Genomic DNA, 288,358 nt, shown 5'->3' with positions numbered 1-288,358 from the left:
AGAGAGTTTGGCAGAGCTGATCTCTGTGGATGCACCGTGCACCATTTACATTCTACACTCACTTTACATGTCCTGCCTTCTTCCTCAGCAGCAGGTCATTAACCAGGGCACCCACCTCAAATGCCTCGCCTTTCCACACTACAAGCCCCTCCCCAGTTCCCGGGTTACAATCTGCTGCAGGCCGGGGATCCAATATTCCAGATGGGATCCGGCTTGGAGTGTAGAGGCACCAGGCACCTGCCCTTTGCTCAGCAGCTCTGTGCTGGATACGCCCAGTGCTCAGGGACTGCTTCCCTGCACCGCCAGGCTGGCGCTGTCAGGTGCAGAGGCCAACATTCCTGTGTCCACAGGGTCTTGGGCAGGTCTGGGCAGAGCCTGGTCAATGTTAAATGATGCAGAGAAAGGAACTGTTGACACCCTACTAGCCAGCAGGAAAACTGTGCGCACAGCTGTGCTTCATGCAACTTCACTCCCAGCCTTGGTTTTCCATGATTCTGGAACTGGGAAATGATAAGGCAACTCACTCCTTCAGAATTCAGAAAGACCTATTGATCAATATCAGCTTTGCCTACACAGGACAACTTTCTCCAGCACTCCCCTCTGTTAACTTTGCTTTAAGCAATGGCTGGAAAACCACATCTCTTACAGGCGACCTCTTCCAGGCAGCCATCCCGGATTCAGAAATCCACTGACACTTGTGTCCTAATCAAGGTGTACAGTAGTGTTCATGTTCACATTGTGATGAAAAAAAAAAAACAATACAAAATGCATTTTAAAATGTTTACTATCTCTTTCTTTTCTACAAATGGATTGTATTGGTTGTACCGGCAGCCTGCTGTTGCACACGAAGAAAGAGCCTGTTTAACTGAGCAACTGATCTTGTTTATCATTCAAGATTTGGGAAATTTGAGCTAGATCATTAATGGGCATTGGGCTACTCGGTTTTAATGGAGTGAGTCAACACAACACTTCAAAAGGCATTCCCTCCTGCACTGACAAAACCCTCCCAGAAAAGCTTGCTCGGGTGGAAGAGAACTGAGAGCAGCTCTGGTTCTACTTCCATGGAAAATCCTGGGGAAGTTCCATCTTTGTGGATATTTTAGGTGTTGCAGATGCCCAATCAGAAACAACCTGAGAAGTCCGTGCTGCCAGCGTGCTGGTGGTGAGTGTCGGTGGAAAGTTTCTGCAACTGAGTGAATCACCCAAAAATGCTCCATGTCAACAATGGCCCTGCCCAGGAGAGCTGAGGAAAACATAGGCAACACTAGCAATCCCTGGGGAAAACTCAGCAGCTTTGGGTAGTCTAAAGGGCATATACATGCACACGGATACTTTGCCAATTCAGTGGTCGGCCAAGATCCACTTGGAGATCCTGTAACTACAAGACTAGCCAATGCGCAATATGGCGCCTCAGTTACACCTTGTGTGGACAAAGATGAGGCCAAGGTCTTCTCAACGAGGCTTTACCCACACCCATGTATTTGCCCAACCACCCTGCATAGGTTCCAGGGTACCTATTTTTTATCCTTATTTTATAAACGGGTCTCGGAAGATTACAACATTCTGCCTAAGCATTAAGAACCAGCTAGTACGAGTTGGAGCCAGCATAAACCTAGGACTTTTCCACAGAAACTATAGACACATTCAGAAGAAGACCCTATTTGCAAACAAGTTTCTGGTGCCACAAATTCTTTTCCAGGAGTGATAATCAGAATATGTAGGCACCCTAACGCCAGGACATCGACCACTCTGAAGGGAGCCAGCAGTGGATCATGTGGTGGACAATCACAAGGCTGGTCTAGCTGCCGAATACCTGGCCTCCTCGTCAGTCCATGCGGGAGACTCGGACCTTTCTGAGTGGGTAGAAGAGTGCATAGGTGGTCATTGTCATCAAACGATTTGTTTTACTTCAAATAATATTTTTGATGATAAAGCAATTTAGGTTGATTGTATAAAATTGCAAAATATTTAAAAGTATAAAAGAGAGAATTAAAAATGCATATAATTCACACACACACACACTCCTGGCTTTGGGTAAGCTCTTGCCTTTTCCACTTATAAACAGGTTGCTATATCATAAAAAAAATCTCTGGCAATTTTATATCATTGGCTGCTTAATATTTTATTTTAGGGATATAATGTAATTGATGTAATCTCCCTCTTAGTGCTAATTTAGAATATTTCCAAGTTTTCATTTACATAAATAATGCTTTGGTAAATATCTCTGTGCCTGAAGCTCTGTTTACATAGAAGTCTATGTCCTTAGAAAAATTCCTAGAACGGTTCCCAGTAAAGATGATCACAGAACCACTGAACCTCCTTAATGGGGAAAATTCCCCTTCCACTCAATAAGATTTCCACCAATAGTAAGAATTATCATCGTCATTGTTGTGATTCTTACCTTTGTGTGAGCTCTCACCTGGGACCTGATCACGCGGCATCACATCCCTGCCGGCACCCTCACTGGTTCCCCCTGCCGCTAGGATCCAGTTCAATCCCCTTCATACGCTGTAGGGGGCCATGCATGAGCTCGCCTTGTCTTACCCTCTCTGCTTCATCTCCTGCTATTCCACCCTTGAACTTCATGCTCTAGCAGTATTATATGACTTGTCAGTTCCTGAATATACAGGAAGGTCTACTGGACTTTGTATATGCAATTTCCCCTGCCTGAACCACTTTCTTCACTACCAAGCCCCAACTTCACCTCCGTAATTTCTATTAATCTCTCCAGTTAATGCTTTGATGTTATCTTTTTCTAGGAAATATCTGGGAAGCCCAGCCACCTCACTGTGCCCCATCCCAAGACTGGGCCACCTGCCCCTCCTAATGCCCACACTGCATTGTGTATCCGCCCTACCATTCACCGCACCGTAGTGTAATTGACTGTCTTCCCTACTAGGTACCGAGCTCCTTGAGGGCAGGGACTGTGGCACGCTGACTACTGTATCCTCAGTGCCTTTTGTGGTTTGGCATATGGTAGAGAGTTGTTGAATGAACAGAACACAATCTGTGCTTAAAGAATTGGTTTGCTGCTCTGATCAAATGAATCTGAAAAGGTACCCAAGAGCTGAGAGATTTTAGATCTTGAGGAGCTGCCATTTTCTTGGAGGATTTTTTCGGACTAGAAAATGACATACCTCAGCAGACATGGCAAAAAGTCAAAGCCAAAGCAAGGCTCCGGCTAGTGGGAAACGTGGAGGGAGGCGGTGGAGCACCCATCCCTCGTCACACAGTAAGTTGGACCATGGATCCTCATGCTGCCTTCAAGTCGGAAATCCCCATTCTCACAGATTAGCAGGAGTGCATGAGGGATTCCACCTTGAAGAGCCCAGCCACCATATGGAAATCATACTCTCATCATGGATGGGAGCAACAAGAACAGTATCCAAGGGAGATGGCATCTCAGACCTGTCATACCTGCTTCCCAGATACAAAAGGAAAATGTCTCCTCATGTTTAACCAACACTTGTGAATCAGCCCCCTAACTTGTCCCATCACCTTTCCAGAGGTTTCCAGCATTTTCTAGAATCTTTGGAGGAGACGGGCTTGGGGTGACTCCTCCCCCCACTACCTGCCCATGTTCTTCTAACCTTGAGCTGACGTGTCATACAAATGCCTCATGGCTGGCCAGCTTCCAAGCTATCAGACAGCTGTATAGGGCAGTGGAAGAATACAAACTTGGACATCAAATGACCTGAATTCTGGTCCAAGCTTTGTAATTGATTTGATTGTGTCTATTTCTTTATGTGTCTGTTTGCTCAGCTGGAGATGGAGTGTTTTGAGATCAGGTTACTTCTGAGATCCCTTTCTACTCTCAGATTTTCCTAATTTGACTCCTCCATAACCCTGTGCTTGGCACTGTTGGGACTGGTTAAATGTGAAACATGATTTCAGTCCCTGAAATGGTCCGTGCGTTCTCCCGTTGGTGTGCCTGCCAAATACAGGGTCTCTTCCACTGCTGGGGATGAAGAAAAGGCTCAAGGCTGGCTGAGACTTGAGCCTGTCACTGAAGTAAACTACTTACTAGTAGCAAAGGGCCCTGGCCAGGAAGAGCCTCTGCTGTGAGCCGCAGACAGATGTCATCTTTGTTGTGAGATGTGCCCGTCCACCAGAGTCCTGAAGGACTTTTAGGAGGGATGGGGTGGGACAGGGCATATTCATTTCAAGCTACACTTTACCACCAGACTGGCTGTAATTCCTTGTTCGGAGACTACGCCTCTTAGTGCTTTTCTCTGTGGTATCACTGTTAACAGTACTTTTTAGAAACCACATTAGCTCAGAGTAGGTATGGCATGCCTACATTTCCCAAAGGTGTTGCTGTTAGTCCATGAAAATGGAGTCAATCTTTGATCCTTCAACCAGGAGGAGGGAGGGACAGGGACTAAAACAAGTCAGGCACAGAGCCAGGATTAGATGGCACAGCCCCTGTGTGACTTGTCCCTCCCCACTCTCTCCCCATCTTGGCCTCCGGTTATCCAAATGAGTCATCAGCTGCTCCCCTGTCTGCCAGGTTAGCTGTCTGATGAACCATGGGCCTTAACGGCTAAGGAATTTTCCAGCAGTTCACCATGTCCACCTTTCACATGAGATCATGCCTCCCCTCCTGTGTCCACCTTTGGACGTCCAAAGGGAAAAGAGAAAGGAGAGCACATAGAAATGGAGGGAAAGAAAAGCCAGGGGGAACGGGGGGCAGGAAGGGTGTCCTGGAATTGTCTATCTGTCTTGGAAGGAGGGAACAAAACCAATGGAAGAAGATCTGCGTGCCCCTCACTCCCGCTGACCCTGTGCTGGTTCTCAGGCTTCAAGTCTCCATGCGCACGGGGTTGCCGGGAGCAGTGGCAGGGTTATCTGCAGATCATGCCATGTGGGTTCATTTCTTAGCTGCATTTCTCATACGCTATTAAAATGAATGTGGACTTGACCTTAAATAACAGGGAACTATCACAGGTTCTTCGTCAAAGGGAGTTCTGGAACACAGCAGCTTACATTTTGTATCTGCCAGAATCGTGGCAGGAAACAAATGGCATATTCCAAAGGGGTGTTTGAAGAAAGTTAATTAAAAAGACTGTGCACGATGGTGTGGGTGGAATACGGGGAAGCCAGCAAATGGTTCCTGCAACCCGGACCGAGCTCCAGCCCCAGGAGACAGACGGCTGCCTGCGGTGAGCGGTGGCCTTTGGTAGCGGAACACAGTGTGGCTGGAATGGGGGAAACTGGGAAGTAACCCCGACCTCTCTTTCCTCTCCCCCTCCAGTCTCCCGTGAGAGCCTCCCATTAGCTGAACCCAAAGTGACACCACTGAGTGTGCAAAAGAGCCCGTGGATGCTGTCCATTCAAGCCAGCTTCCCAGGGTCAGAGCAGGGGGCGGGGGGGGGGGGGGGGTGCTGGGTCAAAGAGAAAAGGCCTTGGCCAGTGTTGCTAGGTGGGTTAGAGCATTGCCCCATGCACCGAAGGGTCTCAGGTTCAATTCCTAGTCAGGGCACAAACCCAGGTTGCAGGTTCGACCTCTGGTTGGGAGGCATGTTTGAGGCAACTGACTGATGTTTCTCTCTCTCTCTCTCTCTCTCTCTCTCTCTCTCTCTCTCTCTTTCCTCTCCCTTCTTTAGAATCAATGAAAAGTATATCCTCAAGTGAGGAGTAAAGAGAGAAGAAGATCTAGTCTACATGGCACAGCCTTATGATATCCATATAAATAAATATCTAGATGTACTAGATATAGATAGAGATAAATATAGAGATCTATTTTTTAATCTCATTTGAACCTCACAATAATCCTGCAGGGTTTGCAAGTTTTTCAAATGAGAAACTTCGGCTCCCAGAGATCAAATCATCAACCCAACAAAAGAGGTGGCACAGTGAGGACATCAATGCAGGATAGTGACCTTTACAGAAGCCACTCTCTGTCTCTGTCTCTTTTCATAGTCTACCTCCCCTCTGCCTCACTTACCCAGGGCTAACCTGTCCTTCAAGTCTAGTTCGAACCTGTTTGAATGAAGTAACTCCATTGATCCCATCCCTCCTGACTGCCCAGAGAGCCTGGTGTTCAATAGACACAGCGTAGCAACTATTCATTTATTGACTTTGTATTGTTCTGAGAGGTTGGTCCTTGAGCTCCAGAGTCTGTTTTTTTAAGACAAGATCAATAGAACATTCCTTTGGATATCAACATCTGACAGCACTTGGCAAATTCTACCACTCAGCAGATGGTCAGGAAACACATCCCAATTTAAATCAGCAACGTGGGAAGGCAGTGAGAGTATGTGTGTGCATGTGAGTGAACAGACATGTGTCAGGTAGGGCTCGATGCAGGAAACAGAGCAAGTCTAGCGGAAAGGGATCCCATATAGGGAACCAGGCATTCCCGAAATCCTTGGGCAGGCAGAAGCCAGGGGCCACCTGTACATACTGGTGTCAAGCTCACATTACTATAGCGACGATTCAGGAAGCTGCTATTCCTAATGACACCTCACCCCTCTCACAGATGGACGTGGAGGTGGAGTTCAGCCACCACGGACATTCACCTTAACTGACCTCCTTCCAAAGCCGCAGTGCGGGCAGATGACCTCTGCCCCTCTCCACTATTCCTCCCAGTCCAGCTCATGGCACCAGTGCACCACAGTGCACACAGGCCCCAGCTCTGGGGAAGAATGGGAAGGCAGTTGCTGGCCTCTCCTTTCTCGCTATATTGAAGAGAGCTCAGAAAGGGCTGGCAGTGAATTCTGAGCGCCAACAACGCATGTGCGGCGGCTGACTGTCAGTGTGCAGACCTGCAGCGTCTGTGTGCTGCCCTCCTCCAGAAATCAAGACGGTGTGGTCATGGCGAGACATCTGGGAGGCTCGGTGAGGTGAGCACCTTTGAGGAATTTTAGATGGAGCGTCTTGCCCCAACTTGTTTGACTCAGTGGATGGAGCGTCGGCCTGCAGACGGGAAGGTCCCAGGTTTGATTCCAGTCAAGGGCATGTACCTTGGTTGTGGGCACATCCCCAGTGGGGAGTGTGCAGGAGGCAGCTGATCGATGTTTCTCTCTCATCGATGTTTCTAACTCTCTATCCCTCTCCCTTCCTCTCTGTAAAAAAATCAATAAAATATATTTTTAAAAAATAGATGAAGCAATGTCAAAGAAAGACAACCTGTGACAGGAAGGCAACCGGCCTTACCTGGGAGCCGGCAGGGGTGCAGTGGGGTGGGGCCAGCTTACCAGAGACTTTAGGTGTATTTGCCTGTGTCTTTGAGAACCAGCTGCTCACTAAAAGTCCAATCTCCCATCCTCTGCCACCACCCACCAGCCCACTTCTCCCCTCCCCCGGCCCCACCTCTCTCCGTGTCAACCCCCCCCCACACACACACACATCCTGGCTACCATCCTGTGCCTTTCTGGGTCAACAGGGCCCCCTAGTGGTACAGCAAAAACCCTCGTTTGTCTGTAGCATAGCCCTAAATTTGCTCCTTTTGAACTCAACTTTTACACGTGGGGGAAACCCAATTCTAAACTGAGATGGTGAGCAAGTCGGAGCTGGAACTAGTGACGCTTAGCTCCTAGCAACTGGGGAGCCCCCTCCCCTCCTCCCGAGGTACCAGGCTGAAGCTAGGTGGTCCTGACCTAGACAGGGTCCCCAAAGGGGGCTGTCCTGCTGCCTCGGGCACATCTGGGGACATTTTTTACTGTCAACTCGGGAGGGGGGGCTGCTGGCACATAGTGGGAGGAGGCCTAGGCTGCGGCTCAGGCATTCCACAGTGCACTGGGCGAAAGGAAGTATCCGGGCAAAAATGTCACCAGTGCCTCCGTTGAAAAGTTCTGCCTCAGAAGTGGACAGTCCCCTCCCCACCCGTGATGCTCCTCAGCATGTCCCAGGCTCCAACCTCCTGAATGTCTCCCAGTCCTCCTCAAACCCGAGGCCCCGAGAGACGCGAAAAGAAAAGAATAAAGGCCCACAAGCCCCACGCCTGTTAGGACGGCTATTGTCACAAAAGGGAGAGAGTAAGCGTTGGTGAGGAGGCGGAGAAATGGAAACTCTCAGATATTGCTGGCGGGGACACAAAATGGCGTAGATGTTGTGAGAAACAGTATGGAGGCTCCTCAAAAGTTAAACATAGACGTTCCTCCATGTCAGCAGTTCTCAACCTGTGGGTCGTGACCCCTTTGGGGGTTGAACAACCCTTTCACAGGGGTCGCCTAAGACCATGGGAAAACACATATATAATTACATCTTGTTTTTGTGATTAATCACTATGCTTTAATTATGTTCAATTTGTAACAATGAAAATACATCCTGCATATCAGATATTTACATCACGATTCATAACAGTAGCAAAATTACAGTTTTGAAGTAGCAACGAAAATAATTTTATGGTTGGGGGTCACCACAACATGAGGAACTGTATTAAAGGGTGGCGGCATTAGGAAGGTTGAGAACCACTGCTCCATCCATGTGATCTAGAAATCAGCAGACACCCCAAAGGGCTGAAAGCAGGGATTCCAATCGACCCGTGTGCACCACTGCAGATGGAAATGATCCTCACGACGACGGTCAAAGGCGGGAGCACCCAGATGCCCATCAGGAGGGGATGGGGAACCTGTGTGTGGGGAGCGCACACCATGGACTGCTACTCAGGGGTGGGGAGGGAGGAGGTTCTCATATACACGACAACACGGGGGGCTGGGGGGGGTGCCTGGAAACAATAAACCCCCAAACCTGGGTTCTCGGCTCTTTCACGCCAAACGGCAGCCAAGGTCAGCAGGGCCCCTCGCTTGCCAAGACCCACGAAGGCCCAAGGCTGTGTGTGCCAGGACGTGTGCCAGGGCTGAGGGCTGCCGCCCGTGCCTTCATCCCCGGGCTCACACTGGACACCGGGGGACCGCGGGCCACGGCAGCAGCGTGGCTGCCTCTTCAGCTCCCCCACAGGCCGCGCCTAACGTCTGAAACGAACCAAACCGGAGGGGAGCCATCGGCAGCCGGTCTGGCTGCAGGTGCAGAGTCAGCAGGACTGTCTTGCTGCGGGAAAGCAGATAAGAGAAAGGGGCTGGGTTTGTGGGAAGATGAGGACGGTGCCAGGTCCTCTGGCTGGCTGGCCCCCATTCGCTGCTGCGCCGATGGGGTGCCAGCTCTGCTCAAGTTCAGACAAAGCTGCTTCCTTGTCTCGGTGCGCTTCGCTGTGCACCGCGCTGTCGTCTGTGCGTGGGTGTGCCGGTGAGTGCAGGCGCGCATGGTGGTTTGTTTCCCACTTCCCTCCAGGCTTGAGAACACAGAGGTGACGAGTCCACGGTTGTTGGTTTAATTCCAATGACAAACAAGTTTCAGGCTGCAGGGAGCACTGTTTTAGGTCGCAGAGGGCACCCTGGCCTCGGCTGGCCAGCTGGCACGGGGACCTGGGTGGAGGAATAGGGTTGGCTCCGGGAAGCCGCCCACACCAGCGTGCCCATGGCCTCCAGGAGACACCGGCTTTGTAAAGTGGTGAGTGGTGCTAAGGACATCAGTGATCAGCCTATGGCACCTGCTAGCTTCCACCCAGAGGAGGCTGCAGACCCAGAAATCCCCCGTTGGTGATATTGGCCACGTTCCATGGACTGAATCTTCAAGCACTGGGATTTCACAAATCTGTTTGGTGCCCACTGTGTATACTCCAAGCTTTTCCCAGTAACCCCTTAGGCCCTAACCCTTTAATACAGTTCCTCATGTTGTGGTGACCCCCAACCATAAATTATTTTCGTTGCTACTTCATAACTGTAATTTTGCTACTGTTATGAATCGTAATGTAAATATCTGATATGCTATATGTGTCTTCCGACGGTCATGACCCACAGGTTGAGAACCGCTGCCTTAGGGTCCCCACTGAGAGGAGTCGGTAGCCAGCAAAAGTGGCTCCTCAGCTGTCAGCACTGGAGATGGCTGTGCGAGCAGACAAGCCCCTGCAGAACCCACAGGCCGTCGGGCCACCCTCCTGGTGGAGGCCTCACCCCCGGGGTGAGAATTACTGCAGCAGTCTCCTTGGACAACCAAGAAAAAAGCACTTGCACCGAGGAGCTGAGTATATGGGTCAGAAAAGCCAGTGGATTTCCCAAAGCCTGACTGGTGAGTAAAGTCATACCAGGCCACACTCTGGGGTCTAGAAGTGCCCCGTCCATGCCTGCTTGTGCAGGGTTTATGACACAAAGAGAAAGACCAAGTCGCTTGAGTCTCTTTACTACTTATACCTCCCCCTCTGGAATTCAGTGTAGTAATTCCCATCTCTGTTTCTGTGCATGTTATTCTCCCTGAATAGGATGCCTCCCATCGCCACCTCTTTATTAAATTCCCCCAGCTTCTACCCATCTTTATGCATCCTGTTATTTTAAAAAGTCAAGTTAAAGCAAGCCATCTTAGACACTTTTCTTCTGGAGCCTTTTATTCGCAACTCCAAACTCTGACACTAGGTGGCGCTGACACACTGCGCGTTGCTATTCTGGGTCCCACAGAGAAGTTACGTACCATGTGTCAGGCATGGCCGCACTTAATCCTACAATGATTTTAAGTATTGCCACCCCCATTTTGCAGACAAGGAAAATGAAATTCAGAGGGGCCTAAGTAACCAGCCCAAGATCACACCACTCATTAGAAGCAGCATCTGGGAGCTTTGGGAAAGTTCTAATTGCATTCGACCTACAGGCTCCAGAGTCTGGGCATGGTTGGCCTCTGCCTGTCATCCGACAATGCACAAAGCCCTCCCACATATGGACTCTCTCCTGGGCCTCACAGCAGTCCTGAAACGAGGTGTTTTTTTTTTCCCATTTTATCACTGAGAAAACTGAGCCCGAGAGACCAAAAGTGGCTCACACCCCCCCCCCCCCCCCCCCCCCCCCCCCCGCCATGGAGCCAATGGGAAGTGAACAGCTTAGCCAGGATTTGAACCCAGGCCTTTTATTTCTTAATTCCAAAAACCCACCTCCTCAATCTTTTTTTCTTTTTAACAAATCAGGGCCACTGATAAAAAATAAGATCAACCCAGGGAGTTTTTAAAAAGCTAATATTTCTGAAGATTGTTCTGTGCTTATTTCCTTCCTGGGTTGTGTATGGGGATTTGGTGGTACTGTGTTTTTGTGTTGTTGTGCTGTTGTTTTGTTTGTTTTGCATTAAGATGTCATTTTTTATTAAATGATTCTGATTATGGATGGTAGAGTAACATTTTTTTTTAAATTTAAGGCCTAGTTGGCAAGATTTTAAAAAATGACAGATCCATGCTAGCTCCCCAAAATTATACTATTAGGGACTTCTCTGGTGTTTGACATCTGAAACTACTGGCCCACAGTCCACAGTTTTCACAGACCACACAGGTGAATGAAACAGGTGGGAGCCCGAGGGTGCTGGCCTCCCTGCCAAGTCCCCGTTCTCCAACTGTCCCTGCCTCCGTGCAGGTCAGGGATGCTGGCTCTTTGCTGCGGGATCTGTAGCAGCTCCTCCCACATGGCCTCCTGCTGCTGATCTTGCTCTCAGTGGTGCCTCCCTGGGCCAGTGGCGAGGAGAGAGACTCCGCTCAGGGCAAGCGGGTGAGAGTTTCCTCCCGGGGCCGCTGCAGAGACGATCTTGCTCTATTTCTCGAGCAGCTTCGCTATCTAAATGCAAAGTGGATTCGATACTGCACCACTTAGAGGAGGGATCTCAAATGTGTGCTCGCACAGCTCTGCCATAAACCTTTCCCTGTCTCTTCTTTGCCGACAGATTGAAATGCAAAACCCTAAACGTGGCCCTGACCGGCATGCTAAGTGGTTAGAGCATCATACTGAGCACTGAAGGGTTGTGGGTTTGATTCCCGATCAAGGGTGGGTATCTGGGTTGCAGGTTGGATCCCCAGGCCTGGTCGGAGCGCATGCAGAAGGCAACCGATCGATGTTTCTCTCTGTCTCTGTCTCTTTCTGTCTCTCTCTCCCCCCTTGCTCCCTCCCTTTCACTCTCTCTAAAATCAATGGGAAAATATCCTTGGGTGAGGATTAACCAAAAAAATAAATGAAAAAACCCTAAACTTGGATGGGTCTCAGGCACAGTCTGGGCCACTTCCCTTTCCCCTGTGTTCTGACCACCCACCACGATTCCCCGCCCTCACAGAAGCTGGTCCGTCCTCCAGGACCCTGCACTCTGCCTGCCCCTCCCCTTCACTGTCCGCTCACACTCTTACTCTGACTGGGAGGATGGATGGAGCCACAGCTCAGTTCCCAGTTTTCCAAGGAACTCTGCCCTACTTGCCAGCACTTAGCATCTCCCCGTCATGGTACTCGCTATCCAAACTGTTCCCTCTTTTTTTATGACTAAAGATACAAGTTACCCCCAAGCAGATGTCAGCATTGCCAGGGCCCTTGCTAACAGCTGCAAGAGAGAATGTTTGTCGCTGGGAGAGACTTGATTTGCTTTATGTCTGACATAGAAGGTGGATGTTGTGTGGGCTTCAGAACTCCCAGCAATCCTCTGTGGCCCTTTAAAGGGGTGACACGTGCGGGGCTAAGCGTGCACCCAGGCTCCAGCACCTCAGTGGAGCTTGGGCCCCTACAGCCAGGTCACGCATGCTGTGCCTGATGAAAGATCACGGCTATAGAGCTCTGCTCTTCGGTATAAACCTCTGTGACCGTCCCTCCGTTTCCCCGTGGCCCAGGCTGCGGCAGCTGACCGGCTTCAGCAGCCCTGCGGTGGGAACGCACCCGGCCTGCAGCCGCCTCTGCTCACAGAGCTGCCGCCCCTGCTGACGCTGGCCCACCTGCCTGCTGGAGGGCCACCCGGTGGGTCCTGTCCTCGCTCAGCAGAAGGGAGAATGGACCGAAAAGTGCTCCGTCCCCCAGGACTAGCCCTGATTTGGGAATCTAACAGGATGCAGTACAATATGCCTTTCTGGGAACCTCAGAAGCTGGTCCCATGTTGTCACTGTTTCCTATGGGAAAGCATGAGCCAGGGCCGGGGTAGCGAGCAGCCAGAGACACCAGCTCAGTCCCCCTGAAAGGGCCTCCTAACTCCACACACCACCTGAGCCCACGGTGTCTCCTCTTAGACAAGCTCTGTGCTCAGATGCGCCTTCCTTCCTCCCTTCCTTCCTTCCTCCCTTCCTTCCTTCCTTCCTTCCTTCCTTCCTCCTTCTTTCCTTCCTTCCTTCCTTTTTCCTTCCTCCCTCCTTCCTTTCTTCCTTCCTTCTTCTTTTCCTTTCTTCCTTCCTTCCTCCCTCCCTCCCTTCTCCCCTCCCTCCCCTCCCTCTCTCCCTTTCTTTCTTTCTTTCTTTCTTTCTTTCTTTCTTTCTTTCTTTCTTTCTTTCTTTCTTTCTTCCTTTCTTTCTTTCTTTCTTTTTGTTAATTTTCACCTGAGGATATGTTTCCATTGATTTTTAGAGAGAATGGAAGGGAGAGGGAGAGACAGAGAGAAGCATCGAAGTGATAGAAACACATGATTGGTTGTCTCCTGCATGCACCCCAGGGCGGGTCAGGGAACTGCAAAATGTATGGGTCTGTATCGAACCAGCAACATTCCTACTGCCAAGAGAACTTTCTAATTTTAAGTTGTCACACTTTGACAACTAGTTATTCAAAACTCTTTAAGCCCTACAAAGCCTTAAAACTGTGAATGAAGTAATTATTTTATGTTTCAGCAATCAAAACAGTATATTTTAATGAATCTCTGAAAGCATCACTATGAAGGTGAAAATGGAAAAATGTAGTTAGCATTGGATCCACTTTTTTAAAAAATGTTTTTAATGGTTTTCGGGAGAGAGAGGAAGGGAAAGGGAGAGAAACATTAATGAGAGAGTGAAATATGGATTGGCTGCCTCCTGCACACCTCCTATCGGGGATCGAGCCCACAACAAGGGCATGTGCCCTGACCAGGGACTGAACCAGCGACCTGTTGGTGCACAGGACGATGCTCAACCAACTGAGCCATACCGGCCAGGGCTGGGTCCACTTGTGAAGAGCGGTGTCTGCTCCTGGCTGTGTGTCCTTACTTAACAGGCACATCGGCTGTGTGCAGTGTGAAAGGCCCATGGGAACTGTGTGCAGGCATTTGTCAAGCCTGGATCTGAAGACTCGGCCTGCGTCACAGAATCTCCACCACTATTACCTACTAGGACTAGTAGAGAAGCCTACAGCGACTTCCCTGATCACAGCAACGCCCTCCGTTTTAATGTCAGAAACAAGCGGGCCCGTGTCGTTAGATCACTTCCACGAGTAAATATTATGCAGCCAATAACCAGAAAAGCCGGCAAAATTAACATCCTGTTATGAAGCATAACTTATCAAGATAACCAGGGCCCAGGCACCACCCAAAAGCCACAAGATCCTGGTTGCGTGTTGGCCACGCCCCCTCCTGACTCGTCCTCTCTAAGAATGCAATTGGACCCAAAGGTTCTGCATCCGCTGAGTCACTTTGCTGAAAGCTTCCCTCCGTGGAAAAGAAACACTCCTGCCAACTGCTTTGTGGCAAATCAGAGTGTTGTCCGTGGCCTTGTGTTGTCTACCCAGACCGTGGTGCCACATTGTGCCCAGACAACACTGGGCACGTTACCCGCAAAACTGTAGGCTTCTTCTTATGAACAACCCTGAGCTCACCTTGTGTGAGTGTTTACCGGTCCCCGGGGCTGTGTCTTACCTGGGAAGGGGGTAATCACACGTCCTCCACCTTCCTCAGGGCCCGCACTGCGCCCTATGCCAAGCGGGCGCCGAATCGACGCTGCATGAAGTGGTGGGTGGGTTTTGTCAGCAGCCAGAGAGCTCCATGGGGACACCCTAGGAGTGTTCCCTGTGGGGTGAGAGGTTGGATGGACAGCAAGCATTGCTGGTGCCATGGCCCCGACTCAGCCTTCCAGCTAACCACGCTGGAGGGAGTTCAAAGGGGATCAGGGCAGATTCATCTCTGTGAAACAATGAAATGATTTGAATTCCCTGTGGCGGTTCCAGAAATGTCAGTGACTCCCAGAGCACGTGACCCGGGAAGGGCCTGGTGCCAGCGCAGCCGAGACAGATCCCTGGGTTCTGGCTCAGTCAGGGTGAGTGCAGAGCCGCTTCGGCATGCGGCTCATAGGTAGTATCTGCCGTGTACCTGGAGGTGCTGTGCAGGCACCAAAAATGTGTTTCTCTGCTTTGATCGGCCACTGAAAACCACTGCTCATCGCCCAGAAGAGAAATAATGCCTTCATGGCTCACAGCTTACAAAACAGTTTCCCAATACACTGTCTCCTCAGATCCCTCTAACAACCAGGTGAGGTGGATGCTATTAGAAAAGAAAGACTTAGAAAGGTCACAACTTGCCCCAGCTGGGTGGGAACATTGTGTCTCAAAACCAGGATTTCTAAACCCAAAGCCAGTTCTCGCAGCTGGGCCAGGGCTTTAGCTCGCCTGACCCTCAGAAGCTTACTTAGAGGGGCCCACAGGACAATGTGGGTGAGGACCCAACTGGATGAAATATTATCTCACTTATTAGTCATTTCAGTGCAGCGTGGGGTTGCTTCATAACCTTTGTTGCATTTCGGGGCAGAATAGCACATTTTCATAGTTTCTTGGGGGAGGTTTCCATGCTTTTGTTCTCACCGTTTATTCCTCATCCGTGATTCCCAGTCCGCCTTATTTGTAGTTGGAATAAACAAAATTGTCCAAGCACAACGATGTGTAAGACCTACCTGGGCTCTGCTAGGTACAGAGAATCTCTTGCTCCTCTCCGTCCACTCACCTGGGGCATTCTGGGATGTGAGTCCCCAAGCCATGCTGGTCTCGGCCTCCCCTCCCTCTCCCAGGCTCAGGGAGGGGGGTCCCGGGCCAAGGCACCACGGGACACAGAGCCTCTGCTCAGAATCCCTCCTCAGGGATGGCTGGGGGATCTGCCCTCGACAACGTGTGTGACTAACAGCAAATGTTAAATGCCCCAGGGGATGTGCTGCTAAAAAAGGAAAGCATCCATCCCCTTTAGGAACTTGGGCTGCAGACCAAGGCAATCTCTTTTATCCCAGGCTAGACTTTCTGCGCTTTTCCCTCTCTCTGCTTCTACCTCCATCCTATTGCATTGTGTGTTGCACACACACAAACACACACTTATTTCTGAGGTCCAGTCCTCTCGTGGCAAAAGGATTTGAAGTGAAAAAAGATAGAGGAGGGAGGGTAGAGAAAGAGAAACAGCTAGCTCCATCACCCAGCCTCCAAATCTCCAGGGGCGGGGGGATTGGCTGATGTTAGGGCAGCCTGGAGACCGCCTAGTCATTGAATGAAACACAGAGAAAAGAGAGAGACGAATTTGCTATTCTAAAGAGCCACAGTCAGTGAATGCAAATGCGCCCTATTGGAGAAAACCAAATTAAAGGAGCTGTTGGGAATTCTCTGCATAGTTAAGTGAAACAGTCCCCCTTCCGCCGCCCCCCCCCTCCTTTAAGGCCATGTTTACCCTTCGGAAATCACATACCCTTAAGCACAGAAACCTAGAAATGCATCATTCGCAGGAAGGATGTGTTCCATTAGCCCAGCCCTGTCCTTCAAAGGGAGAATCACAAAATCCATCACTGCCCTGCCCGCATCTGCCCGAGCTGCAGCTGCAGAGAGAGGCTGGGCTCCAGGGCTCCCGGGTGACTCGGCTTCAAGGTGACAGGTGTCTGGGTGGATCAGAGCCCTGGCCTTCCTCTAGGCCACAGCCACACACCCACGTGAAGAGACTGTAGACTAGGGCAGCGCCTTTTAATGCCAGAGTTAGGGACCAGGCAAGTGAGCGGGATGTGGAGAGCCCAGCCCCCATTCCTGAATGTTGCCACCGGGTCGATACCAATGGTTGATTCAAGATGTATTTTCATTTTTCAAAAGGATATTTTTATTGATTTCAGAGAGGGAGAGAGAGAGAAATATCAATGATGAGAGAGAATCATCAATTGGCTGCCTCCTGCATGACCCACACTGGGAATGGAGCCCGAAACCCCGGCATGCGGACCAGGAATCGGATCACGTCCTCCTGGTTCATGGGTTGACGCTCAACCATTGAGCCACACTGGCTGGGCAAGATGTATCTTCTTTCCTTGAATTGCTAAGGGAACTTTCTTCTGATTCTTCTGTCTTCATCTGCAGCCCACGTTGGTTTCGGGGTATAGAAGTGCCCTGGCCCAGCCCAGGCTGAAAGGCGGAGGGGGGAGCTGTGAGGATTCTGAGATCTCATGAGGGAAAACAAACGTGCAGACCCCGAACGGGCTGGGTGTAGCTGTATCTCTCGGTCTCTGTCCCTGGGTCTGTCGCTCCTCTTGTGGGGGCTTCCCGTCTCGCTTTATCCACATTCTGTTTCCCTCAGTCCCCGGAGGACTTCCTCCCAGCCGACAACCAGCAGAGTCTGACCCCACCTCCTGATCTCACGGCCTGATTTCTAGAAAATGAAAACTTGTGAACATAAAGAAGACACCCCTGCCTGTATGAACTTATAGAGAAAAAGACCCTATCCAAACAGGCACGTAGCTTTATAAATGACTGACGATGCAGTGGGCAAAGACGTAGACTGCTGTGGTGGAGGAGATGGGTGGGGAGTGCTACAGACTGATGTCTGTGTCCCCAGCATTCACATGTCGATACCTACCCCCCAATGTGATGGTGGTATGAGGAGGGAGGGGAGGGGGGCTCTGGGAGGAGACTGGGTCATGAGGGGGGAGCCTTCATGAATGGGATGAGTGCCCTGATAAAGGAGACCCCAGGGGGCGCCCTCACCCCTTCCACCAGGTGAGGACGCAGGGAGAAGACAGCCATCCAGGAGCCAAGAAGCCAGCCCTCAACAGACACCGCATCTGCCAGCGTCTTTTTTTTTTTTAATGTATTTTATTGATTTTCTACAGAGAGGAAGGGAGAGGGATAGAGAGTTAGAAACATCGATCAGCTGCTTCCTGCACGCCCCCTACCGGGGATGTGCCCGCAACCAAGGCACATGCCCTTGACCGGAATAGAACCCAGGACCTTTCAGTCCACAGGCCGACGCTCTATCCACTGAGCCAAACCGGTTAGGGCTGCCAGCGTCTTGAACTTGGGTTTCCCAGCCTCCAGACCTATGAGAAGTGCATTTCTGTTGTTTAAAAACCACCCAGTCTGCATTCTGTATCAGCAGCCGGAATGGACTGAAGGGGGCAGGGGGTGCCGGGAAGTGCTGTTCTGGAGGAGTGAGTTTTAAGCCGAATCCTGAATAAGCAGCAGGAATGAGCCATTCAAACGGAAGAAGAAGGAGACTCCAGACCAGGGAACCACCGTGAACGAGGCCCCAGGGCCCAGGAGAGCTGAGCTGCTTGGAGAACGCAAATGCCCCTGTGGCCGGTGGTGAATGGGGGAGAACTGGGCCGAGCTAGAGTGGTCTTAGGGGTCACACCACAGCAGTCTCAGTGCCCGGTGACGGGATTTTAGTGCAAGTGCTGTGGGGAACAAGGAAAGAGTTGTCAGCAGATGAATCCTCTGTGATTGTTTTAAAAGATCAACCTGGCGCCCTAACCGGTTTGGCTCAGTGGATAGAGCGTCGGCCTGCGGACTCAAGGGTCCCAGGTTCAATCCCAGTCAAGGGCATGTACCTTGGTTGCGGGCACATCCCCACTAGGGGGTGTGCAGGAGGCAGCTGATCAATGTTTCTAACTCTCTATCCCTCACTCTTCCTCTCTGTAAAAAATCAATAAAATATATTTTAAAAATCAATAAATAAATAAATAAAATAAAAGATCAACCTGGGGACACATGAACTGATAGCAGTGGAAGGGGGTGGGCAGTCAGGAGCCCATGGGAGGGTCCGGAGGGGGCGCTATGTCGCTTCTTAGCTCGGGGTTACGGCAGCTGAGAGGAAGAGAAGGACTGAAGGTGAATTTGGGAGGCAGAAATGACAGGTGGGGATGTGTTTTTTATGTGTGTGGGGGAGGGTGGGAGTGGGGGGGGGAGGTAAGGGTAGAAGCAAGAATGCACCCAGATTCCTGGTCTGAGCAACAGGGTGCGTGCAGGTGCGGGTACAGAGACCAGAGGCCTGGAGGGAGCAGGAGCTGATGGGCTGAAGGAGAAACGGCTGCCTCAGACACGTGCAGTGTCAGCTGCCTCTGAGATGTGACATGGAGTTGAAGAGTAAGGACTGTGTATGTGAATCTAGTGCTCAGCAGAGAGGTCTGAGGCGGGAGGCAGCCGGTCGATGTTTTTCTCTCACAGCGATGTTCCTCTCTCTCAACCTCCCCTTCCTCCCTGCCTTCCACTCCCTCTAAACATGAATGGGAAAAATATCCTCATGTGAGGATGGGCCAAAAAAAGATGAATTTGGGCACCATCAGGATAAAGAGGTTTTTTGTTGTTGTTAATCCTCGCCCGAGGATATTTTTCCATTGATTTTTAGAGAGAGTTGAAAGGAGGGCGAGAGACAGGGAGAGAGAAGCATTGATATGAGAGAGACACATTGATCGGTTGCTTCCTACACGCATCCCAATCAGGGCCAGGGATCAAGCCTGCAACCGAGTTTATGTGTCCTTTACCGGAATCGAACCCGGGACCCTTCAGTCCCCAGGCCGAGGCTCTGTCCACTGAGACAAACAGGCCAGGACAGGCCAGAGAGGGTTTTTAAGTCAGGAGAATGGGTGAGGTCACTCACCAGGGAGAAAGCGCAGAATGAAATGCAAGCTGCCAGGAGCTGAGGAAGAGGAAGTCAAAAATCAACAAGGAAGTCCGTGAGGGAGGCTGGAAGGAGGGAAACCTGGTGAGCAGGCTGGCCCAGAGCAAGGGAAGACGGGGAGATGACTGCTGAGTGACCTAGTCACCTACACCGACAGCACCGCAGGCCCGAGTGGGGACAGCGCTGTCGGGGCCAACGGTGACATTATATAGGTGGCACCATCCAGCCCTTTCCTGTTTTACAACCATTCGAGGTAAGCTTTTTACTCTAAACTACAACTCTAAGTCATCCACCACCCACCCACCTATCCATCCCTCCATCCCTCCATCCCTCTGTCCGTCTGTCTGTCCCTCTGTCCACCTTCCATCCAAGTTCCACATTTTCCACTAAGTTGCAGGGCATACAAGTGTCCACAAGGGGGAGCCCTCAGTCCTCTTTCCTTTCACTTTTCCTTTTCTTTAATGGTTTTTGTTTTCTGGCTCTGAAGGGATTGTGCAAGGCTGGCTTCATGTACATGTAATGATATCCCTTCTGGTATGTGGTCTTGCTAAAGAACCAGGGATCCCAGCGTAATTATGTTGAGTCAGTGTTAGAAATAATAGCAATAATAGTAATAACAGCATGATCGGAACAATCTTCCTGTCAGTGATGAGAAGGAATACGTCGAGCTTCCTAATGACTCTCCATGGTTTTCACACCGCTGATTGCTCTAACCCTGTAAGCCTACTTTTTCTCGATTCACTCCGTGTCTTCCAACATTTGCATTTTCTCTCGGCCTGTCAGCATGACAGACTCTGATGTAGCGCTGCCTTCAAGGCCAGCGTGGTACCTTCACAAAAACGGGTAAGACTTGTCTGTTGTGTTACCCTCAATGGCGAGCCTCTCTCTCCCCTTGCGACAAGGCCCATTGTCCTGGCTGGGCCGACAGCCTGCCCGTGGCCGACGTCCTCCCTCACTTCTGCTACCTCCAGAGCCACACGTTTTCCCATTCTCGGTCGGTGTCCCCTTCCTGCTACCCCCTGGACCTGTCTTTTCATAGATCACATGTCCGGGAGGCCTTGCAGTGGTTCTCAGCCTTCTGGCCCTTTAAATACAGTTCCTCATGTTGTGACCCAACCATAAAATTATTTTCGTTGCTACTTCATAACTGTAATGTTGCTACTGTTATGAATCATAATGTAAATAGCTGATATGCAGGATGGTCTTAGGCGACCCCTGTGAAAGGGTCGTTCGACCTCCAAAGGGGTCGCGACCCACAGGTTGAGAATCGCTGCCTTAGAGTGATGGTAAGTTTCACTGGAGCCTCCCCATGGATCCACATCTTCCTTAATGGCCCTCTGTGACATGGCTTACAAACTCAGACACTACCAGACCGTCTTGTACTCTTCTGTCAGAATCACTCTCGCCAGTTTCTTCTCTCTTTTCATAGATTGTTTCAAAGCAACTGGCCAACAGTGCGCTCGCTCCAGGCCAGCTGCAGCCCCTCTGCTCTCTATCCTCTGCTGCTCAGCGCGTCCCTGTTACGCTGCACGTGGCCCAGCGTCCAGGCACGGGGACCAACCCCACCTGCAGGTCCCGCGCACCCATTTGGGAAGTGGGTAGAGGCACAAACCTTTAGAAAATAGACTCCGTCAACACACGTTTGCCGTGGCAGGTGATGAATTAGGGGGATTAAACTTCCAGCGAGTGAGAGTTGTTAACACCGCAAAGCCTCCACCAAAAAGAGGTTTCTGCGTGCTTTTCCCTGGGGGTTTTCAGAAATAAAAGGAACCTGCCTCCAATGACTTATGGGGACAGACGAGAGGACTTCGAAGTTCCTCCCCATCCTGAGTTCCTGCTGTTGGCCTCTCCGTGACTCTGCTCTCTGATGTCATGTTATGTTGTGACGGACGCACCCACCTGCATTCTCTGTTGCCCCAGTCTTTTTTAAAAAAATATATATTTTATTGATTTTTTACAGAGAGGAAGGGAGACGTATAGAGAGTTAGAAACATCGATGAGAGAGAAACATCGATCAGCTGCCTCCTGCACACTCCCTCCTGGGAATGTGCCTGCAACCAAGGTACATGCCCTTGACCGTAATCGAACCTGGGACCCTTGAGTCCGCAGGCCAACGCTCTACCCACTGAGCCAAACCGGTCAGGGCCTGTTGCCCCAGTCTTATCGAGGGGTGAGGTGGGCTTCTTGTACACCCACCAGAGACATATCTGAAGCCTGCTCTGGTGTGCGTAGTAAATCTAGGAACCCGAGGGCCTTTTACTTCTTGTCCTGGAATAGCAACTAGGCACCTGTGTCCTGGATTTGCTGATTTTCTGACTTTCTTTGCCCACGTCCACCTTTCCAAGTTTTGTGGGAGTGGACACACCTCCGAGGCATCGAAAGTCTCCCGAGAAAGCATTAAGCCATGAAGCTGTTTGCCGCAGAGGGTGACTGAACCCGGACGCGTATTCCTATGAAGCCTCCTGAGTTTAAAAGCCGAAGAAGGTCGACTCTCACCATCCTGCTCAGCACAGGTGTGTGTGTGTGGGTTGACTGGGTTCGTGCTACTCCAGTAATTCGCTTGCTCCGTGCTAGGCTCAGTGCCAGGGAGGCTCCCAAAGACACAGGACAGTGTTGGGGGTGCAGTGGTGAGCACAGCACTGTCTTCTAAAGCTGCAGCACATTCTGCAACAGAGGAGGAGAGAGCGGGACAGAGGGAGAGGGGTGACTCACGGAGCCAGACACCCCAATCCTTCTAGCCACCCCCACCCCCACCGCTTCACAGCTGAGTGACTCACCAAATCTGCTGGCGACTGCATCGTGGACCTCCCACCTCCAGAGCCGTAAGAAATAAATGTTTGTTGTTTGATTTAAAACTTTTCAATCCTGCTAAGCCTTGGTTTCCTGCTCTGTGAAATGGGGATAAATCTAAGATTGCTGCAAGGGGCAGGTGAGCAAACCAATGTGAAGTGTCCGACCACTGCATCCAGTGGCCAGGGTGCATGAAACGTGCACTGACTCCTCCGGGCCCCTGGATTGGGCGGGGCTGTGCCGTTTAAGGTCTGTCTCAGAGCAGGGCTGCGTTCAAAGCTCTGTTTCCACTAGAGAGGGAGAGGGGATGCAGCAGCCCGGGCTGTTGGTGACCACCTTGCTCTCACCTGAGAATGACACCAGCACAGAGGGAAGGAAGCAAAGCCAGGGGGCAGGAGGGATGCTTCCTGCTGACACCCCTGCACGCCCACACCCACGGGAAGAAGGCCGAGTGCTGTGTGAGCCACCAACATCATCCTGCCGTCAATCCCAAATGGGCCAGGTGGTTGAGGGTTCGAGCCAGGAGAGCAGAAGAGCAAGAGGAGCAGGACATGCAGTGGTTCTGATGAAGTCCAAGTACCACATCACTCCACGCTGCTCGAGCTGGAGGAGGCACAGCCCCGGTTCTGTGCAGGGAGGATGCAGAACAAGAGGACCCCAGACAGCCCGGCCAGTGTGGCTCAGTGGTTGTGTTGCCCTATGAACCAGAAAGTCAGGGCACATGTCTGGGTTGCAGACTTGATCCCCAGTGAGGGGTGTGCAGGAGGCAGCAGATCAATGATTTCATCCCATCATAGATGTTTCTATATCTCTCCCTCTCTCTTTCTCTCTGAGATAAAAATATTTTTTAAAAATATCTTTTTAAAGAAAGAGTACCCAATAGATCTTTCTGAAGCAACAAGCTTATCACAACATTTGGAAGAATCGATCTATATTATAAAAAGCCAGTGACCATAACGCCATAATGACCAAATGACTGGTCACCAGGAGGTGCATTGATGGGTCCCACCGGTGTGGCGGGTCTGGGGTCCTGTACGATTTCCCACTGGGCATCTAGTACTTTAATAAAAAAAGAAGAGCAGGGAAGGGAGAAGGGCTCCAGGGAAAACAGTCCGGTCTCTGAGGCTTCACCCAGGTGGGGCCAAGTAGTGGGCCTGCAGCTCGGGTGGCCTCTCCTCTTGCCCATCAGGTGGCTCCAGGGCATCCTCCAAGCTCACCAGGGATTTAGGTTCCATGCTCCTGAAGGCCACGGAGATGCCAGGCACCCTTCTGATGTGAATCCCATGCAGAGAATGCTCCTGCATTGGCGCCTCTCCATAACCCACTGGATCAAGTCCTCTGGCCCCGGGATCCCTGTGCACACAGGCTGTACTCCTTGCACTGCTGCCACCATAGCGGTTGTGTCCAGCCTCTGACCGATCTCCCCACACCCTGTGGCTAATAAGGTCATGAGCAGATTTCTCATCTGAAGCCTCGAGACTAAGGGGCAATGTGTTGATATATTCAAAGCACTAAAGGAGAAAAGCTGCCACCAAGAATCCTCTATCTGCCAAAACTCTCCTTCAGAAATGAGGGAGAAATGAAGACATTCCCAGATAAACCAGAGCTGAGAGAGTTGTTTGTCACCAGACCTGCCCTGCATGAAGGAAGTCCTCAGGCTGGAAAGAAAGGACACTGGACAGTGACTCAGCCTCATGAAGAAGCAAATATCTCTGTTAAAGTTAATACATGGACATTATTAATGCTGGTACTCCTGTAATTTTGGTGTATAGCTACACTTCTTGTTTTCTACTTGATTTCAGAGACTTATGTATTTAAAAACCCAGTTGTTAACTATGTTTTTGGACACTGCATACATGTGTGGTTTTTGTGACATTAAAAGAAAAAGAAATGCAAATTCTCCCACAGAAAGCTTTCAAAGGTAATATATGTCTTTAGTAAATGTGTTAAGGAGGCAGAGGGAGCCAGGCTCCCTGGCCAGTCTCTACACCTCTCTCCCCAGAATCCAGCTTCTCATCCATGATCCCGTCTCCCTACTGTTTGTTGTTGTTAATCCTCACCCGAGGATATTTTTCCATTGATTTTTTAAAACATATTTTTATTGATTTTTTACAGAGAGGAAGAGAGAGGGATAGAGAGTCAGAAACATCGATGAGAGAGAAACATCGATCAGCCGCCTCCTGCACACCCGCAACTGGGAATGTGCTTGCAACCAAGGTATATGCCCCTGACCAGAATCGAACCTGGGACCCTTCAGTCCGCAGGCCGACGCTCTATCCACTGAGCCAAACTGGTCAGGGCTCCATTGATTTTTTTAGAGAGAGTGGAAGGGAGAGGGAAGGACAGAGAGAGAAACATCGATGTGAGAGAGACACATCAATTGGTTGCCTCCCACACATACCCTGACTGGGACCAGAGATGGAGCCTGCAACCAAGGTACATGCCCTTGACCGGAATCAAACCTGCAACCCTTCAGTCTGCGAGCCAAAGCTCTAACGACTGAGCAACCAACTAGGGCCCACCTCTCTACTTTTTATAAATCCTCCTTGCCCACCCTGGCTCTCACACTGGCCCGCCCACCTCCAGCACCCCCCGCCCCTCACTTTCCGGAAACCAGCAAACCTCCCATGGGAGCGTCCTAAGCTGCTGTTAAGCCATACCAGGCACTAATGAGCATTTCTAAGAACTGTGGAGGCCGTTAGCTTGAGGGAAGTGCCTTTTCCCACTTGTGTTCATCAAAACTTGATTTAAAGGAGAAAACCTACAGGACCATCTGAAAGGAGGGAAGAGGAAGAGGAGAAAGAGGAAGGTGAGGTTTGGGAATGGGCTCTTCTTGCAGAGCAGGGAGTGACTAGCCGCTCAGTATATTCACCCGGGAGGAAGGAGGTGTCAGGCATGACCGCGGGATGTGAGGGGCAGGCGTTGACCTCAGCTTTCTGCGGAAGCTCTGAGAACGCAGCAGACACCGCGTGCCTCGCTCTCTGGACACGTAGGAGGATGCATCCTTGCCTTCCCATGTCTCGGTCTTCCAGGCTCCACCCTCCCAGGCCAGGCTGACCTTCCCAGGGTCATACCTCTCCAAAGAGGAACAACTCATTAAAGGACCTGGATTCTAAACGAAGTCGGTGTGCAGGGAGCCGCTGCCCAAAGTCCCCCTGGAGCCCAACGCTTCTCGTGGCTCCATTAACCTTGACTGTGCACTTCATCAGATGCATTTTAAAGGGGCCAGAGGGTGGACGGAAGTTCACTGAGTGCATCCCACGTGCCAGGAGCTACAGGTGTGTAATTTTACTGAATTTTCAGGGTAGAATAGGCAGGTGCTGTTATTCCCTTTCTAGATGAAGAAACTGAAGCTGAAGGTTTTTAAACGACTTCCTTAAGGTCACAACACCTAGTAAGAAGCAGAGTCGGGGGATGAAGCCAGGCCCATCTGATTCCAAAATACCTCGGTTTCCCTTCTTCCGGGTTTTTCATCCACATGAAGGTCTGTTAACTCCTATAGACCAAGTTCACATTTTCCTAAGTGAAGGCTTGATGGAGAGAACCTCAAGAAAATCATTTTCACAGGAGAAAAATCTCACATACTGAACTCAGTTAAAAGCATCGACCCCCCTCCCCATCACTCAAAACACTGCCCGCGCCCTGCCACTCTCACCTCCGAATTGATTTGCTCCTGGGTGTGTTCAGAAAGGACAAACGATCATGACCTCTCAGTAGGCAGCAGAATGTCTGTGCACATGGAGGGAAGGGCTCCTTTGTGAGAACATGTGGTCCAGGCCTCACCCCGGCACAGGCTGAGAGCAGTTTAAGACCATTCACTGAGGCAGTCTCCACGCCCAAACGAGACAGGGCCATGGTGCATGCAATGCCATCATTCACCATTTCGGAAGCCAAAATAAATTAATCTGGGTAACACCCCCCCTTGGCTTCCACAAAATGTAGACTCAAACAGCAAAAGAACCTAACTCCTTCCGTTCTAAAGCCAACGCCCAAATGGGCTCCCCGTGCTCACCCTGTTAATGAGCCCTCCTCACCGACAAGTGAAGGACTGAACAAACATCTTTGACTAAAAAGAAAAAAGAGGGGTGACCGTCATCACCTGCCTCATCTGGAAAGCCGGCACAGGGTCTGAGGGGGCTGGCTCCATGAACACTTTCTTTCCAAAAAGGTACTTTTTTTTTTTTTTTAAATATATTTTATTGATTTTTTACAGAGAGGAAGGGAGAGAGATAGAGAGCTAGAAACATCGATGAGAGAGAAACATCGATCAGCTGCCTCCTGCACATCTCCCACTGGGGATGTGCCCGCAACCCAAGTACATGCCCCCAACCGGAATCGAACCCGGGACCCCTCAGTCCCCAGGCCGACGCTCCATCCACTGAGCCAAACCGGTTTCGGCCAAAAAGGTACTTTTTAATTGGCAGCCAGCTTTTTTGTTCTTATATTTCTAATTTGACCTTCCCAAATTGCATCGTGGGTCTCTATTAGATGGTGTGGGAGGGTCAACTCTAAAAGAGAAGAAATAACTGCAGATTGAAGGAAGTCAGTGGGCTCTAGGATTTTTGTTCTTTTACCAGTTCTTCTGCCCCTCGTAAGTAGGGCCCAGAGGTCTGCCCAGCTGGCCAGGGTGGCTCAGTTGGTTGAGCATCATCCCCACTGGAAGGTTGCCAGTTAGATTCTGGGTCAGGGCACATGCCCGGGTTGTGGGCTCGATCCCTGGTAGGGGCTGTGCAGGAGGCAGCTGATCAACGTTGCTCTCTCACATCAATGTTTCTCTCTCTCTCCCCCTCTCCCTTCTTCTCTCTCTAAACATCAATTTAAAAAAATCTTTATAAATAAACTCACTTTGGTAATATTTACTGAGCGGATACTATGGTGTCCGGTAAGTCATGTAGCTGACGCTGGGGATGTAGCCGTGGACAGAACAGCTAAGTCCCTGTCCTTAAGGAGTGTACATTCGAGTCAGTGGGCAGAAAAAAACTAGTATCATCTATACTAATAAAAGGATAACATGCTAATTAGGGTGGACATCTTCCAGACATCTGGGCGTCCATCCGGACAAAGCCACAGAGGCTGCGAGGCCTGGGGCTCAGGCAGCCATGAGCCCTGGTGGCTGTGAGGCCCAGGGCTCAGGCCTCGCAGGCGCCATGGCCGGCAGTGGCAGCAGCAGCGGGGTGATGGGGGCGGCGCCTTCCCCTGATCAGTCCGGTCGCCTCCCGCAGAGGGAGGCCAGACTGCAGCTAAGCTGTCAGTAGGACATCCCCTGAGGGCTCCTGGACTGTGAGAGGGGGCAGGCTGGGCTGAGGGACAACCCCTCCCCACCCACCCCCACCCCCCCAGCATGAATTTTCATGCACCGGGCCTCTAGTATCATATAATTTCAGGTGTTGATAAGCCTGCCTACAACATACAGCAGAGTAAGGGCTGGAGGGTGATGAAGTGGGAGGCTGCTCCTCTTTTACGCAGGACGACGAGGCACCGCCTCTCTAACCATTTGGCATTTGAGCAGAATCCTGAATGAGAGGCGGAAGCAGCCAAGTGGATATTTGAGGAAGGAGCCTTCCTGCAGAGGGAACAGGAGAATGCGAGGCTAACCATCGCTCAGCTACCAGTCAGAGAGACAAAGATTTGGCTCCTCAGGCCGAGGCTGAGAAAGCTGAGGGCCAGGGCGGTGGAGACCCCGCCAGACGCCCAGGGTTTCAGGGTGTGGACAGGAGCAGGAGGCCTGGCTATAGTCCCAGCAACTCCATCAGGGAGCTGACAACCCGAGACAAAGCTGTCCCCGCCTTCACGGTTTTCTGAAACCCACATTTCTCTGGCTGTGAAGATCCTTTGACCTTTTCCTGTCAAATGAGGCTTGAATTGTGTGTTCACCTCTGAAATGTCTTCTCTGCTTTCACTGTGCCTGGGAGGGGGCAGCAGGCAAAGCCGAGCCAGGGCCCCGCCTTTGTGCACAAAGTGCCCACTTCCCTTGCACTAAATATTGTTTTTGCTCAGGCGGTAGCTAAATTACAGGCCGCTTTGCAGCGTGAGTGCGCCCCGCTGTAGTGTGTGTATTATACTGAGCCATAAAATGTTTTGAAGTTTCTTGGGATGGGAATAGGTATGAAATTACAGCCCATTATTATTATATATTTCTTTTCATTACTCTTTGTTATATTTCTCAGGTCTAACCAACATAATTCTTACTCCGCTGACTGTTTACAACCTGCAGCTGTGAGAAGCGGGTCCCCGAGTTCCCTGCGGTCATCATTTACGGGGCTCTACTTACTCAGCTCTTTCATCTTTCCTCATGAATCCAGCTCCTCCTCCATCACTGTGGCTGCTTTTCCCCAAATGCGCCCTCCATTTGTCTGTACCTGGAGGTGATTAGGTGCTCAGAGCCCAGCACAGCCCTGCAGGTGGGGCTCAGCAGGGCTGTCGCTACTCCGGGTGTTGCTTAGCTGATCCACTTCCACTTCCTCTGGGGACCCCATTTCACTCCAGATGGGAAAGAGAGCACGAAGCGGGGAGGACAGCACAGATGTTACCCAGACCCAGAAAACGGCTCTAGAAGCAGCCACAGGAAGATGGGGTGGCGAAGGCGGGGTCATTTTCTCCTCCACGTGGGTGCCATGGACAAAGCGGGTCTTATTTGCAGCGGAAACATGTTCTCTTTAAATGGTATAAAACCTGCCTCAGGCTGGCTGGTGTGCCTCGGCGGTGGAGCATCTACCCAGGAACCAAGAGGTCGCTGGTTCGATTCCCGTCAGGGCACCTGCTGGGGTTGTGAGCTTGACCCCCGCTAGGGGGCGGGCAGGAGGCAGCCAGTCGGTGATGTTCCTCTGTCGTGGATGTTTCTCTCTCTGTCTCCCTCTCCCTTCCGCTCTCTCTAAAAATCAATAGAAACATGTATTTTTTTAAAAACCTGCCTCAGACTGAGCTTTCTGGGGTCCTCTCCTTCGGAAGTACCTATGAAGTATAGTAACCTCCATCTTGGATAAAAACTGCTGTTTAAAATTTTAACCCTGCTATTCTGACTTCTGTAAACATTTGCTTCCTTAAATAATAGGGAAAATAAGATACTCCCCATTCCAGAGAGGCCATCAACTGTGCCCCAGACAGAGTTGTCAGTGCTGGCGCCAGGCCAGGCCTGAAGATTTGGTCTCACGGCCCTGTCCCAGCACACAGGACTTTTTCTCAGAAGGTCCGGAAGTCTCATTCCAAATTTGGAAAACAAAGAGCTGAAAAACATATAAATTGAAAAGACTTCCACCATATTGGGCCCCAGAATTTGAGAAGCAAGAGTTCCTCTGGGCCGGCTAGCGCTAGCGAAAATGAACAGGGCTCCAAATAAATTTGGCTTATTGATTAAGGCGTCTTCTGATTACAGTATAACACCTAGAGCCTCCTGCACAGTCAGGCGAGACACAGGGCGGGGCATGTCCTCCCCCTGCACGCTGAGTTCACAGCCTGCAATCTGCGGTTTCTCCAGCCCTTGCTCACTTCTGCACAGCCCCCCCCCCCCCCCCCCCCGGAGTCGTATACAGGGCACTTTCCTAGCGACTCCCCCACCACGATGTGGGATTAATTCTCCTTTTCACGAGCCGGCTGGTGTACGGGAGGGCGGAAACCACCTCGCCAGATCGCTCGTATGAGTCCACATCCCCCAGGCACACCCGCCTGCGGCAATTCTGTTCGCTTCTCCGCATCTTGCACGCCCTCCCCACCCGGGCCCGCATTTATCACGGAGTAGGCATCTGACAGACTCTTGGGAAATGGCCCGCGCAGTGCATTCGGCCATGTTTTTATACAGCCCCGGGCTGGTTGCCTCCTTCTCCTCCCAGCCATGTGATTCGGATACGTTACTTAGCCACCCGGACCTCAGCTTCCTCAAACCCAAGGCAGAAGCATCTCACTGGGGGTTTGTGAAACACGGTGAGAGAGTGAGAGGGCGTAAGTAAAGCCCGATACACAGCATGCGTTCATACAAGGTTAGTTTTTCTCCCCAGGGGGGGAAACCCATAATGGTGCTGGCCTTGATAAACTCACAATCTCTCATGCTACAAAACTCCCGTAATCATCGCTATTTAGGGAAAGTTAGTGTTTGGAGGGAGGAGAAAAACTCACATACACTTTAATCCATTAGCAAGACAGCGCAGAAGTTTACAATCTACCTTTGATGTGCAATTTGGAGAAGGCGGTCCCAAATACTTGAGGGATCATCTCTCCCCTTGATGTGATGTTGGAATTTAATTCCCATTAACTGTTACAGGCATAACGAGCCGGCATCCGGGGGGGGGGGGGGGGGGGGAATATACCCTCTAGTGCTTAATGAACACAAAATAAAACATTTCCTTTTATCTTCGACATCTACCAGAGTAATTTGAATAATGATATTCATATTCATGACTCATCAGACCCTTCCGCCAGCTCAGTGTTGTCACTAAGGCCCCCATGAAATGCCAATAACTTCGCCGAGATCTTTTTGATGATATTATGGTGTGGAAGCTGCTGCTGCAGATGACTCATGGGGTCACAGGTCAATAGAAGGTAAAGAACATTCTACAGCAGAGTGGCTGTATCTTTCTACTCAAACCAATGGGATTTGGTGGCCACATAGAGCACAAATCACCTTTAATTGAGCAGAGACCCTCTGCCACCGGATAGGATGAAAACAGGGCAGCGGCAATAATGAAGGCCGTGAGGGTCTGCGGGGGCCCAGCTGGGGCTAGAAGGACACCTTGGGAGTATAAAAAAGGACTGGGGCTGGGGGGGGGGAAGAGTTTAGGTCAGTGGTTCTCAACCTGTGGGTCGCGACCCCTTTGGTGGTCGAATGACCTTTTCACAGGGGTCGCCTAAGACCATCCTGCATATCAGATATTTACATTACGATTCATAACAGTAGCAACATTACAGTTATGAAATAGCAACGAAAATGATTTTATGGTTAGGAAGGTTGAGAAGGTTGACCCTAACACAGAGATTACATAGCCGGTGTGCGGAAGAGACCTAATGTTTGTTTGTTACCTCCCATGTGCCAAGTACTTTACTTGTCATCTCATTTAATCCTCCCCCTAATCCTGTATTTTATTTCTCTCGAGGGAAACTGGCAAGCCGGAGGAAAATGAGATGCAGAGAGAGCCCTCCAACTCCCCCATTCTTTCTGCACACACATCATCTCCGTTCACTCGCTGATCAAACATTGATAACAAAGCAGATTTGCAAGTGATTCTATTTAGGACAAACGGATGGGTGCTCAGGCCTCTGCCTGCAGTAGTTCACTTAGAAAATAAGGGAGAGGAAAGGAAATGAGTACTTTCCAATGAATGGGCAAACATGGTCCCGTCAGCAGCTAAAACCAATGAAAGCAGCAGTGCAGGGGGACCGAGGCACAAGGCACTTCTGAGATGCTGGTAATGTTCTGTTTCCTGCCAGTGCCTTTTTTGATGTTCGCATTTTTAAAAATTCATCAGACTGAAAAATATTACATATTTATTGACTTTGTGAGGTGTGAATTATTTTACACAAATAAGAAGTCAAGCTCATTTATTTACTCAACAAAAGTGTACGTACATATTAGAAACCAGTCACTATATATGATGCTAAGGATCTAGAGATGAATTAGTTATTCTTGATTCCGGTCCGCCATGGGCATGAGCTAGAGTAGGAGGAAGACTGCCATGAAAACAGATAACTACAATGCCCCCTGATTCCGGGAATGGTTTAGGGATGGATGGAGCGCTGGAGCTATAGAGGAAGAAGCTGTGAATGATGCATTGAAAAGCTACACTAGAAAGCTTTTGTGATCAGAAAGTTCCTCTCTTCAGACATCACGTTGTCGAAGATGTCAAATAAGCAGTTGGAAACTTTGATTTAAGACATGAGGAAGCTTGGGGCTGTACATATATGTATATGTAGGTTCACAGTTCCATATGGTGATGGTTGACGTTGCAGAGATGAGATCACCAATAGAATGTGTTTGGACAAAAAAGTAAGGGACAGATGATGGAACTCTGAAAGGATAATTCAAGTGGACGGAGAAGGAAAAGCCTGCAAAGAAAACCAAAAAAAAAAAAAAAAAAAGGTAAGTCAGAGAAGTAGAAAGAGAAAGAGGAGACTCATCTCTTATGAGCAGAGGGACAAGAGAATGTCAGAGCATTGAGTTTCATTGTCAAAAGCCATTTACAAGATCAAGTAAGACTGGTACAGTAAGTTCTCACTTAACATCATTGATAAGTTCTTGGAAACTGTGACTTCAAGTGAAACCATGTATGTAATGGCACACACAAGCTAATTAGTAAAATTCTGTGGCACACCAAAAAATATATATATATATTTTTTGCCAATCTGACAAAAAGAAAATAGGTATAATTTTGGTTCATTCACACCAGACAGCTATTGTTGTGTTGGCTGTTGTCATTTTTAAAAATTTGATAATCTAAAGGAAAAGAGGTTAGTGTCCCGACTAAATAGTCAGGTGCTGCACATTTTAAAAATTCTTGCAGCACACCAGCGTGCTTTTGCCAGCACATGGGCTGAAAATTGCTGCCATAGGCTAACTGACACACGCAAGAATTAAGTTGTAATGGCATCTTATGAACGTTATAACTAAACAACATTAAATGAAACGGTATTCAGAGACCTGCTGTATATGGGTTTGACAATTAAGAGGTCAGTAGAAGTCAAAATGAAACTATTTTTAAAAATCTGGCTTTGATTAGAATAAAAAAGTCTATGACTATAGATTAGTCTTTTGAGATATTTGGTGGTAAAGATGAGGAGAAAGGTAAATTACTTTGAACATGATTGTAGTCTAAGGGGAAGGAGAAAACTAAGCAACCGTTGAGTGGCAGGAGGTCCCAACCTCAATGGGGTGGGGTAGAGAAGTCTCCAGAGACGATTGTTTTAAAGGTGTCTGCTCTTCTAAGCGAGGTCCACAGACGGGTAGCATCAGCAGCACCTGGGAACTTGCTAGAGATGCAGAATCTCAGGGCAAATTGCAGGTGTAATGAATCAGAATCCACATTTTAACAAGATCCCCAGGTGATCATAGCTTGTAACCTTCAAAAGAAGCGGTGAGATGGGCATTACTGCTCCCGTTTTTACCAATAATGAGACTAAAGCTTGAAGAAGTTGCCTGCGATAGCAGAGCTGATTAGCAGCTGAGCCAACATTCAATCCCAGCACTTTCTGACTCCAATGCCCCTTTCAAAAAGTAGAAAAGTAAGTTCAGAGGAGTTTTTGCTTTCACTCCATTCAGAATTGTTTCAGATGCTAGACCGCCGCCAGCGATCAATCATAGGTCTGCAGCTCTAGTGCCGCCGCTGCGTTTGTTGAGACTGGGACGCTGGCATCCCTCTCTGAGCCCTTGGCTTACTCGCCAGAAACCACCGCGGCAGGGTTGAACTTCACTTCCCAACAAACCCTGCGGCTTCCTATCGCGAGAGGCATGACGAGAACCTCGCTGCTCTCTCTTCTCGAGTGGAGGGTCCCAGCAGAGGCGGGACACGTCCCAGCACGGCGTAAGGGCGTGCGGCATCCTGGGATATGTAGTCTGGCTGGGACCAGAGCGCCCCCTCGAATGAATGGGGTCGGGGCTGACAGTGAACTACAGCTCCTCTGGCCGGGAGCGTTGGTGGCGGCGCCGGGGAAGAGCGGCGCTCCGGGAAGGGACGAAGTTCTGAGCCACCGCCGAGGTAGTGGTCTAAGCGGGCGCTTCCTCCGCGCGCGCGCTCCCCTTCCCCGCGCCCGCCATGCGCCCGCTCTTCGCGGTGGGCCTGGTGTTCGCCGGCTGCTGCAGTAACGTGATCTTCCTGGAGCTCCTGGTCAGGTGAGTGCCCCCCGCGGTCCCGGGGCTGCACCGAGAAAGCCGGAGGGGCGTCCGCACGCGTCACCCCCACGCGCCGCGGGGTCGGCTCTGCGCGCCTGGAACCCTGAGAGTCCACTCCTTCATCCTGCGCTCCGCCCGCTGTCCCACCAAATAGTTTCACAGCATCGCTCGCAGAAACGCTCGGGGTGTTGCTGGCATCACCCCCTTTTCACACACGGGGGGATTGAATCCGGGGGAATTTCTCACGTGACTGGCCTCAGGTTGGCAGGAGCTTGTGCCAGACCCAAGGTTCCTCTAGCTCTTTTCTCGGGTAATAATGCCACTTTTGGCTGAAGCAAAGCTTTTCGACTTATCATGCAGTCTGGTTTTGCACACGCTGCAAAGAAAGTGTCATGTGTTTTCAAGTGCCTGCAAAGCATTTGTTTTGCTACCCTTACAGATCGGATGGCCATGAGGACTTTGCCCAAACATTACCTCTCAGTGATGTAGGTGAATCAGTTCTTATTTATGTCTATGGTCCGTCTGATTGACCCAAGAGAGCATTTCCAGCTTTAAGATATTAGTCTTTAAATTGGGAGGCATGTATTTTGAGACCTAACTTTCTAAATTAAGATTGGGGGAGTGGATAAAAACAGCTGTGGTACATTTATACAGTGGAATACTACTTGGCTGTAAAAAAGAAGAAAATCTGACCTTTTGCAGCAGCATGGATGGACCTGGGGAGTATTATGCTAAGTCAAATGAGCCAGTCAGAGAAAGGCAGATACCATATGATCTCAGGTATATGTGGAATGTAATCAACACAATCCCTTGACAAACAAAATAGAAACAATCATAGGTACATAACAGATTGACAGCTGTCAGAGGGGAGGAGAGTTGAGGGCTGGGTGAAAAAAGGTGAAGGGATTAAGGAAAAAAAAAAAAAAATATATATATATATATATATATATATATATATATATATATATATATAACATATAGGCAGGAACAACAGTATGGTGATAGCCAGGTGGAAAGGAGGGGTTGGGAGATGGAAGTGGGCAAAGAAGAGGTAAGTGGGAACAGAAATATACTTGACTTTGGGTGGTGAGCGCAGGATGCAGATGATGTTTTTATTGAGTTGTACACTTGAAACCTGTATGGTTTTATTAACCAGTGTCACCCCAATAAATTCAATTAAAAAAGAAAAAAAGAATGGGGGTGCCAAATGGAAGCTTCCAGTGGTGAGCAGGAGGTACTACACACAGATGTCAAATTTTAATGTTGCACACCTGAAACTTATGCAATGTTAGCTAAAAAAAAAAAAAAAAAAAGAAAGAAAGAAAGAAAGAAAAGAATGGCTTCAACAAAGGGAAACTAGGATGGCATGCAAATAACGTTGAGTAATAATGTGCAACGTTCAATGGGTGCAAACTGTTGCAGAAAAAGCACCAGGTGTCCTGAAAAATCTCGAAATTACGAACTTCGTTCTTGGCTTTGTCATACCCGGGTTGGGTGACCTTTTCAAATCATTTCGCTTCTCTGGACCTCCTCCTCCTGCTGTAAAATGCTATTTATGGCGCTATCTACCATCATGTTTCTGAGTCTACACTATCTCCATTGACCCTCAGGACAATCTGTGTCCAGTATAGGTCAAGAATTATAATGTCTGTTTTACTGAAAATGGAACAGTTCCCAAGAAGTTAGATGGTCTTTTACTTCTTGTAAGTGGCAGAGACAAAACTGGAATCCAGGATATCTAAACTCCTAGTCCAGTGGTTCTCAACCTGTGGGTTGCAAACAATGAAACTATCCTGCATATCAGATATTTACATTACGATTCATAACAGTAGCAAAATTACTGAAGTAGCAACGAAAATAATTTTATGGTTGGGGGTCACCACAACATGAGGAACTGTATTAAAGGGTCGCAGCATTAGGAAGGTTGAGAACCTGTTAATTTTGAACTTGAGCAGCCTATAGGTTTTGGTCACCCAGTTTCTCATGTGGTGCCCACTAGAAATGTATTTTATTTTCCTGATACCATTGATTAAGTCATTCTGAAGCAACCAGTTTATTTAAGGTAAACTCTGTGTAGGGTTAATTTTTGCAGTTACTGAGCTTGAAATTTTGTTATGCAGACAGTGTTGATAAAGATCTGTCATTTGTCATTCTTTTCTTTTTAAAGAATAAAGTACTTTTTTTTTTTAAAAAAAAAAGAATAGTTTATTGATTTTTAGAGAGAGAGGAAGAGAGAGAGAGGAACATCGATATGAAAGTGCAACATCGGTCATCTGCCTCCTGCACGTTCCCCACCGGGGATCCAGCCTGAAACCTGGGCATGTGCCTTGACCTCGAATCTGACCGGCAGCTTTGTGGTGCACAGGAGGAGGCCCAACGAACTGAGCCACACTGGCCAGAGCCATTTGTCCTTGTTGAGAGTAGGTGGCGAGGGACATAGCAATGTATCCTGCTGTAAGCTTGTACATTTCAAAGGAAGGTTACTATGGAAATCATTTTTTAAATGAATTCTGTTCTTTTATTTTTTTAAAATTTATCTTTATAGTTGAAAGTATTACATATGTCCCCCTTTTTCCACATTGACCCCCCGCCCCAGGCCTTCACTGCACTATTGTCTGTGTCCATGGGTTATACGATATGCATAGAAGTTCTTTGGTTAATCTCTTCCCACCTTCCACCCCCTCTAACACCCTGCCTTCCCTCTGATATTTGTCGATCCGTTCCATGCTTCTATGCCTCTGGATCTGTTTTGTTCATCAGTTTATTTTGTTCATTACATTCCACATATGAGTGAGATCATGTGATGCTTGTCTTTCTCTGACTGGCTTATTTGGCTTAGTGTAATACTCTCCAGGTCCCTCCATGCTATCCCAAAGGGTAAGAAATCTTTCTTTTTTACTGCTGCATAGTATTCCATAGTGTAAATGTACCACAGCTTTTTTTATCCACTCATCTAACTTGGGCTGTTTCCAGATCTTCGCTATTGTAAATTGTACTGCTATGAACATAGGGGTACATACATTCTTTCTGATTGGTGTTTCAGGTTTCTTGGGATATATTCCTAGAAGTGGGATCACTGGGACAAATGGCAGTTCCATTTTTAACTTTTTGAGGAAACTCCATACTGTCTTCCACAGTGGCTACACCAGTCTGCATTCCCACCAGCAGTGTACTAGGGTTCCCTTTTCTCCACATCCTCTCCAGCACTTGTCCTTTGTTGATTTGTTAATGATAGCTATTCTGACAGGTGTGAGGTGCTACCTCATTGTCGTTTTAATTTGCATCTCTCTGTTGATTAGTGACTGAGCATTTTTTTCATATGTCTCTTAGCCAGCTGTATGTCCTCTTTGGAAAAGTGTCTATTTAGGTCTTTGCCCATTTTTTAATTGGATTATTTGTAAGCAATCTATGAATTTAATGCAATTCCTTTAAAATACCAATGGCATATTTCACTGATCTAGAACAAATATTCCAAAATTTATATGGAACCAAAAACGACCATGAATAGCTGCAGCAATCTTGAGAAAGAACAAAGTGGTAGGGATCACAATACCAGATATCAAGTTATACTACAAAGCCACTGTGCTCAAAACAGCCTGGTCCTGGCACAAGAACGGGCATATAGATCAATGGAACAGAACAGAGAATCCAGAAATCGACCCAAGCCATTATGCTCAATTAATATTTGACAAAGGAGGCAAGAGCATATAATGGAGTAAAGACAGTTTCTTCAATAAGTGGTGTTGGGAAAATTGGACAAATACATGCAAAAAAATGAAACTAGGCCACCACCTTACACCATACACAAGAATGAAGTCAAAATAGATAAGACTTACATGTAAGTCATGAAACCATAAAAATTCTGCAAGAAACCATAGGCAGCAAAATCTTAGACACCTGTCGTAACAGTATGTTTGCTGATAGATCTCCTAAGGCAAGGTAAAAAAGGAGAAAATAAACAAATGGGACTACATCAAAATAAAAAGCTTCTGCACAGCAAAAGAAACCATCAACAAAACAAAAGAAAGCCCACTGTGTGGGAGAACATACTTGCCACAGATATATCTGATAAGGGATTAATTTTCACAATATATAAAGGACTCATACAACTTAACAAATGGAAATTGATTTTAAAATATAAAAATGTGATAAAATCAGGCCAGCCAAATAAAGGTCAGAGAATAATAGTGTCACATTTGTGTTGAATATGCCATTAAATTAAATCTTCTGAAAGGTTGTGTGAAGTCAGTTACGCTAGCAGCTGAAGGCCCTCTACTAGTTATGAGCACTCGGCTAAATTACTTGATCTCCCCAGTCTGTTTGCTCAACAGTAAAAGTGGGGTGGGGAGGTGATGGCTCCACTTGCCTCACGTGGATTTGAAGGAGATTATGTGCAAAGCCTGAAGCACATTCAGGCTTCCCCTCCCCTCTAACAACTTTTATTTCAGTGCAGGCCTGCCTTGTTTTATGGGTTTGTTCCTGAGAAGTTGTGGATAAATCTAACTTTACAGAATGTTTTCATGCATTATGGAAGCTTCTATTTAGAACGCTTTGAATAATGTGTAAATAAATTGTTGCTCATTTATCCCTTTTGTAAATCGAGATTTTTGCATACAGCAATGGGCTTTCGTAAGGAGAGGGGTACATTTATGACTTTAATGAATGGTACATCAGATGAATAGCAGCTTTTTTTCCTGATTTGCTTGGGCAACTCACGACTTCTCATGTTACAATAAAATAAGAGCTGGTTGGACTGGATGGTCTTTAAAGTTCTTTCTAGTTTTGGCCTTCTCAGAATTTGTGACTCTGTCTTGGGACATCACAGCTCATAAATCTTTATAGAGTAGAAACTGTGCTTTTTATATGGCTTCCTTGGAACCCTTGGGTGCCGTAATAAATGGCAAGTAGAAACATGGAAATGCTAAAGTGAATTGCAGGGAGAAGTGAACATTTTAAATCATTTTTCCCAAATTGGAAAAACAAATGTAGGTTTTTCTTTCTGATGTTCATACCTATATTTAGGATCCAAAATAAAATACAGGATAAATCTGACTTTGCACTGCATTGTAAATACAGTGTAAAGAGCCGATGTGAATGACTGAGGGGATATGCATCAGCTAACTGAGGAGGCAATGTATTGTGTGTTTTACATGAGGAAAACAATCTGAACCATTTTCTTTCCCCCATTTTATTCCAATCAAGTGCCTGGTACTGAATCAAATAGAAAAGTTTCCTAAATCTAGACTATGAGATAACAAAAGGCATAAAATATATGCCCAATTCTTTCTCTTCAAAGTTGCCTTTTTTAAAAAATAAAAATTTGCCCTGGCCCACATGGCTCAGTTGTTTGGAGCATCGTTCCATCATGCACTGAAGGGACATGGGTTCGATTCCTGGTCAGACACATACCCAGGTTGTGGTTTCGATCCCCAGTCAGGGTGCATACGAGAGGCAACCAATCGATGTTTCTCTCTCATGTGTATATCTCTCTCTAAAATCAATAAAAACATATCCTCGAGTGAGGATTTAAAAAAAATTTTATATAAAAAGTTAGAATGAAATAAAGTAAATTTGGATTCTTGCAAAAGAGAATTCAAAGTCAAAGAAACTGTTTGCAATTATGACTATAATTCCCAAGAAATGAATTTCAACAAAACAAGTGATTTAGGGAAAAGGCTCTTAAGTTTTTACTCTGAAGTTTTAAAATGAATTAAGTTAAAATAAATAATTCCATTGGTATCTACACAACAGTGTGTTCCTAAAAAGCTCTGTAAGTTCATTTTTTAAAAATGGAATCATGTGAGTGCAGTAGGGAAATTCAACAATGCTATGGAAATAGAGCACGGAGATTAGAGTTGTCAAGGGGCTGATTGGATTTGTTGTTGGAGGTGTCCTAAATCCAGATCATGGTTGCTTAAAGTGAGGCATCCCCACATTCACTCAGGTGCTTGAGTGAAGGCCAGACACTGCCCAGAGAGTAGGGGCACCTTCCTCTAGCCATCCCTCTGTGGCCCTCGGTCCTTGCTATCTCATACTCCCTCATCCTGTCATCTCGGGGGCAGGGATCAGGTCTCATTCACATCTGTAGCTTCCTGGCAGCTAGCCCCTAACTTTTCCCACAGTAAGTACTCCCTAATTGTTCTTTAGTTGAATCCTAGGCTTTTGGTAAAGAGAAATGGGAGGGAAAGCCAGGAAGCTTCTTGAGCCCTTGGGCTAAGTCTTGGGCTTGGCACTTTATGTATATGTTTTTCATTACATCCTCATGACAAGGTTAAAAACATGTCCCTTTTGATTTATAGGTGAGAAGAAAACAGTCAATATAAACATATTTTAAAAGGTTACTATATTCAATTGAAGACCTTCTCATATGCAAGATGCGACATTTTGGTCCTCCTAGAGTCCCAGTCTGCCTTTTTCCCTGCTTGGCAGACACTGTGGGAAGTGCTTTTCAGGGACTGGCTTATTTGCTCTGCAGTAAAACCAATGAGATAGTAGGCACTCATACCGTTCCCATTTGAAAGATAAGAAAACTAGATGTAGATAGGGTAATCAACTTCCATGTCACAGGGTAAGTGACAGCTGCGTCTTGCATGTCACTGTGTATTTTTAGCCACTGGAGCGCAGTAATTCTCAACCCTGTGTCAGCACATAAAGATTACCTGTGCATCTTACATGCACCCTCACCCCTCTTGTCCTTTCCCCCAGACTTACCTTAGAGAGTTCTCAGCTCTGGCTGCACATGAGAATCAAGTGGGAAGCTTACAAAAGTACAGGACCAATCCCAGACCAATCCGGTCCGAACTGGGAGGGGAGGCTCCCAGCGCTCCTGGTTTTAAGGAGCAGCCTAGGTGTGCAGACTGTGCCAGGAACTATCTAGAGCTCAGGTTCTTCTCTAACTCATAGTGAGGCTAATGGCTTTAATTAGCTCCTTCAATGAGGTAAATGTCTTACATGATTATTTATGGATTCCTGCAGCCTTTCGCCCTGTCCCTTGAACGTAAGAGGTGCTAAAAGAAACCACCTAATTGAATATAAAGCAGTAGTTTTCATAGGCAGTGGAGCCTAAAGAGAAGCAACAGTTCTGCCTCAGATGTCAGCATAGCTCCGTACAAGAAAGGCGTGTGCTTGGAGCTATTTATTTTTATGCCTGATGGGTGTATTTTGGAATTTGTATGCTCGGCACTGCTATTCAATATTAAAACCACTAACAGAGGGTGGAGTTTTTTTGTTTATTTTAAAATAAATAGCATTGTATTAATATGTAGTAATATAATTACACCCCTCTACTCAGTATCTTTGGGAAATGCCTTGGGTGAAGGTGAAGATGCAGGATAGGAAGGCTGAATTTTGTAATGTGGGGATGTGGGTAGTATGGGCAACCAGAAAGCTTCAGGAAAACAAAGGCAGCTAGCTGCTCACTTTGACCTTCCTCCAGTGGTTGAGCAGAGCCTCATGGAGGACAAGCTCAAGAATCACACACACAGTTTGAGTAACTCCTTTCAGCGTGCCTCAGGAGGGATGCCAGAAGGAATTCTTCTCTTGTACATTTTCCCCTAAGTCACCGTGAAAGATTCCCCATCCCTTACTAGATCACTGAAGAGCTTCGATTGAATTTCATGAACATTCACTGAGTGCCTAATAGTGTTGTATCGTAAATCAGCGAGCTAGACAAGACGCCTTAATGAGCCAATTAGTTAGGAGTCATCTTTATTGCGCACGGGTTCAGAGCAGAATACCGCTGTCAACTTCTGAACCCCAAAACATAGAGGAAGTTCTCTCTATACCTTTTGATTGCTTTGCAGATTTTACAAAGAGCTTTGTATAGGTTATTTTTGCAGACAGTTTGTAAGTTTGGATACATAATGAACAAACACTTGGCATGAGAATATGGGAATTATTATCAGTATTCACCTGTTATGTTAGACGGCTAGCTTGCAAGGTCAGACAGTTAAGTTTTTATCTTTTTCTATTCAAACTAAAACAGTTATTTTACAGAATAAGGGACTATCTAAAAATAACAGAGTCGACCTACAGAATAAGAGACTGTCTAAGAATAACAGAGTAGTTCAAGCAGCAGTTTTCTAAAGGAGGAATTACTATGCCTCAGTATATTTGTGTTAAAGGTTGTGGAGAATAAGCAGTGTCCTCATTCTTTTCATTATTGCTTCTTACCCCTCTCCCACCCCCATCTAAAACCCCCTTTTAGACATTTTTTCCTAGACATCCCCCCCAGACACACTATATATGGGTTTATGTACTGTACATATATCTGTGCTTTATACTTACAAAATACTAAGCTTTCTCCCACCCTAAGAACCAGTTTTTGCCTCTATACGGGAGCGAAGACAATGTCCCTGGATATGAGTCTTTGATTGACAGTAGTCTTGGAGATTCCGGTCAGGAGGATATACTATAGATGTTTCTAGGAGACCTGAGCATGAGCTGCGTAGGCTGACTATGATCCTGAGTGAAGTCCTCTTGGTTACGTAAGTGAAGATCTCAAAAAGAACATCTGACCAACTTCCTACAGTTTACTAGGAAGGTTGTATCAGAGCGGTCCTTCCCGATGGCCTGCTGTACCTATAGGAGAGTGAAATGAGGCTTGACGTTCTTCTCTGTGAGGTGTGTTGCTAAATGTATGTGATCCATGGGACATGAAAACCCCGAGAGGACAGTGGGTAATGGAAATCTATCCTCGTTACTCTGAACTGTTACTATAACAAGTCATAGTGGCCTTTATCTCAGTCTTTTGTGCCTTTTTCTTTTTGTCCCTCACTATGCAGGAAGCATCCAGGATGCGGGAACATTGTGACATTTGCACAATTTTTATTTATTGCTGTGGAAGGCTTCCTCTTTGAAGCTAATTTGGGGAGGAAGCAGCCAGCTATCCCAATAAGGTATGTACATTGAAATCTCTTTTAGCCTTGTTTGTCTTCAAATAACATCGCCTAAGAATCCAGAAACACCAGTCAGAAAGAATATATCCACCCCTATGTTCATAGCAGTGCAATTTACAGTAGCTAAGATTTGGAAACAGCCCCAAAGCCCATCATCGAGATGAGCGGATGAAAAGGCTGTGGTACCTTTACACACTGGAATGCTACACAGCTGTAAGAAAAGAAAGAACTCACCATTTGCAACAGCGGGCATGAACCTGGAGAGTATTATGCTAATCTAAATAAGCCAGTCAGAGAAAGATAAGTATCACATTATCTCACTCATTTGTGGAATCTAATGAACAAAATAAACCGATCCAGAGGCATAAAAGCATGCAACAGGCTGACAAATTTCAGAGGGAAAGGGGGGGTTAGGGGTGTAAGGGGAAGATTCGCTGGGGAACTTATATGCATTTATGTTTAACCCAAGAACACAGACAATAGGGTGGTGAAAGCCTGGGAAGGGTAGGTACCGGGTGGAGGGGGTCAATGGGGGAAAAACACAAACAGGACATCTGTAATACTTTCAACGATAAAGAGAAATTTTTAAAAAATTAAGAGCTTTTCTGGTACTTATATAAAAGGGATATGAGACATCTATTTATAAGATTTGTATCAAAGATATTAATAGAGTTTATATTCATTTTCTGAATTTAATATGTTGTGAAACTCCAGGAGCCTATATTTAGAATAAAATTCCTGCCACAACACTTTAAATAACTGTGATGGAGACAACAGTATATATATATATATATGTGTGTGTGTGTGTGTGTGTGTGTGTGTGTGTTTGAGTGGTAGGTGGTCAGTTAAAGGCCTAGTGTGATCACCAATTTTTTAAATATTTATGTACGCTATCCTCATGTTATCATATATGGTAACAGTGGTCTCATTGTTCCTTTGAAGAAATGAATGGCTTTTGGAAATAGAGGTGGTAGTTGCACAATATTGAGAATGTACTAAATGCCCCTGAATTGTTCACTTTAAAATGGTTGATTTTATGTTATGGGAATTTCACCTCAATTAAAAGAAAGTGATTGGCAAGCTAAGGCAAAATTATTGATTCCAGACCTCTGTCCATTAGTCCATATTTACATAATTGTACTCATGGGGCCAAATAGCAGTTCTTATAATAAACAATGTATCGAAAACTCAGTATTCTTGCTGTCAGAGACTTGAAATAAATATGTAATCCATCCAATTGTGAGTATGTAATAGGATAGTGTCACTTCATCTCTCTGAGGGGGTCCTTCTGGTATGAATGTATGCGGGGACTGGTTAAGGCCCGTCCTTGTTGGTATTAGTTTGCAGCATTCCTGAGTAAGCTTACTATAGAAAACCTGGCTGAATTTTGTTATTAATATCATATTTAAAATTCCCAAATGTGATGCTAAATATTCTGAATACATTTTTGTTTGTTTCTGCTGGCTTTCATATCTGCATAAAATTCTTTGCTCTCAAGACCAGCATGTACATCACGGGAGCTCCAGCATTTTTCATTTCTTTGACCCTTTCTCTCTTTCCATCTGGCTGCCAGTGTAGTTCAGGAACATATTCACTTTCCTCTTAACTTTCATAATAGTTCTAGAGGCCCAGTGCACAACATGCGTGCACTCAGGGGATGGGGGAAGAGATCTCTCAGCCAAGCCTGTGCCCTTTAGCAGTCTGGGAGCTCCTCAGGGGCCTAAGCTGGCAGCTGGACATCCTTAGCGCTGCCGCAGAGGTGGGAGAGGCTCCCACCACTGCTGCTGTGCTTGCCATCTGTGAGCCTGGCTTCTGCATTGAGTGCCTGCCCCCTGGTGGTCAGTGCGCATCATAGCAACCGGTCATTTTATTGTTCGGTCGATTTGCATATTACCATTTTATTCTATAGGATCCTTCCTGCACGGCCTTCTGCCTGTCACCTCCTCATCCCCTGTGTCAACTTCTTACCTGTGTAGCGTGGTACCCTCTCTCACAAGTGCTCAGGGGTCACCATTAGGGTCAGAGTGAAGCCCAAATTCCCTAACCTGCCCTTGGAGGCTCACCGTAATCCTTCCCTAACAACCCTACTTCATATGTCCCATTTGTGCTTGCTTTTTATTTCCTATCAATGAAGCTGTAATGAAAATCTTGCTCATGTCATTCATTCCTGTGAGCAATTTCTGGGCTGTGCTATGTTGGCAACAATGTGGAATATAGTTGGAATTTTTTCCTAAAAGACCTTGATGAACGCACTTTATCTTTAAATGGCATCTTTTCAAGACAGGGACTAAGAAAATTTGGCAAGTTGCCAGTGGTATATGATTTAAAGCAGGGAAACGGCTATTGCCAGTAATTTTTTCATGTGTGTGATACTGTTCTGCATTGATAGGGAAGATAGCTTAGACTTGGTGCTATCGCATTCTGCAGATGTGCAAAGATGAAGGATGAGATCCCTGTCCTTCAAAGATCAGCATTTCATGACGAACATGGAACCCCCTATTTGCCTTTCCCCTGCAATCTTTAGCCATTTATTTTAAACTAGAGGCCTGGTGCATGGATTGGTGCACAGGGGACCGGGGGTACCTCAGCCTGGCCTGCGCCCTCTCACACTCCGGGACCCCTCGGGGGATGTAGCAGTACACCAACTGACAGGCGGCCAGGGAGGAGCCTGAGCAGGGGCCCGGTGCCACACTGCTCTCAGTCATCTCGACCCGCTGTGCCTGCCACCGCTGCTCGGTAGTACTGCCGCGGAGTCAGGAGAGGCTCCTGCTGCTGAAGCTGCACTCGCCAGCAGTGAGCCTGGCTTCTGGCTGAGCGGCCCTCCCCCTGTGGAAGCGCACTGACCACCAAGGGGAAGCTCCTACGTTGAGTGTCCCCTGGTGGTCAGTGCGTGTCATAGTGACTGGTCGACCGGTTGTTCTAGTCATTCGGTCATAATGGTCTCTTAGGCTTTTATATATATACTAGAGGCTCGGTGCACAAAAATTTGTGCACTTGGGGGGGAGAGGGGGTCCCTCAGCCCTGCCTGTGCCCTCTCGCAGTCTGGGACCCCTGGGGAGATAATGACCTGCTGGCTTAGGCCTGCTCCCGGGTGGCAGAGGGCAGGCCAAATCCCTAGGTGCAGCCCCTGGTCGGGCTCAGAGCAGGGCCGATTGGGGAGTTGGGACGCCGCCCCCTGTCATGCACAGAGCAGGGCGGATGGGGAGGTTGCGATGCCACCCCTAGTCACACTCAGGGTAGGGCTGATTGGGGGGTTGGGGCACCGCCCTCTGTCACACTCAAGGCAGGGTCGATGGGGAAGTTGCGGCGCCACCCCCTGCCACGCACAGAGCAGGACCCATCAGGGGGTTGGGGCTCCGTACCCTGTCACACACAGAGCAGGGCCCATCAGGGGTTTGGGGAGCTCCCCCTTGTCATGCACAGAGTAGGGCCAATAGGGGAGCTGGGGCACCGCCCCCTGTCACATACAGAGCAGGGCCCCTGGGGGATGGGGAGGGGTAGTTGAGGCGCCACACCCTGTCACACTCAGGGCAGGGCCAATGGGGAGGTATGGCTCTACCCTGTCACACACAGAGCAGGGCCCGTGGGGGGGGGGGGGGTGTTGGGGCGCCGCACCCTGTCACACACACAGCAGGGCCGATCAGGGGGTTGGGGCACCGCCACTGTCACACTCGGGGCAGGGCCGATGGAGAGGTTATGGTTCTACCCTGTCACACAGCAGGGCCCATGGTGGGGGGGGGGGGTTGGGGCGCCACCCTCTATCACCCACAGAGCCGCAGGGCAATCAGGGCGTTTGGGCATTGCCCCCTGTCACGCTGATCCCGGTGCCGGGAGGCCTTGCGGCTCCGCTGATCCCGCCCGGCAGGGTCACAGATCCGGGTCCCAGACCGCAGACAGCCTTGCCTGCTGCCGCCTGCCTTCAGTATGCAAATTAGCCGCCATCTTGTTGCTTCAGGGAGGGGGTCCCCACTGGGGTGCCTGGCCAGTCTGGGTGAGGGGCTGAGGGCCGTTTTCAGGCTGGCGGGCGACTGAAGCTCCAAACCTCTCCTTTTTTTCTTTTTTTTTTTATTCTGGCATTTATTTACCTTCTATCGCTGTCACTGGAGCTGAGAGCCGGCTTTCTCTCTGAGGCTGGCTGAAAGCAGGTTTCTGGCCTTTGTTTTCTGTATTCGAAACAATGTTGCGACTCCAGCTCTGAGATCCCGGCTGACTGACAGGAGGTTTCTGGAGTTTTGTTTATCTTCTGTAAATGTTACTATGTTTCCAACTGAAGCTCAGAGGCCAGCTAGTGAGGCGGGGAATGTTGGAGTCCACAGCAAGCAAGCCTCCTGTTAGCTTCCAGCTGCCTGGCTGCCGGCCGCCATCTTGGCTGACAGTTAATTTGCATAAGGATACGCTGATTAGCCAATGGGAAGGGTAGCGGTCGTACGCCAATTACCATGTTTCTCTTTTATTAGTGTAGACTAGAGGCCCGGTGCACAAAAATTTGTGCACTCGGGGGGTAGGGGGGTCCCCTAGCCCAGTCTGTGCCCTCTTGCAGTCTGGGACCCCTCGGGAGATAACAACCTGCTGGCTTAGGCCTGCTCCCGGGTGGCAGAGGGCAGGCCCAATCCCTAAGTGCAGCCCCTGGTCAGGCTCAGAGCAGGGCTGATTGGGCAGTTGGGGTGCTGCCCCGTCATGCACAGAGCAGGGCGGATCGGGAGGTTGCGATGCCACCCTCAGTCATGCTCAGGGTAGGGCCGATTGGGGGGTTGGGGTACCGCCCACTGTCACACTCAAGGCAGGGTCGATGGGGAGGTTGCGGCGCCACCCCCTGTCACGCACAGAGCAGGGCCGATCAGGGGGTTGGGGCGCTGCCCCCTGTCACACACAGAGCAGGGCCAATCAGGGGGTTGGGGCGCTGCCCCCTGTCACTCACAGAGCAGTGCTGATCAGGGGGTTGGGGTGCTGCCCCCTGTCACTCACAGAGCAGGGCCCATCAGGGGGGATGGGGCTCCATACCCTGTCACACCCAGAGCAGGGTCGATCAGGGGGTTGGGGAGCTCCCCGCTGTCACGCACAGAGCAGGGCCCATCAGAGGGTTGAGGAGCTCCCCCCTGTCACTCACAGAGTAGGGCCGATAGGGGAGTTGGGGCACCGCCCCCTGTCACACACAGAGCAGGGCGGATCAGGGGGTTGGGGCGCTGCATCCTGTCACACTCAGGGCAGGGCCAATGGGGAGGTTATGGCTCTACCCTGTCACAGAGCAAGGCCCGTGGAGGGGGGTTGGGGCGCCACCCTCTATCACCCACAGAGCAGGGCCGATCAGGGGGTTGGGGCGCCGCCACTGTCACACTCGGGGCAGGGCCGATGGAGAGGTTATGGCTCTACCCTGTCACACACAGAGCAGGGCCCGTGGCGGGGCGGGGGGGGGCGCCGCACCCTGTCACACACAGAGCAGGGCCGATCAGGGGGTTGGGGTGCTGCCCCCTGTCACTCACAGAGCAGGGCCCATCAGGGGGGTTGGGGCTCCGTACCCTGTTACACAGAGAGCAGAATCGATCAGGGGGTTGGGGAGCTCCCCCCTGTCACACACAGAGCCGCAGGGCAATCAGGGGATTGGGGAGCTCCCCCCTATCAGGCACAGAGTAGGGCTGATCAGGGGGTTGGGGCGGCTTCCCCTGTCACGAACAGAGCAGGGCAGATAGGGAGGTTGTGGCCCCGCCCCCTGTCACACACAGAGCTGCAGGGCAATCGGGGGGTTTGGGCGCTGCCCCCTGTCACGCTGATCCCGGTGCCCGGAGGCATATTACCCTTTTACTATATAGAATAGAGGCCTGGTGCATAGGTAGGGGCTGGCTGGTTTGCCCTGAAGGATGTCCTGGATCAGGGTGGGGGTCCCCACTGGGGTGCCTGGCCAGTCTGGGTGAGGGGCTGAGAGCTGTTTTCCGGCTGGCAAGTGACTGAAGCTTCCAACCGCTCCTTGTTTTCTTTTTTTTTTTATTTTTTATTCTGGGCCAGCTTTAGCTCTGAGGCCTCGCTGCTGAAAACACTGATACAATGTTGTGGTCCAGCTGGCTTTCAGTCCGGCTGGTTTCTGGGGTTTTGTTTAGCTTCTTATTTGTAACATAGTACATAGTTGCTTAGAGTTGCAGCTGAGAGGCTGGCAAGTTAGGCGGGGAATGTTGGAGTCCACAGTCACTGGAGCAAGCAAGCCTCCCTGCTTGCTTCAGTGCATGGCTGCCGGCCGCCATCTTGGTTGTCAGTTAATTTGCATATACTCACTGATTAGCCAATGAAAAGGGTAGCGGTTGTACGCTAATTACCATGTTTCTCTTTTATAGTGTAGACTAGAAGCCCGGTGCACAAAAATTCGTGCACTCGGGGGCGGGGGCGTCCCTCAGCCTGGCCTGCGCCCATTCACAATCCAGGACCCCTTAGGGGATGTCCACCTGTCGACTTAGGCCCACTCCCCGGGGCCTAAGTCGACAGTCAGACATCCTTCTGGCAGCCTGGGAGCCCTCGGGGGATATCCAACTAAAGGCTTAGGCCCCCAAGGGATCAGGTCTAAACCGTTAGTTGGACATTCTTAGTGCTGCTACGGAGGTGGGAGAGACTCCTGCCACCACCACTGCGTTGGCCAGCCATGAGCCAGCTTCTGGCTGAGTGGCACTCCCCATATGTAAGTGCACTGTCCCCCTGGTGGCCAGTGCGCATCATAGCAACCGGTCATTCTGCCATTCAGTCAATGTGCATATTAGCCTTTTATTATTATTATATAGGATTTCCCTATTTTCCCCCTTTTGCCCCCTCTACCCAGCCCTTGCCCCCCACTTCTCTCTGGCCATCACCATACTGTTGTCTGTGTCCATGGGTTGTGCATATATTTTCTTTGGGGCCGGGCTGCCTTGCTGCCCGGGGTCTTAAGAGCATTTTTTGTTTTTTACAAATGAACACAGTGAGGAGTCACGCACCTTTTTTTTTTTTTTTTAACTTTTTAACATGAGGCACAAAAAAAGATTCTCTTCGTGTGCGCTGTTTTACAGCTACAGGCTGAGGGGAGAACGGCTTCCAGGGAGCAGCCTCGAGGCAGTCACGGCCCCCACCACCTGGGATGGAGGAAGGGGAGGCTGCAAAACGGCCTCGTCCGAGCTCAGACGGACACCTGCTCCGGGGGCTGCCCTGGACGTTCCCTGTGCCTACGGCCCGAAAGCGGGCTGAGCCCTCGAGGGAACCTTCTGCCCCAAGCCTTCGTCTTTTCAGGGCTAAAGTCTCACTCTTCCTATCGACCAAGTGTAGCAGCCGCTTAAAATCTAAGGGGTGACCCCAGAACCAAACCTCTCTGTGCCACGAACGTGAGGCCTGGCTGCCCAGGGAGTGGGCATGACTTTAACAGCCAAGATGAGGGGAAGGGAATAAACTACGCGCAACTACAACATTTGAAGTAATATTTACATTTGAAAACCTGGGCCGGGAAGCTTGGAACGGCGTCGAGGCTAGGCGACCTGCCCTTTTCCTTCACTTGCCTGAAGCCACACCTCCTCTACCTCGCACTCTTCTCCGCCCCTTGCATCCTGAGGCGAACACCCAGCCTCAGCACCATTCTCTCCAGACGTAGCGCCGCCCCGCTCTGAGCCATGCCCCCGCCTCTTCGTACGTGGGACCACCCTGCTCTGAGCCACGCCCCCCTTTCCATACGCAAACATGGCGCTGCCTTGTGCTTAGCCACGCCCCCTGCCTTTCCCTACAGAAAATGGCACCTATGTATGCAAATTAACGCCATCTTTGTTGGCAGTTAATTTGCATATTGTCCTGATTAGCCAATGGGAAGCGTAGCAAAGGTACAGTCAATTACCATGTTTGTCTATTATTAGTGTAGATACTAGAGGCCCAGTGCAAGAAATTCGTGTATGGTTGGGGGTCCCCTCAGCCTAGCCTGCACCCTTTCCAATCCGGGAATGTCTGACTGCCGGTTTAGGCCCGATCCCTGAGCCTGAACTGGCAGTTGGACATCCCTGTCACTGCTCACCTGCCTGATTGCCCCTAACTGCCCCCTTTGCCGGCCTAGTCTCCCCCAACTGCCCCCCCCCCCCCCCCCCGCCAGCCTGGTCGCCCCAACTGCCCTGCTGGCCAGCCTGGTCATCTCTTACTGCCCCCCTCTGCTGGCCTGGTCACCCGTAACTGATCCCCCCTCCCCCCCGCCAGCCTGGTCGCCCCATGCAGCCCGCTGTTCATTCATTTGGTCGTCCCTCAGTAACCCCCTTGCCGGGCTTGTCGCCCCACGCAGCCTGCTTTTCGGTCGTCAGTCCGGTTGTTTTGGTTGTGAAAGCCCCTGGCTTTTTATATATTAGGAGATTATATATATATATATGTATATATATATTTATATAACTTTTTCTCCTATTGAATGTATTAGGTTGAATAAAATGAAATTACTGATATTCAATCCTTTTTGACCTACGAAAGTATGGTAATTTCATGTGGTTGAATGTGATATGTATAAAAGGCATCTTAATTTTATTTGGTTTAACCTGGTATGTATGAAAGGCATTGTAAAAGTATTTTGTAGTTCAAAGTGGGGGCATACAAATGTAAAATTATTTAATTCATTTGTTTATTTCTATTTATCCCTTTATTTTTCTAAGGTGTTAGGGTTACTGGATTTTCTTTTTAGCTTTTGTGTGGTTGTTTTTTATTTAAAGACCTATAAGTCTTAAAAACAGGGGCCCTGGTTTTTAAAAACAAATCTGTACAAGTTAAATGATGTCCTCATTAATTTGGAGGCCACTCCAAATGTGGGATAATTATTAACAGTTGCTAGGCTGAAAGTAACCTTTGACTTAGCAAATATTTTCTTTAGAAATAGTGAAAATTAATAGTATAAACAAGTGTATAGAAGAAGTATTTGAGAGAATTAACCATTTTTAAGTTCTTTAGAGGTATATGAAAATTATACAAAGAAGTGATACAGTAATAAAAATTATTCACTTTGCCCTAACCGGTTTGGCTCAGTGGATAGAGTGTCGGCCTGCGGACTCAAGGGTCCCAGGTTCGATTCCAGTCAAGGGCATGTATCTTGGTTGCGGGCACATCCCCAGTAGGGAGTGTGCAGGAGGCAGCTGATCAATGTTTCTCTCTCTCATCGATGTTTCTAACTTTCAATCCCTCTCCCTTCCTCTCTGTAAAAAATCAATAAAATATATTTTTTAAAAAAGTCAAGAAAAATTATTCACTTTTTGTTTTATTTTTGAAATTAAATATATTGAGATAGCAATAAATTTGTTATTAATAGCATTATATAAATTTCAGGTATACAAGTTATGACATCTGTATACTCTTTTGTGTGTTCACCACCCAAGTCAAATCTTCTGTCACCATATTTTATCCCTTTACACTCTTTGTTCTCCCCCTCTTACCACTTCGCCTCTGGTAATCACCATTCTGTTGTCTGTTTCTAAGAGTTTGGGGTTTGTTTGTTTTTTCTTATATCCCACATAGGGGTGAAATCATACCGTTCTTGTTCTTCTTTGTCTTAATTTCACTTAGCATAAATATTCTGAAGATCCATCCACGTTCTCGCAAATGGGAGTATTTCATCTTTTCTTATGACTGAGTAGTATTCCATTGTATATATGTACCCCATCTTCTTTATCCAATCATCTGTCAAAGGACACTTAGGTTGTTTCCATATCTTGGATCTTGTGCAGTGAACATAGGGGTACACATAATCTTTACATATCAATGTTTTCCAACTTTTTAGGTAGATACTTAGAAGAGGGATTGCTGGGTCATGTGGTAGCTCTATTCTTAATATTTCGAGGAACCAGTCCACACTGTTTTCCATAGTGGTTCCAGCAATTTACATTTCCACCAGTAATGCCAGAGGGTTCCCGTTTCTCCACATTCTCGCCAGCACTTATTTGATTTACTGATATCTATTCTGGGTTCTCTGCGCTTCCTGGACCTGTAAGTCTACTTCTTTCACCAGGTGGGGGAAGTTTTCTGTCATTATTTCTTCAAATAGGTTTTCAATATCTTGCTCTCTCTCATCTTCTGATACCCCTATAATTCTGATGTTGGTACGTTTGAAGCTGTCCCAGAGGCTCCTTACACTATCTTCGTATTTTGGGGTTCTTTTTTCATTTTGCTTTTCCGGTTGGGTGTTTCTCGCTTCTTCGAATTTCAAATCTTTGACTTGATTCTTGCGCTCCTCTGGTCTGCTGTTGGGAGTCTGTATAATATTCTTTATTTCAGTCAGTGTATGCTTACTTTCTAGATGGTCCTTTATCACACCATCGAGGGTCTCATTAGATTTCCTGTACATCTCATCAAGTTTATCGACAGACTCTAGAAGCCTCTTGAGAGACCTCAAAAGTGTGGTTCTGAACTCAACATCCTCCCTTGATAGTTTTGTCCTGTTTCTTTGTCTCCGCATTTTTTACGCTTTCTTGGTACACCCCCTAGTGGTCTTTGTGCGCAGTCTTGTTGTAGTTAAGCCTTGATTGTTGTAGTTAATACTAGAGGGATTTGACCTCCAGGCCGACTGGCTATGATAATCAGCTGTGTCTGCAGTGGAAGAACTTGTGTCCTCTAGGGAGGTGCTAATCTAGCCTTTGCCTGAGGCTATCCGGCAAATGCCTCTGTGCAGGGCTTGGGCGGGGCGGGTCCCACAGGATCAACAGGGTGGAGGAGGGAGCAGTTATGGCTGCTCTCAGTCTGTCACCAGGGGCTCTGCCTCTCTGTCTCAGCAACCGCTGCAAACCTCGGAGGGACCGTAGCCAGACAGTCCCACTTCTCCCGTTTGAGTCTGGGTCCCTAGAGACTCGCCCGGGTCTGGAGCTCAGAGTCTGAGGCTCCCTCCGGATTGAAACAGTCAACCGCGCCCTCAGCCCGCGCCACGCGCGCGCTCCGCACCTTAGTATTTTACTTCAGCACTGCGCCTCCTCTGATTCTCGGTTCCTCCTAGTTGTAGAACTTCCACTCAGCCAGCCTTCCTGTGGTTCTGGATGATGTCCGTTCCGTCTTTTAGTTGTATTTTTGAAGTGGTTGTTCGAGGCAGCAAACTCCAGCGTTAACCTATGCCGCCATCTTGGTTTCCAATGATTTACTGATATCTATTCTGACAGATGTGAGATAATATTTCATTGTGGTTTTAATTGTCATTTCCCTGATGATTAGTCATGCTGAGCATCTTTTCATATCTCTATTGTCCATCTATATGTCCTCTTTAGAGAAATGTCTGTTCAGCCTCAGCTTATTTCTTAATTGGATTGTTTGGTGTGTTTTGTTGTTGTTGAGTTGTATGAGTTCTTTATGTATTTTTGGTATCAGCCCTACTCAGAGGTCTCATTTGCAAATATCTTCCCCCATTCATTTGGTTGCCTTTTTGTTTTGTTGATGGTTTCTTTTGCTATGTGGAAGCTTTTTAGTTTGATGTACTAGTAGACCCATTCATTTTTTTTCTTTTATTTCCCATGCCTTTGAGGTCAAGTTCACAAAAGCCTCTCTGAGACCAAAGTCCACAAGTTTAGTGCCTATGTTTTCTTCTATGTATTTTATTGGTTCAGGTCTTATATTCAAGTCCTTGGTCCATTTTGAGCTAACTTTTGTTTATGATGTCAAATAGCAGTTTAGTTTCATTCTTTTGAATGTGGCTTTCCAGTTTTCCCAGCACCATTTATTGAAGAGACTTTCTTTTCTCTGCTGTGTGCTTTTGTCTCCTTTGTCAACTATTAGTTGCCCATATACTAGTATGTGTTAGCTTATTTCTGGGCTCTATATTCTGTTCCTTTGGTCTGTGTGTCTCTTTTTCTGATTGTTTTAGCTTTGTAGTATAATTGTAAGACAGGCAGTGTGTTACATCAGGCTTTGTCCTTTTTTCTCTAGGTAGCTTTGGCTATTTTAGGGTCTTTTGTGGTTCCATATAGATCTGAGGATTTTTTGTTCTTATTTCTGTGAAAAATACCATTGGGGTTTGATGGGGATTGTGTTAAATCTGTATATTACTTTAGGTAATGGTCATTTTTAACAGTGTTAATTCTTCCAATCCATGAACATGGAATATCTTTCCATTTCTTTGTGTCTTCTTCAGTTTCTTTCAACAGTGTCTTATAGTTTTCAGTGTACAGGTCTTTCACCTCCTTTGTTAAATTTCTTCCTAGTTATTTTATCCTTCTTGTTGCAGTTGTAAATGGGATCGTTCTGTTTCTTTTTCTGGTATTTTGTTGTTAGCATATAGAAATGTAGTGGATTTTTGTGTATTAATTTTTGTATCTTGCTACTTTATTGTATTTGTCATTGTTTCTAATAGTCTTTTGATGGAGTCTTTAGGGCTTTCTATATACAGAATCATGTTGTCTGCAAATAGTGACAGTTCTGTTTTGATACCTTTTATTTATTTTTCTCCCCTAATTGCTCTGGCTAGCACTTCCAGTACTATGTTGAATAACAGTGGCAAGAGTGAGCATCCTTGTTTTGTTCCTGATCTTAGAGGAAAAACGTCCAGTTTTTCACCATTGAATATAGTATTAGCTGAGAGTTTGTCATATATGGCCTTTATTATGTTGAGATACTTTCCTTCTATATCCATTTTATTGAGTATATTAATCATAAGTGGATGTTGTATCTTGTCAAATGCTTTTTCTGCATCTATTGATATGACTATATGATTTTTATCTTTTATTTTGTTAATGTGGTTTATCACATTGATTGATTTGCAAACATTGAACCATCCTTGCATCCAGGGAATGAACCCTACTTAATCTTTTTTTTTTCCCAATTTGTTTTTACTAGAGGCCTGGTGCATAGATTTGTGCCCTGGTGGGGTCCCTCGGCCTGGCCTGCGGACATCCCCGGAGGAGTCCCAGATTGTGAGAGGCCATAGGCCAGGCCAAGGGACCTCACCAGTGCACGATCGGGGCTGGGGAGGGACCACAGGAGGGCTCCAGGGTGTGTTCGGCCCGCCTCACCCAGTCCCAATCAGCCAGACCCCAGCAGTAAGCTAACCTACCAGTTGGAGTGTCTGCCCCATGATGGTCAGTGCGCATCATAGTGACTGGTCGAACGGTCGAATGAATGGTCAGACACTTAGCATATTAGGCTTTTATTATATAGGATTGATTTCTGAGAGAGGAAAGGAGAGGAAGTGGGGGATAGAAACATCGATGAGAAATATCGATCTGTTGCCTCCTGCACGCCCTCTACTGGGGATCTGCCAGGGCTGACCAGCAGACCCTGAGTGACGGATGAATGATTACTCTAACACAATGTTTGCTGTGAAAGAGAGGACTAAGGGACTGCCTGGCTAAAGGAACCAGACAGCCTTGATCACCTGTCTCATTAGGCTTTTATTGTAGCAGCAGTTTGAGATAAAGTTTATCTTTTAGATACAATCAGTAGGGTGAGTAATCTTGGGAGGACACATGTGTTTGCAGTGTCCTTTAAGCAAGGACACTCAAAGATTAAGCATAAGAATTCCAGTAAACATCCAGGGGTCTGCATGTGCACAGACTTGTTTGGAAAGGTCAAGGAATAATTAGGGGCGTGGCCTTTGGCACTCCCCTAAGTCGGAATTCCAATAAACAGGGCAGTCTGCCTTCAGCACACTTTTTTTTTTCTCGGAATGTACTCCTTACAAACTATCCAACCAAGTCTCCTGTGCTCCCCAACAGGGATTGAGTCCACCACCCGGTATGTGCCCTGACCAGGAATTGATCTGAGACCTTCTGGTGCATGGGTCATTGCTCAACCACTGAGCCACACTGGCTGGGCAACCCCACTTACTCTTGATGTATTATCCTTTTAATGTATTGTTATATTTGCTAATATTTTGTTTAGAAATTTTGTATCTATGTTCATCTGAGATATTAGCCTGTAATTTTCTTTTTGTGTGTTGATATCAGGGGAATGTTGGTCTCATAAAATAAATTAGGAAGTAGTCCCTCCTCTTCAATTTTTTGGAAGAGGTTGAGAAAGATTAGTATTAAGTCTTCTTTGAGTGTTACTGTTTCATTTTCCTTACTAGTGATCACTCTCTTTAGGTTTTCCAATTCATGGTTCAGTCTATGTTGGTTGTATATTTCTAATAACTTTACCATTTTTTTCCTAGGTTTATAGAATTTGGTGGTGTATAGCCTTTCATCGTGTTTTTGTATAATGATTTATATTTCTGTGATGGCCACTGTAACTTCTCTTTCGTTTCTGATTTTGAGTCTGTTTTCATTTTTTGGTTAGTGTATCTAACTAGAGGTTTGTCAATTTTGTTTATCTTTTCAAAATACCAGCTATTTGTTTCATTAATTTTTTTCTATCCTTTTTTTGTTCTCTGTTTCATTTATTTCTGCTCTGATTATTATTATTTTTGTTCCTCTACTGACTTAGAGCTTTATTTGTTCTTCTTTTTCTAGATGTTTTTCCTACTTGCTAAGATAAATTTTAATTTTTAAAATTCCTTTTATTTTGAGATAGGCCTATAATACGCTAAACTTCTCTCTTAATATCACTTTTGCTGCATCCCCAAAATTTTGGTCTGTTGAATTTTCATTTTAATTTGTCTCTATGCATCTTCTGATCTCTTCTTTTTTCCTTTGACCCAATAGTTATTCAGTAGCGTGTTGCTTTTTTTTTTCAAATTTAATTTTAAAAAAATATTTACATTCCCCTCTCACCACCTCCCCCAGCCCTATTTGGCAACTGTCAGCTTGTTCTCTATATGTATAGGTCTGTTTGTATTGTCTTTTTCATTCTTTTGGTATGATTTGTTTTTAGATTTTACATAAAAATGAAATACAGTATTTGTCTTTCTCTCATTTCACTTAGCATAGTACCTTCTAGGTCCCTCTGTGTTGTTGCAAATGGCAAGATTTTATTATTTTTTATTGCTGACTAATATATCATTGTATATGTTCACAACATTTTTTTGCCCATTCATCTATTGATGGGCATCTAGGTTACTTCTATATTGGCTGTTACTAATAATGCTGCAGTGAACATAGGGGTGCATATGTCTTTCAAATTAGTGATACTGTTTTCTTTGGATAAATACCTCCCCAAAAAACAATTTATAGGTCTTATGGCAGTTCTACTTTTCATCTTTTGAGGAATTGCCATACCATTTTTCATAGTGTTTACAGTAATTTATAATCCTACCAGCAGTGCATCTTCACATCGTCACTAGTACTTATTTGTTGATTTATTGATGATAGCCATTCTAACAGGTGTGAGGTGATAGCTCATTGTGGTTTTAATTTGCATTTACCTAGTTAGTGATTTTGAGCATCTTTCCATATATCTGTTGGCCATCTCTATGTCCTCTTCGGAGAAATGTCTATTCAGGTCCTCTGCCCATTTTTAAATTGAATTAGTTTTTTTGTTTGTTTTGTTTTGGTGCTATGTTGTATGAGTTCCTTATGTACAGTATTTTGGATATTAATTCCTTATAGGATGTATCATTTGCTAATATCTTCTTCCATTCAGTAGGTTGCCTTTTTGTTTTGTGGATTGTCTCCTTTGCTGTGCAAACATTTTTAGTTTGATGTAGTCACATTTGTTTATTGTTTCTTTTGTTTTCCTTGCCTGAGGAAACATATCCAAAAAGAAATTGCTAAAGAAATGTCAAAGAGTTTACTGCTTATGTTTTCTGCTAGAGTTTCATTGTTTCAGGTCTGATATCTAAGTCTTTAATCCATTTTGAGTTATTTTTTAATGTGGTATAAAAAAGTGGTTTAGTTCTTTTTTTTTAAAATGTGTTCAGTTTTCCTGACACCTCTTATTGAAGAGAATGTCTTTACCCCATTGTATAGCCTTGCCTCTTTTATTGTAGATTAAGTGATCATATAAGCAAGGATTTATTACTGGTCGCTCTATTATATTCCATTGATCTATACATCTGTTTTTATGCCAGTACCATACTGTTTTAAGTATTGTAGCTTAATAATATAGTTTGATATCAGGTAGTGCGATACCTCCCACTTTGCTCTTTCTCAAAATTTCTTTGGCTGTTTTCAGTCTTTTGTGGTTCCATATAAATTTTAGGATTCGTTTTAATTCTGAAAGAATGCCATTAATATTTTAATATCGGTTATATTGAATCTGTATATTCCTTTAATAAGGACATTGTAACAATATTAATCCTTCCATTACATGAGTAAGGTGTATTCTTCCATTTATTTGCTCTTCAATTTTTTCCCTCCAATGTCTTATAGTTTTCATAATACAGATTTTGGTTAAATTTATTCCTAGGTATTTTATGCTTTTGATGCAATTGTAAATGGAATTGTTTTCTTAATTTCTCCTTTTGATCATTGGTTATTGGTGTATAGAAACCCAACTGGTTTCTGTGTATTAATTCTATGCTGTGACTTTATTGAATTCATTTATTAATTCCAATTGTTTTTTTCTTTCAGTCCTTATGGTTATGTCATCTGCAAATAATGAGAGCTTTACTTCCTTTTCTATTTAGGTGTCTTTTATTTATTTTTCTTGTCTGATTGCTCTAGGTGGGAGTTCCAATACTATGTTGAATAGAACTAGTGATAGTGAGCATCCTTGTCCTATTCCCGATCTTAGAGGAAAAGCTTTAAGCTTTTCACCCCTGAGTATTATATTACCTATAGGTTTGATCATATATAGCTATGTTTCTTCTATACTCACTTTGTTGAGAGCTTTTTGTTGAATTTTGTCAAATGCTTTTGCTGCATCTATTGAGATGATCATATGGTTTTAACCCTTTATTTTGTCAATGTGATGTATCATGATGATCGATTTATGGGTGTTGAGTCAGCCTTGCATTCCTAGGATAAATCTCACTTGATCATGATGTATACTTTTTTTAATGTATTGTTGAATCTGGTTTGCTAATATTTTGTTGAGAATTTTGCATCTGTGTTCATCAGGGGTATTGGCCTGTAATTTTCTTTTTTTCTAATGTCTTTGTCTGAGTTTGTTAGGATAATGCTGGCTTTATAGAATGAGTTTGGAAGCATTCCTTCCTCTTCAATTTTTTGAAATAGTTTAAGAAGAGTAGGTGTTAATTCTTCTTTGAAAATTCACCTATGAAGCCATCTGGTCCTGGACTTTTATTTGTTTGGAATTTTTAAAAATTATTGCTTCAGTTTCATTGCCAGTAATCAGTTTGTTTAGATTTTGCATTTATTCCTGATTCAGGCTTGGGAGGTTATATACGTCTGGAAAATTCATCCATTTCTTCTATTTTGTTGAATTTGTTGGCAAACAATTGTTTGTATTATTCTTTAATGAGTTTTTATATGTCAGTGGTATCACTTGTAAATTCTCTTTTATTTATGATTTTATTTATTTGGGCTCTCTTTTCTTGATGAGTTTGGCTAAGGGTTTGCAGTTTTGTTTATCTTTTCAAAGAGTCAGTGTTTTAGTTTATTGATCTTTTCAATTTTTAAAATATCTATTTTGTCTTTTCTTCTCTGATCTTCACTGTTTCCTTGCTTCTGTTTACTTTGGGTGGTTTTTTCTCCTAATTCCTGTAGGTGTGGACTTAAATTGTTTATTTGGGATTTTTCTTTCTTTCTTTTTTTTTTTTTGAGGTAGGCCTGCATAGCTATGAACTTTCTTCTATAACTGCTTTTACTGTATCCCATAAATTTTGAAAAGTTGTTTTTTCATTTTCATTTGTTTTTATGATAGTTTTTGATGTTCTGTTTGACTTCCATTTTGATACATTCCAGTTTTCTTGCTGGAGTTGATTTCTAAGTTTCATGTTATTGTGATCAGAAAAGATGCTTAATATGATTTCAGTCTTATTGAATTTATTATGGCTTATATTGTGGTGCAATATGTGATCTATTCTAGAGATTGTTCCATGTACACTTAAAAGATGTATTCTGCAGTTTTTGTTTGAAATATTCTAAAAATGATATTAAATCAATCTGGATTAATGTGACATTTAAGGCCATTATTTCCATATTGATTTTCTGTCTGGATTACCTATCCATTGATGTGAGTGGGATATTAAAATCCTGTACTATTACTGTAATACTGTGGGTTTCTCCCTTTATGCCATTAATAATTGCTTTATACATTTAGGTGTTCCTGTGTTGGGTGTGATAGTTATGATATTTATGATTACTGCATCCTTTTCTTAGATCGAACCCTTTATAATTATGTAATGTCCTTCTTTGTATTCTTAAAATATTTTTGTTTAAAAGTATATTTTGTCTGATATTGCTACCCCATCTTTCTTTTCATGGAATATCTTTTTCCATCCCTTCACTTTCAGTCTGCATCTTTCGAATTGCAGTGAGTCTCTTGTAAGCAGCATGTAGATGGGTCTTGTTTTTATTTATTTATTTATTTTATTTTATTTTTTTTAAATTAAATCTTTATTGTTCAGATTATTACATTTGTTCCTCTTTTTTCCCCCCATAACTCCCCTCCTTCCAGCTCCCACCCCACCCTCCACCCTCACTCCCCACCCACTGTGTTCATCCATAGGTGCATGATTTTTGTCCAGTCACTTCCCGCATCTCCCACACCCCTTTTTCCCCCAAGAATAGTCAGTCTATTCCCTTTCTATGTCCCTGATTCTATTATAATCACCAGTTCATTCTGTACATCAGGTTATTTATTCACTTGATTCTTAGATTCATTTGTTGATAGATGCATGTTTGTTGTTCATAATTTGTATCTTTACCTTTTTCTTCTTCTTCCTCTTCTTAAAGGATACCTTTCAGCATTTCATATAATACTGGTTTGGCGGTGATGAACTCCTTTAGCTTTTCCTTATCTGTGAAGCTCTTTATCTGACCTTCAATTCTGAATGATAGCTTTGCTGGATAAAGTAATCTTGGTTGTAGGTTCTTGGTATTCAGCACTTTGAATATTTCTTGCCATTCCCTTCTGGCCTGCAAAGTTTCTGTTGAGAAATCAGCTGACAGTCGTATGGGTATTCCCTTGTAGGTAATTGAGCCTCTTTCTCTTGCTGCTTTTAAGATTTTCTCTTTGTCTTTTGCTCTTGGCATTTTAATGATGATGTGTCTTGGTGTGGTCCTCTTTGGATTCCTTTTGTTTGGGGTTCTCTGCGCTTCTTGGACCTGTAAGTCCATTTCTTTCACCAGGTGGGGGAAGTTTTCTGCCATTATTTCTTGAAATAGGTTTTCAATATCTTGCTGTCTCTCATCTTCTGGCACTCCAATGACTCTGATATTAGACCGCTTAAAGCTGTCCCAGAGGCTCCTTACACTATCTTCACACTTTCGGATTCTTTTTTCATTTTGCTTTTCCAATTGGGTGTTTTTTGTCGAATCTTTGGTTTGATTATTGTACTCCTCTGATCTGCTATTGGGTATAATATTCTTTATTTCAGTCCGTGTATGCTTACTTTCTAATTTCTTTATCGTAGCATCGAGGGTCTCATTAGTTTTCGTGAGGCTCTGCACAAATTTATGGCAAGCCCTCAAAATTGCGATTCTTAGCTCCATATCCTCCATTTCTGTCATGTTTCTTTGTCTCCGCATCTTTTATGCTTTCTTGGTGCACCCCCTTGTGGTCTCTGTGCGCAGTCTTGTTCTAGCCAAGCCTTAATTGTTGTAGTTAACACTAGAGGGGTTTGACCACCAGGCCGGCTGGCTGTGGAAATCAGCTGTGTGGAAAACGTCTGCCTTCTGGGGAGGTGCTAATCCAGCCTTTGCCTGAGGCAATCGGCAAATGGCTGTGCGCAGGTTTTGGGCGGGGCGGGATCAACAGGGAGGGCGGACGGAGCAGTTATGGCCACGCTCAGTCCCGTTCCCAGAGGCTCTGCTTCTCAGAACCCCGGCAGCCGCTGCAAACCTCGGAGAGAAAGCTGCCCTCAGGTCCCAACTGATGCCGGATAATCCCGCTTCTCCCGTTTGAGTCTGGGTCCCTAGAGACTCGCCCGGATCTGGAGCCCAGAGTCTGAGACTCACTCCCGGCAGAAAACGACAACCGAGCCCTCAGCCACCAGCCCGCTTTCGCGCGCACCTCGGTACCTTTGTATTTTCCACACTGCACCGCCTCTGAGCCTCGATTTGCTGTTCTCTTTCCTTCTAGTTGTAGAGTCTCTCTTCAGCCAGTCTTCCTGTGGTTCTGGGTGATGTCCGTTCAGTCTTTTAGTTGTATTTTTGAAATGGTTGTTTGCGGCAGCGGTCTCCGGTGTTTACCTACGCCGCCATCTTGGTCTCTCGGGTCTTGTTTTTAAATCCATTCAGCCACCCTATTTTTTTATTGGAGCATTTAATCTATTTACATTTAAAATAATTGTTAATAAGTATGTACTTATTGCCATTTGTTAATTGTTTTCCTTGTTTTTATAGTTCTCTGTTTCTTCTCTTGATCTCTTCCTTGTGGTTTGCTGGTTTTCAGTAGTTGGGTTTTTTTCTCTTTTTACTTTGTATATCTTTTGTAGGTTTTTGGTTTGTGGTTTACATGAGGTCTATGTATATCTATAACAGTCTGTTTTAAGTTGATAGGCATTTAAGGGTGAGTATATTCTAGAAGGACTACATTTTATTACCCCGTCCGTGCTGTATGCTATTGATGTTATGTTTTGTGTTTTGTATATCCTGGCTACTTATTGTTTGAGTTGTGTTTGATACTTCTTTCTTTTGATCTTAGTAGTGTTTTCAATGTGTGATTCACTGTATTTATTTAATATTTGGCTTTACCTGTGAGATTTTTCCCTTTAATATATATATTCCTATTTCTGTATATGGCCTGTCCTTTTCTGCTTAAAGAAGTCCCTTTAACATTTTTTGTAAAGCTGGTTTAATGGTGATGAACTTCTTTAGTTTTTGCTTGTCTGGTAAACTATCTCTTCTTCAATTCTGAATGATAACCTTGCTGGGTAAATTATTGTGTAGTTTTCTTTCTTTCAGAACTTTAAAGATGTCCTGCCACTTCCTCTAGCTGGTAAAGTTGTTACTGAGCAATCAGCTGATAACCTTATGGAGTTTCCTTTGTGTGTAATTCAGTTTTCCTCTTGTTTCCTTCAAGATTGTGTCTATATCTTAAACTTTTGCCATTTCAGTTACAGTATGTCTTGGTGTAAGTCTCTTGGGTTCATCTTTGTTTGGAACTCTTGTGCTTCATGGACCTGGGTGTCTTTTCCTTTCCCAGCTTTAAATATAGTTTCTGTTGCTTTCTCTCTTCTCCTCTGGGATCCCTGTAATGCTAATATTTGGGTTCTTGATGTTATCCCAGAGGTCCCTTAAATTATCCTCGTTTTTTAAAATTCTTTTCCTGTTTTCTGTCCTGATTGGTTGATTCCCATTGTTTGTCTTCAGGATGCGTTCTTCTGTATTAGCTAATTCCCTCTAATGTGTTTTTCATTTCAGTTACTGTATTCTTCAGACCTGGTTGGTTCTTAATTATCCTTTCTACCTCTTTGTTGAAGTTCTCCCTAAGTTTTTCTGTGTCCCTCTCAAGTTTGGTGAGCACCTTTATGACCATTTCTTTGAATTCTTTATTAGGCAAATTACTTACATCCATTTCCTTAGGTTTTTCTTTTTTCTGCACATTTTTCTTGATCTTTCATTTGAGATAATTCTTGCATCTTTTCATTTAGTTAAAGTGTCTATGTTTGTCCTATGAATTAGATAAAATAGCCCTCTCTCCCAGTCTTTATAAAGTGGCCTTATGTACCAGGATCCTCAGTGTAGGCTGTGTCTGTCAGGTGATTTTGGTCGGCCAGAGGAGCCGAGCAGGTGTAAGGTGTCCTGGACACTGCCCCACTGAGCTGAAATGGCTCCAGGTGGGGCGGCCAGGTGCATGTAGTAATGACCTGTTGAACCTGTTTGCTCCCGTTGTTTGGGACTGAAATGGGTTTGGGTGATGTGTCAGGTACACTCTGCAGTTACCTTGCTGGTAGGCCAGAGCACCTGGATAGAGCCCCGCCCACCCTGTGGAGGCAGAAGGGGGTGTAAGCAATGGTGCTCATTGGCACCTCCAACCAGGGATAATCCCCGCAGTCCCCAGAGAGCTCCCCAGACTTCTCTATAGAGTCTCTCTCTTGTTTGTTGTACAGAAAGTGGTCTTATGTAGAATGACCTCTGGCTTTAGTGCCAACTTGGAGCCCAGCAGGGAGGCCGGGCGTCTGCACCACCCAGTTGTTCCTGCTTGCTCCCTTTGCTGGAGGCAAAGGATTGGGCAGCAGAGTTGGGAAAGCTGCTGTGATTTGCAGGCAAGCCACAGCCCCTGAACAGAGATCCTGCCTGCCCTAAGGCGCTCACAGGCGCCTCCAGCCCATGGAGTTCCTGCAGCTCCCAGAGGGCTCGTGGCTTTCCCAGCCTTCTCCATTCGGTTGTTGTTTGTTGTTGAGAAACTGTTTGTGAAGCCCTTAGCTATCTTGCAGGAGTAATTACTCTGTATATATGTGTGTATTTGAGTTTGCTCATGGGAGGGGTTGAGTTCAGACCTCCTATGCTGCCACCATCTTGGACTTTTTCTTTCTAGTTTTTAAATGTGTAATGTAGGTGGTTTATTTGAAATTTTGTTTGTTTCTTGAGCTAGGCCTGTAATGCTCTAAACTTCCCCCTTTGTACTGCTTTTGCTGCATCCCACAAATTTTGGTATATTGTATTTTTATTTTCATTTGTCTTTATGTATCTTTTGATCTCTTCTTTTATTTCTTCTTTGACCCAGTAGTTGTTTAGTGGCATGTTGTTTAATCTCTGCTTATTTGTGATTTTCCCAGAAAATATGTTTGGTACGATATCATTCTTCTTAAATTTATCGAGATTAGTTTTATTATCCAATATATGGTCTTTCCTTGAGAATGTTCTGTGTGCACTTGAAAAGAATGTGTGTTCTGGCATTTTGGGATGTAAAATTCTATAAATACTAAGTTGATTTAACCTGCTGTGTCATTTAAGGCCCATATCTCCTTATTGACTTTCTGTCTGGATGATCTATTCATTGCTGTCAGTGTGGGATTCATGTCCCCTACTATAATTGTATTTTTGTCAGTTTCTCCCTTAGGTCTATTAATAATTGCTTTATATATCTTGATACTTCCAGGTTGGGCGCATACATATTAATAAGTGTTATGTCTTCTTAATGAATTGTCTCCTTTATCATTATAAAATGTCTATCTTTGTCTCTTCTTTTTTTTTTTTTTTTAAATCTTAACATCTGTTTTGTCTCATATAAGTACAGCTACACCCACTTCTCTCTGGTTGCCATTTGTTTGAAGTATCATCTTCGCCCCTTCACTTTGAGCCTGTGTTTGTCTTTGTAATTGAGCAGAGTCTCCTGCAGGCAACATATAGTTGGATCTTGTTGTATAATCCATACCTCTACTTTGTGCCTTTTGATTTGTGAGTTCAATCCATTTATAATTAGGGTTGTTAATGATACATGAAGATTTACCACAGTTACTGTATCCTTTGTTTTCTTGTTGTTCTATCTCCATTGTTTGTTTTCTCTTATAATTATTTCTGCTATTTTAGTTTGACAGTTTTCTATGATTTTCTTCTTCATTTCTTCTTCTTCTTTTTTAATGTTTTATCTCAGCTCTGGATTTTTGTTTTGTGGTTACCATTAGAATTGTGCAAAATGTGTCATACATACATATAATAGTCCTTTTTCTTCTGATTGCCTCTTCATTCACCTGTACTATTCAATCCTCTTCCTCCTCTTTTATCATTTTGTTGTTGCAAATTATCCCTCTTTATGTTTGAACTTGTTATCTGCAATAGTTACAATTATTTTAATGCCCTTCTCCCCTTTAACCTTTATGTTATAACTAGTGGCCCAGTGCATGAAATTAGTGCCTGGGGGGGTGGGGGGTGGGTGGGTGCAGTGTCCCTCAGCCTGGCCTGTACCCTCTCCAATCTGGGACCCCTTGGGGGATGTCCAACTGCCAGTTTAGGCCCAATCCCACACTGGCAGTCGGACATCCCTCTCGCAATCTGGGACCACTGGCTCCTAACCGCTCACCTGCCTACCTACTTGATTGCCCCTAACCACTCTGCCTGCCAGCCTGCTCGCCCCCAACTGCCCCCCACTGCCGGCCTGCTCGTCCCCAACTGCACCCCCCGCTGGCCTGCTCGCTCCCAACTGTGCCCCCACTGCCGGCCTGCTCGCCCCCAACTGCGCCTCCCCCCCCCCCCCCCCCGCCAGCCTGCTCGCCCCCAACTGGCCCCCCTTGCCAACCTGCTCACCTCCAGCTGCCCCCCACCCCCGTCAGCCAGATCACCCCCAACTGCCCTCCCCTCCTGTCCTGATCATCCCTATCTGCCTCTGCCTCAGCAGTTAGACCTCCTTTCAACATTTCTTATGTGCAGTCTTACAGTGGTAAATTCTCTCAGCTTTTGTCTGTCTGGGAAAGCCTTTATTTCTTCTTAATGTCTAAAGGATAACTTTGCTGAATATCTTATCCTTTGCTGATGGGTTCCTCTCTTTCAATATTTTTAATATTTTCTTTCACTCTCTCCTCTCTTGTAGTGTTGCTACTGAAAACATTACAGAAAAATCTGGTGATGATCATCTAGTGGAGTTTCCTTTGTCGGTTAATCTTTATGTTCCCTGGCTGCCTTAAGAATTTTTTCTTCGTCATTAATTTTTAACAGTTTGAATAAAATGAGTCTTGGAGAAGGTCTTTTTGCATTGATATAATTAGGTGTTCTGTTAGCTTCCTCTATTCTAACATCTAGTTCTTTGCATAGGCTTGGAAGTTCTTGTCATTATTTCTTTAAGTGGGATCTCTGTCCCCTCCCCTCTCTCTTCTCTTTCTGGTATACCGTATCTATTATCCTTATATTGCTCTTTCTAATGTAGTCAGAGAGCGCTTTTATTTTTTAAATTTTAACTCTTAGTTCTCTCTTTTCTTCAGGGGTTATTTCTATGTTTCTCTCTTCAAGTTCCCTAATTCTTTTCTTTTTTAAATATATTTTTGTAGATTTCAGAGAGGACGGGAGAGGGAGAGAGAGAGAGAAACATCAATGATGAGAAAGAATAATTGATTGGCTGCCTCCTGCACACCCCACACTAGGAATCGAGCCTGCAACCTGGGCATGTGCTCTGACCGGGAATTGAACCGTGACCTCCTGGTTCATAGGTTGATGCTCAACCTCTGAGCCATGCTGGCCGGGCAAGTTCCCTAATTCTTTTTTCTGTCTGGTCTGCTCTGTTTCCAATGCATTCTTTATCTCATTTATTGAGTTCTTCAGCTCCAGAATGTGTTTCTTTTTTTATAGTTTGAATCTCTTTGGTAAAGTACTGCTTTTGCTCATTAATTGTATTCCTGAACTTATTGACTTGCCTTTCTGAGTTTTCTTGTATATTGTTGAGTTTCTTTGTAATTGAAGTCTTGAATTCTCTGTCATTTAAACCACAGTCTTCTATGCCTTTGAGTTTGGTTCCTGGAGATTTTTCATTTTCTTTCTGTGCTCCCAAGTTACCCTGTTGTTCATGGTATTTGATGGGTTGTTTCTCTGTGTGTGCATTTGAGGTAGAGATCTTAATGGCTCTGCACCACCCCTACAGTAATGGCTTCCCAGCCACCTCTATATCCAGCTCAGCTGCAGTGGGGAGGGCGGAAGGGAGATGCCTTTTCTAGGAAGGAAACTGCTTCTGCCCCTCTGACCCTCCAGGTTGTAGTGTGAGGGCTGCAGCCGGACTTCTCCCCAACTGTTGTGCTCCTTGCTCACTGGAGCCAGGATGGACACCAAACTGCATCTGTGGTCACGTCCCTGTCCTTCCCCTGTCCCCCCTCCCCTCCTGTCCTTCCCCCATCCCACCTTCCCTACTCATTTCAACACGCCCACCTTCAGATGTGCTAATGCATGGATCTTTCAGGCGTGTTTGTGTGCTGAGCAGGGGATCTTTGTGGAGTTATAATTGTCTTGAGATAAATTTAAGAGGAGAAACAATGGAGTCTTCTCACTCTGCCATGATGCTGATGTCATCTCTCCCCATTTACTTTTAAAAACCTATTGCTATTAGGTAACATTTTTTGAAGCCTAGTTTTTAGTTGCTATGTATACTTGAAGCATATTAAAATAGTGTTTCTTGAAACATACTCGGTCATTTAAACTTTTTCCGTTAGTTTGGCTTTGTGAAGTATTTTTATAGGTACTTATTATTCTACTCAAATTATAATAGTGATACAATTTTAATAAAGAGGAAATAAGCAAAATACTTTTAACTAGAGGTATTTATTTCCTTCTCTATTTGATTTTCTTGAACTAGTAGATTCTGTGTGGTAAGCTGTTGCCTCTGCATTTCAGATACTATGCCATCATGGTGACTATGTTCTTCACGGTCAGCGTGGTGAACAACTATGCCCTGAACCTCAACATCGCCATGCCCCTGCACATGATATTTAGATCCGTGAGTACTGCTGCTGCAGGAGTGGTGCTCAGATCACTGAGCAGAGGCTGACTGTCATCTGAGAAGGCCGAAAGAGAGAAATGTGAAAGTGGATGGTTTACTTTTATCTATCCCAGGTCTTATGGGTGATTCATAAAAGGAAAGTTAACATTTTCCAGAGAAACAGATTTTAACTTTTAATTTCCTTCATCTGGTTGATTTTATATTCAAACTTGCTATGAATGCTCTTTAACTTATTTCTCATCACTTTTTGTTTTTTTCTTAGATAAAATTACATTTACTTCTAGTAAATGAAACAGACCCTTCTTTCATTTCGTGTGTGTGTTTAATCCTCACCTGAGGATATTTTTCCATTGATTTTTAGAGAGTTGAAGGGAGGGAGAGAGAGAAACATCGATGTGAGAGAGACACATGGGTTGGTTGCCTCCCTGCACGTGACCCGACCATGGCCGGGGATCGAACCTGCAACCCAGGTATGTGCCCTTGAGCAGGAATCAAACCCACAATCCTTCAGTGCTCGGGCCCACACTCTAACCATTGAGAAACACATGCCAGGGCCAGACCCTTCTCCTTCCTGATTTTTTTTTTTTTTAGTCAGAGACTTGAGATAATTAAATAAAGGAAAATTCTTGATGGAGGCATGCTTCTTCCAAAGCAGTAGAGATTTCTTCTTTGCCTCATGTATGGTGAGAGATCTGTGTTCAGTATATAGATAAGAACTGTTTTCCCTGGAGGGCAGAAAAGACTTCAAGGGAAATATAGTTTGGGTTGCAGAAGAATACAAAATGGGCGAGGATTAGAATTGTAACATTTTGGTGTGGTCTGAGATTTTTATAAGATCAAATGTGTTATTCCTAAAAGCTAATTATAATGACTAAGATGACCCTCACAGCATTGAGCACATAGTAGATTTTCTATAAGCACTTGATGAAGGACAGACACCCTTCCAGAGAAGAGAGAGATCTCCACACAACTTCTTTCCTCAAAACATGAGGGAAAGAGAAACGTAGTAAAAGCTCTTATAAATTAGATGGAAAAGTTGACAAAAATAAGCGTGTAATAAGCTTCAGCTATGAGTAGTTATTGAGAATTGATCATTGTTATCTTCATTGTCATCTTTAAAAGGCGTAATTATTTTGCAAGATAGATTTTTATGGCTTATACTTGTTGCCATCATAAGAACACCTGGACCTTACTAATTATTCATCCTAATCTCCTCCTGCCCAGCTGTTTTTCCCTCTTGGCGATGTTCATTTTTACCTTGAAGTATGTTGTCTTTCCCTAGTGCACTAAAACTTCCTCTTGTCTCCTTTTACAGGGCTCTCTAATTGCCAACATGATTCTAGGGATTATCATTTTGAAGAAAAGGTAAACAATGCGCTTTTATAATTTATGTTTAGGAAGCACATTCTTGGCCCCACCTATAAGCTAGGCACGTGGATTACTTTTCTCCTGCTGGAAGGGGCGTGCTCCTGGCCTTCTTTGTTTGAGTTGTCTCTGTGGCAATGATGTGCATTCCTGAAGCAGCTGACCAGGTAGGGGGTCCCACCTGTGCAGCAGTGTTCTCTCTGTAGCATTAGCTCTTAGCATCATTGAGTCCTTAGATCCGTCCTAACCTAAGAAGCCAGTCGATTGAGAACTTCAGTGTCCCTTGTGGTCATCAGAAGCCACATGTGACTATTTACATTTAACATTTAAATTACTTAAAATTAAATATTTAGTTTCCCAGTCTCACTGGTCAGAGTTTAATTGCCCAGTAGCCACATGTGGCTGGTGGTGACCATATTGGAGAGCCCAGGATGGAGCATTTCCAGCCTCATAGTTGTGTGGGACAGTGCTGTCACAGAAGGTGTTCATCAGTGCAACACAATGAACGAAGGACTAATCGTGCTTAGTACAAAGAAAATTCCGAATAAAGCCCAAGTGGACAAGAAAATAGAATGAAAAGTGCCACAACTGTTCTATGTGACTGTCACCAATGGAATGTCATGTCTGGTCTTTTTTTTTTTTTTTTTTTTTTTCCTAATGAAACAACCTGTTGGTCCACAAACTTTTAGAAACTGTTTTAAGCAACACCAAGGAAGGGTGTGTGTAGCAACCAGTGGGCACCCTGATCCTTGCACATGCCGACTTACATGGGCTCTGCTGGTGATTTATACTCTCACGCACCATCTACTGAAAACATCCTGTGGAAATTGGTACCTGTGCCTTCCTAATGTGTTCTTGTTCTTATTTCTGCAGATACAGTATATTCAAATATGCTTCCATTGCCCTGGTTTCTGTGGGGATATTTATTTGCACTTCCATGTCAGCAAAGCAGGTGGTAAGAATCGGTTCACAAATCATTTCTATTCACTGCTTGCCATGGGGCCCAGGCACCAGGTACTTACTAATGATACAAAGAGGGAAGGGAAAAAGGTAGCAAACATTTCCCTTGTGTCCAGGCCCATTGCTTGTGGTTCTGGTCTCTGTACCTAATGTTTTTTTCTTATTCCCTAGACTTCCCAGTCCAGCTTGAGTGAGAATGAAGGATTCCAGGCATTTACATGGTGGTTACTAGGCAAGTATGCTAATTACAATAATGATAATTGCCTCTGCAGTTCTGTTTGCTGAGTTTTCTCCTAAGGGACGCTTCTTGGCAAGAAGCGTTAGCTAAACAAATGATGCCACAGGAGAGAGGCACCTGGGATCATAAATCTGAACCGCAGTGTTCAGAAACGTCAAGGTCATGGTGGTGTGTCCTGTGACATGGACCCACGTTTCTCTTGGTTGCCACTGATCTAGGAAGAAAAGGACCTGCCTGCCTGCCCAGCACCCTGTGGGTGCTTGGCTGTCATCCGTCTCTTTATGACCTGTCTGCTGAGTACAGGCTTCTTCAGAAGGGCACGTCGTAGCAGTGGACTCTAAGTCTCCAAGGGACCCATTGCTAAATCTTAGATTTATTTTCTTCAGAAGTTAGCTGTTCCACATGGCAGTGTTCCCAGACCTGACTGGTCAGCAGAATCTCCCGGGAATTGTCTCTCTTTGTGGAAGTGATGAGACAAATCCTATAGTGCTTGGCCCTCCCGTTGTGAGATACAGAGGTGAAGCTCCTCCCAAGTGCTTTCCATGCTGGCAATAACAGGTTGAGACTGACCAGGCGAAAGAGAAATAGCAGGGAAGGAACTGGATTCTTGCTTCTTGGCTTTGAAACTTTACCCCACCCCCCTTTAGATTGCTATTTCTAACACAGAAAGATCTTCATGAGCTATTGGAAGAACACTATCTATTAGGAGAAATTTGCAAAGGATTTGAACATACCACTTATGGAGGAAAATATTAATGTCCTGTAATTTTATGTTCAGCCTCTAACTAGTCTAATAAAGAAATGCATCTTGAATCCAAAATGCAGTATCTTTTTATTTTTGATCTATTATATTGGCAAGATAATAAATGATTATTCTCTTTGCTGCTGAGGGTGCAATAGGACAACCATTTTCACATAAACTGTTTACAGTATAAATTGACATGCCTTTCTGGAAAAAAGTATATGTATTGAGTTTTTAAAATGTCTACAACTTTTGACTCAGTAATTCCACTTGTGAGAGTATTCTAAGGAAATAACATTTTTAAAAGATTTACATACACGGATGTACATTGATTTTAATGAAGAAATAATTGGAAGTAATCTAACCATTCTCATATTGTAAGACACTTAAGTACATCCACATGAGAAGAGTAACGTGTGGCCATTAAATCATACTTTTGAAAAAATTTTAATGAATGACCTGAAGAAAAATCCAGAAAAAGATCATGAAAAAAGCAAGACATAAAACTGTGTACTCATTATGATCCTGGCTTAGAGAGATGTAGAAAACTATCAAGGACTGGATGGTAATATTATGGTTGATTTTTATTTCTCTTTAAAGTTTTGTGCATATTCTACAGTTAGTTTGTAATATTTGTAGTACATTTAAATAATCAATGTTCTTTAACAAAATATCTGGAGAGTAGCGAATGCAGGTGTCTTGTAACCCGGCCTTTGTTTTGTAGGTATTGGGGCACTGACATTCGCGCTCCTGATGTCCGCGAGGATGGGCATCTTCCAAGAGACTCTATACAAACAGTTTGGGAAACATTCCAAGGAGGCTTTGTTTTATAATGTAAGCAATTTCTTGAACCTGGGGAGGATGAAAATTACTGCGTTATTATGTTGTTATGTGTGATTTCGAATGTAACATGCCATCCTGCTAACATGCCATCCTGCTGGTAACGTGCCATCCTGCTAATGGAGTTGAAGGATCAGTTGATCACCCGGTGAAGGGCTTTGGGTCCACAGACTGCAGTGCCTTTCGTAGGCTGCTGCTGTGCATCCGAGCCACGGCCCTCCACACAGGTGGTCACGCCAGTCTACGTGAACATGTCTGCTAACCAGGAGCCACCGGGCAGACCAGGAACCTGCACCCCGGTGTTCCTGCAGATGCACCCAGGTTCAGACCAATCTGGAAACCTGGAAAAGGAAACGAAGCTACAAAAAACTGCATGCCCAGGGGGATATGTGCAGGCAGGCCTTTGAGAGGGTTGGGAAGACAGGTGAGAGGAGGCCCTCAGATGGGCTTCAGTCATTTTATGGAGAGTTTAAATAGCAGTAATATACGCTTCAGCTTCTTTGTTTTAAACTGCTGGTCTAGGGCCGTGGTCGGCAAACTGCGGCTCTCGAGCCACATGCGGCTCTTTGGCCCCTTGAGTGTGGCTCTTCCTAAGCCTTAGAAGTACCCTAATTAAGTTAATAACAATGTACCTACCTATATAGTTTAAGTTTAAAAAATTTGGCGCTCAAAGGAATTTCAATTGTTGTACTGTTGATATTTGGCTCTGTTGACTAATGAGTTTGCCAACCACTGGTCTAGGGCCTCCTCTTCTTCCTCCTCCTCCTCTCCTGTTGTGATAATGCCCAAAGCACAGCCCCTCAAGCTCAGGGTGAGGCTTGGTAACTTGGGGATTCCCTCACTGCCAACTTTTTGTACTGAAGCTGCAGACAAGCAGTTTGGCTTATTAGTTGGAGCTAGAGTACGTGCCTGAGAATGTAAAAATACACACTCCATTTGGCTCACATCTTTCTTTTAGAACAGTAAGTGGCACATAATGACTTCTGAGTAAATGTTAGCCGTGATTCCTTATTCAATTATTGTGGTGGTGGGTTGGTGTCAAGTATATTAATCTTTGCTTATCTGTTGTTTCTTCTTCCTCTTCAACCTCTTTTCATTCTTGTCTTCATTTTTTCCCTGACATTGAATTGTTCTCTCTTTTCCTACTTCTTTTTAAACAATCTGAACTCTGCCTCCACATTCCTTTTGTTGTTGTTGTTAATCCTCACTTGAGGATATTTTTTTCCATTGATTGTTGGGGGAGGGTGGAGAGAGAGAGAGAGAGAGAGGCATCAATGTGAGAGACACACATTAGTTGCCTCATGCACCTGCCCCAACTGGGGCAGGTATCAAACCCGCAACCCTGGTACATACCCTTGACTGGAAATCGAGGTGCTCAGGCCGTCACTCTAATCATTGAGCCACACCGGCCAGGATCTGCTCCATGTTCTTTATAATTTTTAAATCCATTTCATTTGCTTAACTATTCTCAAAATTAGTAAAACATAACAAATCTTTGGACACAATGACTGTGTGTATTCCCTTTTGTTGTGTGTATGTGATGATCATCACAAACTCCAAAAGGGCAAGAACCGTAATTTGGGGTTTATTGAGCTAGCTAGACAGTGTCAGGTCGTTAGAAGCACTGGGTACATTTAACTTAGTCCTATTTGCTTTTCTTGATTGCTTGTCAAACAACTTATAAGACTGCTCATTATTCTGTCGTGTGTTGCATTTCAATTGATGTGAAATATTTCTTCCCCTAGCATGCTCTTCCACTGCCTGGATTCATCTTCTTGGCTTCTGACATTTATGACCATGCAGCTCTTTTCAATAAGTCTGGTGAGTTTGTGCTTACTCAGTAGAATTGCCTGAGAGCTTCCAAGGCAAGTTTCAGTTTTACTCTGGACTTAACCACTGATGTTTTTATGCAAGTCATCTGGCCCACTTAAACCCTCTCCATTCTACCTTCCTGGAATATAGTGCCATTCATCAGTGTTTGCAGCAGCAAAAGCATTTGCAGGTGTTTCTCAATGATTTGCAAGAGAAATAAGAATATGTATCTTCAAATTTTCTGTTTTGCTTTGGAATTGTGTGTTTGCATTTAAATGCAGAAGGTTTGCTTTTCAAGAATGCAAAGAAATAGTCCTAACACACAGCAGAGATGGGAGCCTTGGGGAAGAGGAAGCAAAAATGGTGAGAGGTTAGAGCTTGCAGGAATAAGCAAAATTAATTCAAAAGTCTACAGTTTTAATTAGCTTTTACTTTTTAAAGTGACTAATAAATTAGCTATCAATTGCCAGTTAAGTTTTTAAGGCTCTGAATTACCCATTTCTGAGTTTTTTTATTGAGGTGTGATTGACATACAGCTGATTTTTGACACATGGTTTTCAGAGTTTCTGACAGTCGCCACATAGCAAAGAGCTGTTTGAGTAAACACACTATCAAATTCATTTTGATTTAATTACTAGAATGCTTCTTCCAAAAGTTGCAGTGCTGGGTACTTATACATTTTTATTTTTTAGAATCTGCCTTTAACTTTTTCAGAATCATCCCTAAGTTAAATTTACATTTTTTTCACTTCTTGAGTTTTAGCATCTGGAACCTATTATCTTTAATTTTTCTAAGAGAGCCGAATATCCATCTAAATGTTTTAGGTAATACTGATTGTCTCTTTCCTCAGCAAATTGATACAGTGGCTCTCTGAAGTTATTAAATAGTAATAACATTTGTTAACTTGCTTTTGATTTCAATACTTGCTGAGTGTTTCAAAGACAATAGAATACCAGATTATTAGGATTTCTCACTAGTCTGGACATACAGTTATCTCTTTATCTAGATGGCTTTTAATTTTTTTGCAAAAGAAAATTAATGTTCTTTTCCTAACCAGAACTCAGCATCACCTTTGGAATTTCCTAAGTTATGCTATATATTTCAAACTCCAAAAGCAAGTTAGCAATATAAAAGAAGCAACCCTGAGAGGGCTATTATGTCCTGATTCTTGTTAATCATGGGCATTTTGTTTCCTCTCAAATGTTCACTGTGCAAACCTCCTATATAAAACTAACATAAGAATGTATTTAAAAAGAAGAAAAGTTTAACTTCCATCACCCTACACATCAGCTAATTTCATTTTACCAGTTTCCTTCCAGACACTATTTACATAAATTCTTTTTTTTTTTTTAATATATTTTATTGATTTTTTACAGAGAGGAGGGGAGAGGGATAGAGAGTTAGAAACATCGATGAGAGAGAAACATCGATCAGCTGCCTCCTGCACACCTCCTACTGGGGATGTGCCCGCAACCCAGGTACATGCCCTTGACCGGAATCGAACCTGGGACCTTTCAGTCCGCAGGCCGACGCTCTATCCACCGAGCCAAACCGGTTTCGGCTACATAAATTCTTGTATCGTTGTAACCCTTGTGTAGATAAAATTTATACTTTTCCACTTTCATTCTTAGTTTTTTGTGTGACTATATATAATCCTTATATTTTAAATAGACTGTACATACAATGCCTCATCTAGTGAAAGCACCTTTGCTTGCACAGCCATTGCTCTATCATTGGACATTTAGATTAATTCAGAGTTTTTCCTAAGAATGGGTATCAATACTTTTATGGCCCCTTAATAAGAATTGTGAAATTGATTTTTTAAAAATCAATTTTTACTACCATCAACTGAATGGCTGCCAATTCCAATTTTACCTTGCCAGATTTGAATATTATTTGTAAATTTTAGAATTATTTGATTACTAGTAGGATTGACAGTATTTCCAAATGGCATTTAGTTACTGGTTGTCTTTTCTCTGTGTTGAGTTGTTAAGACCATATCATTTGAACTTCTCTGTGATTCACAGCCTTTCTCTGTAAAGTGGAGTCCTGTTTAGGTGAATGGTAAAGAGTTTTTTTAAACTTAAGAGAAATTCTCATTTGTCTTAAGAAAGCAATACAAGGACTCTTGAGGCTGATATAGCCTGGAATCAAGGGCAGGTAAAGTGGTGTTTGGTCCAAATCTAATTGCAAGGGAAGTAACATTGTTATTTCTATTATGTTCAGTTTGTTCAAAAAGATGAAAACTTTAGCTGTTAAAAGTAATACAACTATCTCCCCTCTTAATCTTTGCAGAATTATATCAAGTTCCGGTTGTTGGTGTGGCAATGCCCATCATGTGGTTCTACCTCCTCATGAATGTCATCACTCAGTATCCTTTGCACTCCTCTGCCGCATGGGCTTCTTTGGCATGGGATTGTTTATTCCCTGACAGTTCAGGGACATGAGTTTCATTTCTGCTTTGATCTGTTCTGCAGTAAGAGGAGAAAGGCCCATCCATTGAGCTCCCTGTGGAGGGCCAAAGAGATGATAGTGGGTGCCGAGGTCAGCAAGCACAGGCCACTGTGAGGGAGGTGCTTGGGGTGCAGGGGTAGAAGTCAGTGGGTGATTAAGAATTAGTATATGACCTGCATGCTCTGTGATTTCTACCTGGAGTTTTCTAGTATCCTGGGACATTTCACAAGCTGCCACAAAATTCTGAAAGAAATTCCAAGTGAATTAAAACTAAAATAATGCTTCTTTCGAACGACCTTAAGTCCATTATAAAAACTGTGAAGTCTTTGGAACAGATGGGATTGACTTCATTCCTCTCACTTCACCTCGTAGATTTGCCTTACAGAGTTCTTTTTTGGAAAAGGGGTGGAAGGACTGGGGACCAGATCAAGTAGAGGTAGGTGTGATGACCTTTACGGAGAGTGCTAACCTCTGTCATTCCTTCGGTGGTGACCTTCACTGTAAACTGTGGGAAGAATCCAGAATAAGAATAATGGGAGGTTTTAGGCAGTTTGAGTTGGGACCCACAATTGGGACGGCAGGACAGGAATCTGCAGAACCTTCTACCAAGGAGCCTCAGAGCCGCCATAGCCAACCCCCGAGTTTTCTGGTTCTTAGAATATGAACATTTAAGCCAAGAGCCATGCCAGAAAGAGCTCCCCAGCTGATCTCTCAGTAGTCAGAAAACTACCTTAACCCTGTCTCTCCAGGTACGTGTGCATTCGGGGTGTCTTTATTCTCACCACAGAATGCACCTCCCTCACCGTCACGCTCGTTGTGACTCTACGCAAGTTTGTGAGCCTCATCATCTCCATCTTGTACTTCCAGAACCCTTTCACTGTGTGGCACTGGCTGGGCACCTTGTTTGTCTTCATTGGGACCCTCATGTACACGGAGGTGTGGAAAAACCTGGGGATCACAAGAAGCCAGCCTCAGAAGGAGGACAAGAAGAACTGAGGCCTGCCTGGGAGACCAGGGTCTGGCTGCCATTTCTCTTTTGTTAATGAGAATTACCCCCAGCACTGAACCACCACGTACCAGAGAATCCTCAGATTTCACATGGCTTTACAGACCAACATGTGTAGACTCTGAACAGAAACCTCTCAACCCTGAATTAGAAAAAAGAATAGTTATCTACTATTGAACAACCATTTGTTTACCAAAATACACAGTACTGTACTTGTTTATTGAGTCCCAGAGCTACTCGTTTTATATCCATGGTCTTGCACAAGACTATCCATTTTGTTGTTGTTCTGATGATTCCCTGCCATAACAACCATTATCTCGTGTCCTCATGCTTTGGTCTGTCACGTTCCACTTTTCAATCAGCCAGATGTTCCTGGCATCATCGTCAGGAACAACTGAGTGACCAAGTGAAGTGAGACACTGGTGACACTGGGCTGGATTTCCTCCAGCGTGTTGGGAACGAGGCAGTGGTCTCTGTGAGCTGAGCCCTGGTGACAATGGAGCAGGACTGGTGGGAACCCTTTGCAGTTGTGCAGGTTAAGTCTTTGAAAGGCTTCTTAAGCAAGAAGGTTGAACTCTGCCTGGCGATTCTGATAGAGTCATAGGCTAGGGAGTAAAGTATGGTGTATAAAATTCAGGTCAAATCACAACTAAAATGGAAAGTTTTTCTTATTTTTCTATAAGGTGTCTTAATGTTCTTGATGGGTATTTGTGTGTGTGTGTGTGGGGGGGAGTTGTATGTGTTTCATTACATGTAGGAAGGTGCCGCCCCCTTTACTAACCTGGTTTTTCTCCCATGGTATAATTTTGAGACAGAGGAACCATGTCAGCGTGGTGTGTGTAGGTAAGTGTGATAATTTTGAGAGAAAAGCATGAAAGTCTGAGTTCTTTCATTTCCTCTTCACTTAGCCCTGGACCTTAATTGACCTCACAGAAGTAGATGCACTTTTGTAAGTGGTTAAACTTACCAGGGACTCCCTTTTTGCACAGAAAGGCCTTTTTTTTTTTTTTTTTTTTTCCTGGATGCAGATTATGTTCGTAAATCGACATGTGGCTGTATGGTACCCTGGGTTCACGCATGGTGGAATATGTATATTCTAATACCTGGAGCTATTCTATGGTGGGGTCTGAGATTAGTGACTTCCCCAAAGTAGCCCGAATTTGGGCAGGTCCAAGATGGCAGCATAAGAGGACACTGAGCTTGCCTCTCCCATGAACACAATGCACATCTATATTTTGAGTAGTTGTCTTTAAGAGAGAACTGAACAGCTTTTGCACAACAAAGAAGAGAGGAAGAGGCCACTTGGAGAAGATGGGAACTACAGGAGCTCTTCAGAATCAGGGAACCCACCAGGAATCGGAGGAGCTGGTGAGCACCATTGTTTGCATTCTCCTTACACTTGGGTAGCATTGTTGAGAGCTCTACCCAAGTGCTCTGGACAATCTGCAAGGCCACAGTAGTGCATCCCCAGTCACCCCTCCTGTAACCAGCTCCAGCAGGAAGGGGTGCATAGCAAGCATGCACAGCCCCTGCCCCCTACACACCAATCCAGAGTTAGATCCACTGGGCCCAACAGGGCACTGAGGCTCAGCCACTGCTGTGCTCCTGCCCAGGGGGAAGTCCAGCTCAGACCTCCATGTCAATCAATCAAAGCAATAGGACATGCCTATGAATGCCCAGAGAGGGGCCCCAGAGTGAGCTGTGCACATAGAGGGAGGCCCCTACTAGAGGGGGAGGGAGCTGGCAGAGTGCTGCAGCACATGCTCAGAGAGCACCCCAACCCAGACTGGCAGCAGTCAATCAAACCACAAGGCGAGCCTTGCACAACAGTGAGTGCTGCAGTGCCCATGGTCAGGTATCCTCAGACCAGCAGCAGTCAATCAGAACAACTAGATGTGCTCCTTTGTACACCAGGCAGCACCACCAGGATCAAGAGTAGAACCAACAAGGTTCTATAGCACACACAAGTGCAGCTGTGAACAGCCAAAACAACAGGACACCCAGACCCGCTCCTTCTGGCCAGGTAGCACCCCGGGCACTGCACATGCCCTCCCCAACTCCAACCAACTTGCCAAAGCCATCCAGTCTACACAGACACCACTTTACACAAGACCAATTTTTCAAGACCGGGAGAGAGAGTTATTTCATCTAACTCATAGAAAGAAACAAACACAGAAAGTCAAATGAAATGGAGGAACAAGAGAAAAACTAATGAAACGGAGAAAAATAATTTGATAAAAAATTCAAAGAAACTGTCATAAGGATGCTCCGTAAATTTGAGAGTAGAATAAAGGAACTCGGGGACAACTTCAAAAAAGAAAATATTATAAAAAATCAATCAGAGATGAATACAATAACTTAAATGAAAAACACACTAGATGGAACTGACAACAGACTGGTTAATACAGAAGAATGGATCAGCAACCAGGAAGAATAATGAAAATCACCCAATCATAATGAAAAAGAATTTAAGAAAATAAGGATAGTATGAGGGCCCCATGGGACAGCATTATAGGGATCCCAGAAAAAGAGAGAGGGGGCAGAAAGTTCATTTTAAGAAATAATGGCCGAAAACTAACCAGGGAAGGGAACAGACACCCACATTAGAGAATTCCAAATAAGATGAACCCATAGAGGCCCACACCAAAATATACTGTAATTAAATGGCAAAAGTTAAATATAAAAACACAATCTTGAAGGAAGCAAGGGGAAAACATTGAATTAGTTTTAATAGCTAATTTCTCAGCAGAACTTTTACAAGCCAGAAGGGAATGGCAGGAAATATTTAAAGTTCTGAAAGAAAGGAACCTACAATCTAGTATATTATACCTGGCAAGGTTGTCATTCAGAATTGAAGGAAAGATAAAGATTTCCCCAGATAAGCAAAAACAAGAAGTACACCACTAATCAGACTTAACATGAAATGTTAAGCAGTCTTTATGCAGAAAAGGCCATGCCAAAAATAAGAAAACAGGGGGTGGGGGGTGGGGTGGGGAATCACAGATAAAGGCAAATACAGAATTAACAGTGAATCAGCCACTCAAAAATCCAGTATGAAGATTAAAAGAAGTAGCAAAATTAACTATAATAATCAGGAGCTACTCAAAACAAAAAAGATATCAAAAATAAAGTGTGGGGACACAGTGAAAATGTAGTGCTTTTAGAATGTGTTAGAACTCAAATGTCTATCAGTTTAAAATAGACTGCTACAGAACTCCAACAAAACATGAAAGGAAACCAGCAAAGCCATCAACAAAAGGACAAAATGGCAATAAGTACATACCTGTCCATAATTACGTTAAGTGTAAATGGACCAAATTCTCCAATCAAAAGTTATAGGGAGGCAGGATGTGTTAAACACCAAGACCCTAGACCCATCTCTGTGCTGCCTACAAAAGACTCACCTTAGATAGAAAGACCCACAAACTGGAACTGAATGGATGGAAAAAGATATTCCTACAAATAGAAATGAAGAGAAAGCTGGTGGCAATACTCAGACAAAGAAGGACATTACATAATGATAAAAGGGTAAATCTAAGAAGAGGATATTACAATCATAAATATTTACACACCCAACATAGGAGCACCCAGGTCTATAAAGCAAATATTAATGGATATAAAGGCAGAAATTAACATTAATACAATAATAGTTGGGAACTTTACTGCCCCACTTACCTCAATGGATAGATCATTCAGGCAAAAAATAAGAAAATAATGGCCTTAAATGCCACATTAGAATAGATTAATATAATAAGCATTTTTAGGACATTTTATTCAAACAGTGTGGATTGTACATTTTTCTCAAATGCACATGGAACATTTTTATCATGTATATTTTCCAATCAGAATTGCATGAAACTAGAAACCAACTATAGGAAGAAAATGGGAAAAAAATGCAATATAGAGATTAAACAATTGCTACTAAACCAATGGATCAAAGGAAATAGAATACTACTTTCAGACAAATGAAAATGAAAACCCAACTTTTCAAAACTTACGGAATGAAGCAAAAGCAATTATAAGAGGAAAGTTCATAGCTATGCAGGCCTACTTCAAGAAGTAGAAAAAAATCCCAAATATAATCTTTTACACCTAAAGGAACTAGAAAAAGAATAAAGTAAGTAGAGGAGGTAAATAATAAAGATCAGAGTGGAAATAAAATACAAACTATAAAAAAAGATCAATGAAATTAAGAGCTGGTTTTTTGAAAGGATAAATAAAATTGACAAACCTCTAGCAAGACTTACACCAAGGAAAAAGAGAGTCTAAGTAAATAGAATCAGAAATGAAATAGGAGAGAAATACCACAGAAATACAAAGGATCATTAAAGAATACTATGAAGGCAGCCCTGGGCATGAGCAGGGCAGGACTAGAGGCATGGGCTGTCCCCATGCTACCCAGCTGCAAGCCCCGGAAGGGGAAGCCCTTTAAGCTCCTAGGAATTTTAGATGTTCAGAATATTCCTTGCGCCTGGGACTCAGTATTATATGGTTCATAAGGATCTGTTGTGGCTGGCCTTGGACATTTTTTGTTATCTAATAGAGTTAGGAGATCATATGGTGTTGGGAGTTGGAGGATTTATTTTGGTAGCTTTAGGATGCTGGTTCCATTGTAGGTATAATTAGGTAATACTAAAGATCCGAAGAAGAAAATAAAAATAGGATACATGAAACTACCCACCTTGATCCTGAAAGAAAACAAACGGCAACAGCAGCAATTGAGCAGAGACTCCAGCCTAGAACCCCAAATACCACTCCCTGAAGTCAGTGTGGACAAAGTTAAGATCAAGGATGTAAAACATTCTATGTATCATAAGAAAGCTTTCAATCAAGTGAAGCGTGTGTAAGTTGTAGCCTTTTGTATACTTATGTGAATAGTTGTGAACCTGTAGCTCTGTATCTGCATTATAGTATATAGTAGACTTGCCGTACATAAAATAAAAATTATGAATAATTATGTCAAGAAATTGGACAATCTACAAGAAATGGACAAATTTCTAGAAGTATACAACATTCCAGGACTAAGCCAGGAAGAAACAGAAAATCTGAAGAAACCTATTATTAGTAATGAGATTGAACTAGTAATAAAAAAAACAAAACACCCTGAATAAACAAAAGCCCAGGACCAGATTCCTTCACAGGTGAATTCTACCAAACCTTTAAAAAATTAATACCTATTCTCCAACTATCCCAAAAAGTTGAAGAGGAGGGAAAGCTCCCAAATATTCTTTGAGGCCGGCATTACTCTGATACCAAAACCAGAAAAAGATACTACAGCAAAGTATTACAGGCCAATATCCCTGATGAACATGGAAAAATTCTCAACAAAATACTAGCAAATCAAAACCAATACAGTAAAAGGCTTATACATCATGACCAAATGGTATCTATACCATGGATGCAAAGGTGGTTCAACATTCGCAAAACAATGTAATTCATCACATCAACAAAACCAAGAGTAAAAATCATATCTCAATAGATACAGAAAAAGCTTGTGACAAAAACTCAATATCCTTTTACAATAAAAGTTCTCAATAATGTGGGTATAGAAGAACTTACCACAACATCATAAGGACTGTATATGATAAGCTCACAGCTAACATCATACTCAGTGGTGCAAAGCTGAACATTTTCCCTCTAAGATCAGGAATAAGACAAAGATGCCCATTTTCACCACTACTATTCAATTTGGAGCGGATGCAATGGCGTAATGGATTGTTTTCATTCTTCATGCAATCATTGCTAGAGTTTTTGTAGGGGGCTTTAAACATTTGATTATACAGAACACCAGAAGCCTGACAGTGAAATATATTGAACAAATTAGAATAATAACGAATAAAACAATTTTCAACCCAGACTTTATAATATCTCCAAGCCCAGTAGGGAGTCAGCTAAAAACATCAGAGAATTTAAGTCCTAACCAGCCAGTGGTGCTTGAGGCAAAACTGAAACACCCCTTAAAAGAGTTTGCAAGTTTAAGGCGTTTTCAAGTTTGGTTGTTTCTAATTCTGCATGGGAAGAGTTATTTATCCAGGTACAGCTGGTGGTATTGGCTGTGGCAAAAAAACAAAACAAACAAACAAAAAACTTCTCCCTGGGTGGCAAGCAAATAATCAAGCAATCCTGGTGTTATGGACTTCTTAAGCTTAGGAATCTTAAGTTGTCTCTTGAGCTTGAATGGCTGTAGTGGCCAGGTGGGCTATTCTATTAATGGTTCTGGTCAGATTTCACATTATGTCTAACTGAGTGATACCAAGGCCAGCTAGTGTTGAAATTGAGAAGGACCATTCACATGCACAGTAGTACCAGAATCATACTCAGATTTCCATGCAATGTTTACCATGCAATTACTTGTTTGTGAACTTTGTAATGGTTGATTTAACAAAATCTTTTTTTGCCCAACTGGTGTGGCGCAGTGGTTGAGTGTTGACCCATGAACGAGGAGTTTGCGGTTCGGTGCCCTGTCAGGGCACATGCCTAGGTTGCAGCTTCGATCCCCAGTAGGGGGCATGCAGGAGGCAGCCACTCAAAGATTCTCATCATTGATGTTTCTATCTCTCCCTCTCCCTCCTTCCCTTTTTTATTATAAAATAAAAAAATATTTAAAAAGAATTTTGAGAGTACATTTATTAAGGCTGGGGACAGTGAAACAAGAGGAAGGGATTAGGATAGAAGAAGCAACAGGAGAGAGCCTGGCTGGGCTGCTTTGGCTCACTGAGAAGTCAGAGAAAAGGGGGCCTTGGAGACAGGTTCAGGGGATTAGCCCGGGACAAACTGCCGCTGCCCATTCCTCCCCTGGTTGCAAGTCTCATGGGTCCCTTAGAGTTTAGGACATGTGCTCTGGGGAGGGAGAGTGACCCTAATAGGACAAAATCTTAATTAACATTGTACTAATATGTAGCACCTTACACCAATTAAGCAAGAAGCTCAAATTTATAAGGTTAAAGACCCAATATCCCCAAATTTGCAAGCATACATCTCAGTGTTATCTTGGTTTCACCTAATTGTTACTCCACTGCGAGAGACATTTTAAATATCCCTCCCCTTCCAATACATCATCCTTTCTGAGATGGAAAGGGAACACTTCAATTTCTTCACCATTTCCCCCCTAATCTCATGAATCTGATACAATATTGTTAACAGTACTTACATTAAGGTGTAAAGGACCCATATACATTTTTGTATACATGGAACACATGGAAGCAGCGGTTCTCAACCTGTGGGTCGCGACCGGGTGGTTGTCTGCTCTGGATGTCTTTAACTTGAGGTCGCCTATAGGCTGGGATGTTCAATCAGGTGAGTGAGGTGGAAGTGTGGAAGCCTTTTTAAATAAGAAACAGGAATTCAGAGTTAATACCTTTTAACTTTGTAGTGCAGGGATTAGTTAGCCATAGCTGGAATGGTCTCTCCAGCGAGGCTGGAGAGAGGCCTTGTGGGGAGGTCTTCTGATGGACCTGTCTCCAGGTTGGGCACCTTGACTTTCAATGTCTTCATCTCCTGGGAGTGTGCTGTGGAAAGATTGCTCTACAAGCTGTGAATTCATTTCAAGGGCGTTTATAAGTCCTTTGCAATAAGCTAGAAGGTCGCCCTCACGCAGGCTCATACATTCCCTGATCTAGCCTCACAGGTCTTCCGAAAACGATTTTACACGGGGACAATGGACATTTACCAAAGGGAGTAGATCTTACGTTAAGCAACACCAAGTCAAGAGCTTTAGGCCAAGGTAGACTAAAAGATTCAACCAAATTTCACCAACTGAGTTTTGACTACCTCACATGTTTGTGCTGTAAAACCAGAAGGCTGGGGATGATACACTGCGTTATTGGCCAGAGTTTGTCCCCCTGGTGTAGACTTTGTCTTGTAAAGTGGGTTCCCTGATCACTGTGGAGCCCCATGGTGATTTTCCAACAAGAAAACACGCTTTCTGCAAGTATTTTAATAATTTTTTCAGCTGTAGCCCTTCAAGGTGGGAATGCTTCTACCCAATGGGAATGCATATAAATCATCACTGGAGCGCCTTTATCTGTGGGAAAGGACAATTGGATTAAAATCTACTTTCCAAACGTCAGGATTTTAGCAGATCGCATAGGCCTAATTAGTTTCATTTCTCCCTTTCATAAAGAGAGATTTCCTTATTTTAGTTATCCGTTTAATCATCCATTTAAAGACTTAACAAGCAATTATAGAAAGTTAAGTCATTAGGAGCAAAATTTAACTCAATATTAAGAAGGCTGGGTTACCGAAGCAATCAAAGAGCAGATCTTACAGAACATAGGAAATAATCTTACCAAACACAAAATCCTTCCTTTGCCTTTGTAATCTCTTACCAAGAGCATACCATCAGTACAAGAAAACTTGTCCTTTTTAACAGAGAAAACCCCAAATTTCAATTCAGTATCAGGGTACTTTTGAAATCAAAGAAAGTTCACTTAAATAAACCCATTTCAGTCCTAACCAACCTGACCCGTACATATGATTTCAAGATTCCTTTTCCATCAACTTCCATAAGGCTGTCAGCTTTTGTTCTTTTTCCTTTCTTACTCTAGAAAAATCATTTTAGTTCAGGACAAAATTAATCTTTCCTTCCACAAAATGTATCTTCATTCCTCATACCTTCTTCTCCCAAGCATGCATCTCTTAGTTTCATGTGAAATCTTTTTCTGTCACCGTAACATCCTGATCAGACTTTGTCACAAGTGACCCCAGATTTATTGGAAACTGAAAAAATTTCCCCTAAAAACGTATCCTACTTATCTCATTTGTCTTTAACAATGACTTTTAAATTACAGCCGAAACCGGTTTGGCTCAGTGGATAGAGCGTCGGCCTGCGGACTGAAAGGTCCCAGGTTCGATTCCGGTCAAGGGCATGTACCTGGGTTGCGGGCACATCCCCAGTGGCGGGTGTGCAGGAGGCAGCTGATCGATGTTTCTCTCTCATCGATGTTTCTAACTCTCTATCTCTCTCCCTTCCTCTCTGTAAAAAATCAATAAAAAATATATTTAAAAAAAAAATTACTTCTTGAAGGCTTCATGAGACCTCAAAGCGATTAGCCATTCTCTCTAAAGACATGCCTGTTTTAATTAAACCAACAACCTTAAGCCACTCCATTCACTGTAGACTGATGCTAGATCACACACATTAGGAAGTGACTGGATTCATGTCTGTTCTCTCTGTTTCATATAAGTGCTCATTTGTTTTAAGCCAATTGAGTAAGTTCCTTTACAACCCAATTCTGAAATTATAGTTCAGTCTTGGCAATACCATCCACCTGTAGAAATAGACTATATCTACAACATAAATACATAGACAGATATAAACATACAGATCACCATTTACTGCACTCTTCTTTCATTTGAATATGCTAGCTTATGTGTCCCAGGCACAGAAATACAAAACTAAAAAGAAAAACTGGATCCGAATTATGTTTTTATCAGATGGACTAAGTTCATGTTTTGCTCCAATGGCCAAAGTTTTTGCATGCTATAAGGATTCCTTTAGAGCTATTTTTAAAATCAAAGGATATATTTTCTTGTCTTTGAGAGCAAAGATCAAATAGATGACACCAGCTAGGAAAGGTAGTGTGTGTGTGTATACACGTACCTGTGTGCCCATTGAACCACTTGACCAGGGTTATAGATAAGGTAACAGGAGAAAACAGTGGATATCTGAATTACATTAATGTCTACATATCCTCTACCACAATTCTGTCATCACATTATAAATGCTAACTTTTCCATTTTTATTAGTAATCTTTGATCCTTTATTTTCTTTTTCATCCAACTAAAACAACCATTAATGCACTTGATAACTTTCTGTCAAGTTCAAAAGTATTTAGTCACAATCCAAAGTTTCTTTCCTCCTTCCTGCCCTGTTATCCAAGCTGAAATGCTACAGAACTTGAATTTGGTCAGAGCTACGAGTGAGGAAAGATCGTGAAAGCTGAGTTGATCTGAGGCAACCACAACACACCGCTCCTTCTGGGAAGATTACCTGACATTTTCTTAAAGAATCTAATAAATCTCTTCTGCCCGTTTTGTTGTTGTTATTGGTGGGGGTTTTGTGTTTTATGGGTTTGTTTTTTACTTTCTGCCCTGGTTTTTGTTGTTGTTTTATACTTTCTCACCCCCACCTCCATTCACTTATGTGGTTTTCTACTGGACAACACCTATAATAATTTATCAGTTCATGTCTCCATTATTTGGGGGTTCTGGATGTTTTGTGTATTTCCACAGAGTATTTTTATGGGTGAAGCATGTAATTTGTTACACATTGTTATAAGCATCGGCAGTTAGGGGCGTGTGTCTTTAAGGGTGAGCCTATTAGGCAAAGAGTGTATGAATGTATGTATAGGTGAGTATGAACATGAAGAGTTAATGCAAAAATGTTTCTATACTGTTACAGCTCTGAGGGGGTTGAGAATCTTTAACACCACTCTGTCTATATTTGGAAAACGATTCTCATTTCCCTCTTTTTACCTTGCCTCTAGCTGACTTCACGCAACAGTGTGAAATGCCTCTGAGAGGGAGGGAATGCATTAGCTCAGGGATGATTCTAAACCTATGAATGAGCTCTGGGCTGGGGGTGCCCCTCAGGGGACCCACTGACACACTAGAGCAAGGGTGGGCAAACTTTTTGACTCAAGGGCCACAATGGGTTCTTAAACTGGGTTCTTAAACTGGACCGGAGGGCCGGAACAAAAGCATGGATGGAGTGTTTGTGTGAACTAATATAAATTCAAAGTAAACATCATTACATAAAAGGGTACGGTCTTTTTTTTTTTTTTTTTTAGTTTTATTCATTTCAAACGGGCTGGATCCGGCCAGTGGGCCGTAGTTTGCCCACAGCTGCACTAGAAAATGTTGCAAAGACCGGAGCAGATACACAAACATACACGAGAAGAACCACGTCACAGAGTCCAAAATCAAGATACTCCATTTGCTGGAGTTGGTTTCTCTTTGGCTGGGAGCCAAGAGAAGTATGAGTAAGTCTGCCCTAACTAGATAGGCAAAGCATTTGGATCTCTTCAGCTGTATCCTAAAAAATGTGAGTGGGACTTACCGATGGTGGTTTGTTCTTGGGTTGAAAGAACTGTCAAAAGAGATCAAGTCCATTATTATCACTGACTGGTGTGACACTTGCGAACAGTATAAACAATATTTGTAAGTAAAAGAACTAGCCCTAAGCATTGGGATGTGTTCAGTACGTACCAAACTGGGAGGGAGACTTGTAGGGGGTGCTCCTTCCAGCAGCTTCCGTGTGGTAGACGTGCCAAGGGGGACCAGGGTCCTCTCTTCTCAGTTCAGCACTGCCAGCCCCCGCGGTGTCTGACTTGTGCTACACAAATGAATGCACACTCGCTAAGCTAGCTTATTCCCTCAAGTTTTGAGAAATCTTCGGATGGACCCTGTTACCTGTTCACACTCTCCATCAGCTGTTGGCAAGGAGGCAATTAGGAGGAAACACCCCTAAGATCCAAGCCAGAGAAGGAATGCAGGGCCAGAGGAGGGCACACACCAGGGATATCGGCTCTGGCTTTTTGCCCTCTGTCTGATGGTGGGCGGGAAGGGCATTACATATTTAGCACCTTGCATCACGGGATGCTCCCTGCAAGGAGATGCCTGTCAGGCAGCATTAGAGATTCATAAGGGTTTTGGAAGCAGGCTGTCTCCATAGCTGGGGGAGTTGGTTTGTACTGCTGCCCGGAGCTCACTGTGCATGTATCACGTTCCCTGAGCTTTACCTACTTAAATCGCTAAGCATCCTACCACATTTCTCCCATTTTAATCAAGTAAGGCAAGCTGCAAGGTAGCGACATAGGTGGGGGGAGAAGCTTGCTCTATGGTTGGAAGAAATAAGACTCATACTTTTTAAGAAAAAAAGGCTGTAATAATTCTGTGGGCACTGACGTATTTATGTCATCAGAGATGTAAAGACGACTCCTGTGAACTACGGAGGAGCCACAGCTACTCCCCAGTGCAGTACAAACGTTTGTGCATCAGCTGCAATTGCAAGTCATTACTCTGCCCGTTGCTTTCATTCCAGGGAACAGCCTCTTCCAAAAAAGAGGATGGTTTTGAAAGTAGGATTTCCTGACTAAACCTGTGGGGGGTGGGGAGGGACGGCGAGGGTTTGATTTATCCAGCTCTGATCACTTCACTCTGTATTACATTTTAGGAACTGGAGAGCAGCAGGTAGAACAGCGAAAAGACATTAGCAAGTACTCAAATTTTGAGCTGTGTAAATATCAAACATCAGCTTCCAGCCCGAGGAGCTATCTGTGCAGAGTGAAGGAGGAGAGGGAGACTTCGTGAATAAAATGTCTTGCCAAACAAACCGAACTAGTCTTTTTACCGTGATTTCTGATAAAGAGCAATTTTCTTCTTTCTGAAACAACTCGTGGAACTGGGTTTTATCTCGAATGGTGCAATCACTGTTTCCTAATAAAAGTGATCTGTTTCCTGCAGGTGTTCCCAATCACCATTACCTGTCAAGTGCCCGTGGGCAGCTTCCGGAGCTCCCCAGCTTGGCCTTTCGGGCGGTGCCGGTGCACTTCACCGCAAACGATGACAAGCAACCGGTCCTCCCAGCGCCCAGCAGCCCGATCAATCACAAACCACTTTGCAGGCGCAGGCCCGCTTCTACCTCAGACATTTACAGAGGGTTTGGAGGTTTGGGGCAGTATGTTTCTGCAGCCGATCTCTCAAAACCTCTTTGCCTTAATAGAAGCAGTGACTTTTGTAGTACTGCAGTGGCGTCGCTAGTCTTGCTTTTAAAGAAAGCCCCTATCAAAGCCGTTTACCACACCCAGTCTATTTGAACCGTATCATCCAGTGGGCCACAGGTCCGGACACTGAAAGGAAAAAAACAAATGAGAGATTTTGCACTGAATATAGCATCATTAAAACGAATCTTTAAAACTCATGGCACAGCTTTCTCAGAACGGAGCCCGCTATTCTTCAACTGTCCCAAGACCCTAACTGCAGCTGGGATGGTCCCGGCTGCTCGAGCCCCTCGCTGTCTTCATAGGCAGGAGGGGGTGGAGAACTCGAGATGCTGTGAACCGCATGCCTAAGAAAAGTATAGAGCCCTTTGGGAGACTAAACGAAACCGTGGATTAGTGCAGGTCTTGAGCAAACGGCATCCTCTCACCGGTGGAGCAGTTGCTGCCCGGCACCCGGTGGCTGCACTGCCAGCTGCCAGCACAACTGCGTCACAGCAGCATCTCCCCGAGGTGTCCCTCTCTAGCCAGGGCTCAAGGACATAGGCCAGTGGTTCTCAACCTGTGGGTCGCGACCCCTTTGGGGGTTGAAAGACCCTTCCACAGGGGTTGCCTAAGACCATCGGAAAACACATATATAATTACATATTGTTTTTGTGATTAATCACTTATGCTTTAATTATGTTCAATTTGTGACAATGAAAATACATCCTGCATATCAGATATTTACATTACGATTCATAACAGTAGCAAAATTACAGCTATGAAGTAGCAATGAAAATAATGTTATGGTTGGGGGTCACCACAACATGAGGAACTGTATTAAAGGGTCGCGGCATTAGGAAGGTTGAGAACCACTGCCGTAGGTGGCTGTCAGGAAAGATCGATTTCCTGCCCCTGACTTCATTCAGCATGGGAGCCACGATCAGAAACGAGCACGGGTGGGTGAATTGAGTGGGCACTCAATGTCGAAAGTCCTCTTGAACAGAAAAGAGAGCGCATCTGGCCATGCAAGTATTTAATTCTCCAAGCTTTTCGGTGATGTGCAAATTAATAAAGTCACCCCATCGTTAAAGTGAAGTTACGTTCGTGTCTGATTGTTTCTTAACCAGCACTTCAAGGACGTAGCATCTGGCGTCATTACTGTGTGTGACTGGCTCGCACAGATGCGAGCTGCAGCTAAGGAAACAGCTGACGATAATTACTGGAGTTTTGCTATTTCCTATAATGGCTTCAAATGAAGTTTACTGCATGAGTACATTCCTCTCATGCAGGCCATTCATCTGTATCGATTTCCCATAATCTTTAACCTTGTTTAAATAATGGGCTTTAATTCCAGCAATTAAATGGGGTTACACAGTAGTAATAGTAAACGCACATTTACCATGTATGAGGCACTTTGCTTGGCTTATATGTTGATTTATTTAATTCTATGGCAAATCATTGAAGTTAGAAAATTATCATTTCACAGGTAAGAAAACTGAAGCACAGAGGAGCTAACTTGCCTCCTTACTCATGTGTTGGAACTGGGATTTGAACCCATGAAGACTAATTCCAGAACCCGCACTCTAATCACTGCACTGTGCCACCTCTAGAGTCTCAGTCAGAAATTGTAGGATCTTCCTGTGCGCTGCCTCCCTGCTTGGTGCAGACACATGCTCAGTGTCAACAGTCTTGAGTCTGTTTGATCTTTTTACCATTATGGTACATGTCTCTTTGAATTCCTATCCTAGTCCCTACCATTCCTCTAAGACAGTGGTTCTCAACCTTTCTAATGCCATGACACTTTAATACAGTTCCTCATGTTGTGGTGACCCCCAATTTCATTGTTACAAATTTAACATAATTAAAGCATAGTGATTAATCACAAAAACAATATGTAATTATATATGTGTTTTCCAATGGTCTTAGGCGACCCCTGTGAAAGGGTCCTTCGAACTGGGTTTCACTGTCCCATATGGTATCCACTAGCACAGCCTTTATCAACGATTTGCTTAAGTAGCTGTACTTTACAGAATGTTTAATGTACGTGTTAACCGTTCTTTTAGTCTCTTCACGTTCTGTCTCGGAAAACTTAAATTATATTATCTCGTCTACCCAGAGAAATGCCATCCCTGAATTATACTTTGATAAGAAGCCTACAACCATTATATAAAGATATCATTACAAGAGTTGTCATTGCCTATGATTCAGTATCTTCGGCACAAATGGTGTTGAATGCATTATCCATTACCCACCGGATTGCCTGATATCCCCCTTCTGAGCAAGAACCACTGGTACGGTATTGCTCAAACTTTGCTTCTAGAAAACATTTGTCTCTGCAGATGTGCCTGCGCATGTAATTTTGTCAGAAAATGAAAATGTAACTGTCATCCCTTGGATACTCATTTTATCAGGATTAAGTTTAATGACATGTAATAGAAGCCCAAACTATGATAACGTAGCCTAATGGTTTATCTTTCACGAGGTAGGCAGATTGGGGCTGGTGCAGCCACCCGGGGAAGTCATCACGGAAAACAAGTGAAAGCTGCCAAAAGGTGGCACGTTTACAAAAGGCCATGCGCCTTCCCACTGCAGTGTCTGCCTTCCACGTCACATGACACATGTCCCTCGAGGAACCTCTCCCAGAACACTGCCGGCCAAGATTCTGGGCAGTGCAGACTCCGAGACTCCCAAACCCCTTGGACTACTCAACAACAATATTTAACCTTCAGACGAACGATTCGAGCTGAGGATTCTAATATCCTGATTTGGGGGCTGAATATGTAGACCCTTCTGCAATTTGGTCTCTGACCTGTTCTGTTTTGTGCCTTAAACTCTGAATCGGTCTACCTGACCTCATTTCCGTTTCACCACAAGACTTGTTTTACTAGTTTGTTTTGCAGACACCAAGGGACACGGAGGTGTGGCCCCTGGTGACCCCTCGCCCCCTGCTGACCATGTCTTAGGACTCCAACGGTTGGCCAGGTACTGTGACCCGACCTGCTGACCACGAGTCAACTGAAACCACTCGTTGTTCTTTTTTTTTTTTTTTTTTAATGTATTTTATTGATTTTTTACAGAGAGGAAGGGAGAGAGAGATAGAGAGTTAGAAACATCGATGAGAGAGAAACATCGACCAGCTGCCTCCTGCACATCTCCCACTGGGGATGTGCCCGCAACCCAGGTACATGCCCTTGACCGGAATCGAACCCGGGACCTTTCAGTCCGCAGGCTGACGCTCTATCCTCCGAGCCAAACCGGTTTCGGCACCACTTGTTGTTCTTATCTCACAACCCTACTTGCTGGCAACCGAGTCAGCCAACCTGTGAAAGTCACTTGCCCGCTCCAATCGGAAAAATTCATGATGTATGTCTATGATCTTGTTTCCCTAGCAACCCATCAGCTTCTTGCAACTCTCACTTTTAAAACCTTCATCTTATTTTTCCCACCTCAGAACTGGTATTTGGCTAATCCGGAAGGCTACGTTCTCAGATTTGCAAATCATCAGAATCAAACTCTCTTTAATTCCTCAGAAGAGTCCTGTGGAACTTTTTACAGAGTAAAACACCATGCTTCCGCCTACGATGATGTGACGTTTCCTCCTACAAATGAACATGCTACCATTCTTTCCCCTTAAGTCACCATATTTATCTCTGTTTCAGCTCCAATTCCCCTTTGAGATCCTGTAGCCTGAAGCCAAAATTTACACGGTCACCACCATACATCTTATATAAAAGGAAAAGGGTGGTGGGATTTGTTGCTGATAATCAAATTAATTTGCTAATGTTAACATACCAATATATTCATAACAATGCAAGGAGCAAAATATGCAGGCTGGTTAATAGTCCTTATTTTAGTGGCTGTCCCTGCGGCCATCATTGGTATTTGTCACCTTCTCATCCCATTCCTCATACTGAGAGGCGCCAATATAATCAGGAGGGTCAGAAAAGGCAGATGGAACAAACAACTTTTATGGGAGACAGCTGCGGCCAGGGAGGTTACGGAAGATGGCTGCAGCCAGGGAGGGAACTGAAGGACAAACGGCCTGATAAGAAACCAGACAGGCATTAACTCACTTAGAAAGCCAGATCATTAGTGAAAAATTCCAAACTACATTCCCTCCCCGCCGAAAGCAGATAGGTATGTTGACTCACAAGGCGCCAGATCTCCAGTAGAATGACCTCAGGTTACTTCCCCCGTTTGCTAAAAAGTATATAATGTGTGCTTAAACTCTTGGCCGGGGCTCGCAGCCGCTGCTCTGTGCTCAGAGTAAGCTGTGAGCCCCAGCATGCTGGAAACAATAAACCCTTTGCTTTTTGCATGAGAAGCGTCTCTTGGTTCTTTGTGACAGCGGCTTGCGTCCAGGGCGTTACATTTGGAGGTTCCACCGAGATTAACTGCAGCCGCCTTCGGGTATCAACGTTCCAACAGACGCTTCTTGGGGTAAGTGACGGCGCCTTTTTGGATAAGAATAGCGATCGCTTAGATATTGAGAGCTCGAATTTTGTCAGAAGCCGGCAAATCTGTTTGGTTAGTGCTAGCAAATCTGTTCGGTCAGAGCTCTGTTCGGTTTGGTGGCTGTCGGGGAGGGGCGTGAGCCTCCCCCGACTGCGGCTGACAGATGTGTCGGGAGGTCGCAGGCCACATCCCCGGGGGACGCCCTGGTGGAGTCTGGAGAGGACCAGGGGCGCCTGGATTCCTCTCGTTTGTTCTGAAACTCTGTTGCCAGCTGGGTCAATTGGCTTTGAAAAACCTTCTTTTTGGATCCTTCGATTTTTGTCTCAACGCGTTGTGTCTGTCCTTGTCTTTTGTTCTTTGTTTCTTGTCGTTGGTGTGTGTGTGTTTTCGATCATGGGCCAGTCTACCTCTACTCCTTTGTCCCTGACCCTGGACCATTGGTCGGAGGTCAAGGGACGAGCTCTAAACCTTTCTCTTATCATCAAAAAGGGTAAATGACAGACTTTTTGTTCATCCGAGTGGCCCGCCTTTAATGTCGGATGGCCCCCAGAGGGGTCTTTCCATCTGCCTCTCATCAGGGAAGTGAGGAATCTGGTTTTTCAGCCTGGCCGACACGGACACCCGGACCAGGAGTCTTACATTTTAGTCTGGCAAGACTTATGTGAGAACCCCCGGCGTGGGTCAAGCCCTTCTTACCCCCTAGTTCTCTCCCTAGGTCCTCGGTCTCTGCTTCTGAGCCGGCAATCCTCCCTGTGAAGCCGGCTCTCCCCTCTCCTCCACCCTCTGCTCCTCCTGGACGGACGTTATGGAATGGACTCGGACTGCTCCTTTGGGTATTGTGATTGATCAGTTCAAGGAGATTGCGGGAGGCTTTAGAGCTCCCTCAGAAATTGGGAAGTTGTTAGAAATTGAATGGATTGTTTAAACTCTGAATGAATGTCTGGTGAAAGTATGTGAGTGTAAAGGCGGGGGGGAGGGGGGAGCAAGCATGCAGGAGCGCGGTGCGCGGTGACCGCAGCCCTCGCCCCGGAGCCCGGCCGCGCCGCGGGCCCAGGCAGCTCGGCTGCAGCAGCGGCCCTGGGAGCTCGGCCTCCGGCCCGGTCGGCGGCGGGCGCTGGGCCGGAGCTGGAGCCCGAGCGGCGCAGCCTGGAAGAGGCCGGAGGCCGGGAGGGGCGGCGGCAGCCCGGGCGGCCCGAGCCCTGCAGCTTGGGCCTGCGCCCGGCGCCATGGGCGGCAGTGCGCCTTCGGGCGGCGGCCCTGGGGGCTCAGGCCAGGCGCGGACTCGTTCGCGGAGCCTGGCGGCGGTGGCGGCGGCGGCGGCCGGCGTTGGCCGGCGTTGGCCCCGGGCTTGTGGCGAGTGAGTGGAGCCAGGTGGAGCGCGGGGGGGCGGGGCCGGCGCGTCGCTCAGGGAGGCGGGAGCAGCGAGGCCCCCCGTTGGCGTCGGGTCCGGGGGAAGGTCCCCCGTGGAGCCTGAGGGCCGGACACCCGGGAGGCCGGGGGCGGCTGCGGCTCTGGATGCAAGCCGGCCTCTTCCCATGGAGATCGCCCCAGCTAGGAATATAAAAGTTTTAAAATGCATCCGGGATTTCTGTGCACGTGTAAAGGGAAAGGGCCAGTTTAAAAACGAGTGCGCATAGTTTTGAGCTGACCTTTTGCTGTGTACAGAATAAAAACCCGAGACTGTTTTGGCCTTAAAAAGTGGCGGAGAAAATTTCTCGCCCTAAGACAAGTACCACCAGGAAGTTGATAGTCAAATTTACATGTGAATAGCTATGGGAGTTGCTTTTGATTTCCCCAGCAGAAAAATTGTGACCATTTTAAAATTTAGCAGCTATGCCAGGCTTATTGGCTGGAAATTTAAAACCTTTAAGTTCAAATCATCTATGAAGCAGGAATTATACTTGCCTCTCGAATTTATTTTTAAGCTAATCTCTTTAAAAGGGACTGGTACAATTATTTCAGGTAGAAACTGGTTTCTGTAAATTAATCTGTCCTTATTGCTTAAATATGTATCCTTGTTGTTAAATTTGAATGTATTATTAATCTAAGGAATGTTAATTATTTACATGTCACCTATAAATTAAGGCTAAAAGTTCTAACTAACTAAAAAGCATGGCTTTGGTGTAATGGAAGAAAAGAAATGTTAAATGAATGTTAAAAAGCTAAAACTGGTCACTGGTGATGAATTGTAAAAAAGGCTGGAACTTCTCCTTCCTTGGTACCCCTAAAACATCAGAGGGTACTTCTGGCCTTGATTTTCTTGGTTTTGGATTTGTTTGTTTGTTTGTGATAAAAACCGTTTCTATCTAAATAAGACATAGGTCAAGAATCCTGTCCTGGGATGTGGGAAAGGGAAAAGCCCCACATCTGTTCCTGTCAGGTCCCCTTCAGGGGTCTTGGGGGCGGTGTTCCTGTTATCTGCTCAAGAGCCCAAGACTGTAAAGATACTTGTTCACTGAAAAGGTGTAAGTATGTTTGTAAACACCTCTGTCTGTTTGTTTACTGGGAACTTTGATTTTCTATGTAATATTCTGTGCTGGGTTGGGATTTTGGAATTCTAGTCTGATTGGGACATTTAAGGATGGGGCTCACAGTTCCTCAAGGCAAAGACTTAATGGGCCTTTCCCCCTGCCTGTGAAGGAAGACAATGGGCCTTGAAATCTGTAAAGATAGGCGAGAATGAAGCTGGTCAGGCCTCACCCCCTATCATTCCTGACTTTCTTGCTGCAAGAATTGTCTCTTTTCTTGAGAGGGCTCCAGAGGGTGCACGAGGACATTTGGCTGCGCCTTGGCGCCACCCAGGCAAAAGGCACCTCCTGGAACCTCGATGGAAAGGTCCCTACACCCAACTCCGTGGTGCTGACGACCCCCACCGCTCTCAAGATAGACGGCATCGTGACCTGGGTCCATCACACCCACGTCCGGTCAGCGGACCCATCCATGATCCAGAAAGACTTCGTCAAGCTACGGCGTGCTCGACCTGCCTGATGCTGGTAACATTGAATAGACTTAGATAATGCCTGCACCTTCATGGACATGACTCCAAAGAGACAAGGACAATTTATAGGATCACATGTTTAGTAGCAGAAGATGTGGCTGCCTAAAGCGGCCATGATGCCTATATTATGTTTCATTGTATTGATGTATTATATTGACCTTTAATTCTCTTGCAGGTTTGAATATATGTTGGCTGTCCTGGAAGGGTACTATGTGGGGTGAACCCCAAAAAGTAAAGGGTGCCTAGCTGCCAAGAGGGCAGGTGCCCACCTGGGCAGGGAACAGTGCCCATCAGGTTTTGGTCCCTGTTGAGAGACAGCTAACAGTTGGCAGCCTGTGTACTGCTTGCAGGCCTTTGTGACCATGCCCATGTCAGGGGTAGTCTAAAAAAAAAAAAAAAATGCCTGTTTAGATTGGAAAATCTAAGGCATGGTTATACATAGAAAGAAAGTTTAATGCCAACAATTAAAAGGAATTGGCAAAGAAAGTCAGAAAATCTTAGAGTAGAGCAGTGTGTCTTTCTTCTTATGTAATTCCTCCGAAATTTGGCAATGCTAACATGGCAATACGTTTCTTTGCATAGATTCAATAAGACCGGTTCCTAATAGTGGTTTTATTAACGGAAAACTTTGACTGGAGTATCATGTTTTAAAGAGACCTATCTGGACTCTGAAGACTTGAAGCCAATAAAAGTGCCACAGGAAAAGCCTGGTATTCTGCTTGGAAGCCCTGAAGATGGCTGGCGCTGGAGTGTCAGGCCGATGCCCTACCATCACTGGCGGTTGGTAAGAGTAAAAGGGGAGCAGTAGGGATGCCTCTACGTTCCTGCGGAACCCCCATATGCTCTGGGCCGCAACAAGTAGGAGGGCTACTGAGATGGGCTTAAAGCCTGGAGCGTGGGCTCAGGTGGAATTGCTACAGGTGAAAAATTCACCTAACTCAGCAGATACTGCAGGCGGGCCTGATGGCAGCTGGATGGCGTGGCTTCCTGGCCCTACGGGGCACATTAAGATTCAACCATGAGATTCCAGCAAAGGTAGTCAGTTACCACTCTTATTGTGTTTATGCAAACATCAGGACAGTAGATAAATTAATCTTAATTTGGCTTTTTGATAGTCATGGAAAAATTTTAAGAAGAAAAATCCTATTTCAATAGAAGTTGCTAAAGCTAAAATAATTTCTTTCCCCTCCACCAGACCATTTGTTAAAATATGCCCAGTACGAGCCTCTAGCAACGGTGGAATCAGTCCGTCTCCCTCACATCACTCTCATAAGTGGTCTTACAGAATAGACGAGGTCTAGATCTCCTGTTCATGCAGGACGGCGGGCTCTGTGCAGCCCTCAGGGAAGAGTGCTGTTTTTATGCCGATCATACAGGGGTAGTAGAGGAGTCCATGACCAAACTTCGGCAGCGGCTGGCCGAACGACAAAAGGAGAGGGAGGCGCAAAAGAGTTGGTTTGAATCTTGGTTCACACAGTCGCCTTGGTTAACGACCCTATTATCAGCAGTTGCTGGACCGCTTATAATCCTGTTGTTAATTCTCTCCATAGGACCCTGTATTATAAATAAAATTATGGACTTCATACAACAGAGGGTAGGGAACATTAAGCTCCTTATTATCAGACAACAATACTCAGCCTTAGCTGAGCCTGAAGGTCTCTAAGATTAGAAACCGTCCACAGAAAAAGGGGGGAATGAGAGGCGCCAATATAATCAGGAGGGTCAGAAAAGGCAGATGGAACAAACAACTTTTATGGGAGACAGCTGCAGCCAGGGAGGTTACGGGAGATGGCTGCAGCCAGGGAGGGAACTGAAGGACAAACGGCCTGATAAGAAACCAGACAGGCATTAACTCACTTAGAAAGCCAGATCATTAGTGAAAAATTCCAAACTACATTCCCTCCCCGCCGAAAGCAGATAGGTATGTTGACTCACAAGGCGCCAGATCTCCAGTAGAATGACCTCAGGTTACTTCCCCCGTTTGCTAAAAAGTATATAATGTGTGCTTAAACTCTTGGCCGGGGCTCGCAGCCGCTGCTCTGTGCTCAGAGTAAGCTGTGAGCCCCAGCATGCTGGAAACAATAAACCCTTTGCTTTTTGCATGAGAAGCGTCTCTTGGTTCTTTGTGACAGCGGCTTGCGTCCAGGGCGTTACAATACTCTGCTCGCTTTGTCTCTGCCAGCTACTCAGCTGGTCAAGAATCTACCCAGTGGGATGACCCAAGCCTTCTCCCTGAAGCGTCTGACCCCTGCCTGCCTGCCTGGTCCCTGCAGTGTGGCAGGACCATCGGGTTCAATGCCCCCAGCCGCAGCAGCAGTCCTCTTTGCTGTTGCTTCAGTGGCATAAGAACTGCCCCCTCGGCGGAACCTCTGCTGATCCCATGCTGAAAGCATTCCTCCCTTGGAATCTAAAATGTCTAGACCAGCAGCATTTGAACAAGAAACAAACATTCTGCAGGTGGGTTATTGGGGGTAATTGTGTGAATCTACTCATGTCTGCCTCCTTAGACCCGTTTCTCTCCTGTGGGTGCAAAGGGCCCCTAAAACATCTTGGACAGCAAGTTTGCACTGTTCTTCCAGGATACGGAAGGAAGTGCCCACTTACCTAGGTCCCTCTTCCTGGCTGCCCCAAAAGCAGCCAGTTCTCAGGTGTTCGTTACCGGCTTAGACCAACTTAAGAGACAAAGGGCTGGCCCAGCTTCTTCCTCAAACACTCAAACCAGGAAAACACACACATCTGCCATGTCTCTGGTGTAAATAAACCCCGAAAGCTACATTTTTTTTCTTTCTCTTTTGAAGACTCCCCAGTTTCCCCGCCCCCACTCTCCGTTGGCAGGCCAATTTTAATGTGTTAAACTTAAGAGGAGATGTCATCAAAAGGAGAAAAACAGGTGGGGAAGAAAGAGATGAAAACACTCTGACAATTCACTCTTTTGCAGCTGTGAGAGCTGCAGATTTGAATTGTGTTACCTCCCTCCCCAAGTTAATTAATTCTCTTTTTTATAAAAACAGCAACAAAGAAACCCCACATCTCTTTCCTTCAATCAGTGTCAACAGCCAATTACAATCTTTCATCACCCAAAGTGTAATAACACATGTTATCACGGGAGAAAACAGTTGGACTGACAAGATGAGCAATTCGCTCCTTTCTTAATCTTGTAATCACATGGTTTGCAGCAGTTTACAATAACAGGCACCCAAGCTTGGCAGTAAATTACCCGTAAAGACTGTATGCAAATTCCCCATCATGGCACATTTGCCTTTGGCACAGAAGCGCGTGTCTTCCTGCGGGAGACACGGGAAGAATTAAGAGCAACTCCTGAGAGAGCCTTCTCCTCCTCCGTTAACCACTGCAGAAGGCTGTTAATTAGGTAAAGAGCATACTTGGTAGACTACATCACCATGACTGGCATTTAGGGGCAGCAGAAAACCCAGGCAGGTGACATGACAGAAGGTATTTCGCCGATGCTGCCACATGCTGGAAGACAAAAGGCCTCCTGCCTTATGGGCATCAAATATGTGCTGATATGATTTGGGTTTTTTCCCTAATGTCTTTGCGAAGCTCAGCTTTGTTTTCCGTGCTCAAAATCACATTCCCCCCACACTGGAGAGTGTGAGTGTAGTGGGTATCAATCTTAGATCACAAACTGAATTATGAAGGGATTCCACATATAATTGACAGGAAAAAAAAAAATTGACAATAGAGCTACCATATGACCCTCTTCTGGGTATCTACCCCAAAATGTTGAAAACACTTATTCATAAAAAATATATGTACCCCTATGTTCATTGTAGCATTATTCCCAATAGCCAAGACATACAAATAACCTTTGACAGATGACTGGATAAAGAAGTGCACATATATACGATGGACTACTCCTCAGCCATAAAAATATTGCCATTTGCAACGATCTGGATGGATCTTGAGAGTTTTGTGCTAGGTGAAATAAGTCAGAGGGTAAAGGACAAGAACTCATGTGGGATATAAAACAAAAAGCAACAAATGAGCAAACAAAACAAACAAACACATAAAAATAAACTTGTAGATACAGACAACAAAATGCTGAATCTTCCTTAATTTGCCCAAATGTAACCACTGTAGATGATTTGTGGAAGACACGACGGAGCCCAGCAATGCTTAGTGCCTTATGCTTGACAATCTCCCATCAAGAGTGAATAAATATATCTATTTCAAATCAAACAAAGACACAGACACTCTGCTGTGGACACGGCGTGTTGCGTTCATTTCACACATCTAAGGCAAAGGTCCAACAGATACACTTCACTGTGAATGTCAACAAAGGTGCTGGTGAAAAGTGTATTAAATGTCTCTGTCATTTCCAGTACCCAGAATGCTGTTGGTGGATGTGGCTGGGGTGGCATGCCAACCACTAGCTTTGCAAGCAGGAATATATGATAATGAAATTTCAGAACACATGATCAATGATAAGTTATTGAGAACAGGCTATGAAGGATTAGAATTCTTACTATTTTTATGTGCATTATTTCAATTAATTGTTGGGTACCACAATTCACAAGCACTGTGCTGAACTATAGAAATATCAAGCTGAAAAAATGTCATACTAATTTCAAGGTGCTTGTGGGGTAATGTGGTAATCAGACTCATTGGTGATTCCAATCACCCAAGGAAACTACTGAAAAATACTGGTATGTTTCTTTCTAGTTTCCTCTATGCCTACCAACCATGTACCAAAATTAGGATCGTGCTGTTTTATTTAGTTAACAATGTCTTGTATGCATTTCTTATAATCTTCGAAAATGTGAGTTTTAATGACTTCATGGCATTCTGTTATGTGAATGTTCCACAATTGTTACCAAAAACTCATTACTGTTGAATGCTTAACCTTTGAAGTTTCCAAACTTACTTTAGCATAGTGATTGCATGAACATCCTTGTCTATAACTCTGTCTACACTAATCAGATTTCTTTCTTAGAATACATCCTGAGAAGTAGATTTACTGGTCCAGAGGCTATGAGCAGTTTTAGACTCTTACAGACACGTGACCAATCGCTGTGGATCTATCCTTCACATGATTCATTAGGCAAGTGTTTTTTCATTCATTAGCAAGTCACTATGTGCCAGTTGTGGTGCTCCAGCACGAGGGAGACACTGGTGAGCAAACCCAGCAGGGCCTCTCTCTGTACAGAGCTTGTAATCGACTAGAAGATCATCTAGATCTAACCTGAGAACAAGAATCTTTGTAGATTTAATGTTAAATTTTATGCAGAATTAAGAGACGTGGCCAAGGAAGAAACAGAAATAAAACTAAAATTTTGACTCTCAGAATACCATTGATGCAAATAATTCCAACAAATGGTATTAAAATTTGCCAAGCATTACAGCTCCTCTCAAATGACCCATAAATGATGTGTGCAGTTAGTTAAGGTTATGGGGGGACATTAGAAATTGCCATGGTTTAGAATGACATGGATGGGTTCCTCTCCTGTTCCAAACACATAGACATTCGGCGGGAAAGGGTAACAAGGAAGGGAGGGGAGAAGGGAAGCAGAAAGGAGGAAAATTAAGCTATAAACTAGGAGAACATATTTGTAATATACATAGAACTGATAAAGGATTAACATTCAGCTTTATAAAGAATCCCTAAAATAAAAAAGGAAAAGAACAACAGGCAAAAAAAAAAAAAAAAAAAAAAAAAAAAGATACAGTATTTCACAGAATAAAAACACCCAACGGCCACTAGACATGAAAGGATGCTCACTTTCATTAATAATTAGGGAAGTGCATCTAAAAACCTGAGTGATGTATCCTGTTACATTCATCAGATAGGCTGCTATGAAGTCAGGAAATAGCAAGTATGGACAGGGAATATATCAAAGGGGCTTTTTATACAGTGCTCTGGAGTGCAAATCGATACAGCCAATTGGAAAATAATTAGACGTTACCTTTTAAAGCCACAAATGTGTTTCTCCTGCAACAGAAATGCCACTCCTGGCTGTACCCATAGAGCAGCGCTTGTACACGGGCACCAGCAGACACACCAAGACTGTTCACAAGTGCTGCTCTCGCTCTGCAAAAGGGAAAAGACCAAAATCGACATTGACAAAGGAGAATGGAAAGTGGGAAAGGAAGGCATGAACTATAGCTTCACCTGCCACCAAAGAGGAATCTCAAAAACATAATATGAGAGAACTAAATAAATAGACAAATAAATAATAAAACAAGCAGGATTTTCTCCAAAACAAAACAAAAAAACATACTGTTGAATGTACAAAGTACATCAGAAGACAACGGACAACGATAGCATTTTCACAAAGCTCAACATCAAACAATGCATACTATTAAAACACACACACACACACACACACACACACACACACACACAGTAACAGCAAACTGGAAATGCAGAACTGTGGTCACCTCTGCCCTCCCAGGGCTTCCCTTTCATAAGGGGAAACACACAACAAAGAAGATAAATAATTAAAATAATGTTAGATGGCAAAACATGCTCTAGAGAGGAATAAAGCCGGGCGGGGCTGAGTCCTGGGTGGAGTGGGTGGGGCTCTGGACAGAGATTGACACAGGATGACCGGGGAAGGCGTGAGACAGTGATGTGCTAGCGGGACCTGGGAAGGTGAGGAAGCGGGCCATGCAGTTACCTCAGGACGGAGCGCCTGGGACCGAGTCAGGGCAAGTGCACACACTCTCCTCGTTGCTTCATTTCCTGTGTGAAGGTCACCTCAACGCTGGTGCGCTGGTGCGTTGGAACCAACCAGCATCTTGAACTTCAAGTTACCGCGCCTTTCTTGTCTTTCTTTTTCCTTTTTTCATCTGGCTTTCTGAATCACATATTAATTGGGTTTTTAAGGACCTGAGCCAAGAACAAGCAAGTGGAGTTATTATTCAGGTAAACGTAGTGATCCAAGCAAAATCTCCACTTGTCAGAATTCTGAGCTAGAGCAGGGATTTTGCTACAATTTTCAAGTACCACAATTTCAGGGGGAAAACAGATTGTACCTCAGTTCCTAGGCCCAATGATCCAGTAAATATACAATTTACTCCACAGTGGCAATGGAGAATATTTTTGACTTTGTAATTGGTGGGAAGTACCATTTCTTACAGGAGTTAGAGAATGAGAGGCGTGCATTAGGATAATACATTTTCAAGAGAACCTCATAAACGAGGGTGAAAATCAGACTGGGAGCTTTAGTGTCTGGGGTTCTAATTTAACAAGCTGTGGAATTCACCTCATCAAATTGTAAATTCCTCTCTCGCGCCATCAACTGCCTGGATTAATAAAAACCTGGAGCTTTTCACAAGTTAAATATGAAACTGCAGACCTTTCTCTTTAAATGCAAGCAAGACATGACCTTAGCTGGGCCTCTTTGATTTGATGGAGGCATTCTGATGAGTGGATCAAATTGCTCTCATTTTTCATAGCGCCTGTTCTACAAACTTTCTGCATCTGCTTTTTTAAAACAGCAATATCGTTGATTCTGTCTGGTGCTGGGCAGACTGTTACACCAAGGAGCTGTTCTTCCTATGTTGATCTCATCGTCTTTGTAAACGACACCCTTTGCTATCCTAGATTTTGGGATTGGGGTGTTTTCATTAACCAGGTACTTTTAAGGAAGAGTTTTTTCACATGACCACTTTTCAAAAAAGTATGAAAACAATAACATACAATGTTTAGGCGTTTGGCGATCTGAGCGGCATATATTCAACTACGCAGCGTCTCACCAACACGGTTTAAGGGGTTTGCTGTGGTTGGGGAGAAGAGGGGGCATAATTCTCTGGGTGCCCTCACACCTCTTCTCCCCACAGGGACTCTGCTTGGGCCCTGCACTGTGAGCAAGCCACGGTGCACAGAATTCTATTCCCTAGCTTCCAACCACGGCCTGGTTTTCATTGTTTCACCATTTCTCTTTTCGTTTTTGGTTTTTCTAAGGAGATAAATATGTATATATAAATATATTAAAAAGAGAAACATATATGTGTGTGTGTGTTATGTGCAGAGGTATATATTGTTTTAGCGAGTTTTTCTCACTCTATTTTTATTGTTTTGTTTTCTAAGTATAGTCTTGTCTTATTTTAAAATTTATTTAATCTTCAGGCCCTCTGTTTCATCTTTTAAGATTTATTATTGCATTTCTTAGAGTAACACTTTTAAATACTTTTTTTGAAATTTCAGTTCTTTTAGTGCCAAATGCTTTTCACGTAAGTTTTATATGGAAACTTCTTACACTATGGTCTCTCTTCCTTTCTAATTTGAGTTTTTATTTTATTTATTATCAAGGTTGATTTCTTGGTCCTGAAATTCTTATTCTTCAGCTTGTATGTTATTAATGTTTAAATCCTTCTATATTTAAGTTATCCCTTTTCTTACATTGTATGAGCACCAATGAGAAGACAGACTTCACGTGGCCCACACACAGAGTGGTCATATAAACAGTCACCTGCACTAGGACGCTCTGGAGGGGCGACAGTAGCTTCGCTGGGACGACGGGCATAAGCGGGGACGGCCCCAGGCAAGCTGTGTGCATGACTGCTTGACCCACCAGGGAAGTCTACGTCTTCCCCCTCCCAGGCACCAGGAAGCGCAGTGGCATTTCCGGTGTCCCTAACAGACCCTTCATATCTTTCAAAGCCTGCCTTGCCCAAAATACCTACACAAACAGCCACGTTAGCTGAGCATTTATCATTTGACGAACACTTTATGTGGACGACTCTGGGGGGACTAGGCTGTGAGCCTCCCTGTAGGTAGATGTCGCCTCTTCCCAAGCTGGGCTGGTGCAGCTGCCCACAGCCCCCTGGCCTGGGCTTCTGATGCTCCAACGGGGTGGTTCCTATGTCCCGCCTGCGGGTTCGGGGCGGCCTGGACAACAGCGGGGAGACTGCCACACAGAAGGGAAAGGTCAGAGGGAGGGGCTGCTAGCATTGATCTCTCAATAGTCCCGGCCGGACTTGGCGAGGAAAACACAGAAGCCCAGGGCGGGGCCCTGCAGGGGACCCTGGCAGGCTGTGCGCTTGTTCTCTCCCTGCCTCTCGCTGCACAGTACGTTGTTTTTGAAAAAAATATATTTTTATTGATTTTTTTATAGAGAGAAAGGGAGAGGGATAGAGAGACAGAAACATTGATGAGAGAGAAACATCGATCAGCTGCCTCCTGCACACCCTCTACTGGGGATGTGCCCGCAACCAAGGTACATGCCCTTGACTGGAATCGAACCTGGGATCCTTCGGTCTGCAGGCCGACACTCTATCCACTGAGCCAAACCGGTCAGGGCTGCACATTATGTTTATTTGTGGTTTAATAACTGCCACGCGTCCCAAACAGAAACCACTCCCACACGCCATGATATTTTGAATTTACTTGCGGCTACAGATGCTTAGGGCATACGGAGGGTCAACTCTTTTATCTTGGTAACAAAGGCATTTCCTGGTACATGCAGCTCTTTCCCTCATTATGAGGGACTTAGAGAAGAAGGCATGCTTTTAAAATGGAAGGTCCATATGTCTGCTGAACACCTTCTTCGCCAGAACCCAGCCAGCCAGCCGTGGCCTCCTGGATTGCCAGAACTTCTGAGGGACTATTCCAACCTCTCCACACAGACCTCGGCTGCCCCTGAGGAAAGCCGGTCTCTTAGAATAATGATCACGACCGAGCTGTATTGAACCTCAAATGTTATAAATGGAAATATACACCATCATTCAATATCCTACCCAGAAAGAAAAACAACGCTGCCAAAGTGACTGTGGCACGCCATCCATTTCTCAGTGTGCCCGCTTTTAAACATATGAAAATGTGACTCTCAGAACTGACAGAGTGCTTTCTTTTCCTTTAATTTTCCACTGCTTGACTATTAATTTTCTCCCAAGACCCACCACAGCGGGTCTGGAGACCTGCCTGCTGCTGCTCAGCCTGATTCATTACGTACCCTCCCTCCCTCCCTCCCTCCCTCCCACTCCCACGCCTGTGAAATGACATCTCCATCAGTCCCTCCATGAGTGAACCTAGCAGTTGAAATAACGAAGAGGCGAGGAGAGGGAATTGCCTAAGGTCAGACTCCCAGCAGATGCCTGAATCAGAATTTGAACTCAGATATTCGGACAGCAGCCTCACACCGTGAATCATCATGTCACAGTGCCTCCCTACCTTTACTTAGACAGGGCCTCTCAAGAATTTCCTTTTCTGAAGGACATTTCAAAAAATCAGCCGTGTCAAACTCAACTGCGGTTGCTGTCTGTAAGGTATTGAGAATGTGGGCCAGACATGCCTACAGCGCCCTCCTTGGGACAACTGGACAAGAACATCTCGGGGTCCTGGCCAGGTAGTTCCGTTTGCTGTCCAGACACAGCAAGATTGGGGGTTCAATCCCCAGTCGCAGCTCATAAAAGCAACCAATGAATGAATAAGTGAAACCACAAATCGATGTTTCTCTCTCTCTCACTCTTTCTCAAATCAAATTTTTAAAAAATGTCCCCCAAAGTCTCATTAATCAAGACAAGCTGTACTGTTCCGGGCCAACCATTTGCCTTTACCTTAAGGTCGCCATGAATCTGGACACTGTGGAACTGACCATGTTTGCATTTTCACTGTGACTCCCAGGAAGCCTAATTTTGTGACCCACCTCTAACAACGAAAGCTTTCACTTTATATATTAAACATGACCTTTGTTTCTTTGCTCCAATATCCTTACTTTTTCATGTTTTAGCTGATTGAATTGAATACACCACTGTAAGTGTCCTTGAACCTTTTTGGAATGGAGTGGTATAACCTACATATACATAGATGCAGACATACATCTTTATGAACTTTTGAAAATTTAGTGCTTTCTAGAAATTGAAATGCAGCATGTTAGCATCTACCTATCCTAGCTCCCCATTCAAACATTTACGAAAGGCAAAAAATAAAATAAAATAAAAATCCAAAGAAATTATAAAATTCAAATAAAACAACAATAACAAAATAACTGGCACTAGGAATGAAATCTAAAGTTAAGTCCAATGCCAAGTCTTGGTATAGCCCCTGAATACAGCATCCAGGGAGAGTAGACAGAAAATATACCCTGGAATAGCAGAATATATGTTTTCAACAAATGTTAAAAAATTCAGTCACCTCTCACCTCATCTGTCTACTAGAATACAGAAATCAAACAGATTCCTACATTACTGTAGAACTATTTTCTGAAATGCTCCCCTCCCCTCACTTTCCCTTTGGGTTTTTAGATTAAGAATTTGACAATGAGAAAGCAATCATGTGAAAGAATTGGTAGTAAACACTGAAACTACTGAAAAACCCAGAGAGAAATAAAACAACATAACTACTGAGTATGAAGCCAAAAGAGGGGTAGGGGGAGTTCCATAAACTGAGCCTATAATTCATAATTAAATTTATAATTGTTAAAATTGGAAAGGCAGGGAGAAATAAAAGCATTTTAAATTCCATGATATACATCAGAGTAGGGAAAAATATATCTTCCAAATCACTGTAAATGAAAAGAGCAAATATATACAAAAGACATAAACCAGTCATTGAAACAGCTGTTTTTTACAGTCTCTAAATCACCACAAAATATAAACAAAATGACAGAAATAGGACTGAACTCATCAGTATTAAAACAAAATAAAGATCGTTTTGCTCTACCACTGAAGTTAGACTGAGTTAGAGAAGAAACCCAACTACATCTCTTACAACAGTGAGACCAAAATCAAATTACATAGAAAGAATGAGATCAGAAGGATAGAACCAAATATGTCAGGCAAACAAAAATAAGCAGAGGTGGCACTGATCTTATCAAAGGAAAAGTTCACGGCCCTTTTATATTGAAGCAAAGTGAAATCCATATCTATGTTATAATAGTCCTGGGCATTTATGAGCTGATTAACATAACATAAAAATTTATAAAGCAGCCGTAACCGGTTTTGCTCAGTGGATAGAGCGTCGGCCTGCGGACTGAAGGGTCCCAGGTTCGATTCCGGTCAAGGGCAGGTACCTTGGTTGTGGGCACGTCCCCAGTAGGGGTTGTGCAGGAGGCAGCTGATCAATGTTTTTCTCTCATCGATGTTTCTAACTCTCTCTCCCTCTCCCTTCTTCTCTGTAAAAAAATCAATAAAAATATATTTTAAAAAAACTTCTCCTATATACTCCTTTAAAAAATTATAAAGCAAAAAACTATTCGATATGTAAGAAGACAGACACAGAAACACAACTATAGTGAGGTACTAAAATACTAATATCATCTATGACAGAGCAAGCTGATAAAAATAAGAGAATATCTCCAGGCAGTTTAAACAACCAGGCAGTTTAAACAGGCAGTTTTAGCATCCAGCCAGCATGGCTCAGTGGTTGAGCATCTACCTATGAACCAGGAGGTCACAGTTTGATTCCTGGTCAGGGCACATGCTCAGGTTTCGGGTTCAATTCTCAGTGGGCCTGCAGGAGGCAGCCAATCAATGATTCGCTCTCATCATTGATGTTCTCTCTTCTCTCCCTCTCTGAAATTAATAAAAAATATTTTAAAAAATACAATTAGTAAAACCGAGTTAGTAGATGTAGCAACATTTTATACCATAGACTTTCAATTCCACTGGTTTAAAAATGAGCACATCCCAAGGCATAAAGAACATTAATAAAGTTTATACAATATAATGAGATAAACCACATTTTTAATAGGGGGAAGGGGATGCAACAAGAATAGGACCACACATGATCTCACTCATTCATGGATAATAGAGACCATTATAAACTTTTGAAAAATAATAGTTACAGAGGCAGAGCTGCCTCACACAGATTGTCAAACTGCAGCGGGAAGGCCGGGGAGGGTTGGGGGGCAGGTGGGAGGGGGGGTAAGAGATCAACCGAAGGACTTGTATGCATGCATATAAGCATAACCAATGGACATAAGACACTGCGGGGTAGGGGAGGACAGGGAACTGTCAAGGGCAGGGGGAAAAAAAGGACACATATGTAATACCCTTTGTAATACTTTAAGCAATAAAAAAAAAGAAAGAAAGAATAGGACCACAGATGTTTAAGGATTATTCACCTTACCAACTGTAGATAAGAGTTTTCCCACAGACCCCGGGAAACGAGGATGTGTTGCAAGGAGAAACACAGGATGTAAAAAGATCAGAGATGCCTCCATTACTCAGGTGGGTCCATTACTCAGAAAGAAAATACATGTTGAGAACAGACAAAGGACAGGAGATACTTTGATTTGGTTGCTGTGCCTGGACCCGGGACCCTCCCAGGAGTTTGCCTCAGGAATGCTGGCCATGCTCGGTCCCAGGACTGGGGGGAGCCGTTCAAAAAGTCATAGCAAATGAACCACCTTGTTATTGGACTTCAAGATCCTGGAAGGAGACACACAGACACCCTGCAGCCCTCACCCTGCCTCCCTCCGCCCTCACAGGTAGCCTTTCTTCCTTATCCATATGCAATCAGACGGCTAGGAGGGGCGGTTAGAGCAGATGTACAGGATGAGCTGCTGCCCTCCCATCCTGCCGGCATTATTGGAATAAACACGCGGATATGGTTCAACCTTGTCTCTGCTTCATTTGGCTCAAGTAGTGACAGGTGGCCCCAAAACCGTGATGATAAACCCTTTTGCTTTTCACTGTCCCATATGGTAGCCACTAGCACATGCGGTTATTTACATCTAAATTAATAAAAGTAAAACTAAAATTTTAGTTCCTCAGTCACAGTAGCCACATGGGGCTATTTTGTGGCTTCCATATTGGACAATGTAGATATTTCTATGCTTTTATATTTTCACGGAAAACTCTACTGGACAGTGCTGCTTTTAGAAAATAAGAATTCATGATAACAAGTGGGGACCAAATAGTTAATATTCAATACACATAATTCTCAATAAAAATATAAAACACTAACATACCAGGATAAAAATGTAACAAAGACCTGAACCAATGATTCTTTTTTTTTTTTAATCCTCACCCAAAGATATTTTTCCATTGACTTTTAGAGAGAGTAGAAGAGAGAGGGAAAGACAGAGAGAGAGATTGATGTGAGAGAGACACATCGATTGGTTGCCTCCTGCACGAGCCCCAACCAGGGCCTGGGCCGAGGAGGAGCCTGCACCTAGGCACACACCCTTGACCGGAATCAAACCCCAGACCCTTGGGTCCACAGGTGTACACTTGATCCACTGAGCCAAAGCACCTAGGCAACCAACGGTTCTTAAGAAGAAAATACTAATTTTACAAAAGCATATGAAAAATATTAAACCTAAGCAACAAAATAACATTTTTAATCATCATGTCAATAATGATGAGATAATTGCTTTATGCTAATGAGCGTGGTGACATGATCACTTGTAAACCCCTGAAGGCAAATAATAAAAACTGGACAAAATCATTGCAGAAATCTCCCACTCAACCTTCTAGCTGTGGTTCTTGAACCTGGCTACCCGTTGGAATCACTCTGGGGACTTTTTGAAAAATGCAGTGCCTGAGCCCCACGCCCATAGGTCCATCTCTAATTGGCTTGGGATGGAGCCTGGGCTTTGGTGTTGTTCAAGCTTATGGAGAGTCTGATATGCAAACCCAGTTGACAGCCATTACTCTAGAGCAGGGGTCCTCACACTTTTTAAACAGGGGGCCAGTTCACTGTCCCTCAGACCGTTGCAGGGCTGGACTATAGTTTAAAAAAAAAACAACTATGAACAAATTCCTATGCACACTGCACATATCATATTTTGAAGTAAAAAACCCAAACGGGAACAAATACAATATTTGTATTTGCATGTGGCCCACGGGCCGTAGTTTGAGGACCCCTGCTCTAGAGAGATAACATCAGGGTCCAGGAACAGCAGAAATCCGACCTGATGTGGGACCTTCAGAGCAGGCACTTATGCCCACTGCTTGGCCTACCGTACACAGCTCGCCGGCAGCCTGCTCACCGAGGTCCCAGTATATCCATGTGGTGGGCACTCGTCCAGGAACGAATACTCTAGGTGTCAAGGCAGAGAGAGGCTCAGACAGATCCCTGGCCCCAGACACACGGAGCAGCTGGCTTATTATGCGCTTTCATGAAAAGAACCAAAGTTGCATCAAAGGAGGGGTGGCATACCTGTGGTGGTCTGAATGGCGGGGGTGTGGCCGAAGCCACAGGCAGGGATCCTGGAGAGCAGGCAAAGCCACGGCACTTCTCATTAATGCAGGAACCGGTTGGCTCCCCAGGTAAAAACCAAGGGAGGAGAAACAGAATGGAGTGAGATGGTCCTGAAATGACTAAGAATAAGATTAAGAGTGTGTGGCATGGGGTGTTCTTGCTCACTACACATGCATCTAGCTTAATTACCACAAGGATCCTAACAGGCACTCCAGTTATCATCCTAATTTTATAGATGATAATGCTTTGCTTTGGACAGAAAGTAATTACATTTCCAACACTTTTTGCTTCATATGCTTTGATGTTACACAAGTCGATTCATGAGGGTTTAAACTCAAAGATACAGACAACAGATTGGTAGTTACCAGAGGGGAGGGCAAAATGGGTAGAGGGGGTCCCATGTATGGTGATGAATGGAAACTAGACTTTGGTGGTGGGCCCGTCATAATGCACACAGATAACCCATTATAATTTGTTTTATCTGAAAATTATATGCTGTTAGTAACCAATGTTACTGCAATAAAAATAAAGTAAAAAATGTTTTAAAAAACAAATGCCAAATAAAAAATCATTAGGTTTTGTGACTACTATATCTTAGTAATGGGATGTGCCTGGTTTAATGTAAAAGGGTATTTTATGTATCATTTACTGATTTTTTTTGACTTGACCTCTTACTTTGACTAAAATATTGCTACTTGTTCATTTGTGTGATGCTGCCTTTGATGCTTCTGTAAGCATTTCTGTTTATGTACAGCTAACTTTTCTAAAGTCAGCAGGTAATCTGGGAGGGAGGCAGGGAGGGAAGGAAAGAGGAGAAAAGAAGGAAGAGAGAGCAGCTAGAGAGAAAGGAACAGAAACTCAATCACTGTAAGAGGTTTTTTAATATATCAGTATGAGTAAGTTGAAAAAAAAAGGAAAATAAATGATTTGATAAATACGATTGAATTCATACACATCTCAAATTTCTGTGCCTTACAAGGAAAACACCTTCTATTGTATACTCATTCAGAGTAAAACTTACCGTAAACCAGGGATTAAATGAAGCTTTTTTTTCCAAAGAAGTTTATCTACCAAAAATTTAGAGCAAATCTCACACTAAATAGTGAAGCTTTAGAAATATTCTTTAAAAGTCAGAAGTGGACAAGGATGCCCACTATCGTTGCTTCTATTCAACATTGTATTGGAGGTTCTTTCCAGAGCAGTTTTCAAAAAGAAAAAAAATGAAATAAAATTAAAAAGAAGAAATAGAATAATAATAGAAATGGAAAGAAAAACCATGTCATATTTTGTAATATTATCTGGATGGGAATCCTGAAACTAGCTACAAATATATTGTTAGAATTAATACACATGATATTTATAGAAACGAATCACATTCTATACACCAGTCACAGAAAATAAATTTCTTAAAAGAATTTTCTATTTACAATAACCAAATAAAAGGCAGATAGACATAAATCTGACTAAAGATAATTATACAACTGTATAAAGGAATTAAAGAAGAACTACACAAATGAAGCATGTTTATAGAAGAAAGGGAGATCCAATATAAAAAGGAAGACAAGCCTCCCCAAACTTATGAATTAAATGTAATTCTAGTAAACTCCAAGTAAGTCCTCTGTAAAGTTTGATAAACAAATTCTAAAATTACTTCAAAAGAAAATGTGGATAGCTGAACTAATTTTAAAGACTATCAAAGGACCCGACTTGTCTTACCATGTTTTAAGTCTTATCATCCATGGATTGCAAATAAAAGAGTAACATGGAGAGCCCAGATCACACCCATGCACTGATGGAAACAATACCGGAGAGGACTGGTCTCCCAGATTAGTGAGGAAAGGGATGCGACCACTGGACATACATCCGAGTCCTACCCCACACTGTGCACAGAGGTCCAACCCAGGTATTGCATAGGCCTGGATGGGAAGAGCAACATTTTTTTTTTAAAGAAGGCATTTAGAATACTATCTGGAAGACTAAGAATTCAGAAGACATAAAAAGTACAAACCATAAAAAAAAAAGATTGACACATTTGGCCACGTGAAAAAACATTTATTCATTGAAAGTGAACACTTTTAAAAGTGGAAAGACAAGAGGCAGCCTTGGAACAGACATCTGCAATACACACGGTGAACAAAGAATAACCAAAATATATAAATAAATACTGGAAACTGATAAATATCATTTAATTTAAAACTAGGTAAAAATAGGTAATTCACAGAAGAGAAGCCATAAGTTGCTAATCATCTTATAAAAAAATGTTCAAGGTTACTAGTAATCGGAGAAATTCAAATTAAATACAATAAGTTTACATGAACAGCCACTGGGCTAGCAATAAAATGACTGTCAATTCTGCTTTGTGGGTGAAAATGGAAACATACTCACATGTTGGTGAGGGCATATTAGAGTAACCAATGTAGCAATATCTGGTAAAGTTAAGATCTGTGTACCTATAACACAGCAATTCAACTTCTAGACACGAATATTTTAGCTGCATCCTTTGTAGTAGCAAAAAAAAAAGTGGAAACAACTTTAGCATTCATCAACAGGAGAGTGAATAAATTGTGGTATATTCTTACAATGGAATATTATATAGCAGGGAAAATTAAAAAAAACAATCTACATGGATTAATCCCACAAATATAATGTTGAGGGGAAAAAAGCTAATTGTTAAATATACTCAGTAGAGAAAGTCCCTGACTTAAATGATTCAACTTACAATTTTTCTAACTTTATGATGCTGCCACAGTGATGGCCATTCAGTACAAACTGGCTAGGCTTAGCTTTGATGTTCAGTAGGCTAGGGGTATTAAAAGCATTTTCATCTTAAAATGGAGTTAACAGGATGTAACCCCATTAAAAGCCAAGAAGCACCCATATAATATGAAGTTTAAAATCATGGTGAATAAACGTATATATGGTTTAGAGATAGAGACATGCACCAAAGTCTTTATCAAACTGAGGAAGGCATTCTCTATTCCTGAATTTTTATCATGAATGACTGTTAGACTTGTCAAATGTTTTTTCTGCATCAACTGATGTGACCATCGGTTTTTCTTGTTTAGCCTGTTATTACAGTGGATAACATTTGTTGATTGAAACATTTAAAAAATCTTGTCATCCCTAGGTTAAACCCCATCTGATCATGGTATATAATTCTTTTTATGGATTGCTGAATTTTATTTGCTTGTATTTTGTTAAGGATTTTTACAGCTATTAGTATATCCACGAGTGATATCCTGTAGTTTTCTTTCTTTAGACTGCTTGTCTAATTTTGGTATCAGGGTAATAGTGGCCTCATGAAATAAGTTGGGAAGTATTCCTTCTTTTGCTATTTTCTGGGAGAGACTGCATAGAATTGTTGTGAATTCTTCTGTAAACATTTGGTAGAATTCTCCAGTGAAAGTGTCTTGGCCTGGAGATTTTTTTTTCAGAATTATGAATTCTGTAATTCAATACACTTCTTCAATTTCTTTAATACACTTATAGAGTTACTAGAGGCCCGGTGCATGAAATTTGTGCACTCAGGGAGGCGGGGGGCATCCCTCAGCCCGGCCTTTGCCCTCTCGCAGACCGGGAGCCCTCGAGAGATAAGAGTGCCTAAGCCAGCAGTCGGACATCCTTAGCACTACTGCGAAGGCGGGAGAGGCTCCTGCCACTGCCGCTGCCCTTGCCAGCTGAGCCCAGCTTCTGGCTGAGCAGCGCTCTCCCTGTGGGAGCACACTGACCACCAGGGGGAAGGTCTTGCATTGTGTGTCTGCCCCCTGATGGTCAGTGTGCGTCACAGCGACTGGTCATTCTGCCATAGGTCAATTTGCATATTAGCCTTTTATTATATAGGATTCAAATTACCTATCCCATAATGGGTAAGTTGTGGTAGTGTGTGTTCTTGAGGAATTGGTCCATTTCATATAAGCTGTCAAATTTAGGTATATAGTATTGTTTGTAGTAGTCTCTTATCCTTTTGATGTCTACAGAGTCTGTAATTTCATCTCTTGCTTCATTTCTAATATTGGTAATTATGACTTTTTTTTCTGTCAGTTTCACCAGAGAGAAGTTATCAATTTTATTGATCTTTTCAAAGAATTGGTTTTTTGTTTTCTTGTTTTTTGTCTATTATTTTTCTGTTTTCTTGACTTTTAATCTTTATTATTTCCTTCTGCTTGTTTTGGGTTTATTTTATTCTTTTTCTAGGTGCTTGAGATAGGAGCTCATTGATTTGGGAATCCTCTCTTCTTGTGTATGGATTTAGTGCTATACATTTCCCTTTCAGCACTGCTTTAGCTGCATCTCACAAATTCTGATATGGTAAATGTTTTTAAGATTTTTGTATTGACTTTTAGAGAGAGAGGAAGGGAGAAAGAGAAACATGGATGTGAGAGTGGGACACTGATTGGCTGCCTCCTACACACACCCTACCAGGGATCAAGCCCAAAACCCGGGCATGTGCCCTGACCAAAATAGGACCTGCAACCTTTCAGTGCACAGGACAATGCCCAACCAACTGCGCCACACCAGCTGGGGCTGATGTGATGTATTTTAATCTTTTTCCAGTTTGTTATATTTCTTTAATTACCTTGAGAATTCCCCACAGACCCATGAATTTAAGAGAGTGCTGTTCGGTTGACAGCTGTTTAGAGATTTTCCTGTTATCTTTCTATTATTAACTTCTAGATTCCAGTGTAGTCAGAGAACAAACTTTGTATGATTTCAGTTCTTTTAAATGCACTAAGGTGTTCTTTTGATGGTCCAGGATATGGTCTGTTGCGATAAATGCTCCATGAGAACTTGAAATGAATGCTTATTGGGCTGTCACTGGAGGGAATGCTCTATAAATGTCAAATCCTATTGGTTGATGATGTCATGAATTCTACATCCAGGCTGATTTTGACACATAGGGTGGGAAAGGTAGAAATGATGCCTTATTAATGCTGGGTGAACATGGAAGTTTAGAGTCCCCACTAGGCCTCCACTGAGAACACCTTTGCTGGGAGGGGAAGGGGCACTCCTTTCTCCTCCGCACAGGGCACCCCCTGACACCGCAAACAGATGGTAGAAGTCCTGGGTCTCCTCAGACCTTCTCTGATGCCACTGATGGGAAGGGGAGGCGGTGCCTCATTACTACCAGATAGGGAATGGAAGTCCAGGCAAAGTGATCCAGTTATTGTCTACAAGCTTTCTCTCCTGCTAGGCTGCCGCCTTCCTTGTAGGCGGAGAGCGCAGGCTTTTTGTTCAAGTCTTGGTTGACGGTACTGCTGTTATATTGTAAATCAGAACACGCCTTAATCAATAAGCCAAATTTATTTGGAGTCCTTTTCATTTTCGCTAGCACTAGCAGGCCCAGAGGAACTCTTGCTTCTCAAATTCTGGGGCCCAATATGGTGGAAGTCTTCCTTATTTGTACATTTTTCAGTTCTTTGTTTTCCAAATTTGGAAGAGACTTGCGGACCTTCTGAGAAAAAGTCCTGTGTGCTGGGACAGGGCTGTGAGACCATCTCTCAAGGCCTGGCCTGGCGCCAGCACTGACAGCTCTGTGTGGGGCAGAGTTTATGGCCTCTCTGGAATGGGGAGTATCTTATTTTCCGTTATTTAAGGAAGCAAATGTTTACAGAAGCCAGGATGGCAGGGTTAAAATTTTAAACAGCAGTTTTTACCCAAGATGGAGGTTACTATGCTTCACTAGTGCTAGTGTTTGAGGTCGCAGCTCTTCCAGCACCCAGTTCAGGGTAATTGAGGCAAAAGGAAAACCAGCCCTGTGCTGTCACTCAGGTCCCCACATCTCTCTTCTCCCTTTCACCTCTCAGTCTTCTTACGTTTGCTTTATATGTAATTTCTAGGATTTTAGCTGTACTTAGTAGGAGAAACAAGGAAAAGTGTACTTCCTCCACATTGTCTGAAATTGTAACTGTTATATCTTCTATTGCATCTAAAATACTTCACAATAACTTTTTAAAAGATGAGATGATGCAGGTGGAAATAACTATTCATTAAGATTTTGGGGGCACAAGGCCCCCACTTCTGCTTTCCTGCTTTCCCACTTTCCCAGAGAGGACTGCCTCCCTTTTCCGGCTCAGCCTGGTCCTCCTCCCCACATCCTGCCCCCATTCCCTCCCACCAACCCCAAGAAAAGAACTGTGTCCAACTCCTGCTGAGAACTGGGCTGTGGAAGACAGATGACTGCAAATCCTGGTACATCCACAACCGAGTCAGGGAGAAGGAGTCATTAAAGGGGGTTTGCATATGTTCAAATGGGAAGTCATTAGAGGGTTTTGTTACTTAAAATATATAACAATTGGTACAGCACTGCTGAAGGCTCCTGTCCCCAGGAGTCCTCTAGTACAGAGGATTCCAGAAGAGACCATTTACCAACCCAAATGGATGTGCTGCAATATTTCAACAACCAGGATAATCCTACTGGCATATCAGCTGAATGCCAGCCTTACCTATAACTACTCCATATTTTCTTTCTGAAAATACTAGTAGCAAGTAGTGAAACCATAAAGATTATTAAAGTTGTTTAAAACATTTCTAAAGGCAGGCAATACATGATCAGAGTCAGGAAAGGGTGAAATAAAAAATATCTGATACTTTTTATTCCTTCATATTGCTAAAGCTAGTCAAGAACCATGAAAATTTCATTAATTAACTCTCTTTGAGAGATGCAGTTGATGTCATGTTTGGCATAGCTAGGTGCAACTCTACAATCCTTTCATAATCAGAAGAATAAAACATTTCAACTCCCTAGAGTATACACTAATGTTATAAATGGACACAGTGAAATTTCAAGAGCACAATTCCAGTTGGATATATCGAAAAATCAAAGGGTGGAATAAATGGTGATGGAAGGAGACCTGCCTTGCGGTGATGAACACACAGTACAGTGTTCAGAGGATGTGCTGTGGAATTGTGCACCTGAAACCTGTATAATTTTGTTAATCAGTGTCACCTCAATAAATTCAATAAAAAGGAAAAAAAAACCCCAAAGAACAAAAATCACATTGCACATAGCAACGCAGAGATCCTGGGGGCTCTGCCATCAGATCTTTCAGGCAGGAAGCAGCTGGAAAAGTCATTACTGGCCGTGGGAAAAAAAAATTCCTTTTCTAAAAGTTAAGAATAACTTACATAAAAAATAAACACTATTCAGAGAATCACGAAAGAAATTGATTGAGAAGATTAAGGCATACAAAACATTCTTTTGGAGGTAGATGGATGTGCAAGAAACAGCCAGGATCCATGGCCAGGTGAGACACAGGAACTGGATGTGATCAGGGCAAGGTTTCCATGTTAGTAATGGTGTACTTTCAATGTCAAGTACTGGTGTACTTCCGGCCCTGAGGGATTGGAGGGAGGGTGGGTTTGGTGTTGGAACCTGGGTGACTGATGAGTGATAACGTGTGTCTTCTGTGTTGCAAAAACCCTTTTTCAAACTGAAGTGACATCTTCTGTGGTGCTATAAAACATGAAGAAAGATACAGTACATATAGTTAACACCTTGCAACACTAAACAAAGAAAATAAGCATTACATGATGTAAGCACCGGAATAATATTTAGAATTATAACAAACACTAAAGAATATATGATATCCAAACAAGAAAAACAGAGGGTGAGGTTCAGAATATACCGTGTGTGTGATTGGACAAGCCTCGGGCTGTGTAGACTTGCACAACCACCAGGAGGTTGCTGCAGCAAGCAATTCCTATGCTGCTCTTCTATGCTGCTCCTACCTATGGTAACAGTGACCTGCATCACATTCTTCCACAATCACGCATAAGTAGGCTTAGCATGTGCACATGCGTGCGTGCACACACACACAAACACACACATACACACACACACACACGCCTTGTAGTCCTTCTTAGAGAAACCTCATCCACCGTCCTCTAAGGTTGTCTGTTTGCCAAGGATGAAGACTCCAAGGATGAACCATGGAGCCAGGTTTCTTTGAGGACTGTATTAAGCAAGAGGAGTTTGGACGATAGAGACTGAAGGCGGATGCATGGTGGCCATAGAAGAAGCCAAATCCTCCCTGGGGAGAAAGCAGTGGAGTAGAGGCTGAGAAAGTGAGGTAGGGCATTCTAATGGGAGTGAGAACATGGAGGGACCTATATAATAAGATCTCTATGTCGTAAGATCAATGACAGTGAGAAAAGTATTGGAGACAAAAAATACTGCCATTTAAAAAATGGAAACAAAGATTTACAAACCAGTATACCCGACGCTAAACTTTACCACATTCGAGTTTATTAAAGAAACTAGAGGCCCAGTGCACGAAACTCGTGCACAGGTAGGGTCCTTAGGCCTGGCTGGTGATTAGGGCCGATTGGGACCTTCCGGCTCCCAGCTAGGGCCTCCCTTCCCTGGCTGCAGGCAGGGGCCTTCCTTCGTTCCTCTCCGCACCCTGGTGGTCAGTGCACATCATAGTGAGTGATTGAACTGGTTTCTGGAGGGGACAATTTGCATTATATATATATATATATATGGCTTGCATATTTAGAAAATACTATAATGAGAGATACGTGTTGAAAAGGATTTGTGAAGGAAAATTATTTCTGATGAACTTAATTTCCCTTTTACTATGGCAGAGGTCAACAAACTATAGCCCATAGGCTAAATCTGCCTGCCATTTTCAAAAAGCCCATCTTTTCATGCAAGCCCACTTTGTCCCCAGCTTTTGAAAGCAGCCATGCAGAACTGGGCCCCTGAGCCAGTTCAGAGAACCTTCCCTTCCTCTGTGCGGCCTCCCCATGCTCGAGCACAAGCTTAATAAAATCTGTCTGAAAGCTTCTCTGAGGTTTCCTCTCAATTTCTACCTTAGGGAACCCAAGAATCCCAACATGGGTAACAGAATCACACACCATGTAGACTTTGCCTGGAATTGAGTCTCTAGAGACCTGTTTCAGGATACTCTTCTTAGCCAAGTCCTGGGTCCTATTTTAAAAAATTTATTTACTGATTTTAGAGAGAGGGGGAAGGGAGAGACAGAGACATTGATTTATTGTTCCACTTATTAATGCATTTATTGGTTGATTCCTGAATGTGTCCTAACTGGGAATTGAACCTGCAACCTTCGCATATCAAGATGATGCTCTAACCAACTGAGCCACCAGGCCAGGGCCACTGGATGTTACAGTGACCATGACAGAGGCATAAGTGGCATGCTTGCTGGCTTTATAGAAATCTATACGTAGTAAATATGGGTGATGAATCAAGACCCAAAGTGATCTTATCAAGCTAGAATGTGGGGCTAAAAATCCTATATAATAAAAGGCTAATATGCAAATCAACCAAACAGCAGAATGACCGGTCGCTATGATGTGCACTGACAACCAGGGAGCAGATGCTCAACGCAGGAGCTGCCCCCTTGTGGTCAGTGTGCTCTCACAGGGGAAACGCCGTTCAGCCAGAAGCTGGGTTCATGGCTGGCAAGTGCAGTGGCAGTGGCAGGAGCCTCTCCTGCCTCCGCGGCCGCACTAAGGATGTCTGACTGCCGGCTTAGGCCCGCGTATCCCCTGAGGTCTCCCGGACTTCGAGAGGGCACAGGCAGGCTGAGGGACACCCCGCCCCCCAGTGCATGAATTTCATGCACCAGGCCACTAGTAAAATAAAAAAATGAAAATAAAAGTTGCATTTACATTTAAAAAAATCAAGTCCACATGTATTGTACAACAGAATTGCTGGTTTGGCAATTCATGTGAAAAAGATGCGAGTGTTTAATAGACCAACAGCCAATAGTGTGATGTGATTGATCAGAAAACCACCACTGAAGAACCTCAGGTAGAAGGCAGACCAGAAAGCGCCAGGCCCTCATTCCTCCAGGGAAGCATTAAATAAAAAACTGGAGACCAGCTAAAATAACTTTATAGGAGCCCTGAAAATCAGTCAAAGGCCTACAGCAACCAATGAACACCCAATCAAGAAAAAGCCACATTAAAAAGGTAGGAAATATCAAGGTAATTTTATAAATTGTCTCACCCCCTCCCCTGGTGGGTTGAAGTACAGTTTAGAGGAAGGGAGGCCTGGTCCCCAGTTCCCCCCTGAGAACCAGAAGGTAGAGCAATGTTCTCACCTGTCTGGGACTGTCTGGTGACTGTGTGACTAAGCTGAGTTCAAAGTGATACCGTTGGAATCTCAGTCTAGGGGAGCCGCAGGAAGCCATGGAAACCACAAGGGGGTGATAGATGCACAGATGCCTGGGTCAAGAGATGACTGAGGAATATAATAGAACAGCTAAGAAGCAGGAGTCTCAGGAAAATTAAGACATTTTTTAAAGCACCTGTGCATACTGAGGAATTGGGAAAAAGCCCATGGAAAGTGCATGTCCAGAAAAGGACTGAAAAGACCCTAAGCCTTCATGGTGGGCTGATCCTGGGCCCTGCTAATTGGCCAAGGTCTCCCTGCACAGAGCCAGTCTGCAGGCTTGGAAAGGAGGCTGCTTTTTCAAATGCCCAACTTTCAACAAAAGATCACAAGACATATAAGGAAACAGGAAAACATGGCCCATTCAAAGGAACAGAATAAGTCTCCAGAAACCATCATTGAAGAAACTATCACAGATTTCTGCTGCGTGTATAAAAATTTACAATCATAATACCTCGTAGGTATCTAGCACTTTGCTTCTTACTTACACCATATTCATCTTGTCTGGTCCTATATTATTATATTATACATTATGTTATAGTATACATATATTACAGTAATATGTAGAATGTAGGATATTACTATATTTCTGTAGGACTGATATTATTATTCTCAAGGCTCATACATGAACTGATTTGCCCAACAGCAGACAATAGTAGAAATGGAACTAGAACCCAGGTCCCCTGATTCCTAACCCAATGTTCTTTCCACGGTACCACCCCACAGGCAACAGCCCCACTTTGCTCTGTTTGGCCATGCTACTAGTATGTTTGGAACAAGGATACAGGCAGAGGAGAACACACAAGATGGGACAGGTCGAGGCACTCTGTCCAGTGGGAGCCAGGACAGGATGGGCTGTGGTGACATGCTTGGTCCAGGGCCCCTGGGTACTCTCAGGTACTAGAGTGACAGGTCACAGTGTTTAAGGGGTTCCTAGCATACCTCCCACTCCTGTATGATGACATGAAGTGTCTACTTGAGAATTTGGGATTATTTCCTGGAACTCTAATCCTTATTGCTTACACCCTCCCTCATGTGTAAAATCCTTGAAGATGCCTTATCTTGGCCAGCTATCCTGAATTTAACTACAGCTGAGTTGGAAGCTGCCTTTAAATGGGTTAGAAGATGGCTGTTTTAGGAACCTCTTCCTTCCTCCATGTGTCCTCTTGTCCCTGGCAACCTAACAAGTCTATATTCTGTTTCTGGTTCCCTGGTCACCTGAGCAAGCAGGGATCCTCACTTGCCGCTTCTGGACTCTGGCAGAACATCCCACCCCCACCTCAGGCTACAGACAGTGGCTCCCTCCTGGCCTCCAGGTCCTAGAGAATTCCCTCGATCTACTCGTTCCTCCATCAGTCGCGCACAGAACCCCAGATTCTATCCCAACACGGGGTTACTTTCCCATTTGCCCATTTTCATCTCTAACGCTTCAATTTCCTCACACTGTTCAAGGTCTTTACTCACTGTCATTTGTGAACATTGCACTGAGCCCAGAGACAAAAATGCAATGACCATCTGTCTGCACATGAAGATATGCATTCACATGTGTGTTGGGGAGCAACGGGCAAAAAGTGTGTGAAGTGAGGGGGGTGAGTTAGACTGGGCCAGATCCTTCAACCCTAACAGCCTCGGCATTCTCCCAGAGCAGCCAGCAACCTGAAACCTTCCATGCTTCTCTTCACCTTCACTCAAAGGAGCCCCACTTGTCAAAGGGAGATCCCAAGTCATCTCTCCTCCAGAGAGCACCTGCCCCTTGCCCTAGAAGACCCCTGCAAGTGGTATGGTCAGGTGGGGGGGGCAGCAGCGTCCCCTCTAAGTAGCTGTGTGATCTTTCTGAAGTGTGTTTCTCATGTATAATGATGAGGCAAATAACCCACCCGACCTACAAGGAGAGCTGCTGACTTAAAACACTCATTTAGTTTAAAAAAAAATCCATAACGGTCAGAAAAAGGGTAAGCAATACATATAATTTTACTATTTATATGAGAACCAGTTGTAAAACGACTCCTACCTTTAAGGGTCCAATCTTCCTTGATATCACGTATTTCTGGAGGCTTAAAAGGCAAGTCTTTTAACCATGGACAAGACTGAAACAATGCAGAGTATTTCCCAGCGTGGGTATCCTTGTTGCTGAGAATTGAAAAAAATGAATGATACCTGTTAGATGAAAAACTACTAATGGCCACGCAACCTATGCCCATGACTTCACCGGGTTACCTTTATCAAGCCCTGTCAGGAGTCTGCGAACAAGTCTCTGTTGAGCTCAACTTTTCACTGGTATCTGTAGCAAGACCCTAGATAGCAGCTGACATAAAGTACTGCGTAGATTACCATAAACTTCTCATCTATTATACAAAACATAACTGAAGACATTGGGATAGGTGCTGGAGTATAAAACTAGATCGGTAAAGGCACAGGCCCTCATTTCTAGGACTTTACAATCAAGTGCAACTTATGTACAATGGTTCCTGCTCCTTCAAGGAGAGAGAGAAGGAAAGCATGTCAGGCGGCCTGACCTGGACCACACATTGGGCCCGTCTGACGCTAGTTTGGGGACTGTGATTTCATCCGGCTCTTAGGATAAGGTGGGGGTGTGGACTGGGTGCCTGAAGTTCCTGCGTCTGGCAGTGCACTTCCTCCTGCCCCGTTGCTCTTCTTGCGCAAGTCACCTGCTCCGTGGCTACCTCTCAGGGGAGGCAGCCCTCCCTTCGTGGCTCACCCAGCAGAGCACTGTGAGTGGCTGAGCTTCATCCACAGCAAGATGGAACATTATCTCTTGTATTGATTAACTAGCATGTCTCCCATACTTTGTAAACTGTTTATTTTTCCTCATTTATCCTTTGAGGATGTTCGTGTTTTCCATATCAGTTTGTGTGAACTCTTTATATACGGAATGCTAACTCTTTTGTTGTATTTTAAAGAGCTTGCTGTTTTCCTTTTAATTTTATTTTGAACCTAGAGAAACTTAAGATGTTTAAATCATAAAAAATATATTCATCTTTTCATCTGTGATTTTCCCTCATTTCTGCAAAAAATATTTCATTAACACTTTAATCAACCTACCAAATGAATATAGTTAAAACTAAGTCATATTATACAGAAGGGCTTATAAAAAAAAAAAAAACCAATACTCACTCCAATTTCTTTCTCCTGAAAGCCAACCATTTCTTAAACATCTGTGCTTAGATGTCCTGGTAATAACCTTCTGATTTCTAAATATGTTACTAACATGTATTTATGTATCAGCTTTAGACACACCTTTGGGAGACACGGATTTCCACTCTGACTGGGAAGGGTTTAGCTCACTTAATAACGCTCCCCCGACTTTTCCTCCCAGAATAGTTCTAACCTATTTTCAGTTGCTCCATCTGTCAGATCTTCATCTTCATGTTTCCTATTTAAAACCTCCACCTCTTGTACCATCAACAACAGATGGTATATATTGACCTTCCACCTCCACGTCCTAAACTTTGTCCTCAGAGTTCCACTTTTCACTGTCAATGTTAAATTTTAGATTTAGCCTAAGGCTGAGTTCAAATGTTGAAAATTAATAGATGATTGTTTACGGCAGAGACCAGTAGTTGGCTGTGATTATTCTTTCTCCTCTATAGTTCCACGTAATGATTCCTATCTCTGCAAAAAAATACGTTTCAAGGATCAGGTTCAAGTTGACCTCCACTTGCTCACATTCCACATTTACACACATATCTGGCAGTAGCAACGGCTGATACCAGTTGAGTCTGTTCAAGATAAAGCCTGCCATTTAAATGTCAACCAGGAGGATATTGTGACAAAAGGGGGTAGAAGTAAGTCTTGATGAGGTGTCTTCAGGAGTTCGGGGCTCTACTGCTGGAAGCAGGGTTAGCTTTCTGGGCCTGTCCTCGACCCAGGAGGAAACGTAGTGGGTGACACATCCAATGTGGGCCCAAGCTCACTGCCTGTGTGATGTTTGAATGGCAAGCAGAGGCTGCAGCTCTTGGGTGGTAGTTCATGGCTGGAATCCAGCACCAGCTTTCATGGAAAGCTCCCATCCAGCTGAGCACGGACACCTACCTTTGCTGGACCTGAGCTCCCTATCAACTATAGCAAAGGCTGGGTGACGCCAATATTCCTACATAGAGATAGTCCAATCGCCTGCACCCAGGGGTTCTGCTTATAAGTTTTGATTACTTGTTATCAACTGATAGTGAAGTTGAATTGCTTTCTTAATGAAGGAGATCACTCTTGGACTGAGTTCTTGGGTCTTTTGCTAGACAACAGCGTTTGGAACCTCCTCAGAGTTCTAGGCCCCTTCCGGTCGGACACCCAAGCTCCTAGAAGCTCTTGTTTCCCAGTCTTGCTCACACAGGAAGCACTTCCTAGAGAAGGATAACCTTGGCGAGACCAACACTGTCAACACCTGGGTTTTCCAGTGACTGAACAGTTCTACTCCTGGCAGCGGAGAAATGCCATTAAGCCAGGCCTGGGATCTTCTCTCTAGAAGTATAACTAGACTGAGTCCTGCCCCTTAAGTTCAGTCTCAGATGCATTTATGTTTTATGGTCCAACCCACAGAAGCATTTAGATGTTCTTTCCTCTTTAGTGAAAGACAATAATCCATAGTTTATGGCCAAATTCCTAAGAATATGAATGTAGTACGTTGAAGGGAACATAGAAAGAAAGTAGCAAGAAAAATCTCAGTGGGTTTTAGTAATAGATATGGTACTAGTTTTCTAGGTTTGGCATAACAAAGTGTTGTGAACTCAGTGGTTGAAATTTATTGTCTCACAGCTCTGGAGTCTAAAAGTCAGAGATCAATGTGTCAGCGGGGCTGTGAGGGAGAATCAAGTCCAGGCCTCACCCCTAGCTTCTGGTGGTGTGAGGCAATCTTCTATTCCCTGGGCTTCTGCATCACCCAGCTCTCTCCCTGTGTGTCTGTACCAAATTTCCTCTTTTATATGGACACCAATCATATGAAATCAGGGTTCACCCTACTGCAGTATGACCTCACCTCAATTAATTATACCTGCAATGACCCTATTTCCAAATAAGGTCACACATTCGTAGGTACTGGGAGTTAGGGTCCCAACATATGAATTTTTAAGGGACACAATTCAACCGGCAACACATGTTGTGATTTTTGGATATCTTTTCACTTAAAACACACATTAAAAAAAGCATAACAGAACAAGTTCTGCCTTTCAACAATTACTTTTCCTTTGTATCAAAGCAAGCATGACGTGAAAATGCTCTGAAAGAAAGTCTGAAGTCTAACATGGTGGAGTTGAAAGACATATAAGTATTACCATATACAAAGGGTCAGACTTGAGTGACAAGTCCCTGTCACCAGGGGCACAGGTGATGTATACATAGTCCACTGCAGCCTATTAGGCATTTTTTTTCCTTCTGCTAAGGACTGAATGTTATGTTCCCTCCCCAAATCCACGTGTTGCAATCCTAACCCCCAAAGTCACAGCATAAGAGGGTGGGGGGGCCTTTGGGAGGCGACTCTGTCAGGAGGTGAAGCTCTTGTGAATGGGATTAGTGCCCTCAAAAGAAGAGACACGAGAAAGCTTGCTTCCTCTCTCTGTTTTCTGCCCTGTGAGGACACAGCAAGGAGACAGTCATCTGCAAACCAGGAAGGGGACCCTCATCAGAACCTGGTCACCTTGGCAGCCTGATCGCAGACTTCTGAGCCTCCAGAGCTGTGAGAAATAACTGTTAGTTATGCCGCCCTGTCTGTAGCAATTTGTTACAGCAGCCTCAACTAGGACATTCTCTTTCTCACTGTATTCCCATCCACCTGCCTCACTGTACTAAAAACTCAGAGCTTCAATAAATCCCCAGAGATCCACAGTTTCAACATTGTCACGGAAAGCTAATTAGCTAATCGTAATGCCAGAGTCTCTGGTATCTACTGAAATGTGCAGATGGGGGCGGACCACTTAGAAGTGACAGTTATTTCTCGTCATTAAATTAGTGAAGGAAACCCAAAGTGTTACAACAATAAAACTCAGACACGAAGGAAAGTATTACTCATTTTTAAATTCTCATTATGACACATCACCATCAAAAAATATCCCTTTGTGTGGCAGGCTTTTAAAATAACTTTAAAAATTTATATTAATGCTTTGAAAATTATAAAATGCTCATTGTTGAAAATATGGAGAAGAAAGAAAATTAAAATTGGCCATAATCCCATCACTAAAAGATAGTAACTGATGAAATTTTGGTATATTTCTTTCCAGTGTTATTTTTTTCTGTACTACACAAATACTTTTAGAACCTCCATTTTGCTGAATATGCATTTGCATTTGACTTTTAACACTTATCATTATGTTATAGGCCCTGATTTATATGTAACTAAAATTTTTTTTAACATATAGAGCATTATGAGAAACTCAATTGTATATAAAGGACCATTTTTTGAATATTTCATCAAATTCTCATGAAAGTTTAATAGTTTTTAGGATATGTAAAAATAAAAAGTATGTCCTGTGTAGACAATTTAGAAGGTACAGAAAAGAGATAAATAAAAAGAACATAATTCTAGAGGAATACTCACTGTTAACGTTTGAATGTACTTCCTTCCAGTCAAAGGTTTTGTCTAGTGTGTCGCCATGTATTCAAATATGCCAGAGAGACTGCCAAACCCACAGACCCCGTCTGAAGAGTTCTTTCCTCAGTTCTCTGCCACTGGTCTGGCTACAGATGACTGGAAAAGGATGGGCGCTTGACATGGGGGCAATCAATTTATAAGCCAGCCTGTTACCTCCGAGGGCCCTGGCTAGAGACCTCTACCCAAGAGTGGCACCTCATGGTAAATGGTGATTGACTCAGCCAGCGAGATCTTTGCTGGGCAGCTTGCATTCAAGGCCTACAAGAGAGAGGGCCAGTGTGGCAGGTCCAGCTGAAGTGGAAACAGAGTGCAGGAGAATGCCCACCAAAACCAAGCGCTAAAATCAGCAGTGCAGGGTCTGCTGTGGTCTACATGGAGTCCTCAACTTATACATAGTCCGGTATTGGTTTTTTGGCTTTTTTTACAATATATTTTTATTGATTTCAGAGAAGAAGGGAGAGGAAAGAAAGATAGAAACATCAATGATGAGAGTGAATCATTGATCAGGCTGCCTCCTTCACACACCCTACTGGGGACTGAGCCCGCAGCCCGGGCATGTGCCCTGACCGGGAATCAAACCATGACCTCCTGGTTCATAAGTTGACACTCAACTACTGAGCCATACCGGCTGGGCTACATAGGCAGGTTTTGAACCACACTTTGACATATTATGCACTGGAACCCTGAAAGGGCATTTTGTATGTTGGACATGAGCTAGTAAACGTTTTGAAATATAGCACTGTACCAACCAGAGCTGTTGACTGTAAATTACGGACACCAACTTTGGCTAATTTGAATATTACAAAGAGAGGTATTGAAAAGCTGTTGGGTAGTTTAGAGACTTGGTGGAAAACTAGAGAACCAGGCTTAATGAGGCAGAAACCAAGGTAAAGTAGGTGCCAAAACACAGCTGAGTCACGATACAGGAAGAGACTGGTATACATCATTGCTTGTACTTCCCAGTAGATTCTGATTCTTCTACCACTGGCGACTTGAATGACCTCTAACTGTCCCTGCATCATGTGATCACTCCCTCCAGATCCAGAGTTCCAGAGAGAGGCTTCCCATCGTGTGGACCTAGCTTATATGCCTGTATCCTCCCTAGAGGGCCAGCCTCTCTCATTCAAATCCCATGGTGGCAGGTGGGGCCCTGCTTCCCAGATTCAGGATGTGTTTGAAGCCGAGGGGCGAGTGCCATTAGCTTAACTGACCAGTAGAAAATAGCCGATTCCATCCAATAAAACTCAACTCACCTCTTGCCATAGCCAAAGGGAATTTTAGAAGACTCTTCACAAACCTCAAAAACTTTCTGTAGTTCTGAAACTGAGGCATAATGTGTATTGTTGAGGGGTGCTGGTACTGAACCCCTGAAATTAGAAATAACAAAAAATGTAAAGAATTTTGTAATGATACCAAGTATTATAAAACATGTAATACGTAAACCCTGACTATTACATTCCACATGAGTGCAAATATCAATAAAACCCCTCATAAACATGTGCCTTAGAGCTGGCATTATTACATTCCAATTTGTAGATTAAGCAAATTTGTGTTGCTGTAAATATTCCTTTTCCACGAAACCAAATAATTTTTCTAATTATTTTCATAATCAGAATGTATTATATTATAAACCCTAGTCTACTAGTTATGTGAGGCCCAGCAATATACCAATGACTATAAAAATGGAAGTAGATATTTTCCATTCCTTTGTAATCTAATGCTTTGAAATAGCACAATTAACTATTTCTAAAAATTCTAATATTATACTCTCACCTGAAATTGAGTATAAAATATTTCTTTTTTTCTTCTATACTAGCCTGTTTTCCCAGAGTGACTTGAAAGAATCATTAACCATTTTTAGGGAATAAATCCTATAGTTTGCCATTCACCCCAGACTTGCTAACTAGAGTTGCTGTGTGCACAGTAGCTCAATTGCATATAAATGTAGGCAAATCCAAAGCACCTATCTGTCCCAGCATGACCCATTTGGAGCTCGTATTTAAAACTGCTGAGTTTCTCTGTCTACAGTGCTTTAACCAGCAAGGCCACTCTGCTAGTTAGAGGTCATACAGGTCCAGTTGTAGCTGCTCTGGGACCACTGCCTATCATCTGGCCACCACCCTCCTCACCCCCAGAAGAACTTTGTGAATACCACACAGCCTGTCCTGTGAACCAAAGAGAGCCTCCCAATGTGGGGAAAATTAATCACGTTTTATAGAGCAGACAAGTAGACACATGTATTATTTATGTTGGTTAAAAAATTTTCAACAGATAGCTTAAAATTACAGACAACGAAAAGAACTATGATTTCAAACAACTTTAAATGGCCTTTTTATCTGGAACCACTGGGTTCATTTTAGTATAGAGGTCCGAGTTTATGTTGATCATTTAGGATTCATCTGCTCTATTTCGATATGAGAAAAATCAATCTAAAGATGCCCAGGTGTAAATAAACGTGATAAGTCGCTACCTTTGAAACAGAAATGTAAAATGAGGAGGTGTCTTCCCCATTAGGGCCTGCCGGGCTGCCTCGTACTGTCTCTCCGTAGAATTTTCTTCCTACGCAAGAAACAGCATCAGAAAATTATACTGATGTTAAAAACATATCAAGTGAGTAAAAGAGCTATAATCATTTCTCTTCTTATTAGAGATTGCCAAATATGTGAAAAGAAAAAGGAAAAGTAGATAGGCCTAAAAAACAATTGTTATTTGTTCAGTGGGGGGTGTGTGTGTGTGTAACTTTATAACTAAAATCAGAATACTTTTATGGAGACTGCAATTTAATATATAAATATATGACATCTGAATAATAATGTAGAAAAATTTTGTTCACATTTCATGTTTATACTTTTATCTTTTCAAAAGAGTCTCTCTCAAGGATCCAGATTATTATTGTCCTTTTAGTTTTCCCAGATGTCACACAGAGTAACAGACTGACTATATCCAACAATGCTGACGCGTGACCCGGAAACAGGACAAATGGCGACGTCTTTCTCCTGTATTTCACCAACGTCACTGTCACCATCACTAAATCCTTAGTAAGCATTTGATGGGGATACAGAGATATAAAGACACAGTCTCAGCATTCAAAAGGAGTATTGCCTGGTGGTAAAAGGCGATTTAAAAAGATGGAGAGAAAAAAAAGAAAAGATAGCTCATGCTGTTTTGTAAACAGTACATGTGTTTACACATAGACGGTCTGATGGGGTGTGGGCCTGTTGAGCAACTGTCCATGCACTGGATTTCTTCACTTTAGCCAAACTTAATATATAAAATTCTTAACTGACAGAAATATAAATTGGCAAGTGCTTATTTTTTTTTACATAAAAAAAAACTATGCATTGATAAAGGGATTTATATTAACATTTATTTAAACAGCAAGTGCATTTAAAAGACACTAATATTTGCTTGCAGTAACTAAAGCTGAAATAAACCTGACTTTTTATTTTAATGCCCTTACCAGGCTCCTTTATAAATTGATATTCCATTAAAATCATATAGGAAATAACCACAAACAAGCATGTCAGTGAAAGAACCCAGGCCATAGCTAATGGTGAGGAGCCCACAACTCCAGGCTCCCCACCTGCTCAGCCTTGGGGGCCAGCATAGCTTCGAGAGTTTGCCTGTCTTTGAGGACATTTTTAAGAATCCAGTGTTAAGGATTAAGTTGGTGTGGTTCTAAAGCAGTGATGGCAAACCTATGACATGCGTGTCAGAGGTGACACACGAACTCATTCGTTTGGTTGATTTTTCTTCGTTAAATGGCATTTAAATATATAAAATAAATATAAAAAATGTCTTTGTTTCACTATGGTTGCAAATATCAAAAAATTTCTACATGTGACACGGCACCAGAGTGAAGTGAGGGTTTTTCAAAATGCTGACACGCCGAGCTCAAAAGGTTGGCCATCACTGCTCTAAAGACACGTCGGCATTGCAAAGACTCACCTGCAGGAGTGGCTCTGCTCTGCCGGACGCCAAGACTGACACAGCGAGCATCTCTGGGCAGCAGTTCCACCCTGGGGACCAGAAGCCCCCCTGTATCCCCAGCACATGCACACACGCCTTAGCACAAAGCAGGGGCTCAACAAATATTTTTAATGTAAATTTGGGAAGATAAATAATGTTTACTGCTCTCTATAATCTGGACTAGAATTTGCTCTCAGCTGTGGCTAGCTGTGGAAATCATGACACGTGAGAGCTACCACGTGGACTCCCTGAACATGGCTCTCGGGGGAATGTTTGATTGCCAAGACCTTTTCGTGTTTCCTTGACCATCAGCTCCGAGGTTCTGTGTAAGCAGGATGAGGGGAAAATGTCTATTGGGCAGGAGGGAGGGGTCCGGAATGGGATAAGAAAGGACCACACTGTTTAAATTTCACCATTTAAAAACGATATATTTAAGTAACTCCACGGATATGTCTACATTGTTTCATATCACTATAAAATTACTAAATAGATTCTAAATCTGCTGCCCTACTCTCATATTAATTTAGTCTTATTCCTCGAATCATTCTATACTTGTATATACTACATTTACTGTTGTGATTTCACTCTATACCAGTGGTTCTCAACCTTCCTAATGCCGCGACCCTTTAATACAGTTCCTCATGTTGTGGTGACCCCCAATTTCATTGTTACAAATTGAACATAATTAAAGCATAGTGATTAATCACAAAAACAATATGTAATTAGATATGTGTTTTCCGATGGTCTTAGGTGACCCCTGTGAAAGGGTCGTTCGACCCTCAAAGGGGTCGCGACCCACAGGTTGAGAACCACTGCTCTATATCATCCTTATTTTTTCCCTATACTGATGCATGCTTTTAATTATATCATGACTGGGAAGATGCCAGTGGTAGTGGATGCACAGCTTTTGGATCTTCCGGAATCCCCATCTGAAAATAGATATAGAAACTATATAGTAAAATAAAAGATGTTTCAAGACATGTAAGAAAACAAGGTGAAAAGGTATCACCTCAAGCTCCAAATACAAGTGATAATAGCCCCCCAAACCGCATGGTACAGGTTTCCATGCAGAGGAAGCCGCAGGAAGGGACATGACAGTGACTAAGAGAGCTGAGAACAAGAGAACCTCCAAAACAGCTCAGAGGTAACCCCTGGGAAGCACAGGAGGAGGATGTGGGAACTCTAGCGGAAACACGGCGGGGGCTGTTCCACTCCGATAGTGGTAAGAGTAAGGGGTCCACAGTAAGTTCCGAAGGAGCTGGATCAACTGTGAATTCTTGAGAGTGACCCACTGGGGTTCCCCCCTTCTAAGGGGGCCTCACGCTGAAGGAAAGGTGTGGGAATGGAATAAAATTATTAGGACAGAGTCAACAGAGACAAAGGAAAGAGCAAGTCTACACCAAAGTGGGAGAGGGAAGCAGAACCGGAAGTCTCAGGAAGAACGTCATTTATATTTCATCACCCTTTGAAGAAACCTAAAAGCTTGAGAAAACAAATTTCACATAAAAATGAGAAATTTTCTGGTCAAACCCCATACAAAGTTATTATAAGAAAAAAGAGGCAAGGAGTGGAACAATGGTTCTCAACCTTCTGGCCCTTTAAATACAGTTCCTCATGTTGTGACCCAACCATAAAATTATTTTCGTTGCTACTTCATAACTGTAATGTTGCTACTGTTATGAATCGTAATGTAAATATCTGGTATGCAGGATGGTCTTAGGCGACCCCTGTGAAAGGGTCGTTCGACCGCCAAAGGGGTCGCGACCCACAGGTTGAGAATCGCTGGAGTAGAATAACACCTCTACATACAATGAAAGCTTGCTCATAAAACAGGTAAAGTTCATATTCCACTATTTCAAAATAAACTAAAAGGCATTCAGACAATGACACAACACATTAGAGCAGTGGTCGGCAAACTCATTAGTCAACAGAACCAAATATCATCAGTACAACGATTGAAATTTCTTTTGAGAGCCAAATTTTTTAAACTTAAACTATATAAGTAGGTATATTGTTATTAACTTAACTAGGGTACTCCTAAGGCTTAGAAAGAGCCACACTCAAGGGCCAAAGAGCCGCATGTGGCTCGTGGGCCGCAGTTTGCCGACCACTGCATTAGAGAAACAGATAAATTACAATGTTACACACTCAGAAATGAGGTGACAGAACTCAGGAAAGACTTAGAAATAAAAGGGGAAAAAAATCACCTTAGAAACAAAAACTAAACTAGAAAGGATACAGGAGTGAATGAGCACAACAAATAATGTCTTAGGTAGAAAGTAAACAGAGAGAAGTTTTTAAACTAACAATGAATGAATGAATGAATGAATGAATGAAAAGGATTCAAGAGAAAATGACAAATATTTAAGATAAACAAAGAAGACCCAACACATAAGCCATAAGGGTCCTTGACAGAGTAGACTAAATCAAGGAAACAGGATAGATAATCAAAAACTCAGTTCAACTATAAAGTACAATAGTACAACAGACTGTTAGCAACAGGTAAGGGTTCCGGAAATACTGTTACCATAGCCCTTTCTATATCTACTACAGAATTAGCTTAGATAACAGAACAGCTAGAGAGACATTTGCCTAAATTCTAATAATGAGTATTACGTATCTACAGATTTGAGAACTAAGACAAAATGAAAGTTAAAGGGGAGCAGGTGTATAATGACTATACTCGCTGATAGTGCAGCTATAACACCATCAAAAATATTGGATGCTGGTAATATTATTGTTATTCTGAGGCTACTCTGTGTGTAATGGGCATAAAAATAAAACATGTAATGAGATATTATAATTTTATCATCTATGTCTTTCAGAATCAGGATTCTCAATGTGGCAGAAAAAAATATATGTAATAGATATAGAAGAAGATAGATAAAAATCCTGAAGTCTTGAATCTGAATTGGAAATATTAATGCAAACTCATGAAATATTTTATCCACAAAAGAGGCCTAGAAACAATGACCGCCCCAATGGGACAGGTAGCGAGCAAAAGAGCATAGACGATCTTATGATCATGTTACAAGGACACAGGAGCAACCTGAAGAGGCTCTCACTGGCCAAAGGTACAATGCATTTTAATAAGGATAAAAAATGCAGCGGGTGGATACCCTTCACTATGATGTGCATAAATCAATATCACAAATGATATTTTTAAATTAATAGGCCACCATTTTTTTCTCTTTAAAAAAGTGTTTGGACGGCTGATCTTATATGAGCCGTCCCACTTGGCAACCCGGTGGCAGGTCAGAGAAGCATTTCCTTATACGTTACTCCAGCTAATAACGGCGCTGAGCCCTGTGCGCTGAAAAATGCACCTGAGGAGAAGAACACACTTTTCTTTTGGCGTCAAAATAGACCCTCCTAAGCTGCGTAACCCTGGGTGAGCCCCTGAGCTCACCTCCTCACAGTTTTGAAAGGAAATAGCGCCAAGTAGATGTAGGTGCCCACTATTCTGTCACCACAGATCCGCTTCTCACTGGGCACTTTATAAAACGGTGCTGCCTTATCTGCCACACACATGCATTTGCCACGCTGGCTTTGAATGAACTGGGCACTCAGCATTTTTTTTTCTAAAGAATTGGCTTGGGGTAATGTGGCCTGCTTCACAGTAAGGGTGTCCCCTAAGGAGGTCAGAGGAGCTTGTTGAAGAAACAGATACAGTTGGAATTCAGACAATCGAGCTACTTCCAGAAGGCAAAGACCTAGTCACAATAATTCCAGAGCAAGAAGCCTTCACGAAGCCATCATCACCTCCACGTGTGCTTCCCGGGAGCCAGCGTGCAGAGGGGGTCGGGCTGCTCTCAGGGAGGGCAAGTGAGCACAGTGATATCTGACAAGTAAAACACAAGAACTTAGCTGCAGCCAACTGCACATGTGAGTGTCATACAAAGAAACTTCTTACTGTATATGCTTGTTCTATATTTTTTGCAGCAGTAAAAAAGGAGCTGTGCATTTTTAACTCACACCTAAAAAGAAAATTCTGTTTAAGAAATAAGGCTATCATCAACAAATCAACAAAGGACAAGTGCTGGAGAGGATGCGGAAAAAAGCGAACACTCGTGCACTGCTGGTGGGAATGCAGACTGGTGCAGCCACTATGGAAGACAGTATGGAGTTTCCTCAAAAAGTTAAAAATGGAACTCCCATTTGACCCTGTGATCCTACTTCTAGGAATATATCCCAAGAAAACAGAAACACCAATCAGAAAGGATCTATGCACCCCTATGTTCACAGCAGCACAATTTACCATAACTAAGATCTGGAAACAGCCTAAGTGCCCATCAGCAGATGAATGGATTAGAAAACTGTGGTACATCTACACGATGGAATACTATGCTGCTGTAAAAAAGAAGAAATTCTTACCATTTGCAACAGCATGGATGGAACTGGAGAGCATTATGCTAAGTGAAATAAGCCAGTCAATGAAGGAAAAATACCACATGATCTCACTCATTTAAAGATAATAAAGACCATTATAAACTGATGAACAAAAATAGATACAGAGGCGGAGCATAATCAAACAGACTGTCAAACTACAGCAGGAAGGCCAGGGAGAGTTGGGGGGTGGGTAAGAGATCAACCGAAGGACTTGTATGCATGCATATAAGCATAACCATTGGACACAAGACACTGGGGGGTATGGGAGGCTAGGGGAAGGTCAAGGGGAGAAAAAAAAGGAGACATATGTAATACTCTTTTTAATACTTTAAGCAATAAAACAATTAAAAAAAAGAAATAAGGCTGATTAAAATTATGTTTATAGTTCTCCAATCTTTTAGAGATGTTCAAATTAATGTGCTTTGGGATTCATTCAGAAAAGTAAATACCATTTAAACTTTGAAGAAAGAAGAAAAAAAGCAACAGAAGATTGTATAAGCAAGGAACGAGGAAATTGAGCACTTCATTAGATTACTTAAATCTATATTAAATTATGGTCATATTCCTACAAAGCATTGTATGTTGATAAACTATTGGAGTAACAACAAGAAAAGTGATATTAACAGTTTTGTTGTTTTTTCAGACTTGAAGAACAAAGAATAACACGTTTCTTTCTAAGAAAGATGAGTTAGTTGGGTTCTAGAATAAATACCCAGTGATCTTAGATACAAGGAACAAAAACAGCTGTCAGTATGTTAGGAATCAGTAAGACCAAGGCCCTCCATGCTCCATTAGCCTATTTTCTACTTATAGAACCAAGGCAGGCCCTGGCTGGGTGGCTCAGTTGGTTGGAGCATTGTACACCAAATGGTCAGGGCACATACCTAGGTTGTGATTTCGATCCCCAGCGTGGTATAGACATGTGCGGGAGGCAACTAATCCATGTTTCTCTCTCTCTCTCCCTTCCCCTCTGTCTGAAAATCAATGAATATGTCCTCAGGTGAGGAGGAGGAGGAGGAGGAGGAGGAGAAGGAGGAGGAGGGGGGGGGGGCGGGAAAGAAGGCAGTAGTAGAAAAGCTACAGACACACTGGCCTGACCCAACCAATGAGAGGAGACCAGAGGGTGTCACTACTAGACTATACCTTCCATAAGGACAGGGGCCATGTCCATCTTGTTCTAGTGTCAAGAAGAGAGACTGGTCAGCAAATACCTGTGCTGTACTGAAAAGCAAATCCAGATCGGCATACATCGTAGGAACTGCACACATTCAGGATGGGTAGAGATACATGAATGAGTGAGAGAAAAAGAAGGGGAAGGAGAAGGGTAGAGGAAGGGAGGGGAGGTGAAGGGAATAGATACTGCTATTATATAAAATCTAATTTATTTTTGCATATTGACATTGTATCTAATAACCTTGTCAAATGCATTATTTCCTAAATTTACAACAATCATCTCTTTATATAACCGACATGTAACAAATAGCGTATAAGTTTCAGGTGAGCAACAGCTGAGGGCCTGACCCTTTCTGCCCTCCCTGCCAACCACTATCACCGTAACAACAGATAACATTTGTTTTATGGTCAACAATTTAGAAAAACGTTCCATAAGCATTTGACACAATAACTTTGTAAGGTAGATATTACTAGCTTCGCTTCACAGAAGAGAAAATGACATGCCATAGCAGATAAGTGGCTTTTATAAGACCACCCAGGAGGTGGTCAGACTGTCACATGAACTCAGTTGGTACATTTCCTTCCAGGTCAAGGAACCAGTAGGTAGATGCAGACAGAAGCAAGCCAGACTAAAAATACACACGCGCGCGCGCACACACACACACACACACGCACACACACACACACAAATATACACTTACCCAACCAGTTATGACATGTGTCCACGTGACTCCCAACTAAGAATGGCTTCCTTAAGACACAGACAAAAGCAGCGTCCTTGTTTTGTAATCACACCTTGACATACATGTCGTTACAAACTATGCACACGGAAAGAGTGGAATGTTAGAAGGAAGGGGTGAGCCGGAAAGACCTCATGCATGGGTGAGTTCTGGGGTAGGTTTGAGTAGAGAGGAAGAACGCAATCTTCAGCAGAAGCAGGAAGGGTGCCTCAGAGAAACAACCAATGAAAGCATTGCTGATGGGAGCGTCTACCCTGTCCCTCTCTGCCGATGGCTCTCTGGATCGTTTCCAAAGGTAAATACTCATCTACAGTTACAATGCCCAAAAGGCACAAACATTTCTACCTTTTCTTTTTTCAGGGGGCAAGGTAAGATACAGGTTTTTGAAAGAGAAAACTGTAATTCCTTTCTTTAATCCAGAAACTGGGAACTAAAAGTTCTAAAAATACATGGAAATTTATGTTGGGAAAATAACACGTTCTCTCCTGAGGGGTGGAATGAGGGCACATGAGGTAATTTACACGAAAGCCCTTTCCAGATTAGAAATGCTGTATAAGGCCATCTATGTTCTCTAACCTAATGTGGCAACATCTTACTAAAGCTTCGGTGTGGTGATTTTAAACAGCCATGTTGCTCCTTTTGTAGCATTATCACAGCAGTGTCAAAGGCTAATAAACTATGAACTATCCTAAAAGTGAATACTTACAATTTAAAGATAGCATTGTATTCATAATCTTGACAAGAAAATGAGGCACTCGCCCTAGCCAGTTTGGCTCAGTGGATAGAGCACTGGCCTGCAGACTAAAGGGTTTTAGGTTCGATTCCAGTCAAGGGCACATGCCTGGGTTGTGGGCTCGATCCCCAGTAGGGGGTGTGCAGGAGGCAGCCAATCAATGGTTCTCTCTCATCGAGGTTTCTCTCTCTCTCCCTCTCCCTTCCTCTCTGAAATCAGTAACAAAATATTAAAAAAAAAAGAAAATGAGGCACTAAAAATATCTTAGGCAAATTCACCCCATACATGAGAGCAGTAATTTAGTGTTACATTTGCACTGGTTCCTGAAGAATGAACCTGTGGGCCTCTTGGGGGATGTGATTTGGTTCCACTGTCTCCCCACCAGCACTGACAGGCAGAGGCGCCGGGACCTCGAGGCTGTCAGGGTCTGAACGCTGCTGCCGTGGAGGGCAGCCAGCTGCCAGCCTCACACGGGACACGGTCGGTGTCCTAGACGAGGCTCTGGCTGCCCTGGATCATGGGGCTGACGAGCTTCCCAGGGAGGTCCCTGCAGGAAAAGAGTGAGTGGCCCTGCGTGTAGAAGTTCACGGGACTCTGACAACAGGTGATACCTGCTCCCCTCCCATCTGCCGCCACCAAGGTGGCCCCTCCGACTCTCACGCTGCCTTTTTATCACTCTTTCCTCTCCAGTTTCTCCACGCCGGTCATTCATTTTATATGGAAATCTTGGAGATGAATTATTGAGAAGAACATATAGAGTGGCTTTAAAAAACATCTCTGTTCCCCTGTTCCCACTCCTGGGTATGTGAGCGCCCTGGACCAGAGAAAAGCTACCTGTAATTAGGCCTGAAAGCTTTCTAACAGGTAATATTCAGATGGGTCAAGTTTAAGTAAATCACGAATGCCCACTAACTGGCGGAGGGGTGCTGGCCAACGGTGTGTGCATCTCAGCGGTGTGCGGGAACACAACCTCACCGGGACAGGAGCGGGTCTGGCTGCAGGGCACAGACTCGTCGTGAGGCATGAAGGTGGCCCATGATTTGTGCTCCGGAGTTTACACTCTGGAGTGCCCTGTCCTAGGGGAGAGTAAAGAACAGTTGACATTTGAAGAGCTAAGCTCCAGGAAGCATAAAGCCATGCCACCGTGTGCAGAGAGGAAGCGGTGGACTGACCTGGAAAGAGCTGGATGTCCCAGGACTGAGGGGTTCCTTGTGCAGAGGGAGGGCTCCTGGGACACAAACCTCAGGGGTCAGTAGTAGGCCAAGGGACCAGGAGGACGGGCTATGGAGAATACCAGAGCCACTGGCTCGCAATGGAACTCGGGGTCTCAGACAGGGAGCGTCTCTGTGCTATCCATGGAGGGTGGTAGAGAGGCCCAGCGCTCTGCCCCAATTTCCCAGGCTGGTGTGGGCCTCAGGATTCTTGAACTTAACCCAAAGGGTGGGTGCGATCCCCACTCCCAATGACTCATATTTGATTTCCCACAGATCCCCGGTGGAGGGGAACGATTCCGGATTTATTTTGGATAAATATGCACTCAAGTATCAGGGAACGAATTCATATTATAGATGTTTAGAGTCTACCCACTGCTCCTTCTAGGAAGCCACAGTCTGTACAGGTGGCCCTGCCACCGGTAACTGGACAAGCAGCCTTCTGTGATCAGGGTGGTATGGCCTGAAATGTCCAGCTGGGCCAATGAGATTCTCCTGCCTTCTGCAATATGTATTAAAGAGATGGAATTTGCTGGGAATTGCAGGCACTGAGCCAAGAGATTGCGGAGAATTGGGGCTGGTGTGCATGAGAAGGGGTGCAAATTCTGTGGGAGAGGCCAGCCTAGAGAGAGAGGGGACAAGACACACGAGCAAAAGCAGCAGAGGTGAAAGGCACCTGCTGCCTCAGGAGGCAGAGAATGCGCCAGCCTTTCTAATCCAAGCTCGCTTCTCCGAGGTCCGCTCTTCAACCCGCCCACGATGCACTGGGAACCCACTCACCTACCCTTCATAATGGAACTGCCCCCTACCGGAGCCGATTTGAAGGGGTATCTGTTTTCTTGCACCTGCAACACCCCACTCTTACGACTAAGTCAGAGTAGAATGTATACACAGTTCATACCGATGCCCGAGACTCTTCATCTGCAGGAGCCAGTCTGATTCTTTTGACCCCGGCCTATGGTCCTGACTTCAGAAGATGATGTAGTTATTTGTTTAGAAGAAGCTGGGCTTAAGGAAACACATCCGAGGTGATGACAACCAAAGCGAAAGTTCCATCGCTTCCACAACGGCAACCGCAATGACTGAGATCTCTTCGCATTCCCAGATCATCACGTGCAAACTATTACACGGGGAAAATGAGCACCACCTCGCTTGAATGCAGTGCCAATGCTGCATTCAATAGACCGATTTCTCCGAATTCGCCGAGGACAGGGCTGGGACTCAGTGAGCTGGCCAGTCTAAGTACTGCTCTGTCATAAAGCATGCACTCTGAGTGGGCTTCCTCTGGCGACTCAGCCCAAGAACACCAAAATTCCATCCCAACAGCAAAGCAAGTCTTCCCTGGAAATAGGTATTTTACAGCCTTAATTCTATTGTGCTTTCCTGTTCGTGCTAAACAGGAGAGCTGAGTGTTAAGGTTCTGACCGGGTTCTGCCTGGGGGAAAGGCCCTCACAACTCTACAAGGAATATTCTATTGTTAGAAGCGACGTCTACTATTAGAGGTGTAGAAAGAGGCAAAAACAAACAAACCCCTTGTGTTTATGTGACACCAGTCGGAGAATCATTTTGGTGAAACTTATTAGTCTGCAAATATCAAGCCCTGCTTTTGTCTAACGCTATGTAACCAGTTGTGGCTTCCCCCGTCTATCCCTCCTTACCACTGGTGTCTTTTTGGTTGAAAATCTGGTCCATAATTTCATAAAGTAGTTTCTGTCTGTAGAATCCATAAAATTAGATGAAGTCAAATAAGCAGATTTTTGAAATGTCCGTGGAGATGTCTTAACATCTGGTTGAGGAAAAAAACACACACACACCAAAGTTTAAAATAAAAGGCATAAAATACGATAAAGGAACTTTCTGAAGTGAGAGAAATGTTTTCTCTCTGCATTTGCCCAAACACAACGGCCTGCATGTTTAGTCTGGACCGTGGTTTCAAGTATGAAGAAGAAGGGCATTCAAGTATCTGGGGCAGAAGCTGCGCGGGCAGAGAGAAGGGCTGTGCCTAAAGGACCCGGAAGCATGCTTAACACACTGAATTCAGGAATCAAGGGGGGGTCGAAGCAAGGAAAGCATAAGACAGAGAGGCTGAAGTCTGTGCTCATTTAAAAAAAAAACACACACAAAAAAAAACAGAAAAACCCCCTTATCCTGTTTGCTTGTTTTTTTAAATTCTCATCTGAGCGTTTTTTAAATTTAATTTTTATATATTTATTATATATTATTGATTTTAGAGAGAGGAAGGAAGGAAGAGAGAGAAACATCAGTGTGAGAGAGAAAAATGGATGGGTTACCTTCCACAGGCTCCTCAACCTGAAATTGAACTTGTGACCTAGATATGTGCCCTGCCTGGGAATCAAACCTTCAGCCTTCTAGTGTACAGGATGACGCTCCAACTGAGCCATTTGGATAGAGCAAAAGCCCGATCCTATTACTGGAACCATAAGAATAGAGCATTGTGGAAAAAGCCCAGATAATTTGAAAAAAGTTAAGATAAAATTTAAAGAAACAGAAGCTATATTCACATATATATATATATTTATTTAAAATACTAGAGGCCCAGTGCACAAAAATTTGTGCACTCAGGGGGGTCCCTCAGCGTGGCCTATGCCCTCTTGCAGTCTGGGACCCCTCGGAGGATGTCCACCTGCTGGCTTAAGCCCGCTCCCTGGGGGGATCGGGCCCAAGCTGGCAGTCAGACATCCCTCTGGCAGCACGGCAGCCCTCGGGGGATGTCCACTTACCAGCAGGGAGCAGACCTAAGCTGCAGTTGGACATCCTTAGTGCTGCTGAGTCTCTCCCGCCACCACCGTTGTGCTGGCAGCCATCAGCCTGGCTTGTGGCTGAGCAGAGCTCCCCCCATGGGAGCACACTGACCACCAGGGGACAGCTCCTGCATTGAACATCTGCCCCCTGGTGGTCAGTGTGTGTCATAGTGACCAGTCATTCCCAGTCGTTCTGCTGTTAGGGTCAGTTTGCATATTACCCTTTTATTATATAGGATAGAGGCCTGGTGCATGGGTGGGGGTTGGCTGATTTGCCCTGAAGGGTGTCCGGATCAGGGTGGGGGTCCCCACTGGGGTGCCTGGCCAGCCTGAGTGGGGGGCTGATGGCTGTTTGCAGGCTGGTCAAGCCCCCCCCAATGGGGACCCTCAACCTATGGAGGTTTGGCCAGCCTGGGTGAGGGGCTGATGGCTGTTTTCAGGCTGGCCAACCCCCTTTAGGGTGGGGGGTCCCCACTGGGGTGCCTGGCCAGTCTGGGTGAGGGGCTGAGGGCCGTTTTCAGGCTGGCCAAGCCCCCAGGCTACGGAAGCTCCCAGCCTCTCCTTTTTTTCTTTTTCTTTTTATTCTGGGATTTCTTTACCTTCTATAATTGAAACTTAGTAGCCTTGAGAGGAGCTCGGAGCCAGCCAGGGCGGGCGGGAGGGAAGCCTCCTGCTCATTCCAGCTCTGAGGCCTCGGCTGGCTGAAAGCAGGTAACTACCGTTTATTTACCTTCTATAATTGAAACTTTGTTGCTTTGAGTGGAGCTCAAAGCCAGCCACGGCAGGCAGGGAAGCTTGGCTTCCTCCATCATTGGGGCAACCAAGCCTCCTGCTTGCTCCAGCTCCGTGGCTGCCAGCCACCATCTTGGTTGGGTTAATTTGCATCTAGTTGCTCTGACTGGCTGGTGGTCGTGGCTTAAGGCATAGCGAAGGTATGGTCAATTTGCATGTTTGTCTTTTATTAGTGTAGATAGCATTTGTGTTAGGGTGCCTTGTTCCTTTCTGAGATGTAAGTCATTTGTACTATAGTGTAAAGAAACCAACTTCTACCTGATGATACAATGCAGTTGTAATTCTAACAATTTAATGTTTTAATGGCTTCTCAGCAACAAGACATTTTGGGTAAAGATCACTATTAACTGCACTGTAATGCCACCACTTTAATGACTTGGACTCCTATAATAAACAGTTTCATACAGTTCTTAATATAGTTTCTAAAGTCTTAATACATCAATGGACAAGAGTTTCTATTTCTCAATTTAAAAAAACACATCAGCTCTAGCCAGTTTGCTCAGTGGTTAGAGTGAAGGGTTTTGGGTTTGATTCTGGTCAAGGGCACATAACTGGGTTGCAGGCTCAACTCCAGGCCCCAGTCGGGGCATGTGTGGGAGGGAACTAATGGATGTGTCTCTCTTACATTGATGTTTCTCTGACTCTCCCCCTCCCTTCCACTCTGTGCAAAAACCAATGGAAAAAATATCCTCAGGGGAGGATTAACAACAACAACAACAACAAAAAATTAAAAACACACACCATAATTCCCAATGTAATAATACCCTACAACAGTTTCTTAATGGGATCTTATTCAAAGTACCTAAATTAAAGTCAACCTTGAGGCAACATTAAAAAGATAAAAATTACTTTACAGTACACAAAAATACCAAGTTCTTCAGTATATAGGCTAAATTTATTTAAACTGCTCCAATGAAGTGTAAGTGAATTTAATGATGCCTGACAAATTTTAAAGTTATTTTATGGATTTGTGCCATTACCATATGCAGGAAAATATAAATGAAATATCTGTAACTACATCTCAAATTAATTCTAAATAGCTTAGACCTTTTAGTTAGAATTATATCCTCTTGCAGTCAAATGATTTAAAATAATATTTATCTAAACCATTTAAAAAGAATGAGCATAGAATCCAACCTAAGTAATAAATGCAGTAGAAGCCATGTTCCTAAGAATAAAACATTTGTACGTGTGTTTAATATCATATCATCACGCAGTCCAAACAAGGCCTTTTGCTTTATAAAAGAAAGTAGAAAATAAAAGATGCTGATGATCCAATACTACAGGCCCATAGCCATGTCAATAACTAGTAATAAGATAAGAATCTAGGGATCAAATTGTGAATACAGTTGACCCTTGAAAAACACGGATTGGAACTGTAGGGTCCACTTATATGTGTATTTTTTCAATAAATACAGTAAATGTATTTTCCTTATGATTTCTTAATAACATTTTCTTTTATGTAGCTTACTTTATCATAAGAATACAGTATGTAATACATATGACATACAAAATATGTGTTAATCGACTGTCAGGGGTCCTCAAACTTTTTAAACAGGGGGCCAGTTCACTGTCCCTCAGACCGTTGGAGGGCTGGACTATAGTTTAAAAAAATACTATGAACAAATTCCTATGCACACTGCACATATCTTATTTTGAAGTAAAAAAACAAAACGGGAACAAATACAATATTTGTATTTGCATGTGGCCCGCGGACCATAGTTTGAGGACCCCTGGTTATGTCATCAGTAAGGCTTCTGGTCTATAGTAGGCTTAGTAGCTAAGCTTTTGGGGAATAAGAAGTTATACGTATATTTTTCGACCATACGGGAAGCTAGTGCCCCCTAACCCATGTGTTGTTCAAGGATCAACTGTGTTTTGAAAACCAAAAATCACTATTTTAATAACCAATTTTTCTATATTAATGAGGTTATATGTACAGCAAAATAACTGAGTCACTCTCTTGCCCCAAAACAAGAAACTTAACCATTTTAAATATAAATTTACATTTTTAATTGATTTCAGAGACAGGAAGGGAAAGGGAGAGAGAGATCGAAACATCAGTAATTAGAGAGAATTGTAGATAGGCTGCCTCCTGCACACCCCCCACAGGGGATCAAGCCCACAAGCCGGGCATGTGCCCTCACCTGGTTTATGGGTCAACGCTCAACCATCAAGTCACACCAGCAGGGCTAAATACACATTTTTTACCATTTATATAAAGCGTTGCAAAAAGGGAATCCCTACTAGAGTTTCTCTTTGAAGACACTTGGAAATGTATGGCTTGGAAATAGCCCTTAATTTTTAGACAAAAGTTCTCAGCCAGCCCGATGATTTCCATATTGTTCACTTTTTTTACCACTCAAATGGAGCTTTTAAAAAACATGTTTATGTAGGTAATAATGAGGCTACACTATAACATTAGGTAATAAAAATACCGTGTGCAATTTTTTAACTAACAAAGTAATTTATACTTATCATGATTAAACAGGCATACCTATATAAAATGTAAATACCTTTAAAATCCTTGCAAAAGAGTCTCAATGCCGAAATATGTAACCACAAAAAGGACCAAACAAAGAGCAAAAATCTGCTATGCAATGAAAAATGTTTATTTTTAGTAGGACAGTTACATAATTTGTAGTGGAAAGTTAATGGGAAAGCTGTTCATTAGGAAGTGGGACCACAAAACTGAAGGCACCAATAGAATCTATTTTTTCAGGACAGAATTAAATCTTAAAGGTCTTATAGATCTGTGCTGATAAGAAATGATAGCAAGTAGAAAAATAATCATGTTACATAATATCCATAATAATTTTCCATAGTAAAATAAGCTTTTAAAGTAGAAAGCTACCATGTAAGTCCAAGGAAATGCAGTAATAATGCTCATGTTACGTATGGTAAAATGAATATACCAATTAAGCTATTCTAACAGTAAAATACTTTATTCTTGAGTGTCCAATCAAAGGAATAATCGGCTATTTAAACAGAAGACAGGCTCTACATCAGGACAAAGGGAAGTGTGTGAACGTGCATTCTCAGACAGACAGGGTGAGGTACAGAAAGGGTTTCTTGCCGCTGAACTTCATCCTTCATTGAAGTAGAAGCCTTGTACCTGGAATGCCTTCAGGAGAGTTGAACTAGGGGTCACTGTTTGGACACGGTATTCAGAATGTCCTAACTAAAACATATAACAAAAGTACTCTGAATTTCAGTTCTCTAAAATGGATGAGTTTATTGTGCAGCAATTAATTGACATCTTGAAGGCGATACCATACAGGACAGGTAAATTTCAAGAGGCGAAACGTGATACATAAGACCTAGATGTGTGTAGAATTTGGGAAAGGGAAAAGAGAAGAAAAGGGTAGTGATGATTGGCAGGAAAAAGGATAGAAACCTTGAGGGAGCTGAATACACACTAAAGTTTCTTCTCCTTTGAGCAATATTGTTTGATAACTCGAGTTCTGATGTGATTTTTATCCAACCCAAACCCCTACTTCTGGGGTGAGTGTGGTCTTCCCTTGATAAGGGGCTCAGTCTTCAAAAGCAATTCTTTCAAAGATGTTTCACTGGTCAATTCCTTTAACAAAGGCATTTTTTTTTTTTTTTGCCCTTTTCCACTTTGTTTTTCTATTTTTTTCCTTTGGAAACTGGTGGTCTTTAGAATTCGTAGCATGTAGAAGCCAGTCTGTCTCACCCCAAAACAGACAGAAATGCCCCCTATCTGGTAGTTTATTCCAGAGTCAAGTAACTTGACAGCATCTGCCATTTGAAACATAACTACAAGTGCCTTTGATTTGATCAGTAAGTAAATAATAATAGTAAAAATAATAGGCAACACTAATTGAGCATGTCCTATGTGCCAGGCGCTGCTTTAGAAGGCTTTTCTGTGAGCATCATGAGTTTCAGTGCTGCCTGTGAAAGCTCGTGAAAGAATCTGAGCTAAGTAACTGAACCACAGTTTCTTTCTAATTCAGTCAAGGTTGTCAATGTTTTTAAAAGGATTTTCAGAGACGGGTATCCCATTTGCCAAATATTTACACCTAGTTTGACCCCTATTGTCCTATGCTGATTAATGATAAAATGCTACTTTAAAAAAATTTGTTTTTAGATATGGAAACAACTCAAGTGCTCATCAATAGATGAGCAGATAAAAAAGTTGTGGTACACATACACAATGGAATATTACTTGGCCATAAAAAGAATAAAATCTTACCATTTGTGACAGCACGGATGTACCCACAGGGTATTATGCTAATAAGTAATTCAGAGAAAGACAAATACCAGATTATTTCACTTATATGTGAAATATAAAGAACAAAAATAAAATGAATGAACAAAATAGAAACAGACATATAGATACAGCGAATAAACTGATGGTTGCCAGAGGGGAGGGGGCGTGGGGACTGCGTGAAAAAGGTGAAGAGATTAGGAAGTACAGATTGGTAGTTACAACATAGTCACTGGATATAAAGTACAGCATAGAGAATAATATTGCAGCCAGGTGGGTACTGGAAATATCAGAGGTACACTTTGTAAAGTACTGACCACTATGCTGTACACCTGAAACTACTACAAGATAATAGAATATGTAAACTGTAATTGAAAAATAAAATTTTAAGTTCTTAAAAATTTTTTTTTGCTGCTTACATGTTAATACTAACAAACACTAATATCAGCATTACTATGTGTCTGTCAGGCATTGTTCTGGGTATTTCCCAATATATTCACTCATTTAATCTTCACAATAATCTGGAGATAGCTATTATTATTATTTCCATTTTACACGTGAGAACTTTGTACTTACCCAAGTTCACACAGCTAAACCACAGTGAAACTGAAGTTTCTAATTAATATTTTGACATTTAGTGTTATTTGAATTCATGAGCTTCTAAATTTATAATCTTTAATAATAATAATGATAATAATAATAATAATAATAAAAAGGTGGCCTAGCTGGTTTGGCTCAGTGGATAGAGCAGCTGGCCTGCGGACTGAAAGGTCCCAGGTTTGATTCTGGTCAAGGGCAAATGCCTGGGTTGCGGGCTCAATCCCCCAAAAGGGGTGTGCAGGAGGCAGCCAATCAATGATTCTCTCTCATTACTGATTTCCTATCTCTCTTTCCCTCCCCTTTCCTCTTTGAAATCAATAAAAATATATTTAAAAAATAAAATCAATAAAAACATTTTTTTTTAAAAGGTCTTCAGCTTTCCTAATCATGACTACGCTCTCAAAATCACTTTTAAGATTAAGATTTGGTCTTCTAACATTATCTATCATCAACACAAAGAAATAGGCTCTTCCTATCTTCTTCTCTGAATGCCTGATCAGTAAAGAAAAGTGATTTCTAGAATTATGTCTTTCAAATTGAACTAAGCAACTAATTAAATTCACTTAGACACACTGTCTTTGACACTATGCAAATAGCACAATTATCTGAAGTGAAATTTGGAGGATTAAATATTTTCCTCTTCTCCATAGTCCTCTACAGCGTGATTCTAAAGGCAACACAGCATTCTAGCATGGGGCTGTACCATAGCATGTTTCCAAAACTTATTTTTAAATCCCATTAGATGGTTTGGTTATTTTCAGATTTTTTAAATAAAGACATTAACATCCTTGTATATAAATTATTTCCTTATAATTCTTGGATTGGAATTATGAGGTTCAAGATATGAACAATTTTTAAGGTTTTGACAGATATTATAAAACTGTCCCCAAAAAAGTTGTGCCAATTTACTTTATTTTTTTATTTTTATTGATTTCAGAGAGGAAGGGAGAAGGAGAGAGAGAGAAACATCAATGATGAGATAAAATCATTGATCAGCTGCCTCCTGCATACCCCACACTGGGGATTGAGCCCACAACCCAGGCATGTGCCTTAGAACTGTAATCGAACCCAGGACCCTTCAGTCGTCCCGCAGGCCGAAGCTCTATCCATTGAGCCTAACCGGCTAGGGCTCAATTTACGTTTGAATGATGACACAGAAAGTGCTCTTACCCTTAGCCTCACCAAGAACAGGTATTACTTTGTTTTCCATCTTTGCCAGTTTGGTACCCAAAAAATGTCTATTTGGTTTTAACTTATAGAGAGGTTAAATACTTTTTGACATATTTACTGGTTCTTTTTATTTCTTCTGTTATGAATTAACAAATCATGTCCTTTGTCCAATTATATTTTGAAACCTAAAAATAATTGACTTAGCTCTTTAAGCATTTGAAGAAGGCTCTCATATGTCCAGTGGAACTATTATCTCTGATGATTTGAATACTAGGGGCCAGACTTCCTTTCAAACACTGAAAATGACATTAGCTAATAGAATGTCTAAAGTCCATAATTTTTCCCTATAGAGATAGCTTTGCTGAGAAACATAGCGAATTGAAGTGAATGGAAGTGATATGAATTTTGTCAGTGTAGATGGAAAATGACAGTTTTTGAATATTTATATTCTGCCATCAAAAAGCAGTTGCTTTCCTTACACCAAGAAAGTCTGTAAGAGCAGTAAAAATGTCTCACCAGAGAGGAGCTGGTTATCTTCTCGACTCCTTTCCTTGGACCACAGACAAAATGCTGTCCAGCTGCACTGCATCTGAGACACTGTGCCACCAAACAGAAGCACAAACACACACTAAAACATACTCTATCACTGAACCCGGGAAGGAGGCCCGAGCTTCCCTTCAAATCAAGTGGAGAGAAATTTGGCTTCTCCCTCCATTACTACCCCAATGAAAATGCAACCCAAATGCACTGAGGAGCCTCCAAAACAGTTGCACAAAGAGGAAATCAAGGGACATTTTAAATTTTTCACCTAAGTGTGGTGTTGGTGCCACCAAAATGCCCCCCACACAGCTCATAAGCAGCAGGAATGGGACAAACAGCAGGCATTCCTCCTGTGCCTGCTCCTGTGTATGCTGTTTGCTCTTTCACAATCTGCCCATTCCCCATACACCCAACCCAAATAACTCTTGACTCTCCATTCCTGCCACAAGGCCTGATTTCCGGCCCTTACTGTCTGATCAGGACTAGTACAAGTGCTTTTCAGCCATTTTTCCTGCCTCCGACATTGCTTTCCTCAAATTCATCCCCTGTACCATCTCTAAACAGATGCCTCTAAGATAAAAACGTAACCCCATTGTTGGACGCTCAAGCTCCACGTTCACTGGCATCGCACAGAAGGCCCTTTGAACTTACATATGCCTGGGGCTCTCCCAGCATGTGGATCGTTAGAATATGCTGTGCTTGCTCCTGTGTATGCTGTTTGCTCTTCTGAGAAACCTCCCCTCTCTCCCATCCGTCTGCTGACTAATTCTGCAACCTTGGGGACTTAGCTGAAGGACCACCTCCTCTTCGAAGTGTTTCCTGATTCAATCTTCACATCCCAGGCGGAATTCAGTGCCCTTCTTGGTATCCTTATGACATTCTGGAAAAATCGGTAAATAATTTTCTTGCCTACGTGACGCTGAACTTAGCCTAGATTCTGCCAGGCCTCCAGCTGCCCAAGTCACATGGTGCTGTAACAAACCCTAACTGTCTCCTCTGTTGACGTGCAGGCTCCTTGAAGTGTCCTCATCATCTCACTATATGTAGCAACCATCACAGTGTCTGGCACATAGGAGGTAATCAATGCTTCTTGAATAAACTAACACAATAAAAATGTTAAAATTCACCTTCTTACTTTCATTTCAGACAAACCAGATAAATCAGAGGGTAATTACCAGTATAACACAGGCTTTTAGTGTGACAAAAGGATACTTGCATCATGAATTTAAGAATATCAATTTCTTGCCCAGCCAGTGTGGCTCAGTGGTTGAGCATCAACCCATGAACCAAGAGGTCACTGGTTGAATTCCCATTCAGGGCACATGCCCAGGTTGCCGGCTTGATCCCCAGTAGGGGGAGTACAGGAGGCAGGCGATTGATGTTGATGTTTCTCTCTCATCAATGTTTCTCTCTCTCCCTCTCCCATTCTTTCTTTTTCAAATCAATCAAAACATATTTAGAAAAAAAATACCAATTTCCTCTACTGCCCTTGAAATACCATTTGACATACATTCAATTTTGTGGATGCATACCTTTTGTGTAAGATAAGACACATTTATACAGGCATTTAGTCATCAATTACACCTTAAAATACAGAATGCCAAACACATGGCAAACTTAGCATGCCTCTGTATACCCAGTATAATAAGCATGCAGTAAGTATCTTGCAACTTTTTAAGAGATGAATCTTGGGTTGGCTGCTTCGCTCACAATATCCTCTTTCTGGGAATGCAGACTCCACACACTCCAGGAGTGGGCACAAGGGGTAGGTCTCCATGTGACAGAGTAGACTGGTTTAAGAATGAGCCTGACCCAAGCTGGGCCAGAGTCTTTCCCTCAACTTTAAAAAAATCTTATGATCAAGGAACACTTGAACCGATCCTTTTCTAGTAGTGGGAGCTGCCAGTTGTTAGATGAGATGAGATGTAAAACTTGAGAGGTGTTAGTGGCCAAGTTCCCTGCCACCTGCAGAAACTGATATGCAGTCATTAGTATCAAAGAGAATAAAGGCAACACGGAGGAGAAAACAGAGAGGAGAACTGACGAGAGTCCAGGTGGCCAGGGGCCAGGAGACAAGAATCAGTAGATGACAAAATACTCCGATGACAAGAGCACAGGTTATGTCCAACAGCTGGTTCCCAATCTCTCTGTACCTCCGCCCTCCCCAGTTTGGTTGTATGAGACGTTCCACTCCCGTCTAAGACATTCACATAAGCTGGCTCCGGTTGGACACCTGTCACTGGCCAGCAAAAGAATCCTGATGGTCTGAATACATGAAAACAAATTCACCTGAACCCCTGCTCCCTCCACCCCCCAATTCTTTTAATGGATTCAGCCAGATGGTTGGGCATAATGAAGACGTGAGCTAATTTACAAGAGGCTCCTATTCAGAGAGGGAGGAAGGTATTCATTTTGAAATACATTTCAAACAAAAGTCAGTGTAAAGCAGTATGTGCCAACAGGATCTGAAATGTTGCATCACAGGGTCACGCGCAAGGAGATCGTGTCCTCTGGCCTTCCGAAGGTTCCCACATGTCAACTGTGCATGTGGGAGCCCTGTGGGAGAGACCAAGACCAACACACTGCAGAGGCTTCGTTCCTCGGGGTTCCTGCTTCCGGACCCCTCAGTAATGTAGGAGGCAGGAGAGTGTTCCAATCTAAAAGCAGCTTTTCTAAGGAACAGAACAAAACTTAATGGCAACACAGCACCGCCTCCCCCGAGCTGACTCCTGTTGGGCTCATATGCATCTGGACACCAGGGCTCCGGCTGACACCCCCATGCCCAGCGCTGTCGGCTGGCGGGGGCGCTGTTGGCTGGTGTCTCTCTTTATAAGGGCTGCTCTTCCAGGCTGCAATGACCAGCCACAAAAGAGGCACTGAAGGGCAAAGACTGGCTGTCTTCTAAGAACCCAGTGGCTGGACTGGGCGGTGCGGGCAGGCCCTTCTTGGACGTCTTGGGTTGCAGAGGGACATTGGGTGTGAGCTCAGTGCCCTGGCCACGCTCTCCATCCTGGGGTCCTGGGTCAGCACTTCTTCGGACACTGGCACTGCTAAACCTTGGTGCTCTGGCTGCCCCTGGCTCGCAGCCTCTCCTGCCGGCCACCCTGCTCCTCAGCAGACACTGGATTCTGGGGTGCAGCAGGGCTTCTGTCGTGGGATGGCCCTTCGTGTTTTGGGGTGTGTTTCTCATTGGTTTGCTGCCTGGAAGCATCGTCCCCTTGGACAGAGCCCTCTCTGGTCTCGCTGGTCCCTGGGGCAGGCTGTGGGGTGGGGGCCGAGACATCCTGCTCCGGGAGGTCTGACGCCGGCTCTCCTTTCCAAGACCTTCCCCTGTGATGAGCCTCTTCTTTTCTCCTTGGACGCCCTGCAGAGGCGGGTCCGCCCGCAGTGGACTCTGCATGGCGGGGGGCTCTCCCGTGGGCCAGCGGACCCTCCCGGGTGGGCCGATCACTGCCAAGGGTGGTTTTATTTTCTTGAGAGAGCCCTCCAGCACGCTCTCTTTTTGAAGAGGGCCCTTTGGTGGCCGTAGCTACCTTCTGAACCAGGTCATTTGGGGGGAGGTTGGCATGGGCCTTTTTTCTGGAATGCTGCACTTTCCCCCTTTCCTCTTCCTGTAATCCGGGATCCCCAGGTGCTGGCTCAGCGTGGGGTGGCTCAGGAATCCCTGGGGGGTGGGCTCTGCTTTTCTGGCTCCTCTGAGGGCTCCGGGGAGGGCTGGGGTTAGGGGCGGCGGCGGTCTCTGGGCCGGTGGGTCTGCTCTGGGATTCTGGCTGCAAGGCTGTCTGGTGGCTTGTGGGCGGCACCTCTGTCAGGTGTGCTGGTCCTCTAGCTGTCCCTCTCTGGGCAGGGAGTTTTTTTTTCCTCGCTACTGCTTGTTGCACGGGCTCTTGGTTTGGGGGTGATGCCTGCATGTCCAGAATCTTCTTGCTGGAGGAGCGGCCACCTTGGGGTGCTTGCCTCTCCTTGGCAGGCCTTGCCTGATGACGGGCGCCCCGGTTCTGAGGCAGGGGCGTGGGAAGGCGAGGGAGCCTGACCCCGGGGGCCTCCTCTTCCTGAGGCAGATCAGGGGCAGGCTGGGGGGTGTGCTCCTGGGTGGGGGGGCTGATCAGAGGGAGTTTCACCTCCCTGACGCTCTCCTCCTGGACATGCTGAGGACTGTGGCCCGGATGGGGGCTCAGGTGCGGTGGTGGTTTGGAATTTGGGGGGCTGATGAGAGGGAGTTTGCCGGGGTCCCCTTCCTGAGCTGGTGGAGGCTTTGGAGAGGGCGTCCTGGGTTGATCTGCAGCTGCGCGGGGTGAGAGGAGTCGGGGTGAGGGCCTCGGGCTCTGGAGGGGCGCGAGGACCCGCGGCCGGGGCAGCCTGCTTGGGGCCAGTCGGCTTCTGGAAAGCAAAGCCGCTGGGTCTCCCCTGTCCTGGGGCTGCTTGCTGATTCCTGGGTCTTGGGGGGGCGGCGGTCCTGGGAAAGGAGTGCTGACCCTGACTTCCGCCTCTGGGGTTCCCTCCTCCAGGGGATGTTGAGATTCTCCCAGCATCAGAGCCCCTTCGGGGTCGGACAGCTGTCCTGGGGGGTCATGATGGGAACTGCTGGGTGGGAGATCGGCTGACTCAGTCTCCTCAGCCTGGCTTCTCTGGGGGCTGAGGGGTGTCGGGCCAGGCCCCTGTGGAGGTTCGGGCGAGGGTGGGTCGGTGGGGGTCACCTCGACCTCCCCCGACTCCTCATTCTGGTCCAGCGGAGGGCTGGGGGCTGGAGGTGGGTCAGGGAGCCGAGGGGGCCCCTGCCTTCCTTCACCTGCTACCGGCTCGGATGTCCCGGCCTGGTTTTCAGGGGGGTTTGTGGTGGTTCTTGTTGAGGAAAGAGCTGACTGTGGCGCATCGCCTTCCTTCTGGTTTGGGGATGCGGCCTGGGCCTCCGGGGGGATGCTCAGAGCCGACGAGCCGGGCTGTGCAGGAGCCTCAGCGCCGATGTGACCACGGGGAGAAGGCTCTCCCTGAGGGGTGGCTCCCCCCGGACTCAGCTCCCGGTTCTGGTTTTCAGGGACCTGCCCCCCAGAGAGACGCTCTGCGGCCAGGCCGTCTGCCTGCAGTTTTGCCAGGCGCCTGGGGGAGGGAACCAGGTGTGCTGGGACCCCGGAGGGCGTCTTCTTGTTCGAGGGGTCTCCTGCTTTGATATAAAAAGACGTTAGCGAAGACTCTCTTCAGAAGTTAATCACAAAAAACACCTTGCCCTTTGCTGCACCCAGGCCCATGGAAAGCATGAGATTGCCCATATAGAAGCATCCAACCATCCCTGCGCCTGGGTGTACTAAGTGTCCAGATTTCTCTTAGTTAATGGAATTTAGAACAACTTTAGTCAACTGAAAACATGCACTTTACTGAATAAACATAAAGAGGTTACTCACAGAACCAACATTTATATCCAGCTGAGAGTGGCAAGAACATTTGCTAAGTGAATGAGATTTATGTTTCCCCACCTTGTAGGCCCAGGCTGCTTTCAGGGGCAGGAAGTAGGAGATGGGCGTCTAAGCCAAACCAAGCCCCTTGGTTTCCTTGTTTGCTGGCAGCCCCTCGGAGACACTGCGCTCTGCGGGAGGCGTGCCAGCGTACCAACCCCAGCAGGTGCGTGAAGCGCCACAGCACTCAGGAAACAAGTAATGGATGGCAGAAGGAAGGAGGGCGTAGATCCCAGAGAACCCTCAGGCCCCGTGGCTCAGAGGTGCTGCTCCCTAGGATCCCCCATTCAGGTGGCCACCCCACCTCACCCCCGGGGCTACCCTTTTCCCTCCGAGTCTTCCCTGGCATCCAAAATGGCTCTCAATAAACGGGATACATCACATAAACAGACTGAAAGACAAAAATCACATGGTCATTTCAACTGACACAGAAAAAGTATTCACCAAAATCCAACACCCTTTTGTGATAAAAACTCTCAGGAAAGTGGGAATAGCGGGATCATACCTCAACATGATAAAGGCCATATATGACAAACCTACAGCCAACATCATACTCAGTCGTTGGCAAAAATTAAACCATTTTCCCTAAGAACAGGAGCAAGAAAAGAATGTCCGCTTTCACCACTCTAATCAACATAGTACTGGAAGTCCTCGCCACAGCAACAAGCAAGAAGAAAACATAAAAGGCATCCAAATTGGAAAGGAGGAAGTAAAACTCTCATTATTTGCAGATGGCATGATACTGTACGTAGAAAACTCACCAAAAACTACCCACCAAAAAAGTACCCCACCAAAAAACAACTAGACTTAATAAATGAACTCAGCAATGTAGCAGGATACAAAATTAACTCTCAGAAATGGATGGCATTTTTATACACCAATAATGGACTCTTAGAAAGAGGAACTAAAAAACAATCCCATTTACCACTGCAACAAAAAATTAAGATGCTTAGGAATGAATTTAACCAAGGAGATAATTTTCCAAGTATCAAATATCCAACTGCTATTTGATACTTGGAAAATTACAGGACATTGAAAAAAGAGATAGAGAAAGATATAAACAAGTGGAAGAATATACCATGTTTATGGATTGGTAGAATCAACATCATTAAAATGTCCATACTACCCAAAGCAATCTATATATTCCATGCAATCCCTGTTAAAATACCAATGGCAGATCTAGACAAAAATTTATATGGAACCAAAAAAGACCCCGAATAGCCACAGCAATCTTGAGAAAGAAGAACAAAGCTGAGAAATCACAATACCAGATATCAAGTTATACTGCAAAGCCACTGTACTCAAAACAATGTGGTATTTGTCACAAGAACAGACATATAGGTCAATGGAACAGAATAGAGACCCCAGAAATCGACCCAAGCCATTACACTCAATTAATATTTGACAAAGAAGGCAAGAGCATACAATGGAGTAAAGACAGTCTTTTTAATAAATAGTGTTGGAAAAAGTGGATAGATACTAGTACATGCAAAAATATGAAACTAGACCACCAACTCACACCATACACAAGAATAAACTCAAAATGGATTAAAAACTTAAAAGTCATGAAGCCATAAAATCTTAGAAGAAACCATAGGCAGCAAAATCTCAGACATTTCTTGTAGCAATATGTTTTCTAATACATCTCCTAGGGCAACGGAAATAGGAGAAAATAAACAAATGGGACTACATTAAAATAAAAAGCTTTTGCACAGCAAAAGAAACCATCAACAAAATGAAGAGGGAGCCCACTGTATGGGAGAACATATTTGCAAATGATACATCTGAAAAGAACTCATACAACTTAACAAAAGGAAGACAACAATCCAATTAAAACATGGGCAAACGCCGAAACCGGTTTGGCTCAGTGGATAGAGCGTCGGCCTGCGGACTCAGGGGTCCCGGGTTCGATTCCGGTCAAGGGCATGTACCTGAGTTGCGGGCACATCCCCAGTAAGAGATGTGCAGGAGGTGGCTGATCGATGTTTCTCTCTCATCGATGTTTCTGACTCTCTATCTCTCTCCCTTCCTCTCTGTAAAAAATCAATAAAAATATATTTAAAAAAAAAACAAAAAAAACATGGGCAAAGGACCTAAATAGACACTTCTCCAAAGTGCCATACAGATGGCCAAGAGACATATGAAAAAATGCTCAAAGTCAATGATCATCAGAGATGCAAATTAAAACAATGAGGTATCACCTCACACCTGCCAGATGGCTATCATTGAAAAATCAACAAATGACAAGTGCTGGCAAGGATGTGGAGAAAAGGGAACCCTAGTACACTGCTAATGGGAATGCAGACTGGAAAACAGTATGGAGTTTCCTCAAAAAATTAAATATAGAACTGCTATTTGATACAGTGATTCCACTTCTAGGAATATATTCTAAGAAACCCAAAACACCAATAAAAAGAATGTATGCACCCCTATGTTCACAGCAGCACAATTTACAATAGCTAAGATCTGGAAACAGCCCAAGTGCCCTTCGGTAGATGAGTAGATAAAAAAGTTGTGGTACATTTACACCATAGAATACTACGCAGCTGTAAAAAAGAACGATCTCATACCCTTTGAGACAGATCTCTTGGAGGTACCTGAAGAGTATTATGTTAAGCGAAATAAGCCAGTCAGAGAAAGACAAGCATCACATGATCTCACTTAGATTTGGAATCTAATGAACAAAAGAAACAAATGAACAAAATAGGTCCAGAGACACATAAGTCCATGGAATAGACTGACACATCTCAGAGGGAAGGCAGGGGTGGGTGGGTAGGGAGAGATTAACTGGGGAACTTATATGCATACTAGAGGCCAGGTGCATGACTTTCATATACTGGAGGAGGGGGTATTTCCTCAGCCCAGCCTGCACCCTCTTGCAGTCTGGGACCCCTCAGGGGATGTCCACCTGCCGGCTTAGGCCCGCTCCAAGCCGGGAGCGGAGTGCCACTCAGCCAGAAGCCGGGCTTGCTGCTCCTTAGTGCTGTCTCAGAGGTGGGAGAGGCTCCCACCACCACCACTGTGTTCGCCAGCTGTGAGCCCGCTGGTGAGCCCAGCTTCTGGCTGAACAGTGCTCCCCCTATGGGAGCACACTGACCACCAGGCAGCAGCTCCTGCACTGAGCATCTGACCCCTGGTGGTCAGTGTGCATCATAGCAACTGGTTGATCCCCCGTTTGGTCTATTTGCATATTAGCCTTTTATTATATAGGATATGCATAGCCCATGGACACAGACAAGATGTGGTGGAGGCCTGGAGTGGGCGTGGGTGGAGGGACCAATGGGGAAAAAAAAAAGGGGGGGGGAATCTGTAATACTTTCAACAATAAAGATAGATGTTTTGTATAAAGGCTCGCTGAGGCCACTGTCAATGGCAGTGCTGCAGAGGGGAACTGCTTCCTTTGTTCACTATGACAGCAAGTTCTCTGAGTGATTGGGTCTCACGAACAGTCTCAGGGACACCATCACCCCAATAAGCACTGTTTATGATAGAAGCCCTGCTGTTCTCTTGTGTCCCTATAGCACCTTAAGCCAGTCTAAGGACATGGCTCTGCATGCTATCACTCAGAGGCAGCACAGCCTAGAATAGCCCTGAAGAAACTAGCCTCAGCTCACTTTGGGGGAGACCAAACAAGTCAGGCCCCCGAGGTGGTCCCAGGGTATGAGCTTGGACTGCACCAGGTAGTGTAGGTGTGCATCCTCCGCGTCCCCTCAAACCAGGCGTCTCTGTGGAAGGGGGTGGGGACAGGGGAAGAGTTTGCCTCTTGGTAGGGTGTCTGGGGGGATGCCCTGATCATCATTCTTATCTCCCTAGTTTACATTGCTTATAAATTAGAACACAAATTTAGTCAAGAAACAGGTTAAAACCAAATATACTAACAGTGAAAACACCTAGAATAGGCAAATTCATAGACAGAAAATAGGTTAGCGGTTACCCAGTCCCGGGAGGAGTTATTACTTAGTGGATACAGAGTTTCTGTTTGCGGTGATGGAAAATTTTGGAAAACAGGTAGTGATAATGGTTAGGCAACATTGTGAGTGTAATTAATGACACTAAGTTGTGTACTTAAAATGGTTAAAATGGCATGTTTTATGTATTTCTTTTTACCACATAGAAATCTAGAAAAATATAAGAAGAGTGAAACCCAATGCTGAGGTTCTTTAAGTCTTCCTGGTTTCCTGCAATCAGACATGCAGGATTTCCCCTGACTTCCACCAGTTTAACTGTTCATGTAATTTGTCAAATGATGCCATACCCTTTATTAGAGATAACGGCACCACTTTATGGGCTGGCAAATTGACCAATTTCCCGTTTGCTCATCGCCATCATCAATTTCCTCCATCATTAGTCAGAATTCTGAATGACTTGCAAATATAATTTCATGTTATGATCTCTATAGCGAGAATGCAGGGTGGAAGTTGGATCGGCTCTTTGAAAAGCTTTGCTAGAGCCTGGTCGGGTAGCTCGGTTGGTTACCCAGCTCAGCTGGCATCCCGATACACCAAGGTTGTGGGTTTGATCCCTGGTCATGGCACATACAAGACTCAATCAATGAATGCACAAATAAGTGAGCAACAAATCGATGCTTCTCTCTCTCTCTCTCCCTTCCTCTCTCTAAAATCATTAAAAATGAAACAAGGAAAAGAAAAGCTTTAGTGGAAGAAATGGGCTGTATGGAGACATATGGAAGGTAAAGGTATCCCTTACACTGAATTGTGAATATAGTGAGTTTTTCCTAATTTTATAGAAGTTATATTGTTTACTTGGCTTTTTTGGTCTTTATAGTTTAGAAATATTTACCTGTATTGCTATAGGGGAAAAAAATAAGATAACTGTGTACTTTAATTGCTATATACTTTTAATTAATGGTAGGTCTAAAGATCTCGAGGGTTTATAATTACTCTGTACCTAAAGTCACCATTTTATACCTGCATGGAATACAAATTCATTTAGTCTCTCCCCTGCTGCAGGTTTAGTTTTCTGGGGCCAGGCTGATGGGCCTGCTATCAGCTCAGGATTGATAATCTGGGGCTTACTTTTACCACTTTGTGCCACTTTCATTGTTTAAGAAAAGGAATTAAAACTGCATTCTCAGTTACAAATAAACAACATAAAACTACCAGAGATCAAATCATCTATATATATATATATAAAAGCCTAAGTGACCGGCCAACCAGCTGACCAGCCAATAGCTATGACATGCACTGACCACCAGGGGGCAGATGCTCAACATAGGAGCTGCCGAATGACAGCAACTTTGCAGAGTGCCCTCTCGCACTCCGGGACCCCTCGGGGATGTTGGACTGCTGGTTTTGGCCCTATTTCTGCAGGCCAGGCCGAGGGACCTCACAGGTGCATGAATCCATTATAATATGTCTAGTCTATTATAATACCAAATATTTGGGAATAATTTCCAGTTTGCATTGATACAGGATCCCTGTTTCTATGAAAAGAATGCTGCTGGCCATCAGATTCCTGTGTGTACTAACATGTAATATAAATGCTCTAACCAGCTGGGCACACCTCAGCTCCGAAGACTGGATTCTAACAGTGTTCCATGATATTACATGAGTTGACTTTTTAAAAAAGAAATGGGTGTTTAAGTGATTTCTCTAAATTAATTATTATTGGTGACATTGAGAATACAAAATTAAGGATTCCTACTTTTAGTCCAGTTTCTAATTGCTCAGACAAAACTGTCTTTCACAGGATCTTATATTTTTCACTTTCTTACCTTCTTAGCTCAATTATATACATAAAATATTCCACTATACTGAAATGATCAATTTTGTTTCTTGGGGTCCCACTTATATGAGTAATACTAGTATAAACATTTATATAGATATACCTAAACTACAGAAATTAACATCAGAGTGCCAGGCAAACGTGAGAGCCAGCAGGGCCTGTGGCAATGACCCTGATGGAGTCCTGACCTTCACCTGGTGGTAGCTGTGGCGCGCCCTCCCCTCAGTGAGCCTGTAAACACCTGGCCCCACCCCCTCAGTGAGCCTGTAAACACCTGGCCCCGCCCCCTCAGTGAGCCTGTAAACACCTGGCAATACTTTTCAGCTGTGAATCTCAGAGGCCCCTGGCTCTACTCTTGGGCCACTAGAGACACTATAAAAGCTTAGAAAACGGACAATGTTAATGAGAATTTTTTAATACTCACTTGAATAATGTTTAGGCTCCACAAAAAAGTCAAATCCATCCTTAAACCATCAACTGAGAAATAAAAAAAAAACTTCCCCAACAAATTAACTGTATAAATAAGAAAGTATGTGGCGTCTTAAGAAAAACATATTTTATTCTAAAATACTAAACCTGCCAGGAAAACAGGGGCTGTTGGGTTTAGTGATTTGATATATTAATCACAAACACTCCCATCTGCTTTGGGAAAGATGGAATTCGATTAGTCAATAATTGGATGACCCTGTTACAGTTATGAAATGATCTGAGGACTTACAACTTCTATAATTCATACTTTTCATTAAGTCAGACAGGGCTAACCTAATTAGTGCAAAAAAAATGAAGTTTTATTATACCTTTGAAAATGGGAGTCCATTTTCCTACGCACACATTATCTGGTCTATTAATTTCCTGAATAGCAACTGCATGCAACAGTGAGAGTTCCTGGCAGTTGCAGAATAAGAAACGATGGAGATGACCACCCCCCCCCCCCCCCACACACACACACACGCACACACACACACTGTCCCCCTATGGCTCTTCCCCTCCCTCCCCTGCCGACCCCGCTGGCTGTTGAGTCAGAGACAGAGTCCTGCACAGACGTGACCACCACTCAGAGGTGCCCCAGAGCCACGGATCCAGAAGCGCACTTTCCTCCGTTACTCAGAACTGGACAGGCTCGGGGGACTGACTCATGTTTATCCAAACCCACAAGGGGCTGATTTAAAAGCCAGGACACCAATTTATTAATTTACAATGGGAGATGGGCCTGGCTCAGGGATCCGGGCAGGGTGTTCTAACGTAAGGGACAGCCCCCACCGGGACAGGTCCACCCAGGGGACCAAATTAAAGATCAGGAGGAGGCTGCTAGGTCGGCAAGGATTTAAAGCAAAGGGAGCCAGATTTCCTCAAGAGAAACTTCCATCAAGCTATGGGGGCCTCATTAGATAGCCTGTGCTTCTCGGGGGGCACAGGTGCTGAAGAGCCGCTGCCTGACGCAAACACACCGACGCCCGGGACTGTGGACGGAGCCCGCCCTCCACGCCTCCGCTCCTGCCTGTTTCACACAGGGCACACTTTCCCCAGGGGCACTACAGAGAGTAGATCGTCCTCTCCTTACTTGCCTCTAAGACAGTGGTTCTCAACCTTGGCTGCACATTAGAACCACCTGGGAATCTTTTTGAAATCCTGATTTCTGGGCCTCATCCTCCAGAAATTCTGTTTCTTTGTTATGGGGAGGATGAGGCCCAGAAATCAGGGTTTTAAAAAGATTCCCAGGTGGTTCTAATGTGCAGCCAAGGTTGAGAACCACCGGCACAGCCAGTCTAACTGGTGGATTAGGGAGAATCCTGCCCCCGCCTGGCAGGACGCACTGGCCCTGTCCTACCTGGGCAGAGTCACAGAGGCTAGAAACCACGTGTACACCAAGCTGTGGGCATCCGCACAGCAGCCAAGTCTCCAGTTAGCGGTTCACAAGGAGCAACTTGTGAATGTGGTTCCGCCCATTGGTGGCACCTTGTTTTTATTATGGTGGTAAAATAAGACGTCACATAAAACTTACCAGGTTAACCATATTTAGAGAGAACAAGGCACTGGCGCTCGGTACACTCACAGTGTTGTGCAGCCATCACCACCGCCCGTCTGCAGAACTCCTTTCCTCTTGGGAAACGGAAACCCCGCCCCACTCCCCCAGCCCCTGGCCACCACTCTTCTACCTTCGGTCTTTAAGGAGTTCGCCTCCTATCTGCGGAATCGTATAGTATTTGTGTCCTTGTGTCTGGCTTATTTCACTTAGCATAATGTTCCCAAGTTTATCTATGTTGTAGCAGGTGTCAGAATTGCTTTCTTTTTTAAGGCAGAATAGTGTCCCATTGTAGGCATACACCACATTCTGTTTATCCGTTCATCCTTCCATAGACATTGGGTAGCTTCCCCATTTTGGCTGCTGTAAATAATGCTGCTATGACCACAGGCATACAAATATCTGTTCATGTCTCTGCTTTCAGTTCTTTGGGGGCATATACGCAGAAGTGGGATTTCTAGGTCACAAGGTGATTCTATTTTTTTTTCCTTCTCTATTTTTTTAGGTAACTCTATTTTTAATTTTTTGAGGAACCACCATATTGTTTTTCAGAGCAGCTATACCATTTACATTCCCAATTTCTTTACATCCATGCCAACATATTTTGTGTGTGTTTTGGTTTTTGTTATAGTCATCCTAGTGAGTATGAGGTAGATCTGGGGGAACCTTATAAATACATTTCAAATGACTCAGGTGCGAAAATTCCAACTTTAGAATCCTAGATTCCGAGGAGATGCACTCACATATCCCACATCACTGCTGCTCACACACGACCCATGAGGCCGTGGGGAGCATTCAATCCACTTAGAAGGCAGTAACCTGAAGCTCAGAGCAGTAAGCAGCTTGCCCGGACGAGTGGCAGGGCCAGGGCTGGCTTACAGGCTCTCACTCGCGCTCTCCCGCTACACTCTGCGGCGCCACTTTTTGAGGGCTAGGGCAACCCAGAGAAACCTCTTGGACTAAAACAACAGTAAACACAAACCTACCAAGCAGAACACAGTCTCGAGGGACCCTATGGGAGCCAAACCTCTGGAAGGTGGAGTTCTGACCCGTGAGGCTGACCTGCCTGTGTACTGCCAGCCTCCCAGGCTCTGCTCTGCACATCCCTGAAGGGCAGTCCTCTGGGTTCCCCTGTGGCCCCCAAGACAAGCAGAGGGACAGGCCCAGGGGGCTCACTCAACTCGAGGCCAGTCTGTGGGGAGGATGGCCCCAGGGGAAGTGTGGGGACTAAGGAGCTACAGCAGCTTGAGCCTGGTTGATAGTACAGTGGGGCTTTGACTTACGAGTGTCCTGACTAACGAGTTTTTTGAGATACCAGTTGTCTCTCGGCTGATTTTTTGCTTTGAGTTGACAGAGTAATTTGAGTTAACGAGCTCCTTAACAAGCTCGGTCTCAGAACAAATTAAACTCATAAGTCAAGGCCCCACTGTACTCAACTACTCAAAGATTTGTTTTCCTCTCCTCACACACAAATTCTGGCACCAAGTGGCTAGCACTGTACCTGCAGGTGGAGCCAAACCTGTGGCGGTGTCCTGGCCCAGTCCAAGGTACTCCTGAACCAGCTGACTCAGCTGTTGGTAGGCAGCATCCAGATCATCTGTGGCAAAGAGAGAGTGTCCTTTAAAACACCAGAATCCTATCAACATACAGCCAATTGGCAACTGTGGACGGTAGCGATTTTTTAGCTCCATTTAAGTTTATGAATATCATGGCAGGCAATGCCCTAGGGTGGCCCCACGACATGGACAGGACCTGGGAACAGCTCTGGACTGAGGACAACTCCTGGCAGGGAGCCAACAAGGAAACAGCCTCAGGCCTACAACCACAAGTAACTGCACTCAGCCAAAAATAACAATATACTTAAAGCAGATTCCCCGCGTCCCCAGTGACCTTCAGAAATAAAACTTTGCTGCAAGTTACCAACCTGCATTGATGACTGCATCAAAAAATCCTGGAGATTTCTGATTAATTTTAATGTAATGATCCACTCTGGAGACAGCAAATTCAATCTCTACACGACTGAAGAGCCCTTTCCTCCGCAGGTGGCCCTCATATTTTTTCTTGTTCAGGGGTAGCACCAGGATATACCGAGGTTCAAAATGGGAGAGCTTCAAACTTCTTACACCCTGCACATTGAAAAAGGGTAATAAGTTAGACACAGAGACAGGATTTAGAAATAACTTTGGAGATGTCTGAAAACGTAAAGCAGGGGTCCTCAAACTACGGCCCGTGGGCCACATGCAAATACAAATATTGTATTTGTTCCCGTTTTGTTTTTTTACTTCCAAATAAGATATGTGCAATGTGCGTAGGAATTTGTTCATAGTTTTTTTTTAAAACTATAGTCCGGCCCTCCAACTGTCTGAGGGACAGTGAACTGGCCCTGTTTAAAAAGTTTGAGGACCCCTGACGTAAAGTATACTAAGTAATATTACATTGAAGAATTGCTTTTATAATAAGAAATAACTAGCTATTATTTCCCTATACATATCTCAAGATTGGATTTTCATTACTGCTCCCTCTTCATCAAATATTAAATTATCATTGGAAATATAAGAAATCACTCTACCTGGTATCCTCGAACTAATCATTCCAATGAACATGACTGTCCAAAAAGAAAACTGCCTGATACACATAGGTACCCTCAGGGCAGCACTGCTTCTTTATTACTGAAGAGCGACTTCAGTTCTACATTTCAAAGGCCTCCTGGCAGCGTCAGGACAGAGATCTTACCAGAGAGAAGGGCTCCTCTGTTCCCTTTTGTCATCTCCCTGGGACACTTCCTGTTCCTCCACCAGCCGGCAGCCTGGCCTGCTCCTGTCACAGCCTCTCCCCAGAGCACAGGACGGCCCAGCTCCAGACCCCGAGATACCCAAGCCCACAGCGGGAAGCAGCGCAGGTGGAGGTGTTAGCTCCCGGGAACCCCGTGCAAACCCTCACCTGAGCCCGTTTTCTCATCAGGGAAATGAGAGAGTTACTCTCATGGACCCGCAGCTCCTTCCAGCTCAGTCCTCTCACTAACAGTTTCACCCAGTGCTCAAAATCTTTGTTTTAAAAATTCAGGGGAAGAAATACAGGCTCTTTTCAAAAACAACTTCTAAGACGAGAGCAGTTGAGAGAACTGGGAGCAAAGTCTGACTTACGGACTCAACCGCTTGGGAACGAGCAGGAAAAAGCTCCCAGGGAGGAAAATGGGAAAGCAGGAGCCACACTCAGAACCGCTGAACTGCCAACAGGTGGACGCAGGGAGCTGGGGAGTCCTGGGCCTTAAAAATGCATCAACTTTCACCTCTTCCTTGTCCAAGGAAGACGTTGTTGGAAAAAGGCCTTTTATAAAAACAATGAAAACCTCCTTAAATGCAAACCCAATCCCATGCAGAACGACAGGGCGAGCAGGATTTGAAGTTGGGAAGGGTAAAGAGCTGGGAGAAGCGGGAGGGTTCCCTGAAGCTGGGACACTCACCCACACCCGGAGCCGGAAGGGACCACGGCTCCTGCTCCGTGAGGTTTTAAGAAACACGCCGAGTCGATAGGAAGGGAATACCAGACGTGCCCAGATTTAGTTTTCCGTTAAATTTGGGCTAATGGAATAATGTTTATTACAGATATTTTTTCTGACTCCAAAAATGTTAGACCCCCAGAGCAAGGACAATGGCCAGGTACGGAAACTCACCAGGGCAGAAAGCCCCGGATGCCTGGCAAGGGGCCAAACAGAGGAGACAAGCACCTTGCCCCCAGGGTAACCTATCCTCCCCAGCATAGCACTGGTCACAGGGTTTGGACCCCTGACCTTTCCTATCACTGGTTAGGCCGTCTCCTCTAAAGACAACATCTAGGCCTCAGTTGCATTTCAGCTCCAGGCCTAAAAAAGCAGCACAAGCAGACAAGTGGTTCCTTGGCTGCCTCGGGACCAGCTACTTTGACTAATGACCCAGGCCCTGGCACCGACCAGTCAGTGGAGACCACGGCCCTGAAAGAGCACACCTGGAAGCTGATGAATGGTCTATTGCAGCGGTTCTCAACCTGTGGGTCGCGACCCCTTTGGCGGTCGAACGACCCTCTCACAGGGGTCGCCTAAGACCATCCTGCATATCAGATATTTACATCACGATTCATAACAGTAGCAACATTACAGTTATGAAGTAGCAACGAAAATAATTTTATGGTTGGGTCACAACATGAGGAACTGTGTTTAAAGGGCCAGAAGGTTGAGAACCACTGGTTGGGACCCTCCCCTGAGACCTCCCCTAAGAGTTCCACCTGCAGGAAAGAGACAAATACGCTCAGGACAAAGAGCCCAGTGTGCGCTCTCCCTCCAAGGAGCACGCCCCTGCCACTCCCTGCCCCCTCTCCTTCCCCCACAGGCACATACCCCACAACCTCTAAGGGACCCCATGAGACCTGCAACCAGGGAAGCAATGGGCAGCAGCAGCTCATCCTGGGCTACCCCCCAGAACCTGTCTCCTTTTCTCCGACTTCTCAGTGAGCGCAGGCAGCCCAGCCTAGGCTCTTCTGTTGCTTCTTCTATGCCCTTCCTTGTGTCACTCTCCTAAGTAGATTTGTGCTGCCATCATGGACTCAATACCCTTTGGCCCTCCTCTTTGGATAGCTCCATCCCCCAACCCCTTTCCTTAAATAAATTCATTTTTTTTTATTGCTTAAAGTATTACAAAGGGTATTACATATGTGTCCTTTTTTTCCCCCCCCCGCCCTTGACAATCCCCTGGCCTCCCTTACCCCCCAGTGTCTTATGTCCATTGGTTAAGCTAATATGCATGCATACAAGTCCTTCGGTTGATCTCTTACCCCCCTCCCTTCTGCCCCCCAACCCTCCCCGGCCTTCCCTCTGCAGTTTGACAATCTGTGTGAGGCAGCTCTGCCTCTGTATCTATTATTGTTCAAAAGTTTATAATGGTCTCTATTATCCATGAATGAGTGAGATCATGTGGTGTTTTTCCTTCATTGACTGGCTTATTTCACTTAGCATAATGCTCTCCAGCTCCATCCATGCCGTGGCAAATTGTAAGAGTTCCTTCTTTTTTACAGCAGCATAGTATTCCATCGTGTAGATGTACCAGTTTTCTAATCCATTCATCTACTGATGGGCACCTTAGGCTGTTTCCAAATCTTAGCTATGGTGAATTGTGCTGAAACTAAAGAGAAAATGAACAAATGGGACTACATCAAAATAAAAAGCTTCTGCACAGCAAAAGAAACCATCAACAAAACAACAAGAAAACCCACTGCGTGGGAAAACATTTTTGCCAACGTCATATCTGATAAGGGCCTAATCTCCAAAATTTATAGGGAACTCATACAACTTAACAAAAAGAAGATAAACAATCCAATCAAAAAATGGGCAAAGGATCTAAATAGACACCTTTCAAAAGAGGACATTCAGAAAGCCAAGAGACATATGAAAACATGCTCAAAGTCACTAATCATCCGAGAAATGCAAATCAAAACAACAATGAGGTACCATCTCACACCTGTCAGACTGGCTATCATCAACAAATCAACAAACGACAAGTGCTGGAGAGGATGTGGAGAAAAAGGAACACTTGTGCACTGCTGGTGGGAATGCAGACTGGTGCAGCCACTATGGAAGACAGTATGGAGTTTCCTCAAAAAACTAAAAATGGAACTCCCATTTGACCCTGTGATCCCACTTCTAGGAATATATCCCAAGAAACCAGAAACACCCATCAGAAAGGATATGTGCACCCATATGTTCATAGCAGCTCAATTTTTCTTTACTCACCATCTGAGATGGCTATTTAGCCTGCTTGCGCACCCCCGGCTTTAGCCTTTCAGTTAATAAGGCCATATTTTTAAAAACACATGAGTGGAATATTCATGCTTTTCCTTTGAATCTTCACTTCGGAGAAACTTGTGTATTAATACAGAAGATTAGTGCAGGGAGATGGGGTATTGGGGCAGAGAGAATGCCCCCCCGCCCCTCTTGAATCCTGCAAGTCTAACTTGCTAAGAGAACGAAAATACTGCAACCGGTGAACCAGCGGAGCCAAATGGCAGCAGAGCCCAGGTCCCCACGGAGAATGAGGGAACAAGGTCACCTGCAGGCTGCCACCGCCCCGAGGGGACAGGGAACCAGTTCTACACCCTGTGAGGATCAGGCTTTACCCAATATCACTTCACAGAGACTCAGCCCAAGCTCTCAGAAGCAAGAGGATAATCTAGTGAGAAAATGGCTGAGAAAATAAACCCAGAGCGGCAGTTTTACTCCTAATAAATGCAGACATTATGAGTAATACACTTCTTGTATTGGAATCTAATTCCTGACATTTAATTTTTATGTGTCTTGCCTCCCACATACTAATTGTAAACTTAAAATCTCACGCCTCCATGTGCATTCCTCTTGTGCCCAGCAGGGTGCCACCCCAAATATAAATACACACACACACATTAAAGATAAGTTGATTGAAAGAAAGACACTTACTTCTATTTCCATATGAACACAGGTGGCTAACCCGTCTCTGGCGATGCCTTCTATGGTGTCCCTACTCAATCCATAACTGTGATCATTATAGTTAAACGTGAGAATGAATTTCCCCTGAAATTTAAGAAGTACAAAGATTTTCCTAAAACAGCTGCCATGATGAAATTTAATATAAAGAAAATTATTTGATGTCTTACTTTTTATATGATTCCATAAAACTTACCAATATTACCAATAATATAACAATGGGCCTATGAACATTAATATCAGACTGTGATGGAGAAGTTGATTCAGAATTCTCTGCTGGCAATGACAAATTAGGTTTTTGGAAATAATGTGCTGACAAAATGTGAGAGAGTGAAATGTAGAACAGGTCATTTTGCTTACTTGCCCTCCTCCTGGCCAACCTGCTCCATAAATCTCCATTAGAGACAGAAAAACTTAGTTCGCCATCTGCCTCAGCAACTTGGGCTCTGCCAGCACCCCGGGTGGCCCAGAAAAGCTTCCCTTCTCTAAAGCTTGCTCTGCCCGGTAAACGGTAAACCCAAAGGCCGCGGATTACAGGGCCGTCCTGAAACCTCTGCGTGCTGAGAGGGGCCATGAAGAACAGACCTATCCTGCTTTTCCTTATAGGCTACCCAGCTCTTCCCAAGCTGTACTCCCTCGCAAAACAAAACAAAACAAACAAACAAAAACAAGTAAAAACACATGTCTCAAAATTGTCTCTTTCTCTGACAATATTACAGTTATGAAACCACTAGGTCTAATCTAAATCATGAGGCTAATGACAATGGAAGGAATAGAAACATGGACAGCTCTGACCCCTCATGTGCATGTTTTGAAATAAATTCTGAAGTGAGCCTGCAAGGCTGGCCCCCCAGTGGCAGCGTCCTCAGTGAGAACATGCAGTTAGGAGTCTCCGAGCTACCCTGCGCCTCCTGAACCCCCGTCTTGGAGATGTGTGAGGATGGGACAGGCTGTCTGTCGGGGCGGTGGTTGAAGGCCAGGAGACACTGGGTGCCCCGCAGGGTGGGATGGGCTCCGGGGGATGTGTCTGCTGCGAAAGATGAGGAAAATCCACCCCCTCAAATCAGAAGAAGCTTATGTCATAGATTCTGGAAGTTAACTCAACTATAAGTATCCTCAATAATTTATTCTCGGTGTCATACCCTCTTTGCTCTGTGGAACAAATACTATGACTCCTTTTCTTTTAATCTATGTATTATAACCAACTAGATAGATAGATAGACAGACAGACAGATAGATTGATAGATAGACAGACAGACAGATAGATAGATGATAGATAGATAATAGATAGATAGATAGATAGATAGATAATCTACCAGGTATGTTCTTATCTTGTTTACTGTGACTCACCCTGTTTTCAAAAAACCTTGAACCAGGTTTAAGATATATACTATATATACTTTGGGGACAAGGGCCTCCCTCTGTGGATTCCAAATACAGTTTCTGGAAGGATGTAGGGTGGGAATTACTCATGCACTGTGCTTATGTATAAAACAGGCCCTGTTAATAATTTTTTTTTAAGAATTAAGATTAAGTGACACTCCTTTCATTTCTCCCTGCCAGTGAATTTCTTAACAAATAGCAGTAATCATATTTCAGAAGCCTCCAGATCTGTGGTCTTATTTGCACAGAAGAAGTAGGTAAATGGCTGTGTCATGGACATGCTGGGGGATGGCTGTGTTGGGAGGTGTGCTAGGGGAGGGTGTGTGGCGATGGGTATGCCAGGGTTATCTATCCAGGGAGGATGGTAAGTGGGGGAGGGCAGGCCGCCGAGGGGATAAGAGCGGGGTTCTGTGCACAGAAGGCTGAGTGTGTGGCCGAGATCAGCAAAGCTGACAACGTGTCCTGAGTTTATAATCTGTAGGTTTGTCTCTCTTCGTAAAACAGTCTCCAGCTCACTTTTAAGAAAAGAGAAGGGCGTCAGAGGAAGATTCAAGTTGAAGGAACTGACATTATACTGAAGTCGTATGTGTCAGCAGAAGAGGTGAAAATGAGTGATTCTCAGACACATAAGGATTTCTGCAGAGGGAATGGAACTGTAAGACTAAATACAGCAGAGTTCAGTGATCTCGTTGAGGAGGAACTGAAGCAGACTTGATTACGGGTATGATAGGCAAGGTGTGGAACATCAGGGGAGCACATGGGTACTGAGAACAGATGCACCAAACCGAGAAAAAATGGCTCTAATCCAACAAGAGAAATCAACATCGATTTGGGGAACTAGTTGTCTTTCAACCCAGAGTGTCTTAAGAAAATGCTTCTTGCTAATAACAAGATGACTCCTCGGATCCCTCTAAAGCAGTGGTTCTCAACCTGTGGGTCGCGACCCCTTTGGTGGTCGAACGACCCTTTCACAGGGGTCGCCTAAGACCCTCCTGCATATCAGATATTTACATTACGACTCATAACAGTAGCAACATTACAGTTAGGAAGTAGCAACGAAAATGATTTTATGGTTGGGTCACAACATGAGGAACTGTATTTAAAGGGCCAGAAGGTTGAGAACCACTTCGTCTACACCAGGGTCCTCAAACTTTTTAAACAGGGGGCCAGTTCACTGTCCCTCAGACCATTGGCGGGCCGGACTATAGTTTAAAAAAAAACTATGAACAAATTCCTATGCACACTGCACATATCTTATTTTGAAGTAAAAAAACAAAACGGGAACAAATACAGTATTTGTATTTGCATGTGGCCCGCGGGCCATAGTTTGAGGACCCTGGTCTAAAGCTTTCAGAACTGTGACGTCCCAGAGGACTCTTGACACAGTAAACTGAACTGTCAGCACGGGGCCCAGGCGGGAACATACACAGCATCGCCGAGATGTGCCTCTGACAAGGTCAGAGGGAAAGGGCCTGGGACAGGAGGGCTTCTCAGCAAATGTCGGAGGAAACGTGCTCCGTGGTGCAGCTGGTCGGTTGTCGCCACTGCTTCGGGGTCTGTGCTTGAACGTTCTGTGCTGATGTGCACTGAGGCAGAAGCCAGGCTCATTACTGGGGAAGGTGGGGCACAGAAAGGAGGGCGGGAGGGGAGGGGACGAGGCAGGGAGGATGCAGCTGTATGGGCATCACTGGGGGTGGTGGTCTTTCAAAAGCAGAAACAGACTTAATCTGGCCCTTTTGTAAATTTCAGGGGGAAAAGTGGTGCAGGATTCCTTTGGTGATGGAACAAACGATAATATAAACAGAATCAAGGCCCCTGGTGAAGAGACAATAGGCTCACACTCACTGCTAATGAGGAAGACATGAGACATTCCTTTAGTTCCACTGGGGTCACGGGTGGACGTGTATTGACATGAGCATACACTTTTGACAAATAAAACAAATGAGGGTTGTGGGGGTTCCCTTTGCAGGTGAAGGTCAAAAAAGAACACAAGTGAAGGGATTAAGAAAAAAAAAAAATATATATATATATATGACACATAGACTACAGTGTGGTGATAGCCAGAGGGAAAGAGGGGCGGGGCAGGTAGAAGTGGGCAAAGGGGGGTACATGGGGATGGAAAGAGACACTGCTTTGGGTGGTGAGCGCACGATGCAGGATGCAGATTACATTTTATGGAAACCTATATGGTTTTATCAACCAATGTCACCCCAATAAATTCAATAAAAAAGAAAGAACAAATAAATTATCTTTAAGAAAATGAACTCAGCAGCAAGGGTGTCATAAATTACTAGCAATTAGATTATTAGGGTTTCAGGAAAATAAATTGAGGCTGATTGCCCAGAGCGCCTGTTTTAGGCTAATGCAGGGCAGCTCCCCTTAACAGCAAGCCTTCCTGGTGCACTAGTGAACTGCCTGGCCTCCAAGACTCAGAACTTCCCAAACAGGGTGCTATAATGGATGGCTAAGGCTGCCTAGGGGTCAGGGACAGGACAGCCACATGGAACACACCGTGATGAAATAGTGCTCCAGGAGGCAGCAATGAGAGAGCCCCACTGACAGCAAACAGAGGAGGGTCTCTGGGCAGAACCCACCCCCTGGAATGCTCAATTCGCAAGCTCCGTGCACCACGTAGGTCTGTAAGAGCTGTCTGTCTTCAGTAAAATCTGATTAATGACAGGAGAATCTGATAAACACAGATCACAACCATTTTTCACAGTGCTTTTACTTCTATTTTCTTAAACCGTCTACTCATCAGTCATATTGAAAATTTATAATACTTTCTCTAAGATCATAAAATAAAGCAACCTGTGGACAATGATGGATTAAGTGGATTAAGGAAAAACAACCCAATAAGAATACATCTCTCATAACAAACACAAAATGTAATTGTTCTTTTTATTACTGTTTTCCAATATTTCTACCAGAGCACATGTATTTCTTGTACAATAAAAATAAAGGAGAACATTCTTACCATGTGCACCATTTTATTAAAAACCTCTTCAGAGATAAATTGGTAATCAACTCGATCCCCTTCTCCAAAGTACGGGGGTCTTGTGGTGTGACAGGCCCTGAAAACATAGAACAGATCATCTAGTCTGTATCTCGTAACTTCAAATTCAAAATGGAAATGAGTTCAGTATAAGGTATATTAGAAAAAACTGAAATTGACCCATAAATCGTTAAGTTATTATACTCCATAGGGCTGAAACAAAGTTTGGATTATCAACACAATATTTTCTCTCATTGTTACCGGTGACCTTCTGAGCAACCTCCTCCGCCATCACGTAATAACACTGAGGGGAGTAGAACAATAGTTACTGCTTACGTATTTTCCACCCAAGTGTTTTCATGTTGTCTCTGATCCACGGCACGTTCTCCACGTTCCTCTCTCATCCCTCCATCTGGATGCCCACGTGATTTCAGGACTCAGTTTCAGTGTCACTCCCCTAAAAAGCCTTTCCTGAGCCCTTATCGCTGGAGTCTGCACCTCTTCTTTACACTCCCATCCCTTGGCGCCTGCGCTGACTGCAGCCAGGTTGCTTGTTCGGGACCCACCGCCCCTGCTGCCTGAGGGCAGAAGTGAGCTTGTTCCCTGAGCTGCCAGGACGTGTGCACACTGTGCGTGAACCTCCTCTGGGAGCCCAGGATTCCAAAGCTCAAGAGAAGTCTCAACTCAACTGTCTGAAATAGCATTGCCACTCCACACCCCCAATAATTCTCTCTCACCAAACCGCCTTTTTTCCCCCGGGTACCAGGTTTTTTCCCATCTTCCCCAGCAGGACACGGGGATCATGAGGGGAGGACTGATCTAATTCGCCGTGTTCCTGCTGCATTCCCAATGCCTGGTCCCCAGTAGACACTCACTGACTATCTGTAACACGAATGAAGAAATGCAATGTGTGAAGTGGACAACAGCCGCAATAAACTCCATCTCAGAGGTGACTCTAACATGACTTGTCTGAGGCCACAGAGCAGCCTGGTGTCGCTCCCAGGACTCACTGTGGGTCCCACCTCGCTCAGGTCTCTTGACTTCATACCACTCTGACTTCTGTAAATACTAAGTCTTGACGTCACACTTAAACCGTATACTCAGGAAAGAGACGTTCTAAGAGCAGACTGGCAAGTCATGGTGACATTGGTTCTGTTGTTTGGATACACTGGCATTTCCTCACACACCCTGGCAGGGACCTGAGACCCTCTGACTGCTGGTGTCCTTGACAGTCAGGGGAGATAAACCAGTGGCCGGGCATCAAACCCCCAGCGTAGCCTTACACACTGCGCCCAATCTGCACGCTCAACACAGGAACCGAGCGGCAGGAGTCGCTTCAGAATTTGTGAAAGGAAGACAAAGCAAAGCACAATGTGGCGCTTCTAGCAGGTAAAGGGAGAAATGGCGTCACCGATGTGGGGAATGCTGATGACAGAGCTGCACCCACTGCGGAACTTTCCACTAAGAAGGCCCTGAGGTGACCTGAGGCTTTTGAATCTGTCATCCTTTTTCACACACAGAAACATTCACTGTGGAGTGTGCTGCCAAGTATGAACATCTTAAAAAGAAGTACTTCGTAGTGAAAGCATGTTTCACTAAACTTAAAAAAAAAATAATGCTACATTTTGGACAGAGAAATCTGCTTTGGCATCACTTTTGCTATCCTTTATCTCCCCTGTAAATACAATTTCAACTGCAACTTAAATTTCTGAGTTCATAATTTACATCGTTAAACCACGGTCAATTAGTTCGATCCTGGTTTGTAACGGGAGCCATATTCCCTGTTAGTTTCACTTAACTGACAAAAGAACGGAGTTAGAGATGAACCCCAGGCTACGACACCGCCCTGAAAGTCTAGAGGTGAGTTGGACGTTATGATGGCCAATTCGTTGGCCAGCTATCATCCAGGATCCTCACAGACCCAGTCCATGCAGAGGAGGAGAGGGTCAGCAGGGAAAGGAATCCAGAGGCCAGGCCGAATACTGGGGTGTTCAAGTACCAAGGACACGGGACAGGAAGAAAACCATACCTCGGAAGAGCTAGCGGGCGGGTGAGGAAGTAGCATGCAGACTTAGAATCTCAGTTCTGACCACACTGCCTCAGGAAATAATCAACTCCTTGTCATCGCAAACATCTAGGCAGAGGCTCGGCTGTGAGCACATCTAAATTCAAGCAGATTACTGTAGTGAGCTCTTTCAATGGCATCCACAAAGGCCCAGGTGTTCCTCGAGCATTTGGCAGGCAAATGAAACTGTTCCCAACGCTCAGTGCAATATGTCAGTGAACTGCTGGACACATGTAAGAGGTCAGCAACACGGAAGATTCCAGCACAGATGTATCTGAGTGTCAAATTCCACGAAGCCACTCCGCTGTCCACTCTCCAGTAACAACACACCCCTTTCTAACTCACACCATCATCACCTGTCACTTATCCTAACTGGTCTCCTGTCTCCAGCCTGCCCTTCCCAAACCCTCCCCAAATGCATGCCGATAGGGTGTGCTTCCCAAACAAGGCTGTGAGCCAACTCCCCTGCTCAGAGACCCTTTATGATCAGATACTGGCTGTCTACTAGCTGGTCACATCTGTATAAACAGACAGCTTAGATTAGATTGCATCCAGGTAATTCTAGATGCCAGCCCATTTAGCTAAATAGCTGTGGTTTTTTACTTTTCTGTTTAGAGTGTTAAAAGTAAAATATATTTAGTAGCCAACATCATGCCAAAGGTCATGAAAAGTGAAAGTACTAGATAAGGGAGAATACAATTTTCTTTCATGACTATTCAGATCACTTAGATCAGTGGTTCTCAACCTTCCTAATGCTGCGACCCTTTAATACAGTTCCTCATGTTGTGGTGACCCCCAACCATAAAATTATTTTCGTTGCTACTTCATAACTGTAATTTTGCTACTGTTCTGAATCGTAATGTAAACATCAGATATGCAGGATGTATTTTCATTGTTACAAATTGAACGTAATTAAAGCATAGTGATTAATCACAAAAACAATATGTAATTATATATGTGTTTTCCGATGGTCTTAGGGGACCCCTGTGAAAGGGTCATTAGACCCCCAAAGGGGTTGCGACCCACAGGTTGAGAACTGCTGACTTAGACGGTCTTAAATCTAGAAGGTGGACGGGCAGGCTGGTGTTGCTGTGTTTCCCTCATTGTCCAGCTCTCTTCCAGAAAGACACCAATGTTAAGGCTGGAAACAGAGAGACTCCAAAGGCAGTAAACCTGCATTCCCAGGACACTAATAACACATGTAAAGAATATCCAACCTACTTTTCTTTTCTTTTTTAAATACATTTTTGTTGATTTCAGAGAGGAAGGGAGAGGGAGAGAGAGATAGAAACATCAATGATGAGAGAGTATCATTGATCAGCTGCCTCCTGCACACCCCACACTGGGGATCAAGCCCGCAAGCCAGGCATGTGCCTTGATCAGGAATGGAACCATGACCTCCTGGTTCTTAGGTCCACGCTCAACCACTGAGCCATGCCGGCCGGGCTCAATCTACTTCTAAAACCAGAAACAAATAGTAAAATCAAACCTAAGACAAGAGCACAATCTCTCTGCCACAGTGACATTTGTTATACCACCAATTATGCTTTTACTATTTATATATCTGGATATGCAATTTAGCACATGAGAACGTCATTGAATATGTTGGTCTTAGGTCAATGCAATTTAAAAAGGAAGACGGGACACCAGGAGAAAATAAAATACATAGGAGGGAAAGGAACGATTTAAGCAAATGAGAGAAAGTGCCTTGTAAATGCATACATCCACAGTGAAACTGTATTCATGCCTTTTCTCTTTTCACTTAATTAAAAATCAATAACATTTATGTTGGATGAAGAATAAAATAAAAGAAAATATAAAGAAGAGCAATGACCTGCTGTGATGTGCTCTGGTTTTATTATTGGTTTTAATCAGAAAGCTGCTGCATAAAATTGTAGTAACTATCTTATTTTCTCAATGGATGAAATTACTAGCTATCTAACCAGTGACATGGTCTTTGATTCATACTTTGTTGGAATTCTTGCAGTGATTTGCCATTGGACAAGCTCTGACCTCTGCCCCATGGGATGCAGTGAACGGCTGGCCGATGCTGTGGACCAGTGAGGGAGGTTCACTAATTCCATCCAGAGGAGAAAAATAGCAGCGGCAGCAGTAATAGCACAGAAGCACCAGCTAATTTTAGGATTTCTGTTCTGCCATCTTTTGCCTCCTTACAAATCGCACATAACACCATTCAGGTTTGAGTTCCCTATCCTATACAATAAAAGGCTACTATGCAAATTGACCGAATGGCGGAATGACGCACACTGACCACCAGGGGGCAGACACTCAATGCAGGAGCTTCCCCTTGGTGGTCAGTGTGCTCCCACAGGGGAGCGCTGCTCAGCCAGAAGCCCTGAGCCGGGCTCATGGAGAGCACAGCGGCAGTGGCGGGAACCTCTCTTGCCTCTGTGGCAGCACCAAGGATGTCCGTCAGACACCCTCCGAGGGCTCCTGGACTGCGAGAGGGCGCAGGTTGGGCTGAGGAACTTCCTCCCCTCGAAAGCACAAATTTTGTGCACTAGGCCTCTAGTTAGATTATAAATTTCATTAAGACAAGGACTTTGCCAATCTCCTTTCCACTGTATCTTCAAGGCTTAGCTTCTGGGAGGAACTCAGTAAATATTTATTGAAAGAATGGATGAACAAATGAATGAACCCTTCCATCTTTTCTTATACCCATCAGTGGAGATTGGGGGAAATCACCTATGCTTCCTATTAGTCATTTCCCACGAAAGTTGCATATAATACCATTAATTAGTTCATCCATTTGCTCACTCAACCAGTAACTCATTGATTGAACAAGTACTTATCATGTGTGTATTAGGTGCCTGCCACCTGCTGAGCCCTGAGAACTCAGTGGTGAGCATCACAGACCTTAGTCCCTACCCTCATTGGGCTTACAGATGAGCAGGGAAAACAGACATTAGATGAATCCATCACAAGCATGATGAATAAGCATTCTAAGAGGGGAAATATGGGATGTAATGAAAATGGATAATTGGGGGGCGCATCCAGGTGAGAATGCAGAGGCAGACGGGGTCAGAATCTGGGTGGTGAGTTCTTTTTTTTTTTTAAATATATTTTATTGATTTTTTACAAAGAGGAAGGGGGAGAGAGAGAGAGAGTTAGAAACATCGATGAGAGAGAAACATCGATCAGCTGCCTCCTGCACATCTCCTACTGGGGATGTGCCCGCAACCCAGGTACATGCCCTTGACCGGAATCGAACCTGGGACCCTTCAGTCCTCAGGCCAACGCTCTATCCACTGAGCCAAACCGGTTTTGGCCAGAATCTGGGTGGTGAGTTCTTAAACACCTCCCAGGACACGTCTGACCCAGCGTGCCTCAGCAGTGCATACCACAACCGAACCTGAGGGGCAGGCCACCAACCACTGGCCGTGTAATCGGCTCCCAGGAAGTGCAAGGAATCCTGATCAGAGAAGATCTTGGCTCTCCTCATTTTGGTTTTCTAGAAGGTTCCAAGCTTACGTATTAGCTCAATAGGCAGGATACACCCCTTTGCCCTGGTTTGATCTTCTGCTCTCTGGGTTCACTTATCTTTTACTACAGGTCCAAGTGCCCCTATATAAGTATAATGACACTCCATACGGTTTTATTCTAAAATTAAGTTTTAATTTACTTGTGTTACCTCAGGGTACTTCAAATATATTAATGAGTACATTATTCTTTAGTATTTGCGTCCTGAGGTTGTTTGGATGAGGAATGTAATTTTAGATATCTGAATAACGGACCTGCTTAAATAGCATCTGCACTGTTTGAACATGTGCAGCTTAAGGGAAGGAAGTTTCCTGTAACAGCATTAGAACGTAATTTGCATTTATTTTCCTCGCTGTCCTATATATCTTTTCGCAGTCACATCCTCAGCTCACGGACAAACACCACTAATCTAAAAGTAATTTCGTTGCCACACAGGAAAAATAAAAGAGGAAACCGGTGTGAAAGACCACAGTGATCATTCTAATATGATTCTCGGAAACACTTTGGAAGTCTGTACATCCAGCTGAAGGTTTCTCATGGAGGTTCTAGTTTCCTGGATATTTCCTCTATTTTATCTAAGTCATTAGGGAATTACACAGCAAAATATTTGTCCAGAAAAGCAGCAGCGAGCTGAGTGCTAACCGGCGGGAAAGGAAGGGAAGGCTTTGCCTACCACTTCTCAGTCCTTCTCCCGAAATTTGGCTCAAGAGAGGAAGCCGGGCGGGCGTGCAGATGAGGATCCGCGTGCTGTGCTGTGGGCGTGGGAGACTGGGAGGCTGCCTGTCACACATCACAACATTGTGATTGTGCTGCCGCCCCGCCCAGCGACAAGATGAGCCCGCGTACCAACGCCTCTCTGCGTCATTAAAACACGTGTATTCCCTGACCTTGGAGAGTGCTTTGGTTGTCACTGAATTAAAGATAAACATTTGAAGGATTAAAGTAAAAAAAAAAATACAGTGTACATAACAGTGCAATAAATGGCGAAGATGCAGATAAGCCTTCTATGCACGCATTTGAACTTGCTTCAAATCAATAGTCAAAATTAGCAATCTCCAACCTTCCAGTCTCCCCAGCCAATGAGCAAACTTACCCGTATCGGAAGTAAGTGCTGAACTGCCTGCAGAGGCGGTGGGCGAGTTCCCGTTTCCCACAGTCCTCAGGACCGGCTAAGACCAACATGGGGTACGGGGCGTCCAGGCTGGGCAGGGTGCTGCAACACAGGGCAGGGTCAGTGCGGGGCCTGCTCCGCCAGGGCGGGGTGCTGGCTGCACCCGCACAGCAGGCGGGCCCCCCTCCATACGATGCCAAAAATACATTCAAAGCACAGACAACCCGGGAAATCCAAGTCCGTGTAAATCTAACTTAACAATTCCTTAAAAAGAAAATAGATGGTAAGGTATGTTAAGTCTTGCTTGATGAAGTATTCCCCTATGAATTTCAAAATGAAATAAGTAAGACTGCCCTCTGAGAATTTCACTTTAACATCCCTACCTATTGCATTAGAACACTGATATGCAAAGAAACGGTAATAACTAAAACTTACCTGAGCAATTACTATGTCCCAGGCACTATTCTAGGAGTCTTACATGTTTTACCTCATTCAGTCATCACAGGAAGCTAATGGAGATATTTCTATCATTATCCCCATTAACAGGTGAAGACTGGAACACAGAGAGGTTAATTGACTTGCCCAAAGGAACAGCTAATAAGTAAGAGCTGACGTATGAATGTCGGCATGGCTGCTGGGCCTGAGACGCTCGCCTAAAGAATGAGTTGAGTACTAAAACCTCCTGCAACACGGGGAGCTAAAGTGTTGGACTCCACTCATGACACTAATTCTAGAGTAAGTGGGACATTTAAAATAAACAGATGGCTGAGGGGTGAATGTTATGAAGAATGGGGGTGGTGGCAGCACGATGCTTCAGCCTCTCTGAAAACCCACAGAGAAACAGAAAAATGTGAGCACAAAAGCCCCCGGAAAACATGTATCACAAACCAGGGGACAAGGTATCTCCATGAACCGCAAATCTGTGCAGGAAGACGGAGGAGGAAGCAATGGGGCAGCATGTGAGGGATCTGAGAGCAAGGGAACCCCGAGCAGCCAATGGGGTCCCCTGGGAAGCGGGCAGGCTGGAGCTGCACATGCACCAAACCTGTCCAGGAATGTTCACGGCCGCTGTGGTGTAACAGCCGGAACCAGAATCAGCCTGTACGAATCCCTCAACTGACTGTGGTGCATCCACACAAGGAATGCTACTGAGCCATCAAAAGGAATGAGCTACTCATACAACCCACCAACTTGGATGAATCTCCAGGGAATGAGCCAATCCCAAAGGGCATATACTACATCATTCCATTTACATGACATTCTTGCGATGACAACATTAGACAGATGGGAACAGATTCCGGGTGGCCAGAGCTCAGGGCAGCTCAGAGGGAGGCGGCTGCAGCTATAACAGGGAAGCGCAGGGACCTTGTGACGAAATCATCTGCATCTCGACTGTAGTGCTGCTCACATGAATCTACACACGTGATAACATTGCACATGTGAGGACATGCAAAAGTGGCAAATTCTGATACAGCTGGTACTGCATCCATGGCAGTTTTCAGGATTTGATATTCTACTATTGCTATGATGTCACCATTGGGGAGACAGTGAAAATACATAGAATTTCTCTATTATTTCTTACAACTGCATGTGAATCTAAAATTATTTCAAAATAATTCTTTAATGATTCAAGAGAAGAAAACTTTGAGAGAAAGTGACAAATATTGATAATAAGCAAATAAATATCCTCTTTCTCAAGAAGAAAACCAAAGCAAAAGAACAGAACAAATATTAAAGGCTGTAATTAAAGAAAACTTTCCTGAAATAGAAATAAAACAAAACTGTATCTTATGAAAGAACACACAACATACCTGAGAATATTAGCCAGAACAACGAATACCAAGATTTTACTAGTACTCTAGTAAAATTACTGGACTTAGAAAAAAAAGGGAAAAAAAATGTTCCGCTAGAAAAAGAGATGACATGACTTATAAGGGAAAGGAGATCAAATTGTCATTGGATTTTTTACAGCAATATTTTGCACAAAGTAAAATGAAGTAACAGCTTCAATATATTCAAGGAAAAATGGGCCATGGACTTTATATATTATAGCAAAAATGACTTTCAGTATAAAGGGCAAGAGAATACCATCAACAAGGGATACTGACCCCATAGACCAGCCGTGGGCAAACTACGGCCCGAGGGCCGGATCCTGCCCGTTTGAAATGAATAAAACTAAAAAAAAAACAAACCGTACCCTTTTATGTAATGATGTTTACTTTGAATTTATATTAGTTCACACAAACACTCCATCCATGCTTTTGTTCCGGCCCTCCGGTCCAGTTTAAGAACCCATTGTGGCCCTCGAGTCAAAAAATTTGCCCACCCCTGCCATAGACTGTCCTAAGGAATCTCCTAGAGAACAAGCTTCATATAAGCAAAATGACTCAAGAGACATCGATACAAGGGGCTGGGAGTGAGCAATGAATACTAAACTACCCACAGAGCCAAGACTAAGTGACAGCTAAGGCGAGTGTGCAGTCTGTGATGGATATATGTCCTGACAATATCAATACAGTACACTATTTTTAAAATGGGGTGATTGACACTTACATAAAATATATGCAATAGGCAAAGTCATAGAGACAGAAAGTAGATTAGAAGTTACCTGGGAGTGGGAGTAGCCGAGAACTGGGTGTTATTGCTAGAGTTTCTGTTTGGGGTGATTAAAAAGTTTTGCAAAAAGACGGTGATGATAGTTGTACAAAACTGTGAATATAATTAATGTCACCGAACTTTAAAATGGGTAAGATAGCACATTTTATTCTCTATATATTTTGCCATAATGAAACATGGGGGCTGGGTAATGGGAAGAATATAGGCAAGATACGTTCAGTGCTTTCAGTAATCATGTTGGTGGGGGTGTTGGTATTGTTATTCTGATACTGTTGTGGTGTAATGTGGGATTTTTAAAAAGAGTAATGATGGGATATTCTAGTTCCATCCTCCATGTCCTTGGTATGGAAGAAAAGGAGGTTCAGATGAAATAGGTAGGGGGTGAAGCAAAAACTCAGCTGTAATCTTGAAACTGAACTGCAAGTATCAATGTGAAGTGAGGAGGTACTTTATCATCTATTTATAGATTGATACAGATAGATCTATCCAGATGTAGATTAGATATCTATCAACAGCTTGGACAGATGTAGATAGATAGGTGCAAATAGGATAGAGAGAATAGATGACTACATGGATGGAAGGACAGAAGGAAGGAGAGAAGAAAGGAAGGAATAAATAAATATATTCCTGGTTCGGCCCACTCTAAGGCCTAGAAACAATGACCAACTCTATAGCCATGATTGTCTCCGGCACTCAGATTGTGACTGGAAAATACCATTTCTCACTAAAACAAACCAGAGCTTCTGGGGGAAATGGAAGATTTTTTAAAAATATATTTGTATTTATTTCAGAGAGGAAGGGAGAGGGAGAGAGAGAGAGAGAGAGAAACATCAATGATGAGAGAGAGTCATGGATCAGCCGCCTCTTGCATATCCCCTACCAGGGATCGAGCCAGCAACCCAGGCATGTGCCCTTGACTGGAATCAAAACTGGGACCCTTTAGTCCGCAGGCCAACGCTCAATCCACTGAACCAAACCAGCTAGGGCAGAAATGGAAGATTTTAAAGTTCAGACAGGACTTGCACAAGAGAGTCTGCAGAACCCTGTCAGTCCAGAGCATGAAGCTCTCAGCAACCACCAGGCCAGAGTCAAGGTTCTGCGGGCTCATTTTAATCCTGTATCCTCACCCAGTCATGGCAGGGCAGGATAGTGATTCCCCCAAAATGCAGCACAAAAGCCCCAAGGTCAAGCGTCAGGGTTCCTCCTCTGGGCTCCCGGAGAGCTGTGTGCTGGCCCAGAGTGGGACGGGCAGTGCCCTTGCGAGTTTTTCACAATGAAGACTGCCCCCTGCCCCGGCTGCTTGGCCATTCGCACTTACCTGCTCAACAGCCAGAAATGATGATGAAATATGTGTTTATCAGGCACTGTTGTAAATTTTTTTGATACATATTTTTATATAAATGTACCCTAAAGCATGAAACAACTAGCAATCTTCATAAACTAAAAAAGAAACACAATGAGGACATAAATGCTCTTTAAAAAAAAATCAAATGTGCTTTTCCAGATGTATGCAAGTAAATGATAAATCATTTCACCTAGAGGGCTACCATAAACATGTATAAAACTGTCAATGTCTGTATTATTAAATTACATGTAAAAAATCATGTCCTGGATGCAAAGTAAAGCCTTTTGCTCTCTGTGGGAAACCATGTGACGTACAGGAGCAAATATCACAAGAAGAAGAGAAGCCATTTATAACCAAAAGATCTTACAAGTATTTTAAGCACGCCGTTGGGTCTTGGTAGACTTTCTGAATTATACTTATAGCATAAATGGCCATCTGCTCCAACAGATCGGTTAGAAAGGAAAGGAGAAAACGTGGTAATCTGTCTCCGAACTTAGAGGTGAGAGACTGTTCGTGTGTTCAAGCAAGGCAAGCGCCTGCTCCGAGGGCACCCATGAGACAAGACTGGCAGGCTTCCCTCGGCCAGCGGGCTGCCTCCTGGGCTCTAACAATCCGCGTTCCTGGGATGCTCCCTGTCAGGGGTCCAGCCTCCACTCACAGCTAAGGAAACATGTACAGTGGACAGAAATGATCACGATCGTCCGTGGTTCTACCCTACAGCAAAAACCCTGACAAACTCTTTTTACTCATTATTATTATTTCACCATCCCATGTCACAGGCTGGCCATCATTCAGAGGCCAGATGAGAGAGGGACAATGAACCTACTCACCACCACACTTGGGGAAACACCGAGAGAGAGCCCATCTTCAAGCATGTGATGGATAAAATGCTGTAATCGAGCCAACTCGGCCGATCAGATAAACCCCTGGCCCCTTCCCTCAGACGAGGTGAAAAAGGAATGGGTCACAAAATGGAAGCCTAGGAAAAGGATGGGGTGCCCCATGCTCGCTGCCCCAAGTTCTACCCCAAGAATCTCTAGCGAATACCTGTCAAAGATCCTCTGCGGCTGCATCACGCTGTGGACAACTTGGGTCAGGTGATCCTGGGCTGCGACCACTTCCGGGGGAGGGTTGTACTTATTTACTGCGAAAACCTGTTTCAGAATCAGAAATGCAAAGGGAAACAGACTGCATTTCTAAAAAGCACACAAGGCTCAGATTGTCTTTAATGAATCAGTCTAGACATGCAACCAGGTAGAAAAAAAGAATGTAAGGCATGCTCATGAATCTTTGTGCTCAGTCTCCAAGCCTAAATAATGATAATTACTTTAAAATATTGAGCTGGAGTCCCTCGATCCCCTACTTTTAACACAGTCAACATCCCAACTGTTAGTAGAAGAGGAAGAAATAAAATTCAGCTGCAGATTCCAGGTAGCTGATGCTGCAGAATTTTCTTCTTATGCCATCTCACCAAGAGCTATTCTGATGATCTCAAATTCTACCCAAAGCTCCTCCTCTTTTAACATAACGTCTTCTGTCCAAAGACCTAGGCCTTTTCCTCATATTGTATGGCTCTCCAGCCCCTTGTTTTTGCCATCCCTCTAAATGCATTATCCTGTCTGCCATACCTTTCCATAACCTATAGCTTTGAATTATATTTCCTTCGCAAAACGTTAAAGGAAAAGAGAAATCTAATAAGTACCTTTGGTTGTGAGAATAACAACAGACTCCTGTCTGTAACTATTTTTAACCAAGATTTCAGAAAGGCATTTATAAAATGAAATACCTTCCTCTCTACATTAAGCCTGTTTCCATTCCACTCAATGTGCATTGAAAGACATCCCTAATCACCAGTCACTAAAGCGAGACATAGCGGCTAGCACAGGTATGGTGGAGGGGAGGCAGGTGCTAGCTTTTGAGGTCTGCTTACTCTGCAACTGTGTCCAGATGTATTATCTATATAATAAGAGCCTAAGCGACCGTTACAGCAGAACGACCAGAATGACTGGTTGCTATGATGCACACTGACCACCAGGGGGCAGATGCTCAATGCAGGAGCTGCCTCATGGTGGTCAGTGTGCTCCCACAGGGGGAGTGCCGCTCAACCAGAAGCTGGGCTCACGGCTGGCAAGCGCAGCGGCAGTGGTGGGGGTCTCTCCCGCCTCTGTGGCAGCACTAAGGAAGGGACAGTGAACCAAGTGGTAAGAAGCAGTGAGCAGGCAGGCAGTAAGGAGCAAGGGGTCCCAGACTGCAAGAGGGATGTCTGACTACCAGCTTAGACCCAATCCCCGCAGGGAGTGGGCCTAAGCTGGCAGGCGGACATCCCCCAAGGGGTCCTGGACTGCTATAGGGCACAGGCCAGACTGAGGGACCCCTCCCCCTGCCCAGTGCACAAATTTTGTGCACTGGGCCTCTAGTTATCTTAAAAAGCAGAATTAAGGATTTAAAATAGCAGAGTAGTAATTCATTTGTGTACCTTTCGAGTATATGGTAAAATGACAATAAAATACATTTCATGATTAAATCTATTTTAGAGTAGCACATAGAATGACACACCCTCTAAATAGGACAGTTATCTAAATTAATAATCTGCCAGAATGCTGCTGGCCTATAGAAATGCAATGCTGCTGCTGAACTGAGGTTGATGTTCAGCTTTGAAGAGGGTTAAACAGATTGATCCTAGGACAAGGAAGCACTCCCTGAACAAACCATTAATTCACATGTAAATTGATTATGGGCATCATTTATCGATTTTATTGGTCCTGCAGCAGGCAGTGTGAGCTTTTCAGCTTATTAACTGAGAAACACGTGAAATAATATGATTACATACCTTTTCTTCCACTGTAATCTTCTTCTGATCTAATTCCGTTAATTGTAGTAGCATAAAAATGACGAAGAGCCAATATTCACAGTGTTCCTATTTGAAATATCAAGAGGACAACTGAATTGCCCTTGTTTTCCAAATTAAAAAGCACCAGCATTCTACTTTCATGAGCATTGGTCTATCACCTGCTACCCTGTCATACACACACACACACACACACACACACACACACACCTCTACATTTTCACACTTATCAGCCCCATTAAATTAACAACTCAAATGCACACTGTCCCTTGCAACTTATAAAGCTCTTCAAAGTTGTGATCTTGTTAGTCTCCCTGTGAGGCAAGCGGGACAGGTGTGAGCATCTTCATATCTAAAGAGCCTTAGGGGTGAAGCATTCCATCTAAGGATCCATGGCCAGCAACTCAAACCCTATCTTCTAACTCAGCCATTTTCAACCTTTTCCATCTCCTGGCACACATAAAGTAATTACTAAAATTCTGTAGCACACCAAAAATACAATATATTTTTTACTGATCTGACAAAAAAAGGATAATTTTGATTGATTTACAAAAATAACAACAGTAATTACCTACCTTTTTTGCTCCCAAAGTGACTTTTTTTAAAAAAGTGACTTTTGCCCAGCTGGCATGGCTAAGTGGTTGAGTGTCGACCTATGAACCAAGAAGTCACGGTTCGATTCCCCACAGTCAGGGCACATGCCCAGGTTGCGGGCTCTGTCCCTGATATGGAGCGTGCATGAGGCAGCTCATCAATGATTCCCTCTCATCATTGATGTTTCTATCTCTCTCTCCCTCTCCTATCCTCTCTGAAATTAATAAAATATATATATATTTTTTAAAAGTAACTTTTTACATATGTGTACATAAGGATTTCTGGTACCAAGAATTAACCAACAGATGCAATCTTATTATGTGACATGAACAATAAGATGCAACTCTGTTATATGACCTACATATATATGGTTCAAGACAGTGCATTCATACCAGATGGCTATTGTTGCTTTGGCTGTTTTCACTTTTTAAATTTCTTTATTGATTTCAGAAAGGAAGGGGGAGAGGGAGAGAGAGAGAGAGAGAGACTGACTATGATCTCCTGGTTCATAGGTTGATGCTCAACCTCTGAGCCACACCGACTGGCTTTTGTCTTTTGTTTTTATTTGACAATCTAAGGGAAAAGAGGTCAGTGGCCCTGACTAAATAGTCAGGTATTGCATGTTCCAAAAATTCTTGGGGCACACTGAGTGAAAATTGCTGTTCTAACTCCAAAGAGTTTCAGAATTGCAAATATTGAAACATTTATTATTACTTTGTTAACTTGTTTATGACTTTTTATTTTTATTTTTTATTAATTTGTATCATGTATTATATGGAGGGGGTTCTCTCTTCCCACGACCAGTGCAGAGAGAGAGAACTCAGGGGTTGATGAATCTTGATTAGAAAGCGACGAGGTTTAAGGGAAAATGAATAAAACAAGACTGAGACAGAAATAGAGTGAAAGCTGGGCCTCAGTGTGGCGTCTGCCCTCTGATGGAGGGACAGAGGCAGATTTATTAAATACTCGAATAACAGGAAGTTACATCACATCTGGGTGGGCCATGAGTTCCTGGCAACATCATGAGCTCCACCCCCTTAACACATCAAACTGAGTGGTGTCCCAATCTCTTGATTAGGTCTGCCCCCAGGGCGTGACTCTGCCTTCGCTCTGAGTTTCAGCCGACATATTTACAGATGCCCAAGTGTTTTGCCAGCGGCACTCAACAGTATTATGAATTTATTTCATAATAAAATGATATTTATTCATGGAATGAATTCTTTATAACTCCCTACCATCGGCTGTTAGGATTATCTGCCCTTTAAAAATGCAATTAACGTGTTCTGTATCATGAAGCTACGCCTCTTTGAAGGGAAAGATGTTAGTGACTGATGCATCTTACAGATGACAATGTCTGTTACATGAACCGACACTCCTTACGGATCTTAAGCTGGGGGTGATGGCTGTTGTAAGCCCCATTGCTTTTTTTCCAGAGCTGCTTGTAATGCCTGCCACCATTTCTATACCAAGCATTGCTTTTACTTTTAAATCTTATTTTTCATTTCTTTTTGCCATTCTAGAGACATTGATCACAAAAACAAAGGTACTCAGAGCTACATACAAAGTCAAGAGTCTACAGAAAGGTAAGCAAAGGGTATAGGTAGAAAAGGGAATGAGGACAGACACACAAAGGCCAGGGCCAGGAGAAAGGATTCATCAGTGAAGCCAGAGCCTGCAAAACAGTCATGGGTCTCAGATTCCTGGATGTGAAGGGTCCAGGGAAATACATTTTTTTCTTTAATCATTTTACAACACCTGCTTCCCAGCTATATGCAGACAATTACTCTAGGTATCTAATCTTAGACTCTCTTTCCCCTGTTACAAAACAGGAACCACATTCTGTCCACACCCCAGCACCATGCATCTTCTAATGCAAGAGGCTGCTGATCCCCCACCTCAGCAGCTCCCTCCCGGGATCTTGGCCACCTCCTGGATGGCTCACAGGTACCACACAGAGTGGACCCGTTCAGGCTTCCTTCCCCTGACAGAGGTGCCCAGGGTGCCTAACCCTTCTGATTGCTTAACCCTCTTCTTTGCCTCCTAAGAGACTGAGAATGAAGATAAACACACTGCACTCATGTCCTGATGCTCTTTATCAAAAGCTTTCTTGAAGAAGAGTTCCAAGAAGCCCTCATCCCCTCCCTGAGGTAAATGATCTCTTACCTGTATTGGATTTTTCAGAAGATTGAGAACTCGAAGGAGGGGTAGATTTTCAATGTATTCTATTTCACCCAGCTCAGCAATCTGTTTCACCAAAGAGACACAACAGTATCAATAGACTGAATGCACAAAAACAGTAGGAAGGATCATATACGAGGGGATGCCGTGGATCCTTTAAGTCCAACTTATTTTAAAAATTGCTCTGTCGACTATCCAGCCCTTTAATGAGACTCTCACAGTTTCACAGAACCTCTCCGGCTTGAGAACAGTGAGGTGCTCCTCATGCTGCTTTACAGGCACACGTGAAACGGCACATGGAAGCAGAGAAATGGCACGGAAAATGCATGTGGAGGCTACCTGTTCTCCCCCACATCCCCCTTCCTGAGCCTCCAGTCCCCAATCTGCCCCTCAGCACAGCTTCTGCTGCCCTGGCTCACTGCCCAGTGAAGCCTTCTTACAGCAGGTGTAGCTCTTATCATTTGTAAAAAATGTATTTTTTTTATTGATTTCAGAAAGGAAGGGAGAGGGAGAGAGAGATAGAAACATCAATGATGAGAGAGAATCATTGATCGGCCGTGGTCTGTAGGCCCCCTACTAGGGATGGAGCCTGCAACCCCGCATGTGCCCCGACCAGGAATCACACTGTGACCTCCTGGTTCTTAGGTCAATGCTCACCCACTGAGCCATGCCAGCCAGGCAGCTCTATAATTTTTAACAAGAGATCATTATTTTAAAGAAAAATAAAAATGAAAATTGTATGACATAGTTCTCAACATGGGTGTTACACAGGTGTTCACCTTAATGCTTTTTGTTAAATGTACAGTTATGTTTATACTCTCTTCTATGTATGTAAGTTAAGTTTCACAACTTTTAAAAGTAAGGGGGAAAAGGTGTCCTTAATTTAACCAAGAATAGAGGTTGGGTTGCACCATGCCTGAATTTTCCACTAAACTAAAGACAAACACTTTTCCTTAAATTTCCTGTAGTTAGCATAATTACCATTTTATTTCAAACTAGAGGCCCGGTGCACGAAATTCGTGCATGGGTAGGGTCACTAGACCTGGCCAGCAATCAGGGCCAGCCAGGGCTTTCCTTCATTCTACGCCACCCCTTGGTGGTCAGCACATGTCATAGTGAGTGGTCGAACTCCCGAGGGGACAATTTGCATATTAGCCATTTATTATATAGGATATAGATACTTAACTTTTGCAAAAAATTAATAAGCACTTTTCATTTATATTTCTCCCCACCCAACTCATTCCTGCATACATTGTAAAAGCTCCCCAACAGCAGAGTCCTGAGAATCCTGAGTTATCCAACCACAAAACACAGCGAAAATGTAAACTATTCCCAAAGCTAAATCAGGGTAAGAATATCCACTCCATGTTTGAAGGATGCTACTTTCACAGATACAATAAGAAAGGCAAATTCCGAGATACAATATACAACCTGCCCACATTAATCTGGATATAGCAATGTTAGGCTATTACCCACAGCTTTTTCCATAAGATGAATAGCTTACCCCTTGGACTGCCATGTGGGTCCTCTATAAGATACAAGAATCAATATTTAATATTGCATTATTCAGGGGGTAGAAAGGTAAACTTGGTTCCCATTGGCTCAGTCATAACTCTCATACTATGGAATGACTTCCCTACAGACACCACTCCTGTGGTTGGTCCTAACGCAAATGTCACCATGTCTCACCAAGTCCGGCCACGGGCATTCACAGCACTGCTGGTGAGAGTGGAAATTGGCACACTCTTTCTAAAGGGCAATCTGCATTAAAAATGCATAAGCTATGACACCGGTATCCCACTTCAGGAGTTTTATCCTGAAGAAATCATCAGACAGGCAAACATTAGATAAAAGAATGCTCTGTTTTTTAGTAAAAGTTAAAATATTCTAAATCCCGAAAGCTCCACCATCATGCGATTAAATGAGCCATGGTGCAGTCACATAACATCCAATCCGGAAGATGGTGACATCTACGGTGACTGACATGGAAAGGTCTTCAAATGTTACAAACAGCACAGACAGAATGATCATGGACCACGCAGTTATATTACCACTAAGATGCCAGCTGGGATCACTGGGTTTTTGACAGTCAAATGAGAGGAATCCAGCTTCCCTCCCAGTCCTTTCAAAGGTAGGATGAGGCTGGTAAGGGCAGACGGGAGCCGGTGTGGAGTAGCCTGGCTTCGAGTTCCTATGGCTGCTGAGTTAGCCACGTGCGCAGGTCCTGACTGCCCTGCCTGAGCCCCCAGTCCTGCAGACCTACCCCCACAGCAGACCACCCCATGTCTTCTCTCCTCAAATGCCAAGGCCCGTGGCTGTGTGTATCACTGATGATTAGAGACGGAGTGGGGACACCGCACCCCAAATGACCTACAGGGAATATTGCCAAAATGGTTTTATTCTTAAAGGAACGTCAGCCATCTGCTGCACGAATGTCACACCAGCAGAGCTGGTCCCCATTCTAGTCTGGTCCTCTTCTCGAGACTCCTCTCCCTGTTAGCTCCTCCCCACCCTCCAGAGGCCTGTCAGCTTGGGCTTCATAGGGAGTGGTTTACAGGACTCATTTCATTGCCTTTTCCTTCTGGCCATGCTCACCACGCCTTACCATCCAGACCTAAGGGGGCTGTGCTAGATGGATGGATGGATAGACAGACAGACAGACAGACAGACAGACAGAAGACAGATAGATATAGATATTTGTGATATGATGACACTAAGTCTCAGAAAAGCAAAATGACATTCTCTAAGTAACTCCCAGACCAATATTTTGCTTCTAGAAGGACTGAGGTTACAATAGAGTTAACATTTGGGGGATAAGTTGTAAATGCTAGACATGACATCAAACCTACCAAGGACTACGGAGTAAAGAGTGATAAAGGCCCCCAAATCACCAGCTGATGATAAACATTTGCAAAGGAACTTAAAAGAGATGTTTACAAGATCATGGGAGGTACAGCAGTGTTTCCACAGCTAAAGCCAAGTGAATAATACCAGAGAAAGTGCTACCGATAAAACAACATTCCTGACATCAAATTAATCACATGAGAAGCAACAGCCAGGTTATGTTTCTTTTAAATGATAAATTTTCCAGCCCTGATACATAGCATTCTCAGTAGTACTGGAGAAATCTCTGAGGAAATCTTTGGAAGGCTCAAAGAATATTTCAAATTACTGGGTTGCTCCCCAACCTGCCCGCTGGGGAGCCAGGGAATTATGTTATTGTTACGAACCCAATCATTGTCAAAGGATCCCCACCACTGGGAAATGTGGCTTTTTTAAAAGGGAGTCTCTTTAATATTTGAAAATATTAAATTATAAACTCCTTCTTTCACTCACTTTTTTCTTTAAACGTTTTCAAATGTAATTTGGATAGTCTCTTGAAATGGAAGAGAACAATATATGATTTGTGAGGTCTATCTGGACGAGCACTACACAGTACAGTGGTTACTAACCACAAGTGGCAACCCAGCACTTGGAATATGGCGAGGATGAATCCAAATGTCCTGTGTGTAAAACACACACCAGACGTCAAAAATCTTACTGTGAAGCAACAGAATCTAAAATATCTCATCAGTAAATTTTTACATAGATTACATGTTGAAATTATAATATTTTGGATGTTTTGAGCTAAATAAGACATTATTAAAGCTAATTTCACCTGTTTCTTTTAACCTCTTGACTGTGGCTACTAGAAAATTTAAAGTTGCACACACATATTTTTATCAGAAAACACTCTCCTTGGACATTTACACCATACGCCTTTCTGAAAGGGGGCCCTTAGCGTCTCATTTACTGTACTATCCTGCAGGGTTAAGAACACTGACTCTGGGGGCAACCAGTGTACATATACATTTTGGCTCTGTTATTTGCTAGGTAAATAGCCTTAGACAAGTTACTTAACCTCTCTACATCCCAGGAGCGATAATCATAGGGTTATATAATAAGGATTAAGTGAAATATATGTAAAGTGCCTTGTGCTATAGTCAAAGAATATCACAGTTATTTTATGACTATAATTGTTATTATTAATATTACTATTGCTGCTTTTCCTGAATCCTGAAATACACTGAATTGGGATTAAATGAGTGCATTCCATCTTTCCAACATTCCCTGTATATACGTGAGAATCATGTTAATGGCAATCTCATAAAAAAGGTATTAAAACCATACAAAAGAGAGATGATGCTGGCTTCATAAGACACATGGCACAATGAGCAAAAGTTGTCCATTGGAATTAACTTTAGAAATCGACAAAACAATTTAACGTACAAATCAAGTGAAAGTGAGGATGAACAGTTCTGTCTGTAATTAAATATCTACTTCTTCCCAGTCCTAAAGATTGCCTTTTCTTAATTTTTAAAAACCTAACAGATGCCCTAGCCAGGTAGCTCAGTTGGTTAGAGCATCATCCCGATATGCCAAGGTGTCGGATTCAATCGATGAATGCATAAATGAGTGAACAACAAATCTCTCTCTCTCTCTCTCTCTCTCTCTCTCTCTCTCTCTCTCTCCCTCCCAAAACAAGCAATAAAAAAATAAAAATAAAAACCTAACAGAGATGGAAGTTCATTGGAGAAAGAGTCATCAGACACAGATGAGCATCATCACAGCTGAACAGAGACAGGTCTCATAGCCTCACAACTCAACCCAAGTAGGACCAATGTCTCCTTCAGGGTCAGCCAAACTTTCATTTTCAGAAGAAATAAGGATTCAACTTCCTTATGAAATCTTTTCCAAACATGTGATGGAAGTATGCAATATGAATAAAATCACAATGTAGATTTTACTGCATAAGAAATCACTATAGGTACCAACTTAATATACCATGATCATAAGTACAACTGATTTATTAAAAGTAAAGTATAATTAAGAATAAAAATTGCCTTGGCTGGTGGCTCGGTTGGTTGGAGCATCATTCCATACACCAAAAGGTTGTAGGTTCAATCCCTGGTCGGGGAGTGCACTGGAGGCAACTGATCAATGTTTGTTTGTTTTTTCTCTCTCTCTCTCTCTCATCAGTTTTTTTTTATAAAACATCCTCAGGTGTGGATTTAAAAGAAAAGAGTAAAAGTCAACTTGTATAATTTGTGCTATAATGTGCACATTAAGCCAGATACAGAAATTTGAGTAAGTCCGATCCCCAACTCATACAGCTGGGAGCATACACTGTTGTACCAATGGATGTAGGAGTTCACCCCCGAGCCTCTTTTCTTTCAAGGGCAGGCGTGGGCCGCACCAGCCTGCGGCTATTCTTCTGTCTACAGTTTCCCTGCGCTGACTTTCAGGCAGTCCTAGCACCATCCTTCTACACAGACTTTCACGCGGACACATTTACTTCAGAAGGTCATGTGCACTTGGTTGTCGTTGAAACCTTTAAAACCATGTAATAAGGGATCATCAAGTTTTCAAAAATTAAGAATTCTAAGTATTTATTTCAAGTCCTCCCTCAACTACTGTTCCAGGAGGTTTTCTAGAATGACATTTCTGAGCTGGCATTTAAGGTGACAGCCCTTGAGCAACCAATAACAGGTCCTACTGTGTCTTCTTAATGTCGACACAGAAGCCAATACCTTACCTTACCTTGAAGGTAAGGTAAGCATGACCTTACCTTATTGTCCTCCAGGTTGATCACTTCCAGGAAGTCGTGGTTCTCTAAGCCTTGGAGGCTCTTGATCTGATTGTGGGACAGGTCCACAATCTTTAGGGCTCTTAGCCGGTCCAAACCCGTGATCTTCTCAAGCAGGTTATGGCTCTAAAATGGTTAAAAGACACTCAATGTCTTAAAGGCCTCTACAGGAAAAGATGTAATGACAAGTTTTCATTCTGAATACTGTCCCAAATCTCTTCAAATCAGTAAGCCACTCTTGTCTGCCCCACCTCCCATTTCCATCATTCACATCCCTAAACACATGTACACACAGCCCACAAAGAAATCTCAATTTCTCAGCTGGAAGACCCAGAAGATAATATTTTTTTAAAAAAAATTTTAATATGTTTTTATTGATTTCAGAGAGAGAAAGGGAGAGAGAAGGAGAGATAAAAACATCAAAGATGAGAATCAGCAATCGTCTGCCTTCTGCATGATTGCCCCCTAGTGGGGATCAAGCCCGCAACCCAGGCATGTGCCCTGACCTCGAATCGAACTGTGATCTCCTGGTTCATCACTCAACCACTGAACCACACCAGTGGGCAGAACATAGTATTTTCACTAAAGTTAAAGCAAGATGAATATTCAAATCAGTAGGGCAGCATTTTACATTGCATAACCTAAAGCCTAATGACAGCATAACTCCATGTTTATCTTTAGAAATAAAATTTATGCAGTTCTTTCATCAGCATCACAATAAATCACTTGAATATTGTAATTTCCACATACACTTTGTTTTCAGCAGTATTCTAAATGCACTCCCTTCATAGCGTGAGGGCTCTGGCAGTCTGACACAAGCCTTCGGTTACTTGTGCTCTTGTGAGGTTTCTGCCTCACATATCTGGGCTGGACCTATGCCTTGTCCTAATCAAAGGATATGGCAGAAGCAGGCCAGTTCCAAGTCTAAGGATTAAGAAGGCCTGGCAGCTTCCCCTGTGGTGTCTTAGAGCCCTGCGGTGCAATGTAACACTAGCTACTCTATTGGAGAGAATTTGTGGAGAGGTCTCATGGGAAAGGAGAAGCCACGTGGAGAGGCTCCTGAGATTAAATACAGAGGGAAAATCCAGCCATTCCAGCATCCCAGCTGGGCCCAGACCCCAGCCCATCTGCCAGCTGCGTGAGGCAAGACCAGCAGAAGAACCGCCCAGCTGCCCCCAGCTCCGACTGTAGAATTGCTGGTGAACACAATGGTTAGCTAATAAAATTTCTCCACGCCACTACACTTGGGGTGGCTTATTATGCAACAATAGAAAACTGAAGTAAGTTCAGACAACGAGCATAAAACAAAGAAAGATTCAAGACTCAAACATTGTTCTTTCCCAACCCTCATGTACCCATCAACAACAAATTATGGTGATAGAATGAATTTGAATTTTCTTTACATTTTCCAACATACTCATAACTCCATGGTTCCTTAGTGTTGAGGTATAGTAAAACGCACAGTAAAAGTAACTTTTAATTTAAATTGAGAATCATATTAAAGACAATTTTGAGGTTTCAATTAATGCTGTTATGCCTATCTTTAAACTTTTAATAAACACTTAGGAACTAAAAAATGAAATTATGGCCCTGGCCAGGTGGATCAGTTGGTTGGAGTATCATCCCATATACCAAAAGCATTCAGGTTCAATTCCCTGTTGGGGTGTATATGAGAGGCAATCAATTGATGTTTCTCTCACATCAATATTTCTCTCTCTCTCAAATTAATAAACGTGTCCTCAGGTGAGGATAAAAAAATATTAAATCATAATATTCTCTTCCTCTATAATATTTTTTCTGAGATATTTAATAGCAAGAACTCATTTTAATCTTATTTTTCTTAAGATTTCACTTCAATAACGAGCAAGATTTGTGTTCATTAGTATAATTTATGGTTCTTTAAAACATGTTAATAGAATGTTGATGATCTATAAAGCTTGGGGTCTCATTAAACCATTTCCTTTATTCTTATATATGTTGAAAAAATTCTATTAGAAGAAGGAAAAAATACTAATAACCCCATTTGCCTAAATTAAGTCAAGTTTCCTACTGTGCAGAATTCAAAAATGTTCAACAAGTATAATAGAAAAGAAAAAGTGATATTAAACTTAACATGATGTCCATATTAATTTAACTTATTGAAATAAGACTTCAATATCCTATTTAAAATATGCCCACATATCAAGTTTATATACCCTATACTTCTTTGCAAAGAACCTTGAAGTGCTGTAGATGTGGAAGATAGCCTGTATAATTCTTTTTTTAAAAAATATTTTTTTATTGATTTCAGAGAGGAAGGGAGAAGAAGAGAGAGATAGAAACATCAATGATGAGAGAGAATCATTGATCGGCTGCCTCCTGCACACCCCCTACTGGGGATTGAGCCCGAAACCCAGGAATGTGCCCTTGGCCGGAATCGAACCTGGGACCCTTCATTCCGCAGGCTGGCGCTCTATCCACTGAGCCAAGCTGGCCAGGGCAGCCTGCATAATTCTTTTCAGCATCTCTGATGGCTTTCAAAGTGGTAGATACAAGAGTAATGAGCCTTGGACGGTGTTCTCAGTGGTTAGAGCATCGGCCCCAGACACTGAAGGGTCTCAGATTGGATTCCCGGTCCGAGGGCACATACCTGGTTTGCAGGTTCACTCCCCACCCTGGGTTGGGGCGTGTGTGGCAACCAGTCGATGTGTCTCCCTCTCATTGATGTTTCTCTCTCTCCTCCTTCCACTCTGTCTGAAAAGCAATGGAAAAAATATCCTCAGGAGAAGATTAACAACAACAATAATGAAAAGAGTAGAATGAGGCACAGAGAAGTTCAATTAGATAGCCTGTGGTCATAAAAGGAAGCAGAGCTGAGAAATATCAGAATCACACAATTTCTGAGTTGAAACTCATCCAGTCCAACCCATTATCCAAGTGCTGAGGACACAGTGGACATCCAGTTTCTGCACAAATAGCTCTTGCTTGTTGTGTCATGACTAACAGGGTAAAGGGAGCCTTCAGAGAGAAGCCATTTCCTTAAATAAATGAAATGAGAAATACTCATCTCCCCATGTGGAAGGGAAACAACAAATGGTTCTTACTAAGACAAAATAAATTTAAAATTTGAAATGCATTGTCCTGATTTGCTAAGGGAGGTGGCTTCCACAACAGCCCACAAGTGAACCACATTTCCCCCTTCCATTTATCACAAACGTTGATGGTAGACAGCTATTGGCGTGTATACTGAATTGTCCTTTTTTCTCTAAATTGTAAAGAAATTATTTTCAGTAATAAAGCAATTGATTTTCTTACTCCACAGCTTAAAAAATGAAAGCATTAAAAACCGTTGAAACAAATGTGTAACATTTCACTTCATGTATTTTATTAACATATGGAAAAGAAAACCTTCCTATTCTTAAAAACTTTAAGGAAAATTAATGATGGCACAAAATTGTCAGCATGGATTCCTTATTCAGTTATTGAGACAAACTCTTCAGGATGAAAGTGCTTTGTGTTGTTATTCTTTTTATTAAGATTCTACAAATTGAATTCTAGAGAAAGGAAGGGAGAGAGAAACATTAATGTGAGAGTGAAACATCGACTGGCTACCTCCTGCATGACCTTCCTGGGGATTGAGGCTGCAACCTGGGCATGTGCCCCGACCAGGAATCGAACCAGCGGCCTTTCAGTGCATGGGACGATGCCCAACCGACTCAGCCAAACCTGCCAGGGCTGTGTGTTGTTATTCTTAATAATGAATTCAATTCTTGTTCCCTTAAGCACACCCCCGATCTCCTCCTATTGCTCCACTTAAAGTTCATGGGAATGCCAATACAGAAAAGATGTAAAGAAAGGATAAGCTACAAACAGAACAGTACATGCTGCCAATAATCCTTTAAATTGTTACAACTTTAAAATGTGACTTTTCTTATAATTCTGAAATTTGCAATCCAACTTATCAAGTTCATTTTCATTTATGTTTGGCTAATATGCATTTGTGGGCAGGAACCATGAAACCTCTGGGAAATGATTAAACCTCCCCATGCCTCATTCCCATCCTCAGTACTCGGAATCAGTACTTCATCCTCCCCTGACTCACTGTAAGGAGTGGAGGGTCTTAAAAACACACTTCATCCCCAAGCTAGGGGAGAAAATTAACACACGGCCATCCATCAGCTCTCGGTGGTTACATAAGACAGGGATAGTATATTGTATATGTCAAAATTCTGCAGACAACCAAACATGTCATTTCAAACAACAGTTCAACACTCCCGTGGGAAAGTTCACATAGGAATTTAATAAGCTACCAGCCTCATGGCTTAACATCCTCCAGGCCCACCTTGTGACAGGTATAATAAAGAATAGCAAAGCCATCCAAGGTTAAGAAGTAGGAGGGAGAGGGAAGGAAGAAGAAAAAATCCTGGATAATTCTGAAACTATATTATCAGCCCCCAAATTAGTGAGCAATGCTGTTCTTTCAAAAATACTGTGTATTTGGGACTATTATGATCCTCCCAATTTTTTGTAAATTACCTTTTCATTGAGTCATAGTCACATAGCATGTTCTATAGCTAAGGAAGAGTGCTCTCTATGGGAAAGATAGCCAAGTTTCCACTCTCTGTTCATCTATTCTCAGTACTAATTCTGGTTGTTAGAAGGGGAGACTAGCATATATTAATACAAAAAGACAGCAAAACTTCAGTGCCCAGAAAACATCTTGTGGTTCATTTGAAAGCAAGAGTGTTAACATCAATAAATATACTGCTTAAATAAGCTTAAATTTTCTTTTACCAATAAGACATTATAAAATGTATTTTTAAATAATTGTTAAAAGTATGCCTTTCTCAATGCAAAAAAAATCAATCTTTTGAAAAAAAATGAATTTGGATACCAAATTAGAAAATCATTTTTCTTTAGCCTGAAATATTGATATATCTCACACACACACACACACACACACACACACACACAGCAAAGAATAAACAAAACTGAAGAAAATAACATACCATTAAGGAATTCTCTCTTTCTAAAGCTGAAAATTCCTAAACAATTCTAAGTCATGCCTTTCCGAAAACGTTAACTAGTGCTCCCAATGTTGTCAGACTCACCAGACAGAGGATTTTGATGGGCAGCTCGCCCAGGCCGCTGATCGCTGTGATCTTGTTCTTGGCCAAGCTGAGGTGAGTCAGGCTGCTGCACAGCTCTAACCCTCTGATTTCTTCTATCGCGTTGCCTATATACCATGACTGTGTTTAAGGAAAACGTTGTTCAAAACATTTTAGAGAAAACAAGAACCACTGGTAAATCAGGCAATAGCAAAAACAGAGCAGTATTATATGTCAATGTAGCATGAACATATTTTTGAAACATGTTTTTCACATAGAAGTTAATACCAGCACAATCTAAAATTAACTTTTTAAAAAATCCTCGTGCGAGGATGTTGAGAGAGAGACAGAGACAGAGAGGGAGGGAGAGAAACATGAGGTGAGAGAGAAACATCAATCGGTTGCCTCCCATATGTTCCCCTGACTGGGGATCAAGCCTGAAACCGAGGTATGTGCCCTGACTGGCACTCCAACCTGTCACCCCTTGGTGTAGGGACCACGCTCCAACCAACGGAGCCACACAGCGAGGGTGAAAATGAAACAGTCACATTTGCATTCACATGTGACTCACTTAATGGGCGAGGAAAGGAAGTGCAGAGAGGCTCCCGGCTGCCCCCTTCCTTGGTGTGGGCTCCCTCCCTCACAGGTCTCTGTGAGAAACTCAAGTGCTTCCCACAGGCTGGACTTCTGAACTGAACTGCCCTAGAGAGGCAACATGTGCCAAGCTTTCTCATCATCAAAACCAGGGTCACAGCCTGGGAAGTGAATGGCCTCTGTAGCCAATGAGCGCTAAGAAAAAGCCAATGTCCTGGTATAGAGAGAAACAGCCCTTTCTCTTCTCCCTTTAAAATAAACAAAGCCAAAACTCTGCCTTCATTTCCTCATCCATTGACTAAGTAAGTTTCTATTCATTGCTAAAATTTTAACCTACCTTCTGTGTCCCATCTGTGTAGGCACCTAAAACCATCAACTCAAATTCACCGAGTCTTCTCGCCTCTTTCTGCCTTCAATCTCCTTGGCAAATTTCTGGATTTGATACCATTTCCCCACTAAAGTTCAGTTTTCCCCTGAAAGTAGCCTAAGACATCACCATTTTCTCAACCACTTGTAATTTTCAGGGCATGCAATCCATCACCAAACCTAGCTTTTTTTTTTTTTTTTTACTTTAAAACATCTAATTATTCCTTTCCTTTTCATTCATTCCTCGGCCAACTTAATTAAGCTTTAGCACTAATGGGTACCTCCAACATCCTGTCTCCAACTCACTTCACACACTGTAGTCAGGTTAATTTTTTTTCAAAATATTGGCTGGGTATTACACTTCAATTAAAAAATTCTCATAGGATGAGAGATATGCAACATGACGGAAAAAGAATTCAGAATAAGGTTCCTAGAGTACATGCACCAGATGTTCAAGAAGCAAGAAGAAACAGATGAAAAACTCAACTACTTATGCAAGAAGCTAGAAGAAACAGATGAAAAAATCAACAACTTAAGTAAGTCCCAAGAAGAAATGAAGAGCGACATAGCTTCAATAAAAAACTCCATTGAAAGTATCAACAGTAGACTGGGAGAAGTGGAGGACCGAATTAGTGAATTAGAAGACAAGGAAGCAAAACACACTCAAACTGTACGGCAAATGGAGAAAAAAATTAAAAGACAGGAGGAGAGCCTAAGGGAGCTTTGGGACAACATGAAACGAAACAACATACGAATAATAGGGGTGCCAGAACAACAGAAAGATGAACATGGATTAGAAAACCTATTCGAAGAAATAATATCAGAAAACTTCCCTGAGGTGGGGAAGAAAAAAGTCACACAAGCCCAGAGAGTCCCAAACAAGGTGAACCCGAAAAGACCCACACCAAGACACATCATAATTACCATGGCAAATGTTCAGGATAAAGAGAGAATCTTACAGGCTGCAAGAGAGAGGCGGAAAGTAACATACAAGGGATCTCCCATTAGATTATCAAATGATTTCTCAACAGAAACACATCAGGCCAGAAAAGAATGGACGGAAATCTACAAAGTGATGCAAAGCAAAGGACTGAATCCAAGAATACTCTATCCAGCAAGGCTATCATTCAAAATTGAAGGGGAAATAAGAAGCTTCACAGACAAAAAAGGGCTAAGGGAGTTTATCACCACCAAGCCAGCCATGCAAGAAATGCTAAAGGGACTGGTGTAAAAGAAGAAATATCAAGCTCAGAAAGAAAACAGCCACACACACACACACAAAAAGAAATGGCTACAAACAAGTACCTTTCAATAATAACTTTAAATGTAAATGGACTAAATGCTCCAACCAAAAGACATCGAGTGGCTGAATGGATAAAAAAACATGACCCATACATCTGCTGTCTACAAGAGACCCACCTCATTAGAAGGGACTCACACAGACTGAAAGTGAAGGGATGGAAAAATATCTTTCACGCAAATGGAAAGGAAAAGAAAGCTGGGGTAGCAATACTTATATCTGACAAAATACATCTCAAAGTGAAGGCCATAACCAGAGATAAGGAAGGCCACTTCATAATACTAAAGGGATCAATACAACAAGAAGATATAACCCTGGTAAACATATATGCACCCAATGCAGGAGCACCCACATACATAAGAAAACTTCTGGAAGATATCAGGGGAGAGATCGACAACAATACAATCATAGTAGGGGACTTTAATACACCACTGACATCACTGGATAAATCCGCTAGACAAAAACTCAGCAAAGAAACAGCAATCCTAAATGACTCACTAGATCAGATGGACTTAATTGACATCTTCAGAACACTTCACCCCACAGCTGCGGAATATACATTCCTCTCAGGTGCTCATGGGACATATTCAAAAATAGACCACATATTGGGTCACAAGCAAAGTCTCCACAAATTCAAGAAGATTGAAATCATAAAAAGCTTCTTCGCAGACCACGATGGCATAATGTTAGAAATAAACTACAATAAAAACAACCCAAAATACTCAAACACTTGGAAGCTGAATAGCATGTTATTAAATATTGATTGGGTTACCGATGACATCAAAGAAGAAATTAAAAACATCCTGGACACTAATGACAATGAAAACACAACAATCCAAAACCTCTGGGACACAATGAAAGCAGTCCTGAGAGGAAAGTTTATAGCTCTACAGGCCTATCTCAAAAAACAAGAAAAAATGGTAGTCAATCATCTAACTCTACAACTCAAAGAATTAGAAAGAGAGCAACAAGAAAACCCCAGAGTGAGCAGAAGGAAGGAGATAATAAAGATTAGAGCAGAAATCAATGAAATAGAGACCAAAAAAACAATACAGAAAATCAATGAAACCAAGAGCTGGTTCTTTGAAAGGATAAACAAGATTGACAAACCCCTAGCCAGGCTCACCAAGAAGCAAAGAGAGAGGTCCCAAATAAACCAAATCAGAAATGATAGAGGCGAAATAACAACAGACCCCACAGAAATACAAATGATTGTTAAACAATACTACGGGCAACTCTACTCCAACAAACTAGACAACCTGGAGGAAATGGACAAATTCCTAGAAAAATACAACATTCCAAAACTCAATCAGGAAGAATCTAAAAACCTCAATAGGCCAATAACTATTGAAGAAATTGAAGCAGTCATCAGAAAGCTTCCAGCAAACAAAAGCCCAGGGCCAGACGGCTTCACAGGGGAGTTTTACCAAACATTCAAGGAAGAACTAAAACCTACCCTCCTCAGACTACTACAGAAAATTCAAGAGGAAGGAACGCTTCCAAGCTCATTCTATGAAGCCAGCATCACCCTAATACCAAAACCAGGTAAAGACATCACAATGAAAGAGAATTACAGGCCAATATCCCTCATGAACATAGATGCCAAAATCCTCAACAAAATCTTAGCAAATCGGATCCAGCAGTACATCAGAAGGATCATACACCATGACCAAGTAGGATTTATCCCAGAGATGCAAGGATGATACAACATCCGTAAATCAATAAATGTGATACATCACATAAACAAATTGAAAGAAAAAAACCACATGGTCATATCAATTGATGCAGAAAAAGCATTCGACAAAATCCAACACCCATTTTTGATAAAAACTCTCAGAAAGGTGGGAATAGAAGGATCATACCTCAACATAATAAAAGCCATATATGACAGGCCCACAGCCAACATCATACTCAATGGACAAAAACTAACACCATTTCCACTAAGAACAGGAACAAGGCAGGGATGCCCACTCTCACCACTCCTGTTCAACATAGTCCTGGAAGTATTAGCCATTGCAATTAGGCAAGAAGAAGAAATAAAAGGCATCCAAATTGGAAAAGAGGAAGTAAAACTGTCCTTATTTGCAGATGACATGATATTATACATACAAAACCCTAGAGACTCCATCAAAAAGCTACTAGACTTAATACATGAATTTGGCAATGTAGCAGGATACAAAATTAACCCCAAGAAATCTGAGGCATTTCTTTACACCAATAGTGAACTTTCAGAAAGAGAGATTATAAAAACAATCCCATTTACCATCGCACCAAAAAAATTAAGATACCTAGGAATAAACTTAACTAAAGAGGTTAAAGACCTCTACTCAGAAAACTACAGGACGTTGAAAAAAGAGATAGAGGAAGACATAAACAGATGGAAGAACATACCATGTTCTTGGATTGGTAGAATCAACATCATTAAAATGTCCATACTACCCAAAGCAATCTATACATTCAATGCACTTCCCATTAAAATACCAATGGCCTTCTTCAAAGATCTAGAACGAACTCTCCAAAAATTCATCTGGAATAAAAAAAGACCCCGAATAGCTGCAACGATCCTGAGAAAGAACAAAGTAGGTGGGATCTCAATGCCAGATATCAAGCTGTATTACAAAGCCACTGTTCTCAAAACTGCCTGGTACTGGCACAAGAACAGACATATAGATCAGTGGAATAGAATAGAGAGTCCAGAAATTAGCCCGAACCAATATGCTCAATTAATTTTTGACAAAGGAGGCATGAACATACAATGGAGCCAAGATAGTCTCTTCAATAAATGGTGTTGGGAAAATTGGACAGATATATGCAAGAAAATGAAACTAGACCACCAACTTACACCATACACAAGAATAAACTCAAAATGGATAAAGGACTTAAATGTACGACAGGAAACCATAAAAATTCTAGAAGAATACAAAGGCAACAAAATCTCAGACATATGCCAAAACAATTTCTTCACTGATACAGCTCCTAGGGCAGTTGAAACTAAAGAGAAAATGAACAAATGGGACTACATCAAAATAAAAAGCTTCTGCACAGCAAAAGAAACCATCAACAAAACAACAAGAAAACCCACCTCGTGGGAAAACATATTTGCCAACGTCATATCTGATAAGGGCTTAATCTCCAAAATTTATAGGGAACTCATACAACTTAACAAAAAGAAGATAAACAATCCAATCAAAAAATGGGCAAAGGATCTAAATAGACACCTTTCAAAAGAGGACATTCAGAAAGCCATGAGACATATGAAAACATGCTCAAAGTCACTAATCATCCGAGAGATGCAAATCAAAACAACAATGAGGTACCATCTCACACCTGTCAGAATGGCCATCATCAACAAATCAACAAACGACAAGTGCTGGAGAGGATGTGGAGAAAAAGGAACACTTGTGCACTGCTGGTGGGAATGCAGACTGGTGCAGCCACTATGGAAGGCAGTATGGAGGTTCCTCAAAAAATTGGAAATGGAACTCCCATTTGACCCTGTGATCCCACTTCTAGGAATATATCCCAAGAAACCAGAAACACCAATCAGAAAGGATATATGTAACCAGATGTTCATAGCAGCACAATTCACTATAGCTAAGATCTGGAAACAGCCTAAGTGCCCATCAGTAGATGAATGGATTAGAAAACTGTGGTACATCTACACGATGGAATACTATGCTGCTGTTAAAAAGAAGGAACTCTTACCATTTGCAACAGCATGGATGGAACTGGAGAGCATTATGCTAAGTGAAACAAGCCAGTCAATGAAGGAAAAATACCACATGATCTCACTCTTTCATGGATAATTAAGACCATTACAAACTTTTTTTTTTTTTTTAATATATTTTATTGATTTTTTACAGAAAGGAATAGAGAGGGATAGAGAGTTAGAAACATCAATGAGAGAGAAATATTGATCAGCTGCCTCCTGCACACCCACCACTGGGGATGTGCCTGCAACCAAGGTACATGCCCTTGACTGGAATCGAACCTGGGACCCTTCAGTCCGCAGGCCAACGCTCTATCCACTGAGCCAAACTGGTTAGGGCAACAAGTTAACAGATTCAGAAGACATGGTCATAGGGTTATGGCTATGAGTAGCATTCACAGTGGTCCTGTCAATGGAAGGAGCCATTTCCAGACACCCCCCTCCCCACATGCAGCCCAGGTCTCAGATAACTCCTGTCTTATTTTTGAAGCTCGATCAGCTAGTTTCTTGGCCCTATCCCTTACAATACCAGACTGGTTAGCATAAAAACAGCACTCTTCCTCAAGGAAGAGGCACAGCCCTCCTTTCTCCGCTGTGAGAAGGTCTAGTCCTCTTCGATTCTTGAGAGTAACAGCTGCCAGTGAGTCAATCTAGTCCTGTACTGCAATAATACTTTGAGCTATTTCTTCTAAACTGTCAGCAAGGTCCTTGGATAGGCTCTGATAGTAGGAGAGGGAAGTTGCTAGTCCCCCTATTCCAGAATTACAAACTTTTGAACAATAATAAATACAGTGGCAGAGCTGCCTCAAACCGATTGTCGGACTTCAGTGGTAAGGCCAGGGAGGGTTGGGGGACAGGAGGGAGGGGAGTAAGAGATCAACCGAAGGACTTGTATGCATCCATATAACCATAACTAATGGACATAAGACACTGGGGGGTAAGGGAGGGCAGGGGCTTGTCAAGGGTGGGGGGGGAAAAGGACACTTATGTAATACCCTTTGTAATACTTTTAGTGAAAAAAATAAAAAAAATAAAAAATAAAAATTCTCATAGGATGAATCCCAAATTCCTCACTCAGCATTTAGGGCTCTTCCCTTTAAGCAAACCAGTTAGTCAGTTTCAGCCCCATTATAATCCAATGAGAATTCTCCACTTCTGCCAGTGAACATTCTCAATGGGTCTGGGGGGTACCAATAACTTTCCTGCTTGACCATGTTATTGTTTCTTCATACTGCTTTCCAGCTCCTTTCTAAACGCTGCCTGTTCTTCAGGCTCAGTGTCAAATCCCACTTTTGTTTTTCCTTTTTCTAAACATTCATATTCAACCAACATCTTAAGTATTTTTTTGATAGATAACCTTATTTTCTTATTTCTTTTTTATTATTTTTTAATTGCATAAGTAAGTACAAATGATAGTTTGGAAGAACATATTCACAACGTCTAGAATAGGCAAAGGATTACTATCTAGAGTACATAAAGAAACGCCACAAACTAATAGAGAAAAAGGAGAAAACAACCCGATTGAAAACAAAGAATATGTTCAGGCTATTCCCAGGTAGTTTTCAGAAGAGCAAATCTAAGTGGCTAATAAACATGTGAAAAGACACTTCACCTGTAGTCAGAGAATACAAATTAAGACAAGATGCCATTCTTCACCCACCAGCATAGCAAACATCTGAAAGGATTAAAGGGTGTAAAGTTTCTAAAGAACAGATACTTTCATAGTACTGAGTGAGAAGGTTCATTATGATGCAGCCACTTTAGAGGTGACGCGGCAGTAAATATGTCACAGCAATTCCCCTTCTTGGCATCCCCTCTAGACAAACCACCGCTTCCTTGAAGCCTTTTCTATTTAATTTCTACCCCCCAGCTACCTCCTTCCAGGAGTCACAGAATCAACAATCATGGAATTAATTTTTTAAAGGGGTGGGAAGGGTTTGTAAGCATCACAAGGACATGTATTTTGCCTCATAATATTTTGTAGTTATGAGAACTCTACTACTTGAGTTATGTGACTTCTTTCCGCTCAGATGTTCCATTTGCAAAGTGAAGATAACGCCAGATTGCCCTGAAGCCCAAAAGTTAGATCATCAGAAAAAACTAGAAACTGGGTGTGAATGAGTTGCACAAACTGTAAAACACGTAACAGTTGTAAGGCATGTTAGCCTTCCTGAATTACGAGCACAGAGCACGTGAGGCCAAGGAATCCCCTCCTCCACCACTCGGCCAACAGCACGAATGGAAGATTCAAGGCCAGGACTGATTCCGAAAAGAACTAGGCTGCAGAAAGGGAAACTAGAAGCAATGGTGAGAAAATGTTGCCAGATGAACCAGAAATTCCTAGATTTTCTTCACTGGTTTCATTCAAATTCAATTGTTGGGTGGAAACACAGTTCTGCTTGTTGTCACTATGCATTTTCAAACCTCCTTGCATCAGCTTCCTGCCAGAATAGCTCTGCACAGAGACCTCGAAGCTCCCACGCTGTGGCTACGCTCCTTTCCGCTCCCATTTTCTTTAGCTACTTAACTAATCCTTCTATTACTAAACCAAGACCAGAGCTTTGCAGATAAGGATTGTAACAAAGGGTGTGAAATGTAGGAGATGGGAAATTAAACTCTCACACAGCCAGGTGAAATACAGCATCTTTGGAGTAGGCAATCTTTGGCGAGAAAACCTTCAGATGCCCATCTGTCTCGGTTTAGCAGAGGGAGCAACGGTCCTTCGGGCCTATTTCACGAGCACTCGTGTCCTGGTAGCTGTGCTCCCACCAAAATGAAGAAACTCTAAATTACCACAAAGGGTACATACAACACATGCTTGTGGGTGGCTGAGCCAGGACGCATTCCCTTGGGAAGCCGGCGAGGATGAGAACACTAGCAAACAGGAATCCTGAAACTAAGAAGAGATCATGGGAATTGAAAAGGAAAGCTTGGTTACTGTGTACACAGTAATTTTCCAAGACACTACAGCCTAAGCACAGTTCCCTGGGTGCCTCCAGCTGACGAGCTGACTAGAGCGGCAAGGCTTGTGCATGAAATCAGTACTGCCAGGGCCAACGGGAGGAGCAATGCGGGTGCATCACCGCAGTGGTAACCCTGGGCTCTGCGGCCGCCACCCTCACGCACAGCTCTGGGGCCGAGGGTGAAGAACTGAACAACTCTATCGAGAAATATGTTCATTTCAGAAAAACAGTCCCCCACTCTTCATTTTCCTTTAGATTTCCAGGAATTTCAGGCACTATAAATTAACAAGGTTGGTGGGTAAGGGGCATTTTAAAAATATATATTTTTACTAGTATTGACTTTAGAGAGAGAGAGGAAGGGAGAGAGATAGAGAGGTAGAAACATCAATGAGAGAGGCATGGATTGGCTGCCTCCTGCACACCCTTTACTGGGGATTGAACCTGCAAGCCAGGTATGTGCCCTGACCTGGAATCAAACCAGGGACCTCTTAGTTCATGAGTTGATGCTCAATCACTGAGCCACACCAGCCGGGCAGGAAGAAGCATGTTTTTACAGTGGCTCAGCAGCTTTCCTGCCCAGGGACCCCACAGTCACCTCGTGCGTGACCGCCAGCAATGATAACGGTCCATGTGCAGGCTGGTCCAACAGTCCATGTGGTCCATGCAGCGCCAAGTTCACAGCCTGCTTTCAGAAATTCCTTTATCTCCCCAATTGCCCAGTTTCTTATTTTAGGAACCTTTATCAAGTATTACCTACCCTTCTTCTAACATTATTCTTTCATAGGTTTTGGAACTTTTGGGTAAGAAGAAATATCATTGATAAGTCACTAAACTATTATAATGAATTAGCTTACTGGGTAATCCTCTTAGGCGTATTTTCATTTTAAAAGGCCACAGTCAGGAGAAAGACTCTCAGAACCCCGAATTACCAAATTGTATTCCAGCTCTAAAGCGCTTCGTTCTGTGAATAAGTCTTTGGCAGCGGAATGTTGGGTCCCGGAGGAAACGGGGCGGAAGAACCAGGGTGCACAGGCAGAACCTCGCAGCCGGGAAAGCCCAGGCGTTTATTTCACATTTTGGCGATGCTGTCAGCGGTTCGCAGTGCTTGACATGAATTACTCACTAGTCACTATTCGCTCTTATTCATGTGTCTGTGATCAAAATATATGGCCCGAGTGGGTAGAAAACCGTTACCAGACATACTGGAAATCCATCACACTCCTCTTAGTGGGGAGAGCCACAGTGATGGCTTTAAGCAAAACCAGCCCTGAGAGGCCTAGATCACCTTGCCAGGGCAAAACGTTCTTCCCATGGGAGTGACACTCTCTAAGCAATGAAACACGCACACACTGTGAACGGAGAGGTGATAACAGGAGTAATTACTCAATGAGATGCAACATGAGCAAAACAATGGAATTCAGAAGACTACTCTCAGTTCAACCATTTTCCAAATAATCTTGGACAGTTCGCCGAATCTCCCTGAGTTGTGGGTGCCTCATCTATAAAATAACGGCTAGTACTGGATGGTTTCTAAAATCCTGTCTCGATTTTAAAATTCAATGAATCATTTTTAAATTTCGTAATCCTATCATTGTAAATTACAATGCACAGCCAGTCAAGATTTATAGGTAAAGAATAAACTGCTCCTTTCTCAAGAATAATAAATTTATGTACACCTGGCAAAGTTTATCATCTTGCAATTTAAAATGATTATCAATTAATCACCAATTATCCACGTCTGAAAGGATAAAACAGCATGATAAAATAAACTACAAAGTTGTTATCTTATAGTTAATTCATTCTGAGGTATGAATATAATCTACCAGGATTACATTATCAGTAGTACTAGCTTTATTAACTCAGTTGTTTTTAAATAATTGTTTTGTTTGTTATATAGCTAATTACACTTTTATTTAACTTTATTTTAAAGAAAAGTGTACTTCCCTCCCTCCCGCCCCCGCAACTAGAAAAGTCATATATGCCCACTAAGAAAAGCTCAAACAAATATCAAAAGCATAAAAATGACAGCAGTCAGATTTCTGCAGCCATCGGATTAGTAAATCATGCCTTGCAAGGCAGAATAGAGAGAGTGGGCTAGTTTAGAGCTGAGCTTCTCAGAGTACAGTCTCAGACCAGCAATGCCAGCATGACCTGGGAACTTTAGAAACGTGATCTCAGGGGCCACCCCAGACCTACTCAGAAAGAAGCTCTGAGGAGGGGGCCAGCAATGTGTTCAGCAAACCATCCAGGGCAGTGGTCGGCAAACTCATCAGTCAACAGAGCCAAATATCAACAGTACAACAACTGAAATTTCTTTTGAGAGCCAAATTTTTTAAACTTAAACTATATAGGTAGGTACGTTGTTATTAACTTAATTAGGGTACTCCTAAGGCTTAGGAAGAGCCACACTCAAGGGGCCAAAGAGCCACATGTGGCTCGTGAGCCGCAGTTTGCCGACCACGGATCCAGGGGATTCTGACTCAGTAGATGTTTGAAGCTTAGTAAATAATTATTTTCAAAGAAATTAACTTATAATTTTCAGGCTTTTAAATTTGTTAATTGACATAGGTACACCATTGGCCCGTATATCGCCTGCTTTTTATTTACTTTTAAAAATATAATGGACACTCTTGAAACCACCACCATCACCATCATCCCACCCCCCAACCCGAGAGGTAGGACATTAGCAATACTTACACATCGTCTCTGCACACCCCTCCTGTCCCATCCAGGGGCCCCTCTCAGGGCTAACCACTATGCTCAATGGTCTATATCCTCTTCCTTTTCCCATTGGTTTTATACCTAAACTATATTTAGTTCATTAAGGTCTCTCCTATTCCTACATGGAAATACATTTCATTCATTTTCGATACATATAATATGCAGTTGTGTAAGTACACCATAATTTATGCTTCCTGTTATCCACGAACATCTGGCCTGCTTCAATAGTTTGCTTCAATAGTTTGAGCATTGTTAATTCTTACACAAGCCTCCAGCTACACGCATGCTACCCTTTCATATGTAAGAACGAAAATACTAGGTCATAGGAAATTTGGATGTTCAACTTTACACGATAGTATAAAATTGTTTTCCAAAGTGGTTGAACCAATTTCATACTCATAAGCAACCTAAAAAAGAGATTCTTTTGATCTACATGTCCCCCAACGCTTGGCGTTTTTTACCTTTCTTAAATTTTGTCCACTCATTGCTCATTTTTGCACAAAAGTGCTCGAGGGCGTGGCACTATGCTCAAAGCGTGCCATCAAAGGTGAAGAAAGGTTTATCCTACAAAATATGTCTTCAAGGAAGCATCCCTTCCATTCTCCCCACCTCTCGGCCTCATCACAAGCGTAATGTGTTCTAGCCGCTGTGACATCCTGACATCCTGGAACTAGGCGCCCAGGGGCAGTCCATTCACTCTCCACTCTGCCCTGAGAATCCTCAGGGGGCAGGCAGATACTTACTGAGAGGAGACTGGCTGCTCCCTGGTCACCCAGAGCACATCAGCCTCTGGTGGGAAGAGGAGGCTCAAGCTCATTAAACTCACAGGTCCCCAGTGACCCCCTGCGGCTCCGGCTAGGAGCATGTGCTTTAGCGAAGGCGCTTCACCTGCGTGGAGCCCGAGCCATGCACTAGACCTGTTCCTGAACTTGGTCGCAAATCAAAAGTTGTTCTTTTTTCATGAAAGCACATTTAAAATACACCAGAGAAGCTTGCTATCTAAAGGAAGCTTAGTAGGAATTCTTTTGTGAAATAGTCACTAATTTTCCAGAGGGCCGTATCAGGATTTTCAGATACTGAATTTATATGAAATAGGGTGCAAGTTTAAGTAAATTTGAAAAGGAGTCAGTTAAAATGGAACTTCTTATCTGGTTCCTGCATTAAAAATAAGCCTCCATTAATTAGAACTTAACTTTTCAGGTAGAAAATGCTCTTGGCAAGCTTTGACTTGCAGCCTTAATCCTTTGTAAATAAAACATCTTTCACATTTTGTGATGATCAGTCCTTCATTATTTAGTAAACTGCTTATCTGGTACTGTTTCATGCCATCAGGCACGTGCTCATCAATGAATCTATTAACCAAATTTCCCCCTTTACTTAGCAAAGGATACTGTCCAGAATTAGTTTAGTGAGAGCCTGGTATGCCGACAAATCAGCCATTTTAGAAATTTGGTTGAAGGAAAAATCCACCTTCTGAGGAGAAAAAGAAACAATATGTCATACTTCATTTTTCATTCAGCTTAACCACAGTAAGTAAATGCACAATAAGAATGTGTTTCTGGATGTAGGATTAGAATTCTTCATTGAAAACATGTTTATCCCTATTTCATCACTGTCTGTCCCCTTTAGAGACCCTCTGATGACCCCATCCTGTGGGCAGAACAGAACCCCACGACCCAAACACTCAGTTCCTGCAGCTACTCTCTCCCTTTCAGCATTTGTTTTAAACTTTCCCGACCTTCTTCCAGAATTTACCTCAGTTTCACTTTGACCACCATTTCTTTCTGATTCTCTAATGCCCAGCAAACTGATATCTTGTTTCTCTTTTCTTTGCCTTTTCTATTTTTATCTCAGTATATTCTCCACGTCATCCCTTAATGCCAGAAAAATCTTCCTAATTCATCCCTCAGGTCATATCTCTTCAACATAACACCCTTCTCAAAGTGGACTATTTTAGGAAAGCATTTTCAGCAACAGCAGTTGTTCCTACTCAAAAATATGAGATTACAGAAATACGACATTAAGTAACTTCATTTAATTGTTCACCTACTGACAAAGAATAAATAAAAATGACTTTAAAAAATGAAAAAAATCCTAACTTTGTTGAAACACTCGTTGATAATTTTCATATTATAACCATTTTATGGAAAACTATGAAGCAATTATATATTGAGCACTATTTTTATCTTCTTGTACCCTTTAAAACAGTGACCCCACCCCCAAAAATATACTATGATCATTTATTCAATGCATTAAATACTAAGTACTGTAAGTGCTAAAAACTTTAAATATTGAATTCTTGAAAAAAAGAAAAACTGGCAAAAACTCAAGTGGCAAGGGTAGAAAACTGATTAAGTTGATAGTAAAATGCATGTGTATGAACCATGTGAAGAATAGAAATGTGCAAACTAAACTGTGTTAAGTAAAAGAAATCAGCCCAGCAGGTGTGGCTCAGTGGTTGAGCATTGAACTATGAACCAGGAGGTCACAGTTCGATTCCCTTTCTGGGCACTTGCCTGGGGTATGGGCTCCATCTCCAGTTGGGGGCATGCAGGAGGAAGGGGATCAATGATTCTCACTCATCATTGATGTTTCTCTCCCTCTCCCTCTCCCTCTCCCTTCCTCTATGAAATCAATAAAAATATATTTATTAAAAAATCAGAACACAAAACTTCAAGCATATACAAACTCCAACTATGTAAATGTATATAAGGACTGAAGAAGTCAGTTTGGGACGATGTTAATGGAGTTTCATTGATTTGATATTTGTGCAAATGCTGGCAGAATTCTTTGGGTCTAAGTTAATTTCTACCATGTAATAATGATAAACTAGAAATAAACTTATAATTGTCTGAGCTAACTTCAAATTGGCACTTTTCATCAATACCTTTCATTTCTTGTGCCATACATGTCTCCTCGTGACATCTACCCAACCACACCTGTCAGGGCTGTGGGTGGAGACTAAGCCCGCCGTGCACCTATAAAATCAGGATTGTTGAGAGACCTTAAAAGGCTGAGCTTGCTCTGACTCCCGCTGGGAGTTCCACTGGCTCCCAGAGCTTTTTTGGAAATACCCATCAAGTCAAATGCACCTTCGTCACCTACTAAGAGCAAAACATTCCAGGAAACACAGAGTGAAGGGCAGCCTCCTCCCCTCCGGTGGTGGTACAGGCTCGGAGATAACAAGAAGGAGGCAGAGCTGCCCAAGAGGGTGGGACACTGCACACAGGCCTGGTTTTCTGGGAAGATACGGGCTCTGGGTCTCAGCCATCAGGGTCAATCCCAGCCCTGCCACCTCCCAGGGAAGACTATCAGTCATTCAACCTTTCTTCAGTGTCCTCGTCTGTGAAATGGGCCCATTCCAGCTGCCTCACAGCTTGTTGGGGGGATTAAATAAGATAATGCGTGGAAAACACCAGTTACCCGCCTCCCGAGTGCACACAGAGTTCTCACAGCCCCTCGCCGGGCAGCCTGATGCATTTGCTGTTATTCTCCAGGGACGATAAAGATGGGGTATCTGCCATAATGGGGTACATGCCATTACACATTTGTCCAAACCCCCAGTATGCACAGCAGCAAGAGGGAACCCTAACATAAACTATGGACGTGGGGTGACCTTGATGTGTCAATGTGGGCTCATCAACTGTAACAAATGGACCACTTCTGTGGAGGACTTGGGTCATGGGGAGGCTGTGCCCGGGGGGAGGCAGGAGGAACATGGGAAATCTTTATATCTGCTTGAACCTAAAACTGCTCTAAATAACAACAAAAGTGGGGTCTCTGATTTTTTTTGTTCATTTGTGGAGTCTGAGAGAGGGTGAGGTAAGGGTATGAATGGGAGAAACTCCGAGGAAGTACTTCCCAGGGCCGAGGCCATGCTGTTGCCCTGACTGACTTCCCCGGGGCTTACGCTGTTGCCCTGACTGACTTCCCCCGGGGCTTAGGGCTGCACGGACAAGCCAGGGAGGGCCAAGGAAACAGCTCTGCCAGTACAGCTCCCAATAACCTGCAGACTCGGTCCCGCGCCCAACACAGGCAGGCACCCCGTGTGGCCTATTTGGACAGAGCAATGTCACCCTGGCATCACTGTAATTTCAGAGGGGGAAAACCCCACTACTGATAAAGATGGCGTGATGTGAAACCACCGAAGGAAAATAAGAAGGGTAGGAAGGACGTCAGATCTTGATCTCAGATCTGTGCAAACGCTGGCAGAATACTTTGGGTCTAAGTTCATTTGGTTTGTAAATAAAATAAAACAGTAGCTAAAAAAGGCAGTAGTTGATGTCCATTCCTAAAAAACAACTTTAAAATTAAATATTTGGGTCCAAAAGAGGAACACTCGTCCCCAGCTCAGAGGCACTGGCTCCCAAATTTGTCAGCACATTCGAGCCCCAAAGTCCCGTCATTACCTTGGGCCACTTGGATCAGAATCTCTGGCAGCAGGACCCATACACCGAGGTTTAAAAACTCCCAGGTGACTGCAGTGTGCAGAAAGGTTCGGGAGCCAGTACTCCCCGGCCTCTCTGCCTAATGTGGCCCATGGACCGGCAGCAATAACCACCTGGAAGGTGTTGGAAACCACCCTCCCAGGTGTCCCCCCCCCCCCCCACCCGCCTCCCCACCCGCAGGACCTCCAGGGAAGAATCTCATTTCCACAGGAACCAGGTGAGCTGGGCGCTCACTGAAGGTGGAGACCCAGGGCCCTACAGCCGAGCAGGCTGCTCTAGCAACCACTGCTCTCAGAGCGTTAATCTGCCCCAGACGTGCAAAGGCAGCTGCAGAGGTGAGGATCCGGGCCTGAAACCACCACTTCCTTATAGAACCACTGGCTGGATCCATAAGGAGTGCGAAATCTGAACCCCCAGGACATTTTTACAGATTTTTCACAGTAAAGTTATTCTGCTGTCATAAAAGCATACAATCACTCCCTCTAAATGAGGGAGCGAGAACAGAAGGAAGCTAGCTCTTTGACGTGAACACTAGGTTTCAGCACAACTTCCTATAAACATGCTGCATTGACAAACCATCTCCCTTTTCCAAAATAAATGATGCATAAAGCCTCTCCCTCTTATTTCACTTCAAATCCTTACACTATTTACCCTCCCTCTTATCCTCGGAATATCCTATTTTAGTGACATTTTCTTATTAGTGTATTTTGCAAACAAGTTAACATACGGAATTGGTGTATGAGTCAAGTCTACCTTGAGATTTTTGGGTGGCTTGAAATTGAAGAATGAGGTCAGTTTATTTTGAGAAGCATTAAGTTCTAGAAGATACGGCATATAACTCACACAAGACAAATCTGGGGAGAAAAAGAAATACACAATAAGGTAAGCCAATAAAACAAAAACTGGACAAAGTCGTTAAAAACAGCATATGTTACATAAGAACATTTTTTAATTATACCAGATACAAGCACATCCAGATGAGTGAAATGAATAGGATGTGTGAAACACACACACATACACACACACGTGCACACGCACCAAACACTCTCCCTGAGCCAGTCACTGAACCTTCTCCCAGGGGCCCCCACGCCCTCCCCAACTTGTCCCAGGACAGCCACCTAACAGTGAACAGGCCTCCTCAGGGTCCCGGCTCACTCTAACAGTCACATCTTCAGAAACTGCCAGCCAGGGAGGAGAGGACAGGAAGTTAAAGCCCAGATAATCCTCTCGATAATTGGCCCCTAAGTAACTGAATTAGTTCCTTTCAGAAAGACTGAACATGCCACAATGAGAGAACTTTCTATGCTACAAATTTTGTTTTATTTGGACTCAATCCTAAATCTAATTAATTATTTGAAGCAATTTAAATGATTGCTATTATTTTACGTTGACTCTGGATTGGCTCAAATGTATGTGAGTTCTGCATTTTATCCCAAGCAAATATTCTGAGCCTTGAGTACTAAGTAAAGGACTGTGGTGCTGATATTCGTCCTAATGAAGTTACATGTCAAACATAAGAAATGAAGTATTGTGTTGTGTTTTGCGGCCGCTTCACAGCAGACATGGTTCTGGACAGGAGGAGAAATAAGAAACCAGCTCAGGCCCAGCCAGCATGGCTCAGTGGTTGAGCATCGACTTATGAACCAGGAGGTCATGGTTCGATTCCCGGTCAGGGCACATGCCCAGGTTTCAGGCTCGATGCCCAGTAGGGGGTGTGCAGGAGGCAGCTGATCAATGATTCTCTCCATCATTGATGCTTCTCTCTCTCTCTCCCTCTCTGAAATCAATACAAATGTTTTTTAAAGAAAGAAACCAGCTCCAGAAGAACCCTGAGATAAGGACTGGCTGCCCCGTCTCTGCCAGTAACTTGTTTTTCCACCTGAAAATGGTAGTGATAGTGTCTCCTCTCTTCTCATTCTAGATCACAGGGCCAGTCACAGCCACTGAGGCCAGAAGCACTCCACCAACTGCTACTTCGTCTCTCTGGCCAAAACCACCCCCTTCCTCCAGCCTGTCTGTTGAAATGAAATTGTTCTGGGAGGGGCACCCACCGGAACATCAACCCTCTGGTGGGAATTAATGAGCGCATCAAGGAAGGCCGTCTGTGAGAGACACCTAAGGGGAAACTGCCATTGCTTTACAAGCTTATCCTGCTTGTCCCTTCTGAGCTCAGCTCTGTGTCCGTCAGCAGTGGTCTCAACTCTTCATTTCCACCAGCCCCCCACTAACTTCAGCTGACCTTTCTGTGGCCGGTAAGGGCTGTGCCACTGAGTTCTGTCTTGAAGCAGCAGCAGCAGCAGCTACCACTTAGATGGCGATGAAGAGGTAGCAGGTACATTTCATACTGTGCAGACCAGACAGACAATGCTTTCCAGTCACTGACAGAGAAGTTCATGGTCTGGGTTGCTGGGTTTCTAACGTCTTCAAACCGGTTAATCCCTTACTCGGTGTAGGGACCTCCACGACCACCAGATGGCAGGAGCACCTCAAGTCTACATCCCTGGTTCTCAAAGTGTGGTCCTGACCAGCTTCACTAGGGAACTACCTAGAAATGCAAATTCTCAGTTCCCACCCTGGATCTGAACCTGAAGCTCTGAGGGTGGGGCACAGCCACCTGTGTTTGATCAGCCCCCACCTCCACGCCCCACTTCCACACCCCAGGTGATTCAGATGCAGACTGAGATTGGTCTGCTCCAATTCATCAGTAACACTGTCCTCACAAAAAGAAAAATCAACTGCCGAAACTGGTTTGGCTCAGTGGATAGAGTGTCGGCCTGCGGACTGAAAGGTCCCAGGTTCGATTCCGGTCAAGGGCATGTATCTTGGTTGCGGGCACATCCCCAGTAGGAGATGTGCAGGAGGCAACTGAACGATGTTTCTAACTCTCTATCTCTCTCCCTTTCTCTCTGTAAAAAATCAATAAAATATATTTTTTAAAAAAAATCGACTGTACTTTACACACAGTAGGTTCTCAAACACAGGATGAGCTAATAAAACAGGCCTTAAAGATGAAAGGAGACTGATCCCAAAGGAAAGCTTCATTGGCAAGTGTAGGCTCCTTGCGCAAGCGATACCACGCCTTCTCCCCCTCCCCCAGCTCTAGCACCTGGAAGCCGCCACCACTCTGCAATTCCTTACCCAGGAAACGAAACCAACCTGTGGGGGTGCGGGACGAGCGCCTGCCAGCAACACTAAAAAAGTCTTTCTGATGCTATGGTATCTGAGATTTGCTTTGAAATAATCCTGGGAGCGGGGCAGGGAGGCATAGAGGAAGCAAGATAGGCCACGGGCCCAGCCGATGTGGCTCAGTGGTCACGGTTCAATTCCCTGTCAGGGCACCAGTTGTGGAAGGCATGCAGGAAGCAGCCAATGTTTTTCTCTCATCAGTGTTTCTATCTCTCTTTTCCTTTGCCTTCCTCTCTCTAATATATATATATATATATTTTAAAGTACCATATACTTTTTGAAAAAAAAGATAGGCCATGGCTGGAAATTGCTGAACCTGATTATTCATGACAATGGTCCCTCTACTTGTTCACGTTTGTACTTTTTCATAATAAAGTTTTATAAAACTGGGGGTAGGGGGGTGTCTTTCAAAACAGTAGCATTTTAAGAAAAAATATGCTAGAATATTTCTTAGCCATTGAAATAAAAGTGGATTTTAATTATTGCAGTCATATAAGGTTAAAAAAACACACTACTTAAAATGAGCCAGAGAAGACCTAATCAGCAACATTTAATTGTGACAGAAAGACAAACTAAAGAAGAGTAGAATGATTATCAGAGAAGAAAGCAAGGCAGAAATGAGGATTCGCTTCCTTCCTTAGAAGTCTGAGGAAAAGAAATTGTAGCTTCAAATAAGATCAGACAATTAGAAACAAGGATCAAGCTTTCAAGGAAATGTAACTAATTTCGTGAAATGTGAACAAGGCGTCACAACAAATAGGTCATATAGACCTTCTAATGTCAAAGTTGAGAGTTTAAGAATCAACTAAATATAGAGACAGCAAAAATAGAGGAAAAAATTAATTTGAGAATCTCTGTGCTCAAATAAGAACAGAGGTAGATGGCCAGTACTAAAATGTTGTTGCTGCAAGCGCAAAATAAAGGAAAGAACCATTAAAGGAAAAAAATAAAAGCGAATTCATCTACACTGAATAAACTAAAACAGAGAAGGAAAAGGGAATCGTGGGACATTCAGGAAGTGTTAGAGAATCATCCCTCTCTTAAAAGGAAAAAGCAAACCTTCCATCTGAGACCCTCACCCACAGCATATTACCACAGTCATCGGCCATGGGTGCCTTTTTACATGGAGAGCCTTGGGTCGATGTGTACATTGACCCACAGTAGCATCTGTATCAAGTTTTGCAGTATTAAACTATATCACCTACTGCAAAACTGAACTTCTGAAATGATTCAGCGATGCCTAGAATGACAATGACATACCTCCAATTTTATTTACTGAGAGATCCAGCTTCTGTAGGTGGACATATCCGCAGAGGATGCTAATGTCAATCAAGTCAGAACCCTGAGAAAATAAAAGGTAAAGGACTTTAGTTGCTTTCATAGTTAGTACTCAGCCTTCTCACAACGTCTAGAAATAGCAGTTGTCGAAAGAAATCCGGAGTTCCTTTCATAAAATAGAGAAGAAGTGAGAGGGGGAAAATCTGAAGCCTAGTGCTAATAGGACCCAAAACAGACTACAAGCCCCATTGAAAAATGCATTCCTCTGAAGAAAATAATAGCGTAGAAAATTAGTGTTGTTAGCAAGAACAAATACAACACGAAAAGGCAAATGAAGGCAGTGCCACGAAGACCTTTTGAGCAGAGTTTTATAGTAAGAAACATGTACGAATAATAAAGCCACAGCCTTGATCTGGCTGAAGAAAAAGCCGATGCCTGGAATTTAAATGGCACATTAAAGAGAGTTCACACCTCATCAGGAGATCATTAACCACAACACGCCCACATTCTCACAGGGATCCTTTTCCATTCTCCCACAATAACCTCCTCTGATCAGACAAACCTGTGGGATCCCCAGGGCAGAGCGCTCCCAATTTAGAGATGAGGAATGTGAGGTACAGAGAGGAGTGTAAATAGCCTCAAATCGCATAGCAAGTTGGTGGGAGCGAAGCAGATCCAAGTCTCCTGAGTCCTTCACTAACATTCCCTCCATGACATCCCGCTTCTAGTGAACTGACAGGGGCTGGAGGGGTGTTCGGCCCCTTGGAACAGAGACTCATGTCCCTGGTTGGTGTTGTGACATCGGAGTCAGAAAAAGCCGACCACTGACGTGTCATCATACGTAAGTTCTCAACTACAATAATAATAGTGTTCAATAGAGGCCACTAGAACGGTAATCAATAACTATCTACTGAAACCCTACTGTGTAGAAGGCATTATGCTTGCCATGATGAGAAATACAATAATGAAACAGAGCCATATTGTGTCCTTAAGAAAAGTATGACTCTGGTAGAAGAGAACCTACATACACAAGTAATAACAGAAAGTAAAAAATAACGTGTAACATTCCTACTGGTAAGATATTGGGGCGGGCAGGGGACGGGAATCACTAAACCAGGCAACCCTAAGACAATGTATTCAGTAAAGACAGGTTATGAAGGCAAAGTAATTTAACACATAATATCTCACATGTAAGGAGGTCAGTGGCAAAGCAAGTTAAGCTTCAGTCCATCTGGCTGAAATAAGATTTAAAGAATTGCTTTTTTTGGTAGATCGATTTAAGGCATTGTGCTGCGTACCTAAGTGGAATATTGATCGCAAGGGACTTGTGTGGGATGTATTGGCTGCTGGAATCATCCACCATTCCAGGGCCTACACAGTGCAATTCACACAGGGTGCTCCCTGTATGTGGTTGCCCGGCCGGCTGAGTCATCCATAAAATGGTATAAGGTGAAAACAGGAAAAGATGAGAGCCTTCATATGCTGTTCTCACAGGACATGCCATGGAGCCAGCGTGGGTGAAAAGAGCTTAACGTTTCTCGGATAGTTTACTACAGGGGTCCTCAAACTTTTTAAACAGGGGCCAGTTCACTGTCCCTCAGACCGTTGGAGGGCCGGACTATAGTTTAAAAAAAAGCTATGAACAAATTCCTATGCACACTGCACATATCTTATTTTGAAGTAAAAAAACAAAACGGGAACAAATACAATATTTGTATTTGCATGTGGCCTGTGGGCCGTAGTTTGAGGACCCCTGGTTTACTAGTTCAAACCCAAGACAGAACAGCATTACGATGAATTTATACACTTGGGCCAAATTTTGGTGCCATAGCAAAATTTCAGTGTGCGTTTTCAACTACGTATCTGCATCTACTCAAGGAATACTAATGCTTTACCATACAAGGAAGCACAAAGATGTACTGTTTGCCTAGGACTGTAGAAAAACAAGGGAAAGAAACTGGAGTCCTCCACGGATTCTGCTCGTCTGAGAAAACCCAGCCCAGATTCTGTGCTGCACTGTGACTAGCATCGAAATCTTGAAAATTGACGAATAACAATACACTTGTTCACAATAATAGGTATCTTTAGGAAAGTGAGAGACTGCTCACAGCTACTTATTTCTTGACATACTAGGGGGGAAAGTCAATACCAAAACCCTTTGTTCCCATGGATTCAGATATAAATTATAGTCCTGATCAGAGAGAAAATTCTTAAAGAGTTTTTGATTAGTTTTATAGAATCAAATTCAACCTTCTGGAAAGAAGGCATTGATTGCTATAAAATAGACTACTTAAGATGAAAGACATAGGCTCCGAAGGGAATGAAACAAAGGAATTTGAGAAGCTGATTGTGGAACTGGCCAGGATTCTTTGATGTCTAACATTTACATAAATAACTTTTATCACCAATCTCCAACAAATGCGACTGAGACGTGGGACCACCACAAAAGCTATGGGTATCAGAAAAAAAATGGAAATAGTCCAACCCAGTGGTTCTCAACCTTCCTAATGCCGCAACTCTTCAATACAGTTCCTCATGTTGTGGTGACCCCCAACCATAACATTATTTTCGTTGCTACTTCATAACTGTAATTTTGCTACTGTTATGAATCATAATGTAAATAGCTGATATGCAGGATGTATTTTCATTGTTACAAATTGAACATAATTAAAGCATAATGATTAATCACAAAAACAATATGTAATTATATATGTGTTTTCCGATGGTCTTAGGCGACCCCTGTGAAAGGGTCATTTCGACCCCCAAAGGGGTCACGACCCACACGTTGAAAACCCGCTCTTCCAACCCGTGTCAAGATGCAGCCAGGCAATGGCGATGTTGTCACACTCACCGATAAAGTTAGGTTGAGGAAGACCTGCTCGGTCCCGGAACCGGAGCGTCCCAACTGGTAGAGTGCCTCAGCCACAGCCTCCTCTCTCAGGACCCCATCAAACTCACCCTGCAAAAAAAAAATCGGGAGAGGTGGACAAAGAGGACTTCCATTACAAAGAAACAAGCCATCCGTCTAATCTGGCACTTACTCAGTATGTGACATATCCAGGAGCTGAGCACTCCAAGATTTACCAGTCCCCCCCAAAATTCTGTGTGGAAGACACAGATTACAGTTGTTTACACCAATATCTATCAAGTCATTGTTTTCACGGCTGCTTAATTTTCAGGTGGTCACTGGCATTAGGTATGCCAAGTGGAATGAGCACCATAGGCACACCAACATTAATGGTGACAGTTACACTGATGGAGCACCGTGCCAAGAACTCTCGATGGATCAACTCATTTAATCCTCCTGCACCCCCAGGTAGGTACTCTTAGCTCCATTTCACAGATAAAGAAGGCTTACGGAGGTTAATTTGCCCGAAACTGCATAGCTAGTCTGTGACGGAGCCAAAACACGAACCCACATCTTTCCAACCCCAGGGCCATTCTCACTGGTACACCTGACTGCCTGCCCACCCCCTGAAGGCCGGTTACATCAAATTAAGGCCATGACTTTGCTAAATCTGGTATTCTTGCTGGAGAAAACAGGTCTTCTGTCAGCTTCCTATTGGCTAATTTTGCTGGATTCATACAGTTTTCCAGATTTATTAAAAGGGTAGTAATCATTTCCATAAAGGGGTCTGTAGACATCCAGGGGCCAGTGGTGGCCCAACATGCTCTTTCCTCAGTAGTGACATAAAGAAGAGGTAACAGGTGGTCAGTGCTGCCTTCAACTCTGTAATGATCTGCGCATTATCACTAGCATCAGCACGAGGACACATCATACAGAAATCACATCAGTCAGAACCAAATAACTAAGCATAACTGGCATACAGACTGTGACGGCAAAATGTCTTTCCAGGTTTTCCATGTTAATCCTGGTACTGAGGACATAAGTACGTCGGCTGGTGCTACTGTAAGGATTTTCTTTCTCCCAAATTTGCACTAACCCAGGGAAGCAAGTATCGCTCACACGGAGATAGCCCACAGGCTCCGGGGCTGGGCAGGCTTGGTTAAACCCGGGATCTGCCATTGTGGATATATGACTTCAGGCAGATAAAGTTTTCTCTCAGCCTCACATTCTTCATCTATAAGTAAGAAACATTATTACCTTCTCTTAATGTTTTGGGGAGAATGGCTAGAATATAGCAAGTGTTTCCAATAAATGACAGTTGTTACTACTAATCGATGCAGTCAGAAATCCCACATCGGCATGTTTCCTTCATCCATGCCAATCAGCCTATGCACAGAATGGGGAAAGGCATTTACTTTTCCAAATAAAGTTTCAATTTCTTATAAAAGGCCTGGGAAGGGATCAAGGTGGGCGTGTTACCTTCCTTCCAAAACTTTCCACCTAAACCTCTGAAGTTTACCTGACCCAGCCCCTCCACTTCCTGGCTAAGAGAAGATGTTGTACCTCTTGAATGTCTGTAGCCACTGATACGGAGACCTGCCATACTCTCAGCATTTTCCCAGGACCCCCAGGCAAGACTCCCCAGCAACGCCCTCACACCTCCTTTGAGGTTCCTGCCATTGGTCAGGAGCACGCCTTTGCCTTCTGGTCTTTGGTCATTTTCAGTCCTTTTATGTCCTGTCTCTATCTTGGGCGGCATCAGAGTCTCCAAGGATGGCCATTCAGCACGCCTTGCACTCTGAGCACATGCACACACACACATTTCTTTGCTCTCTCAACTTCGGACAACTTAAAATTGATCTCCTTCCAACTTTAGGCACTCACTCTGGCCTGGTCACCAGTCTAAACTGCTCCACCCTAGACACCTCAAACCCAGTATTCCATTACTCCCTGATCCTACAGGTGCCTACCTTCAACCTTTCCAACACCCACTGGACTTGTTCTTGGTTCACAACACGATTTCCAGTCCGTTCATCCTTCCCTTCTCAGGGTCTACCTGTCCCCTCCTGACTGTGCTTCTTTCCCTACTGGGTATCCCATGAGCAGTTTCAATGTCTCTACTCTCAACTCTCTGACTCCTGGCCCCCTGGTTGCAATGGCCACATACATACCCACGCCTGGAGCAAGTTCACAATTGAGCACTGTGCAGGGATTGTGTCATGCTCATCACATGCCGGACAAGGACACAAGCAATTTCAGGACTTGGATAAATATGACACTAGAGGTAAACAGGGCGCCCCTTTTAGTCAGGTCTAGTGGGGAGCAGGAGAGTAGCAAAGGCTTCCTTGGGGAGAGAGCAATTAAGTTGAGGCCCAAAGTTGTGAGTTGTTCTGGAAAAGGGGAAGAAGGGGCAGAAAAGAGGGCCAAGAAGGACAGTGCAGGCAGAGAGGGAGGCATGGACATCCCTATGGCAAAGGCGTGCATGGCCCATTGGGGAAACTACAAAGAGTTCCACAGCTGAAGCATAAGGTGGGGAGGGGGCAGTTCAGTGCCTGGTACAAACGTAAGTTGAAGAATTAACGACCCCACTCTCCCCTTGGTCTGCTGAGAGGGCTGGGAAAGGCCCCACCACCATGCACTCTGGTGCCGCTTTACAGCCAACTTGTGGCTGGGCCTCAGGGCTGTTAGCCGTCTCCCACTCTTTATCAGCTGCCTTTCAGCTCCCCACTTTGTGCAGAGTCCACCCTCTCCTCAAGCTGCCCAGTGCCGCCACTCCTTTGGCAAAGTAGAAACAACCAGACACGAACGCCCTCAATGTTCTGCACCTGCCCGAATGCTGCTCACTTGGGTCTCAGGTAAGCCTGCTCCTTCTCCACGTTCAGGGTCCCACTCCCTCCGTTTCCTCAGGGACTTGGCTCAGGGACCATCCACTTTGCCCTCTTTTGCCTGCGATTTCACGCAGTCACTCTCCACTGTCCCTCTCCAGCTATACAAGTTGTGAGTCTCTTCTGTCCTAAGAGGGCTCCCTTCAGCCCTGCTTATGTTCCGTATCTGGAGCTACCGTCTTCCTTGATCACCAAGCTCCTCCAGGGTTGCATTTTTATCCTTCAGCTCCCCTTCCTCCCCTCCAATTCGCTCTTCAGCTCACTACGGTTAGGCTCTGCCTTCACCACATCACAAAAGCACATGGGCCTCAGGTAGGCACAGCTAAGAAGCACTTTTTAGGCCTCTTCCCACTTAACATAATGGCAGCAACAATATTCCTGTTCCTCAAGACTCTTCCTTGCCTTGGCTTCCCTATTACACAGCCCTCCCTCCCTCCCTTCCTTCCTTCCATCCATTTGTATTAATTTCAGAGAAAGGAAGGGAGAGGGAGAGAGAGAAACATCAATGATGAGAGGGAATCATTGAGTGGCTGCCTCCTGCACGCCCCCTACTGGGGATCAAGCCCACAACCCTGACCTCCTGGTTCATGGGTGGATGCTCAATCACTGAGCCTCACTGGCCGGGCACACACAGCTCTTCTTTCCAGTTTCCTTCCCTAAACCCTCCTCATCTGCCGGCTACTTAAATACCTGTACCCCAGGGTTCTATGCTTGGCCGTCCTCTCCTCTTCCTTCCTGGCTGATCACACAGACGCCAATGCAGATGATTCCTGGTCTTCTACTCCAAGTCCGTGTCCCTGATTCCAGTCATGTGACTAGTATATCCAACTCCTTACTACACAGCTCTATCTGTTCCTGTTTCTTACTGTGGTTAATGGCCTTAACATCCCCACCCCCATCCCAGACCATGCCATAGACCTAGCAGGCTTCCTAGGCTTATTACATTCAATCAGTAACTTTCCCATCTCAAAAACGTTACACGTTTTCATCTTTACCTTCCTTTCCATTTCCACTTCCACTGCCTGAATGCAGCCTCTTGTCTCTCCTCCATAGATGTTACAGGAGTCTTCTCACCGGCCTCCCTGCTTCTAAACGAATCCCACTCGGCCATCAGAGCTCTCCACAAGCTGGCCAGCACCTCAGCCGCCTGTTCTGCTCTCACCTATCATCCATCAGTAGGAAAAGCTGCCCTCTGCCTGCCCACACACCACCTCTCCACCCAGACAAGGGTCTACTTTCCTTAAAGTCTCCCATGATCCCCACAACCCGGCTGTCATCTGTACACAGCAGAGTACATAAGGCTTCACATAATGCATAGGTATGATTTACTCACATTCTTATCTCACCTTGAGAGGGACCATGTATGTCCTCAATCATGTTCTCACCATCTTCTATCATTACTGTTGCTATTGGTATTACATCTAAAATTTGTGAGAGCCTACTCTGTATCAGACACTATATTAAGGACTTCAACATAGTTTCTCATTAAATTTGAGGTTCACAACAATCCAGGAGGAGGCACTGTTACCTACAGTCGTCACTGGAAAAGAGTGGTTTTCATGCATCAGACACATAGAGGGGCCCAGACTCTTCTTTTGCCCCTTATAGTCAAAGAGCGCTTCCTACATAGCAATCATTCAATTAATGTTTGTTCAATGAAGTCTACATTAATTAAATCACTTAATGGGCTGTAGTTAGCACATAAAAACATGCAAGTATTATTTGTGTTAGTAACAGTATAAGTAGTATAGTATACTAAGTATTTTACATGTGGAATCTCATTTAATTCTCACAATTCTCCTTTGAAGTAGGTTTTATTATAATTCACATATTCCAGATGAGACAGAGAGAGGTAAAGTAACTTGCTCAAAATCTCACAGCTAACAAAAGGCTTTACAGGAACCAACCACAGTATTCTGAACAGCTGGCCTGCACTATCTCCGTCAAGTCCATGAGGGCTTCGGAGGTTTGAGGCTAATTGCATTACAGGCACTCAGTAATCACTGTGACCACCGTGGCATTACAAATCTTAACTAGGCTAAGACATGGAAGATAAATCACTAAACATAAAAGTTCAAATAAGTCCTTTTAAGCTTGACAGTTCAGTATATTAAAACTTATGAGATACTATAAAAAGCTAACATATAATGTGAAAACACAAAGTAAATATTAATATTTAGAATGTAAATGGAAGAACTAATAAACTTTTCCCACATACATCCTATAAGCCAAAAAGGAATAACTAGTTCAAGTCATCCCTTTCTCTGGTTTGTTAATGGCATACTGAAGATGGATTAACAATGGTACTAATGAGCCTCATAGCTTAAGAGCATGTGTTAATTAGAATAATAAAATGAACTGGTGATTCATTTGTGAATTCCTCTGGGGTGGAAGCTGGTGGAAACCATACAAACATCTCGAAATTGTAAAAACACTGTATCCATTTTGCAATAGTCACTGTTAAAGGTTGCAAAGTAAATAAAAAGATGAACAAATAAGGAATAATTTCCTATAATCTATTTTAAGCAAAACTAATGTGTAACTAGCCCCTGTAAAAGGAGGTAGAAGAACAGGAAAGACAAAATGGAGGTGGAAAAAATGAGCCAAATTTTGAGAGTGACCAAAAGGACATTACAAAGGAAGGGAACCCAAGTGGGGTAAAGTGTAAGTGGTTAGTGGTAGCATCAGAGTAACAGAAGACAATGCAAGTTACTGAGGGGAAAATAAGAAGAGATAAGACTAATGAAAAGAGTTTGAGAAACAGAACGGGCATGCAAAGAGAAGCATGTTTGGCTTCAAGGAGGAAAGGTGACTAGGGAAAGGTGTGAAGAGGGGAAGAGAGAAGAATATCACAGAATGGGGACATTGGAATCATTCTATTTCTCTGCATCATACCAGTATCTACTTCTGAAAAGAATTTGAGGTAATTTATACTACAAAGGAAGAGAAAAGAGGAGAGAAAAACCTATCTCAAGAAAAACGATTGAAAGTAAGAAAAATATTGATTTGAGTTTCCTGGCAGCAGGACAAAGAAGAGAACATAACAGTTCATTGAAAAGAATTCCAGTCAATTTGTATTTTTTTAAGAAAACAAATAACATATTAGAAGCCAAGATAAGGAAGTGGTGTGATGAGAAGTAGAAAGGGACAGAAGACAAATAATGGGCTAAGAAGGAAGCAGGATGATAAGTGTAAGAAAGGAGTGGATGTGAGTGGTGTTTAGAATAGGTATCTATTAATGTGAATTTGTATAATGTACAAGGCAAAGCCACCACCCCAGGCAATGTCAATGGGAATGTTGGGAACCATCTCTACATCCTAAAACACTCCCAAAGTGAGGTGTGTGTGTGTGTGTGTGTGTGTGTGTGTGTGTGTGTGTTGCTTGATAATGTGTCAGATACACCTGGCAGAAGTAATATATTAAACTTGTAAGTCACGTATTGTTTGAGGAAGCACTTCTCAAATTATTTCAAATAAATAAATAAACAAACAAACCCCTAGTAGGGCAAAGACGACGAAGGGACTAGAAGTGGGGGAGAGCATTGGAGTACTTCAAATTCCCGGGGAAAGGGTGCAGGGGATGTCAAGGCCGAACTCTACGTATTCACAAGCTTGTCAAGGTATAATTTTAACAGAGTTGAAGTCTTAAGTCCCATATAAATAGCAATTTTTCATAACGACGCTGCATAATTTGACTCTTAAGAAACCAAGTGTGCTAATGAAACTAAAGGAGAAACTGGGAAATATTTCCGTAAGGGGTGGGTGATAACTGAAACGGGAAGAAGACAGGGGAAGCCTCGAAGTGGTCAGGACTAACGAGGGGCGCGTGGGGAGCTGCCGCAGAAGCAGCAGGTCCCACGGCTGGAGGAAGGAGAGAGGTGGTGAGCGGTGGGGGGAAGGCACACCTCCAAATTCAGCAGCTCGGACTCTGAGGACGCCTCGGAATCCATTCGCTCCTCGTTCACGCCCACGCCCTCGCCCTCGCCCTCGGATTCCTCCAGCTCTGGGTCCGACTCCGGATAGCGGTGAATGATGTGCTGGAGCAGGAAGGAGGAGGTGGAGGCTTTGTAAGAATTCACCAGCCTCTGCGCCGTGGGAAATGAAGACCAGAGTTTTTTTTCTGGGCGAACCACTGCCGGCGGGGCTCCACCTCTTGAACCGCTCGAGCCTCCTGGGAGAGAGGTAGCTTTCCTTCTCTGGGGATCTCCCCCGGAGGTCGCCATCTTGTTTACCTGGGTTGCCTAAGAGACTGACACTGGGGTAGGGGCACCGCAAGGGATTCTGGGGGCTGTAGTCTTCCCCCATCCAGAGTCCTAGCTTTGAGTCAGCGCCACAGGTGGCACGCGCCTTTCTTTTCTTTTGGTCTGCCCCGTGGTCGTCGTCTTCTCTTCTTTCTCCCCTTCTTCCTCCCCCCCACCCCCCCCCCCCCCCCCCCGCTTTTAGTGCATTCAGTCTCTGGCTTTGTTTCTTCTTGTTTGTCTTTCTCGTTTTCACCTCTTTTTCACACACCCATTTTCTTTGTGTCCAACTGTTTTCTCTGGACCTGGAAACCCCTCTTAAAGATTTTTCATCCCACGGTAAGATCACCTGTGAGCCCCATCCTGTTTCATCCACGAAGGCTCTTTTCGCAGAGTCGAACTTTGGAAATGTTAGATGTTTCTCTAACACCCTCTGTTGAAAAGCTAATAATGCTGAAATTTTACACTATGCAGAGCATGGTGTTAGGAGATGGGGTCTGCATAAATGAAATAAAAGGCGTGGCTTCCAACCTTATGGTTTAATTGGGGATAATAAAGAGAAACTAGCAGACAACTGAAGCTGATTTGTAATTAAATTCATTTTTTCTGGGACACGATAAGCCATGTCCTTGGGGAGAAAAATAACAGTGGTCGAACAATCCAATCCAGAGGATGGTAAAAAGGGAAATCATACCTTGAGATGTGTCACAGGGCCTTTCAGTGAGTCATTGGTCACTGGCAACATACACATCTGGAGAACAAAAATCAGTAGCCGTCAGAGAAATAAGACAGAATCCTGACCTTTGGCCTCTTACTGCCCAGGTGAGCAAATCTGTGTTTGAATTATTTATCTGCTTTGTGAAGAGTCTTGCAGATACAAACAGCACAATATGAATATGCATAGTATTTTCATTATAAATAAATGGAGGCTTAGGGTATTTTTCAGAGTTCATTAATTATTGAAGTCCCCAGCTCTCACTCTGACATGCTTTGATTTTTGTTCCTGACCAAATCAAGTTACTCAAGAGTCCATCTTGATTGTAAATTCATTCTGAAGGTGATGTGTAGGTTTTATAAAATTATTCTCTCCAACATGAAGAAAAATCATGGAGAAATTTGATTTTAACTATTTAGGTACTGTGTTACTCTTCATCCTCCAGCTTTAAAAAAAATTGTGGCAAAATACACATAACATAAAATTTACCATCATAACCATTTTCAAGTGTACACTTCAGTGAAATTAGGTATATTAACATTGTTGTATAGGCAACACTTCCATCTATCCCCAGAATTCTTTTCACTGTGCAAGACTGAAACTCTATTTCCATCAAACAATAACTCCACATTCACCTTCACCCCAGTCCTTGGCAACCACTGTTCTACCTTCTGTCTCTATGAATTTGAGTAGTCTAGATAGCTCATATAAGTGGAATCTTACAGTATACGTCTTTTTGTGACTGGTTTATTTCGCATAGTATAAAGTCCTAAAGGTTTATCTATGTTGTAGCATATGTCAAATTTTTCTTCCTTTTGAAGGCTCAGTAATATTCCGTTTATCTGTCAGAGGGTACTTGGTTTGCTTCCATCTTTTGTCTATTGTGAATAATGCTGCTATGAACATGGGTGCACGGAGACCCTGCTTTCAGTTATTCTGAGTGTCTGCCTAGAAGTGGAATTGTAAGATGATATGATAATTCTACTTTTTAATTTTTTAAGGAACTGCCCTACTGTGTTCGATAGTAGCTGCATTCATTTTACATTCCCACCAACAGTGCACAAGGGTTCCAATTTCTCCACGTTATCACCAACAATTATTTTCTGATTTTTTAAAATAGTAGTCATCCTGAATTGTAGCTCTGGTTTTGGTTTGCATTTTTCTAATGCTTAGTGATATTGAGCATTTTTTTTTTCATGTGTTTATTGGCCATTTGTGTATCTTCTTTGGGGAAGTGTCTATTCAAGTCCTTTGCCCATTTTTAAATCAGGTTGCTTGGTTTTGTTGTTGTTGTTGAGTTGTAAGAGTTCTTTATATATTCTGGATATTATTATTATTATTATTTTTACCAAACAGATGATTTGCAAATATTTTCTCCCCTTCCATGGGCTGCATTTTCACTCTGTTGACTGTGTGCTTTGTCTCGTGGACATTATTAATTTTGAGTTAGCCTAGTTTATTCTTACTTTTGTTGCCTGTGTTTTGGGTGTCAAATCTGAGAAATCACTGTCAAATCCAATGTCATGCAGCTTTTCTCCTGTTTTCTTCAAAGAGTTCTGTAGTGTTAGCTTTACGTTTAGATCTTTGATCCATTTTTGAGTTAATTTTTAAATATGCTGTAAGGCAAGGGCCCAATTTCATTCTTTGCATGAAGACATCCAATTTTCACAGCATCATTCTTGAAAAGACACTACTGCTTATTCTAATGTTTAAAATTCCCAGGAGAAACTAGATAGTCTCTTCGGGCAGAGAGCATTAACACTGTGCAAGGTGGGACTAATTACAGGCAAGCACTACTGAGCACCTGATCAGTATTACTTTAATAATCTGTAAGGCATAAGCAATGGCTAGTCTTCATTTCTTTCTTACTCCATCGGTTCCCTTCCAGTTTTTGCATCCCTGGAGGAGCTGACCCTGCAGACAGTATCACCTGGCTCCCTTGCCTTCTGTCTTTTGATTGATTTGGGGCAATGGAAGGCAGGAGCTGGGAAGGTAGGCAAAAAAGTGGTCAGTGCTCCCCTCCCACCTCTTGCATCCCTCTGAGACTGTGCTTCTGTCTGGAGCCCTTTCCATAGCTTCAGCGCACATGAGGCTCTGGAAAACTTTGCTTCTTTGATCCTCCAACTCCTGCTGAAGCTAGGCCCTGGGTATCTCAGGGCCTCTAGTCATCTCTCAAAGGGACTGTATCTCCCATTGACTCATTTCTCTTCAATGCATCAGAACCCAACTAATGGGTAAACTCAACCCATGCCCATGCCTGCCTCAGTTATTGGACTAATTTAACTGTGCCTGGAAGGGACCTCTTCCACCTCACTGGACTTGAATGAAATAATTCTGTAAACTACACCCAGAATTTTGTACCCTAGTGGTGAAAACTGGGTACAGATGTAGTCAGAATTACAGCGCTTCTACACTGCCAGCTACCCGCATTGCTAACTCAACCCATCAGACCATGCTTCTGCACTGGTAAATATGCCCCAGCTACTCCGATCAGCAGCTATCAGAATTGCAAGATTACACTCAGAAGGGAGTTATTTAGTGGACTACTTCTGGGATATTTTGTAAACCCAACCTAGTCTAAGGATCATAATCATCACAATGTACAAGATATTACATCTTTGCCATCTCAAAAATTACCCTTTATGTTAAAATTTAAAAATAAACAAGTGGATATGGATCATAGTAAAAATACAGATAGAAAGATCTTCTCCATGCCAATTCAGTTCATACTTATTCAGATGATGACTAGGGAGCAGCCTTAAGCAGGAAGAAAATTTTGACATATGCAACAACATAGATAAACCTTTAGGACTTTGTGATATGTGGAATAAGCCAGTCACAAAAAGACATGTACTGTAAGATTCCATTTATATGAGGTATTTAGACTACTCCAATTCATAGAGATAGAAGGTAGAACAGTGGTTGCCAGGGATTTGGGAGAAAGGTGATTGTGGAGAGAGGACTTTCAACTATTCACATCTCCCCATCCAACTATTTCTCAAAGTAGCTGCCACGTTTTCTCATAAAAATCCCAAACAATATCCTGTATTTTCATTATGCTTGTTTTTAAAAATGAAAGTGAAAAGACAGAGTATTTGTCACCCTGACAATAAACCTGCACAGGCAGAGAATTAGATGTCAGAATCCTTAGAAGCAGCCACATTATTTAGCTGATGAATTAATAGGAATTTGTGGAAGAGGTAGGATTTAAAATTATAGCTGAATAACAACTCCACTTTCATCTGCTACTAATTTTCTTTTGACTATAAAAGACATTCGTTTTTCTGAGTAAAGAGTAAGAAAGATCTATATTGTTTTACAGCCGTACCAACCAAAGAGGCTGCCACTTTAGTAAGAGGTTGTCATTTGAATTGTGTATACAGTGTGAACATGAATAAAGGAAAGCCTCATTCATAATGGACTTGGAAGGCATGAAGGGAGGGTTCTGATGCATATCCACTTGTTACAAATTACTTTACGTCCCCATGCAGGAAGAAGAAAGCGTTTCTCCTTGCCCAGCAACAACTCAGCCAATAAGAAGCCACCACAACTCCGAACTCTCACACTCTTCCAATAAACTGTTGTTCAAAACTGCCCCTCCCAACGTCCCCCCTTCCTCTATGACAGCATGGTTCCTTCCTTTGTTTCCTGGACTTGCCTATGGTTCACCATAGTTTGCATGTCCCAAATTGCAATTCCTCTGCTTTCTTGAATAAACTCCATTTTCCTGGCTAAACCACTTACCTGTTTGCTTTAAAGGTTGACAACAGAAGTAGATGAGCAGAAGAGGGGAAGATTGGGAAAGAAAACAATGCCCTGGGGTGCATGTGAGAATCCCGAAAGCATGAGCCAACTCAGACAGGAAGCAGCACTACTTTTCTCAGTGGTAGGAAATCAGATGAAGGAGTGAAAGAAGAAACAGCAGAGGCCAGCATCTGGACCTGTCTTGACACAAGGGGCAGAGAGGACTGCACACCAAGGTGTCCTTTATCAATAAGAAGATGAGGTGCTTTGAAAGGGAAGGTTGGGGGTGTTGTGCAAGGTCAAAGACAATTCTGCTTAACTCCAATTGACAGCATGGCTACCAGGTTTAAGCATTTAGCCAATTTCCATCATTGAGATACAGGTTGGTATATGGAATTTATTTGGAGAGCAAAACTTGGGTTGGCTGCCTTACCAACTTTTCCTTCCAACCCCCCTAAATAAATACTGGTCTATTAATGTCACCAGGCCTAATCACCCACCTAATTCCTGATTAGAAATAATAAGTGTGGAAACTGAATACATTTCATTGTTAAGCAGGTCCATTAATGTATTAATTGAGAGCAGAAGAGCAGAAGTATTTTAATGTTGTGACAAACTGCTGAATCTGAGCTGTAGGCTGTCAGAGCTACAATTCTGGGCTCTATCATTCAAAAATGGAACCATCTAAGGAGAGGAAACATCACAGCATGGGGTAATGTGTGGAAATCCAAAATAGGGACAAGGCTACTACTGCTAAACCTCAAGACTGCTTAGAAAAGTGGACATCCTCCTTAAAGGAAGTCTGGTAAGCACACAGCTCTTGGAGAAAAACAGCAAACTGAAGAAAACGGATCCCATACATCTTGTCATTCTTCCGGAATAGAGGAACCAGACCTCCCTCTCAAGGAGGGACAGATAAAGAGAGCTGCCTGGCGAGGCTGAGATGAGAAAGGAGTGACTCAGCAAGAAGATGGCAGCCCCTTAAAAATGAAATGTGGGTCAGAGCCTCAGCCCTCCCTCGCCTTCCTAATGGCTCCTCCGAGGGTAGTTCTGTTAACTTTGTAGTCTTCCCTTAACAGGGAAATGAACATCCCGTGACCTCATCACAGCACTAAAAGGGGTCACATTTTAGTTAGCAAATGGCAATCTCTCTTTGTAATTTACATACTAAGCCAGTGGGAGCTCCTGGATTCCTGCAATCTCCCTTAGGGAGACATGATAAGTAAGAAAAGCTGCCCATGTTAACCCATGGCCTAGCAGGAGAAACTGAGCTATGCATTGATGATTCAAAAAGATGGGTGAGTTTTGTAATACAATGTGAGAGATGCTAGTAATGGAACTCTGGACTCAGTGCTAAGGGAAAGCAGAGAGTTATTTATCCATTCCTGTTTCTTAATATTCAGAGTAGTAGAAATTATTCTCTACATTTTGTGGACCAGAAACAGAGTTGAGAAGGTTAGGTGACCTGCCCCGTTAGCTGCAGACCCTGCTGAGGGTCCATTGATTGCACCCCATCAGAGTGTCCGTAACTTGCTGGTGATTGGTTTAGGATAGTGACACAAAACTCATCTGACCAATGGTATGTCTCTATTGGAGGGGCTCTTTAAAAACCAGTTCAGCCAAAACCGGTTTGGCTCAGTGGATAGAGCATCGGCCTGCGGACTCAAGGGTCCCAGGTTCGATTCCAGTCAAAGGCATGTACCTTGGTTTCGGGCATATCCCCAGTAGGAGGTGTGCAGGAGGCAGCTGATCGATGTTTCTCTCTCATCGATGTTTCTAACTTTCTATCTCTCTCCCTTCCTCTCTGTAAAAAAAAATAAAAATAAAAAACAAAACAAAACACAGTTCAGAGGCAGGATTGGTGAGACTTCCACATAGGGGTCTTGGAACTGTGCCAGCCTTCAGTACCAGCCACAGAGCCCGTGGGAGGGAGCCTGGAATCCAAAAATGTCTGCCGGCTGCCCAGGCCAAGGACCATCTCGGGCCTTTCACTACTTCCTTTGATGGTGGGAACTCTCTTGGATGTTCCTAGTGGTTAACCAGCTACTTGAGCTGTTTTTTGTTTTTTTTTTATCTTTTGTAGAATCTGGAGCAGTTAATCACTTCATATTCATTTCTCTTTGGTAATGTAGACAGCCATCTCTGTGAAATGCGGAGCAAGTTCAGAGAAGCCACAGGACAGTTCTCCCCTCTCCCAAACCCTCACAGTCCTTTATAAGATCAAACAGGTGTCTGTGCACAGAGAGCAGCATCGCAGGCCAGAGCTCTTGCATGTGATGATGAGATAATGCCTGCTCTTGGATCTCCTCAAGGGTCCACAGGCCGCACCCACCGGCACCTTCTCCCACTTTGGTCTCCTCTCAGCATCTTCTTCCCACTGCTTTCTAAAATTCAAATGAATCTCTCAATATTCTTCGTGCTATCTCTACTTTTAACCCTTGTACATTACGATTTTATGCTCACCGCCACCCCTGATGTTTATCCTTAAATTCTACAAACACTCCGTGCACAACACGTGACGAGCCCAGTGCAAGATATGATGCTGAGCGTGGGCCCTGCCTCCGTTAGTTTATACTCTAGTAAGGGAAGTGAGTCAGGGTAGGCAAGGAAAGCAGAAAGTACAGGTCAGCATGGCAGTTTTGACCAGCTGAGGCAGGAAGGGCAGGGGACCGAGGTGTGAGCAGAGGGAGGGACCAGGCAGGAGAGGACCAGTAACCCTCGTGCCCTCCTCCAGCTGGCAGCTCAGCTACGGGACTGACTGCAGGTGAAGGAAGAGGCTTCCGTAGGATCTTTGCCACCTCAGCCTTTCCTGACCTCTCTCCTCCGCAGCCTGTTGACCCTTCTGTGCGCTTCTCCCTTCTCCCAAGTGAGGCACTCCCTTTACTTACGCTTTTAAATATTATTATTATTGTCATCACCTTCAGTTGCCTTTCTCTCCCATAAGCTGGGCAGTTCCTGGGATCTTCAAAGGCTGGGTGTGAGGCAGAGCCAAGATGTCAAGGAAAGTCCCTCCCTCCGCCTGTGGGATTTCACGGGAGAGGAGCGTTTAGTAGGAGAGAAGGGGCTGAGGCTTCCCAGGGGGGTGGCAGCCGCGTGGCCTTCTTCTCTGGACAATGCTCCCCATCCGGCCTTGTTGCTGTGCTGAGTGGGCCCCCGTGGTGCTGTGGGGGATGGGCTGAGGGGAGATGATGACTCACATGCCTTGACTAGAAGGTAAGAGGGCCTTGGGATATCACAAGGCCTCATCCACGTGACTTATTCACTGCCAGATAAGAAAATCCACCGAGCACCACTGTCTGCAGGTTGGCCTCTGTGCTTATGTACTCAGAGCTCCCCGGACTGTGAATACTGACAATCAGGGCCTCTTGCTGGCTGTTACTGATAATACATACATGGGCAAGGTTCTTTATTTTAAATCCTCATATGAGGAGAGAGAGAGAGAGAGAGAGAGAGATGTGAGAGAGAAACATCAATCGGTTGCTTCCCGCACCTTGACCGGGGATCAAACCTGCAACCCTGGATTATGTGCCCTGACTGGGAATCGAACCGGCAACCTTTTGGTGCTTAGGACAAGGTTCAGCCAACAGAGCCACACCTGCCAGGGCTCTTCTTGACCTTTTTCGTGTGGCTGCTGGCAATTATTTAGTAGCTTATAGCTCACATTATATTTTATAGGACAGCGATGAGTAGTGCACAGTTTATGTGACAAGCCACCAGGGGAGATATTGTTCACTTTCGGTTGGTTTAATTATGCTGAAGCTTTGAAGGCGTTAGGTATGGGCGAATATGAGTTAAGTGCATTCTTCCACTGCCCTCACTGCTGACTTTCAGCAAGGCTTTCCTCACTCCACTCCGCTTTATACAAAGCACCTTCTCTCATTCTGGTGCTAAAAGCATCCAAGGGCTTCTTCCCGGATCTGCTTCCTTTGTCTTTCTCCCCAGGATGCATCAATTAAGAATACTTTGATGACCGGAGCTTCCGGGCAGAGCTCAGCGCTGCCCACTAATGAACTCTCCAAAGAAAGCCAAGCTGCTGTCCTCCCTCTTTCTTGCTGCCTTGGTGTCTCCCCTTCCCTGTCCTACCAGGGCCAGGAGAACAAAGTAGGGGGTCCTTGGGGCTGCAGGGCCTCAGGCCTGGGTTCCCACTTCCATTTTTCCAGCTGGGAGAGACACCTGACAAGCAGCATATTCACTTCATTACTCCACCTTCCAGGGAGAGGAATGGATTTCTCAGAGCAAGGTTCAAGCAGACCAACCTTTTCTTTGTTAATAGCATTAAAACAGCAACAAATAACAACCCACATTTGAACAGATTAGAAAACCTTTCAATGGATTAACATAGTGGCCCCCCCACCCCATTTCATTTCATGTCCTATATAGAACTGTTAATTTTCAACTGGCTTCAAACTTTCAATTCTCTTGTCCAGATGAATGATGTCATGTTTCAAGTCCATATTATCTTCCAAGTTCAACCCCAAAGTCAGCGTGTGCCAAGGATGTCTCCACTCCCCCACAGGCCCTCCTTTAGCTCCCAGTTATGCTCCTTGGCTTGTAACATCATAATTCCAGTCTTTATATGGCATCTCCCTGTGTGTGTGTCTCCAAATGTCTCCTCTTCATAATTACCACTCACATTGTATTAGGGACCCACTGTACTCCAGTGTGACCTCATCTTAACCATGTATAGCTATAATGACCCTATTTCCAAATAAAGTAGCTTTCTGCCATATGTGGGGTTAGGACTTCACCATCTGAATTTTGAGGAAATAGTTCAATCCATAACCCCACCCTATAGCCTGGCTTCAATGCACTTCCTTCTGGAAACATCCTGGACCCACTTTCCATTGTTCTACCCTCTTCGACTGCCTCTGGCCCAAGTCACCCCCATAAACTCTTCTGCATGGTGGCACAAGCCCTGGCTTTGCATCTGGTTCTGGTACTTGAGTTGGCTCCGAGCTGTTGTTTTGAAGGGGATGTTGACCCTGATCGCAGGATCTCTAATGCCCACGCCCTCTCATCTCCCTGGGAAGATGAAGGAAAAGCAAGATGCTCAGGCTCTCCTTGGCCCCAGACCTGCTGTGCCTGATGAGGAGGGTCCCATGGCGACTCCCTGCTGTGAGAGTTGTGCCCAGAACCGGTGCAGGAGTTCTGGACAGTTCTGAGGACTCCTTCTCTCCAACTACCGCCACTGACGATGTGAGATTGCTCTGAGGCAGCCCCACGCGGCCAGCAGCTCTCCCAGCCAGAGCCGTTAATCTGCTATTTAAGATGCACATCTTGATTTCTTTTCACAGCCTGCTCAGCCACATTTTGCAGTTTTGATTAGGAGATAGCACCCTGTACACAAGAACTGGGTCGGGTCACACCATTTAATAAAACTCTCATGACCCACGCAACTCTCATGATCCACGAGATCCCTACACACCAAAGGGCACAGGAGTCACATCGCTGTGCTCTCGGTGGCCAGAAACCATGCCGCTTCCATTTGGGTGGGACCTTTTCAATGTCACAGGGTGAGGGATCAAGTCATAATTATGCAGATCCAAATCGCCCTCCGGCAAGCCCACGGGCGTGTCTTCCTTCACATCGCAGCCGGCTTTCATTCCAGCGTAAGACTGATCACCCTCAGCCGTCCGGCATCCAGCCTGCAGAACAGGTGGGGAATTAAGACTTCGGTTGAAAAGAACTTTTGTCTCAAGCTTGATTTGGATGGAAAGTGTGCGTCCTCCTTCCATGGCGGTGCTTGGGGAGTGCGTTTGCCACGTGCCAGATGTCGGGCTCCGGCTGCCCAAAGCTCACAGCCCTGGGATCTGACGACCCAGTGGAGCCAAGCAGCTCATGGCTTTAAGGTGTGACCTGAGACCGTGCTGTCCCTGGTCATCTGTGTTCTCATTAGAAGGCAGTGCCACTCCAGGTCAGGTTTCTCCCCGAACCTTTTATGACTTAGGTGGCAGCTGATGTGATCACAAACATCTTCCAGACCCACCATCATACGCAGAGTCAGAACCAAAAAACACCTTTGTGTCTTTTCCATGCGTGTAGGGGCAGTTCTCACGGGTGGTTTTCAGTAGTTGAGCTGTCATTTTGATGTGGTTTGGGAGGTTTCGAGCACTGCGTTTATCTAAGCTGCCTTTTGGACCCGAACCTTCTGCAGGTGCTGAAATAGCCATGGGAGGGGGGTGAGGGTGGGTGGGGGTGGGGGTGGTGAGGGGAGGCACAGAATAAACAGGTCTGCCAGGCACTTGGCTGTTTCTACCTCATCATCAGACTGTGGAGGCTGGTCCCCGGTCCATGAGCAGGATGCCTTAGGTGGGTTGGTTGACTCTTGTTTGGGGTCATCCAGAAGCTGTCTCAGCAAGGACGGCTTATGGGCCCAGACCACCTCCTCCATCTTTCATTGGGGTGAACCTAGGATACTACCCAGCATTAGCGAGATACAAAGCCTTGCAAACCAGTGGTTCTCAACTTTGGCTGCACATTAGAATCACCTGGGAATCTTTTTTAAATCCTGATTTCTGGGCCTCATCCTCCAGAAATTCTGTTTCTTTGTTATGGGGTGGGGCCACAACATTAGTAACAAAGAAACAGAATATCCGGAGGATGAGGCCCAGAAATCCGGATTTTAAAAAGATCCCCAGGTGATTCTAATGTGCAGCCAAGGTTGAGGACCACTGCTGGAAACAATGGACAGTGAGATCCGCTTTTCTCCATTAAGGAGAGAGAGAGGCTTTCTCAGGCTAACCTTAAGGGATAAGCTACCCCTACTTTTTTTTTTTTTTTTGTCTGTAACAGGGAACATGCTTCAGCTTACCTTAAATCGGGTAATGACAGCCCCTGACAAAATCACAGGGCAGGTGTCGGGTCGGGAGGAAGAGCCCAGGCTAGAATATCTCCAACAGAAGGAGCCAGTGGGCTTTAGGAAAGGAACCACTGCCAGGCCCCGCTCTCGGCCTACCTAGTCCACACCTCAGTGGTCGGGAGTAACATTTCCTTTCTCTTTCTGCTTCCATCAGGCTTAGTTTTAGTTGTGGCAACTCTAATTCCTCTGTGTGGTTTCTGGTCTCTGCTTTTTATTTTTAATCTCAGCTTGAATTATGTATCATAATTCCAGAGCACTTCAAATTCTTTCTGGAAAACAGGAGGTAGTGGGAGTGGGGAGTCAAATTATAAGTAAAACTAAAAACAGAGTCATTCACAAAGACCACGTCACGTCCTCACTAGAGAAAGAAACCGCATCATCATCTGTGGTAAATGCCCATCAATCTTTGCGTGGAATCTTTTAAGGGCCAAGCAGCTCTCCACTTTAAACTGGGACCTATTCCACTGTGGGCTGCCTTGTACTGGAAGAAAATTAGCTTCCTGGTAATATGTCTCTTATTGATCTTCTTTCCTTTGAACATTTCAGAGGATTTTTCCTCTCAGCATGCATTTGTTACTATTGCTGCATAACAAATTACCCTAAAAGTTAGCTTAAACAACAGTTTGTGTGAGAGGCACAGTTTCTGAGGGTTAGGAATTCAACAGCCAATAACCTGGATGGTTCTAGCTCAGGGTCTTGTGTGAGGTTATTATCAAGATGCCAGTTGGTGTGGCTAAAGTCATGGGGAGGCTTGACTGGAGTTGGAAGATTTCCTTCTAAGACGACCCACTCACACGGTCGTTGGCTGGAGGCCTCGGCTCCTTGCCACGTGGCTCTCCCATGGGGCTGTGCGAGTGTCCTCGTGACATGGCATCTGGCTCCCCCAGAGCAGGTGATCCGAGAGGGCAAGGAGAAGCCTCAGTGTACTGAGGACCTAATATGGTCGTGCCATTGCTTCTGGCAGATTCTACTTAGTAGAATTGAGTCGCTAACTGCAGCCCAATTCAAGGGGAGGAGAATTAACCTCTGCTTTTAAAAAATAATTTCTATCTCTTCATTGATAGTCTCTGTTTGGTGGGACATTATTCTTATTCTTTCCTTTAATTTTTTAGACATAGTTTCCTTTAGTTCTTTGAACGCATTTGTAATAGCTGGTTGGAACTCTTTGTATGGAAGTCCAACATCTGGGACAATTTCCAGTGACTGCCTCTTTTCCTGTGTACGGGCCAGACGTCCCTATTTATTTGAGTGGCTCCATTTCTTGGTTGAAACCCTGACATTTTCTTAAAAACATTTTTTTGAGATATGTCACGTACTATAATATTTGTACTTTTGAAGTGTACTATTCAATGGATTTTAGTATATTCAGACGGTTGTGCAACTGTCACCACTATCTAATTCCAGAACACTTTCTTCACCCCCAAAAGAAAACCAATACCTATTAGTTGAAAACTGGACATTTATAATAATACAATGTGGCAACTCTGACAATCAGATACCCTCTTCCACCAGGGGTTGTTTTTGTTGCTGCGTTGTTCTTACTGTTTAGTAACCTTCTCAGACACATTTTGTAAAATATGTATTTCCTGTCATGTGTGGCCACTGGGAATGTAGATGGAGGACACTTACATTCAGGGAGACCTGCCCAGCCCCTCCTGATACAAAGATAACCCAAGGGCACCAGGTGCCAACCAGTCTCTAGGCACCTCTCTGATCAGCTTCCCCAGCAAGGTCACCCAGGGGCACCAGGGTGCCTAGTAGGAGCTCTTCTCCTTGCCTGGATGGTGCCCTGCCAATGTGTAGCCATATTTTCACTTCTGGCCAGCCCTCCGGCCCCCTGATAGACTTTATGCGTCCGTAACACTGACAGGAGACAGGCCTCTCTGCTATTGGACAATTGAGGAACTACCTGTGGCTTCCGCAGGAGTATTTTGGAATTATAATTAGGTCTGTACATCTGACTTAGAAGTAGCTGCCTTCAGAATGGCCAGTCACACCTGGCGTTCAGTGTGATAATTAGTCAGTAGAATTCCACAGCCTTGGCTGAGCCATGTTTCCCGGAGTGAATGGCTGAGACCAGGCCGATCATACCTCTTTCACAGTGAAGAGTCTTACTGGGGGAGAGGCAGGTTAGCAGCTCGCTGGAGCCAGCCAGCCTGGGTTTGTGTCGCACACTGGTGCTAGAGGGATATTAGAAGGGACCTTTTTTGTTTGCTGTGATAAACCTAATTATCTATGGAAAAAGAAGCTGAGAGATTTTCACTTTGCAATACACGTACGGGGCGGGGGGGTTAGGGGGAGGGGCAGCGGGAACCAGCCCACACAGCAGAGGAGTAGAAGAATAACTGGAATACACAAGCTGATCTTGCCCTCTTGAGTGTGGCGGATTCAAGATGGCTGTAAATCCTTTGGTGTCCCCCTCGTATTGGAAGGGAGGTCTATGTACTCTTGGAGCTGTAGAGTATGGCCACAGTGATACGATGCTGGTTTTAGCCTTTGAAAGGACTGGCAGCTGCTGCTTTGGTCTCTTGGTACCTGGAGCCCTCATGTAAGAATCATGTACATCCTGTAAGAAGTCCATGAGGAGAGGCAGAAGCTACATGGGGCAGGAAAGGGGCCCAGCAGAGCCAGCCAAGGGTCATTCCTGCCAAGGTGTCAGGCATGCCAGTGAGGCCACCTTGGATGCTCCAGACGAGCCCAGCTGCCAGCTCGGTCCCGCCCACCGACCCTAACTGATGCCAGTTGGAACCGAACTTCCCAGCTAGTCTCTGCCCTAATTCTGGATCCACTGACTCGTACGGCATAATAAAACAATTGTTTCAAGCTACTAGGTTGGGTTAGTTTGTTATGCAGAGATATACAACCGGAGCAGGAGCCAGTGCCCTTCTGTGAGAGTGTTCCTTAGACATGAGCAAGGGGCCAGAGTTAGACCTGACTTTCTGCAGCTGCATCTGGGTGCGTCCTCAGAGACCCTCCTAGGAGTCAGGACTAAGGGGCCTGGGCCTGCCTGCTGTGAAACTGGGCGGGGCTCCTGGCTTGGTAGGACACAGCTGGCCACACTGAAGTAAGGTCCTACTGGTGGAGAGCAGATCTTGTGCTTATGACCAGCAGATAAATACTTAGAAGAGAAACTGCTGAGTCATGGATATGTAATTTCCAACTTTTTGATACATACTGCCAGCTGTATTCCAGAAAGGTCCTGCCCATTTCCAGTTCCTCCCACGGTCTAGGAGAGTCCTTTCCCTGCCCCTCAGGAACACTGGTTATCAACTGTGGTAGTGACTGTGATCTGAAGAGAAATGTCCCCATTTGCACGACCTCAGTTTGTTCATCTTCGTATCCATTGTGCCTGGCATAGCGTCTGAGACAAAGGAGACGCACAATCAATATATTCTGAACGAATAAAGACATCAGAGGCTACGAAATCTGTTCCTCCAGCCAAAGCCCTCCGCCGTCTCCCTGCTCTTGTCCTAGATGTCCCACAAGGGCCTCATATTTTCCATCCACTCAACCCTGCATCTCCCCTCCCCCATGCAGGTCCCGGCTCACTGACTGGCAACCACCCGCTCAGGCAGCCTGGCTACAAACCTGGGAACCTTTCTTTGTTCCTGTGCGAGTTCCTCTTACCCCTCCCATCCAGCCATTGCTCACATCTTGCCAATTCCATTCACCCTTCACCTATTCCTTCACTCTAATAGCATTTCTTTATCGTTTGCTGTGTGTCAGGGATTGCTCTAGTAAAGCCATCGTGCTTTTAACGATCTCCTGCATCCGTCCACTTCTCTCCATCTGCACTGCCTTCGCCTTCATTTGAGCCACCACCGACCTTCTCCTGGGTTATCACTAGTCCTCCACCTTCCGATTCATTATCGATCTTCCCCACCAGGGTGATATTTCCAACGTCAAAACCTGATCCACTGTCTTGCTTAAAAGCTGTTAGTGGTTACTCCAAACTCATTAATATCTCCTACAAGCCTCCAGCTGCTTCTCCAACCTTTTGTTCCCCCAAGGGCCTCCTAATGGCCACAGCTACTTATAGTTTCTTCAATACACACAGCGCTGAACTTTGCAAAACCTTCTTATACACCTCTCTTACTCCACAGAGGAGATGATGGGTTTTATTTATTCTTTTTTATTTGGATATGAGATGCATTTCCGAAAACCTGGCTTCCTTCAAAAGAGCCATTCACTCAGAAAGGGCAGGTTGGGGACAGGATGGTTTCTCGTCAGTAAGGTAAGAGCTAGTCATGCAGGTCAGGATGCCTGTGGTTTAAGTCGGGGCCTCAGCTCTGCATTACTAATAGGCTACCAGGAGGGGCAAGGCCCTGGACAGTAAGGGCAGAGGCTGGCTGGACTCTAAATTTTGGTGTGATGGGGTACAGAGCGCCGCATCCTTGGAGAGGGAGCCAGTTTGTAGAGCCACAGCAGGGTTAGGTGGGGGTGGGGCACCCCTATGTACTGGTTCATGGGGTCTGGGAGTCTGGCTTCTGATGTGGGTGACTGGAGGGAACAGCGAGCTCTGGGGGAAGGTGGGTCAGAGAAGCACCACATCACCAGCGTTGTGGGTCCCAAGGCGCAGTGGGCCACTCAGTGCAAACCTGGGCCCACACTAGGAAAATGACAATTAGCAGATGTCCTGTTGTGGGGATGGGAGGCAGTGACACTTCGTCTGAAGTGCCGGATGTTGGTAAGGGGCAGGGCAGCCCACGCAGGCGGCTCCCGGAGCAATACTGTCTCAGAGACCAGGCTCAGGGCCCTGCCAGCACCTGCTCTCTGGAGGGGCCTGGGCCAAACTTGCCAAGTGCTTGACACATGTGCGTGGCTGGTTAGACCTCACAGCCTTGCCCAGCTTTTTAAGAATAAATTAAAGACAAGCAAGGCCAGGACTGGTGGCTGTGGAGCAGCACTCTGGTTCCCGATCCCTCCAATTAATAGAGAACCTTGTCTCTCGATCTGATTGGAAGGCGAGTCTGATCTGTTGACAAAGCATTGCTGTGCTTGACTTGGAGTAAACACCCGAATAGAGAAGGGGGCCAGCGGGGACTTCAGGGAACTCACGGAGCACGTTGGAAGATTTTTGTCCTCACTAATAAATGCAGTCTGGGCACTCTGTAGCATACCGCCTGCTAGCAAAGCTGCGGGAGGAGGCAAATGGCTCCTACTGATGGTTGAAGGCTACTGATGGTTACCAAGGGAGCCTGACAAATAGGAATGTCAAATTGGCCTGAATGTTTCTGTTCTCCCTGAATTTGTATGTTAAAATCCTAATACTCAGGTGATGGTATTAGGAGGTGAGGCCTTTAGGAGGTGCTTAGGGTAGATCCCTCACGAATAGGATTAGCCCCCTTCTAAAGAGACCCCATAGGGCTCCCTAAGCCTTTTCACCCTGTGAGGTGCCATCTATGAACCAGAAAGAGGGTTCTGACTAGATTCTGAACCTGCCAGGGCCCTGACCTTGGACTTCCCAGCCTCCGGCACAGCAATGAATCTCTGCTGCTTCTAAGCCCTGAATCTCTGGTATTTTGTTCCAGCCCGAGGGGACTAAGGCAACCAATCCTCAGTGGAGGGATGGGATGTGGGTGAATTGCTTAGATACTCTTACTCCCTCCTGACCTCTGAGAGGGTCTGGGATCATGTGTGACTATCTCAGGGTGGTGCTGGGGCAGGGCCTTCACAGAACTAACTGCAGCTAGAAAACACAGAGATGAAATGCCAAGGAAATGACCACAGTTAACAACACTGCGGAGTGTAAGACTGTCTGTAGCCCCGGTGAAAATACTTCAATGTCTGCTGAACCGGAGGTGAGTGACTGCAGCTGGTGCCAAACGCCAGGACCTCCGCTTTCCGAGTCTCTTGAAACAGCATGTCCTTGTTGCGTTTCCACATTTTTAAGTTGCAGCTGCAGCTCTCCTTCAAGCTGTTAGCACTGACTTCCATGGGGCATCAGAGAAATACAAGGGCCTCTGAGCTGCTGGAGAACAGGGCAGCCAACAGAGAACAGATTTTCCTCTCTGTCTTTTTCATGTTTTGGTGAATGGGTCTGGTTGTCAGAGGACAAAACTCAACTCTGGGGACTGGTACTGGATGGCGCTATGATGGAAAGTTTTGAAGAAAAAGGGGTTGGTCCAAGGAGATGATCAGACCTCAGGGAAAATTTAGGATTTTTAAGCTTTAACAACAGTTAGTTATAGTTATAGTAGTGCGAATTTTGCTCTTTATCTACTAGATGTATTTACAAACTTTTCTATAAACAGAAACACTGAACTAAGACCTATGTGCATGGCTCAGTAATACTACAGAAGTTAAAGGAAGGAGGCAGAGAAAGCAAAAGACATAAATAAACTGGGGGCTCCAGGGTCACTCATTGAGTTTACAATACAACCCTGTTGCCTGTGTCCCTAGGACCAATGTGCTGAGTGAGCACTTGATATTGGTAAAGCATCACCTCTTCTCCCCAGTCTCTAAATCTGGCTCCTATTCCCATCACTCTGCTCAAATAGTTCTCTTCGATGCAATAACATCATCTTTGTTTAAAACTCCCTTGCTTTATCTGCCCTCCTCATCAAGGTCAGCATCTTTGTTGTGTGTATTAGTCAGGATAGGCAAAGATATGCTGCAGTAACAAATAACCCCAAGATTTCAATGGCTTAAAACAATAAAGATTCATTTCATGCTTACATCACATGTCCACAGCAAGTCAGCCGGGCTCTGCTCTGCATCTTCCTCCCCCTGGGACCCAAGCACACTGAGTGGTCGCTGTCTGGGATATTGCTGGATGTTGTGGCAGAGGGGACAGTGAGCTCTGCAGGGTTGCACACTCGTAGTGAAATGCTTTGGCTGTGAAGTAACACACTTCTACTCACAACTCATTGGCCACCTAATCACACGGTCTCACCCCAACAAAAGGAGCCAGAAAATTCAATCCTACTATATTCATGGAAGGTAGAGAGCAGGAAATATTGAGAATCTGATCTAAATCTCAGACTTTTAATTGCATATAGTGCATTAAGACACCATCTCTCCAAATGCTATGTACATGTAATTCCCGGGGATGCAAAGATCCCATGTATCGACTGACCACCAGCAAGGTTTAGAACAAAAAGGCCTCCTCCCTGACTGGTTTTCTCTCTTGACTAGTTTTCATAACGATACTTAGCTGATCCTCTACACTTCTGAGAGTTTTTCTTTTTTTCCTCTTCTCTTTGTTTACTTTTTGAAAAACTGTGGCGTTTATAAAAATGCACCCCTCCATCTCACATCCTCCCATCACTACCCCAGTTCTGCACTTTCTTTAAGATCATACTCTCGTTCTGCCCTCTTCATTAAGTTGTTTCTGGTTAAACATAGTCTACAGTATTCTTCCTTTTTCTGAATTCCTCAAGTATTTAGCATGAACCACACCATGAGCTTTCCGCACTATGTTGGCTTGCTATATTCCATAGTTGCTTCATGCATGTTGCCCTGTTATTTCCATGAGATGGTCCTGTCTTTGAAGGCAGGGCCTTGCCTTCTAGATCTGCATGTGGCAGTCTAACCATACGAAGCACATCTGAGCTCCCAAATGCAGCGTCCTCCTCGGACTGGCTGTCAAGAGATTCGGGTGCTGGTCCTGCCTTGGTCACTAACTAGGTGTCCCCACTCCCTGCCCTTGGACCTCCTCACTTGACCCCTCAGCGAAGTGAGGTGGATGAGACTAAAGCTCTCAAGTTCTATCTGGCTCTTGTGAATCCACGACAGGTGAGTTAGAGAAATTAATTGATGTCGCCGCTGAACCCCACATAGGAATGAAAAGACTCTCGCCTCCCTCTGCCACCCTGTGGAAGGTTATCTGTGGCTGCTCCCAAAGCCTGGCTCCTTTTATCCCCAGGGGCCTGGCCAAGGGGCGGGAGGGGAAGGAGAGTCACTTGGGAAACGCCCTCCAGCAGGCTCTTATTCTGAAAGGTCCAGGCCTTGGGAAGGAACCCTGGATCTTCCAGTGGCAGGAAGGAATGAGACTTCGGCTTTGGAGGAATGAGGGGGAAATGTGTAACCTGGAGTGTTGGATCCCCAAAGCTTGTAGATTCTATGGTGCCTCCCAGCGGGCAGGACCGGGGTGGGGGAGACTGAGGGGTTACCTGTGGACACTGGGCATTGCACCTGGAGCCTGAAGCCTGGAGACATAGGAAGGACCTTTGGATCTGAGGGCAGTGGTGTCCAGCGCAGAGGTGACAGACACAGTGATCAGCACACACGGATGACAACACCGTGCTCACTGCCATCTTTCTGACCTGCTTCAGCGGCGGACACAGGCACAGCCAGAGGAAGGCAGGCTGCCCGCCTTTCCAGGAAACCACAGCAAATTACTGAAGTTGCTGAGAACGGTTAAGTAGGAGCTCAGAGTAGACTTAGAAAAGAAAGGGACATCTTTCTTACCTCGGTTTTGTAGAGCCGTTTGTGAACTTGTAGGAGTTCCGTGTGACATTCTCAGCACAGGAGGGAAGTGCAACAGCAAACGCAGGCCCAGGCAGGTCGCCAGTCTGTTGCAGGGGGATGGAGCCTTCTGAGTTGACTGATCTGTGCACAGGACATTGGCAGGCAGAGACGCACTCACTGACGGCTAACAAGGAAGCAGGCTTGAGGAACCAGAATAATATCATTTATTATGTGGGGAACATTTATGATGTGTCAGGCACTGAACTCCTCTTTTACTCTACTCAGCAACTGTTGACTAGGAGCTATTATCCCATTTCTCAGATGAGAAAACTGAGGTACAGGGCATTTACTAACCTATACAACAGCAAACCACCTGTAAAAGCTGAGGTGACATTTGGAGCCAAGGTCCATCAGGTTCTAAAAGCAGATGGAGGTGTCAGACTATCAGCCAATGCCACTTGAAGCTCAAATATAGCAGGTAAGGTCCCCTCCCTTTCCCACATGGGATGAGGGAGTTTGGCTCAGAATAGGGAACAGAGGGCTTCTGAGCATGAACTCTGGCACTGGCATCTCTCTGGGGCGAAGGCCTTCATTTGAGCCTGTTTCCCACGTAAAGGAAGGAACATAAGATCTCAAAGGATACCACAAGGATCAAATGGAATAATGTGGTAAAGCACTTAGCCCAGCATCTGACATATATGAGATGCTCAATAAATGATTTCTAAAACAACATAATGGCAATCATACAATAAAAGCAACAGCAAAAACCAGGCACTAATGCTCGAGTCTAATGCATTCCTGGAGTCTTACAGTAAGTAAATCCTGTGATGGAAAGCTTGGCCTCGTGAGTGAGTAAGTGTGGGGTGAGGCGATGCCAGCTTTCCTCCTCCTGGGGTATCTTTGCAACAGTGATGGCGAACCTATGACACGCGTGTCAGAGGTGACATGCGAACTCATTTTTTTGGTTGATTTTTCTTTGTTAAATGGCATTTAAATATATAAAATAAATATCAAAAATGTAAGTCTTTGTTTTACTATGGTTGCAAATACCAAAAAATTTCTATATGTGACATGGCACCAGAGTTAAGTTAGGGTTTTTCAAAATGCTGACATGCCAAATTCAAAAGGTTCGCCATCACTGCTTTGCAAAGTCAGCGGGAATCGGAGGCCACGCTTCTACTGGGATACAGTGTAGTGGGCACTACGCTCACTTGACAGCTCTGAGCCCCTTATTTTTCTTTTCAGTTGTGGGAACGTACAAACACTGTACTGTTTAAGAACACACGTGAAGCTGTTACGGGCCACTGCTCTCTCGGTCCCGGGGCCGCCCCCTCCAGGTGAGCGAGCGTCCTGCAGTCTTTCTGATCACAGACATCAGTCCTTGGCCCACGTATGTTAAAGAGATTTCTCAGATCACACAGGTTTCCTCACGCCCACACCTAGCTCCGCCAGCAGAAGCTCTTCTCCGGGGTTGGCATCTTTTTTAAAGACATTTCCAGCTCCCTTGCAGTGGCTTCTGCATCTCATTCCGTTCTTGGTAATTAGCTCTCTCACTGCACCCCAGCCCTGTGGCTGCCTCCCTGCACCTCTGCAAAATCCCAGGCAGGCCCCGGCCTCAGCCCACGAGGACACCCACTGCCAGCTGTGCGCGCCTCCCTCCAACTTCCACTTCAGAAAACACTCCACTACCTTCCACATCTGGCCATTCATTAAGTACTTCTTATAACAACCATGCCTCATGGAGACAGGCTCGGGGCCTTTGCTGAGCCCGTCCCTCTGTGTTTCCTTGTTCTTGGACCTCATTACCCTCCCTCCCAACTGTGACCAGTTTGTCTGATGTCCCTGCCACATTAAGACGGTTGTTCCCAGGTGTGTATTCTGCAAACACTTTGCTTCTCAGGCACAAGCTTGTTGCTCAGGATGCTCCTTGCTTCCGTATCCTGCCAGAAGGATGGCCGTTTTGCTGGTCTTCTCAGATCTGCCCCCAGTGGAGTGAGTCTAGCTCACCCGAGTCCTGTCACCCTCTGTGGTTTAGTGGGAAATGTGTGTCCCCTGGTCCCGGGGAGGCAGCCATAGCGATACCTCAGGGCAAGAGTCCTGAGGACAACGGCCTGGGTCCACTCAGAGCCTGTGAGGCAGGAATCCAGTTTTTCCACCAACAAAGAGTCACGGGTGAACTTCAGGCGCTGTGTAGCCAGGGAGGGGACAGTGAACAGTGACATACACCGTCCTGAGCTGCCATGGGGCCCAGCTCGGAGAGAGCAGCAGAGGGTTGGGCTGAAGACTTCAGTCCTAGGTCCTGCAAGATGAGATGCCTTCCGAAGTGAAAGGACAGCTGTGGCAGATGGAGAAGGAGAAAGGGGCCCTGGGAGGCCAGTATCAGAGTGGAGGTTGTACGACTCTCCATATCAGAGTGGAGGTTGTACGACTCCATCAGGGCGGAAGTATAAGCTCCTTGTGACAGGAGCTGTCTCTTGCTGGCCACTGCATGCACCCCGTGCCACCTGGGCTGGGACGGGCAATTACACCTTTGACTGACTGAGTGGAGGCATTAGCGCAGACATCCATGGGGGTGACCTGACAGGGAGAATCATCAGGATTAGTTGCCAATTCAACTTGGCTGCGCTTGAGGGTTTATTCCCAGGCCATCTGAAACATAAATCAGTGACTGACAAGCTGAGGAAATATTCAGACAGGAGTTCCCGGAGAAGATCTGGGGCTCCTAGGACTGAGGTCACTCAGCAGGGGGCAGTGCCCCAGGTGGAGGGCCCCCCGGTTTCTGGGTTACTGGCCCTCTCAAGGGTTGTGCTGTGGGAGCTCAGCCAGTTCTCTTGCTCTGTCCTATGAAAGCGATGAGTGTCCTCGTGTCTAGAGCCAGCTCACGCTCACCAGCACTGGCACATATATGGCTCAGGAAATGTTTGCTGAATAAAGAATACAAGAAAAACAACACACCACGTTTAAGCTTCTCAAACACTTTAATGTTCTTTTGTTCCCACCAAGACCAAAGTTGTACAAACAGGTGTCAAATTCTGGACCATGAGGGCGTGAGGAAGGGCCATGTGCATTGAAGTCTCTGCTGCTCTCCCTCCCACCTGTGTTCAAGGCGTGTCACAGTCAGCACCCCTCTTTCTTCTGTGACAGATCACCCAAGGGTGCCAAGAGCACCTGGCAGCCCTGGGACAGTGGTGAGGCCATGTGGCAGGGGCAGTGAGCACTCACACCACCCAGGAGCATTTCAGACATGGACTCGCTGGCTGGCACACGGAGGGGGGATGCCATAGCTGCCCCTCTCCTAGCACTCAGCTGAGCAGACGGGGCTACTTCCTAAGGTGAGAAAGACCGAGGGGCTCATAGGAGGGTAAATGAGCACCTAAGCATCGTTCACACCCAATGTGTCCAGTGAGATGAAAAGTTTTGTAGCTGCTATTTTCTCAGAAAGTGTGGGGAGAAAATCAAGAAGACGACTGAATCACCTTTCATTCTGCCATTTTTGTCATTAATTTGATGGCTCTTGGTTTTGATATGGCAGAAATAAAAATTAAAAGGTAAAAGACCAACTCATAAGCTGTGGACGAGCCACTGCATATAAAACACAGAGGGCATGCCTGGCCGGCGTGGCTCAGTGGTTGAGCATCAACCTATGAACCAGGAGGTCACGGTTCGATTCTGGGTCAGGGCACATGCCCAGGTTGCAGGCTCGATCCCCAGTAGGGGGCGTGCAGGAGGCAGCCAATCAATGATTCTCTTTCATCATTGATGTTTCTCTCTCTCTCTCTCTCTCTCTCTCTCTCTCTCTCTCTCTCTTTCTCTCTCTCTCCCTTCCCCTCTGAAATAAAAACAAAACAAAACAAACAACAGCAACAAAACACACAGAGGGCTCTCCCCCAGCCCTGAGGTGCTCTGTGCTGCTCAGGCAAGTTTGCTGAGCGCTCCATCCAGCGGAGAAGCCACTCATTTGATCTTGGCAACTGAGACAGAAAGCAATGTACATGCACTTATTTCACTGAACTGAAAACTGACAAGGTCAACAGGGTAAGATCCCTACTGTTCCTGCAAGAGAACCTCTGAAGCAGATTTAGGAAGAGACTGAGGCTTAGGTAGCAGCCTGCCTCCAAAGACTGCTGGGCATCAGTAACTCGTGCATTTATTTTCTCAGAGTCCCATTGACACAACCTTGCTCTCGGTCCCACCCAAGTCCCTTTGGAATCGACCTCATCAAAGTAGATGTTAAATCAAAACATTCTGTACTGCAAACTCCCTTTGGAGTGTATATGAAAAGCCAAAACTGAAGAGGAAAAAAATGCTTACACCTTCTCTCCACTAAAACATCTCTCCACGACGTCAGCTCAGAATATACCAAATAACATGCCAAAGAAAAAAGTAAGTATAAGTTTGACTAAATAACCAGAAGTGACCATCCCCCACCCCTGACCCCACACAGTACCCCCCCCTCCTGACCCCGCTACACCGTGGTTATCTTCTTATCCTTGGTGGCCTGCTTGATGGCGGCCTGCTCACAGATGATCTCCTTGAGCCGCTGGAGCCTCGTGTTCTGGGTGGTTTGGTCTCCCACGCCCGTCTGGCTGCGGTGCAGCAAGGTCAGGGCATGGATGTACTCCAGCTCCGTGTACTTCACGCCCTGGTCCACCACCAGGTTCAGGAGCTCGTCAGCCGTGTTGTACAGCATCTCGTAATACTGCCTGAGGGAGGAAGAAGAACACGGCTCACCATCTCCTGAGCGATCTGTGTGGCTTTAGTGGTCATGGATCTGCTGTTTATAAATGACTTGGTTTATTTATTCACTAAACATTGGTTAGTCACTGGGTGTTGTTCTGGGCCACAGGAATATGATAGATAATGAGACAGACCCGATTTCTGTCCGCTTGGAACTCACTGAGCCTCTTCATGACAATAGGAAGCCCTAGGAGATCTCATGTCTTTCAGAGTTCAATCAAGACTTCCTCCTATTGTGCCTTTACCTCCAAAGAAAGAAAAGCAGGGCACAAAACCAAGAGGGAGAAAAACCATCATCGGGTGGGCAATGCCAACAGTGTTTGTCTCATTCAATTCTTCACTCATTGCAGGCTCTGTGCAATGCTTGGTTTTCTCCTCTAAACGTGGGATAATAATAGTGCCTACCTCTTAGGATTATTGGAAAAATGAATCAATCTATATAAAGCACCTAGAATGGTGCCCAACACAATTATACATGCTCCATAAACATTAACCGTTAGAAATATAATAACAATAATGTATTAACAGCAATGCAACAATGGTAATCGTATACAATGATGAGCAAGCCATGGTCTCTTTCCTCAAATGGCTCAGAGACAAGTAGGAAAGGCAATGAAAAACAGAGAAATAAATCACTGCATTTTTGCTGACAAGTTCATTTCCACGTACTGTCATTTCCCCTCGCTGCACCCAGTGAGCTGTGATTATCCCCTTTCTCAGATAAGGAAACTGAAAGCACAGAGGAGTTGGGGGGCTTGCCCATGTCAGAGACAGCGAGTGACTGTGCCGGGATAGGAACCTGGGTTTCTGACTCTCAGTCCGATACTCTTTCTTCAAGGACACAGCCAAGAAGAGCATGCCAAGTGCCACGAGGAGGGGTTAGTGCCTGAGGAAGGGGAAATCACATCTTGCTGAGGGGCGGGTGAAGAATCCAGGAAGTCTGCATGGGGTAGGACTGCCAGGCAGGGTTTACAGGGAGCAAATTCTAGATTAAGGAGAAAGAGAAGAGCATGAGCAAAGGCAGGGCCGGGGGCCTGGGTAGCCTGCGAAGTGTGGCTGAATGACGGGGAGTCGCAGGAAGACAGGAAGTCAAAAGGTAGAGAAGAGAGTCTGACATCAGGCTAGTAGAGTCGATAAAGGGCCCCTCCCCATTCCCAAGGCCCCACTGTGGAGAGCAGAGGCGCCACTCCCAGTCCATCTTCTGGGCGATTAATGAGATGGTCGGGGAGGGGACTTGGCCAGGACTGAGGGGACAGACCAAGGTAGCGGGTTCAAGGAACCTCAGGGTTGAAGGGATCTTGTGGGTCTATCAGGATGCCCTGCTCAGAAATCTTCACTCCTGGGCTTGGGGCCTTGGATTTGTTTCTTCTTCATCAGCAGAAGCTTGAAAAAATGGGTGTCCTAGGGAGAACTAAGCCCTCCTGGGGCAAGGAAGCCCTCTGGGGTTCCATAAGCTCAAGAATGTTTTACGAATTGTCGGTACAATGAGACAGGTCAGTGAGAGCCCTGGTGTCTTCACACGGCTATTTCCTTTTCCTGCTCTGCCAACCTCCTGTTCTAAATAAAATACTCTGTTTAAAAACAAATAGGGTAAGGAATTCTCCTTTGTGACTATGCCCTAAAGAGTGCCTGGAATGGAAAGTGCTCATCTTAGACGGCAAGTGCCTGAGTGACTCCTGGCAGCAACTCGTTCAACATCCTTGTGCAGGGTCCTCTTGGGGCCAGTTCTCTGTAGTGGTTTCAAATGGGTGTTCAGTTTAACCTCCCGGACCCATTCAGGAATCAATGCTCAAGGATAACCTTGAATGCAGACAGAGGCACTGCTGAGAGAAGGGACGTGTGCTTTCTCACTGCCAGAGGTCTGGGGCCCAGTACCGGCTCAAGTCAGAAACTGTTTGAAGTTTCATGTTAAGCATAAAATCCACATGACCTACTCCCCCTCCATAACAAATCTGTTGTAATTAAAAAAAAAACTAATTTAAAAAGACCCAATGCTGTAGGAAGAGGTATCCTATTTACCCGGTGGCTTCATACATCTTCTGGCTTCCTCCCCGTTTGGACAAATGAGGCCCGCCTTATCTAATTGTTTCCCTCACATGCACAGGTGAGCCAGGGACTGCCCATTTGTAGAACTAAGCAAACATTTAAAAATGTCTCAGGAAGAACACACGTTCAAATCTAGATCTACAGATGGAATGAGAGAGTATTGGGGCCCGGGTTTCTTTCAAAGCTCCAAGGGACTAGGTAGCTGCAGTTCTACACTGGAGGTTCCCACACTGCAGAGCACCTGGGGAGCGTGGGAAAAGTACCGGCTCTGAGGCCCCTCCCCAGGTCCTCGTATTCCCAAAGGTCCTGAGGCAGCCAGGAGGCTGCGCAGGGTCTGCTTGGTGTGGGAACAGATGCAGAACCCTGCCCATCTCCTTGAGCCAAGGACCAATAGCATTAGGGAAGGAGACAGAAGCAGTAAGTGGGTTGTAATGCTTTTCAGTGAGATGAAACCAAAAGGATCGGGTTTCTTTGTATTATGATGCTGATATTTTCATCATTTATCTTAAGAAGTATCATTGAACCCATCAGATCAGATGAAATTGTATTTCTCTTGAAAGAAATCGGATGAATTGTTTCAAAGGTGAATGGCTAGTTTTCTACAGAGACCGCTCTTCCACGCTGGGAGCAAACAACAAAAGGAAGAGGCCCGGATTTCTAGTCGTGGGTCCCCCAGTGTGATGAGTGATAAAGGACATGCCACCCAAGCCCTTAATGTTGCAATATCCTCTGTGCAATGAAGATCTTTATAAATCCCAGAATGACACTCTGGCGGGGACTGAGAGAATAAAAGAGTCCTCAGGAGCCTCGGATAAACAGCGCCCCAGAATCGCGAAGCTGAGTTATTAAACAAAATTGACAGGTAACTGATGGTGTATTTTCTGTAGTTAGGGGAAAAAACTCCCCATAACCATGATGATATATTAGATCATAAAGAAACATAAATATTTAAAGACAGAATGAAATTCATCCATCTTTCAGAATAGTACCCAGTCGCAAATAGTACTAAATCAGCCCAGCAGTGGGGAGGTGGAGAAAGGGTGCCACAAGGTGCCCTGAGGAGAAAATAGGAAAGTGCCCCAAACTACACAATTAGAATGAGCTTCTATGATAAACACTGCCATGCTGAAATGAAATCACGCAAACCAACTGGGATAAATAATTTATCAGCACTTATTGAGGCCTCGGGAAAATGAAAGCTTGATCTTTTATCACCAAGTGTTAAAACAGCAGCCCTGGCTTCCCAGGCACGTTTTATGGTAGACAGCACTTGACTTAGCTGCTGGGATGGGATTGCATGCTGCCGTGAGTTTGACATGCTTGGTTTAGACCCTTTGGCTCATGACTTGTGGAGAGAGTCTCTCCATAGCCCATAACATCACAGGGCCAATGGCCAGACCTGGACCAAGTGTCCCCTTCTGGAAACCGGAGTCCATTGTCTTCCTGATGGGTGGGACATCTTGTGAGAGGAAGTCCCCTCTTGTGCACATGGTAATATTAATAATAATATCTACCTTTTAGCTCCATTATCACAATCCACCCTTGGGTGTAGGTACTGCAGTCATCTACTATTATTATTTTTAAATATTTTTATTGATTTCAGAGAGAGGAAGGGAGAAGGGAGAGATAGAAACATCAATGATGAGAGAGAATCATTGATCGGCTGCCTCCTGCAAGCCCCCCTACTGGGGATCAAGCCCGCAATCTGGGCATGTGCCCTTGACTGGAATCAAACCTGGGACCCTTCAGTTCACAGGCCGATGTTCCGTCCATTGAGCCAAACCAGCTAGGGCCAATCATCCATTATTTACAGACTATAGGCGTGGTGCACGATTCATGCACATTGAAAGGAAATTAATTAGAAGAAATATTTTAACATCACTATTCGCCCTTTCTCTATAATAGAAGTGTCAACCAAATTCACGATCAACAATGACAGATCAAAACACACACGTGCGATTGGCACCAGTGAGAGCTTTATATGTATCGCACATGCGCGAGTCAATGTTTATTTTTAAATTTCCAGTGTGCGTCATATGTACCAGCCGGCCGGTTGGTGGGATGGCCATCTGGTCGGTCACTTAGCCTTTTCTATATATAGATTGCCAGTGCATGTCATATGTGCCGGCTGGTCAGACGGTTGGATGGATGGACAGTCGGTCACTTAGCCTTTTATATATATAGATGAGCAAACAGAGCTTTAGCAAGCTATTTGTCTGAGGCCCCTGAATGGAGGGCTTTGAACCCTGGACTCACTCCAAAGCCGTCAGAATACAGAAATATCTGAAACTGTAAAAAGCAAAAGTACTAATTTCGAAGAATACTTGTGTAGCTAATTCATTTTTAGTATGATTTAGGAAATGTGAATTTAATAAAATTCGCATAATGACTCAACTCTCTGCCTTCTATTGTATGGTGGCAATACAAGCTAGTATTTTGGCAATTCAAAATTCGCTTCCACACTCTGCAGTTATAGTTGCGTAACAGTGGGCCTGATCTGGGAATTCAGTGCTCTAAACCAAATAACGAAGTCACTTTGTAAATCCAGCATTTAGAACTCACAGGAAAGCTTTCTGGCTTTTTCATTCATTTTGTCACCTCCCTTTACTCCTCCCTTTTTGCCCCTCCAAGCTAGTAATGGACGAGGTGACCTTTCTTTCTAAAAGCTGGCTGCCCTTCTGACTCATTACTTCCTCCCGGAAGGGAGAGAATTAAGTGATTTCACTGTAAAGACTTTCTCACTTAGTCCTCCTGAGATAAAGAGTGTGTTAATGTCAAGGAGAGACTTAGGCTCTGAAGTTGGCTTTTTAAAGTTTCAAAGAAAGAACAATTTACCGGAATATAGCTTAGTAATAACTGCTGCTCCTCACGTGCCTTTTAGCCAATAGTTGCAGCATTCTGAGCACTTAAATAAAAATCCAGTTGTAGACGTGCCAATGAATTATCAGTTAAAACATTCAACTTCTGTTTTCCTGCTCACTCAGTGGTACATATGACAATAAGCAGGGAGATGGAAAGAGAGAAAAGAAAGGAACTGAATAATCTATAAGCTAGATAATCATCCCATAAATAATTGAGAGGTAGTTACAGCGGAAAGACTTGGGGAAATAAAAAAAAACACTCCGGAGACCACCTACACTCAGATTCTAGTTAACTCTCACTGCCCGACCAGCTGTATGACCTTGGGCAGATGCTATCAGTTCCTGGGACCTCTGCTTCCCAAGAAACACAAAGAGGCTACTGCAGGTGCTGCTTAAGCACCAGCATTTTTGGATTTTAAAACCTTTACAGCATCCTCTGCCTGGTCCTTTAAAATCGTGGGCTTCCACCAGAATTATCGGTGCTGATTTCCCCGAGCCGTGACTGCAAGATGCTGTAGCGGTGGACTTGAAAACATTCTGAACCAGTGGAAACTTAGCTCACGGCGCCTCCCAGACCACAGATAACCTGGATGGCAGTCCCGTGTGATGGAATACATTCGTTTATGGAAAAAGATAATGTGATTGCTCTCATTTGCCTTCCCCTTCGAAGAGCTTGCAGGGGTCCTCAAACTTTTTAAACAGGGGGCTAGTTCACTGTCCCTCAGACCGTTGGAGGGCCGGACTATAGTTAAAAAAAAACAAACTATGAACAAATTCCTATGCACACTGCACATATCTTATTTTGAAGTAAAAACACAAAACGGGAACAAGTACAATATTTGTATTTGCATGTGGCCTGCGGGCCGTAGTTTGAGGACCCCTGGCTTAGAGTTAGTTTATTATAGACAAGACTGAAAGTGCTAATCTGAAATAGTTGAAGTTACTTTCATTTTAGGAATCAGAAAACTAAGAGAAAAGTGAAAGCATTTTTCGAGAGTTGGGGGCAGAATTAGATTTAGATGCTATACTGGGCTCGATTCTAACACTCCTGACAACAGGTGGGGCAGGGTTTTGTTCTGACCAGGCCACTCCAGAAGGAAAGTGAAGTATGGCCTTTAGAAGCATCAGTGTGAAATTCCCTCCCCTGGCGGAGATCATCCCGGAGGTGAAGAGAGCTGGGAGTGTCTCTGGAAGGCTGGCACGGGCTTCCTCCATGTCATTTACCCCTATTTTCTTCATATAAAGGGACACACACACACACACACACACACACACACACCAGGGCCTTTGGTCAGTGGCACTGTGCTTAAGTGGCAGTCACCTACTGGCCTGGTTCTGACACTCCCCACGCTGCAGCAGGATGGGGGTGTCTCGCCTGGGAAGACACTAACAGTTAAAGCAGCTGGGCTCAGCCCTGCTGGGAATGCACCCTGGTATCTTTCCTAGCTGCAGCCACAGCCTTGCCTTATTTCTCTTAAAACATACACCCACAATCACTCGACACCAAGGAATTCCTCTGAGACCCACCCCTGGAGATGGTGACCTCTCCCAAGCTCAGTAACACTTGCTGAAAAGGGGAAACATTGCTTTTTGCTCCCTTAGCTTCAAACTCTGCTCCCCACCTCTGGAACACATCCTACATTTATAAAGAACTATGGTTGAAATTTCCTCTTCAACAATGCCAGGATTCATAGTCACTCTCTGCTGCATCAGATAATTTTTTAAATTAAGTTTTCTACAACAGGGCTGGGAGAAGATCTGCATTTTAATTCAGCACAATTAAAACTGTGTCTCTCTGGTCTGGGTACTGCCTTTGGTCAAACTCCAATTGTATGAATAATTATTCTGTCTATTAAGAAGTCTGCTCAACTTCTCCTCCATTTTGAAGGTTTTAATAAATATTGATCAGGCACATTTCTGTTTGCACTTGCCAAAGCAATTCTGATGGATTCATCTTCTGATGTTATCAAATAATGAAATATGAAAGAGTGAATAGAATTACCCTCTTGTTCTGTGATTTTTTTTATTTAGGTCCTTCATTTTACTTTCATAATTGCATTTGTCTCATACTCCTGTAAATGTTCTTTTGATTATCAAAGGGTGAGTTCAGGTTGGTTAAGGAGAGCTGTTCTGTGCTAAATATCACTTTAGAGTCTTTTCCATTAAAATAAAACACAAATTATCTAATAGCACAGGTTGATAAAAGGACCTTGGATTATGCAGTTTGGTGGCCTCAAAGCTACATGATTTTTACCAATTAGCACATGGCCCTTATTGGATATTATCTGCTAAACTATATATTCTCAGATTAGTGATCTGGGAAACAACTGCTGAGATATGCTGAATAAAAATAATTCAGATGCCCTATGGTTTTTCAGTGTGAAGTAATGAAATGGAATTATTGTCTGGCTGGTGTGGCTCAGTATGCACCGAAGGGTTGCCAGTTTGATTCCCGGTCAGGGCACATACTTGGGTTTTGGGTTTGATCCCCAGTCAGGGAGCAAACAGAAGGCGACTGATCAATGTTTCTCTCTCACGTTGATGTTTCCCCATCTCTCTCCCTCTCCCTTCCTCTCTCTCTAAAATCAATTAAAAATTGAAGTGGACTTATCAATAAATAATGCAAAGAATTTTTTCAAAGGACAACCTAATATTATCACTAGTGTTTAGGGAGCTCTAATAGCATTTTAAATGCTAATATAGTGCAGAAAGGTATAGTATTGGTTGCAAGAAGCTTCTTTTATCTACACTTAAAAAAAAATCCAATCCAGGCCCAGATCAAAGGTATCTGAGGCACTAGGCCAATGCTCTCATGGAAAGTAAGGTAAATCTGGGGGTTACTAGCCAGCCTGCCCACCTATACTACCCCCAAAGAGTCGGAGGGCCCTGGAGAAGGTGCAGACCCAAGCTCGCTGCTCTAGGTGACTCGCAGAGTGAGTGACGGGATGGAGAGGTGAAGGGGTGACAGTGTTGGGTTTCTGTGTTTACAATATGGAGATCCTTCTCCACCTGTGACTGGGGAGACAGGTATGGACTGCATGGCTTTGATGGGAAAACCTGACCATTAGAGTATCATGCCAATGAGGTCAGGGTGAGGGCTGATTCTGGTAGGTGCCAGTTCGTTCTATTCTTGTGCCACTGACTCTGCCTCTGGCCAGCAGCTCACAAATGTGTCAAGCCAAGGACTGGATGGGGTTGATGAATAGTTCACTGCAAGCCATTATCACTGCCAGGGGTGCTAGATGCAAAGACTGCTTGCTATTCAGTCATTAGTTGGCTGAGTTAGTCAAACCTGTCTCCTGACCTTTTGGTCCTAGTTAGAAACCCTAATCCATGTCTCTTGTTTGTTCTAAGAGATTTCTCTACTTTGCTGAGGCAAGAGACCATATCTTTTAGGACTGAAGGGACAGAAAGGAAATGATTTTGGCAGAGAAACCAAAAAATCAGCAGATTAGAAAAGTGTGAGCATATGCAAATTGGCAGGTTCCAATGGCAAAACTCGACATGTTTACTAAACCTTTATGGTTATTTATGAAAGAGAGAAAAATCTAAATAAAACAAAGCTGCAAAATGAGCCACCTGAGATCCAGGGACACGTGACTCAGGATGTCAGTAAAAAAAATGATAGACTAAATCAGAAGGAGCTAATGGAAATATGTAGAGCATTCAGCAGGGTTTAATTAAAGACCCAAACACTCTGCCAATGGGTAGCTTGTGATCCTGGGAGATGAAAAAACCACTGTGGATGACATATGTTTGGATGTCAGTGAGTCATTTTGTACAGTGCCTCTAAAAATATTACTAGCAAAATGGATTTAGTCTGAATGGCTACCCCTGATATGACATGGGCTGAAAAACAAACAAAGGGTAGTGATAAAGGCAAACCAACTCATTCAGAAGAGAAAGCAGCTGGTGAATGCTGAGGACACTGGCTTATAACTGACCTCACTGAACACCTTAATTAACGTGCAAAAACATGCAGAGTGCTGGAAGCTGCATATGTTACCTAATGGGGAAAGGCTGTGAATAGTGAAAAAGAAAGACAAATACTGTAAGGACCCCAGAGCAGCCCAAGTGCATTTGTGTGGAAGAAATTCCAACCTCCTATATCCCATGGCTGGGAGAACCTTAGAACAGCACTGGTAAACATGGTCCATGAGGGTGTATGTGTGTGAGGTAGAGGGATTTCCCCAGAGCATTTTCTTACTTCCTGTGAAAAACACTGCTGGTTACAGGACAAGGAGGTGATGACCAACTCTGTTCTTGTACTTCATAGTTGTGGATGGCTTTCTCCCATAAGCCATTTGAAAGGAAATCAGAAAAGAGTGCCAAATGGGATTAAAAGGACAGAAGGTTGGAGGAAAATAGAAGCATAAAAGAGATTCAGTCCAGTTTTTGCTCAAATGTCAGCTTATCTGTAAGTGAGGGCATTGGGAGGGAGAGGTTTTCCCTGACCACCTTATCTAAAACTAGAGGCCCTATGCACGGAAATTCATGCAAGAGTAGGCCTTCCTTCCCCTGGCTGCCGGCACCTGCTTCCCTCCTCTGGCTGCGCGCAGGCACCCAGGACCCGGGCTGGCTTCCCTTGGGCCCCGGCTTGGTCAGGTAGGACATCAGGAATGACATCCAGAAGATGTAATTAGCATATTACCCTTTTATTATTATAGATGATACCTGCCCTTTGTCATCAAGCTCTGTCCCTTTTCTGAGTTTTACTTTTGTTTTTAGCTCTCACCTCCATCTAAAAATGTATCTTTCCAAAAATATCTTAAGATATATTTTTTAAGTATAAAGTACATATTTGATAAGTATACTAATGTATAAAGCTAGAGATGCGGGGTAATGCAGTGGTTAGCTAAGAGCCTGGATTCGGGAACCGGGGGCTGGACTCTGACTATTGGTGTGACCGTGGGCTATGTATTCATCTCTCTGTGCCTTATTTTCATTTGAGAAAGGAAATAGTAATGGGGGGGTGTTATAAGGATTGGATGATGAACAGTGGCTGCAATAGAGTGTTTATTACACAAATAAGTGTCTGCCCCACCCCTTCGTAGAGAAGGGCTGGACTCTGTCACTCCTTGTTACCCACTGGCCTGAGAACAGGGCCCTGAGTGGTGTTGAATAAATCAAAAGGAATGAATGAATGAAAGAGCCAACAGTCAGTAAATCTCGCTGAGTGGCACAATGCAAACAGTAATCTGATTCTTTGACGCTGGAAGGGAGGAACTATGGCTAACAGCGGCTTCGTGTAAGGGCCACGGTACTCTGGTGCTGTTCTGAGCAGGAGGTGTGGGGCGCCTCGACTCTGGGATAGCTGGATGCAAATGGAAAAGGGGAGCACGGAGGGAGAGATGCACTTCTGACTGAGGATCTGCAATCCTCCGCTTATCTTTCCTTCTCTGGTGGAAACAGACACGAGACCTTGGCTGTTTCTTGGCCTGTCTGGACTTCAACTTCCTTATTTACCCCATGAGATGAATAATATCACTTACAGGTTAGGTCTGAGGATGAAAGCTAACGATCGGCAGGACACTTGCTATGTAACAATGGAAAGGAGAACAGCTCACTGGTCTTATACTTGTTACCCGCCACCTCTGTGCTATTTCTTCCTTCACAACTGCATGGGGTATCATATCCCCTACACTGCAATGGTTTTTATCAATCCTTCCCTCTCCACTTGGAAGAAAGGTTCATTTTCTTTCTTTTCCTAAGATTAACCCTATGCCTTTGACCCCAGTGCCTCCCAATGCTTTTAGGACCCTGCTGGGTTTTTCTTGTTTGTTTCAATTCCTGTGTCTGGTATCTACCCCTGAAAACAAAACAAAGCCAAACAACTGACCCCATACCTTGCACTCCCCCCTCTCATTGTTTCTTTTCTTCTTTCATTGTTGATTTCTAGAAAAAAAGCATTTTTATGCCCGAAAGCCGCCATTTTGTCTGAAATTATATTTATAAAGGTCACCAATGACACCCTAGTGCACAAACACAATGGCCTTTGCTTAGCACTCCCCCCCTGGACAGTTCTCCATCCTAAAGTCAACTCGCATGGAGCCCCGTTATTTAGGCCCCTCCCAGCTCCCACAGCAACTTTGGTTTTTCACTGGCCCCTCCCCTGTCTGCCCACTGAGGGCATTCCTGCCAGCCAGGCGCTGGCCCCCTGTCTTTACTTTGCTTCCAAAAGTCTTCTCTGTACATGAGATGTCTTCTCTTTCTCTCTGATCTGGTCTCTTATCCAATTTGCCTCAGTGGATAGAGCATCAGCCTGCAGACTGAAGGGTCCTGGGTTGATTCCAGTCAAGGGCACATGCCTGGGTTGTGGGCTCAATCCCCAGCGGGGGGCACGCAGGAGGCAGCCGATCAATGATTCTCTCTCATCATTGATGTTCCTATCTCTTTCTCCCTCTCCCTTCCTCTCTGAAATCAATAATATATATATATGATCTGGTCTCTTAATAGATCAAAGCTTCATTTTCTCCGATTTGCAGACATTTTTACCAGATGCTTTATCAGGCATCCCCCCTGACTTCCAAATTTTGCTTAACAGAAGTGTAGTTTGCAAAACCTCAAAATAGTAACATTGGGGGTGTTAAAAGGATCAAATGATGAAGAACCATGGCTGGAATGAGTAAGTGCTGCGTGAGTGTCTATTATGTAAATAAGCTCACTTTTGAATTTCTGCTCTTCCACCTCTTTTGATGATGATCCCCAGGTCTATCATTATAGCATCTTTTGTTCATTTCTTCTTTCCACTTGCAGCATCACAGATCTTAATCACTGCTCATTGGGCTATTACAACAGTCGCCTAATTCAGTCTCACACAAGCATTAACTCCTCCCAGGCCAAGTTCCAGTTTAACAAGAGCCACAATCACAACCTGTGTGTTTACTAGTGCTAATGGGGTTAAGCCCAGACTCTGATACCCAGGGCCTTTTAAAGATCTGGCCCCCAGTCCACCTTTCCTCCCACTTTTCCCCTGCATCAACCTCCTATTTAAGCCAAACTGAGCTACTCACGGTTCCTCGAACGCTCTGTGTCTGTGTATCTAAAACCCACCAACCTTCAAGATTCCTGAAACCCTCTGTCCTCTATGAGCTATCTGAGCCGTTCTATCTACCGTTACTTATTGCATGGGTCACCCTTAACATGTATCATTCAGAGAAGTGTCTGGTTTTTAAAAAAAATTATTTTTGACATGGTGATACAATAAAGAAAGGTATCAGGTATGTTACTATTTACATAAACTTGGAAAAGTTACTTGACTTTTTTGGGCTTCAGTTTCCTTAACCATAAAATGAGGATATTGATAGTACCTACTCATAGGGTTGCTAGGAGGAGTAAATGAGTTAATATCTGTAAAGTGCTTAGAACAATGCCTGGCACCTAATATATTTTTATATATTTGTTAAATATATTTGATAAATAAGCAAGCAAAACAAAACAGAAATAAAACATAAGGTAAACAGTGCAAAGTCTCTCTCCCACTCCTGCCTGCTGTCCCCAGTGTCTAGATGTCCTTCCAAATACATTGTATACCTACACAAGCACAGCACGTCCCCCCCCATACACAGCATGTAAAGAGAAATGGTGTTTACACGCTCCACTGCACTTTGCGTTTTCCACTGAACACTAGATCTTAGAGATGGTTCCATTTCAGTCCACATCGACTTGACTTATTCTTAATGGCTGCAGAGAATTCAACTGTATGGATGTACCATAACGTATATTTATTAACTTCTCTCAGATCGCAGCCTTCTTGACGAAAAAGACTGTCTTATGACTCTCTGCAGCATCCTCTGTGCTTAAATAGTGCCTTTAAAAATTCTTTTTCTATGTGTTTATTTGCTCAACAAATATTTAAGCATCAATTATGCAACAGGGAGTATATCGTAGGTACTGTGGATACAGACGCTAGTAAAACCTAGTCCTTGCTCTCTGGAGGTAGAGTCTGGTGTGGCAGGAGTCATGCAATTGCAGCAATGTGACAGCAGCCTAATAAAGGTACAAATGAGACTCTGAGACCACCAACAGGAGGGGCTATGCACTTAGAGCAATCCCGGAAGACTTTGTGGAGGAGACATTCATGATGAGGCGAACATGAGAGAAAGCAAGTACTCAAGTAAAGAAAATGGGATGTGTGAAGTGTGTGGGGAAGTAGGAAGAATGTAGTTTTGGGGGGAATTGCAAATGGTTTACTTCTCACTGGAGTGCAAGTGAGAGGGGAGGAGGAACTGGAGCTAGTAAGGTAAACGCTCCAGCTCTCGGTGGGCCTGCTGTCAGGCCCGAGACTGTGGGCTTCCATGCGAGGTGGAAGAGGGGGGGCGGGCGAGACTGCTTTGAGTTGTCAGCCTTGCATTTGCTTGGGTGGTAAGACAAAACAATGATCTGTTATTACCAGGCTTTAATGAAAGAAGATACTTTAAGACTCCTCAAGTAGAAAAGAAATAATCTCAGAACAAAAGGTCCATGCTTTCTTTTATGAGAAACTCACAAACTTACTACACGGTCATTATTTCCCTAACTTTCCCGGGGATGAGGACAGCTGACACCCTGGCACTTGGGAATAATTCTGTAATTGATGTGGAGGAATCTGAAGACAGAGGGTTTTAGAGAGAAGCCGGCCATGAGGCCATGTGTGATGTAGAGACCCCTCCCGCACACGGTGGAGGACACAGTCTGAGAAGCAGGAGCGCCTTCAGGCTGTCGGACCGCCCAGCTTCTCCTGTCAGAGCATGTCATTCTTTAGGTTTCCTCACCACTCCATGATCCCAAGCTGGACAAAGTCGACCTCAAAGAGAGAGAAGGGTGCCAACATCTCAGCAGAAAAACATGTCGAGGCTGTCACCTCTAGTACCTTCTATCAACAGGGCCGTGGGACTATTGCAACATGCACAGCTGGACTAAGACAAGGCTGAGAGGACAGGGAAGGCTGGCAGTGGGAACAGAGGAGAGCAGGAGGCACACCTTTTACCCAGAGGCACCGCCATCCCTATCCCTCCACTGGTCTGGTGAAACGTGAGGGAGGGAGGACCTAAGATGCACATAACTGTACTCGTATATAAAATTATAAGTGAGGAGTACCATCACTATCTTGTTTAATCTCTTGACAAGCACACACAATGGCTTGATGACCTTAGTTTGGCAGATAAATAGAGAGTCTGAGAAGAAGGCCACAGTGTCATGTGACTGACATGGGATTAAACCCTGGCTCCTTGGATTCTTCACTAGTTATGGGAGCTTCTGGGAATTCCATACCACATAGCGAGAACTTAACAGCAGATCCTTAAGTTTAGCATCAGATTTAAGTCCGGGGAGGGTATCTGGAGGAAAATGAGATGTAACAGGGTAAAATTAACCACAGGAAAATACATTCTGTGAGTCAGAGAAAATGGGGGATGAGGGACAGAATAGCAATTTTTTTTAAACGGCCCTTTCCATATAAAAAGACTAGTACAGAGACACAGCAATGCTGCTCTCCTAAGTCTATATGTAGAGAAAAGGCCTTTAATGGGAAAATATATATAGCATTTGCATCCTTTTTTTAGAAAGAAGAAAGTATTGGATTTGAAAGGGCAACTTATGAGAGAAGGTCTTTAATGCCTCTATTTAAATGCTAATGCTAACCTATAGCTCCGGACCACACAGAAATGAAAGATTTTGAAAGACCAAAAAGTGAATTTAAAAGGAAACCTTAGTTCTTGAAGAAGAGATTTTTTTAAATTTTTTTTTTTGAAGGGAAGCGAACACATGAGATTTCATGAGAAGCACACGCTTCTGATGGGGGCAAAATCCATGGGCCGCCCAGCAGGTGAGTGTGAATGGAGTTTCCCCTCAAAACCTGGCCTTGGAGTTCCAGGTCTGCCACAGAGTGGACCTGGGAGGGGGATGCTTTTTCAGCCAACTGACTGCTTCCCTTAGAGCCGGTGCTGAGGGAGCCCTGCTGACTGGCAGGGAAGCTGGAGACCCAGGTGAGCACAGGCCTGGGGTCACGTGGCCCGGACAGGGCGGACACAGGGGGCACAGCGAGGGCCTCCAGAGTGTGTCAGTGCTGCTGGACTTCCCACGGGAACAACAGCAGTGACTGAGGCGCAGCGCTGGGGAAAGGTCTGTGGGAATCAGAAGCAGGATTAATGCTGGGAGACCGCGTGCCGCACGTGGTGCCAGGGAAACCAGCTCAGCCAAATGAAATGAAATGAAACCCGGAAATTGTGTGATGGGGGGAAAACTAGGAAGGGGGCCCAACGAGGCTTCTGGGGGGGGGGGGTGTCATATTTTACATATGTTTATCTGGGTGACGGCAATCAAGATGCATAGTTGAGATTTATACCGTTTCCTGTATGTATGCTATGCTTCAGTAAAAACATATTACTTTCTCCTCCTAATCCTGCCTCCAGAAAAACACAAAAGAAAAGATAAAATGAAAAAGCAGGCAGTAGGCCAGGTGATGGGGTGGGCACCTGGAGATATATATATATATATATATATTATATATAAAACTCAGTCTCATACCCTAACATTATATGTAACTCAAAAACATTACACCAGCTAAAAGAAGCTAGACACGAAGACCACATGTTGTATGATTCCATTTACATGATATATCCAGAATGCACAGACACAGAATGTGCACGGGTGGAGGGGGGCGGGGGGGAAGGGGAAATGGGGAGTGACTGCTAATGGAGGTAGGGTTTCTTTCTGGCGGGTGATGAAAATGTTCTAAAGTCAGCTAGTGATGATGGCTGCACAACTTTCTGACTACAGGAAAAAAACAATGAATCACATTCTTTAAAGGGTTAATGTTTATAGCATGTAAATGACACCTCAGTAAGGCTGTTACACAAATGTTACTCCCTGACTGTCCGCAGCCAATGCTGTTTCAAGACTGATCCAGCAGGACATGTGCTCCTGTGGCATCTTCAGAGAAGGTCTGTAAGCTGACAGACACGCAACATTCCCACCAGCTCGCATTCGCACCAACTGCCCCTGAAACGTACTAGGGCATTTCGCAGGGCTCCACACTGCTGTAGGTCTGTGACCCCAGCATCTTTGCAGGAAATGCCTCTGAACTCCCTCTAACCCTATATACTAATCTCAAGAAAAAGTTGTCAGTAATAATAAATAATCCCTACTACGAAAGTCGGTTAGAGTTGGGAACAATTCTATGTGTGTGAGTACAAAGTAATAGAAATATAATTGAGCCACAGAGTCACAAATTAATGTTTTCATTAAGGAAATTAGTGTTTATTTAACACTTACTATATGCCAGGTGCTTTACAGGTGTACCTGATCTCATCCTCACAATGGAGGCTCACAAAGGCTAAATAACTAAGATACCCTGGCTGATTAACAGCAGCCACACTGGATTCTGTCTACATATTACACTTCCCTATCCCCCTCCCCCCTACCTCCAGTCATTCTGGGAAAACTCCAAGTTGGACCATGAGAAAACAGTTCACACCCAGAATCAAGCTTGGGGAGACAAAAATGTTTACTCATAATCAAGAGACCCACTGAGATCATATTTGTGACAGTCCTATGTAAACTGTAAAGTGCTGTGTGCATATTTGGCAAGAATATATTAATATATTTTGGCCTGGGTATCATATGGATGGGGGAAATGACAAGCTGGGATGCAGATGATGGCTGCCAGGTGACGACTGCTGTGCTAACTTAAGGTAAAGAGAAAGATGAAATGTCTCGCATTTTCTCTCCTTTTACACTTGACTTCCAGATCCTGATTCATGGCAAACAGTGACTCTTCAAGGTGGAGCTGAGGCAGACGAGAGAGAAAGGTGAAGAGTGGGATGGCCTGTCATCTCAGCAAGTACAGTTTAAAACACACACACACACACACACGTTCATCTTCAACAGGAAAAATCAAAAGATGTGCAAAAAGGCAGGAAATGGCCTGGAAAGCTGAGCCACCAGGTTTCTCACAAATACTGCAGAGGAAGTGGGAGGAAAGAGCATTACCTTCACAATTGCACCTTCAAAATCAGTCTCAATATTCCCAGTGCTTTCAAACACCCAGTGAACCTCCCCAGTGCTTCCCATATGGCCCAGTGGGCTCCACAGCGAGCAGGACGTGGCCCACCCATCCCCCTCCCGTGGCCCTGAGCAAGTGCTGCTCTCAGGACAAATGGAAACCAGAGGAAGATGGCGGAGGGGCCCAGGGGAGGATCCTGACAAGCCAGAGTAGAGTTATGAGAGGAGAGTGAAGCTCACTCTGCCTGGACCCCGCTGCTGACCTGGTCACTAGACCATGCTCCATCGTTGGCCAGGACAGTCTATGACCAAGGTCATGCTAACACCCTGCTCCAATGAGCACTGCTGTGTTGGAGCTGCAGCCGCTATGCAGGGGAAGGGGCCTCCCGTCTGTCCTGCCCACATGAGCCTGCTCTGGCCAGTTCCTGCTCCTCTCTCCACTCTTCCTCTCAACACCTAGTCTAAATTCACAGGCACAGGAAGGAATTCACCTGCTGCCACAGAACCCACCCGAACCACAGCCCTCCTCAGCATACCTAGTACAGTTCAAAACCCAAAGACGTCAAGGTCTGAGGTCCTGTCGGGAGATTACACGTCACTTAGGAGACAGGAAGAAAATGCTGTGCGGGAGGCTCCTGCACGTCCCAAACCAGGCAGCTGGGGGTGGCTCTCTCCCTCCGGGCTTATCTTTCTGCTGAGATCTGCTTTACTGGCAATTTCCCATGTTTCCAAGAGAAGCATTTCAAGCAAACATTGGTTTGCAAACCAAATGTTTCTGCAAGTGTTTTTTTCAGGCCGGGGGGTGCAAATGTTTACAAACCATGCGGGTGGGAAAGCTACAGTGATGTGCTTCAGAAACAGTTGCTCAATTGAGGGGAAAAACCCCAGCTCTACCAAGTACAGCCAGGATGTTATTAAACCACTAGTAGCCCGGTGCACGAAATTCGTGCACTGGGGTGAGGGGGTGGGGGGGAGAAGAGGCCCCTCATTCTGGCCTTCACCCTCTCCAATCTGAGACCCCTCAGGGAATGTCCAACTACCTATTTGTGCCCACACTTTTAACAGATAACAGCTCCATTGTTGTTCCTTTCTTATACTTAAAACCATTGGAATTAGTAGGTATTCAAAGTGTGTATACATTTTGGGGGGACACCCTGTATATCTCTAGTCAGCGGTGAAAGAAACCAACAGCAGATTTGGAACCCCCAGACAGGGAACCTTGCTCATTCCCCACATGTCTCCTCACTTCACTTTCCACCTTCGTGGGCAGCAGGAGAGTCAATGTTTTCTCTCATTAATTCGGAAAAGCACTTCCTGTCACCCGCTGCCCGGCTCGAGTGCGCTAGGCCCCAAGCAAGTGAGGCTCAGTCAGGGCAGCCTTCACTCATGGGTGCTGGCACCCAAAGTGCACATTCCTCCTCTACAGTCGCCCCGACTATCCCACTGTTTCACTGCGAGGACGGAATTCCTCTCTGCCTCTGGGCTCTTGATCTACCTCAGAGAGGGCCGCCCTCACCCACCAGGTGTGTCTGTCTGCACCTGCTCCTGCCTCAGCACCTGCATTAACTCCCCAGAGGTGATCTCGTAGCTGCACTGTCCTCCGTGGGGACAGGGCATCACCACTCCGCCCTCTCACTGTCATCTCACAGGCGCCCACTCTCAGCACCCAGAACACCCAGACACTCTCCAAAGGACGTGAGCGCATCAGAGGGGATGTGTGCACATCTTGTGGGGGTGTTAGGCATGCCGAGTTGATGGAAGTGCGGTGAAGAGGTGGGGGGAACTTGTGCATGCCTTGGTTTGCAACTGTTGCAGGCGTGGGAGGGTGACAGTGTCCTGGGGGATGTTCGCACGCCAGGGGAGTATGTGCACACAGGAGGCCTCTGGCTTTGCAGATCCGCAAACCCCCGTGGTGTGGCCAGGAGGACGTCAGTCTGGCCCGCCATGGTGGCTGTCCCTGCAATCCTGCACCTTCTGGGCCAGGAGGCGGATCTTACGCAGTCACTCCTGGGCGCTGATGGCTGCCTCCCCACCCTGAAGGGTCACGAATCCGAGTCCCGGGACCGTGCACAGCCTCAAGCGCTGCCCCCCGCCCGGCAGGGTCACAGATCCGTGTCTTGGTCCCGAGGACAGCTTCAAGCACTGACCCCCACCCGGCAGGGTCACAGATTCGGGTCCCGGACTGCAGACAGCCTCCTGTGCTGCCCCCCTGCCCACCAGGTCACGGATCCGGGTCCCGGGACCATGGACAGCCTCAAGCACTGCCCCCCACCTGGCAGGGTCACAGATCCGGGTCCCGAGACCGCGGACAGCCTCAAGCACTGCCCCCCGCCCAGCAGGGTCACGGATCTGGGTCCTGGGACAGCGGACAGCCTCAAGCGCTGTCCCCCCTCTGGCAGGGTCACAGATTCAGGTCCCGGACTGCAGACAGACCCCCGTGCTGCCCCCCTGCCCACCAGGTCACAGATCCGGGTCCCGGGACCACGGACAGCCTCAAGCACTGCCCTCGCCTGGCAGGGTCACAGATCCGGGTCCCGCCCGGACTGCAGACAGCCTCCCGCGGTGCCCCCCGTCTGGCAGGGTCACAGATCTGGGTCCCAGACTGCAGACAGTCTCCCACGGTGCCCCCCACCCGGCAGGGTCACAGATCCAGGTCCTGGGACCGTGGATAGCCTCAAGCACTACCGCCCCACTCGCGAGGACATGGATCCAGGTCCCAGACCGCGGACAGCCTCAAGCACTGCCCCCCGCCCGGCAGGGTCATGGATCTGGGTCCCGGGACAGCGAACAGCCTCAAGCACTGCCCCCCGCCCGGCAGGGTCATGGATCTGGGTCCAGAGACCGCAGACAGCCTCAAGCACTGCCCCCTGCCCGGCAGGGTCACAGATCCAAGTCCTGGACTGCGGACAACCTCAAGCACTGCCCCCCTCCCAGCAGGGTCACAGATCCGGGTCCCAGACCGCAGACAGCCTTGCCTGCTGCCGCCCGCCTTCAGTATGCAAATTAGCCGCCATCTTGTTGCTTCAGGGTGGGGGTCCCCACTGGGGTGCCTGGCCAGTCTGGGTGAGGGGCTGAGGGCTGTTTTCAGGCTGGCAGGCAACTGAAGCTCCAAACCTCTCCTTTCTTTCTTTCTTTTTTTTAATTCTGGCATTTATTTACCTTCTATGCCTGTCACTGGAGCTGAGAGCCGGCTTTCTCTCTGAGGCTCGGCTGCTGAAAACAGGTTTCTGGCCTTTGTTTACCTTCTGTATTCGAAACTTTGTTGCGACTCCAGCTCTGAGATCCCGGCTAGCTGAAAGCAGGTTCCTGGGGTTTTGTTTAGCTTCTATATTTGTTACAATGTTTCAAACTGCAAGCTCAGAGGCCAGCAGCGAAGGCGGGGAATGTTGGAGTCCTCCGTCACTGAAGCAAGCAAGCCTCCTGTTAGCTTTAAGCTGCCTGACTGCCGGCCGCCATCTTGGCTGGCAGTTAATTTGCATATTGCCCTGATTAGCCAATGGGAAGGGTAGCGGAGTGACACCAATTTGCATGTTTCTCTTTTATTAGATAGGATGTCTGTGTACTCTTCTGTACTCCCTGTGACAGTGTGGGTGTGACACAACACCTCGGATGTGCCCATCCACTCCTCGCCCTGCCACTAGCTAACTAGTGGTCATGATAGTATAACTTAGCCCATGGTACCTCACTTTCCATATCTTGGAAAAGAAATGGATTACACTACAGCAGATGACATCTGAAAACCATCCCAACCCTAGAGGGAGGCTGATGTGGGGGAAGCACAGCATCCTATATAATAAAAGGCTAATATGCAAATCGACCAAATGGAGGAACCACTGGTCGCTATGACACACACTGACCACCAGGGGGCAGACGCTCAACACAGAAGCTGCCCCCTGGGAGACAGGCCTAAGCCATCAGTTGGACATCCCTCCAGGGGTTCCCTACTGCAAGAGGGCACAGGGGGGCTGAGGGACCCCCCTCCCAGTGCACTAATGTTGTGCACCAGGCCTCTAGTTATTAATATTATTCCTATTTTCCCAGAAAAGAACTCCAGGCTGAGAGAGATCAGGCCCAGGTCACACAGCTAATCAGCAGCAGAGGTTTGATTTGTTCCTTGTAAGCCCCAAAATATCACACCATAAGGGCTCCCGACGTTTGACGGGCTCCCTGGCTGCCTCTGTATTAAACAGTGGTGTACCTGGCCATAGAGGATCCACATTTGTTATTTGTCCTTTCATTTTTTTTCTATGAGGCATTGTGTCACTCAGTCTGCACTGAAAACACACACACACACACACACACACACACACACTGCTTTGACAAGAGCACTGAGCACCCTGGGAACGTGGGAGATGCGGCGCTATTTCAGTGCATAGTCAATCCACTGTAATCGTGGCTTCATTGTAATAAAAAGCTTTATTGTGCTTTGTAATGAAGACACAAAGCACTTAGTTGAAATCACAGTCTTTTAAACTAATCTGCTTTATACTCTATGGCAGAGACACAGATGCATGGGAATTCAAAGTGATTTCTACAAAATGATTTACTCAAAGAAGCAAGCCTGAGTGGGAACCTCAGTTCTGCTCAGGTACTACACTGGGGGCGCGGTTTCTTATCTTTCCTCTTTTTCTACTGTGGTTATGGCGGCACTCTGATCTTTCTCTGTGTTTATTCCACTGTGAGGACTGAGAGACTTCCCAATAACAACCCTTCCACAGTATGTGTCCTCCATCTGGACCCCTGTACCACGTACCTCCAGGCGCACACACACACACACACACACACACACACACACACACTCACACACGTACACTCACACACGCACACTCACATGTGCAGCCAAGACAGCTAGCTCAGTGGGAGGACAGGGTAATGAGGATTTTAAAGCCTTTAAATAAAGATTATAACTGTTGGTGCACTGCCCAAAGATACAATAGTAATTAAAAACTCTTCAAAGAATGGAATAAGTCCATTAAATTCAGTTAAATAATTTTTCAGAAGCACTTCTTGCTGTTTGGTTCTCTCACAATGAACTGAAGGAAGAATATCTCATTTTCCAAATGGGACTTTATGGAGTTTTCAATAAGCCCCCTCAACACTTATCTAAATCTTTAATTAGTTCTATAATATGCTGATGATATCAAGCCTAATTAAATTTATAGAGATAAGGTGCAATGAAATTCTAACCAAGTGAGCTGGAAAGCATATATTAAATAGTAAATTTAATGGTTCAAGTTGATAACTACAATTTTTTATCAAAAAATTCAATTCAATTTACATGCTGTATTCAAATTGATTTTGAGTGTGCAAATTATTGGAAAAATCTCTTGAATATATCAGTAAAGTTGCTAATCCAGCCTATTTAAATATCAGTTATTAGTGTCTGCATTTTCAAATAAGCCACACACATTTGCATTTTTACTGCATATAGTAAAAATTATTTGAACCTTATGCCATTTTATTAAGAATACTAAGTGATTTTTCTTTTGGTTTCATGCATAAATTAAGGAGGTAAAGAAATGACTAGTGGATCTAAAGAAGAGAGTCAGCAACTCAATATATAGCAAGGCAAAGATTACATATATATTGCTGACTAAAGCAGTTTATGTTACTCTTTGGGAACAGCAATTATGATAATAAAATTCTCCCTCATTTAGGATCAGCTGGAATGAAACCGTACACAAACATCTGATACCACAATCTCAGGGAGGGGTGGGCACATACAGATTTGGGAGGGAAGCGGGATGTACTGTCATGTTTATCAGAAGGTACAGGTGCACATTTCACCATTTGCCAAGCGCGTGCCTGGGAAGCTATATTAAACATTATAAGCACTGTTCAATGAGCTGCAGTGACCTCCGAATCAGCTGCATATTTGCAGAGATTGAACCGGACCAGCCATTATCTTTTTTCTCCAAAACACTCCTTTATTAAGACGGGATTCCATTGGTTGGAAATCTACCTTTGAATAATCAAAAAGTTTTCCAAAATCTATTACATGGCATGTGCTTGCATTATGGGAGGTAGGAATAATACACTGATGACTTCAGAGGACAGAAAAGTGAGTGTCAACTGGGGTAGTCAGTCATTCCAGAAAAGGGGTGGGAGTGTGATGCATTTTGAAGAGTGAGAGGGGTAATAAGTAAGAATAGCCAGTACAAAGCATGGAGGTTAGACTATAAATCATACGTAAGGAGGACAGTGAGATCAGGGGGAAGAGAAGAGTCCGGAATAAATAATGAGAGAAGCTGGGTAGTTAAGAAGGGGCAGTTATTAGGAGAATTTCTATACAAGCTTGGCAAGTTTGGGCTGGATAGTGTATTTTAAAAAGTCACTCTGAGGATTAAACAAAAAATTAGTTTAAGGAAAGCAGTATATCAAACAGTGGCTTAGAAGGAGATACTGAGAGACACCGACATCAGCTGAAGAATGTTGCTTTCTTCCAGACGTGAGATTGAAGTGATGTGGGAACACAAAACAGGAATCAGTTAGAGGAAGAGAGTCAACAAGTCTTTGTGCTTAACTGGACTTAAGAGGTTGACAAGGATGGATGAGCCACAGAAGGCGGCAGAAACTTCTGTAATGTAAAATCCAAGGTTAAGGTTCGGATTTGGCAGGTGTTGAGCTTTCACAGACAACCAAAACCAAAGTGATTAATACTTGAAGACCTGGAGGAAGAATTGCTAGGACCAGATAAGGATGACGAAAGAGAATCAGGACCAAGGATTATCCAGATTTCCTCCTGAAGGGAGGATGCTGTCAAGTTAAGAAATGGGAACTTGCTTTATGAGAGAAGACGGCTCTTTTCAAATGTATTCTCTTTAATAAAATGAAAGCCTGTGTATTCTGAGACTATCCTCATGGCTGAAAAACAACGGAAAGCTGGGCGTGGAGGACTCTGGTGGGGAGCGGTGGGGAGAAGGTGCCGGCAGGCCTGGCAGGATGATATCCTTCAGCATTAGGATGACTGCCTGTCCTGATCCCAAACTTTTTGTTCAGAATTTCCCAAGAGCAGACAGCAAATACAGGTGGCCAAAGAGAAGGGATTGAGAATCTCAGAGTACCTTTGGCAAATTTGGTAAAACCATGGACTGTCTGGCCAGAAAAAATTAACATCTACATAAACAGATTTTGCATATAATTTTTTGGTGTTTATGGACCCCCTGAAGATCCATCATGTACTCCAAGTTACGTTTATATGGTTTATACTCTAAAAATCACACACATACACACTTATTTATATAGACACTCGTCTTTCTACACAAACCTACACCATACTTATGTGCATGTCCATCCATCCATGCACTGCATGGAGCTCTCTTTACCCACTTCTGTTTCTAATTGATCAAGATCTCTCTGCAGACCACAGGAAGGCAAGAAAAATGTAAATGTGGGTGGATCCCTCCATGTCACAAGGAAAATAAAGGAAGAAACTTCAGTATCTCCAGAATTAGGAACACAGCTTATGGGATTTATTGTTTAGGCACATATATGTAGATCTTTACACGTGCACTGTGAGTGCCTTGAGATCATTTATCTTGATTCTTAGGGTGCTTACGTAGAGACAGTCAAGCCCTAGAAAGGTCTTGGTTCAAACTTACAGCCCAGGGAGCCATACTTACTATAGGCCCCCCTTCCGTGTCGAGAGAACGGGGACAGACGACCTGCTCAGTGAAAGGAGGCCACTAGGCCAATTCTTCCTTGCCTGGCTCCTACATCCACAATGTCAGAGGAACCGGAAGCTCCCCATCTCCCCATCCTGTTGTCCTGGTTCAGCTCTGCAGTTGGCTTTCTTGATTCTCTGACCTCTGAATAGACACTGTGGAGACCCAGTGCCTCAGTGGGCATATTCCTATTACACGGGTTGACCCTGCCTCTGCCCCCATCCATGTCTTTCTATGTCCCCCCTACCGCAGCCCTCAGGAGCTTGGATTCTCCCATGGTTGGCCTCAGTGATGATTTGGTGACCTTTTCTCCTCACTTGGGAGTGACCTAAGCATCTGTTGATATTTGAATTTAGAAGCAACATGGATGCATTTTGAACCCTTGCCACTTAGTGAGGGAGTACAGGGCACGCCTTTCACTGTGGCACAACAACGATCAGGTGACGAAGAGCAAACTGCAAAGAGGGCCCCCGGCAGAGTACTTAGTGCACTTAATGTGGCTGCTCCGAACAGATCAGGGAGCCAGACCGGGAGGGGAGGGGCTCTCCGTTATTTAGTGGCTGCACGTGAACTGAAACACACGTCTCTTCATTTCACACGCATCCCTCTCTGTTCCAGGGGCACCGGCTCTCGGCTCTCTCTTCTTGGTAGAAAAGTGCCTTTTGGATGCTGCCTGCCTTCTCCATGGAGAAAACCACTGGAACTAGTGACCCTGGGATGTAAGGTCTTCAAGAAAAAATAAGACTTGCTGGCTTACAGTAAGCTTGTATGTGTTTGTACAAAAACAACAACCACCGACAGCCTAGGAATCTTGCAAGAGCCCTGGTCACTGCTGATGGGAATGTATGTGTGAAGACTGGGGTAGGCCTGCTCTCTGGGAAGGGGAGGGTCTGAAGGCCAAACGGGACAGCGAGGAAGCATAAGGGAAGAGACAGGGAAAGATGTAAAATAGAGATGAGAAGGCAGAGATGGGGAGAGATGAGACATCAGAAGAAAGTAACAGATAAACATGATTTTTCACAAGTGATTTCTCAAAAGGGATGAACTTACCCACGTGATTTGCTCAGCACTCTAAGACAATTGGGGAGATGTGGAAGACAGATCAGAGAGGCCCTGACTTCTGCATGACCGCCTGCATGCAGAGGTTCCCGAGGAGCAGAGATGTAAGCACAGCTGCCTAGAGTGTCCACAGCAGGCGGGAACATCTCACTCTGCCATGTGCAACCGGCCCTGGAACCGATAAAGGCTTGGATCTCTTTGTGTGCTCACTGCATCTCCATGGGAGACGTCTCAGGCTGCATGTTCAGACCCAAAATCTGACGCGTCAAAGTTCAGCAACGCCCATCCGCCCGGCGCACCTGCCTCTCAGTTGAAGGGGTTCAGACAGTCCCCATCTGCCCGAGATGCTGATTCTTAGACAATCAATACCGCAGCGCCTGAGCCTCATGCTTCTCAGAACTGCCTGCTCCACGGTGCGGTCGACAGCGGGTGGAGGAGGCCGACACTGCACTCAGTTTGTTCCCACCCTGACCTTTGAAAGGCAGAGTGGGAAACAGGTTCCCTGGTTTAATGCCTTGGTATTCAGAGTGCGAGGCGTTTGAAAAGAACTCCCGAGATTCAGAATCAGGTGTAAGTGGTAAGATGCTGAGGATTGCTGTTTTAGAATTGGAATCCTGGAAATAAAAGTATGCGCTCTTTCAAGAACTCCGGGGCTACAGTTGGGGAATCACAACTCGTGAAAAGTCACAGGAAGCCTGCAGTGTGTTCTGGGGTGGCATTCTGCTCCACAAGCTGTTTGAACCTTGAGCAACCGCTCTAAGGACATTTAGAGAAGAAATGAGAAAGATGATGTCTCCACTCAGAACCTAGAAAGCCACCAAGAATAATCACTTCTAAATTGTGCCTCTAATGTTCACGGCCGTGTATATAAGCCACGGAAGCTCCAGCTCCAGGAGCCCTGCTCTGTCTCGTCCTTGGCACAGGGTGTAAAGAGCAGCAAGCCTGCCCGGCAGGCGTGGCTCAGCAGTTGAGCATCGACCTATGAACCAGGAGGTTCAATCCCCAGTCTGGGTACATGCCTGGGTTGCCGGCTCGATCCTCAGTGTGGGGCATGCAGGAGGTAGCCAATCAATGATTCTCTCTCATCATTGATGTTTCTATCTCTCTCCTCCTCTCTGGAATCAATAAAAAAATTTTTTTTTTTTTAAAAAAGAGCAACAAATCTGAGCACTTCTCATCTCCCCTGTACCTGCTGTAACTCACTGGGAGGACACAGCTGAACTTCCTTGAACCTCCCACCAGGGGGCAGTGCTAGAGAAATTCAATTGTTATAGAATGATAATCCTATCACACATTTTATCCATCAACTCATGCTTTTTGATTGTCTGAGCTTGATTTCTTTTTATAATTCAAAGTGATTCAGTGAAGAAATTCGAGGAAACCACTGCACGGAAAACCCTTCAGTGGTGGCTCCCTGGGATGGGCTCGGGCCAGGTGGAGCAGCCAGCAGTCTTTGCCTGAGAAAACTTGGTCAAAAGCACTGGGATCTCCTCCCTCGGGTCCTTTCCTCGCTGCTTTTCATCTCTCCTCGTGTTACTCTATTCATATTTCAAATGAGAATGAAACTCCTCGGCCTTGCCCCCTAATCTGACTCACCTTCAGTGATGTCAACTGACTATCAAACACATAGACACCGGAAAGCCGCCTGCTAGATATCCTTATCCTTACAACAGGACAAAAGATGGACCATTGCTGACACCCCCTTATTTTTATACCAGGTACTTCCATTTGCAGTTTCATTTCATTCTTAAAACCACCCAAACACATACACAATTGGTCTCTATTTTAGAGACAATTATAACTACAGGGTTAAAAGGTTAAGAAACTACTGGAGGTTATGGAGCCACTAGTAAGTGGTAGAGTTGGGATTCAAACTCTGGGTTGCACCGACCAAGTTGCAACACAAGCACATTTTGGAAAGAGACACAGAATCTTTCTCTCTGGGTAGCATTCTGGATGCCAACTTTGTGAAGGGTGAATGAAATGGTGCGGTATATTTTCATGTCTATAAATTTTCATTAATGCCTCTGTTTTCAGTTTCTCTTGGCACGCTCACATTTTTTGAACTATTTATGGGCCCTGAACTTCTCCAAAACACGTTACACATACAACTGAGCCCCCTCCCCCCAACCCCGCCACACACGCACTGGATACCCATTAACTGTATCCCATCTTCTTCCCATTTTCCAGAAACCTATTGACATCTTCTGTTTATTGGTTAATCCCCTCCTACCCTTTCTCATTTTGGATTTAATCTTTTTTGTGTCTCCATGAAAGTACAGTGGGGACCACTATCTTGAACCTTGTATATTATCAAATCCTCACAAGCTTTTTAAAAAATGGAGATGAGGAAGATCATTTAAAAATAACTTTTAATATATGGCACTGAAATTCAGTATATGTCCATGGAGGAGCATGCATGCTATTGCTTATTTTGTGTGACCGAGCAGGCACGCTGCCAAAGCTGTCTACTGTGCTTAGACCAAGTAGTTTTCAAACTTGTTTCATCTCTGAAACCAGTAAAGAGGAGAGATGCCAGGCGCTCATGTGCAGACTCTTAAAAGTCCAGGATGCTTTCAGTCTCCAGGTCCAGTCTCACTGTGAGGCCTGCCCAGCCATTTCCATGGGTCACAAGGTGACTATCCAACTCCCTTCACCAGCGAGGCCACCCGGCTCAGGGCTGGTCCCAGTGGCATCAGTGCTGCGAGGGTGGTAATGAGCAATGGCAGTGCAGGGTGTCAGATGGCCCGGAGCCTGGGGTGGTGAGCGGCTTCTGCACCTTGATGTGGTCTGGAGAGGCGCCAGCCCTTCTCCACGAGCAGCAGGAGGACAGTGGCAGCGGCAGCAGCTTGTATGTGATGGTGATGACAGCACCGTGAGGCAGACTGGCAGCTGCCACAGACACCACCGCACAGCTACCGGCCAGCGACAGCAGCCACAACTCCAGGAGAGAGTGGTGACAGACTCAGGGTAGCACATGCCTAACACTTTAACACAGAGATTTCAACTGTTTTCACCTCATGGCACACATAAACTAATCACTAAAATTCAGCACGCCAAAAAAGATTTTTTTCCCCATCTGACAAAAAATACAGGTATAATTTGATTCATTCATACCAGATGGCTATTGTTGTGTTGGCTGTCGTCATTTTTTTAAAAAAATATATTTTATCGATTTTTTACAGAGAGGAAGGGAGAGGGATAGAGAGTTAGAAACATCGATGAGAGAGAAACATCGATCAGCTGCCTCCTGCACACCTCCTACTGGGGATGTGCCCGCAACCAAGGTACATGCCCTTGACCGGAATCGAACCTGGGATCTTTCAGTCTGCAGGCCAACGCTCTATCCACTGAGCCAAACCGGTTAGGGCTGTCGTCATTTTTTTATTTGACTATTCTAAGGGAAAAGAGGCCAGTGTCCCTGACTAAACAGGTATTGCATATTTTAAACATTCTTGTGGCACACCAGTTGAAAAAAATCACTACTTTAATGTAACATATTGAAAATCACTTTCAATATATAGAATATACTGCTCTCTAGGTAGCGTGGTTGTAAGAAAAGACTCGCCTGTGATAAG

At 44.5% G+C, this 288,358-nt stretch overlaps 3 protein-coding genes across 3 annotated transcripts in view; 1 reads left to right on the top strand and 2 right to left on the bottom strand.

Moving 5' to 3' along the window:
- Window positions 1-33,928: 33,928 nt before the first annotated feature.
- On the top strand, window positions 33,929-79,466 carry SLC35B4 (solute carrier family 35 member B4). Its single transcript, XM_070423920.1, has 10 exons — window positions 33,929-34,180; window positions 42,964-43,077; window positions 69,273-69,375; window positions 70,694-70,743; window positions 71,617-71,698; window positions 71,875-71,935; window positions 73,408-73,517; window positions 75,269-75,344; window positions 77,631-77,706; window positions 78,539-79,466. Exons 1-10 carry the CDS (start codon window positions 34,104-34,106, stop codon window positions 78,783-78,785), a joined length of 996 nt encoding a protein of 331 aa, XP_070280021.1. The 5' UTR covers window positions 33,929-34,103; the 3' UTR covers window positions 78,786-79,466.
- A 41,275-nt stretch (window positions 79,467-120,741) lies between these two features.
- Window positions 120,742-234,686, bottom strand: LRGUK (leucine rich repeats and guanylate kinase domain containing). Its single transcript, XM_070425050.1, has 20 exons — window positions 234,369-234,686; window positions 227,582-227,689; window positions 224,713-224,794; window positions 221,020-221,120; window positions 217,210-217,291; window positions 204,169-204,293; window positions 199,061-199,204; window positions 193,438-193,518; window positions 190,663-190,749; window positions 188,880-188,986; window positions 183,854-183,973; window positions 177,177-177,273; window positions 172,793-172,906; window positions 168,257-168,458; window positions 167,834-167,929; window positions 144,678-144,805; window positions 133,274-133,362; window positions 132,057-132,170; window positions 126,217-126,335; window positions 120,742-121,517 (listed from the first exon to the last, which is right to left on the bottom strand). Exons 1-20 carry the CDS (start codon window positions 234,684-234,686, stop codon window positions 121,375-121,377), a joined length of 2,457 nt encoding a protein of 818 aa, XP_070281151.1. The 3' UTR covers window positions 120,742-121,374.
- A 24,198-nt stretch (window positions 234,687-258,884) lies between these two features.
- Window positions 258,885-288,358, bottom strand: part of EXOC4 (exocyst complex component 4) — a 755,478-nt gene continuing 726,004 nt past the window's right edge. Inside the window, exon 18 of the mRNA XM_070423919.1 lies at window positions 258,885-259,134. Coding sequence (XP_070280020.1) covers window positions 258,897-259,134 — 238 coding nt within the window. The 3' untranslated portion in view covers window positions 258,885-258,896. The remainder of the gene's footprint in view (window positions 259,135-288,358) is intronic.

This window comes from Myotis yumanensis, unplaced genomic scaffold, assembly GCF_028538775.1.
Source record: "Myotis yumanensis isolate MYYU_CA2020_CCGP unplaced genomic scaffold, mMyoYum1.0.hap1 SCAF_9, whole genome shotgun sequence".
NCBI lineage: Eukaryota > Metazoa > Chordata > Mammalia > Chiroptera > Vespertilionidae > Myotis > Myotis yumanensis.
Note: the sequence above shows the minus strand (reverse complement) of the source record. Positions and strands in the feature narration are given on the sequence as shown.

Coding starts and splice junctions, on each gene's coding strand:
- SLC35B4 (XM_070423920.1), top strand. CDS start 34,104: ATGCGCCCGCTCTTCGCGGTGGGCCTGGTGTTCGCCGGCTGCTGCAGT. Junction 43,078..69,272: donor CAGCCAGCTATCCCAATAAG/GTATGTACATTG, acceptor TCTGCATTTCAG/ATACTATGCCATCATGGTGA. Junction 71,699..71,874: donor CCATGTCAGCAAAGCAGGTG/GTAAGAATCGGT, acceptor CTTATTCCCTAG/ACTTCCCAGTCCAGCTTGAG.
- LRGUK (XM_070425050.1), bottom strand. CDS start 234,686: ATGGCGACCTCCGGGGGAGATCCCCAGAGAAGGAAAGCTACCTCTCTC. Junction 227,690..234,368: donor CCGAGCTGCTGAATTTGGAG/GTGTGCCTTCCC, acceptor TTTTTTTTGCAG/GGTGAGTTTGATGGGGTCCT. Junction 199,205..204,168: donor CCATCAAAATCCTCTGTCTG/GTGAGTCTGACA, acceptor TAACCATTTTAG/AGCCATAACCTGCTTGAGAA.